General features: G+C 47.8%; 68 protein-coding genes across 68 annotated transcripts; 34 read left to right on the forward strand and 34 right to left on the reverse strand.

Annotated features, from left to right (window-relative positions):
* Positions 1-13,754: 13,754 nt before the first annotated feature.
* LAJ45_01439 (uncharacterized protein) lies at positions 13,755-14,624 on the forward strand (the record flags this gene model as incomplete). The annotated part of the gene is made up of 1 exon (XM_046111033.1): positions 13,755-14,624. One exon carries the CDS (start codon positions 13,755-13,757, stop codon positions 14,622-14,624), a length of 870 nt encoding a protein of 289 aa, XP_045976211.1.
* Positions 14,625-25,360: 10,736 nt separating this feature from the next.
* LAJ45_01440 (uncharacterized protein) lies at positions 25,361-26,311 on the forward strand (the record flags this gene model as incomplete). The annotated part of the gene is made up of 3 exons (XM_046111034.1): positions 25,361-25,519; positions 25,759-26,199; positions 26,273-26,311. The coding sequence occupies 3 exons, from the start codon at positions 25,361-25,363 to the stop codon at positions 26,309-26,311; spliced, it is 639 nt and encodes a 212-aa protein (XP_045976212.1).
* A 796-nt stretch (positions 26,312-27,107) lies between these two features.
* LAJ45_01441 (uncharacterized protein) lies at positions 27,108-30,849 on the forward strand (the record flags this gene model as incomplete). The annotated part of the gene is made up of 7 exons (XM_046111035.1): positions 27,108-27,202; positions 27,267-28,119; positions 28,170-28,528; positions 28,576-29,890; positions 29,957-30,344; positions 30,413-30,468; positions 30,529-30,849. 7 exons carry the CDS (start codon positions 27,108-27,110, stop codon positions 30,847-30,849), a joined length of 3,387 nt encoding a protein of 1,128 aa, XP_045976213.1.
* A 2,186-nt stretch (positions 30,850-33,035) lies between these two features.
* On the forward strand, positions 33,036-34,024 carry LAJ45_01442 (uncharacterized protein; the record flags this gene model as incomplete). The annotated part of the gene is made up of 3 exons (XM_046111036.1): positions 33,036-33,270; positions 33,422-33,654; positions 33,737-34,024. The coding sequence occupies 3 exons, from the start codon at positions 33,036-33,038 to the stop codon at positions 34,022-34,024; spliced, it is 756 nt and encodes a 251-aa protein (XP_045976214.1).
* A 10,016-nt stretch (positions 34,025-44,040) lies between these two features.
* LAJ45_01443 (uncharacterized protein) lies at positions 44,041-46,066 on the reverse strand (the record flags this gene model as incomplete). Its single annotated transcript, XM_046111037.1, has 2 exons — positions 44,041-45,585; positions 45,653-46,066. 2 exons carry the CDS (start codon positions 46,064-46,066, stop codon positions 44,041-44,043), a joined length of 1,959 nt encoding a protein of 652 aa, XP_045976215.1.
* Positions 46,067-57,162: 11,096 nt separating this feature from the next.
* Positions 57,163-59,531, reverse strand: LAJ45_01444 (uncharacterized protein; the record flags this gene model as incomplete). Its single annotated transcript, XM_046111038.1, has 9 exons — positions 57,163-57,347; positions 57,420-57,948; positions 58,005-58,235; positions 58,289-58,426; positions 58,503-58,563; positions 58,618-58,705; positions 58,759-59,050; positions 59,123-59,142; positions 59,201-59,531. 9 exons carry the CDS (start codon positions 59,529-59,531, stop codon positions 57,163-57,165), a joined length of 1,875 nt encoding a protein of 624 aa, XP_045976216.1.
* A 3,546-nt stretch (positions 59,532-63,077) lies between these two features.
* Positions 63,078-65,307, forward strand: LAJ45_01445 (uncharacterized protein; the record flags this gene model as incomplete). Its single annotated transcript, XM_046111039.1, has 2 exons — positions 63,078-63,386; positions 63,445-65,307. 2 exons carry the CDS (start codon positions 63,078-63,080, stop codon positions 65,305-65,307), a joined length of 2,172 nt encoding a protein of 723 aa, XP_045976217.1.
* Positions 65,308-67,086: 1,779 nt separating this feature from the next.
* Positions 67,087-67,757, forward strand: LAJ45_01446 (uncharacterized protein; the record flags this gene model as incomplete). Its single annotated transcript, XM_046111040.1, has 2 exons — positions 67,087-67,117; positions 67,180-67,757. The coding sequence occupies 2 exons, from the start codon at positions 67,087-67,089 to the stop codon at positions 67,755-67,757; spliced, it is 609 nt and encodes a 202-aa protein (XP_045976218.1).
* A 527-nt stretch (positions 67,758-68,284) lies between these two features.
* On the reverse strand, positions 68,285-70,523 carry LAJ45_01447 (uncharacterized protein; the record flags this gene model as incomplete). The annotated part of the gene is made up of 3 exons (XM_046111041.1): positions 68,285-70,182; positions 70,248-70,403; positions 70,508-70,523. 3 exons carry the CDS (start codon positions 70,521-70,523, stop codon positions 68,285-68,287), a joined length of 2,070 nt encoding a protein of 689 aa, XP_045976219.1.
* Positions 70,524-71,383: 860 nt separating this feature from the next.
* Positions 71,384-73,116, reverse strand: LAJ45_01448 (uncharacterized protein; the record flags this gene model as incomplete). The annotated part of the gene is made up of 3 exons (XM_046111042.1): positions 71,384-71,771; positions 71,843-72,505; positions 72,608-73,116. 3 exons carry the CDS (start codon positions 73,114-73,116, stop codon positions 71,384-71,386), a joined length of 1,560 nt encoding a protein of 519 aa, XP_045976220.1.
* A 1,251-nt stretch (positions 73,117-74,367) lies between these two features.
* LAJ45_01449 (uncharacterized protein) lies at positions 74,368-75,390 on the reverse strand (the record flags this gene model as incomplete). The annotated part of the gene is made up of 6 exons (XM_046111043.1): positions 74,368-74,501; positions 74,558-74,606; positions 74,681-74,914; positions 74,973-75,067; positions 75,185-75,231; positions 75,344-75,390. 6 exons carry the CDS (start codon positions 75,388-75,390, stop codon positions 74,368-74,370), a joined length of 606 nt encoding a protein of 201 aa, XP_045976221.1.
* A 1,403-nt stretch (positions 75,391-76,793) lies between these two features.
* LAJ45_01450 (uncharacterized protein) lies at positions 76,794-78,618 on the forward strand (the record flags this gene model as incomplete). The annotated part of the gene is made up of 5 exons (XM_046111044.1): positions 76,794-77,185; positions 77,377-77,504; positions 77,559-77,577; positions 77,632-78,531; positions 78,594-78,618. 5 exons carry the CDS (start codon positions 76,794-76,796, stop codon positions 78,616-78,618), a joined length of 1,464 nt encoding a protein of 487 aa, XP_045976222.1.
* Positions 78,619-79,584: 966 nt separating this feature from the next.
* LAJ45_01451 (uncharacterized protein) lies at positions 79,585-82,063 on the reverse strand (the record flags this gene model as incomplete). Its single annotated transcript, XM_046111045.1, has 5 exons — positions 79,585-79,643; positions 79,724-80,078; positions 80,148-80,222; positions 80,291-80,807; positions 80,862-82,063. 5 exons carry the CDS (start codon positions 82,061-82,063, stop codon positions 79,585-79,587), a joined length of 2,208 nt encoding a protein of 735 aa, XP_045976223.1.
* Positions 82,064-82,601: 538 nt separating this feature from the next.
* Positions 82,602-83,064, forward strand: LAJ45_01452 (uncharacterized protein; the record flags this gene model as incomplete). The annotated part of the gene is made up of 2 exons (XM_046111046.1): positions 82,602-82,974; positions 83,048-83,064. 2 exons carry the CDS (start codon positions 82,602-82,604, stop codon positions 83,062-83,064), a joined length of 390 nt encoding a protein of 129 aa, XP_045976224.1.
* Positions 83,065-83,081: 17 nt separating this feature from the next.
* On the forward strand, positions 83,082-84,029 carry LAJ45_01453 (uncharacterized protein; the record flags this gene model as incomplete). Its single annotated transcript, XM_046111047.1, has 1 exon — positions 83,082-84,029. One exon carries the CDS (start codon positions 83,082-83,084, stop codon positions 84,027-84,029), a length of 948 nt encoding a protein of 315 aa, XP_045976225.1.
* Positions 84,030-85,609: 1,580 nt separating this feature from the next.
* Positions 85,610-87,808, reverse strand: LAJ45_01454 (uncharacterized protein; the record flags this gene model as incomplete). The annotated part of the gene is made up of 1 exon (XM_046111048.1): positions 85,610-87,808. The coding sequence occupies one exon, from the start codon at positions 87,806-87,808 to the stop codon at positions 85,610-85,612; it is 2,199 nt and encodes a 732-aa protein (XP_045976226.1).
* A 2,103-nt stretch (positions 87,809-89,911) lies between these two features.
* Positions 89,912-90,934, reverse strand: LAJ45_01455 (uncharacterized protein; the record flags this gene model as incomplete). The annotated part of the gene is made up of 5 exons (XM_046111049.1): positions 89,912-90,056; positions 90,115-90,170; positions 90,224-90,436; positions 90,489-90,579; positions 90,630-90,934. 5 exons carry the CDS (start codon positions 90,932-90,934, stop codon positions 89,912-89,914), a joined length of 810 nt encoding a protein of 269 aa, XP_045976227.1.
* A 1,446-nt stretch (positions 90,935-92,380) lies between these two features.
* LAJ45_01456 (uncharacterized protein) lies at positions 92,381-93,942 on the forward strand (the record flags this gene model as incomplete). Its single annotated transcript, XM_046111050.1, has 4 exons — positions 92,381-92,686; positions 92,761-92,853; positions 92,911-93,292; positions 93,344-93,942. 4 exons carry the CDS (start codon positions 92,381-92,383, stop codon positions 93,940-93,942), a joined length of 1,380 nt encoding a protein of 459 aa, XP_045976228.1.
* A 2,203-nt stretch (positions 93,943-96,145) lies between these two features.
* On the forward strand, positions 96,146-98,553 carry LAJ45_01457 (uncharacterized protein; the record flags this gene model as incomplete). The annotated part of the gene is made up of 9 exons (XM_046111051.1): positions 96,146-96,226; positions 96,313-96,708; positions 96,777-96,800; positions 96,871-97,752; positions 97,999-98,057; positions 98,121-98,127; positions 98,196-98,209; positions 98,372-98,400; positions 98,483-98,553. The coding sequence occupies 9 exons, from the start codon at positions 96,146-96,148 to the stop codon at positions 98,551-98,553; spliced, it is 1,563 nt and encodes a 520-aa protein (XP_045976229.1).
* Positions 98,554-107,102: 8,549 nt separating this feature from the next.
* Positions 107,103-107,504, forward strand: LAJ45_01458 (uncharacterized protein; the record flags this gene model as incomplete). The annotated part of the gene is made up of 1 exon (XM_046111052.1): positions 107,103-107,504. The coding sequence occupies one exon, from the start codon at positions 107,103-107,105 to the stop codon at positions 107,502-107,504; it is 402 nt and encodes a 133-aa protein (XP_045976230.1).
* An 807-nt stretch (positions 107,505-108,311) lies between these two features.
* Positions 108,312-109,527, reverse strand: LAJ45_01459 (uncharacterized protein; the record flags this gene model as incomplete). Its single annotated transcript, XM_046111053.1, has 3 exons — positions 108,312-109,027; positions 109,098-109,229; positions 109,341-109,527. The coding sequence occupies 3 exons, from the start codon at positions 109,525-109,527 to the stop codon at positions 108,312-108,314; spliced, it is 1,035 nt and encodes a 344-aa protein (XP_045976231.1).
* LAJ45_01460 (uncharacterized protein) lies at positions 108,699-109,937 on the forward strand (the record flags this gene model as incomplete). Its single annotated transcript, XM_046111054.1, has 7 exons — positions 108,699-109,017; positions 109,118-109,248; positions 109,306-109,307; positions 109,357-109,504; positions 109,595-109,599; positions 109,667-109,780; positions 109,859-109,937. 7 exons carry the CDS (start codon positions 108,699-108,701, stop codon positions 109,935-109,937), a joined length of 798 nt encoding a protein of 265 aa, XP_045976232.1.
* A 2,136-nt stretch (positions 109,938-112,073) lies between these two features.
* LAJ45_01461 (uncharacterized protein) lies at positions 112,074-113,510 on the forward strand (the record flags this gene model as incomplete). Its single annotated transcript, XM_046111055.1, has 2 exons — positions 112,074-112,988; positions 113,049-113,510. The coding sequence occupies 2 exons, from the start codon at positions 112,074-112,076 to the stop codon at positions 113,508-113,510; spliced, it is 1,377 nt and encodes a 458-aa protein (XP_045976233.1).
* A 9,769-nt stretch (positions 113,511-123,279) lies between these two features.
* LAJ45_01462 (uncharacterized protein) lies at positions 123,280-124,300 on the reverse strand (the record flags this gene model as incomplete). The annotated part of the gene is made up of 2 exons (XM_046111056.1): positions 123,280-123,823; positions 124,023-124,300. 2 exons carry the CDS (start codon positions 124,298-124,300, stop codon positions 123,280-123,282), a joined length of 822 nt encoding a protein of 273 aa, XP_045976234.1.
* Positions 124,301-125,886: 1,586 nt separating this feature from the next.
* LAJ45_01463 (uncharacterized protein) lies at positions 125,887-126,366 on the reverse strand (the record flags this gene model as incomplete). Its single annotated transcript, XM_046111057.1, has 2 exons — positions 125,887-126,094; positions 126,158-126,366. 2 exons carry the CDS (start codon positions 126,364-126,366, stop codon positions 125,887-125,889), a joined length of 417 nt encoding a protein of 138 aa, XP_045976235.1.
* Positions 126,367-126,575: 209 nt separating this feature from the next.
* LAJ45_01464 (uncharacterized protein) lies at positions 126,576-130,713 on the forward strand (the record flags this gene model as incomplete). The annotated part of the gene is made up of 4 exons (XM_046111058.1): positions 126,576-127,669; positions 127,742-128,819; positions 128,885-129,182; positions 129,272-130,713. The coding sequence occupies 4 exons, from the start codon at positions 126,576-126,578 to the stop codon at positions 130,711-130,713; spliced, it is 3,912 nt and encodes a 1,303-aa protein (XP_045976236.1).
* Positions 130,714-137,284: 6,571 nt separating this feature from the next.
* Positions 137,285-137,869, reverse strand: LAJ45_01465 (uncharacterized protein; the record flags this gene model as incomplete). The annotated part of the gene is made up of 2 exons (XM_046111059.1): positions 137,285-137,536; positions 137,597-137,869. 2 exons carry the CDS (start codon positions 137,867-137,869, stop codon positions 137,285-137,287), a joined length of 525 nt encoding a protein of 174 aa, XP_045976237.1.
* Positions 137,870-137,985: 116 nt separating this feature from the next.
* LAJ45_01466 (uncharacterized protein) lies at positions 137,986-139,040 on the reverse strand (the record flags this gene model as incomplete). The annotated part of the gene is made up of 4 exons (XM_046111060.1): positions 137,986-138,426; positions 138,482-138,585; positions 138,640-138,737; positions 138,802-139,040. 4 exons carry the CDS (start codon positions 139,038-139,040, stop codon positions 137,986-137,988), a joined length of 882 nt encoding a protein of 293 aa, XP_045976238.1.
* Positions 139,041-143,282: 4,242 nt separating this feature from the next.
* On the reverse strand, positions 143,283-143,758 carry LAJ45_01467 (uncharacterized protein; the record flags this gene model as incomplete). The annotated part of the gene is made up of 3 exons (XM_046111061.1): positions 143,283-143,558; positions 143,628-143,697; positions 143,754-143,758. 3 exons carry the CDS (start codon positions 143,756-143,758, stop codon positions 143,283-143,285), a joined length of 351 nt encoding a protein of 116 aa, XP_045976239.1.
* Positions 143,759-144,428: 670 nt separating this feature from the next.
* LAJ45_01468 (uncharacterized protein) lies at positions 144,429-145,027 on the reverse strand (the record flags this gene model as incomplete). The annotated part of the gene is made up of 3 exons (XM_046111062.1): positions 144,429-144,824; positions 144,881-144,950; positions 145,023-145,027. 3 exons carry the CDS (start codon positions 145,025-145,027, stop codon positions 144,429-144,431), a joined length of 471 nt encoding a protein of 156 aa, XP_045976240.1.
* Positions 145,028-145,921: 894 nt separating this feature from the next.
* Positions 145,922-147,762, reverse strand: LAJ45_01469 (uncharacterized protein; the record flags this gene model as incomplete). Its single annotated transcript, XM_046111063.1, has 3 exons — positions 145,922-145,950; positions 146,001-146,281; positions 146,339-147,762. The coding sequence occupies 3 exons, from the start codon at positions 147,760-147,762 to the stop codon at positions 145,922-145,924; spliced, it is 1,734 nt and encodes a 577-aa protein (XP_045976241.1).
* Positions 147,763-149,985: 2,223 nt separating this feature from the next.
* On the reverse strand, positions 149,986-151,199 carry LAJ45_01470 (uncharacterized protein; the record flags this gene model as incomplete). The annotated part of the gene is made up of 3 exons (XM_046111064.1): positions 149,986-150,003; positions 150,086-150,692; positions 150,775-151,199. The coding sequence occupies 3 exons, from the start codon at positions 151,197-151,199 to the stop codon at positions 149,986-149,988; spliced, it is 1,050 nt and encodes a 349-aa protein (XP_045976242.1).
* Positions 151,200-153,012: 1,813 nt separating this feature from the next.
* On the forward strand, positions 153,013-153,981 carry LAJ45_01471 (uncharacterized protein; the record flags this gene model as incomplete). The annotated part of the gene is made up of 3 exons (XM_046111065.1): positions 153,013-153,243; positions 153,308-153,588; positions 153,657-153,981. The coding sequence occupies 3 exons, from the start codon at positions 153,013-153,015 to the stop codon at positions 153,979-153,981; spliced, it is 837 nt and encodes a 278-aa protein (XP_045976243.1).
* Positions 153,982-158,175: 4,194 nt separating this feature from the next.
* Positions 158,176-159,908, reverse strand: LAJ45_01472 (uncharacterized protein; the record flags this gene model as incomplete). The annotated part of the gene is made up of 4 exons (XM_046111066.1): positions 158,176-158,245; positions 158,368-158,675; positions 158,735-159,155; positions 159,205-159,908. The coding sequence occupies 4 exons, from the start codon at positions 159,906-159,908 to the stop codon at positions 158,176-158,178; spliced, it is 1,503 nt and encodes a 500-aa protein (XP_045976244.1).
* A 1,572-nt stretch (positions 159,909-161,480) lies between these two features.
* On the forward strand, positions 161,481-163,061 carry LAJ45_01473 (uncharacterized protein; the record flags this gene model as incomplete). The annotated part of the gene is made up of 2 exons (XM_046111067.1): positions 161,481-162,055; positions 162,128-163,061. 2 exons carry the CDS (start codon positions 161,481-161,483, stop codon positions 163,059-163,061), a joined length of 1,509 nt encoding a protein of 502 aa, XP_045976245.1.
* Positions 163,062-164,783: 1,722 nt separating this feature from the next.
* On the forward strand, positions 164,784-166,183 carry LAJ45_01474 (uncharacterized protein; the record flags this gene model as incomplete). Its single annotated transcript, XM_046111068.1, has 7 exons — positions 164,784-165,085; positions 165,143-165,301; positions 165,375-165,379; positions 165,442-165,465; positions 165,536-165,656; positions 165,724-165,835; positions 165,899-166,183. The coding sequence occupies 7 exons, from the start codon at positions 164,784-164,786 to the stop codon at positions 166,181-166,183; spliced, it is 1,008 nt and encodes a 335-aa protein (XP_045976246.1).
* Positions 166,184-166,606: 423 nt separating this feature from the next.
* On the forward strand, positions 166,607-166,884 carry LAJ45_01475 (uncharacterized protein; the record flags this gene model as incomplete). The annotated part of the gene is made up of 2 exons (XM_046111069.1): positions 166,607-166,637; positions 166,697-166,884. The coding sequence occupies 2 exons, from the start codon at positions 166,607-166,609 to the stop codon at positions 166,882-166,884; spliced, it is 219 nt and encodes a 72-aa protein (XP_045976247.1).
* A 901-nt stretch (positions 166,885-167,785) lies between these two features.
* On the reverse strand, positions 167,786-168,986 carry LAJ45_01476 (uncharacterized protein; the record flags this gene model as incomplete). The annotated part of the gene is made up of 4 exons (XM_046111070.1): positions 167,786-167,899; positions 167,970-168,075; positions 168,129-168,850; positions 168,900-168,986. 4 exons carry the CDS (start codon positions 168,984-168,986, stop codon positions 167,786-167,788), a joined length of 1,029 nt encoding a protein of 342 aa, XP_045976248.1.
* Positions 168,987-171,406: 2,420 nt separating this feature from the next.
* LAJ45_01477 (uncharacterized protein) lies at positions 171,407-173,400 on the reverse strand (the record flags this gene model as incomplete). Its single annotated transcript, XM_046111071.1, has 5 exons — positions 171,407-172,047; positions 172,104-172,395; positions 172,486-172,892; positions 172,967-173,212; positions 173,301-173,400. The coding sequence occupies 5 exons, from the start codon at positions 173,398-173,400 to the stop codon at positions 171,407-171,409; spliced, it is 1,686 nt and encodes a 561-aa protein (XP_045976249.1).
* Positions 173,401-174,417: 1,017 nt separating this feature from the next.
* On the reverse strand, positions 174,418-175,096 carry LAJ45_01478 (uncharacterized protein; the record flags this gene model as incomplete). The annotated part of the gene is made up of 5 exons (XM_046111072.1): positions 174,418-174,485; positions 174,556-174,593; positions 174,663-174,780; positions 174,834-174,939; positions 175,070-175,096. The coding sequence occupies 5 exons, from the start codon at positions 175,094-175,096 to the stop codon at positions 174,418-174,420; spliced, it is 357 nt and encodes a 118-aa protein (XP_045976250.1).
* A 1,171-nt stretch (positions 175,097-176,267) lies between these two features.
* On the forward strand, positions 176,268-178,124 carry LAJ45_01479 (uncharacterized protein; the record flags this gene model as incomplete). The annotated part of the gene is made up of 3 exons (XM_046111073.1): positions 176,268-176,437; positions 176,514-177,099; positions 177,177-178,124. 3 exons carry the CDS (start codon positions 176,268-176,270, stop codon positions 178,122-178,124), a joined length of 1,704 nt encoding a protein of 567 aa, XP_045976251.1.
* Positions 178,125-179,919: 1,795 nt separating this feature from the next.
* On the forward strand, positions 179,920-180,476 carry LAJ45_01480 (uncharacterized protein; the record flags this gene model as incomplete). The annotated part of the gene is made up of 3 exons (XM_046111074.1): positions 179,920-179,935; positions 180,031-180,362; positions 180,435-180,476. 3 exons carry the CDS (start codon positions 179,920-179,922, stop codon positions 180,474-180,476), a joined length of 390 nt encoding a protein of 129 aa, XP_045976252.1.
* Positions 180,477-183,124: 2,648 nt separating this feature from the next.
* On the reverse strand, positions 183,125-184,204 carry LAJ45_01481 (uncharacterized protein; the record flags this gene model as incomplete). The annotated part of the gene is made up of 1 exon (XM_046111075.1): positions 183,125-184,204. One exon carries the CDS (start codon positions 184,202-184,204, stop codon positions 183,125-183,127), a length of 1,080 nt encoding a protein of 359 aa, XP_045976253.1.
* Positions 184,205-186,077: 1,873 nt separating this feature from the next.
* LAJ45_01482 (uncharacterized protein) lies at positions 186,078-187,409 on the reverse strand (the record flags this gene model as incomplete). The annotated part of the gene is made up of 1 exon (XM_046111076.1): positions 186,078-187,409. The coding sequence occupies one exon, from the start codon at positions 187,407-187,409 to the stop codon at positions 186,078-186,080; it is 1,332 nt and encodes a 443-aa protein (XP_045976254.1).
* A 2,616-nt stretch (positions 187,410-190,025) lies between these two features.
* On the reverse strand, positions 190,026-191,063 carry LAJ45_01483 (uncharacterized protein; the record flags this gene model as incomplete). Its single annotated transcript, XM_046111077.1, has 1 exon — positions 190,026-191,063. The coding sequence occupies one exon, from the start codon at positions 191,061-191,063 to the stop codon at positions 190,026-190,028; it is 1,038 nt and encodes a 345-aa protein (XP_045976255.1).
* Positions 191,064-191,318: 255 nt separating this feature from the next.
* On the reverse strand, positions 191,319-191,792 carry LAJ45_01484 (uncharacterized protein; the record flags this gene model as incomplete). Its single annotated transcript, XM_046111078.1, has 4 exons — positions 191,319-191,401; positions 191,462-191,563; positions 191,633-191,643; positions 191,785-191,792. The coding sequence occupies 4 exons, from the start codon at positions 191,790-191,792 to the stop codon at positions 191,319-191,321; spliced, it is 204 nt and encodes a 67-aa protein (XP_045976256.1).
* Positions 191,793-194,042: 2,250 nt separating this feature from the next.
* LAJ45_01485 (uncharacterized protein) lies at positions 194,043-195,049 on the forward strand (the record flags this gene model as incomplete). The annotated part of the gene is made up of 2 exons (XM_046111079.1): positions 194,043-194,112; positions 194,199-195,049. The coding sequence occupies 2 exons, from the start codon at positions 194,043-194,045 to the stop codon at positions 195,047-195,049; spliced, it is 921 nt and encodes a 306-aa protein (XP_045976257.1).
* Positions 195,050-197,013: 1,964 nt separating this feature from the next.
* Positions 197,014-198,081, forward strand: LAJ45_01486 (uncharacterized protein; the record flags this gene model as incomplete). Its single annotated transcript, XM_046111080.1, has 1 exon — positions 197,014-198,081. The coding sequence occupies one exon, from the start codon at positions 197,014-197,016 to the stop codon at positions 198,079-198,081; it is 1,068 nt and encodes a 355-aa protein (XP_045976258.1).
* A 1,119-nt stretch (positions 198,082-199,200) lies between these two features.
* On the forward strand, positions 199,201-201,036 carry LAJ45_01487 (uncharacterized protein; the record flags this gene model as incomplete). The annotated part of the gene is made up of 1 exon (XM_046111081.1): positions 199,201-201,036. The coding sequence occupies one exon, from the start codon at positions 199,201-199,203 to the stop codon at positions 201,034-201,036; it is 1,836 nt and encodes a 611-aa protein (XP_045976259.1).
* Positions 201,037-203,047: 2,011 nt separating this feature from the next.
* LAJ45_01488 (uncharacterized protein) lies at positions 203,048-203,779 on the reverse strand (the record flags this gene model as incomplete). The annotated part of the gene is made up of 2 exons (XM_046111082.1): positions 203,048-203,577; positions 203,665-203,779. The coding sequence occupies 2 exons, from the start codon at positions 203,777-203,779 to the stop codon at positions 203,048-203,050; spliced, it is 645 nt and encodes a 214-aa protein (XP_045976260.1).
* Positions 203,780-210,184: 6,405 nt separating this feature from the next.
* Positions 210,185-213,439, reverse strand: LAJ45_01489 (uncharacterized protein; the record flags this gene model as incomplete). Its single annotated transcript, XM_046111083.1, has 3 exons — positions 210,185-211,009; positions 211,060-211,161; positions 211,217-213,439. The coding sequence occupies 3 exons, from the start codon at positions 213,437-213,439 to the stop codon at positions 210,185-210,187; spliced, it is 3,150 nt and encodes a 1,049-aa protein (XP_045976261.1).
* Positions 213,440-214,824: 1,385 nt separating this feature from the next.
* Positions 214,825-221,621, forward strand: LAJ45_01490 (uncharacterized protein; the record flags this gene model as incomplete). Its single annotated transcript, XM_046111084.1, has 5 exons — positions 214,825-214,998; positions 215,055-216,021; positions 216,112-220,475; positions 220,528-221,388; positions 221,466-221,621. 5 exons carry the CDS (start codon positions 214,825-214,827, stop codon positions 221,619-221,621), a joined length of 6,522 nt encoding a protein of 2,173 aa, XP_045976262.1.
* A 5,119-nt stretch (positions 221,622-226,740) lies between these two features.
* Positions 226,741-228,049, forward strand: LAJ45_01492 (uncharacterized protein; the record flags this gene model as incomplete). The annotated part of the gene is made up of 2 exons (XM_046111085.1): positions 226,741-227,076; positions 227,141-228,049. 2 exons carry the CDS (start codon positions 226,741-226,743, stop codon positions 228,047-228,049), a joined length of 1,245 nt encoding a protein of 414 aa, XP_045976263.1.
* Positions 228,050-233,126: 5,077 nt separating this feature from the next.
* Positions 233,127-234,058, reverse strand: LAJ45_01493 (uncharacterized protein; the record flags this gene model as incomplete). The annotated part of the gene is made up of 5 exons (XM_046111086.1): positions 233,127-233,190; positions 233,270-233,359; positions 233,539-233,659; positions 233,738-233,750; positions 233,903-234,058. The coding sequence occupies 5 exons, from the start codon at positions 234,056-234,058 to the stop codon at positions 233,127-233,129; spliced, it is 444 nt and encodes a 147-aa protein (XP_045976264.1).
* Positions 234,059-242,521: 8,463 nt separating this feature from the next.
* LAJ45_01494 (uncharacterized protein) lies at positions 242,522-243,313 on the forward strand (the record flags this gene model as incomplete). Its single annotated transcript, XM_046111087.1, has 4 exons — positions 242,522-242,541; positions 242,592-242,687; positions 243,059-243,101; positions 243,200-243,313. 4 exons carry the CDS (start codon positions 242,522-242,524, stop codon positions 243,311-243,313), a joined length of 273 nt encoding a protein of 90 aa, XP_045976265.1.
* Positions 243,314-243,460: 147 nt separating this feature from the next.
* On the forward strand, positions 243,461-244,883 carry LAJ45_01495 (uncharacterized protein; the record flags this gene model as incomplete). The annotated part of the gene is made up of 5 exons (XM_046111088.1): positions 243,461-243,678; positions 243,750-243,953; positions 244,012-244,236; positions 244,315-244,663; positions 244,851-244,883. 5 exons carry the CDS (start codon positions 243,461-243,463, stop codon positions 244,881-244,883), a joined length of 1,029 nt encoding a protein of 342 aa, XP_045976266.1.
* Positions 244,884-246,979: 2,096 nt separating this feature from the next.
* On the reverse strand, positions 246,980-247,263 carry LAJ45_01496 (uncharacterized protein; the record flags this gene model as incomplete). Its single annotated transcript, XM_046111089.1, has 2 exons — positions 246,980-247,152; positions 247,209-247,263. The coding sequence occupies 2 exons, from the start codon at positions 247,261-247,263 to the stop codon at positions 246,980-246,982; spliced, it is 228 nt and encodes a 75-aa protein (XP_045976267.1).
* A 295-nt stretch (positions 247,264-247,558) lies between these two features.
* LAJ45_01497 (uncharacterized protein) lies at positions 247,559-249,651 on the forward strand (the record flags this gene model as incomplete). Its single annotated transcript, XM_046111090.1, has 4 exons — positions 247,559-247,598; positions 247,664-247,943; positions 248,006-249,492; positions 249,554-249,651. 4 exons carry the CDS (start codon positions 247,559-247,561, stop codon positions 249,649-249,651), a joined length of 1,905 nt encoding a protein of 634 aa, XP_045976268.1.
* Positions 249,652-249,865: 214 nt separating this feature from the next.
* LAJ45_01498 (uncharacterized protein) lies at positions 249,866-250,476 on the reverse strand (the record flags this gene model as incomplete). Its single annotated transcript, XM_046111091.1, has 3 exons — positions 249,866-249,917; positions 250,120-250,176; positions 250,232-250,476. The coding sequence occupies 3 exons, from the start codon at positions 250,474-250,476 to the stop codon at positions 249,866-249,868; spliced, it is 354 nt and encodes a 117-aa protein (XP_045976269.1).
* Positions 250,477-250,698: 222 nt separating this feature from the next.
* LAJ45_01499 (uncharacterized protein) lies at positions 250,699-251,203 on the reverse strand (the record flags this gene model as incomplete). The annotated part of the gene is made up of 3 exons (XM_046111092.1): positions 250,699-250,846; positions 250,899-250,928; positions 251,169-251,203. 3 exons carry the CDS (start codon positions 251,201-251,203, stop codon positions 250,699-250,701), a joined length of 213 nt encoding a protein of 70 aa, XP_045976270.1.
* Positions 251,204-252,345: 1,142 nt separating this feature from the next.
* Positions 252,346-252,789, forward strand: LAJ45_01500 (uncharacterized protein; the record flags this gene model as incomplete). Its single annotated transcript, XM_046111093.1, has 3 exons — positions 252,346-252,452; positions 252,566-252,713; positions 252,775-252,789. 3 exons carry the CDS (start codon positions 252,346-252,348, stop codon positions 252,787-252,789), a joined length of 270 nt encoding a protein of 89 aa, XP_045976271.1.
* Positions 252,790-255,057: 2,268 nt separating this feature from the next.
* Positions 255,058-257,025, forward strand: LAJ45_01501 (uncharacterized protein; the record flags this gene model as incomplete). Its single annotated transcript, XM_046111094.1, has 7 exons — positions 255,058-255,288; positions 255,352-255,461; positions 255,519-255,636; positions 255,705-255,772; positions 255,843-256,534; positions 256,590-256,717; positions 256,771-257,025. 7 exons carry the CDS (start codon positions 255,058-255,060, stop codon positions 257,023-257,025), a joined length of 1,602 nt encoding a protein of 533 aa, XP_045976272.1.
* A 482-nt stretch (positions 257,026-257,507) lies between these two features.
* On the forward strand, positions 257,508-258,225 carry LAJ45_01502 (uncharacterized protein; the record flags this gene model as incomplete). The annotated part of the gene is made up of 2 exons (XM_046111095.1): positions 257,508-258,141; positions 258,209-258,225. The coding sequence occupies 2 exons, from the start codon at positions 257,508-257,510 to the stop codon at positions 258,223-258,225; spliced, it is 651 nt and encodes a 216-aa protein (XP_045976273.1).
* A 388-nt stretch (positions 258,226-258,613) lies between these two features.
* Positions 258,614-259,349, reverse strand: LAJ45_01503 (uncharacterized protein; the record flags this gene model as incomplete). The annotated part of the gene is made up of 2 exons (XM_046111096.1): positions 258,614-259,136; positions 259,204-259,349. The coding sequence occupies 2 exons, from the start codon at positions 259,347-259,349 to the stop codon at positions 258,614-258,616; spliced, it is 669 nt and encodes a 222-aa protein (XP_045976274.1).
* Positions 259,350-260,075: 726 nt separating this feature from the next.
* Positions 260,076-260,663, reverse strand: LAJ45_01504 (uncharacterized protein; the record flags this gene model as incomplete). Its single annotated transcript, XM_046111097.1, has 4 exons — positions 260,076-260,257; positions 260,350-260,371; positions 260,421-260,520; positions 260,572-260,663. 4 exons carry the CDS (start codon positions 260,661-260,663, stop codon positions 260,076-260,078), a joined length of 396 nt encoding a protein of 131 aa, XP_045976275.1.
* A 996-nt stretch (positions 260,664-261,659) lies between these two features.
* LAJ45_01505 (uncharacterized protein) lies at positions 261,660-262,667 on the forward strand (the record flags this gene model as incomplete). The annotated part of the gene is made up of 1 exon (XM_046111098.1): positions 261,660-262,667. The coding sequence occupies one exon, from the start codon at positions 261,660-261,662 to the stop codon at positions 262,665-262,667; it is 1,008 nt and encodes a 335-aa protein (XP_045976276.1).
* A 1,609-nt stretch (positions 262,668-264,276) lies between these two features.
* Positions 264,277-266,089, forward strand: LAJ45_01506 (uncharacterized protein; the record flags this gene model as incomplete). The annotated part of the gene is made up of 9 exons (XM_046111099.1): positions 264,277-264,312; positions 264,408-264,742; positions 264,809-264,813; positions 264,879-265,187; positions 265,245-265,290; positions 265,340-265,451; positions 265,508-265,685; positions 265,738-265,862; positions 265,916-266,089. 9 exons carry the CDS (start codon positions 264,277-264,279, stop codon positions 266,087-266,089), a joined length of 1,320 nt encoding a protein of 439 aa, XP_045976277.1.
* Positions 266,090-270,667: 4,578 nt separating this feature from the next.
* On the reverse strand, positions 270,668-271,169 carry LAJ45_01507 (uncharacterized protein; the record flags this gene model as incomplete). The annotated part of the gene is made up of 2 exons (XM_046111100.1): positions 270,668-271,003; positions 271,071-271,169. The coding sequence occupies 2 exons, from the start codon at positions 271,167-271,169 to the stop codon at positions 270,668-270,670; spliced, it is 435 nt and encodes a 144-aa protein (XP_045976278.1).
* Between the last annotated feature and the right edge of the window lie 7,033 nt (positions 271,170-278,202).

Consider the following 278,202-nt stretch of genomic DNA (forward strand, 5'->3'; position numbering starts at 1 on the left):
TTGTAATCTCATGGGGGAATTGTGAATACCAGAGGCCGGAACGGCGGAGAGGTGTATGCCTAGAGAGAACGGGGCGCCGACATGTAGGAATCGGTACGTCGGGCATGAGCCAGATTTCAAAGCACCCCATCCGGCAACGTCAGGGGGAGTCAGGGCAATCATTCTATCCCCAGAGCCCGCTGGAGCAGTGAAGAGTGCTCCAGGAGCAGTCAGGATATCCAACCGTGCAACTGGCATTCTCTGGCGGGTAGAGTGACGTCCTAGTTACACCGGGCGCTATTATTTAGTGTCGGGGCCCGTTGTGCGGACTAGTGTGCGCTGGGGCGGAATAATGTGCGCCAGACCTCGCCAGGAGCACTGGCGGTATCTCTGGAGAGGTAGTTTACCTACCGAGCGCCCTGAGCGCCCTGAGCGCCCCGGGCGTCTGGCGAAGGCTACAGGTTTGCTGATGATAGTAACGTGTTAGCCTCTCCCATGCCAGCCCGAGCTGAATAAAAGAAAGCTAACTACTTGGTTAGTTCAGCATTGAGAGTGGTCCCAGATGTTCAGGTAGATTTTTTCCTTTCGTGGGGTTCTTTAAGCGAGGAGCTTAAAGTTATACTATAATGGGGGTGCTAGGATGGGGCACGACCGTGACTTCGATCAAAATAGAAATAGTAAAACAGGGAACGATGGGTTATCATTGGGCTTGTTCGATCGAAAGATGGAGTTTTTTTGTTTGTGTAACGGCAATATTGTATTTCGGCTAAGATGATAGATTAGATTGTGAAGAGGAGATATTGCGCGGTTGAACTCTGATTTGTCATGGGCTTTCTGTTATGTACTTTCAGTTTCCATTACGCGGGGTATTAGTCATCAATGGACTAGGAGTTGGATATATAAGGGGGCGTTGTCTCGTGCCTTTTCATGTTTTCCTTCCTTTCCTCTTCTCCTCACGCAACTTCGTGTACCTAATCCACGAATACTACTTTTGTTCTACGCCTCATCATAGGGTTCAACTAGTTTGTCATACTAGGTAGAGCCACTCCATAGCCCATAGTCTTGAATACCTATTGCCACGTTCTCGCCTCGGTTGTATTCCTTGGCACCATAGTCCCTACGTCCATCGACCCCCGTTACACCAAGTTGCGTCCATCTATCACCAACCAATACAACACTATAGCCTACAATGTCGGAACACGTTCCTATTGATTACCAACAACTAAGCGACACCCTTCAAACCTTCTTTCAAGAACAACCACAGGTCGATAATACTGTCGGGATAGAAGCTTATGCGCTCCTTCAAAGGGCCCAACATGGTCTCGCGCAGTATGCAACGGACTTACAAGAGGTGGAGAGAGAGGCTGGAAATGCAAGGGAGATGTTCGAACGAGATCTTGCGGCTGCTCGAACCCAGCGGGTTGCTGTTGAGGTAGTTGCCCCTGATGAAGAACCGATTGGGGGCGATGATGCCCCACCTGCGCCCCCAATACCACCCGTTGTGGCTCCTACCCAACGGTCGGAGAAGCTCCCAGATCCCGAAGTGTTTAGGGGAGACCGCGATCGAGAAAGATTACACCTGTTCAAGCAACAGATGAGGATTAAGCTATTGGGAAATGCCGACCGCTTCCCCACACTACAGTCCAAGTTATCCTATGCATTCAGTCGACTGGAGGGTGTTGCCGCTAATCAATTCTTACAATACGTTGGAGAAGAAGGCATCGGTTTGCCTTCCATGTTACGGTTTTATGAAATCTTAGATACTGCTTTCGGGGACCCTGATCGGATGCGCACGGCTAGGAGGAACCTTAGGAATATCCGTCAACGAAACCGAACCTTTGCTGATTACTTTGCCGAATTCCAACGGTATGCTGCCGAGTCAGGGATGGATGAAGTCTCTCGGATTGAGGCTTTGATGGAGGGCATTAATGTGGAACTCGATGAATCAATGATACACCATGAAACTCCTGCGATGGTAGATGCATGTGCGACACTCTTGCAACGGTTAGATAATCCACGTCGAGCGGCAGAAGCTAAGCGAGGAAATAAAAAGCCTTGGAATGCTACTGCTGCTCCGACCCCTCGCCCCCCACCAGGGAATCCTGCCCCTACTCCTCGTGCTGCCGCCCCAGCTGTCAATGCACCTACCCCTGAGAACCATCCCTCATTCCGCCCGGGAGGTGATGTACCGATGGATTTGTCTGGGGGACGTCGTCGCCCCACCCCTACTGAGAGAAATGCCCGCTTAGCTGAGGGCCGATGTTTCTATTGCGGAGGAGTCGGACACATGGTTAGAGATTGCCCCCAAGCAAGGGCAACCGGAAATCAACCAAGAAGACCGGTGATGAGAGGAGCGGCATTGAGAGTAGAGGAAAATGATGGAAGCGATAACGAGTCGGCAAAGGATTTGTCCCTGCACTAAGTGGCTTAGTCCGGGGACCATTTAAGGATTTTTCTGAAATGCATATTTCTGGTTTTTCGGTATCAGAGGAGGAAATGGATGGGAATCAATTTGTAGTAACTGTAACGGAGCCATTTCAACTGTCTGGTATATGAGTACACACAGGGCCCGGTTACATGCTGAGAGTTATTGTTAGAAGCCAGTTGCACAGTGACATGCAAGTACCGGCAGTGTGGTTAGCTACCAACTGTCAGAGTAACTACATTCTGAGCGCTAGGAAGAGGATCTACTCATGGGAGCAATGACTGACGAGTCTGCGCCTCGCCAATGATTAGAAGGCTAGCCAGAGTGAAGCTCTGAGTGCTCAGCGATCCTCCACATCCTCTGAGCATTGGAAGTCCGCCAGTAGTGGAAGAGACTATGCCTGGGAAGTCTACAATAAGCGGAAGCTCTACAGCAATGATTAAGCTTACACCTGAGCGGCAGCTCATTCATGCAGGCCCCTAGTTGTGTGGCAACAAAGGCTGCAGGTGTTACAAAGGCTTTGACTAAGGGTGGTTGCCTTCGGAATCGGAAGCACTCGCTGACGCTTAGAGAGAAGCGGGGTAGCGATGGTATTGCTTCCCTTCCACTAGGAGGCAGCACCGGAACTTAGTAAGGAAGTAGGAGCAGAGAATAGAATCCTTTGGAGTATAAGTACTCAGGATCATTCCCGCCCAACTGACCTGATCCTCATCTTCGAGTAGACCATTTTATCGGTAGCAGAGCCCTTAAAGATTATTGAGTTCTAAGCGATAGTATCTTTGAATAAATCTGCACCTGATTTCTATCTTGCACGGCCACATCTTTCTATCGAATTCTAGCGATACGTGGAAAGACTGTCCCCGTTACAGATAATCTTTAGTGCTCAAATCACCTTCAGATTATTCTTTCCTCTCACAACATGTCCGCCCTCCCGGCTCCCCAAGCGCCTCTTCAGATTGAATGGAAACCGGCAGCTTTAGAATTCCAAGAGGGACAGACACAGTTGATCCACAAGCCCAGGACGGCGCTCCAGTCCTACATCCCCGGATGTGAGCCCACCTGGCAAGATACCGACGAAGTCACCCTACAGGACTTCTTTGCGGAATTGCAGCGCTACCTGAAGCACAGCCTGCAACAGGAAGTCATCAAGGCCGGCAATGCGCTAGCTTGGTGCAAGAAAGACAAGAAGCTGAGGCAGTCCTGCTCCGGAATGCCTTTGGCTACATGCAGGAACAAGTCTCCTCAGTACAGGCACAACTCCAGAGTTATGCTCAGAGGGATGATTTAGGAACGGACGAGATGGAGGATATTGAGTGGACAAGCCCGGCGATGCCCCCTAACTTCCTGGAAGACATCCAGAGAGCCATTAATGAAGGAAGGCTCTCCATCGCCAGGATGCCTACACCAGCACCTGTCCCCAATCCCGCACCTCCGCAAAACTCCAGGGCCTCATCCAGAGCGGCCCTGAGAACCTTCCACCAAAGGGTGAACCCCTTTGCAGCGTTTCCAGTCAGGTCTATCAGGCAGAGGACACTTCCCCTGATGATGCCAGCGGCCATTGGAGGCTCACCTTTACCTCCTCAGAGAGCCCCATCAAGCCCGTTGGCAGGCGGCCTAGCAAGGCCCCCCGACAACCTATAGGAGACGACGATTACTACTCCCAGACACCGGTCAGGAGTGGTCCCTCCGGGCTCCCTCCAGCCTGGGTTCGCCAGGGGTTATCCCCAGAATCCCACAGAGGCTCACCACCCCCGGAGTCACCTAGGAGGAACCTCCAGCCAGAAGGAAACCCTGGTGGAGAAAACCAGAACCCAGAACCAGCGGGTAATGGTGGAGGAGATGGAATTGTCCCCCCAGTTGGCGGCGCTCCCAACCCAGGAGGGGACTCAGACAGTTCAGACTCGGAGCCTGAGGATGGTGACAGGAGAGGATGGCGAAGGTACCTCAGGAAGAAGTTGGAGAGGCAACAGAAAGAACTCCTGGCCTCCATGGCACAGTTCATGAGACCTCCGGCCCCCTCACACCCCTCCGCTGCCTCTAGGGCCCGAGAACCCAAAGCACCCCCTCCGGCCAAGTTCAATGGCAAAGCAGACAACGTGGAGACCTTCATCCGGCAATGTGAGAACGTCTTCTCCATTGAGGGCCAGTCCTTTACCTCTGAAGAGGTCAGGATCCGATATGCTGGCAACCTGATGGAAGGAGATGCTCCGGTCAAGTGGTATGAAGCTTACCACAACTCTATCGACCAAGCTTCTGCCAACCGGGTAGCTGGGATGCCTGTGGTGTTGGATGAGAGATGGAAGCGCTGGGATTCCTTTGTGGATGCTCTCAGAGCAGCCTTTGGTGAAGCCATCTCTAGGGATGATGCGGTAGCCCAATGGAACACCCTTACCCACACAGCTAAGGGAGGAATAGACTCCTTCCTGAATAGCATTATTCAGCTGATGTGGAAGACTGGCTACGAGGGTCAGTTAGTGGATGATAAGATCCTTAGTTCCCTCCTTCCGGACCTAGGCATGAGTTGGGCTCTCTTTACCCCCAAGCCCAAGTCCTTGATGGAGCGGATAGCTGCTCTAAGAGAGCTAGGACACACCCATGAGAGGTACCAGACGGTAGCCGCTGAGAAAGCACCCGCCAGGACCAAGAGAGATCCCCCTGCTGAGAAGGAACGGCATCCCAAGAGGAACAGAGAAGCTGCAAGCTCCTCCAAACCTCAGAAGGAAACCAGTTCCAAGGACAAAGCGGTGGAGCTGAAGGGTATCCCGGGGGATATCCTAGAAGAAAGAAGGAAAGCAGAAGTATGCTTGAAGGTATGACCTTCCGGTACTCCCTATTGGTAGAGTACATAGACTGACTTGTGCAATAGTGCGGCAAGTCCAGACACAAATGGACCGACTGTTGGTCCAGGGAACCTACTGTAGTCCGAGTGGCAGCAGTGAGGGTACAAAAGCGGAAACGAGGAAATGGCAAGACCAATCCTCAGAAGAAAGCTAAAGTGGCTGCGGTTGTAGCAGAGGAACCACTTGTTGTACTCCCAGAGGTGACAGAAGATTTCGTCTTTCAGCCTGAGCAAGACTCGGACGATGAAATCATCTGGTAGAAATGTCTGTTTAGAGTCTATGTTTACTAGTTTTCTTTTGGGTCTCGATTTCTTTGTTTCTCTTGAATAAATTTTTGTGTTTTTTCGCCTATTTGATTGTTTCCAAGCACTCTGAGGATGGGTTTATGACCCGAAACAGCTGGTCTGTAAGTGCTCTGCCAAAGTTACATTTGCTACAAGACACTTCCAGCCCGCTACCAGACTTCCACACAATACACTTGCTATATTATTGCTTGGGAATAGAACCAAAGGATCTTTTGATCTTAGTAGTGCCCGCAGCTATTAGCAATGGAGAAAAGACAAAGAGAATCAAGCCCAGAACCCGCACAGAAGCGAAGAAGAATGGAACAGAAGCTTCCATCCTTACCAGTACATGGCAAGAGGCCAATACTGAAAGCAGAACTGTCATGGACGGTCAAGAACAAAGTTGAAGACGCCCAAGGGACATTCCTCTTTGACACTGGTTGTACAGGAGCAATCCTCAACCAGAGTTTTGTCAGGGAGCATGGAGTTCCCTTAGTGCGGCGAGATCAACCTCTGACAATGTATGATGCTCAAGGAGATGTCATGATGGGCGGAGGAGAGTATTACACTCACCCAGTCCACATGAACATGGGAGATCATAAGGAGACACTCCGATGGGAAGTGGCTACTTTGGAAGAAGGAATATCAGGTTACCTGCCAATTGCATGGGCAAGGAAGCACAACCCGGATATCAATTGGGAACTCAATACCATAAGCTGGCGAAGTGACTACTGCAAGCAGAACTGTCTCCCAGCAGCGATCAAGTTTGAACTCATCTCTTCATACCAACTGATGGAAGAAGAAGATGTAGTGTATCAACTGGCCGCTTCAGTATGGCATGATGAGGATGGAGGAGATATCTCTGAAAGGATACCTCTCCGCTATAGGGAATGGGCCGACGTATTCAGTCAAGAGAAGATACAGGAGCTGCCTCCACACTCCCGAAATGATCTGAAGATCAACCTCTTGCCTGGTACCGCTCCCCCATTTGGCCCACTATACCCATGTTCCGCTCCAGAGCTGAAAGCCCTCCGAGAGTACCTGGACAAAGAGTTGTCTTTAGGAAAGATCTCTAGATCTAGCAGCCCAGCAGCGGCGCCCATATTGTTCATACCTAAGAAGGATGGGACATGGCGAATTTGTGTTGATTACAGAGGGTTGAACAAGGTCACTGTCAAGGACAAGTATCCGCTGCCTATCATGAGTGAGCTCAGGGATAGGTTGTTCAAAGCCAAGATCTTCACAAAGATAGACCTGAAGAATGGCTTCAACTTGATCAGGATAGCAGAAGGTCATGAGTGGAAAACCGCTTTCAGAACCCGCTATGGACTGTATCAGTACAATGTGATGCCATTCGGTCTATGCAACGCCCCTTCCGCCTTCCAGGCAATGATCAATGATGTGCTAAAGGAACTACTGGATGAAGGAGTGGTTGTCTATATCGACGACATCCTCATCTACTCAGAGACTGAGGAAGAGCATGAAAGGCTGGTTGAGAAGGTTCTACAGAAGCTCAGAGAAGCAAAACTGTGTGCCTCCATCAGCAAGACATCCTTCCATGTCCGAGAAGTAGAATATCTTGGCTACCACATCTCGGAAAGGGGAGTATCTATGTCAGAGGACAAGGTAGAGGCGGTTCAGGAATGGCCAGTACCCCGAAATATTAAGGGAGTGCAAGGTTTCCTGGGATTTGCAAACTTCTATCGCCGCTTTATTGAAGGCTTCAGTAAAGTTTGCAAACCATTGACCGACCTCTTGCAAAATGACAAGAAATGGTATTGGACCGCAGCCTGTGAACAAGCATTTGAGGAACTCAAGAGGCTATTCACAAGCGCTCCAATCCTTCTCCATTTTGACCCTAGCAGAAGAACTGTGGTCGAAACTGATGCCAGTGACTTTGCCAAAGGAGCGGTGCTCTCTCAGTATGGGGAAGATGGGAAACTACACCCGGTAGCTTTCTATTCTAAGAAGTTCTCCCCGGCTGAGATCAACTATGACATTCATGATAAGGAAATGGGAGCTATTGTAGCATCTTTCCGGGAATGGGAGCATATGCTCAAGAGTTGCGAGCAGGAGATCACGGTTTTCACAGACCACAAGAATTTAGAATACTTCAACTCTACCAAGGTTCTCACTAGGCGGCAAGCTAGATGGTCTGAGGACCTAGCAGGCTACAATTTCAAAGTTGTCTACAGACCGGGAGAAAGGAATGGCAAACCTGATGTGCTATCAAGGCGTTGGGATCACCGCCCTGAAGAGGGGAGTGAAACCTTGCGGCCGGAGCCACAGATGTTTTTTAGGCCAGGACAATTGGTTTTGGATCCTGTTAAGCTAGCGGCTGTCAGGGTGAATCAATTGCAGAACACATTCTCAGAGCGCCTATGTATGGCAGCTAAAGAGGATGGAATCTGGCAGGAACTGCACCGCTCCCTGGTTGAAAGGAAACCAAACTTGGACCAGAACTTGTCTGTCAAGGACGGCCTCATCTTCTACAAGAATTGATGGTATATTCCCAAAGACAAGAAGCTCCAGATGAATATCCTGACCGATACCCATGACTCTAAAGTGGCGGGCCATTTCGGTCAGTTCAAGACATTAGAGCGGGTAAAAAACAACTTCTTTTGGCCCAACATGGATAAAGATGTTGAGGAATATGTCCGGAGCTGCGACAGCTGCCAGAGGAATAAGACCTCAAGACATAAGAAGTTCGGTATGCTCCAACCACTGGAGATACCTTATCGGCCATGGACTTCCATCTCTATGGACTTTATTGTGGGATTACCGGAATCCAATGGGTTTACAAAGATCTGGGTAATAGTGGACCGCTTCTCAAAGATGGCACATTACATCCCACTTCCTACACTCAACAAAACGGAAGATTTGGCTAAGTTGTTCTTGAAGGAAGTCTGGAGACTCCATGGGTTACCTGATGACATAGTCTCGGACAGAGATAGCAGGTTCATTTCTCATTTTTGGCAATCTCTCATGAGCCTCCTCAATGTGAAGCTGAAGATGTCCACTTCTTTCCATCCCCAAACGGACGGCCAAACAGAAAGAGTTAACCAGACCCTGGAGCATTACTTGCGGAGTTATTGTTCATATCAACAGGATGACTGGGCAGACCTCTTGCCTTTGGCAGAGTATGCATATAACTCGGCGGTTTCTGAATCTACCAAAGTATCGGCTTTCTATGCCAACTATGGATATGAACCCAGAACCAACTGGCCGGCCCCAAAAGAAGGTGTTGAATGGAATAATCCAGCAAGCGAGGTCATGGTATCTCAATGGGAATCTATCTGGCAGGCTATGAACGCAAGCTTGGGAAAGGCTAGACTAAGGATGGCCCGGTGGTATGATGCACATGCCCTGGCACCCCCTGAAATCAAGCCTGGAGATGAAGTTATGTTAGACCGGCGCAATGTGCAAACAAAGCGGCCATTGGGAAAATTGGATCAGAAGAAGATGGGACCCTTCAAGGTCTTAGAAGCTATTGGTACCCGTGCCTACAAGCTCTCTCTTCCCCCGCAAATGGGAATCCACCCTGTCTTCCATGTCTCTCTCCTAGAACCCTATAGAGCACCAATAGATCCTGAGAGAAGAGTTCCCCCACCGGAACCTGAGGAGATTACAGGAGAACAAAACTGGATCGTCCGGGAAGTAGCTGATAGCCGAGTCAATAAGAAGAGGAGAAGGGTGGAATACCTGGTGCTGTGGGAAGGATATGAGAATGAGGACGCTACATGGGAACCCTGGGAACATTTCAGGAAGAGTGCTGAAGAAGCCCTCTGGGATTTCCATATGAGGTACCCTAAGAAGCCCAGAGATAAGAGGGCTCTAGGCCAGTAGCATTTCCTTTAACATTCTCGTCCCCTTCCACACCAAAGGAGTTTTCTTGTCATATAGTATTGCATAGATAAATAGATACAGATTATAGATCTCGGAGACCAAGATCCTGGAAGAGGGGAGTAGTGTAACGGAGCCATTTCAACTGTCTGGTGTATGAGTACACACAGGGCCCGGTTACATGCTGAGAGTTATTGTTAGAAGCCAGTTGCACAGTGACATGCAAGTACCGGCAGTGTGGTTAGCTACCAACTGTCAGAGTAACTACATCTGAGCGCTAGGAAGAGGATCTACTCATGGGAGCAATGACTGACGAGTCTGCGCCTCGCCAATGATTAGAAGGCTAGCCAGAGTGAAGCTCTGAGTGCTCAGCGATCCTCCACATCCTCTAAGCATTGGAAGTCCGCCAGTAGTGGAAGAGACTATGCCTGGGAAGTCTACAATAAGCGGAAGCTCTACAGCAATGATTAAGCTTACACCTGAGCGGCAGCTCATTCATGCAGGCCCCTAGTTGTGTGGCAACAAAGGCTGCAGGTGTTACAAAGGCTTTGACTAAGGGTGGTTGCCTTCGGAATCGGAAGCACTCGCTGACGCTTAGAGAGAAGCGGGGTAGCCATGGTATTGCTTCCCTTCCACGAAGAGGCAGCACCGGAACTTAGTAAGGAAGTAGGAGCAGAGAATAGAATCCTTTGGAGTATAAGTACTCAGGATCATTCCCGCCCAACTGACCTGATCCTCATCTTCGAGTAGACCATTTTATCGGTAGCAGAGCCCTTAAAGATTATTGAGTTCTAAGCGATAGTATCTTTGAATAAATCTGCACCTGATTTCTATCTTGCACGGCCACATCTTTCTATCGGATTCTAGCGATACGTGGAAAGACTGTCCCCGTTACAGTAACTTGTTCAATTTCACAGAATAAAAATACTTTCGTACCCACCTACGCCCTTATTGATACCGGAGCCTCGGGATATGCTTTCATCGATGAATCTTTTGCACGCCACAACAATCTCACCATGACCCCACTCAAAATGCCCCGGCATGTGGACGTTATAGACGGCAGACCTATCAAGTCAGGGAAAATTACTCATATTGTTGATGTCTCGCTAGACATTCATGGCCATCGAGAGACTGCGTCATGTTTTGTAACAAAGTTGGGACACTATCCGATTGTGATGGGGATACCTTGGATGCGACGCCATGATGTTACGATTCGACCAAATGAAAATTTGCTTATCTTCGACTCTCAAAGCTGCTGTCAACATTGCTCGCTTAGTGGAACTGCAATTACGGTTCATGGTATATCAATTCCCCTACCTGAAACTCATACCGTTACCGTCTCAGCGACCGAAAGACCTACTATCGATGTTAAACAACTAATAGCGAAGGAGTTCCACCGCTATATCCACATGTTTGAAGAATATGATGCTTCAGCGCTTCCGCCACATCGACCGTTCCATGATATGAAGATAGTATTAGAAGAAAGCAAACAACCACCATGGGGACCAATATATGCTTTATCCCAAACAGAGTTGAAGGCACTTTGGGACTACCTTCAAGAGAACCTACCTAAGGGAATTATCCGTCATAGTGAATCACCAGCGGGGGCACCTATCCTATTTGTCAAGAAAGCTGATGGAACTCTTCGTTTATGTGTCGACTATCGGGGCCTCAATGCAATCATGATTAAGAACCGATACCCATTACCGTTATTGAAGGAAACCTTGACCAAATTGTCGAAAGCAAAACATTATACTAAACTGGATTTACGTTGGGGATACAATCAAATCAGGATAGCGCAGGGGGATGAATGGAAAACAGCATTCCGGACTCGATATGGACACTTTGAATATACGGTAATGCCTTTTGGATTAGCGAATGCTCCGGCTACATTTCAACACTGGATCAATGACATCCTGCGCCCCTATCTCGATCAATTTGTGACGGCCTATTTAGACGACATTCTCATCTATTCCGAATCCCTTACAGAGCACAAGGACCATATTCAAAAGATTTTAAGGATACTTGATGAGAATCATGTCCACCTCAAACCCGAAAAATGTGAATTTATGGTTCAAGAAACGAAATATCTCGGCCTAATCCTCACCCCAAATGGCAATAGAATGGATCCAAAGAAAGTTATTGATATTCTAGAATGGTCTACACCGACAAATCTTCATGATGTTCAAGTATTTTTGGGGTTTGCAAATTTTTATCGACGGTTTATTTTAGGATATTCAAAGATTGTCGCCCCGCTTACAGCTCTAACGAAGAAAAATGTTAAATTCGAATGGACGGATGAAACGGAGGAAGCATTTCAAACCTTGAAGAAGATGTTTACAACGGCACCTATACTAGTCCATTTCGATCCGAATCGAAAGATTATAGTGGAAACCGATGCATCCGACTATGTTTCGGCAGGGATTCTATCACAACGTGATGATGAAGGAGTTTTACATCCGGTAGCTTTTTTTTCTAAGAAACATTCCCCTGCGGAATGTAACTATGAGATCTATGATAAAGAACTTCTAGCAATCGTACGATGTTTCGAAGAGTGGTGACATCATCTAGAAGGAGCACAATTCCCTATTGAAGTTCTCAGCGATCACCGGAACCTGGAATATTTTATGACGACAAAACTGTTAAATTGTCGGCAAGCTCGTTGGTCTGAATTTCTTTTACGTTTCGATTTCGTTATACAATTTCGACCGGGGAAACAAGGAGCAAAACCGGATGCACTAACTAGAAGGTCAGGTGACCTACCTAAAGAGGGGGATGAACGGTTGATGCATCAGAGCCAAGTGGTTCTGAAAAGAAAGAATTTGGACGCAAAGCTAAGTTTGTTCGCGGGTTCTTTATCAAATGAATCCGCTGAAGGAATGTCCACTGTGGAGGAGTTATTTTCAAAAGCTTACCAAGTTGATAGTTTTCCAAACGAAATCCACGCTATGCTTCGGAGTGACGTTCATCATTCTAATAAAATTTCACTCGCCGAATGTACGGAAGACAACAACGGTCGGCTACTTTATCGAGGCGCACTCTATGTACCCAATGATAATGACCTCCGGCTGAGGCTCCTACAAGAACATCACGATAAAGTATCAGCAGGTCATCCGGGTTGTAACAGAGCCACAGTAGGGCTGTTACAAAAGTACCTGTTCTACCAGTCAAGCAATACGACCCTAGGGTAATCACCGCTTGTTCTTCATCGATGGGTGAAGATAAGGGCAGATGACCCCTACCTCTGTTGGTATGAAGGGTAGGGATCCTGGCGAGCAAGAAGTCTTATAAGTCAAGCTAGGCGACTGGACCAAAACTAGAGCAGAAGGACGAGCATGCCGAATACGGAAGGGTAACCCCAAACATAAGTTACCCTACCTTGGAAGTCAACCTTTGAGGTGCAATAACTTAGCAACCGATGCTCGGAAAATATGCTTTACCACGTCAGAAAGGATCCTGACGATGCTCCGGTCCATTTGGGGTAGTTGAATGAACGGATTGCGGAGTTGAGGAAACACTGCAAAATAAACACGTTTTAGACCCCAAAAATAACCCCCGGAGCGTCGAACCGCCGGAACCCTCCTGTTTCAGCCCGGAGCACCTTTGAGGGGGAGTAGGAGTACGACCCAAGCTACTAAAAGCAAACCTCGCTTTACAAAAACACCAAATCTGTTCTAAAACAAATTGAATAAGCAATTGCTATCTGGTCGGTTGTTTCCGCTAGTTCTTAGGATCCCGACCAGCTCTTGGCAGAGATTGCTTGATTTGACTCGGGCGGAAGTTCGTCCGAGGTGTGGCAGCAACTCCTCTCGCCCCTCATAGAAAAAGTCGCGGTGTCCCCGGACTAGGGGAAAAAAACAAACGGTCTAGGGAGAAAAAGCGGGAAAAAAGGGGCGGAACTTCGATAAAAGTACTCGGTTGCCCCCAGTTTGAACTCGGGGAGTCATGGAATCTTTACTAGCGAGGAGACCCCTTAAAGTTATTAAGTTTTTAGACTACAAATACGATCAAACAAATAAACTCCATCTTTCGATCGAACGAGCCCAATGAATCCATCGTTGCCCGTTTACCCTTTCTATGTCAGATCGAAGTCACGGTCGTGTATCATCCTAGCACCCCCGTTACACGGGTAGAGCGAAAACTTTGGAACTCCTAAGCCGGGAATATTATTGGCCACAAATGCGGAAGTATGTCGATCGGTATGTTAGGAATTGCAATGTATGTGTCCGTAGCAAGGCACCGCGCAATTCACTTTATGGAGTACTTCGCCCAATGCCAATACCTGATGGACCATGGACGGATGTTTCGATGGATTTTGTCACTGACCTCCCTTAGAGTGAGGGATATAATGCGATCCTAGTTGTTGTTGATAGATTAACCAAAATGCGACATCTGATACCAACGACTAAAGAGGTGGATTCGAGGAAGGTAGCGATGTTGTATATCGATAATGTGTGGAATCTACATAGGCTACCTGACACTGTCGTGTCCGATAGAGGAACACAATTCGTTGCGGAATTTTGGAAATCACTTTGCAAACGCCTGGAAATAGCCCCACGATTCTCCACCACCTTTCATCCTCAGACCGATGGACAAACCGAAAGGATCAATGCCGTAATGGAACAGTATCTTCGAAGTTATGTCTCTTATCAGCAAGACGATTGGGTCCGGCTATTAGCAATGGCCGAGTTTGCAACAAATAATCATGTTTCGGAAACAACAAGAGTCTCTCCCTTCTATGCCAATTCGGGAAGATATCCAAGAATGACTTTTGGCCCCTTGGAACATGGTAGGACGACGGTGGAAGATCAGGCCAACAGCATCGCAAAAGAGATGAAGGACATGGTGGAGTTTCTGAAGAGCGAAATGTTTCGGTCACAAAGAATACAAGAGGAGTCGGCTAACCTAAATCGTTCTCCTGCCCCTCGTTATCATATAGGAGATAAAGTATTCTTGTCGACCCGTCATGTTCTAACAAGGCGACCCTCCAAGAAGTTTGATTGGAAACGGATTGGTCCTTATAGCATCAAACGAATCGTCAACCCCTATGCTTATGAGCTAGAACTTCCCCGCTCCATGAAGATCCATCCAGTATTCCACGTTTCATTGTTGTCACCTGAAGTGGGTAACCCATTACCTGGACAACAACAGTCACCACCACCTCCGGTTGAGATCGAAGGAGAGGAAGAATGGGAAGTCGAGGATATTGTGGACTCTAGGAAACGAAAGGGTGGCTTTGAGTATCTGGTATGATATACTGGATACGATGATGCCTCTTGGCAACCGCTATCGGACCTTGAGCATTCACCTGATATTGTTCGACGGTTCCATGAACGCTATCCACGGAAACCTAAGCCTACCAGGAGGTAGGCCTTAGAGGGGGGCGTGATCTGTAACGGCAATATTGTATTTCGGCTAAGATGATAGATTGGATTGTGAAGAAGAGATATTGCGCGGTTGAACTCTGATTTGTAATGGGCTTTCTGTTATGTACTTTCAGTTTCCGTTACGCGGGGTATTAGTCATCAATGGACTAGGAGTTGGATATATAAGGGGGCGTTGTCCCGTGCCTTTTCATGTTTTCCTTCCTTTCCTCTTCTCCTCACGCAACTTCGTGTACCTAATCCACGAATACTACTTTTGTTCTATGCCTCATCATAGGGTTCAACTAGTTTGTCATACTAGGTAGAGCCACTCCATAGCCCACAGTCTTGAATACCTATTGCCACGTTCTCGCCTTGGTTGTATTCCTTGTGTAACGGGGGCAGCCTATCTATGTATCGCTAGAATCCAATAGAATAGATGCGGCCGTGCAAGATAGAAATCAGGTGCAGATTTATTCAAAGATACTATCGCTAGAACTCAATAATCTTTAAGGGCTCTGCTACCGATAATGGTCTACTCGAAGATGAGGATCAGGTCAGTTGGGCGGGAATGATCCTGAGTACTTATACTCCAAAGGATTCTATTCTCTGCTCCTACTTCCTTACTAAGTTCCGGTGCTGCCTCTTCGTGGAAGGGAAGCAATACCATGGCTACCCCGCTTCTCTCTAAGCGTCAGCGAGTGCTTCCGATTCCGAAGGCAACCACCCTTAGTCAAAGCCTTTGTAACACCTGCAGCCTTTGTTGCCACACAACTAGGGGCCTGCATGAATGAGCTGCCGCTCAGGTGTAAGCTTAATCATTGCTGTAGAGCTTCCGCTTATTGTAGACTTCCCAGGCATAGTCTCTTCCACTGCTGGCGGACTTCCAATGCTCAGAGGATGTGGAGGATCGCTGAGCACTCAGAGCTTCACTCTGGCTAGCCTTCTAATCATTGGCGAGGCACAGACTCGTCAGTCATTGCTCCCATGAGTAGATCCTCTTCCTAGCGCTCAGAATGTAGTTACTCTGACAGTTGGTAGCTAACCACACTGCCGGTACTTGCATGTCACTGTGCAACTGGCTTCTAACAATAACTCTCAGCATGTAACCGGGCCCTGTGTGTACTCATACACCAGACAGTTGAAATGGCTCCGTTACACTACTCCCCTCTTCCAGGATCTTGGTCTCCGAGATCTATAATCTGTATCTATTGCTATACTATGTGACAAAGAAACTCCTTTGGTGTGGAAGGGGACGAGAATCTAAAGGAGATGCTACTGGCCTTGAGCCCTCTTGTCTCTGGGCTTCTTGGGATACCTCATATGGAAATCTCGGAGGGCTTCTTCAGCACTCTTTCTGAGATGCTCCCAGGGTTCCCATGTAGCATCCTCATTCTCATAACCTTCCCATAACACCAAGTATTCCTCCCTTCTCTTCTTCTTATTGACTCGGCTATCGGCTACTTCCCGGACGATCCAGTTCTGTTATCCTGCAATTTCCTCAGGTTCCGGTGGAGGAACTCTTCTCTCAGGGTCTAATGGCGATCTGTAGGGTTCCAGGAGAGAGACATGGAAGACAGGGTGGATTCCCATTTGAGGGGGAAGAGAGAGCTTGTAGGCACGGGTACCAATAGCTTCTAAGACCTTGAAGGGTCCCATCTTCTTTTGATCCAATTTTCCCAATGGTCGCTCAGTTTGCACATTGCGCCGGTCTAGCATAACTTCATCTCCGGGCTTAATTTCAGGCGGTGCCAGGGCATGTGCATCATACCACCGGGCCATCCTCAGTCTAGCCCTTCCCAAGCTTACATTCATAGCCTGCCAGATAGATTCCCATTGAGATACCATGACCTCGCTTGCTGGATTGTTCCATTCAACACCTTCCTTTGGGGCCGGCCAGTTGGTTCTGGGTTCATATCCATAGTTGGCATAGAAAGCCGATACTTTGGTAGACTCAGAAACCGCCGAGTTATATGCATACTCTGCCAAAGGCAAGAGGTCTGCCCAGTCATCCTGTTGATATGAACAATAACTCCGCAAGTAATGCTCCAGGGTCTGGTTAACTCTTTCTGTTTGGCCGTCCGTTTGGGGATGGAAAGAAGTGGACATCTTCAGCTTCACATTGAGGAGGCTCATGAGAGATTGCCAAAAATGAGAAATGAACCTGCTATCTCTGTCCAAGACTATGTCATCAGGTAACCCATGGAGTCTCCAGACTTCCTTCAAGAACAACTTAGCCAAATCTTCCGTTTTGTTGAGTGTAGGAAGTGGGATGTAATGTGCCATCTTTGAGAAGCGGTCCACTATTACCCAGATCTTTGTAAACCCATTGGATTCCGGTAATCCCACAATAAAGTCCATAGAGATGGAAGTCCATGGCCGATAAGGTATCTCCAGTGGTTGGAGCATACCAAACTTCTTATGTCTTGAGGTCTTATTCCTCTGGCAGCTATCACAGCTCCGGACATATTCCTCAACATCTTTATCCATGTTGGGCCAAAAGAAGTTGTTTTTTACCCGCTCTAATGTCTTGAACTGACCGAAATGGCCCGCCACTTTAGAGTCATGGGTATCGGTCAGGATATTCATCTGGAGCTTCTTGTCTTTGGGAATATACCATCAATTCTTGTAGAAGATGAGGCCGTCCTTGACAGACAAGTTCTGGTCCAAGTTTGGTTTCCTTTCAACCAGGGAGCGGTGCAGTTCCTGCCAGATTCCATCCTCTTTAGCTGCCATACATAGGCGCTCTAAGAATGTGTTCTGCAATTGATTCACCCTGACAGCCGCTAGCTTAACAGGATCCAAAACCAATTGTCCTGGCCTAAAAAACATCTGTGGCTCCGGCCGCAAGGTTTCACTCCCCTCTTCAGGGCGGTGATCCCAACGCCTTGATAGCACATCAGGTTTGCCATTCCTTTCTCCCGGTCTGTAGACAACTTTGAAATTGTAGCCTGCTAGGTCCTCAGACCATCTAGCTTGCCGCCTAGTGAGAACCTTGGTAGAGTTGAAGTACTCTAAATTCTTGTGGTCTGTGAAAACCGTGATCTCCTGCTCGCAACTCTTGAGCATATGCTCCCATTCCCGGAAAGATGCTACAATAGCTCCCATTTCCTTATCATGAATGTCATAGTTGATCTCAGCCGGGGAGAACTTCTTAGAATAGAAAGCTACCGGGTGTAGTTTCCCATCTTCCCCATACTGAGAGAGCACCGCTCCTTTGGCAAAGTCACTGGCATCAGTTTCGACCACAGTTCTTCTGCTAGGGTCAAAATGGAGAAGGATTGGAGCGCTTGTGAATAGCCTCTTGAGTTCCTCAAATGCTTGTTCACAGGCTGCGGTCCAATACCATTTCTTGTCATTTTGCAAGAGGTCGGTCAATGGTTTGCAAACTTTACTGAAGCCTTCAATAAAGCGGCGATAGAAGTTTGCAAATCCCAGGAAACCTTGCACTCCCTTAATATTTCGGGGTACTGGCCATTCCTGAACCGCCTCTACCTTGTCCTCTGACATAGATACTCCCCTTTCCGAGATGTGGTAGCCAAGATATTCTACTTCTCGGACATGGAAGGATGTCTTGCTGATGGAGGCACACAGTTTTGCTTCTCTGAGCTTCTGTAGAACCTTCTCAACCAGCCTTTCATGCTCTTCCTCAGTCTCTGAGTAGATGAGGATGTCGTCGATATAGACAACCACTCCTTCATCCAGTAGTTCCTTTAGCACATCATTGATCATTGCCTGGAAGGCGGAAGGGGCGTTGCATAGACCGAATGGCATCACATTGTACTGATACAGTCCATAGCGGGTTCTGAAAGCGGTTTTCCACTCATGACCTTCTGCTATCCTGATCAAGTTGAAGCCATTCTTCAGGTCTATCTTTGTGAAGATCTTGGCTTTGAACAACCTATCCCTGAGCTCACTCATGATAGGCAGCGGATACTTGTCCTTGACAGTGACCTTGTTCAACCCTCTGTAATCAACACAAATTCGCCATGTCCCATCCTTCTTAGGTATGAACAATATGGGCGCCGCTGCTGGGCTGCTAGATCTAGAGATCTTTCCTAAAGACAACTCTTTGTCCAGGTACTCTCGGAGGGCTTTCAGCTCTGGAGCGGAACATGGGTATAGTGGGCCAAATGGGGGAGCGGTACCAGGCAAGAGGTTGATCTTCAGATCATTTCGGGAGTGTGGAGGCAGCTCCTGTATCTTCTCTTGACTGAATACGTCGGCCCATTCCCTATAGCGGAGAGGTATCCTTTCAGAGATATCTCCTCCATCCTCATCATGCCATACTGAAGCGGCCAGTTGATACACTACATCTTCTTCTTCCATCAGTTGGTATGAAGAGATGAGTTCAAACTTGATCGCTGCTGGGAGACAGTTCTGCTTGCAGTAGTCACTTCGCCAGCTTATGGTATTGAGTTCCCAATTGATATCCGGGTTGTGCTTCCTTGCCCATGCAATTGGCAGGTAACCTGATATTCCTTCTTCCAAAGTAGCCACTTCCCATCGGAGTGTCTCCTTATGATCTCCCATGTTCATGTGGACTGGGTGAGTGTAATACTCTCCTCCGCCCATCATGACATCTCCTTGAGCATCATACATTGTCAGAGGTTGATCTCGCCGCACTAAGGGAACTCCATGCTCCCTGACAAAACTCTGGTTGAGGATTGCTCCTGTACAACCAGTGTCAAAGAGGAATGTCCCTTGGGCGTCTTCAACTTTGTTCTTGACCGTCCATGACAGTTCTGCTTTCAGTATTGGCCTCTTGCCATGTACTGGTAAGGATGGAAGCTTCTGTTCCATTCTTCTTCGCTTCTGTGCGGGTTCTGGGCTTGATTCTCTTTGTCTTTTCTCCATTGCTAATAGCTGCGGGCACTACTAAGATCAAAAGATCCTTTGGTTCTATTCCCAAGCAATAATATAGCAAGTGTATTGTGTGGAAGTCTGGTAGCGGGCTGGAAGTGTCTTGTAGCAAATGTAACTTTGGCAGAGCACTTACAGACCAGCTGTTTCGGGTCATAAACCCATCCTCAGAGTGCTTGGAAACAATCAAATAGGCGAAAAAACACAAAAATTTATTCAAGAGAAACAAAGAAATCGAGACCCAAAAAGAAAACTAGTAAACATAGACTCTAAACAGACATTTCTACCAGATGATTTCATCGTCCGAGTCTTGCTCAGGCTGAAAGACGAAATCTTCTGTCACCTCTGGGAGTACAACAAGTGGTTCCTCTGCTACAACCGCAGCCACTTTAGCTTTCTTCTGAGGATTGGTCTTGCCATTTCCTCGTTTCCGCTTTTGTACCCTCACTGCTGCCACTCGGACTACAGTAGGTTCCCTGGACCAACAGTCGGTCCATTTGTGTCTGGACTTGCCGCACTATTGCACAAGTCAGTCTATGTACTCTACCAATAGGGAGTACCGGAAGGTCATACCTTCAAGCATACTTCTGCTTTCCTTCTTTCTTCTAGGATATCCCCCGGGATACCCTTCAGCTCCACCGCTTTGTCCTTGGAACTGGTTTCCTTCTGAGGTTTGGAGGAGCTTGCAGCTTCTCTGTTCCTCTTGGGATGCCGTTCCTTCTCAGCAGGGGGATCTCTCTTGGTCCTGGCGGGTGCTTTCTCAGCGGCTACCGTCTGGTACCTCTCATGGGTGTGTCCTAGCTCTCTTAGAGCAGCTATCCGCTCCATCAAGGACTTGGGCTTGGGGGTAAAGAGAGCCCAACTCATGCCTAGGTCCGGAAGGAGGGAACTAAGGATCTTATCATCCACTAACTGACCCTCGTAGCCAGTCTTCCACATCAGCTGAATAATGCTATTCAGGAAGGAGTCTATTCCTCCCTTAGCTGTGTGGGTAAGGGTGTTCCATTGGGCTACCGCATCATCCCTAGAGATGGCTTCACCAAAGGCTGCTCTGAGAGCATCCACAAAGGAATCCCAGCGCTTCCATCTCTCATCCAACACCACAGGCATCCCAGCTACCCGGTTGGCAGAAGCTTGGTCGATAGAGTTGTGGTAAGCTTCATACCACTTGACCGGAGCATCTCCTTCCATCAGGTTGCCAGCATATCGGATCCTGACCTCTTCAGAGGTAAAGAACTGGCCCTCAATGGAGAAGACGTTCTCACATTGCCGGATGAAGGTCTCCACGTTGTCTGCTTTGCCATTGAACTTGGCCGGAGGGGGTGCTTTGGGTTCTCGGGCCCTAGAGGCAGCGGAGGGGTGTGAGGGGGCCGGAGGTCTCATGAACTGTGCCATGGAGGTCAGGAGTTCTTTCTGTTGCCTCTCCAACTTCTTCCTGAGGTACCTTCGCCATCCTCTCCTGTCACCATCCTCAGGCTCCGAGTCTGAACTGTCTGAGTCCCCTCCTGGGTTGGGAGCGCCGCCAACTGGGGGGACAATTCCATCTCCTCCACCATTACCCGCTGGTTCTGGGTTCTGGTTTTCTCCACCAGGGTTTCCTTCTGGCTGGAGGTTCCTCCTAGGTGACTCCGGGGGTGGTGAGCCTCTGTGGGATTCTGGGGATAACCCCTGGCGAACCCAGGCTGGAGGGAGCCCGGAGGGACCACTCCTGACCGGTGTCTGGGAGTAGTAATCGTCGTCTCCTATAGGTTGTCGGGGGGGCCTTGCTAGGCCGCCTGCCAGCGGGCTCGATGGGGCTCTCTGAGGAGGTAAAGGTGAGCCTCCAATGGCCGCTGGCATCATCAGGGGAAGTGTCCTCTGCCTGATAGACCTGACTGGAAACGCTGCAAAGGGGTTCACCCTTTGGTGGAAGGTTCTCAGGGCCGCTCTGGATGAGGCCCTGGAGTTTTGCGGAGGTGCGGGATTGGGGACAGGTGCTGGTGTAGGCATCCTGGCGATGGAGAGCCTTCCTTCATTAATGGCTCTCTGGATGTCTTCCAGGAAGTTAGGGGGCATCGCCGGGTTTGTCCATTCAATGTCCTCCATCTCATCCGCTCCTAAGTCATCTCTCTGAGCATAACTCTGGAGTTGTGCCTGGACTGAGGAGACTTGTTCTTGCATATAGCCGAAGGCGTTCCGGAGCAGGACTGCCTCAGCTTCTTGTCTTTCTTGCACCAAGGCTAGCGCATTGCCGGCCTTGATGACTTCCTGTTGCAGGCTGTGCTTCAGGTAGCGCTGCAATTCCGCAAAGAAGTCCTGTAGGGTGACTTCGTCGGTATCTTGCCAGGTGGGCTCATATCCGGGGATGTAGGACTGGAGCGCCGTCCTGGGCTTGTGGATCAACTGTGTCTGTCCCTCTTGGAATTCTAAAGCTGCCGGTTGCCATTCAATCTGAAGAGGCGCTTGGGGAGCCGGGAGGGCGGACATGTTGTGAGAGGAAAGAATAATCTGAAGGTGATTTGAGCACTAAAGATTATCTGTAACGGGGACAGTCTTTCCACGTATCGCTAGAATCCGATAGAAAGATGTGGCCGTGCAAGATAGAAATCAGGTGCAGATTTATTCAAAGATACTATCGCTAGAACTCAATAATCTTTAAGGGCTCTGCTACCGATAATGGTCTACTCGAAGATGAGGATCAGGTCAGTTGGGCGGGAATGATCCTGAGTACTTATACTCCAAAGGATTCTATTCTCTGCTCCTACTTCCTTACTAAGTTCCGGTGCTGCCTCCTAGTGGAAGGGAAGCAATACCATCGCTACCCCGCTTCTCTCTAAGCGTCAGCGAGTGCTTCCGATTCCGAAGGCAACCACCCTTAGTCAAAGCCTTTGTAACACCTGCAGCCTTTGTTGCCACACAACTAGGGGCCTGCATGAATGAGCTGCCGCTCAGGTGTAAGCTTAATCATTGCTGTAGAGCTTCCGCTTATTGTAGACTTCCCAGGCATAGTCTCTTCCACTGCTGGCGGACTTCCAATGCTCAGAGGATGTGGAGGATCGCTGAGCACTCAGAGCTTCACTCTGGCTAGCCTTCTAATCATTGGCGAGGCACAGACTCGTCAGTCATTGCTCCCATGAGTAGATCCTCTTCCTAGCGCTCAGAATGTAGTTACTCTGACAGTTGGTAGCTAACCACACTGCCGGTACTTGCATGTCACTGTGCAACTGGCTTCTAACAATAACTCTCAGCATGTAACCGGGCCCGGTGTGTACTCATACACCAGACAGTTGAAATGGCTCCGTTACACCTTGGCACTATAGTCCCTACGTCCATCGACCCCCGTTACAGCTTTAGGTAGCGCTGCGATTCTTCAAAGAAGTCCTGTAAGGTGACTTCATTGGTGTCTTGCCAGGTGGGCTCACATCCGGGGATGTAGGACTGGAGCGCTGTCCTGGGCTTGTGGATCAACTGTGTCCGACCCTCTTGGAATTCTAAGGCTGCCGGTTGCCATTCAATCTGAAGAGGCACTTGGGGAGCCGGGAGGGCGGACATGGTGTAGGAGGAAGAATAATCTGAAGATGATTTGAGCACTAAAGATTATCTGTAACGGGGGCAGCCTATGTATCGCTAGAATCCAATAGAATAGATGCAGCCGTGCAAGATAGAAATCAGGTGCAGATTGATTCAAAGATACTATCGCTAGAACTCAATAATCTTTAAGGGCTCTGCTACCGATGATGGTGGAGAATTAGGACAGTTGGGCGGGAATGATCCTGAGTACTTATACTCCAAAGGATTCTATTCTATGCTCCTACTTCCTTACTAAGTTCCGGTGCCACCCTTCTAGCGGAAGGGAAGCAATACCATCGCTACCCCGCTTCTCTCTAAACGTCAGCGAGTGCTTCCAGTTCCGAAGGCAACCACCCTTAGTCAAGGCCTTTGTAACACCTGCAGCCTTGGTTGCCACACAACTGTGGCCTGCATGAATGAGCTGCCGCTCAAGTGTAAGCTTAATCATTACTGTAGAGCTTTCGCTTATTGTAGACTTCCCAGGCATAGTCCCTTTCCACTACCGGCGGACTTCCAATGCTCAGAGGATGTAGAGGATTGTCCAGTGCTCAGAGCTTCACTCTGGCTGGCCTTCTAATCATTGGCGAGGCACAGACTCGTCAGTCATTGCTCCCATGAGTAGATCCTCTTCCTAGCACTCAGAATGTAGTTACTCTGACAGCTGGTAGCTAACCACACTGCCGGTACTTGCATGTCACTGTGCAACTGGTTTCTAACAATAACTCTCAGCGTGTAACCGGGCCTTGTGTGTACTCATAAACCAGACAGTTGAAATGGCTCCGTTACAACTAGTGACCATAACAGTGGGGCACGAATTTAACTAGCTAATGATAATGCAGGACGGATTGTTGGGCCCTCTGGAGAGAATGAGAGATAGTCTAGGGTGAGGAATAGCACCAGGAGACCACTGAATGGCCTGATAAGTCCTTGGCAGAGAGTGTGAGAGGATGAGTTGGGCTCCTGACTCACTCCAATCATCTAGTGGTAATAAGTGTGAGGCTCGGTAAGACTTTTAAAAGGTTTTCTAGTAGGCTGAGACAACCCCTTGAGGTTTTGCGATACTACACTGGATGAAGAAACCCGTTCGGGGAGCTGTAGGCAAGAATCGCACCCCAGAGGATCTCTCGAGATACGGTGTAGTGATATCGAGCCTCCCAGAGGATTTAAAATTCACAGGAGGCCATCGTAGCGGCGTTGCGAGGCGTCGAGAGTATAACCGCCGGTAGGTATAATGAATGCAGGCTTCAGAGAGTGACAAGAGGGCGTACTTGAATATCGCGAGAGCCTTTCGAGCATTAGGGAAGGCCCAAAGCGCACCCGAACGGGCCAATGACCTCCAGAGAATTAAAGTTGGTGGGTTGTCTCCCAAGCCTCCGGTGTCTCCTGAAGACATGCACGGATTGCTGATGTGGCTCTGTTACACTTAGAATGTCTTGATGGATGGAGATTTCATGTTTCCACATTGACCATTTGGAACTCCAGTGGATTTACACTCTGCCATCATATACAGTAAGAAAGTTGCTGAGCATGACCGCAATTAGATGCGACAATGTAGGTCTGCATTGCAGGCTCTCCAATTATCTCTGGCTTTGGTCGGTTCTACTCCACCCCTGTAACAACCATAATATACAGTTCGCTAGAAATACTCTCCATTATTTAACCTACGCTTTATTTAACCTATGCTTGACCAAAATTCTGGTCGGCATTACTAGTAATACAGGATTTGAGGTTTGCCGGAACTCTCTAACATCCAGTATAACCCGTGCCGTGAGGCGAGTGATAGCTCAAGCTGCGGCCAATCGCGGCTACTGATATTAGGTATAATAACTCTCTTTCACTGCCAAGTCTCGGTCCACCGGAGAACTTTCACTAGTAATTCTCCTACTGATGAATAATAACTTTAAATTATCATCGCTTCCCGAGTTACATCATGATGGGTTCAACCACTTAACCCCCATTCCCTTGTTAGGGGCTCAAGTGCCCCGGAGAACTATAAATCCTACTAAATCTCACTCTCGATCGAAGTCACAATGCCCTACCCTACACTTTCACTGCGCAGCAAGGCTATCACCCCAACCCTTGACGAACATGAAATTTCTTCCCCCTCCCTCTTTTCCTTGTAAATTTTCTCGTTTTCTTCACCGCTCCTTCTCAACTTCAATCAATCGACAAGCATCATGGGGTTTTATCGGTTTAGGTCAAATGGGGTACCCAATGGCGAAAAACCTCCGAGCTAAGATACCCGCTGAAGACACCCTGGTCATTTTCGATATCAATCGGAGTTCGATGCAAAGGTTCTGTCAGGAACCAGATCTTGCTTCCAAGGGTGGTCTTACCGTGGCCAACGATATAAAAGAGGTCGTTAATACTAGCGTAAGTCCTAATCATTAGTTTCCTATTTATTTTCTGCCAGTTCCACCCCACTCATTTGTCTCGTGTGATGAGTATGTTCCGTAAATGACATTTCTAAGTCGGAGACTTCGTTCTGGAGTCTCTATTCATGATTTATTTACTACACATCAAAGCCAATCCTCTGAATATATACCGAGATAACTCTTCACTCAAATTACAACGGAATAGTTACTTTCATGCCGCTAACACCCTATCCATAGGACACGGTTATTACGATGTTGCCTGAGCCTCAACATGTCAAGTCCGTTTTCGATACAATTCTATCTTCCAACTTAGCTGGTAGATCCAATAACACGAAGCTTTTTGTTGACTGTTCAACCATTGACATTGCGACTTCTCTTGAGGTCGGGAAGGCTGTTCGCGATTCTTCCTCCTTCTGCGCCGATTTTGTTGATGCACCTGTTTCTGGAGGAGTCGTAGGCGCTCAGGCCGGCACACTGACGTTCATGGTCGGATCGCATGCTTCAACTTTCCCAATTGTAACCCCGTTATTATCACTTATGGGAAATCGCATTCTGCACTGTGGCCCGCCTGGCTCGGGATTGGCGGGGAAATTATCTAACAACTATCTCCTTGCAATCAGCAACATAGCTACCGCTGAGGCCATGAACCTCGGTATCAGCTTAGGTCTGGATAAAAAGGTTTTGAAAGATTTGATTAATGTCTCTTCAGGAAGATGCTGGAGCAGTGAGGTTAATAATCCTGTCGATATAGCGATTCGGGGATTTCAAGGAGGATTCGGAGTCTCCTTAATGAAAAAAGATCTAAAGCTTGCCATCAAGGCTGCCGAGGAAGTCGGGGCTAGGCTTGAACTAGGAGTGAAAGCGAGAACGGTTTACGAAAGTGTTGAGAATGACGATCATTGTAGAGGTAAAGATTTTTCCGTTGTTTATAGGTGGTTAGGCGGGAGAGAAGGAGAAGAAGACACTTGAACATGGCATCATGCCGCAGTATATAGATACATGAGTAATTTGGAAACTATTACAGCTCATTGGAGTGTAATTTGGAAAACACGCTGCAATGGTACAGAGAATAATCCTTCTTATTAAATTGAACCCAGCCAGATATGTACACTTATTCCAGCAAATACATGTAGTGATTATCTTCACTGCCGCTTTCGGAAAAGTAATGTCCTTATCGTAGAGTACTCTATCTAAGTATGGTTTTAACGGAGAGTGGTTTAATAGAGGATTAGTGGCTCAAGCGACTCCGCTTTAGACTTATTCCGTGACGTTCCCAGCTTGCTCTATGAACAGCTTCGTTTGCGGAATTCAGAATTTGTTTCGGCACTTCTCAGACACCATACGTTTTTCTGGTCGTGATCGCCAATGGTGTGGGCGGATGTAACGGAGTTTAGCATTCGCAGACAAGCGAGGCCCGGAAATTGCCATGTAGGTAGTGTTCAGTAGACACAGGTACGTACATCACCGTCGTCATGGCGATACTCTCATTGTGTTAGACTTGCTTCTACCCCACCATCCATTAACATCCCTAGAGCCTTATTTAACTGGATTTCTGGGTTTCTCTCCTAATTCCCTTGACTTTCACAATGGCATATCTGGCATCCATCCACAAGGCCAGCAGCGTAAGACATGCGGTCAAATCAAACTTCATATCCTCGGAGGAGCAGTCCTTGATTGTTGCGTATGGAATCCTTCAAGCCTCCGCTCTTAAAACCAGACCAGGAACCATACTAATCTTCGAGTAGAAAGTCCTCACGCATAGAAATATATTCCTTCGAAGGGGACGGACTTTCCCTCAAGTCACAGTTCCAAGTCTATGGGCGAATAACCGCACTACTTACATTGCGCCCAGTGGATTCTCCCACAGATCATCTGTTTGTAGCTTCAGACAATAGCAACTACCTCACGGTCTCTTGGGATCCTGTTCAAAAACGGGTCAGAAATGAGCAAGCTGCCTGCGATGTTTCGGACAAGTTCCTCCGAAATGCCCGATGTGGGCCTCTATACTTAGCAGATCCCGCGGGAAGGCTTTTGGGGCTACACGTCTATCAAGGAACATTCCTTTCCATACCTTTAATACAATCACCAAAAAAGATGAATAAAAAACAAACTAAATCCAGTGTGGTTGAATCGTCTAAGGATTTTGATACGGCTACTCCGATTAGATTTTCAGAATTGGATGTTGTCGATATGGCTTTTCTTCATGATACAGCAAATCCCGTGTTAGCAATACTATACAATTCTGCCCATCCAGGAGAAGTACATATGAAAACTTACGAAGTCACCCATAACGGGACAGAATTTAAAGAATGGCGTATGAAAGCAACATCTCTGGACGCCGAACCCACGATGTTGATTCCAGTACCAGGACCAGTTGGTGGACTACTAGTAATTGGGACGCAGATGTTCTGTTACTTCAATTCCGAAAACGAAACCCCCCTGAAACATATTTTGCATCAAGTTCGTTCATTTGTAACTTGGGGAGTAATTGATACCCAAAGGTATTTACTTGGAGATGAAGATGGGAAACTGCATATACTATTTATAGAGCTCCTGCGCGGTAGGGTACATGGTATAAAGGTGGAAGAGATTGGGCAGGTAAGGCAGCTCTCTTGAGAATACTTTGCTTTCGCTGCTGATCGAGACAGACTTCGGTACCAAGCCGATTAGTATACCTAGATAATGGCCACTTATATGTGGGATCTCACAGCGGTGATTCTCAACTTGTTCGATTATCTTCCGAGGAACCGAAGGTGCAGGTCATCGAGACTTTCACCAACCTAGCACCTATCACAGATTTCAGGGTCGCTGATATGAATTATTCGGGTTCTGAAAACCAACAGCAATATTCATCTGGACATATGAGAATTGTATCATGCAGTGGTGGTTTCAAACAAGGGTCATTGCGGAGTGTCAAGAGCGGGGTTGGAATGGAGGATCTTGGTATTCTTGGAGAAATGGTGGGCATTAGGGGATTATGGGGGCTAAAATCTACTCCGGGAAATCAGTAGGTCAAGAATTCTATTTGATTGGGCACAGTTAACACATCTTCAGATTTGATGATATCCTAGTAGTATCATTCATTGATGAAACTAGAGTATTCCAGTTTCATCAGGATGATGACCCGGAGGAGCTGGAACGTTTTGGGGCGTTTTCCCTCGATGAGAGAACCCTTATTGCTGGAAATGTCGTCGATGGCAAACTGCTCCAGGTTACCCCTTCCAGTGCACGATTAATCAATACGGGATCTGGAGAAGTTGCGTCCCAGCTGGACCTGCGCGGCAAAGGCATAATTAACATGGCAAGCGCAAATGAGGATACTTTAATTTATGTTATCAATGGTTCGACGCTCTTTGCCGTCGATCTCAAGGCCAATCTCAAAGAGATCGGCACGCGCTCATTCTCTAATGAAATATCATGTCTCACTATTCCTATATCATCCTCTACAATATGTGCTGTTGGGCAATGGACAACATCAGCTGTCTCGATCCTCACCCTTCCAGGCTTGGAGACACTCTCCGAGGATATTTTAGTAAGAACAGAGAATGCTGCTATTCCGAGATCACTGTTACTTGCGAGGATTCTTCAGGACCAGCCACCGACATTGTTGGTGGCAATGGGTGATGGAACCTTATTTACCTTTTCAGTACATGAAGAAAGCTTCTTGCTTTCACAGAAAAAAAGCATAGTTTTGGGTACGCAATCAGTTTATTTCCAACCAATACCCCTTGGGAATGGTCTTGTGAATGTTTTTGCAACCTGTGATCACCCAAGTCTCATTTATGGGCTGGAGGGAAGGATTGCATACTCAGCAGTTACAGCAGACAAGACAACCCATGTGACTCCTTTCAATGCTCATGGGTTCCCTAATTCTGTTGCTGTGGCCACTGAAGACGACCTTAAACTTGCTGTTCTCGATTTTACACGGTCCACGCACGTAAGAAATCTTCCAACTGGCGATGTCGTCCGACGCGTGGCGCACTTAAAGACTCGAGACGTATTTGGGGTTCTCACGATCAATTTATATCAAGATTTGACAACTGGTGACGAGCAATTTAGATGTTATGTCAGAGTTGTCGATGGTATCACGTTTACCATGATAGATTCTTACGAACTTCAGGAGGCAGAGCTGATAGAGAGTATCATGTGTGCTAATCTCTCCAATGGCGATGAAACATTTTCGGAAAGGTTTATTGTGGGTACTGGATTTCAAGAAGAATCCAAAGATGAGACTGCTCGGGGAAGAATCCTCGTTTTTGAACTGAGTGACGATAGGAAACTCAAGCTAGCGGCTGAGTTGGTTGTTCGAGGCTCTTGCAAAGGGCTTGAGCTGGTGAATGGCAAGATTGTTGCGGCCTTGAATAGAACGGTGCGCCGCTTGCGCAATTTGTAGCGATCTAAAACATTCGAAGCAAATGCTAATTTATACATATAGGTTGAAATGTACTCCTGGGAGTCCCCACTCAGCTTGAAGCCTAAAATCGTAAAGATTGCCAGCTACCGTACACACAGCGAGCCTATTGATTTAGGGGTTCGCGATAATATGATAGCTGTTGGGGATCTTATGAAAGGCCCCTCACTCTTAGAATATTCGAGCCAGAACGGCACAGATTACAAACTTGACGAAGTTGCACGGAATTATCAGACCTTGTGGACAACGGCAATCGAGTTATGGGACAAAGAGACAATTATTTGTGGGGACGCAGAGGGAAATATGTCTATTTGGAGAAGAGATGTCAATGGGGTGACAGATGAAGACCAAAAACGTCTTCAGTTAGTTGGAGACATTAGGATTGGAGAGATGGTCAACCGGATTAGGAAAGGTGAGCCGTTAACGCCATTCACTTTCTCAATCACCGGAGTATTATTATTAACCCTTCTTCACTAGCAGTGGACGAAAATGTATTGCCTGGAAGTGTAGTCCAGCCAAAGGCATATTGTGCAACGGTAACCCATCCAGTCGGTTCATTTACTGTTACATTGTAGCTTATGATGTCTTTTATATAGGTCGATGGGTCGATATACCTCCTGGGAGAGATCGATTCGGAGTACTTGGACCTATTAATGCAGCTGCAATCAAACATGGCAAAAGTTATCAGCGGTGTTGGCGATCTGGATTTCAATAAATTTCGAGCTTACTGGTCGCCTAACCGTAGCTCCGAGGAACCTTTTAGATTCGTTGATGGTGATTTTGTCGAAAGATTCTTAGAATTGACAGACAGGGATGCTGAAAGGGTTGTCGATGGAGTTGGGAAGAAGACCGATGGTTTATCAAAGGGGGTAGATGAGATCAGAAGCTTAGTGGAGAGTCTGAAAAGACTACATTGATGATGTTGGCTTCTTCGCAGAAAGCATACGTAATGAGTCGTTGTTTGTGTGGAGGACAGGTCTGTAAAAAATAGCTTAAAGAACATTCCTTTCCTCCAACATCGCTTTTCATTCGTTGAGATATTTTGAGTTTTGGTAAAGATATATCTGGCATTTTCAGTGCAGGAATAATTAGTGGATTGTAAGTGTGTTCGGATTCTGAGCCCAAAATTTGAAAGCCAGTCATCAACACATAAGTCCCCACTGTCCATGATCTACAGGCTACCTTGTATTGTAAACTTCAAACTACAGGATTCTATGTTCGTAGATGTTTGAAGTTTGAACACTTCAAACAGTCCAGGGAGGGAGGCTCTCCAGCCCGCCTGCATGCGCAGAACCTACTTTATTCGTACCTCGTTATCTCTTAAGCTGTCACCACAATTCTGGCCGCTCCTGATTTTCTTATCGTTTATCAACCCCCCACCAATCATTGTCCCATACTAGTTACTTTTCTTTCCTTTTGTTGAGATGGGGGTCGATAAAAGAACATTCTAGAGAAAAAAATGTTTACATATACAGTTGCGCCTCGCTATGGCGGAACTCAATATCCCGAATCCCTTGCTGTCCCGTATGAAATTTCTTGAGAATTCTATTTTTCTACTGCAAAATCAATTTGCTATCCCGAATTTCTTGGGAATATTTGCTATCCCGTACAAGATTTGGTGAATCTTGGCCATCCGGCATAGCGAGGTGCGACTGTATCGTCATAACCTCCGGTTTTCACTGTGGCTTCTGGAGTAGTCAGTGCCCCGAATATTGAGACAGAGGGGGTCGCGGGTGGAATGGTACAAAGTTACCTATCTAAATTTAGTTCAATGATTATTCAGCTAAAATCCATCATTTTCCGGCGTAATCCCTGGCGGTCATTCCTTGGCACATATCACTTCGTGCGTTTTCACGACCGGGAGCTAGTAGGCAACTTTTACTCGGTAGTACTCGGGTACAGGAATAAGAACCAAGTGACGATACAGGGATTGTTTGTATGGAGTGGCGCCGCTCTGCCATACAAATAAACCTATTGCATTTTCTGGTTCTTTCTCCCATACCCGAGTACACCTAAACCTAACTCTCACCTCGTGAACCTCTTTTGCTGTGAAGTCACCTTCTGTGACCCCTCCGATACCTATTCTGGTGTCTCCACATGAATCTGTAGGTAGCTACTCACGCGTTTAAATGGTCGGAATTCTTAGTTGCAACGATATCCGACCATTTAATGAACGCCCGAGTAGATTTTCTGAATATCACCACGCCGTCGTGGGCCTAATATGTCTCCCTTTTTGCTCTGACGAACGGAGGGATGTAGTCTTCACATAAGTCTATCTTGTAGTGACTTTAACTATGCACATTCCTTTCATAATGAAAAATAAATAAAAAATCTCTATCATCGATACTTTTTGGGTTTTTTTACTACTTGCTCTGTCTACATGTACCTAACGGTGACTTCTTGCGTGAAGAACGAACGGTTACCTTATATTCAAATGATACTAAATGCATTCTTTTGACAATCAAGGTTTACGCGGTCAAGGTTAGGTCTATCGGAGGATTATTTATGAGAAGCTATGCTTGACCGGTTTAGTCTTCTTAGATAGTGCCAGGTCACGAAGGATAGATACGGCTAGGTGGGGGAAGCCTTGTCACGGAGTACTAGCAAAGTCGCTTATTAACTTGGTCACGTGGAGAGTGGTGAGAGGTAGCGGATCTTTGAGCACCTCTAGCTCCAAAAGCACGTGAGCAATATAATATACGACATTGCTAGTAGTTTGGACACCTCAACTTTGACCGCTTATAGCTCATCAACCACCACACATAATTTTAATTTTATTAGATGGATCTACTCAGTTTTACCTGCTCTATCATTCTATCTGCTCCGACTTTTGAAATCATTCTTCGTTGTTGAGTTATAAAAATATTTTTGCTGGGACAATGTCGCTTGTATGGTCAAAAAAAGTACTTTTCCTTGTCCTAGACCACTCTTAGCACGTAATTTGTATGTGTTAGTAAGCAAAATCAATGTCGCAGCACTCCGTGTCAAGGTTTCCCCCACTCAAGGATTACACTAAGGGATAAGAACTGATAAACCTCCTTCCTTTCTCCTTCATAAAATACCAAAAAAAAGATCTACTTTCGCAGGGAATATTTAATTTACCATGAATGCAAAAGCATCCCTCAGAATCGCCGTCCTTGAAACAGGCTATCCGCCAGAAAGAGCTGCTGCTAAATATGGCAATTATGGGAGTCTTTTCACAAGATTTCTCGAAGCTAGTGTGGCAAAGCTCGCTACACCAGAATTCCCCAGTCTCGAAGTCACCAAGTGGGATGTTCAGAAGCTTGAGCAGTACCCGTCTTTGGATGATATAGATGCGATCTTAATGAGCGGATCGGGTATGTCACCCACTATCTCATACATCCTACTCACGCGTTAAGTTCTGAGAATTCTTGGTAGCAACGACCTCACAAAATTTCTCAGGACTTAATTAACGCGCGAGTACATCCTTTGAAGAATCCAGTACTAATTATAGCGGTGTTTATATAGCCTCGTCTGCATTCGATAATGCACCGTGGATCATCAAGCTTGTTGAGTTCACCCGTATGGTTCTCATAGAACAAACTCGTGTCCGTATCATAGGCATATGTTTTGGACACCAGATTGTTGCACGCGCACTCGGTGTTAAGGTGGATCGGGGCGCGCAAGGCTGGGAGGCTTCAGTTCTACCGATGCAGCTATCACCCCTCGGGAAAATAATATTTAGTGGGAGAGATACTTTGGTAAAGTTTTCCTAGGACTACTTCGCAGTTCTCTTAAAACAACCTATAAATGATGCATCATCAGTTCACTAATTCAAAACAGAATCTACATCAGATGCATAGAGACATTGTAACTGAACTACCCGAAGGGGTCCAACTTCTTGGATCTACACCCGTGTGCGAAATCCACGGCATGTACGCACCAAAGCGTCTTATCACAGTGCAAGGTCACCCTGAATACAACAGTGAAATTGTCAGTGAAATTCTGCAATTGAGGAAATCCGTCGGCTTAATTTCTCAGGATATGTTTGAGGAGATGATGTCTAGAGTCAACAATAAACATGATGGTTTAGAGTTTGGAGTGGCAGTTCTAAAATTTTTGAATGAGTAAGATAGAATCTATTCACCTCTATCAGAAACAACCCCCACCCTACATGCATGTAATTAATTCAGTAAGGTCAAAAATAATTTTCAAACAAACTGCAAATTCATTTTAATACTCACCTGAAACGACCATTCATACATCGAAAGTACTCACCTTGCCAACATTAAATTGCCGCTTATCTAATACTTTCACTCAGTTTAAGAGCATTTTCTACCAAGTTTTGCTTGGTAAGCGGCAATTTAATTCTGGCAAGGTGAGTACAAACAATATAACCTAGGACATAATATTCTTCTAGTGTTTTTTAATTGATTGATTCCGAGACTTTTCGTCCCAGTTCAATTCCTTGAGGGATCGCCGTCCTACATAAATTTCACTACAAGGCCGCCCTACCCTATAAGCAAAAGTCAAGCAGAGTTTAGTATCTAAAGAGTGCCAGTTTGTATGCAAATAATGAATTAACCCCCCCCCCAAAAAAAAAAAAAAAAAAATACGCCAATTGCGGTTCAGTTTCCAGAGTTAGATACGTGTACTACGGCTGCAACCCGATTCGCTGGTTTTACCTAACCTTAACGTATAACCAAACGATAGATACAGTTCAACCCTGGGGAAATCAACTGACTCTCAAAATGGGCATTAACTGATGAAAAGAGAAAAAAAAAATGGGGAGGGGGTTACTAAACGGGTCTATTCATGACTGAGGAAAGGTCCTGATTGCAGAAGTTAACTTCAACTGGCCATGAGCTAAAATTGAGCTAAGGCAGACAATGGACTAGATGTCCGAGAGGAGTGAGGTTAGATCACAGATATCTACCAGATAAATATACTCACTATTAATAGCTAACTAGTGTAGACCGTACAGATTTTGGAAGAATTTATCCTGAATAGGTGATTTCGCGCCACAATAGACACAGGTGCTCAATAAATGCTTAGTAATGTGCGAGTGATGTAGTATGAATGACGTCGAGGGTTATCCCTTCAACGGTCAGGCCAGCCCGATCAAAAGGCCGACTACTAGCCGTATACAGCAGATATAATACAGTGGACTCTAAGGGTGAATTAAGCCTTTTAATACTGCTCGCCACGAACTAAGGGTAGTCCCAGCGTGAGGGTATATCCTCAAAATATCATACCTGCTGCACTTATATGCATGCGCAGCTCCAAGTCGGCCTTTTTGATTGAGCCTGACCGTGTACGTGCATGGAAGGGGTATATTCCACCTCCTCTAATTATAATCATATGCTGACTCACATGCGTAGACTTTACCTACTGCTGCTGCTGCTTTTCTAGAAATCCTATCTGGTATATATTTTAAGTTAGCGCGCGGTAAGAATTTTAATCGAGCTCTTACAACCACATATATATACGTACCTTACAACACTACGACTAGTGTACTATCCTGGCCCCTGGTAGTGGTAATAACTAGTCTTTAATTGGACAGTAAACCTAAAACCAGTGTACTCGGCGAGGCAGATCGCGACCATGTCTCGAGGTCCTTAAGTCAAGCAAGGACATGAATGCGGCTCGAAATATGCTAGACAAAGCTCCTCGCCTCAAGCAATTATATATGGGGTTTAGTAAGACCAAAAGGTAAACGACAATAGTATTAGGGATTGATCGAGTCCAATTGTGCGTAATACTATGCATGCACCCTACAAGTTAGTTTAAGTTATGTATGTATAACTACATGTAGTATTATACGTGTAATAAGTCATATATGTCAGCTCTCATGACGGGTCTAGAGTATTTATGTATATATAAGTATGGATTTTACCTTTTATATCAGCAAAAAATGGGGTCTCGTCTTGTGACGCCTGGGGGCCCCAGATGCCCCAGATGCCCCAAGACTTTTGCTTACCTGTAGACCGAGGCCTGGGCGCCCCGTGACGAGAGCCCTGCATCTTTCATCAAAATACATACTCAAGATGCAAATCACATTGTTTCGTTCCAAGACTTCATCTCGACGTCTCATAATGAGTTCATCTCAAAGTCCTGACAGCTAAAGTTGTAATTTCTATTACTGTTACGGGGACAGTCTTTTTATATAACGCTAGAATCCAATAGAATAGATGTGGCTGTGCAAGATAGAAAATCAGGTTGCAGGTTGTTCAAAGATACTATCGCTAGAACTCATTAATCTTTGAGGGCTCTGCTACCCAATGGAGTACTTGATAACTCTGGTGAAAACTGGAGAAATCGGGTAGTTGGGCGGGAAGGATCCTGAATACCTATACTCCAAAGGACTCCATTCTCTGCTTCTACTTCCTTACTAAGTTCCGGCGATGGCTTCTTGCAGAAGAGAAGCAATATCACTGATACCCCACTTCTCTCTAAACGTCAGTGGGTGCTTCCAGTGTAACGGCAGTATTACAATTGGGCTAAGGCGATAGATTGGATCATAAGGAGGAGGTATCGCGCAGTTGAATTAGGATTGGTAATGGGGTTTCAGTTATGTTCTTTCAGTTTCTGTTACGCGGGGCATTAGTCAGCAATGGACCAGGAGTTGTATATATAAGAGGGCGTTGTCTCGTGCCTTTTAATGTTTTCCTTCCTTTCCTCTTTTCTTCACGCAACCTCCTGTACTTACCCTCGCAACACCAAAACTTTCGAACAACAAAACTTTTGGCCTGCACTTTCGAGAAAACTTTTACTCGAACACGATCCTGTATGTCAATAGACTCTGTAATCTATTGGTATCTTATCGCACATCTGTTCGTACGCGGAGTTATTCACGCTCTAGTTCCTGAGTTGTGAACCCTCACCTACTCAAACCCTCGCTTAAGCCTCGCGACCGCAGCGAAAAACAACAACCTGGCCTCACCAAACCCACCCAACCCACCAAACATCGCGGGAAGAAAGAGAACCTTATCAGAAGTCTTTCCCAACCCAACCCGAACTGGAACATCAGTAATGTCCCAACAAGCCTCCTTGAGCTCCTGGTTCGCAGGAGCCCCCCCACCAGGAACACCGGCACCCCCCCGCTTCCCTGACACCCAATCAACCCAACAAACACAGTCCACCACAGTGGAACAAACCCAACTCGACAACAAACCTTTTTCTATCTTCGCCAAACGCACCCAATACAATGAACCATACGCACCAAAATACGACTACATCCACCCCAGCATCGTCCCTGATGAAACCCACGCCAGAATGGACCTAAACTACGTATCCTGGGTAGTCAGAAACGCCCTCACCGTAGCGCTCGAACCTATCAACCAAACAACTGAGAAAATCAACAAGGGCTTAAAAGCTACCATCGAAGTCCTATCCGTCCAAAACGAATCCCTCAAACACACCGTCGATATCCTGGGTAAACAAATGTTTGAAATGACAAAAAACCAGGACAAAACTTTCGAAAAACTCCACCGCCTCCAACAACAGCTCACCAACCTCTCCGTCAACAGGCCCAGCAACCAAGCTGTCACTGAAGGAAAAACCTCCGCAATTGCCGCCGTTGCTGCTGCCACCATCACTGCCCCCACCACACCCGCCAACAACCCCAACCACCCCAACCACCCCCAACAGCGAAAAGGGAAAGCACTGACTCCACCGGCACTAAAATCTTATGCGTCCGCCGCGGCAGGAAACACGAATCTCGAATTTACGACCGTCACCAACAAGAAGAAAAACAAACCCAAAGCAGACCCCCTTTTCAAACCTGAAATCACCAAACTCAACCGGGAAATTGTAATCGAAACAAGCAAAGAACCCTCAGTCACCCCATCGGACATCAGAGCCAAAATAAACGCAAAAATCCAGGACCCCGACTGTCAACTAATCGCCGCCCGGAAAACAACCAAAACAACATAATCCTGGAATCAAAATTCGCAACCCCAGCAACAAAGATCCTAGAATATAAAAAGGAAATTGAAACCGCCCTAAACGAACTAAAAGTATCCTTCGTCGACATCCGGGTTAACTCCAGATGGTCGAAATTCATTCTCCATGGCATCCCTACCTCCATAGGGGAAGCATATGATGCAGGACAATTTCTGGCCTCGGAACTCAGAAACAATTACGGCAACACCTTCGAACTGGCACAAATCCCGAGATGGTTATCAAAACCAGAAGTCAGAATTGGGAAATCCCACTCCTCCATGATCATCGCCCTCCCCGGACAATTTACCAAAGAAAACCTCGGCCTCCGGTACCTCACCCTCTTCGACAGAAAGTGCAAAATTGACAGCTACCTCCCTGCAAACCCAGAAACCCAATGCGCCAAATGCCTTGAATACGGACATAGGCAAGAACGCTGCTCCCACACCAACGGAAGATGCGGACACTGTGCCGAGGAACACCAAACCAAGGACCACCCATGCACAGAATGCGCCGGAGGCCTTAGATGCTCACACACACCCATCCGATGCTACCATTGCAAGGCTCTCCACAAAGCAACAGACGCCAACTGCCCAGAACGAACCAAAGTCCGAATCACAAACAGACTCGGACCGGACACAAACCCAAGCCCGCTACCAATTCCCGTAGTTATCCCGGCCCAAGACCCCCCACAAGAAGACGCAGCCATGGATAACACCCAATGAGTCACATCAAAAGAACCACGGCTAGCGCACGGCAACTGAACTGTGCGAAAAATGAGCTCACAACAAAGTCAGTAGTGGAGGAAGCAGAACAGGACCACAACATACTTTTTCTTTTGTTACAGGAACCATGGAACAACAAGGACGGCCACCCACCGGAATCCCCTCTTTTCTATCTATTCACGGCCAGCAATAAGGGCACCAAAGCCGCCACATATATCAGAAAACACGCCAACCTAAAACCAAAACACCATTACACACACAATAACTTCATCATCTCCGTCACGGTGGAAATCCAGAACCAAAAGACACAAATCTTCAACATATACTCACCAGGGCGAAGCGGACCCTTCACAGAAATCTCCCGCCAGATAATCACCATCCAAAACTGCCTCGTCATGGGAGACTTCAATAGCCACCATCAACTCTGGTATGGACACAGATCCCATGACTATACCAACACAATCAGAACAGACAAATCTGGATCCAAGAAGCTCAAAAGATAGATCGATCGACAAAAGCTATCCCTACTCAACGAACCGGGCGAATTCACACACTTCCCCAGAAACAACAACAGAGCAACCATCATCGACCTGACCCTGATCAAAGGACCTATCCTGGACCATGACGTCCGCTGGAACATCGACTGCCACGGCGCAGGCTCCGATCATGGGAAAACCATAGTACAATTACGGATAGAAAAACCCCCCCACATACCCAGAAGACTATGGCACCGAACGAACTGGGAAAAACTGGAAGAAAACATCTCAGGCCTCCAATTCCCCCCCGAGGCGTGGGAATCCCAGAATCATACAAAGCAATCAGTCGACTTCATACTTGAACATATAGATAACCTAATAGATCAAGTCACCCCATGGAGACAAGGATACATCAAATCCAAAAAATGGTGGACCCCGGAGCTGAAAAAGCTCAAAACAACCCTCAACATAGCGGAAAGGAAAGCCAGGAAAACCCAAAAAGATGAGGACAGAGAAACACTCAGGAAAACGAACAGGAAATGGACATCACTGATCCGCAAAGCCAAAGCAGAACAAAGGGAGAAGGAACTCGCAGAGGCTAAAGGAAGCACCATATGGAAACTAGTCAATGCAGGAAGAAGAAGGGATGTTACAATCCCAACCATACAAGGTGAAGAAACGTTTGCGGGGAAGTGCCAAGCTCTAAGAGCCCAACTCTTCCCCACAAATTGGACGTCCCCCAACAACCCCCCACTCCACATCAGACCCCCATCCTTTGATCTTAGTGACACTTTCCAAGAAGTTACACCAGAAGAAATCACATCCGCAATCAAATCATGTCCAACACACTCGGCCACCGGCCCCGACGGCATCCCATACCCATTCATCCAGGCCACAATCAAAGCAAACACTCAACTATTTCAAGACATGTTCACAGCCATGCTCCGCCATGGAGTCCAACCAGACCGATGGAAAGTGGCAAAATGTGTACCAATCCCAAAACTAGGAAAACCCGACTATTCATCGGCCAAAGCCTACCGACCAATTTCCCTATTGCAATGCTTCAGGAAGGTACTGGAAAAAATAGTGGCAACAAGACTATGCACAGCAGGATCCATCCTGGAAACCCTCACCAAAGACCAATTCGGAGGCAGACCAACAATCTCAGCGATCGATGCCCTACTCCGCACCCTCACACCCATTCAACAAAACCTCCTAATCAAACAAATCACAGGAACTACCCCAGACAGACCAGCCCTCCTCACAAATGATATACAAGGAGCCTTCAACTGCGTGGACCACCTTTTACTCGCAGAAATCATGACCCAACAAAAATTCCCGGCCTACCTAACCAACTGGTGCAAGGAATTCAATACCAACCGAACTTTCCAATTCCAGTTCAATCATGAACTGGAAACCCCACAATCATACAACTCAGGACTGCCCCAAGGATCCCCCCTATCCCCAGTCCTATTCATGATATACGCAGGAGTCATAACAGACCCCAGCAACTCCAACAAAGAACTCAACACTACCTATATCGATGATGACGCGCTCGTTCAAATCGCAAAGACACCTCTCTACGCCACTAAAAGGCTAAACGAAAGAATGGCTGATAGGGTAAAAAAGGCAACACCCCTCAACATCAAATATGAACCACAGAAATCCGATCTCATCTTCTTCAAACCCACAACATCGAAGCTCCCCACACCAAAACACCCAGTCATAATCGCAAATGAGGAAATCTACCTCAAAGACAGGCTCAAATACGTTGGAATATGGCTAGACTCAACCCTCTCCTTCCGACCACACATCGAAGAAACCATTGCCAAAGGCCTCCGAGTACTAGGGCAAATCAGGAATATAGCACACCTCCCTGGATCAACAGTTAAAACCATACACCATCTTGTCGTCCAAGGCCTCCTCCCTACAATCCTATGGGGATCAGAAGCATGGTGGACAGGAGCGGACCACGTTCTAAGATCACTCCAACCACTATACAACCAAGCAGGCAGGGTCATAACCGGCCTGCCCCGCGGGACAAAAACCGCAAAACTACTCAAAGAGGCAGCACTCCCACCATTGGAACAACTCCTCACCCAAAAGACACGTAAATACGGCACTCGAATTCTTTGCTACCCGGCTGACCACCCCCTCAACAAAGAACTCATCCAACTCCTCCGCAGCAAGACAAAGAACACCAAAGGCACGGGACTCCACCGAGTCGCAACACTCATGCTTCCCTTCCAGGAACCAGGAAACCGTAGAGAAAGATGGATACAAAACGATCTCATCACCAAGCGCATGCTGGAGGAATGGAACTCCACCCCAATCACCAATTACCACGAACCAGGAACCCTCAAAGTCAACCTCAAACGAGCAAAACTCCCAATCTCCAAGGCAAAACTGATACACCGCATACGATGTCAGGTCACCAGACTAGACAGACATGCAGCATATACAGAACCCGAGCCCTGCCAATGCGGCTCAGAACAATCTTCGAAACACACCATAGTCGAATGCCCCCGATGGACACAAATCCGAAGGCCACTGATGGATAAAATCCCGGGACCACATACTTGGGAGAACTGGCTCTTCACGAACCTAAACATAGACCTTATACTACAATTCGCAGCCAAAACAAACCTACTGGACTGGTGTAACGGGGGCAGACTATCTATGTATCGCTAGAATCCAATAGAATAGGTGCGGCCTTGCAAGATAGAAATCAGGTGCAGATTTATTCAAAGATACTATCGCCAGAACTCAATAATCTTTAAGGGCTCTGCTACCGATAATGATAAAGATGAGGATCAGGACAGTTGGGCGGGAATGTTCCTGAGTACTTATACTCCAAAGGACTCTATTCTCTGCTCCTCCTTCCTTACTAAGTTCCGGTGCTGCCTTCTAGCAGAAAGGAAGCAATACCATCGCTACCCTGCTTCTCTCTAAGCGTCAGCGAGTGCTTCCGGTTCCGAAGGCAACCACCCTTAGTCAAAGCCTTTGCAACACCTGCAGTCTTGGTTGCCACACAACTGGGACCTGCATGAATGAGCTGCCGCTCAGGTGTAAGCTTAATCACTGCTGTAGAGCTTTCGCTTATTGTAGACTTCCCGGGCATAGTCCCTACCACTACCGGCGGACTTCTAATGCTCAGAGGATGTAGAGGATCGCCGAGCACTCAGAGCTTCACTCTGGCTGGCCTTCTAATCATTGGCGAGGCCCAGACTCGTCAGTCATTGCTCCCATGAGTAGATCCTCTTCCTAGCGCTCAGAATGTAGTTACTCTGACAGCTGGTAGCTAACCACACTGCCGGTACTTGCATATCACTGTGCAACTGGCTTCTAACAATAACTCTCAGCATGTAACCGGGCCCTGTGTGTACTCATACAGCAGACAGTTGAAATGGCTCCGTTACATGCACCCACTCTACAACGAAGAAGCCAGGGTTCTAACTGGCCTGCCCCGCGAGACAAAAACCGAAAAACTACTCAAGGAGGCAGCACTCCTCCCACTGGAACACCTCCTCACCCACAAGACCCGAAATATGGCACACGGATTCTCTGCTATCCAGCTAACCATCCCCTCAATGAAGAACTTATCCAACTCCTCCCCAGCAAAACAAAAAACACCAAAGGCACGGGACTCCACCGAGTCGCAACACTCATGCTTCCCTTCCAGGAACCAGGAAACCGCAGAGAAAGATGGATACAAAACGATCTCATCACCAAACGCATGCTGGAGGAATGGAACTCCACCCCAATCACCAACTATCGCGAACCAAGAACCCTCAAAGTCAACCTCAAACGAGCAAAACTACCAATCTCCAAGGCAAAATTGATACACCGCTGTAACGGGGGTCTATGGACGTAGGGACTATAGTGACAAGGAATACAATCGAAGCGAAGACGTAGTAATGTAATGGGGGCAGCCTATCTATGTATCGCTAGAATCGAATAGAATAGATGCGGCCGTGCAAGATAGAAATCAGGTGCAGATTTTATTCAAAGATACTATCGCTAGAACTCAATAATCTTTAAGGGCTCTGCTTCCGATAATAGGAGATGAAGATTCAGGACAGTTGGGCGGGAATGATCCTGAGTACTTATACTACAAAGGATTCTATTCTCTGCTCCTACTTCCTTACTACGTTCCGGTGCTGCCTTCTAGCGGAAGGGAAGCAATACCATCGCTACCCCGCTTCTCTCTAAGCGCCAGCGAGTGCTTCCGGTTCTGAAGGCAACCACCCTTAGTCAAAACCTTTGTAACACCTGCAGCCTTTGTTGCCACACAACTGGGGCCTGCATGAATGAGCTGCCGCTCAGGTGTAAGCTTGATCATTGCTGTAGAGCTTTCGCTTATTGTAGGCTTCCCAGGCATAATCCCTTCCGTTACCGGCGGACTTCCAATGCTCAGAGGATGTACAGGATCGCCGAACACTCAGAGCTTCACTCTGGCTGGCCTTCTAATCATTGGCGAGGCATAGGCTCGTCAGTCATTGCTACCATGAATAGATCCTCTTCCTAGCGCTCAGAATGTAGTTACTCTGACAGATGGTAGCTAACCACACTGCCTGTACTTGCATGTCACTGTGCAACTGGTTTCTAACAATAACTCTCAGCGTGTAACCGGGCCTTGTGTGTACTCATAAACCAGACAGTTGAAATGGCTCCGTTACACTACTCCCCTCTTCCAGGATCTTGGTCTCCGAGATCTATAATCTGTATCTATTGCTATACTATGTGACAAAGAAACTCCTTTGGTGTGGAAGGGGACGAGAATCTAAAGGAGATGCTACTGGCCTTGAGCCCTCTTGTCTCTGGGCTTCTTGGGATACCTCATATGGAAATCTCGGAGGGCTTCTTCAGCACTCTTTCTGAGATGCTCCCAGGGTTCCCATGTAGCATCCTCATTCTCATAACCTTCCCATAACACCAAGTATTCCTCCCTTCTCTTCTTCTTATTGACTCGGCTATCGGCTACTTCCCGGACGATCCAGTTCTGTTATCCTGCAATTTCCTCAGGTTCCGGTGGAGGAACTCTTCTCTCAGGGTCTAATGGCGATCTGTAGGGTTCCAGGAGAGAGACATGGAAGACAGGGTGGATTCCCATTTGAGGGGGAAGAGAGAGCTTGTAGGCACGGGTACCAATAGCTTCTAAGACCTTGAAGGGTCCCATCTTCTTTTGATCCAATTTTCCCAATGGTCGCTCAGTTTGCACATTGCGCCGGTCTAGCATAACTTCATCTCCGGGCTTAATTTCAGGCGGTGCCAGGGCATGTGCATCATACCACCGGGCCATCCTCAGTCTAGCCCTTCCCAAGCTTACATTCATAGCCTGCCAGATAGATTCCCATTGAGATACCATGACCTCGCTTGCTGGATTGTTCCATTCAACACCTTCCTTTGGGGCCGGCCAATTGGTCCTGGGTTCATATCCATAGTTGGCATAGAAAGCCGATACTTTGGTAGACTCAGAGACCGCCGAGTTGTATGCATACTCTGCCAAAGGCAAGAGGTCCGCCCAGTCATCCTGTTGATATGAACAATAACTCCGCAAGTAATGTTCCAGGGTCTGATTAACTTTTTCTGTCTGGCCGTCCGTTTGGGGGTGGAAAGAAGTGGACATCTTTAGCTTCACATTGAGGAGGCTCATGAGAGATTGCCAAAAGTGAGAAATGAACCTGCTATCTCTGTCCGAGACTATGTCATCAGGTAACCCATGGAGTTTCCAGACTTCCTTCAAGAACAACTTAGCCAGATCTTCCGTTTTATTGAGTGTAGGAAGTGGGATGTAATGTGCCATCTTTGAGAAGCGGTCCACTATTACCCAGATCTTTGTAAACCCATCTGACTCCGGTAATCCCACAATGAAGTCCATGGAGATAGAAGTCGATGGCCGATAAGGTATCTCCAGTGGTTGGAGCATACCGAACTTCTTATGTCTTGAGGTCTTATTCCTCTGGCAGCTATCACAGCTCCGGACATATTCCTCAACATCCTTATCCATGTTGGGCCAAAAGAAGTTATTTTTCACCCGCTCTAATGTCTTGAACTGGCCGAAATGGCCTGCCACTTTAGAATCATGGGTATCGGTCAGGATATCCATCTGCAGCTTCTTGTCTTTGGGAATATACCATCGATTCTTATAGAAGATGAGGCCGTCCTTGACAGACAAGTTCTGGTCCAGGTTTGGTTTCCTTTCAACCAGGGAGCGGTGCAGTTCCTGCCAGATTCCATCCTCTTTAGCTGCCGCAGATAGGCGCTCTAAGAATGTATTCTGCAATTGATTCACCCTGACAGCCGCTAGCTTAACAGGATCCAAAACCAATTGACCTGGCCTAAAAAACATCTGTGGCTCTGGCCGCAGGGTTTCACTCCCCTCTTCAGGGCGGTGGTCCCAACGCCTAGATAGCACATCAGGTTTGCCATTCTTTTCTCCCGGTCTGTAGACAACTTTAAAATTATAGCCTGCTAGATCCTCAGACCATCTAGCTTGCCGCCTAGTGAGAACCTTGGTAGAGTGGAAGTACTCTAAGTTTTTTGTGGTCTGTGAAAACCGTAATCTCATGCTCACAACTCTTGAGCATATACTCCCATTCCCGGAAAGAGGCTACAATAGCTCCCATTTCCTTGTCATGAATGTCGTAGTTGATCTCAGCCGGGGAGAACTTCTTAGAATAGAAAGCTACCAGGTGTAGTTTCCCATCTTCCCCATACTGAGAGAGCACCGCTCCTTTGGCAAAGTCGCTGGCATCAGTTTCAACCACAGTTCTTCTGCTAGGGTCAAAATGGAGAAGGATTGGAGCGCTTGTGAATAGCCTCTTGAGTTCCTCAAATGCTTGTTCACAGGCTGCGGTCCAATACCATTTCTTGTCATTTTGCAAGAGGTCGGTCAGAGGTTTGCACACTTTACTGAAGCCTTCAATGAAGCGGCGATAGAAGTTTGCAAATCCCAGAAAGCCTTGCACTCCCTTAATATTTCGGGGTACTGGCCATTCCTGAACCGCCTCCACCTTGTCCTCTGACATAGATACTCCCTTTTCCGAGATGTGATAGCCCAGGTATTCTACTTCTCGGACATGGAAGGATGTCTTGCTGATGGAGGCTCACAGTTTTGCTTCTCTGAGCTTCTGTAAGACCTTCTCAACCAGTCTTTCATGCTCTTCCTCAGTCTCTGAGTAGATGAGGATGTCGTCGATATAGACAACCACTCCTTCATCCAGTAGTTCCTTTAGCACATCATTGATCATTGCCTGGAAGGCGGAAGGGGCGTTGCATAGACCAAATGGCATCACATTATACTGATACAGTCCATAGCGGGTTCTGAAAGCGGTTTTCCATTCATGCCCTTCTGCTATCCTGATCAAATTGAAGCCATTCTTCAGGTCTATCTTTGTGAAGATCTTGGCCTTGAACAACCTATCCCTGAGCTCGCTCATGATAGGCAGCGGGTACTTGTCCTTGACAGTTACCTTGTTCAAACCTCTGTAGTCAACCAAATTTGCCATGTCCCATCCTTCTCAGGTATGAACAATATGGGCGCCGCTGCTGGGCTGTTTGATCTGGAGATCTTCCCCAAAGATAATTCTTTATCTAGGTACTCGCGGAGGGCCTTCAACTCAGGAGCGGAACATGGGTATAGCGGGCCAAATGGGGGAGCGGTACCAGGCAAGAGATTGATCTTCAAATCATTCCGAGAGTGCGGAGGCAGCTCCTGTATTTTCTCTTGACTGAATACATCAGCCCATTCCCTATAGCGGAGAGGTATCCTCTCAGCGATATCCCCTCCATCCTCATCATGCCATACTGAGGCAGCCAGTTGATACACTACATCTTCTTCTTCCATCATTTCGTATGAAGAGATGAGTTCAAACTTGATTGCCGCTGGGAGACAGTTCTGCTTGCAGTAGTCACTTCTCCAGCTTATGGTATTGAGTTCCTAATTGATATCCGGGTTATGCTTCCTTGCCCATGCAATTGGCAGGTAACCTGATATTCCTTCTTCCAAAGTAGCCACCTCCCATCGGAGGGTCTCCTTGTGATCTCCCATGCTCATGTGGACTGGGTGAGTGTAATACTCTCCTCCGCCCATCATGACATCTCCTTGAGCATCATACATTGTCAGGGGTTGATCTCGCCGCACTAAGGGAACTCCATGCTTCCTGACAAAACTCTGGTTGAGGATTGCTCCTGTACAACCGGTGTCAAAGAGGAATGTCCCTTGGGCATCTTCAACTTTATTCTTGACCGTCCATGACAGTCCTGCTTTCAGTATTGGCCTCTTGCCATGTACTGGTAAGGATGGAAGCTTCTCTTCTAACCTTCTTCGCTTCTGTGCGGGTTCTGGGCTTGATTCTCTTTGTCTTTTCTCCATTGCTTAACAGTTGCGGGCACTACTAAGATCAAAAAGATCCTTTGGTTCTATTCACAAGTGATGATAAAGCAAGTATTTGTGTGGTAGTCTGGTAGCGGTTTTGGAAGTGTCTTGTAGCAAATGTAATTTTGACAAAGCACTTACAGACCAGCTGTTTCGGGTCATAAACCCATCCTCAGAGTGCTTAGAAACAATCAAATAGGCGGAAAACACAAAATTTTATTCAAGAGAAACAAAGAAACAAGACCCAAAAGAAAACTAGTAAACATAGACTCTTAGACAGACACACTTTCTACCAGATGATTTCATTGTCCGAGTCTTGCTCAGGCTGAAAGACGAAATCTCCTGTCACCTCTGGGAGTACAACAAGTGGTTCCTCTGCTACAACCGCAGCCACTTTAGCTTTCTTCTGAGGATTGGTCTTGCCATTTCCTCGTTTCCGCTTTTGTACCCTCACTGCTGCCACTCGGACTACAGTAGGTTCCCTGGACCAACAGTCGGTCCATTTGTGTCTGGACTTGCCGCACTATTGTACAAGTCAGTCTATGCACTCTACCAATAGGGAGTACCGGAAGGTCATACCTTCAAGCATACTTCTGCTTTCCTTCTTTCTTCTAGAATATTCCCCGGGATACCCTTCAGTTCCACCGCTCTGTCTTTGGAACTGGTTTCCTTCTGAGGTTTGGAGGAGCTTGAAGCTTCTCTTTTCCTCTTAGGTAGCCGTTCCTTCTCAGCAAGGGGATCTTTCTTGGTCCTGGCGGGTGCTTTCTCAGCTACTACCGTTTGGTACCTTTCATGGGTGTTTCCTAGCTCTCTCAGAGCAGCTATCCGCTCCATCAAGGACTTTGGCTTGGGGGTAAAGAGAGCCCAACTCATGCCTAGATCCGGAAGGAGAGAACTAAGGATCTTATCATCCACTAACTGACCCTCATAGCCAGTCTTCCACATCAGTTGAATAATACTATTCAGGAAGGAGTCGATTCCTCCCTTAGCTGTGTGGGTGAGGGTATTCCATTGGGCTACCGCATCATCCCTAGAGATGGCTTCACCAAAGGCTGCTCTGAGAGCATCCACAAAGGAATTCCAGCGCTTCCATCTCTCATCCAACACCACAGGCATCCCAGCTATCCGGTTGGCAGAAGCTTGGTCAATGGAGTTGTGGTAGGCTTCATATCATTTGACCGGAGCATCTCCTTCCATCAGGTTGCCAGGGTAACGAATCCTAACCTCTTCAGAGGTAAAGGACCGGCTTTCAATGGAGAAGACATTCTCACATTACCGGATGAAGGTTTCCACATTATCTGCTTTACCATTGAACTTCGCCGGAGGGGGTGCCTTAGGTTCTCGGGCCCTGGAGGCGGCGGAGGGGTATGAGGGGGCCGGAGGTCTCATGAACTGGGCCATGGAGGCCAGGAGTTCTTTCTGTTGCTTTTCCAACTTCTTCCTAAAGTACCTCCGCCATCCTCTTCTGTCACAATCCTCAGGCTCCGAGTCTGAACTATCTGAGTCTCCTCCTGGGTTGGGAGCGCCACCAACCGGGGGGACAATTCCATCTCCTCCACCATTACCCGCTGGTCCTGGGTTCTGGTCTTCTCCACCAGGGTTTCCTTCTGGCTGGAGGTTCCTCCTAGGTGACTCCGGGGGTGGTGAGCACCTGTGGGATTCTGGGGATAACCCCTGGCGAACCCAGGCTGGAGGAAGCCCAGAGGGACCACCTCTAACCGGTGTCTGGGAGTAGTAGTCATCGTCTCCTATCGGCTGTCGGGGGGGCCTGGCTAGGCCACCTGCCAAGGGGCTTGCTGGGGCTCTTTGAGGAGGGAGGGGTGAGCCTCGAATGGCCGATGGCATCATCAGAGGAAGAGTTCTCTGCCTGCTGGACCTGACCGGAAACGCTGCAAAGGGATTCACCCTTTGGTGGAAGGTTCTCAGGGCCGCTCTGGACGAGGCCCTGGAGTCCTGTGGAGGTGCGGGGTTGGGGACAGGTGCTGGTGTGGGCATTCTGGCGATGGAGAGCCTTCCTTCATTGATGGCTCTCTGAATATCCTCCAGGAAGTTTGGGGGCATCGCCGGGTTTGTCCATTCAATGTCCTCCATCTCATCTGCTCCTAAGTCATCTCTCTGAGCATAACTCTGGAGTTGTGCCTGGACTGAGGAGACTTGTTCTTGCATATAGCCGAAGGCATTCCGGAGCAGGACCGCCTCAGCTTCTTGTCTTTCTTGCACTAAGGCTAGTGCATTGCCGGCCTTGATGACTTCCTGTTGCAGGCTGTGCTTAAGGTAGCGCTGTAACTCCGCAAAAAAGTCCTGTAGGGTGACTTTATCAGTATCTTGCCAGGTGGGCTCACATCCGGGGATGTAGGACTGGAGCGCCGTCCTGGGCTTGTGGATCAACTGTGTCTGACCCTCTTGAAATTCTGAGGCTGCCGGTTGCCATTCAATCTGAAGAGGCACTTGGGGAGCCGGGAGGGCGGACATGTTATAGGAGGAAGAATAATCTGAGGGTGATTTGAGCACTAAAGATTATCTGTAACGGGGGCAGCCTATCTATGTATCGCTAGAATCCAATAGAATAGATGCGGCCGTGCAAGATAGCAATCAGGTGCAGATTTATTCAAAGATACTATCGCTAGAACTCAATAATCTTTAAGGGCTCTGCTACCGATAATTCTAAATAAAGATGAAGATGAGGATCTGGACAGTTGGGCGGGAATGATCTTGAGTACTTATACTCCAGAGGACTCTTTTCTCTGCTCCTACTTCCTTACTAAGTTCCAGTGCTGCCTCCTAACGGAAGGGAAGCAATACCATCGCTACCCCGCTTCTCTCTAAGCATCAGCGAGTGCTTCCGGTTCCGAAGGCAACCACCCTTAGTCAAAGCCTTTGTAACACCTGTAGCCTTTGTTGCCACACAACTGGGGCCTGCATGAATGAGCTGCCGCTCAGGTGTAAGCTTAATCGTTGCTGTAGAGCTCTTCACTTATTGTAGACTTTCCCAGGCATAGTCCCTGCCACTACGGGCGGACTTATCATGCTCAGAGGATGTAGAGGATCGCCGAGCACTCAGAGCCTCACTCTGGCTGGCCTTCTAATCATTGGCGAGGCATAGGCTTGTCAGTCATTGCTCCCATGAGTAGATCCTCTTCCTAGCGCTCAGAATGTAGTTACTCTGACAGCTGGTAGCTAACCACACTGCCGGTACTTGCATGTCACTGTGCAACTGGCTTCTAACAATAACTCTCAGCATGTAACCGGGCCCTGTGTGTACTCATACACCAGACAGTTGAAATGGCTCCGTTACATCGCGGTCAATTCGTCTATCGTACAAGTGCTTTTATCTAACACTCGTCGATCTCGCCGGGAGACGAGGCTTAGATCCTCAACATGTCCGGTTATTACCGATCTCCTAGAGTTGGATGGTGGTAACTCTGTATATGCTCGGAGAGTTTCTTGGAAACCTGTCCGATCACGGAGTGCTGTCAGGTAGGCATGGTTCAGTGGGGCTTGTAACCTCCTCTTACCCCCGCTAATGTTTCCACAGACAAGCTGTTCCTCGAGGTTTGGAGACCTCGACCTTCGACGGCCATTTCAACCAGGTTCCGTTTCTGACTCGGGAGGATTTCCATCGTCCTTATCCCTTCTTCCAACAAGGGGACAGGAGTGTTGGTCAGGCTCGTATCCGTGCGGCAGCGAGGGAGAAACGGGAACAGGTGCGGTGGATGCGGGAGGAGATTGAGCGAGATGGGAGGGGAGCGGAGTGCATGCGGCAGAGAGTGGCACAAGAAGAGCGGAATGAGAGACAGAAACAGGCACTCGAAGCGCATTACGAGGCATGGTGGCGCGAGAGGAAAGCCAGTTATCCTCCTCTTCCGGACTCTTCCTGCCGTCATCGTGGACGGAGGGACATTGACTTTGGTTGGGACTGGGGCCCAGATGGGGAATGGGGTCCTCTGATCAATCGGGCTATCAGGATTTTCTAGGAGCGATTCTAGATGTGGTCTCCTTTCGAGCGAAGCTGGGCGCTATATCCCTTTGAGCGAATGTGGGCGCTATAACCCTTTAAGCGGATGTGGGCGCTATAACCCTTTTGACGAATACAGTGGAGACCATAGTAACGTGTTAGCCTCTCCCATGCCAGCCCGAGCTGGATAAAAGAAAGCTAACTGCTTGGTTATTTCAGCGTTGAGAGTGGTCCCAGATGTTCAGGTAGATTTTTTTTCCTTTCGTGGTGTTCTTTAAGCGAGGAGCTTAAAGTTATACTGTAACGGGGGTGCTAGGATGGGCACGACCGTGACTTCGATCAAAATAGAAATGGTAAACAGGGAACGATGGGTTATTATTCGGCTCGTTCGATCGAAAGATGGAGTTTATTTGTTTGATCGTATTTGTAGTCTAGAAACTTAGATAACTTTAAGGGGTCTCCTCGCTAGTAAAGATTCCATCACTCCCCGAGTTCAAACTGGGGGCAACCGAGTACTTTTATCGAAGTTCCGATCCTTTTTTCCCGCTTTTCCTCTCTAGGCCGTCCCTTCCTCCCTAGTCCGGGGACACCGCGACTTTTTTCTATGAGGGGCGAGAGGAGTTGCTGCCACACCTCGGACGAACTTCCACCCGAGTCAAATCACGCAATCTCTGCCAAGAGCTGGTCGGGATCCTAAGAACTAGCGGAAACAACCGACCAGATAGCAATTGCTTATTCAATTTGTTTTAGAACAGATTTGGTGTTTTGTAAAGCGAGGTTTGCTTTTAGTAGCTTGGGTCGTACTCCTACTCCCCCTCAAAGGTGCACCGGGCTGAAACAGGAGGGTTCCGGCGGTTCGACGCTCCGGGGGTTATTTTTGGGGTCTAAAACGTGTTTATTTTGCAGTGTTTCCTCAACTCCGCAATCCGTTCATTCAACTACCCCAAATGGACTGGAGCATCGTCAGGATCCTTTCTGACGTGGTAAAGCATATTTTCCGAGCATCGGTTGCTAAGTTATTGCACCTCAAAGGTTGACTTCGAAGGTAGGGTAACTTATGTTTGGGGTTACCCTTCCGTATTCGGCATGCTCGTCCTTCTGCTCTAGTTTTGCTCCAGTCGCCTAGCTTGACTTATAAGACTTCTTGCTCGCCAGGATCCCTACCCTTCATACCAATAGAGGTAGGGGTCATCTGCCCTTATCTTCACCCATCGATGAAGAACAAGCGGTGATTACCCTAGGGTCGTATGGCTTGACTGGTAGAACAGGTACTTTTGTAACAGCCCTACTGTGGCTCTGTTACAGTAACGGGGGCAGCCCTTTCTATATATCGCTAGAATCAAATAGAATAGATTCAGCTGTGCAAGATAGAAATCAAGTTGCAGATTATTCAACATCAGTAAGCTTAACAATTTCTGTAAAGTATCTCCTGAGTCACCAGAGAATCAAAATCCATTTTGATGTCTCCATCTACAAAAAATGACATGTCATCTTGGGGCAGCTGGGCGCCCGAGATGCTCCAGATGCTCCAGATGCCCCAGATGCCCCAAGACTTTTGTTTACCTGTAGATGGACGCCTGGGCATCACGCGACGACCGCCCTGAATCTTTTTGTCAAAAGACGGACTCAATACGCAAATCACGTCTTTTCGCTCCAAGATGTCGTCTCGATGTCTCATAACGAGTTCGTACAGTGCCAACTGAAGTGGTACTTTCTATCAATATGTTCGTATATTGACCAATCAAGGTCATCTGATAACGTCTTACAACCAATTGACTATGAATCATCGCTCTGTCCTGTCTTTAATTTGTGTATTTTGAACATCAAACAACGTTGTTTGCCCATAAAATCTCGCCGTTTGACCATTTCATACTTCTTTCTTTCTCGTCCTTTGCCAATAAAAACTTATCCTCTGACTATTGCACTTTTTTCTTTCTCGTCGGTTGCCCATAAAAACTCATCCTCTGACTATTGCACTTTGTTCTTTTAGGATTACATCTCGACGGTTGCCCATAGAAACTCATCCCCCATCTCTGTTTCTACTGGCGGTATTTTTTAGTGTAGAAGAATGTTTATTACACTCTATGTACTACTCAGGTTATCATCTTTTGGTTATTCATTCTAGCATCCATTGTTCTTTCGTGCTCTACCCCTCCATCTTATGCCCACTGCTCATTGACACTTTTCTCTGGTGCCCTCCATTCTATTGATAGGAGATCTCTCTATGGTGTCTTCAATAATTACATCATTATCAATATTCCTCTCAATAGCATCATTCTGTAACGTGGGTGCTATGATGGTGTATGACCGTGACTTCGATCAGGTAGAAATGGTAAAAAGGGAACGACGAGTTATGATTGTGCTCGTTCGATGGAAGGATAGAGTTTATTTGTTTGATCGTTATTTGTAGTCTAGAAACTTAATAACTTTACGGGGTCTCCTCGCTAGTAAAGATTCTGTTTGTAACGGAGCCATTTCAACTGCCTGGTGTATGGGTACACACAGGGCCCGGTTACATGCTGAGAGTTATTGTTAGAAGACAGTAGCACAGTGACATGCAAGTACAGGCAGTGTGGTTAGCTACCATCTGTCAGAGTAACTACATTCTGAGCGCTAGGAAGAGGATCTATTCATGGTAGCAATGACTGACGAGCCTATGCATCGCCAATGATTAGAAGGCCAGCCAGAGTGAAGCTCTGAGTGCTCGGCGATCCTCTACATACTCTGAGAATTGGAAGTCCGCCGGTAGTGGAAGGGACTATGCCTGGAAAGTCTACAATAAGCGAATACTCTACAGCAATGATTAAGCTTACACCCGAGCGACAGCTCATTTTTGCAGGCCCCAGTTGTGTGACAACAAAGGCTGCAGGTGTTACAAAGGCTTTGACTAAGGGTGGTTGCCTTCGGAACCGGAAGCACCCGCTAACACTTAGAGAGAAGTGGGGTAGCGGTGGTATTGCTTCCCTTCCGCTTGAAGACGTCACCAGAACTTAGTAATGAAGTAGGAGCAGCGGAACGGAATCTTTTGGAGTATAAGTACTCAGGATCCTCCCTGCCCAACTATCCAGATTCTCCAGTCTTCATCAGAGCTACCAAGTAATTTCCTACTCGGTAGCAGAGCCCTTAAAGATTATTGAGTTTTTGCGAAAGAATCTTTGAAATAATCTAAACCTGATTTCTATCTTGCAAGGCCACATCTTTCTATCGGATTCTAGCGATACGTGGAAAGGCTGTCCCCATTACACTGGCTGGCCTTCTAGCCATTGGGGATAATAAACTCATCAGTCATTACTCCCATGAATAGATCCTCTTCCTAGCGTTCAGAATGTAGTTACTCTGACAGCTGGTAGCTAACCATACTGCCGGTGCTTCCATGTCACTATGCAACTGGCTTCTAACAACAACTCTCAGCATGTAACCGGTCCCTGTGTATACTCACACACCAGACAGTTAAAATGGCTCTATTACATTCCTCGACGAAGTAGTTCAGGTAGTACGAAGTCACGATAGGTTGAAGTAGGAAGAATTGTAAAGTCAAATAGAGTTGTAACTCACATATCAATGATTTTATATTATTAATTTTCTGATTTCGCCTATGATGTTTTGGCTAGTCAGTGGATGACACAGTATTTATATCTCTCGCTTGGGGCCTGCCCAAAACCCTGAAAACAACTAAGAACTTTTAACTCCTAAGTCCGTAACCCAAACTCCTAAGTTAATTAAAACCCCTCAACCATTTACCCATTCGTATGCATGTTTCCATTAACATTTTCCCAGCCATTGGGGCGTCTGGGGAATAATCGTCAGCATCGACTAGTCATAAGTACTGGGCAACAAGACTCCCTACCCAGGACTTTTCCTGTATCACTTCCCCATATAGCACAGTCTTCTCATTCCTACCAGTACCGCCAATAGGTACTCATCCGGCTGATAGCTTGCACCGATCCTCTCCGAATGGTCCTATCTTCGATCAGATTGCCTCCAGTTGACCCTTATATATCCATCGGGTCAATAGCAACCCGTTCTGGTGGTTTGGCGCTCCAGGGGTTATTATTGGGGTCGAAAACGTGTTTTTTTACTAGGAAAACCGCGGCTCCGTGTTTGGTCAAGTATTGAACGCACCATACCTCGTGGGTGCGAACCAGAGTTGATAGTGGTGTTTAGTGTGTGGGGGTATTGGGGTGTGTCTACTCGCCTTTCCCTTGTTCCCGTAAATGCTTGGCATGCCTGTAACACAAAGCATGGTCATTTTCAGCCAATTGACTGGCTACGGATAACAGGTGCAGTTACTCATGCGTTCATTAACTGGCCGGAATTCTAAGTAGGGATTTGATTGCAACGATATCCAACCATTTAATGAACGCTGGAGTACAGATTTCGAGAAACGATAAGTTGTTGGTCATTGTCTTCCTTTCCTTAGTAGAGAGTAAGATACTTTGAAAATCTATTGTTCAACAGCGGTTAATTGCCTAACGGTGGGTTGATAGAACAGGGTGGCGGCGAAGAATTACAAGACCGGTGTGATAAAGGTTAATATTTTGGTAGTAATAGAGTCTGTAGACCTGCCTACTGGCCCAAACCCAAGCGGGGCGGTTTAGGGATTATTTGGTAACACATCATTTCCTATAATGGTAAGGACTCCTAGATGCAGTTACATCCCTTCGTTCGTTAGAGCAAGAAGGGAGACATATTAGGCCCACGACGGCGTGGTGACATTCAGAAAATCTAGCTACCTACAGACTGTAGAGACATTAGAATAAGTGTAAGAGAGATCACAGAAGGTGACTTCACAGAAGGTGACTTCACAGAAGGTGACTTCACAGAAGGTGACTTCACAGAAGGTGACTTCACAGAAGGTGACTTCACAGAAGGTGACTTCCCAGAAGGTGACTTCACAGAAGGTGACTTCACAGCAAAAGAGGTTCACGGAGTGAGGGTTAGGTGTACTACCGAGTAAAAGCTGCCTACTAGCTCCGGTCATGAAAACGCACGAAGGGATATGCAACGGATTTTCTTACCTAAATGAATGCCACAGCGGGAAAGACTTTTTGAATCTCCCCATCCGGAACCACTACTGTCAAAAATGTGCCGGGAACACCAGACACAATTCAGCAACTTGCTTTACATCTTGCGAGTTGGAAGCTTGCAGGTCACAAATCTGCTAGCAAAAACGCAAAATTCTCGGGTCGGGTCTAGTTTATTTTCTGGCATCATGGTGGGAGGACTAAGGTTAAGAATCACGGGTCCCGGAGTGTTTGCGTCTTTGCTAGCTATAGGAAGAATCCAAGTTTATAAGGTCGGAGCTCGAGGGTCGAAGTCATTAGCTAGAGGTTCAATAAAGCACTCTAGCTTTGAGTCGGTACCTTGCCAGTCACCGGCGTAAAACTGCAGCTATGTCACTTAGGAGATGTTGCCCGCTGTGGCATTCATTTGGGTAAAAACGTCCGTGACATCGTGCTCTTCTACCGTTCAATACAAGTTTGGGCGTTTAGACTACCAACGGGCACTATTACAAATCCCTTGGTATAGCGTCAAGTTAATTCAAAAAGTAGCCTACGATGGGAGTATAAATTATCTGCTTAAGTACCTCTGTAAAAAAAGAGAAAGAAAAAAAAAAGATGAACAATAAATAAATTAAAGGGAAGAACTTTTTTGAATTTTTCTCTACCCGAAACACTTCGTTCTATCGCAAATCTTTATCCAAAGCGCGAAATTACACCTAGCTTCGCCGATTTCATCGAATTACGCTATCCCTCCTCCCTTAAATACCCTCATTACGACTATCGTTATTATCAGTCATCTAGCTTCTGATAGTCATCCCCTGTTTTTCTACTGCACTCATTCTCGATATCTTTGACTGTAGGTAAGCTCCGCAACGATGGGAGTTGAATCCCTGCTATAAGCACAAATGCTATGACTGCAGTGAAAACACTCCACAGGAAGCACAATCGAAGTGATGAATCGTATGAGCTAATGACTAAATCCTCTAGATGTTAATATCTTTCGACCTAGTATTTCCCCGAAGTTGATTGCTAAAGCACAAACTAACCTTGGTCTTGAGTCTCCTTTGGTAAATCGAAAATAGCTGTGACACTTTTTCTAACCTTCTCTATCACTTCCCTTTTCCCTTCCCCTATGATTCTTCTTTCCAAAAAATAAAGGAGGAAGTTTTGGACTATTAAACTACTGCTTGCCACACCAATAACGCTTCCCAAACAACGCCATAAAATCAAGGTGCTAGTTGCTACTGCTTGATCGTTTTGGGACGAGGTCGCAAGAACACTCATCAACGTCGACGGAAAAACGAACCCTACACCCAAGTTGGTCGGGACAAGAAATAGAAAGTAGACCCACCCAGCAAAGAATCGATCCATGCAACATAAAGAAATTGCCCCAACGATTACTAGAATGGAACCTATGAAAATAATAGGCTTCAAGCGGCCTGTTTGGGTGATTATTATTCCTGCCGCAACCGCCGATGTGGTTCCTGCCAGACTAGGAACAAGAAGACGTGTACCTGCGGCTGTAGCAGATTCCAGGAGGACTGTCTGAAAATATAGCGGCAGATTGAAGAATACCTGAAGGGGCCAAGAAATTAGATCGTTGTTCGAGTGAGATTCTATGAAGATCTTACTGTGTTTATAGTAACGGCAGCAAAGAAATTGTTGAAAATAAGATTTCCGCGTGGTTTACCCCAGACAAGCTCCAGAGGCATTACTGGCGATTTCGCTACTTTCTCCACTCTCAATAGTAGGTTTCCGAGAACGAAACTCATGATTAAGGATACAATGACAATAGGGTGAGTCCAAGGAAAGATGTTGCCTCCGAGACTCATGCCCAAAATCAAACAACCAACACTCGTTGTCTGCAGGGTTTTGTCAATTGGTATTATTTAAGCAACCAGAAAGTTAATCTTACCAAGTAAAGAGAACCAGCCAAATCGAACTCACTAAACCTTTCCCATGTACCCATTTCGATGGTATTACCCAGTTCTTCTGGACTTGGAATTGTCCACATACATACAACCATACAGAATATACCAAATGGCACTTGAATCTATGTGATTTTCTCATCACTTAATCAGCAATCTCTGGCCGCCAGAGGCATTTTGCAGCTAAGAAAAAAAACCTACACCGAATTCCCATCGCCAGCCTATTGAATCCGCTAAGAATCCTCCGACCGCCGCTCCTAATCTATTCCAATTATAAGTTTTGCATACCGCTTCAAGCAAATTTGGATCTGCTTACGCTGAGCCCGTTCCGTATGCGAGATTATTAATGCTCTGGTAGTTTCCTCTGATTTCAATTGGTAAGATATCACTTAAGACAATCGCACCTATAGAGCTTAATTAGCTGTTGTTATTTTATGCTCCTTCTGACCCTACTAACCCATTGTCAACATCCCCCCAGCACCAATACCGCATACTGCTCTAGCAGCAATAAAGCTTCCCATACTTCCAGCTAGTGCACACCATGCGGTAGCGACTGTGAACACAAAGCACGAAAATACGAAAGGGATTTTTCTTCCAATAGTATCAGATATCCGGCCATACAGTGGCTGGAATGATGTCGACGTTAGCATGAAGGATGTCGATAACCAGGAGGCAGCATTCGAAGAATTAAACGCAGATGTTATTGATGTATGTGTTGAGGCCATTATTGTCGAGTCGGCGGCTGCCACCTAGAGTGTGATACAGCTAGTATTAAAATTTCGTCGTCGATAGAGTTCACTACGGGCTTGGAGATCACATACAAAATTGGCAATAAGAATCCCTACATAAATATTAGTGGTTTAACCAGGTTTAGAAGAAAATAAGTGGAGTTTACGAACCTGTAAAGATGATCCAAAACTTTCGTTTTGATATTCCTCCATGAAAAGCAGTTCCATTTAACGTTGATACGTCGTCCTCCTTTAGATCCAGTCCATCCTCTGAATCTAAATGAATGCCCAGAACAGGGAGAGGCTGAGACTCTACTCCTAATGCACCAACGCTAACGACTTTGCTTATTATTGGGAACAAAACATCAGAATCCTCTTGGGAATGCTCCTGTGAAACAGAGGTGTATGTGTTCGCCGGAGCTAACAGCAGAGGTGTACGCTCAGCCATCGTGGTATTTTCGATGTCAAGAGCTGCTGCGTGGGATGTATCACAGCTTGACATCGTTATATGGATATAGCCTTTGAGTATCTCAGTTGCTTCCTCCTCTTCGCCTACAAGTCAGTTTAAATGGTACGATTGAACGGTTCTAATACAAAAAAAATGGGATTACAGGAGAAGTGCGGGTTGTATATAGCATATTTCCACGCACACGCAACCCTGGAGGGCTAGAGTGTGCGGGTCGGATGGAAGTAGAATCAGGAGTGTCTCGAAAAAATCTCAGGATAGAGATGGCTGCAGCTCGCCAAAGAAGACACCTCTACTAATGGCTGCGGGGTACTACTGGGCTTGCTTCCTATTTCATATTACTCAAGTAATATATGCGCAGCGGGGCGTGCAGGATCTTGTGTAGATGCTCTCTCGGAATCCCAGCCGCTTCCGGGCCCATCATGCGAATTTATGTGTATGAATTCTTTATTGACAAATTTTCAATAATTTATCCCCCGAAACCCCCTACACCTGTATTTTACGAAGACAATCCTCTACCAATCGGGATTTACTTTGCGTTGGGATCGAACCGTAGAATACACAGCTATATATCAGTCAGACCTTCGTGACCGATTTTTTTTTGATGCGTACTCAATTCTAAAGTACATAACCAAATCAAGTATGTTCGGATGTGGAACTACCGAATCCTCTTTGGAAAACTTCAAATCTCTAGTAATTTAGTGATCTCCAGGCTTTTCCACCGAAGGTACTCTAGACGTTGCTCGAGGGGCGTTGGTATGTAGAGTACATGTACTCTACATGTAGTCCATCAGAATAGAGATGCATCTAGGCCTACTAGAGTACTCGAGAGAGTATCTTGTAAGCGGAGTATGTACATGTAGAGTAATACGCATCGTATTTTCAAGCTGGGCACCTGGCGTGAAAGTTTAAAGGGTTTTGTGTAGTGGAGCATTAATAAGGTGGATTTTTGCAAGCCAAGTGAGATGATAAAAGTTTGTTCGGTCGCACCTTTCATTTTCTTCCCATATCTTTATGTCTCGAAAAGATTTCATATCTAGATAAAAGGTCTAGGATTCGAATTGATATCATGATGAGTCTTGCGCGTGTGACTTGCAATTCCGGCTGTTATTATACCTCAAGTAAAGATATACCACATGTAGCTACCACATTACTTCGGGGTAGGACATGACAAGAAGGTGGGAAAGCGAGGTCGGTGGGTTTCAGCTGCATACACTCATGCAGAGGAGTAGAGTACTCTAGAATGGTAATACTTGCTTCGCGCAGTTAACCCGAGGTACCAACGGCATTCGGAATGTTAGCAAATACAAATATAGAAGTCACTTTAGATCTTAAAGAAAAGGGTTGGACAGCTTAGAGCTTTTGCTCTCTACTAGACTGCATGTGCTGATGTATTTTCATTCTATCAATTCTTCTCGGATATAATGGTCCCATCACAAGCCATGATATTGAGAGACTCCTGGGCCCAGTGCATTTAGGAAATCTTACATTCTTTTCATCCTGCCGGTGCCGCAGATCAACATCATAGGGACACTTTTTGACTTATTGCTTAGTGATCAGTTCTCACGATATTTCTAAGATAAGACCATGTATCTTAGGATTGCATGCCCTCTTACCCCTCACCCCCACCGCACAAAGTATTTCCGCACTGAAATCCTTTAGGTTTCCCTACACAGCTAGGACCACTGTGTAACTTCTAGCTCCCATCTGTGTGGCTCACTTCGACATATTTTCCCCCATTGTAAGATAAGAACCAAACTCCCGGATTCAAATGTAAACTGATTTAACTTCCCCTGCCAGATTCCCGTGTCGAGTCTGGATCGGATACAAGTGCTGGAGTAGAGTATACAGCTATATTTTCACCGCATGGAAGTACTTAGGAGAGGAACCGTAGCTTAAATTACTGCATTGGTATTATCTGATCATGTAGAACTCCAGATCTCCTGTCACTCGAGGTCTCGGCGGGGACCAATCATACTCACGTTGAAAAAGGCATGGGTGTGAAGTTAGCCATGGTTAACGTTGTGCTCCCCACCTCCGGGGAAACCCTGCTGCATCGGCACATCGGCAACATCCGGCCTTCTTAGGCAGGTTAAGGGTCTCATCCCCTACATCATAAAACATCACTCGTCGACAAATCTACAGGAGGCGATCACGAGATTTTTAATCTCCTACGTAAGTAGGTAGCTAACACTACAACATACATATACTATATGTATATAATCCAGAGTACCAAAATAACAACATGTATCATTAGATGATTCTCACGGTGATTATAAACTACATGTATTTCATAATTCACCAAAGGACATATGCACCACGATCAAGGAATCTTAGAATACATTGCGCGATTCGATGCGATATAGGCGACGATAGAATATTGGTCCTTGCATACATATATTTCTACGAGAGTACATGTATTTATTTATTGATCATGAGGGCCACGTTGCGATCCGAAACCCATATGCGTGTTCACGCACGGCCCTTGGCCAGCGCCTGGGCATATATGCATCCAGCATGTGTATCTATTCTACTCTACTCTATCAACATTGAACGAGAATTGCCACTTTGGGGAACTACAATCGGGGGAAGCAGATACGATTTTGAGCACGCCAGCTAGTGAGGAGGTTATCCTATGTATCTATCGTTCGGTAGGGTTGCTATATCCGTGGGGCAGGCGAAATTTGATATGCTTTTTTCATAGCACATGAGCCGAACTCTTCAATTCAGTTAGTATTTTTGAGAAAACAGTATCTACTTACATTTAACTCACCCGTCGATATGTATTGTGCAATGTAATCTAGAAATTCTAGAGTATCGTATTGCTTTAGTAAAATTCATTGCATTCATAAACTGGTAGGTCAGTTGCTCGTGCGTGTGGTGCTCCGTTGTGGGATCTATGAGCTGTCCTAGAGTACAGTCGTCTCTGGGTCAACGACGAAACCGGCTCGATGACGAATGACTACTTTTGGGGCTGATAGTCAGTCAAAGCAAAGGGGTCGGAGCGCTTCTGTTGGCTTTTGTTGGCTTCGATTGGCCTATTCGCCATCGGACTGGTTTCGTCGTTGACCCAGAGACGACTGTAGAGTAAGAACAAGACTTACAGGTTCGGCCCAGTGACTTTGCCATTGGCTGAGCTCGCCAGGCCTTAACATGTTTATTTTCAGTGTTGGGGGCAATAGCTGACAGCATGCAGATTACTAATTAGCGCTAACCCTTTATGGGAGTATCCTTTGCGGCTCTGCCAATGCGTAAATCCCACAAACCTCAAACTAAACTTTCGCGTTCTAGAATCCGAGCACACCTGTCCTAATTGCTAGGCTCAAGGAAACACCGACCCCAGCAAGCAGACGTTCGACTTTCCATCTCATAACTAGCTGAGTCACTCAACAGCACGGGTAGAAGAAAGCAACACCAACATACAGCGGGTAGGGGGAGAAGGTAACTGTCTCCCTCACGAAATATATCCCGCTATCGTGCTTCTGATTTCCTCGGAGCTCCCCAGAACTGTATCGCCCCAGATAGAGAGGGATATCTTCCTTCCCTTCTCCTTTCACGATTCACGAAGTCACGATCGTGAAGATGGATGACCCACCTGCATTAATCTTGTCTCTAGACTGGTCGGATGGGACAACAACCTGGCAAGATGGTGTAAACGGCCCGACGGAAGAGATGCTTGACGTGACGCCAGATGAGAAGGGCAATCAGGACTACCTACGGCCAATCGAACCGTACAGTAAGAAGGAAATCAGCTGGTTATGTAAGATGGCGGGGTGGCTCGTAGAGTCCAAGGACCCAGAGATGTACAAACAATACAAGAACAAGAAGATATGCCTCACGAGTCTCCCCGAGAATTACAGGTTATATGAACATGTCAAACAACCAGGCCCTGTAAGTTTACTAATGAATAGTATTCCCTATATTCGACTTTTCTGACTGACATCTAAAGGGTACGGAAGGTAAAGCTCGAATCGATACTTACCTCTATGGCCATCCCAAAGGGCCTAGAAAGCGCTATAGATCTGCTGCAGACTTTCAGCCACATTTTGTCTGGTTGGCAACAGATCCGAGTAAGAATCCAGAAAACTGTAAATGCCGCGTCTGTAGCGGTCGAGCTGCCCCCGACACGCCAGAGGCCCCAAGTTCACCAACCCCACCGAGGAATACCGCCGTTGCTGTTGTTGTGAAGGAAAAGCCTGCAGCAACAGCTCATAATGTTCCAGCTACAAGATCGAAGCTCGCATCAGCCTCGACTACTACGACGAGGAAAAACACAACTACGCCAGCTGTTGCTACTCGACGCTCGCTATCTACAGCAGCCAACTCTCGCTCTTCTACTCCAATTGCAGCACCTGCAGCACCTGCACCCACTGCGCCCACTGCGCCCACTGCGCCCACTGCGCCCACTGCGCCCACTGCGCCTACTGCGCCCACTGCATCTACGACATCTACCGCACCCGCAGCGCCTATACTTCCCACGCCGCCGCCTTTTCCTTTTTACTTTCTGGAGCAATTGCCTACTACCCCGGAAAGGATTTCTTATGCTCTGGGTGGTCCATATATATTTCGACCTGGAGAGCTTGTTTGGTGTCAATGCACTGAAGCTTGGTCTCTTGGTATAATTGTGTCAGGGCCCGAAGCCGGGCCTTTACAAGTAACAAATAACTCTCAGCCGCAGCAAAGCTATACTGTTCAGGTATTGAAATCCCCGCTTGATGCTGCAATGTCAACACCTTATCCCGGAATTACTGTGGCCAGTCTTAGACCCTGGTTGGCGTGGAGTACACCCGACTTGAATAACATACCCCTACGGAATATCCAGTCATATGACGATGTGGTGTGGGAGCAATTTCACGGCGTCCGTGGCCTCGAAGTTGATGCGAGCATTATGAAATCCAGGGACATTGATTCTTCTTTCAATCTAGTTGACAGGGTTGAGTATGGCGGTTGCAGCTACTACGCCGGAGTATTTTATGGGGCCGAAAAACTCTACATCGGTGACGCTGTACGGTTGAAAAGGCTGAATCCATCTGCTCCTACGTCTGGATTGGAGATTATGGTGATTTCAAGTATCCAAGACGTGCGGTTACAGCCTTCGCCGAGTAATACGAGGAGTAAATCTACAGATGTCGCTGTAGTTGGTGACGTATACATGCTTCTTTCATACCGCGCCGGCGAAGCACCATCGCCACTGCTCCCGGATTGGTTACCACAGAGATTAATTAGGGAGACTACTCTTCGGAATCGGGTCACGTCTATGCCCACCTCACCTCAACCTATTCTCTCGACTTGGAAATTGGTTCACGCAGCCCATACTATAAAACTTGAAGACATCAAGGGGAGGTGGTATGAATCCTCGCTGTTGATACCGTTCCTCAAGGGCAGAGAACACTTTCAGCAAACCTTACAGAGTGGTACCTGGGACGAGGTTGCAACCCAAATGAATGAGATGGGAAATGCTGGGGCGGCTTCTAGTCGTGGATGGTGTAGAACCGGCAAGAGAAATGATGTCTTGACTACTTCGGTTCCTCCCAGTTTTTCACTAGAAAGGGGTGGTATCGAGCATGGTATGGAGGGACTAGCGCTTCAACAGCAATCAAATCAGATGCTGCAGAATACACAGAGAGAGATGGTAGATCTTACTGGGGATGATGAAGATGCAGAGGCTATTCAGCAACAACATCATGAAGGAGAATACGGACTCGACGGAGGAGTGGATCTTGAGCCTGATGAGGCGTTTATGCGCCAAATGGCTGAGGATGTTGCCAGTTTCCTGAAAGATCCTGGCGATTCGTTCTATGGAAGCTTATAACAGAATTCCTTTTCCCTTGTGCCTTTTTTATATCTTTCCCCTTCCTTTTTTTTTTCTTTTCTCGCTGGTGTGATGCTAGATTTAAGCAGGCTAAATGGGGTTGGATAACGGATTGCATTTGTATTATAGTTATGGGTAGCCACATGTATGCAGAAGGGAGCGAGAATAGTGTTGAGACTTGAGTGGGCTGAATTTAAGATGTTTCCTTCCTCCTTCTACCCTGTACTAGCAAAGATGCAAAGTCCTCGGGTCACATGTAGGATATTTTCTAGCATCATGGTGGGAGGACTGAGGTTGAGACTCACGGGGCCCGGGGACTTTGCGTCTTTGCTAGTATCACCCACCTATGCTTTATCTGTCACTTGGGCTAATCATTGTAGGGGTTTACTCGCGCGTTAATTAAGTCCTGAGAAATTTTGTGAAGTCATTGTAACCAAGAATTCCCAGGACCTAATTAATGGGCGAGGAATTCCTGCTTTTTATAAAATTACACGGATTCTATGAAATGGGGGTCAAATAAGGCCCTGTTTGGTTGCAACAATTATTGGCTCAATCCATAGGATAGGACCAGAGGCGTTCGGTAACCACCTCTTCTTACCCTCCAAAACCGAGTGAAACCACAAAAGGGCCATAATTTGAACTTCACCTCAGGAGGCAAATTTCAGATGGTTTCGCATGGACTAAACAAGTGCCACATACAAAGCCACCACAACAAAAAAAATTTAATTTTTGATTTTTGGGCAGCTATGATCTTTCCTATCAATAGATCTCATATTTAACAAAAAATTGAAATTGGAGTGATGGTGATGGAGTTGTGACACCCATTATTGTATTGAGGACAAGAAGCGATGAGGGGCGAGATAGAGGTAAAAAATAGGCTCAACCAAAATTGCCAGTTTTGTTTGAAACCCATGGAACGGCAATAATTCAAATCAATTCTTTTCATGATCCACAGATTGCAATTTGTTGCAACCGAACAGGGCCTAAGGCTCCGCATGGTATCAACGGCCGTTACATAGTATTCGTCCGTCCAAGGGCTCAAGAGGCCGTTGAGCGGCCGATGACCGTTCAGAGGGTATTTGGCAACGACCAACCGTTCAGTATAGGAACGGAGCCTAACTGTTAACGGTCAACTGTATGTAAAGTGTGAAAGGACCTCTAGAGGTCCTTTTCCCCAGTGAACCGCGACTGGTTCATGACAACCACGCAACATGTCACCATACAACGGAACCGTTGAGACCAAGATCCTCTTTAAAAAATCATAAAGCACTAGTAGTCCGTTCGTGACACCCGAACGGAAGCTCGCCTGGCAGCGAAATCGAACGGCCGTTGATACCATGCGCAGCCTAAATAATCTTTGGACAGTTAAGCTTCGTGACGTCAGCTGTTGCCAAGGCCGAGTGACACATTATGACACACCACGAACCTACTTTCTTTTCTACGTTCGTCACACGAGAGTTTGGGCCAAGAAAAATCAAAGGGCCTGAAGATCTTCCAGCTTGCCACAACATAGAGTGACTACATGTAGATAGTAGTAAAGTATATATTCGTCAGTGCAGAAACAACCTGCACACTGGCGGGGGTATATCTATAAGCTTCCATCATCGATCATCGATGACGTTCTTTCCGCATCGATCCAGCACACCAGCACACCAGCACACCAGCACACCAGCACCACAACCACAAATCAAACAACCTCAAGTCTCAAGCACGCCCTTAAACACTGCAACAACAACACAACTAGCGCAGCGCAACATTGTCTACTAAGGCAAACCCACAATGTTCGGAGCCATCTGCGCCGGCCGCGCAGGTACACCTCCCCATCCTCCCCCTCCTCCTCTTCCCACCAGTTGAACTGACGACAACTCCCAGTCCAAACCAACATCCAAGCCGTTTCCGACACGCAATTTATTTTTCATCTCCCCTCACCCTCCACGATCAATCACCTCGTTGTTTTCCTACTTCCAGAGGCTGCCGCACTCTTACCTCCAACCCACGGTGCGACAGTCCACATCCAATTCCCCAACAAACCCTTCCAACTCCTCGGCGCGATCTCGCTCTCGAAGCCGAGCGCCATCTTCCGGCTTCGATCTACGGCGGGCGCAGCTCAAGGCACCGAGGGTGCGGATGGTATGATGGACGATGCCGCGGCGCTTGCAGTCGGCGATGGTGAGGCAATACTGGGGATCTCAGTGGAGCCTCTGGAGAGCGTGCAGGCGCAGGTAGCAGCGCTCGAAGGCGCGCTGGTGGTGAAGAGTTCTACGGGCCCGCCGCCGACGACGGTACTCGCCAGGAGAATCATAAAAAATGCGTTCAATTTCTTGTCGAGCTTTGCGACAGGAAGCGCGAGCGGGGATGTAGTCCCGCTCAAGAGCTTCCAGGACTGGTGGGTAAAGTTTGAAAAGAAGATTGAGTATGACCCTACATTTCTTGAGAGGGACGATGAGTAGATTGCACAAGGGTAGACGGATATAGGTGTTCGGAGTTGCTTAATGGTTAGTTCATTACATGGTATTTTATTTCTACTCTGCTTAGTGGGAGTATCGTATTGACTATATAAAATTAGAGAAAGGGTGAGAGTCTTTGGTTATACTGTGAGTACACTTCTGGTCTTCAGTGTTCAAAGGTTTTGGTAAATCTTCGATTCGAAATTAAGACGTAATAGGTAACTATACTGAGCTCTACATAAATTTATTCTTTACACTTTAGTCAAAACCAAGCCATGAATTTTATACATCCCAAGTTGAAGAGAAAAGGAAAGAACCCATCAAGAATACTAAACGGTTAAAGTGATGAAAAAGCAAAATCCCCACCTACGAGTGGGAGAGTGCTGGAAATAACAAAGGAAACTCCTATCTCCAAAGAAAGAGAGAACAAGAATAATGACCCCAAAACTTGCCTGATGCAAACGAACCATGTATAAAACAAAAGAAAAAGCAGGGGGGAAAAGGAGAAAAAAAAAAACCAAGTGGATAATCTAATTGCGCGGCGGCAAGGGGCTTCTGGTCCTCGGTATTCCACTTCTACTCGGCGAGACGTTCCTGCTCCTGCTGGAAACTTGTAGCCTCTCTCTACTCCCTATCCTCGATCCCATACCCGATCTTATAGCATTCACACCAGCACTTCCCAATGGGGGATCATACATTCCGCTTTTGCCCTTCCAGCCAATCTCCTCCTCGTCAGATGAGGATGAAACACTTCCCAGTTCAAATTCCGCCCCGCTAGCATCATGACCTTCTTCCATCACTCGCTCATATATAATCCCACCGTTGGGTCCAAGAATTTTTCTCTTGCTGTTCTTGCCTGAAACGATAATGCTACGCCAGATCTTCCCCCTGCGCTCTCGACCTAGGAGGAGAAATCCTGCTATACAGAAGATAAGCAGGAATAGTACAATTCCAGGAATTCGACGTGGAACTTTGTCGCCTTCATTCCAAAGATTGTCGTGCCAGTGAGACGAATCGCCCTCGCTGTCCATGCTGTTGTTTGTGTTACCGCTATTGCCTGCCTGACCCGGCTGCGGGAGATGGTATGGTGAATTTTCTGCCTCCGAAGAGGCAAACTCAAAGTCACTAGGCAGACCATTGACACTGGGGGGAGTATTGCTTCCAAAACCAACTGCCATTACAGTGTTATCCTTGGGGGGAACCTTGCTAGAAACATACAGAATTATTTTGCCTAATGTCCACGAGACCTCCACATCTCCAATTTTATCAACGGCTTGGAATGGGTTGATGAAGCCTTTGTCTTTAGCGGCATCGATAACCTCTGTTACATTATGCTTTGAGCTGCCAGTTGGTTCTAGCCCGACCCGCGGGATTCCAATGCCAGTGTGCAGGACATTAATGAGCCATGACGCTTTGAAGCAAACTGCCGCGGCGGTTTCTTCATCTACCTTTTTACCCCATTTATGCTCCTCTATGAGGTCTTCAATATGGGGCCAATCCTGGCTGCAGAATTCCTTGACTCGGGCTTGGTACGTTGCGAGATCGTAAGACTTTGTTTTAAAGTCGATTTCAAAGATTTCGTGAGTGGTGTGCCAATATTCTGATACGCCCACGAAGTGATTGATATCAAAATCTATTGCAGGGGCATGTTTGCCTGTGAGCAAACATGAAACCTCCGAACATGGTCCATCCTTCGCGAGCAGAGGATAGGTTTGAGAGAGACATTCCTCGAATTTGCCGGTTCCCACCAGGTGCTCCTCCTCTAAAGCCTTCAAGTCTTGGGTGTCGATCTCCTTCCCATCTAATGTGAGCTTTAATCCGACAGGTAAACAGGGATCCGGTAACTCTGTGACGCCATTCCCACCGCTTGACAGTAAAAGACTATCCACATATCGTATCCGGGCTTGATTGACTCCAAACCCAAGCCATGTTGTAACAAAAACTCCAAACTCCATAGGCGTTCCATCTAATGTCCTCATCCTTAGTAAAGTCAGATCTTCCGCATGCTTCGCCGCTTCCGTCGCATTCGGTGCAAACGCAATCTGCGCGCTAGCACCCCCCATATCCAAAAACCCATAGGTATGATGTCCTTTTCCATGTGCATGCTTTGAAGGGTCGTCAAATCCGCCCAATAGATAGTTCGCGGCAATCCATCCATACAGGCCTTCGGTCTCACCGGAAATAACCTGTATATGCACACCACAGTCGGGTAGCAGGAATTCTGTGTTGCGCCGCGCATACGTGCAGATCTCATCTAACAACCTCCGGCGCTGCATGTCAGGAAGCAGCCGCATTCCCGCTGTTGCTAACAAAAAGAGTGGCGTTTCCGCTATTGAATCCTTTGGGATGTGCTCCAATGCATGCCCAAAGAGTTTTGCGAGGTGATCAGGACCAACATCTTCAGGGTGATCGCCGAATGTCGAGATACCTGTGATAGAATCGGATTAGAATTTTGTTTGCCAACGGCATTGCAGCGATGGTTTGGGGGAATACCGGGGTGTATCTTTTTTGCCCATTTTTTACTTGTTATGATCTCGGGGAGACCTGAGAGCTGGTCTTTAGTTGCCTTTTTACGGGCCTTCTCGGGGTCGTCCCAGCGGTAGATATGAATGCGAGTACCACTCGATCCAGCATCCAGGATAGCTCCGTCTTTAGATTAGTGTTAGTCAAAGCTTATCTCCAGAGTAACGAGTTGTTATCGGCAGGAAAGAGGGTGCGATAGCGAGGAGTGGTGGGTTGGGTGAAAAACTAACATTTTTCAGCTGGCATCGTGGATACTGTGGCTTTTTGGTTCTTTACACAAACAAAACGAGGGTGTTGGGTTAGAGGAAAAGAAAGAAGGAAAGTTAGAATTCAGATTTGTAGCAGAACCACTGATTAGTATGAAAGACCTTAGAATAAACTTTGAAAAATGATCGAGGAGAACGTCAGGGCCCTCAAGCTAAAACGAGTGGGTTGTGAAGAGACTGGTGTGAAGAGTACAGGCTTCAGTAGCTACATGTAGCCAGGAGGACCCTTATCATGCCAGCAATTGAAACGTTCCGCTATCGAACCTCGAAAGTCTTAAAACACGAAGGAGTCTTGGCATGGACGCATGCATACGAAGCATTATACAGCATTACACGCAAACATTCCCCACTCATCTATTTGTAGCAGTTACCCCTTTTTGATCGTCTTTCCTGTGTTTTCAAGGTTTATCACATTTATCACATTTGCCAATTCGCCACAAAAACGATCCAATCAAAAGCCTCTTATCGACAAGGTAAAACCCTCGATCGTCGGTTGTGGGAGCTCCCGTAAGCTCTACTTTAAGAATGTATTGATAACACAAGCATGAGTATAATAATAATAAAACAATCCATCGTCTCTCACCGTGCTTTCCATTTTACCCCCTCTAACAACATTCCCGCGGGAAAAAATCAAGTTCTCTACAAATTGTATGGGTTTGCGCGGAAAAGAAAAAAACAGACAGAAAACAGCCAAGAATCCGGCGATCACCGCTGTCCGTCTACAACCAGAACCTTGTAAAAGCTCAACCCCGCGGCTTGAAATACAAAAAAAGAAAGAAAAAGCCTACACCCGTAAGCAAAGACCCCCCGCCTGCTCAAGCACCTCTCAATCTCACACTTCTACAACTTATCTACTTTGTTCAACATCGTTAACTTTGCACTCTTCCTTTTCTCAACGGCCTCCAAGAATGATCCATAACTCCATGTCAAATCGTGCGCGCCCCTCTGGAATCCAGTTCTTCCGTCGAACTGCTCACTCAGCCTCCCGTCTGCTGTGGCATGCCACCGAATAACATTCAGGAAACTATCGGCATAGGTGAACATTGAGCGAAGATACTTGTGGAAAATCAAGTCGTCTACCGTGACGATTCCGACTTCAGCCTTGCCATTGGGATGCATTCTATTAAAGAATGGGAGGTTTATGGGGGTGATTTCGAAGCTTTCTTGCTTCACAAAATGTTCAATAGCGGTATAGAGAATTTCTGAGACACTTGATGTGCAAAGGAACCTGCAATTTTGTTTGTTTTTTAGTCTTGGAATGAGCTCATTGGTGACGGAAACAAAATGAATGATGCTTACCATGGGTGTCCTCCAGAGAAACCGACGCCATCGTATATATCCTCAGGATACCTTCCAATCCCAACGCCTCTCAACCTCTCTTCCTCTTTATAATACGGTGGTACCTGACGGTTGATCGAATGTCGTTTCTCCATATCGTTAATCAACATCTGCATACTAACCAGCACTTCATCGCTCCACGCCGGGAAAAGATCGCTCTGGCCACCATGAATTGCACCTAACATCAAACTGCAATCCAGCCCTGTCCTGTGTGGGGTGTTTAGATATGCAAGAAGATGCCCCTTTTCCTTACTCCAGAACTGGTCTTTCAGGAAACCCTTCAGCGTAGATTGCTGGCGATCATACCAGGCCGCGCCTTTCTGATCATTAAGTAGTCTCGCCAGATCACGCCCTTCTACGAGCGCTTTATGTTGAACTAGTGCGGTGAAGAAATGAAGGTCCATGGTTTCTTCCCATAAATCGAAGCCTTGTTCGTTCCATGTGCGCGCAATATACTCGAGATCGGCCTTGATTATGGAGAAATTAGGCTTCGTTGGGTCATACAATTTCGTCAACCATTCCTCGGTCACAAGCTCCGGTTCCGTCTCGTTGAGAGTCTTGATATAACTGGTCAGAGTAAGAATTCTGAGTGCCGGACCATCCCTCTGCGGGCGCGACCATGGCCTATCGAGGTGGTGTTAGCTATTTTCGGGAAGGGTGGGGAAAGAAGAAAAAAGAGAAGGAGAAAGAATAAACACCACCATTCCAAGGAGAGTTAATACTAACCGGGTGAATGGCTCGCCGTTAACCATAAATTTAGGCTCCCCTAGACCGCCAGAACTGTACCCACCACTCGGATTGGCTGTACTTTGGATGTTTTCTTGAATCTCCAAGTATAGCTCCACCGTATCCCTGAGATCCTGGAAATCTGTTTTTGCATACGCATTCACGACTCCCTTCATCGTGATAGCCGCATCACGAACCCACTGGTAAAAGTAGTCCGGATAGGATTTGGACGGAGAAGCGATGACAGTACCCGGCGCTGCGCCTTCCGTATTCTTACCGTAAGGCGCAACATTATCGAAAAGATACTCCCATGCGAATTCAGATTCTTCTGTGATCCATTTGTCGAGGTTGTCATTATGGGGGACTAGAGACGTATGCTCGGAAATCTTTGAGAATCTCTTGGACTCAGGCCCAAGGGGAGTTTGATTGGGGGTGGGTGGTACGGCATACGCAGACACACCGTTGGCCCCCAAGAGGGAGGCGGCAAAAAGATATTCGATAAGAACCATGGTGGTTTGTTTGAAAGGCCGTGGATGGGAATATCAAATCACAAACAAGCTCAACCAGACAGGGGCAACAAGACCAGCGAGGAAAAAAAGAAAGAGAGAGAGCGAACAGCTTGAGGAAGAAAACCCCAGGAAGACTGCTTAAATATGGCTTTGAAAGTTCTATGGAAGGAAATAACTAAATGTGTAGCGTGACCTCAAAGCTGAGTGTGGAGTACGTCGCGCGCCGTGCGGGGCCGAATAGGAAAAAAGGGATCACCAGAACGGAACAATAGAATGGAACTATATAGGATACAGCCAACGGGATATGTCTCAGGGAGCGGAAGAATCCAAGCGGACGTGTCAACTTACACTAAAATCGATGATTTTCACCTCCGGGCCCGCATTTACGCAAAGGTAAAATCAGAAGCAAAAGGAAGAAGAACAGGCATGAATGCCTACGTCAAGCGTCAAATGCGGGGGAATAGCCGGCAACCCCAGGTGCATTTGCCCTCGTGACCCGGTTTTCGGTCTTTATCACGGGGGTGAAAAGCCCTGGAGAAGGTTGTACCCGACGGCCATGTGTGGGCTGCAGATTAATAGCTGAGGACCTCCGAAATCCACGTACGAGGGAAATCGAACCAGACAGGATATATTATACTCGAGTAGGCAAGATAAAACCCGCTGGGGGTCCGTTATTAGTTCTGAGTCTTTGTTGTTTGGGAAAGGCGGGAGAAAGAGAGACAAGTGTGTTCAGACTTACCAGCTGACTGTAATCCATCTGCGGCTCTTGCGGTAGTGTGCTGCAAATAACAGTCAGGTACATTTCTAGATGGTTGGGTTGCCACATGGTGACCTCACAACACTGGGATAAAGGGCCCTTACCCCTCATATGTAGAGTTGAGAGCCGATAGTAACTAAGTGTAGCATGTGAATTCATAACATAAAAGTAAGGGTACAACTTTCGAATTTATCCATATTTTTCCATGTTTCATTCCAACCAGACTACTTAAATCCGCTTTCACACGAATACATTTCAGAAAATACTCCTAAATAAATGTCCTTATTGTGCCCTCAACCTACGCTCAGACAAGAAATGCGCTTCATGATATTTGAAAAACCGACGGTAGAAAAAAAAAGGATTCAACAACGAAGAGAAAAGTACATCGAAAAGCAGGATGAGCGCCCATTAAGAGTCATACTGTGCTGACTAGCTAGGTACAACTAGACTACTGCCCGAGAAACAAAAATAATTGGCAGAGAGAGGGCGGAAATTTATTCCCAAGTCTTAGAAATGTTGAAGCTCCAGTTAAACTCCAAATGGGTGTTATGATCGTCGTCCATGAACTTGCTCAGGGCATCGTAGTGTCCACGGTACAGCATGCCTGATGGGGCTTCCTCGGGAGCAACTAGAATAAGGTTGAATTAGTATTTGTACAATTGTAAAATATATTTGTGTTCTTACAAATCTTCTCATAGCACGGATTTTCTGCAGTATTCGGCCCGTAGCTCCCCTGCGCATTAATCAGCACACCGGTTCAACGAACACCTAGCCCTAACCATTCTCTTCCCATTTTCGAGAACTCACCATCATTTCGTCTGACTTATCGACCTTGATGCCCTTCCTCTTGACAAGTTGAAGGTATCTCAGGCCAGAGATAACTTCGTGCTGAACTCTGAACTTGACTCTCATCTTGTACTCACTCCCTTCCTTGATGGTGAAAGGCTTCTCCTTTAGAGTCGCAACGGCACCAAGAGCACTGAGGTCGATAACGACATCCGGACGCCCAGTAATCAGAAGCGAGAGCTCAAGAATAACAACCTGTGATATCGTTCATCAGTCCTGACGGATGTGGTGGAATAAGGTGTTGATGAGCTACCTTACGCATATCGCCGGGTTCACCGATGGAACCAGCAGAGGAGGCTCCGATACCCAGGGACTGTTTCCAGCGAGCAAGAGATTCATCTTCAGCATCTTTATGATTGTAGAAAACTAATTAGCTTAAAGCTCTCCCAGCAGAGCCTTACATCAACCATGAAAGATGAAAAGCACTACATCAAAGGTAGTGACAATATAAAGAAATCAGCTAACCTAGCTTGTTGTACTCATCGACAGATTTCTTCTCTCCAACCTTGTACCTATAATACAAACCAACTCGTCAGCTTCGTTGGTCAGAGTTTGGGGACGAACCCCGCCCAGTCATGCGGGGAGAAACAATGGGATGCCAAAGTTCAACCAGATAGAACTTACCCTTCGGTGGTGGAGGGTACCAATTCATCATCAGCATGAGAAGCCATTGTATTAACTTATTTGAAGGATTTGATGTTCACAAGACTCGAATGTTGTGTGTGTTGCTAGGGAGGATGGAGGGGAGAAGGAGAGAACACCTGAGTCGTTGGCGGGGTATGAACTTCAAGATTGTGCTGTTCAGGGGGTCAAGGGTGTGGTCAGCTTTCGGAGACGGTCCACAATTTATACAATACACGGGATAGAAAGCGATATGTTCTGCAAATAGCAGGTGGCAGTAGATACATGATCGCTCGGTAGTTAATAATGGACATGATATACTACTAGCAGTGTAGCCGTTATGTATTTCTTTCACTCCTCTCACTTTCATCTCAGGTATTGCATGTAGCGAACGTCCCTCTTTCCCCCCTTTGTCACCTTTCGACCCTGGCAATCTCTCTAGGGTCTTGGACGTGTGTTTACGCCTAAATTGTGGCTAGAGTAAGAGTAAAATGATCCAATTGCGGGAACTTCCCCCACGAGGGTTGATTGTGAATTTGACCACATATGGTGGACGGTTGAAGGAGTGCTAGAGATACCCTTTCCAATCGCTTACTTCTAGTATGTGGAGAATTGTACCTATCACCTATCAGCGCGTGTTGTTGGACACATGTTACTAGTACACGAAGAGAAGTCATAGTCATGCAGCCTTTGGAACTTGTTCAGACTAACGTTTTATTCTTTACTCAGTACCTTCATGTACCTACTCGAGGGATTGATATTGGGTTGTAAAAATATCATGGTATTGGAGAGTTTCTATCCAACCTTCGGGGGGGTATTAAGAAAGCCCTAACCCAATATTACTATCTACAATGCAAAGTAGTATTCATACTGAAATGCTGTGTGGGAACAGTACTCTACTAATGGATCCAACCCCCTGGCATACATACCCACTTGCATCATCCAGCGTTTCCCTGCCAGTTGTTCTGCATTTGATCACAATTATTCTACCGAACCACCGTTATCGATTCCATACTTATCCTCTCTGTACGGGTAGTATTACTTAGTACAGATTATACCCAAACAGAGAGTGCGGGGAAAAGGGAACGTTATTGAATATCTCTCGTGTTTCCCGGTATTCTTAACTCCTACAAGTTCTCGTCACAATTCATCTCTTCCTCATCAATCTCAATCTTCTTCCTCAACCTTCCTGGCTCCTCTTAAAACTGTTGGCCCTGCTAACACATTAATCAAAAAAAAAAAGCTGCCACTTGTTGTTACCCTAGCGACCTCACACGCAACCTAACCCTAACTAACTTCTATTTCCCGCTAAACCTCTATTACTCCACTTATTGAGCCTTACTCACTTACTTACCCTCCCACACGACTCCCCTCTCTCATTTCACCATTCTCACACACATACTTCTTCAGAACCGCCATAAACTATATTTCTTCTTTACAATTCCAGTCAGCTATGCCTGCCGCCTCAGTAAAGATCATGAAGCGCTCTTTGCCTTCTCGACATAACCCCATGCTCGAGGGTTCTAATATCCCTCCATGTACCTCCCCCCAAACTTCCCCTTTGCGCCCCAGCGCGCTCCCGTCATCGCGTCGTCACCACAACGATCAATCATCCACTGCTGCTGACCCCCCATCCACAGACAACGAACTCGTCGAGATGCGTCGCCTCGGCCAAACAAATCTGGGAACCAAATCTCCCAACGACGCGAACCTTTTTAGCTATGTGCACCTACGCGCACCGCTCCCGCAACCCCTGGATGGCTCCGAGATCTTCGGAAACTCCGCACCAGAATCCTATTTTTTGATGCGAAGGAGCCAAGATGGATTTGTGAGCTCTACTGGAATGTCAGTTTTTTTTCTCTTCTGAATTTCGTTTCGGCAATTTTCTCCGTCTATTTCTTGGCCATTTAGGTCGTTTTCCGGTTCTGGTCAATCAAGTACCGCGGAAGTCCGGTGAAAGAGCTGGCGAATAAAACTTTGTCATTCGTTGGAGCTTATATTATTGGAAGCTGACAGACTTGTTTGGTGTGCATTAGGTTCAAGGCTTCATTTCCTTGGGCAAAGAAAAAGGAGGAGGACCTTGAGAGACAGTACGTAAGGGATCACTTTGCGCAGACCTCAAACGAGGAAACTGCTGGAAACCTTTGGGTGCACCCTACTGACGGTAATTGATCATAACTGTACTTGACAATGTGTTTGTTGCTAATTGCCCCAATAGCTTTGACACTGGCCGACGAGTATGTTAAAATGGTCACATCATGATTGTTCGTCACTGACACTCCACTCAATAGCTATGGTATGCGAGTATGGATCGAAGCTTTGCTTGACAACGAAGCAGTTGTGCCCTCTGATCACCGTAAGCGCAACATTACTCCTCCTCCACCATATTTCAAACCCGCCGAATCCGATGCTGGTTCAGTTGCTTCCAGCACTGCGCCAGCTACCCGCAGGCGATCTACCCGGTCTGCTTCCCCTAGTAAACGTCTAGGCACCAGCACACCACGGAAGACAAGATCTTCCAAGGCGGCCGCTGCCAAGGATAGTCCTCTAAAGAAGTCAGTTGCACCGATCACTGAAACCGACGAGGAATCTGTCATTCTCACAACTACCGAGACCACAACTGTCACAACCACTGAGACCGTTCCCGCCCTCACAAACGGCACCAAGGCCAACAGTGCCTTGACAACCCCTGTGAAGAATGACCTGAAAAGCGAGCCGAGAAGTGAAGCGGAAAGTGAAACGACAAGCGAGGCGAAGATCGAGACAAAACGTGAGGCTAAAAGCGAACCAAAAATTCGCGTTGAGGTCGACGAAGAGGTTGAGACGAAAGGCGATGTCGAAGTGCACACAACCCACGTTAAACTCGAGTTGCCAGCAACCGAAGACGGCGAAATTTCATTGCCTGATAATTCTAATGACGTGAAAGACGTGAAAAAAATGATTGCCAAAGCACAGGAAATGGTTGACGAGGCACGCAAACTTGATACCCCTGATGCTCCAAAGACTCCAGGGACTAAGCGTAAAGCCGAGGAGATCGCTACCATTGGGGATAAAGATGAGGATGATGTTGAGGACGATGATGACTTGAAGCATAGTGCCAAAAAGTCCAGATTGGCCATAGAGGAGGAATTGAAGAGGGAAAAGGTCAAGATTAAGGCTCTGATTGGATTGACAGCCGTACTAGCCATTGGGTAAGTTTATACGAATAGCACTCCAGCCGAATGAGCTCAAGTTTTCTAATATTTTGACATAGTGCCCTCTTTCCTTACGTCCTATGAACGGGAACCTAGTTATACTCACCAAAAATAAAGTTTGTTGATATTTTAGGTGTGATTGTCACGCAAAATATCAACAGACTTTATTTTCGGGCGAGTAGATGAAGGGATTTGCCAAGTTTTGAGTAGTACGATAATCGCCGGGAATGTTTGATTTTGGTAGAATGGTTGGGGGGCGGGTAGTGGTAAGAGTGTCCTTGTTTCTACAAAATTGTCACGGCCTCATGTTTGGTTCTATACTTGTTTTTTGTTTTTTTGTCTCATTTGCGGGTTTACTGTTGATTTTTCGGTTCATCTAAGTCTACATTCTTACGTTCATGCGTTTTTGCTTCTATGAATTCCATCTACCCCACTACTGATGCTCAAAAAATTCCGGTTCCATTTCTCTTGCCAAGCCACGATTGAGAAAGCGTGACGAGGCAAGAGATAAGGAATCTACATCAAGTACATTAGTAAGGCCTATAGAGAGAGAGGTTAGGTCCCCAGGGGTCCCTTTTATGAACCGAATTTTATTCATTTATTTTCTCAATTTTTTTATTTTTATTTTTGGGGTGGTTACTACACGTTTTGTTTGTGCTTGTTTTCGTTTTGTTCCCTTTCCGTCAGTTCTATCGATCAAAACTATCTGCCTTGTATGTAACGTTATTATTTCCGGCTTATAATCCTAAATGTCTCCTTCCGCACTGAATTTCCAATCCGTTTTGATGATTTCCTCATTTATGACAAATGTCCCGACCATTTATATGGTGGAGTAGTATTAACAATCTTTTAATGCCATGCACCATGCGTGGAAAATAAAATTCGCCGATATACCTGAATCACATTAGAACTAGTACGTCCTACGGTTTTTGTAAAAGTTGCAGATTAATAATCATATAGTGAAAGTTTACAGTAGTGAATGGCCTCATAAACCTGTTCGGAAAATGACACTTCTTTGGTAAACTATATTATAATAGCCCTCCCTCGTTTCTATTGATCAATTGATGTGGCTTCCTGGGGAACATTGAAGTTCCAACTCGGCGCGCCTCCTAGCCACACCCAGTATTAAATAATTAATACTATAATTGAGTAGAAATATGTGGCCTTAATGTACAATTACCCAACTAACCTACGACCTTAACCTCAGTAGTACCCGGATGCTTCTCAAATATCCCAACCTTCCACCCATAACACTGTTCTAGCCTTGTCCAAGTAAATACACACTCCAAGCTCTGCATCGTCGTCTCTGGGTGTGGTCTCTTTACGACCATTGCTTCATCCCATTTGGTAGCTGGAATTAATCTAACCAAGTTCCCTCCTTTATGTTCCATGGTGAATCCTAGATTCGTCATGAGGTGCACGAAGTCTTTCCACGGCACCGGAGTACCGTTGGATAAATGCATTATTGAATTATACATGCGCTTAGTTACTGATATTTTCTTACTTGAATCTGGTTTTGCGCCCGGGGTTGTGCGTTTGGCATCCTAGATAATGTTGCCAGTCACAGTGTCAATGATCGAGTTGCAGCAATTTGGAGATGCATGTTTACTAACCCCTCCCTCTCCCTGATTATTAGAAGTTTCTATCATTTTTGAAAAATTTCCCCCATTCGTAAGCACAGGGCTCGGCTGATATTCCGTTAGCAGCTAGATCCCTACTAGTAATATTATAATAACAAAAGATATGTGAAACCAACCTCCCCATACCCGCCCACATCGTCCCATTCCGCGATCCCAACGAGTTCCGGTAATTTCCCCTCTGCCTTCTTATATTCTTCGATATATTCTAGTTTCTCTGACATCCATACATTACCCTGCCAATGCCATTTCCCTTTCTTTCTCCTGTCTACAATACGTCCCTGCTTGTTTATGATCCACGCTTCAATAGTCTTCCCGCTGAGCTTCTCAAACTCCGTACTGACGCGGCCCCAGAACATTTTAAGCCAGTCGCCGGCCGTCGATTCCTGTAGCACTGATACGTCGCTGAAAGAACCAAACTCAACCTTTTCCCAGAGCTGTGAGAGCTCTTGTAGTGTCTCTCCGAACTTGGCACTAGCTTGATTATCCTCTATCGTGGAGGGACCCACCCGACATGCGGCTTCGCGAATCTCACAGATAGCAGCAACACTGGAGAGAATACTCATTACATATGGGTCGACGTGGGGCTTTAGCAGCGGGGTGTCCGCGAGAAGATGCTCGATCTCTACTGCAATTCTAGGAAGCGTGAGCCAGTTGGAGTAGGTAGAGGGAATAGTGGGATCGAGACACATTAGAAGGTGATTAACTGCATTCTCGGTCTTGCTTTCTCTGGCGGTGAGAAAGTGGAGTTTAAGTGCGGACCTTGCAAGGCCTTCGAGGAAGGCGAGAAGGGGGTTGATAGTGTTGGCAAGCTCAGCGTTGGACTCGTTATCTATCCCAGCATCTTCAAGGGCAAGGCAAACCTGACCCCAGATGAGAGATAAAGCATTAGCATTGTATAGGACCTGATGGAGAGCGTCGTGGATAGCGAGAGGCGACCTCGCCGGTGTGTTCTCTAGCTTATGGGTGAGCTGATCTGTAACATGAGCGATAAAATAGTTTGAGTTTGTGTGCAGGAGACCCAAATGGTCTTCAGCGGCGCGGAGGTGAGAGACGGCAAGGTAGTACGCATCTGCAATACTGGTGATAGGTGGGAGCGTGTAGGGTCTAAGGAGTATGGAGGCAGAGTACGAATCAAAGCCCCCCTCAACGAGAGAGTAGTTAGGTACATTTTCGAGGAGCTTCGATGTTGTACTAGTGGCCGAAGTTGTAGTGATGGGAGGGTCTTTCTTGGGATCGATAGGGGAAATTATATCTTTGACAAGTGCAAGACAGAATTCTAAAATAGTCTTCTGCCATCTCATCAGATACACCCCAGCAACCTCCACAGGGGCAATTAACATCTTCCTGACACCCTCAGTATACTCCCTCGACTCTTCGGCATATGTCTTCAAAACCCCATATTCGGTCTCGTCACCCATGATAACGACAACCTCCACCTTTCCCTTCTTCCGACGGTTCCCGTTAACCACACCAAATAATTCCAATATAGGCCTTACAATGCATCTATAATCCTCTCTCCCAAATGCACTCGGATGACACACTGCGCGTGAACAAACAAAGTTCAATATTGTCGCGGGATTGGTGGCTAGCTGCTCTAAGTTGATACAAGCATACAAAAGCTCGTCCATTATCAACTCTGAGATCGGCCTATCCTTGAGTATTGCATCACTCAGTCTCGGACGGCGCTCAAGAATTGTTTTGTTTACAGAGCCATTCGCGGCGGCCCATGCACGAGAAAGGCATTTGGTGCGAAGGGCTATCGTTTTCCTGCGCCAGCGGGCGGCTATAGTAGTGGCATGAGCTGCAGTCAGGGTAGAGAAAATAGTGTATGGTGAACAAACGTCTGTGGTGGGGTCGACGTGGAAGATCGTTCTCACTTTTGAAGGCATTCTTGACATTGGCGGAGTGGTGGTTATCGTGAACTGACAATGACGAGTACTACGACAGATGTGGGACAAGATTAATACATAGCTAAAGGTGTTGTAGGTACCACAAGTACCTACCGCGTACTGATCTAAACTCGCGGGGTTGCTGGACCAATGATCGAACGGACATGTATGTATTGTACATGTGATTAGCTGAGAACCTAAGACCGGTAGTAATGTAGCTGCCAATATGGCGGGGTGCCTGAAATCCTGTTTAAGCGACTAGCATGTGGTCGTAAAAAACCTACATGTATGTATTTACGACCATAACACCTTTTCGTTTTCACAGGTCGAATAGGTAACTACATGTACATATATCTACATAATTCAGTCACCTACATAATATTTCCCAGGCATCCCGACACTCCAATACCTCATACTCATCGTCATCTCCATCCAAGCTATTCAAAATAGCTTCGAACTCCTAAAACATCTCCAATACCAACATTTGACATATAAATATCCATTTTTTTAACATAAATACTCATCCTCACGACTTAGAATGACAACCCTAACACCGCCACCATTACCACCGTATACAGTCGAGTTCATTGAATCGGCCACATCCAGAACGCTCCTCGAGATTTTCTCTGGGTTTTCTGTCAATCTCGACAAGAGGATTTTCTCCTCCAATTCCCCATCCAACATTGCAGAACTCGAACGCCGCCTAAAACTCCTCCTCTCAGACTCCCAGCGCCTCTCCACCGTACTTCCGCGATCTGAGACCAAATATGAGTCCCTCCCCCCCTGGACGGGCAGAAGCGGTCCAGATCACCGTAGATCCCCACCAGGAAGCGGCCCAATGTGTGAAGCGTTTTCAAAGAATTTCAACGTTGGGCAGATGGAGAAGATAGCGGGTAGGACTGGGAGAGTTAGTAAGCTGCACGACTACAAATTCTATCATGATGCCTGTCAAATGCTCATGGCTATGGCGAGCTGCTTTGATAGCGGCCGCTATAAAATAACCTTGCAGGATCCCCAGATGGACTCTGGTATCGCGCTTCGTATTGTCGACGCCAGGTGCACGGCCCTTGATCCTAAACTCCCGATTCTCTTTGTTCTCTTTGCCCATGAGACTACAGAACATGCAGACCCAAACTCTCCATCACTCAAGTGGTTGTCGCACACCATAAAGAATGACGGTGCAATATCGCAGATCAGAGAGGGCACAGTGGCGAATAATCATCTGCTGCTTCGCCAGCTAGTCTATAACTCGCACCGGCTTCCACCAGGCTGCGAGGAGATGTTTGATCGGGCACGGGACAAGGTGTATGAAAAGGACTTTGTGGCGTCGTTTATACTTCCCATGGATCCCCTCTCGCACAAGGCCGTCGAGCGCCTTAGCAGGAGCCAGAAATGCGCACGCGTATCGTGCGTCAAACCTGCGTTTTTGCTATGCGGTGGGTGTGGTATCGTCTACTACTGCTCACAGGGCTGCCAGAAGTCACACAGGGACACACATCAGGGGCTCTGTACCTGCATTTCCACCTCCCCGCCCCCGCGTTCGACAAACTTCATTGTGTTCCCTCTTATAGACTCTAAGAGCGATATGGGGATAGCAAATGAATACTTATCGCAACGGGACCTTGTGCGTTTAGAAGAAGGAGATGGCCAGAAAGCATACCTCATGTTAAACCCATTTCCCGACCGGGGGTTCCTGACAAGCGTAGCGAGGAGGGGGCCCAAGGAGAGGTTTATTGTGAGGATGCAGGAATCGATGGGGGGAGCGGTGCTGCTTGTTTATGACGCCGAGAAGACGTTCAAGGTACATGTGAGGGTGGTGCCAGAACTGTGTGAGCTGGTGGCGTCAAATAAAAATTGGAAGGGACAAAGATGCTACCTATATGCGAGGCATCTGGACGGTGATAAAGGAAAGAAATATTTGGAGGTATTGCTTGATGTAATGCCAAACCAAGGACTGCTTTGGTAAAAGCTTAAGGGATAGAGCTAGAGGCGTGTCAAGATATTGTTTTGCAGTACTAGGAGAATTTTGTTTATTAGATCCGGATCAGTGTTAGTTGTGGTGTAGAGATGAGTTATAAACCTACGAAATAAACTGATTATACGAATTCAACCAAATAGAGAACGCGTCGCATCAGCCATATGGTTTTGGATTGTCTAGCTGTAGGGTGTATCATGTTGATACTGCGAGTGATAATTTGTGATGCCGCCCGCCAGTATGGGGGTGTTTCCTAGGCTCCTACCCAGCCCTTCTACCGGAAAGGGCGGACTGGCAGGAGAGCTGTCCCTCCGGTTGGTGGACCTTTTTTACCTGGATATTGAGCTAGCGGGTGTCGGTATACCCCCCCATAATGTGCCGGAAGATTAATGCACCAGGCATTAAGACGAGCAGGAAGGTACTTGTGGGGTATAGTTACGAGACTGAGTAAGTGTCGGACCTAGCCGAACGACATCGGTCCCACTTATATATCGTTCCCGGGAGGGTAAATGATCACTTTTCCAGTTTTTCGGATCCACCCAAACCCACCTTAATCTAGCTTAAGTTCTCTGAGTCACGGGAAAATCCCAGCTTAATAATCATATACTGGAGTGGCCGAACCTGCCTGATAATATTCATTATACTAACCAACGGCAATGGTAAGTAGATCAACTAACAAACTAACTGGCTGGCTGTAGCGGCGGATGGTGTTCTTCTAGATTCTCATGAGTACTTGAACTAGAAAGTAGGCTCGAATGAATATATGTACTCTGGGAATCCGGGATTATTCTGCTTGCTAGCTGACATAGCTGGCGACTCTGCTCGCTAATGTAAGGGTACCGAAAAAGATTGATCTGGACAGCTTTATATTACTACTTTAGTGACGGTGTGGTTTTAATTTAGTCTCGGTATAGTTTCCAAGCACTAGCTAGTTGCAATCACAAAAGCGGGGCCGGCCATGTTAATTAAAGCTAAATATGCATTAAGTTTATGCGGAGGGCTGGACAGACCGCAAAGATATGCGAGTATCCATTGAGTTAGAGTCTATTTACATAGACTTGATACGTGTATCAGATATTCATCAAGGCATTATCGAATTTGGGTACTTGGTAAGCCAAAATACATAGTGTGAATACCGTGAGGTTGTATCAATTTGAAGAAAATTAATTTCCATCTTTGTTATCATAGCTAGCTTCTCTTTAGTGACTACATGTATGCGTCATCTATGTGCCGAGTTTGGTTTAATCGATATCAGGGTTAGTAGGGCAGGCGGAATGAAGAAAACGAAAATTAATGGGGTGTCCCTATTCAAAGGCTTCTCCTAAAAGAATTATCAACACTCTACATAGCGTATAAGAAAAAGAGTTGTTTCCCTGGGGTCACCTCTGAGGGATGTTGTTAATAGCACATACCAGAATGAAACCGACGAACTTGGAAAACCTATTCATAACTGTTCTTGCAAGAGGTAAGCCGTAATCCATGAATCCAGCTGGGAACGCTCTTCGGTATATTCTAAACAGCTTAACAGGAGACAAAGAGGGAATTCTCCTAAGAGTTCACATCATAAGCTTTCAATCTATACGGAATCGTCTATGGGGATAGAAAAGGGAGCTGAAACCTTCTTTTAAGAGGTTCTCCTTCTGAAAACCCAATCGACGATTGGCCTTAGATATGCGGTCAGCAGCATCCAGAGACGAAGACCTCACCAGTTGCCGCCGCGCCTCGCGGAATTCATGATCTTCGGTGACTAGATCCATCCATGCATATATTTGTTTTTCAATAAGACTCTCTATGGGAGTATCTCCAATGTTTTCTGAACCCGGCTCCCAAAGTAAGGTATTTACTTCTCCTTCAGACTCGTCGGAATCAACGGTATGTACCCAGGTTATCAAAAAAGCCAATCGAACGTCAATATCCAATGTATCCTGTAGCCTCGAATTGGTGTAAAGGTGGTTAACGTGCTCTCTCACCACTGAACAGTCGAAAGGTGACATGTATCCTAAATTATCCAAGCACATTAAAAGAGTCCTGATACACTCATGAATACCCCATCCTATTAAATCTATAGGAGGGCTTGACATCCGAAAAAATGCAAGATATGTACTTGCCAGTACTCCAGCCTCACGGAACATTTGTGCCTTACAGTACAGTTGACATAATGTTTTGAAGCTTTGAGAAAAAATCTTATGCCCTCTATGTAGCTCTGTGAGAGACCAGGTATGGAAACTTCTTCCGGCAAGAAAGTTATGCGCCGCGATAGATTCCGCTTGTTCAAAGTAAGTAGAATCTGGATATCTTTTGCTATATTTGGCGAGCTTGTAGAGCAAAGGTGCGATACCATTTACGGTAGCCTCATCCATCACAGTGTGGTAAGGTTCGTAGCATTGATAGATGTTTTTATCCCGAGCACGGAATAACTCCTTCATTACATCGTAATAGCCACCGAAACCTACAGGAGTAAACCGACGTTGATATCCTGGGCTAGAAGACGCCGTCGAAAAAAAAGAAACCAAGAATTCCAGTGAAAGTACAATAGGAAATCTGTGTATTATGAAAGGTAGGCATTTCCTCTGGTACTCGTGTATCTCCTCGTCGAGGCTGCAGAGAGCCCTGTAACAATGAAAGTTCTGTGATGTAGCCACAGCACTGAGATATTCGCTGTCACTTGTGTATAAAGTGAGCGATATCATAGTAAACATTTTGAGGCTATGCGCTTCTTCGAGGATTTCTCCTTTAAGTCGATTTGCCTGAATTTTTTCTTCCTTGTTTTCACCAAGATGACTTGGATGTACCCCACTATTGTAGGCCCACCTAAGCCCGTTGGATACAGAGTCGACAAAACAAAATACCATGTCGAGCAATGTGTCAATAGCATTTGGAGGTAAGAGCGACGCCATAACAGCCCCGCGATTTTCGTTAAGGTTTTCCAAAATACTAAGGATATCTGCTGCAGATGCAACCCAGTTCCAGTATTGTCTACGCAAACCCATATCTCGCGAGAGCTCATCGAACAAGCAGTATCCATGGAGTTTTGAAATGGACTTTAGTAGCGGGTCTAATAGATAGTCACCGAAGAGCCTTTCTAAGAGGGATTCGGTGGTTGATAGTGTTCCTTTTATATATTCTTTCGTAATTATCCCATCATCCATACGAAACTGGGACCAGGAAATGAAGTAGAGAATGCAAGATAGTCTTGCCGATGGCCTGAGAGGCAAAATATTGTTTTTCTCCAAAATTAAAACATTAGGAATTTTGGAAAGATTTTCTAATACATGCCGCTGGAGCGATCTTATCTCGCTGCTGAGATTGATGGGGCCAATAAAACGGCACTGCACAATTATCCGGGATGGCGTATATCTATCCAGTAAGAGGACGGACATTATAGTCCAATAAGCATCTTCGAGGGGGTTCTCTTGGATGCGATGTTGAAGGTAGTGTCGAAAAGGTCGTTGTAGGCGTATTGTAATTTTATCGACCCTATCGTTGTATGCACCGCCGATATGGATGAATGGGAGATGTGTAAGGGTTTTGAAAACGGCAGGCCACTCTGAGTTGCGTCGAACAAATTCCAGTTCCTCGTGGTCATTTCCAAGGGGTGTATTCGAACCCAAATTGCAGAATTCGGGAGCTTCACCAAGCAATATATCTAATCCCAATCCTTCGTCCGCGAAAACCGCTAGAAGGTTCACAATTTTGACAATTCTAATGGACTTTTGGTCGCCCCTCTGCTTAAGCTTTGCAAAGATTCTGAGCCATGCAGGTAACGACATTCGAGCCGGCTGCAGCTGATATAATGTCTCATCATTAGTTTATGTGTTTATAGTACTAGTACTACATAGACCGGCGACTGCGCAAGTCCCAAACGTAAATAGAACTTGAAACATCGAGTACATACCATTTTGTGTGATAATGAGTGCATGGTCGGTATATATCCCTTCAATCAATCCTGGCAATAAAATAAGGTCTCTGGGTTCACGACGTTTGAATTCTCCGAAAGGTTAATACGCCGGTAGCTACGTAACATGCGTGCACGTTAATGAGTAGCTCTGTACTATCCAGACTGCAGCTGGTCGATTAAAGCTCGGGCGGGACTGGACGCGGTTCTAATGCAGGAATATTATGATGAATCTCTTAGATATTTTGAGGATAATACATGTAGCTGTAGAGTACCCCAAGTACACGTAGGAATAAATGACAGTTTGACACACTGCAAAATCAATCTTGGCCCGGCTAACATGTTACATGTAGTTTCTCAAGTGAAACGGTGACGTGGTAAATACAAATATAAATGTGGCATATATACATGTACTTGTAAGGATGGCCAGTCCCACATTTACATGGTCTGGTCGGTATCTCAAGTTACATGCAGTCCGTATAGTAAGTTAAGATTGGAAAAAAGCAGTTTTGCCTGTTCTCCAAAGTCTAGGCGCATAATTATATGTATTTACATGTATTCTGGTACTTCTTACATGCTGGTACATGCAGCTAGCATTCATATTTATACGGAACGGGAACCAAACTCAGGTGTGGTTTTTAGTACGCATACGTATACTACACATTACTAGGCGTAATATTATATAGTACAGAACAGTGATACATGAGTATTCAGCTACTATAACAGGGGGAACTGGCATTGGGGATAGGTTTTTATGCCATAGGCTATGCCTGCATGCAGTTATTGTACCTAGAATCAATTCATATGATATAAAATAAAAATAATAAAAAAAAAGATACATGAGTATTCGGGCTATAGCCTAGTACACATTTTCTGAGAACAACTGAACAAAATGCTCTACCATCCATGATACAATGATTATTTTTGGAATTTAGTACTGCCAGATGATTCTCCTAAGTATCAAGTTATCTTTTACTGATTGGTATAAGTTATATCTTAAAATGGTGGGCTCTGGGGCTATTTGAAAATGGCTGGTTTTGGCGTTTTTTGGTGTGGTTTTGCTTCGCAACGATGATTTACGTCCAAGAACTATACATACTATCTCTACTGTATCCGGCCACATGTAGCTTTGGTCCGGTATCAGCTCAGACGCGGAATTAAATCTGCACTTCCGGAGGTTTCAAGACTGACAGGATAGCAGCGCTTTTGTAGTAGTACATACATATACACGGATCGTCAATTGTTACTATTCCACTAGCGTAAAGTGCTATAGTAATTATAACCTGGGGCCGGGCGTACATGGCCTCGAAATAAATACTATAAAAAAGGGTTACATACATGTATGCACATGAGCTATAGTGATTCCAAAGGCTAGGACAGCAACGTAGTAGTACACTCACACTTTTTCAGTAACATAGGGCTCTTCCCTTCCAGTATAGACCTAACCCTATCTATAAAATATCAAGCTTTTTTTGTTTCTTACTATAACTAGCATCTCAAACTATGGTACAGAGGTTTTTTGCTGACCTAACATCGTTCCATGGTTAAGGGACAGAAATCGCCAGCTGCTGCAGCTGACATCTCGCGTACCAACCGCAGTACCCGCTATAGTGCTCTATATGATATATGAAGTACATACTCGTAATTTTTTTGCGTTTCCGGACTGGACTGGGTCCGCATACCACCAAAATATGGTTGTCAAGCACGATTTACGCCCATATGCGGACCTAGTCCAGTCCGGAAACGCAAAAAAATTACGAGTATACCGCATGTAATTAAATCAAATTGATGACGGGTATAATACGTTAATTGATTGTGTACTTTATGATAGCTCTTGAAACAGGTACATGTACAATACAAGTACTGTAGAGTAGTATTGTAGTTAGTTGTAACACAGCACGCGTTGTAATTACATACAAGGAAACAGGCACATGTATCCCTTCCACTTTTTGATTTGATTATAATATATCAGCTTCCTTTAGCCAGTTTTCTTGTACAAAGCACCTGCGCCTGCTTGATGGCTTGGAAATACTAGAGTATCGGCCAATACGACATTCTCACGCCGTCCAGCAGCAAATACCACAATCTCTGCGATATCTTCTGGTGTGAGTGGCTCACAACCACTATAATTTCTTGGTCAGCCAAGCAAAGTACCAGGCATGGCAAAGGTAATTAACATACGCATAAACCGCATCAGCTTTTGATTTGTCACCTCTAAATCTCACGACCGAAAATTCCTGTGGCTATGTTAGCGAATTAACAGATACGGAGGGCAGGATTGGAGATCTACTGTCTCAACTTGACCCGGGTCGATCTCGATCACTCTGATCCTGGTAGCAATCAATTCCTTCCTAAGGCTGTCCGTAAAACTACGGACGGCAGCTTTGCTCGCGCAGTAGATGCTCCCACCTGCGTAGGGTTCTCTACCAGCGATAGATCCAACATTGATTACATCGCCGCGTCCACCACGAGTATGAAAAATGGGAAGAATCTTTTGGGTCATCTGGTTGATGTGTCAATAGGTATTCAGCTCGGGATGAAAGAGAACCTGCTACATTAATGAGACCGGTCACATTGGTTGACAGCATGATATTAATATCATCTTCAGCGATTTCCCCAACCTTGTCGACGCCTTTCACGAGCCCACTGAAGATTAAGTTAGCCCATATACATTCCTCTCTAAAGGGAAATCATACGCATTATTCACCAAAATGTCAATATCCCTCCACTCCTCTGGGAGCCTATCTACAAATCCGTTCACGTCACTCGAGGAAGAAATATCCAGCTTGAAAGGTAGGACTTTTGTCTTCCCTCCGCTTTCACTCTCGAGGAGCTTGGCAAGTTCCTTTAGGTTTTCTTCACGTCGAGCAGCCAAAATAAGTTTTATATCTGGAGAAGTACGAGAAAACTCGATAGCGACTGATCGACCGATCCCGGATGATGCACCAGTAACCAATATCGTTTTACCGGCCAGGCGGGCAGACATCGCGGTATGGGACATTTTGGCGATGAACTTGCTGGAGATCGCGAATGGGAACTGAACAGATGGGGAACGAATAGAGCGAAGGAAACAGTGAGGGAGATAAAACATACCCAGACGGAGGAGGAGGGGATGTAGTAATTATGTATGTACCGGCAATCTATGAATATTAATCCAAGTTTCGATACTACTAATTTGCAACTGTGTTGTGCCCGAAGCCACGGTAGATCTAGTTGGAGAATGGCTAATGTGGTTACCGAGGTAGAGTAGTAAATTACCCAGAAGCCGATGTCCTGATTACTATGGCTTGCAGTATAGATGACACAGAATTATTGGCGAAGGTTCCATAGCTATAGAACCCGCATAGAAAGTGAAAGAAGGGTGAGGGGTTAAGATCTGTTTCCCCTCCATGTTTGTAGAGTATGTACTTGCTTACCAGCATATGAACCAGAAAATGCGAGTTCGAGAGTCAAGGATTATTTGTATGGAGTGGCGCGGATCTGCCGTACAAAATAGACATTTGCATTTTCTGGTTCATATGCTTGTAAGCAAGTAGATAGGGCAACCTCGTAGTGCATCTACCCCACTTCCGCATGTTTATTCTACTGGCTGTCCCATCTCTTCTCACAAATGACGTGCTAAATACCACAACCAAGAAAGTGAGATGTGGGCAGCTAGGTACCGTGAGTGAGGGGCTCGGGGAAAAATCCATTTTTGAACACCCGGCTGATTGATCAGGGGTAACTGGGGCACGGGAGCTCCCGGAGTTAGGGCTGACAAACTTGATCTTGCCCTGCCTTGTTCCTAAACTTGGCTGGTTGAATAACAACCTCAAAGCCCCCCATCTCCCCTCGTTCATCTTCATCTCCTTTGATCGTGAAGGAACTCGAAAGCCCCACTAAACCTAACAATATCGATGGCCTGCACAGCACAAAACTCTACCAAGAATACTCCCACACACAGCAGCAGCAGCAGGAAGAACCAGAACAAAATCACTAAAAAATATAAGATCATGGCTGGGGCCCTTTCTCTCCAGATTTAAGGGGCTTTTGATTTCCCATCATTAGTCTCTTTATTTTTACCTCCCACAATGGCGGATTACCACTCTACAGCAGTTTTCTATCAAGGCGGATTTTTAACTCAGGATTTTTTGTACCTGGGAGGCTCCCAAGAGAGAGAGCAATTGTTACCGATTGACTAGCTTTCACGAACCCTTTGGTTGCACAGCTTGAAACAAACATTTTTTCAACATACCCATTCTATCAACTGTGACCTCTCAAAATTCTTTTATCCAACATCTAGCTACGCTCCTATTCCCATCCTCTTCCCCCTCTTCACCGCTCCCTCCCTGCATACAGCACAACAGCCATAGTTTCCCATCTTGTTTCTTCAGCGGAGATTCGTCTCTTGGCATTATCGAAACCGCTAGGCCGCTTGCCTGCATCATTGCATTCACCACGCACCACCATGATAGACATCGAACTCTCCTCTTTGCCTGAGGCTATTCCAACCCAAAATATCCCATATAGCCAAGGATATTTTCGGCGATTCAAACAGGGCGCTGCCTCTCTCGTTGGAGAAATGGGGCGCTTTATCCCCTCATACCTCCGCGAAAATGGGTCGGAGTCTTCTCTTTCTCCAGTTATCATCAGTCCATGGGAGCGGTTGATAGATTATTCTTCCGTCGGTTACTACTACACTGCTGTTTCCACCTCTATGCCCACCACTAAAGGGCTCCTATCATACGAAGGGGCATTTATCAGCAATCTATCTGTATGTTCTCTACATCGTAAAAGAAATAGTAAAAGAAAAGAGGAGAAAAAAAATACTAACCTGGCCCCTTCAAGGAATTTATACCTAGCCTTAACAAATACTGGCCTACACAGGTCCTTATTTGTGAGTATTATTCCCGAATATATATCAATCTTCGTGGCAGGCTGGTTTGTACCCTTTCTAGTTAATGTGAGAATCTCCAAATTGACCCATGATTTATACAGCCATCGTTTCTTATCTCAGTTCCGGCAACTGTATGTCCGATCCCTCACCATCCGTGTCCTGCAGTGACACCGCTACCCAGTATACCCACTATCGTGGTAACAGACGTTGACGGTTCTCGAGCCGGTTGCTACAACGCTATGCACGAGACCCAAAGGATACTAGGGGAAGGAAACCCATTTTTATGGAGGGAATGGAAGGGGAAGTTTTCGCCAGTTCGTGTACCTGAAAACGTGTTCTATGATGGTGCTCCGCCCATGTCTGAGGATGAAGAGGATGAAGCAAGAGTGGGAGCGAAATGTTCGCAGCAGGGAACAAATTACCAATCGGAGGAAAGCAGTCAAGGCAACGTTCCTAGGGAGTTGGAGTGGTGGGAAAAAGAGGGTGAGTCTGAAGACGAAGTTGAGGAAAGCGACTCTGATTTTGACGAGGAAGATTCCGAAGAAGAATCCGAAGAGGAAGACTCTGAAGATGATGGAGATGATGAATACGAGGACGACTCGGACGATGACTCGGATGTAGACTCCGACGCGGAGGAGGATCTAGATGAAGCATCTGCCGATCATGTGCGCTCAATCACAAGCAGCGTTTCGGCCGTCAAAACCACTGTTCCGTTCTTATGCGAGCCAAATGCACAACACCCTATTCCCATTCAATCACAAACTACCACCCCTGGTTCATGTCAATTACCCCAAGGTCTGCAAGAGGCAAATGACTTAGGAATCTCTTTATCCTCTTCCTCGTCATCTACTTCGTGTTTTTCTCTTGATGATTCTGACCTTGAATCTTCCAATTCCTCGACGACGGTTTCGTCCGTACCAACCCCAATCACCCCAACATCTCCGTCTATTACTACTATCGATTCTTCCGATCTTCAAAAACAGCAGCAAAGAGATTGCAATGAGCTACCCGAAACCTCGTGGCTCCTGATGAACTCACTCGATACGGCGTTGGGAGCTGCTCAGGAAGCTGAAATGGAAATGGAATTTCAAATTTCGCTACAACAAGGAGTAAGAGCCGGGGGGTGCATTTGAGTATTGAGGGGCTCAACCTTGCTGGAAGCAACCATCAAGATTATGAAAGCAATGCCTAAACTTGATGAGTTCCGAAGGAATGACTCATACGATGAAATTTCTGATGAGAAATCACCGTATCTGTATTCCGTAGCTCGAAATGAATGGTGATGGAGTAAATGATTCGGTACGGTTAAACTGGGTATGGAGTTGTTTGAATTTATGTTTTCTTTACAGGGTTTTAGTTTTTTTCTTTCCTTTTTTCAAACAAAAAAGGGAAAAGGAAAGAACATGGGGTTACCTTTCCTGATGGCTGTTCTTTCTTGTTAGCTAATGCTTGCACGCTTTTTTGCTCATAGCTTTCTGGTTCCACCTCGGAAGATGTACTCTAGAAAAGTGTTTTGAACCATAGTTAGAAATTCAAATCCCATTCAATAACGGATATGACTGTTCGAGCCCCTCTCCCCACATCTCTGTCGCTACTGTCTTGATAAAAGAGCCTCGAGGACCGTCGAGTGGCTCTTTGTTCAATGGCCGCTGCCTCCGCCGCAAATTTGTATATGGTGTCTATCTGTATATGGTGTCTGTCTATGGTGTATCTGAGCATAGGAATACTACGGACTCGTTCGGTGCCACAAGGATCTGGTAAGCTAAAAGAGCAAGTATCCGCATGACACCCGAATTTAAGATGAGAGGTTCTTTGAATGTAATTCCCATTGTATGAATAGGTCGTATGTAGCTACTGATGACATGCACTCGGTACGTATACTGTTATGAGTCATACGAGAAAAGGCCCAATGAGACTGAAGCCTCTGTTATCCATGGAATCTAGAACTACCCAACTCCAGGGTATCTTATCCAATGTGCTGTTTTTGTTCGTGGCTAGCTGTAGACTTCTATAGCCTTCTCAGTTATGATCAATATTAATTTTATAAAACCGTACTGAAGCGGAGCATCATATTAGATGTAGAGTAGGAGGAGTAATAGTTGATCTAAATGTACATGTAGTTACTAGGTTGGTTGCATGGCTTATATTCGAACTTATTAAAAACGTTGTCTACAGGTGACCAAAGCTCTCAACACGCCATCAATCAGGCTCCTATTCTAAAACCCTACAGAGTTTCAAATTAGATCAGCCCTAGATTTTAAAAACCCAGAGATTATGTATGCAATACAGTGCATCTTACCCACGGTCAAATTATCAATCAATAAATCAAATCAATCACCTTCTCGATGCAATTAATGAGTTAAAACAACAAAAAAAAAAAACCTCTCTCAATATGAGAAATCATATCGAGTGATACTCCATGATTCATTTAGCAAACAGGATATAGGGGGCTTTTTTTTTTTGTTTAATTCATTAATTGCATAGGATATAGGGGGCTCCTGATATATTTACAATAGAATTTGCACAATTATCTGTGTTAGAAGCTGTGTTGATAGAAGGAATCATACATACATGTAGGTAATATATATTTGCGCTTTGCGAACAGTCTCTAGGTTAATCCCCCGGTAGTTAACCTGATTGGTGTAGATTCTCCCATCAGCCAATCAGATAATCAGGATTTTGAACTGGAGTCTTTTCATAAAGGTTAATTATTTCAAAGTAAAGTTTCAAGTTTTGGTTCAATAAGGGTAAAAAAGGCCGTTATAGGTTAACGATCGTTATGAGTACATGTATGTACATATGACTGATACTGAAACTGGTACCGGTTGGATTGGGATTTGAAGGCGCATATGTACTCTATGTTGTAAGTAACAAGGTACGTGTATGTACAGCTGTAGTCTAAGGTAGACCCACCTTAACATCGAAACCTTGATACTACATGTACATACATGTACCGTTATTCGTTGTTGAAGCGTTGTGCTACAATTATCGGTTAGTTACATGTATGTATCTATGAGCAATATTATCATTGGAGGCGCTGGCCGCCTAAGCAGTAAGAGGGTCCATGGCAGAATAATTATTTAAATTCTTGAGTCGTGTAGGTACTCGGGGCAGGTAAGAAGAACGTACCTGAAAATTAACGACCTCTGATTCGCAGCTGGCGAAAAGCTACACCAAATTGAGCCCCTACTTGCAGCTTGCATTTTTAGGTTCTTCTTGCCTGCCCCGAGTACAGTTTGCTAGTTTTGTGTGGTGAGCCACCTGAGCCACGGTCCTCAAAACAGCCGAGGCTGGGCAAGAAATGCTCTGATGCATGACGATCAGAGGTAGGGATCAATGTGGCGTAACCTCAACTCAACTCAACTCAACCCCACTTCGGTGAGTATCTCAATAGCACCCGATTTTGTTTCGAAAAAGGTTCGTTATATGTACATGATACTTTCCTTTATTCTTCCTTCATGAGACCCATCTCACAGAGGCCCACACTAACTCGTGAGTAACAGGATTTAGATAAGATGGCCCAAGAAACAATCACAACCATCTCTCCGATAACCGGCAAACCAATGCTTACTCGGCAGGGCTTATCAATCTCAGAAATTCCATCCCTTTTATCGGCATCCAAAAAGGCCTTTTCTACCTTCCAGAAAACGCACCCACTTGCAAAGCGTCAAGAAATCGTGCGAAAAGCACTTGATATCCTCTTAAGCAAGACAGATGAATTGGCAAAGGAGCTCACTGAACAGATGGGAAGGCCGATTGCTTATACTGGAAAAGAGATCGCCACAGCGGTCATGCGAGCTCAATACCTACTAAAGGTCTCGGATGAAGTCCTAAGCGACTCACCAGGAGAAGCTCAAGAAGGGTTTAAGAGATTTATCAGAAAGGAGCCTCTAGGACCGGTAGGCATTATTTGAATATCATGTGTTATACGGGAAGACAAAGTAAGACTAAACTGATATGACCATAGGTTCTGATTATCTTCGCTTGGAATGTACTTCACCATCTTTTCTTTAAATACTCTCCACGGCATGGTGACTATTTGAGAGCTAACCGTACTATAGTACCCGTACCTCATTCTGATAAACTCCTTGATCCCGGCAATTCTGGCTGGAAATACTCTTCTCTTGAAGCCGTCGCCACAGACCCCAACGATCGCCGAGCATATGGTCTCTATTTTTGCCGAAGCTGGTCTACCGGAAAACGTCTTGCAGACTGTCCATTGCGGGAACAATGCCACCCTTGAAGCGCTTATCAGGGAACCTGACGTAAGGTCCATTGCATTTACCGGATCTGTGGCCGGAGGTATAGCGGTGCAGAAAGCTGCTGCGTCTAGAGTTGTTCCAGTTGGATTGGAACTTGGTGGGAACGACCCAGCCTATGTCCGTCCGGATGTGGATATCGCATGGGCCGCTGAAGAGATAGTTGACGGCGCAGTTTTCAATTCTGGGCAAAGTTGCTGCTCCATAGAGCGGGTCTATGTTCACGAGAGTATATATGAAGAGTTCTTGGAGAAGCTGGTAGGGGTGCTTAACGGATATAAGCTAGGTGATCCCTTAGACAAAACAACCCATCTAGGCCCCGTTGTATCCGCCAAATCTGCCCGGACTATAGCCGAGCAAGTGAAAGACGCCGAAGACAAAGGTGCTAGGAATTTGACGCCAAACGTTTATTCTGAGGGGTCAAAGCTTGGAGAGACTTTCGTCAGGCCGGAGATTTTAGCAGATTGCAGTCACAAAATGAGAGTCTTGACAGAAGAGACGTTTGGGCCCATTATTCCTGTCACAAAAGTCTCTGGTGACGATGAAGCTGTGAGTTTGATGAATGACTCGGACTTTGGTCTCACGGCGAGCATCTGGACGAAGGACGTTGAGACCGGGCAAAAACTCGCGGAACAGGTCGAGGCGGGAACAGTGTTTGTGAACCGATGCGATTATCCTAGTCCGGTGAGTTCTAGAGCATCTTGTCACTTTTAAGTTTCTTTTTCTAGACATCACTTTGCTTCTCTGGCGAGTCCGCGGTGTTTTCGCTTTTTCTTCTCCACCTTAAGCTTGTTTCACCTCGCGAGAAAACCCGGAGACGAGGTCTGGTTTTGGAGTTCGCTTCTTTTGCTGCAACTCAAATGGCGCTCTCGCCCACGTGCAGGGAATCTGTCCGATAACGCTGACACGTTATTGATCGTTGAACCGTAGGATCTTGCTTGGACTGGCTGGAAAGATTCAGGACGAGGTGTGACATTGAGCAAATTCGGGTTCGATGCATTTGTAAGGCTGAAAAGTTTTCACTTCAAAGACTACCCGAAATAAAACAATAGCATTAAGGTAAGGTAGAACCCAAATTTCCAAAATTGCTTCCTAAATTTTCAACTTACCTATCCGGTTTCCAACAGTTAGACTCGGAGAAGTCTGTCGTTATGCAGGATTTTTTCTCTTTTTTTCCTTAATAGCTTACTCGCGCGTTAATTAAGTCCTGAGAAATTTTGTGAGGTCGTTGCTACCAAGAATTCTCAGGACTTAATTAACGCGTGAGTATTAGTCCTTTTTTTATTTATGTGTTTTATATTAGCTTCAGAAATTTGGCTACAAAAGACCGAAGTAAGGACCCGATATCAACTCGGCTTAGAAATGGATCCTACTATTGAGAGACAATACCATATTTCTGAATCGACTCGAATAGGCACCCCCTTCCTCCCACTGCCTCTGTCGCACTCCCCACCTTTCCTGTGTGATGACCCCGAGGCCTATTGACAAATATCACGGTTGCACTTCTGTGCAGGCTAGTTTAAAATTCCCGATAACTGGGACCCAGATCGGATACTGGGCATCTTCAGAAGCTATGACGGTTACCATTAGTACGGGAGGAACCGAACGCACAAAGCCGCATCATTGCAGCCGGGGTAGGACGGTGTAGTCGGCGATAATCTGTATATAGAATGTTTTACTCTATTTGCAAACCTAGTGATAAACAATGACCACGGCAGTAGGGGATGACGTTGAGGCAGATCTATCGAAGATTGTGCCCAGCCTGGGGTATTATCTTCTTTTTGCTTAGCCAAAGTTATAAGCGGCCTGCCTAATCTTGCATGGTTGGAGCACTTGCTAGTTTTTGGTGGCAGCGCCTCTCGAGAAGCCGTGTGGAGACTTCGGAGGATGAATTTGACGTTTGCCTAGAATGGATTATTCCTGGAATTAGACTTGAGTGGCCGGCCGGAGGACGACAACTCAAATACAGATCGCCTGAACAAGGGGCGGGAGATTTTCGCGTCAACCCATGGGTAAGAATGACAACAGGGGGATATCGAGGCGAACGCCTCTCAATTTGTTAGGCGATTGCATAATCTACAAGGGAGAATATCCATCCTTCTGTTATTTATCTCAATTGAGTATATTGAAAGGTCTCAAAGAGGTAGCGAGATTGTTCGTTTTACTAGAGAACTCACATGCGAATGTTGGTCCTGATTACTGAGTTCAGGGCTATTGGATTGGGGGGTAGGCGCGAACCACCGACGCTTACTCTGTACAGTGTAGATATCACTATATAATTCCAATATTACATAGCCTTTACCAAATTACCCTAAAGATATTAGTTCTGGACGGACGAACGGGGTGGTCTCAAGTTTCTCTGGGCTTGCATGAATCTCTTGAATCGGTTGGGAGGACTGCCAGTGGCTGGCATGAGGGGACCTCCCCAATGATTTAGAGAAGGTAGACGAAATTGAAGGCTGACCATTGCCTATAGTTTAGTGTAGATTCCTTTTGCTGAATGCGGAGGGAAAAGGTACCTGGTTGGAAAGCTTCCATTAATTCATGAATACGGCAATTCCCTTGGCGATGGGATCTGAGACATTGTATGCATACGCCTCAAAAGTGCATTCGATCTCAAGCCACGGCAGATACTATATCTCTAGAAGTAACCACACTAACATTTTCTTAATATATAGGTACAGGGTTCACAACGAAGCGGTGTTCGAGATAAGTGAGACTATCAATTAACTGTTGACTGCTCTAGATGTGTACATTGGTTTCCCTCTTATTTTAGCCATTGAAAACACGGACCACGCAAACTATAGATGAATTTAATCGCGTCTGGCTATTCACTCAACAGTCTGATCTAGAAGGCACCCAGCTGTGAACCTTCGGCCAATCGTCCTAAAGACACTAAGGGCGGGTTTTGACCCGGCCTTGACCCCTTCCAGTGTTTCTGGGTGACATTCCAGCGGCATGTAAGGGGTGCACACCACCTCCACACACGGCTTTACGCATTTCGGAGGGCAGGAGGAACCGCCCTAAGCCTACGAGCGCGGTGCGTACTGCGTCTGGTTTTACCCCACGGTGTTTGCATGGACCTGCAGCCTTGTCTTTCTTTTCCTGATCCCTCATTCCCACTTTTAGTCACTGCTGTGGATATATAAGGACTGGGAAAATTCTCTTCATTCTTGAGCAAGCATTTATCCATCACACATTCATTCATACAGACAACCCTCATTTCATTATTACTTAAGCCGAGAGTAATATATAACTTCCACCTCTAAATACCTCTCAACTGAACCAGTCTCCAAATATAAGTGGAAACCGAAAAACAAAATCTTCTCATCACCTCCCACTATCACAGAAAAAATGGGCTGTATGTCGTCAAAATCGGTTCAACAACCTGAAGAGGAGGCCATAAACGCTAAACCAGTACCACAAATCGTACGTTACTTCGATCCCATAGAACTACAGTTTCTCGAGATCGAACTGACAACCAACTCACAGAGCTGGCCGTCAGATTGCTGCCGGTACCCTGGTTTTCTCCCGTCTTCACTAGCTGTTGGATACCCCTACCAATATCCAGATGGCTATTTGAATACATCAAGATCCTTTCCAATCTCTAGCTGTGGCAACGGCCTAGGCCTGGGAATCGACAGCGAGAAATTTACAAATTGTGGAATACTACATGGGATGCGGAGGCGAGAGGGAGAGCTACTACGAACATGAGCCAGAGTCGGCTTTGTTTGATTTAGACGATTGTCACGGCTGTTTTGGGAGGGAGAAAAAGGAATCGGGAATTCGGAGGATATCGGGATAGTTAGGATCCAGAGCTGGACTTTACAACAATATTATGACGGGGGAAGAGGCGGGAAATTTTGGGAGGGAACCACGGCGATTACCGGCTGCTGCTTTTTCATTTGTTTGTTGGGTGGGATTTTTGGATTTTTGGAGCTGGGTTGGGCTGGGCGTTCGCTTTTCTTCTTTTTTTTTGTGTGTGTGTTTTAGTTTCCTTGCGTTATTCACGGGGGATATTTCACATTTAGCTAAAACTAAATCTGTGATTCTGCTGCGCTGCACGGATGGGAAGGACATCTAGGATCGACTTTCCTCCCTAAATTTCCTTTGTAAACATTTTTCTATCAGAGGCTTTATTTTATCTGGCCGATATATCTTCTCGATTATAATATCAGATTGATAGTTAATTATAAAACTACCTTGCACGTATACTGTGTATTCAAGCAAATACCTAGCAGCTATCATAAACCAAGATAACGTATCTCTTGACTAATTATATCTCTCTCAGACTAGACCCTAATTCCGAAACTGCGATGGGCGTGATTTTATGACCAGATATCCGTATATCCGTACGTGGCCCTCATAACATTACAAACGGTTCTTTTTCTATCGCCCCTCCGGCATACCTCTAAATATTTCCATTGATCCGTACACAGAGATCCATGAATTCATGGCTCAGCTCAACTCATGGAGGGATATCAGTATGCTACTATTCCTTGGCGCGAACCAAATACATGTGAGCACAGGGAAGGAAGACTGCACTGAGCCATCTATCTAGCCTCCGCTATTTTTGCTAACTACATGTATGCACATATAATCACAACGACGCAGCGAACAAAGACGAAACAAGGTGGCGCGCGCCCCAACCACTGCAGTCAAGGTACCTATCCAATTAATCCACACCCAGCCTCAGGATCTCTGCTCTGCGTAGAGTAACCTCCATACTCCATATATAACGGAAATAAAGGGGATGGGGTGGAGAGAGGGTGGGTGGGACATCCGCCGGAGATTCCATCTTAAAACCTGAGAGACTGAGACAGAAAAGAAGAATATTTCGAATTTCTAAATTGTGTGTGACATACGCCCTGCAACGTCATCGTCGTGCATCGCGGGGAATATTTGCGCCGTTTTGGGACATGGAGGTAGGTACTTAGACACACACAAGGTTCTACAGCTAGATGTAGGTATTCCCACCATCGGTCATCTATGTACTCTCTGAGACGGGAGGAACAGGAACAGGAACAGGAACAGGAACAGGAGGGGGAACCAACACCCTGGGTGGGTATAACAGCGCGGGGCAGAAACAGATGGATATGCAGAGCAGTTGATAATACTCTCGTTGGAGTTTAGAGCTTAGATATGACCACGCGGGAGGTTGTTTTCTGCGCCTGTCTCGGTGGTTGTTTGAACTTGTTTCGGGGTTCTGGTACCTACTTTTGGCTGGGAAGGGGGAAGGGTGACCCCCACAGCTTTGCTCTGCGGGATGAAACGGTTTGCTAGGTCATATGTATGTAGATGGTTGGTGATCAATTATCGATATTGAGTTCATCACCAGGCATGATATTTGACTTATTAGGAGCGTCTGATTCAATTGAGCCCATCCCGTTTTTTCCCCCCAGCCAAGAGCCAGAGCCGCCGAAAATATGTTCCTCGAGATCGGGAGCACAGACATATCGAATACATGTCAGGAGAGCGTGCGTTGCGTTATTATGATGTTCTGTGTTCTGATATAGGTGAGGTGCGCGTGCGCGCACGCGGGAGGAAGAAAAGAGTTTAGGTGGGGGCTTGGGATTGCTGAGTGATTATTAGGTGACCTATCTAGAACACCGGGCATATCCCTGCATCGATCTGAATCTGAGTCCTAATGCTATGTGGTGGTTATATATTTTTGCTTGTTTTTTTTTTTATATGTAATTTTTTTTTTTTGGGCGGGCTAAGGAGATTTTTAGGAGGGTGGAAAATGAATATATGCGTGAGGAGTATTCTTGATATCTGCAGCGGTAGAGCACGAGCGTGAGGCGTGGAATATGAGTTACTCTTCTCCTCGCGGGTTATGAGTATACACACTGCAATTGCAAGTATCAGTAAAACCTGCACATCTGTATTCTGTATACATATAGTACCACGATATTGGAATTGAGGTTATGATGTTGGGTACATACCAATAAATTAATTCACCAGTATCGACTCACCCATAACTATAAGTTATGGAGTATAAATGCTTCGAGTAAGTGATCATAAGCATGCATGCTCTCGTACACCTATTAGAACGCCTCTTAAAGACTTCCAGACTATCTCTTCTTTCCAAATTCCACTTCCGTATGAGACATCCCCAATAATCTAATAATCGGCAGTACCGGTATGCTCGAACTACCCCTCTCACCCGCTGGATCACCTTAAGCTCTGAAACACCCCCCCCCCCCCCCCAAATCGCTATATCTCCCCAAGTCTCACACGCAGGGCCCCGGTCCCCAGATCATTCTTCTTCTCGTCTCTCCTAATACCTCCCCCTTCGATCTTCCCCCCTGGAGTACATCCCACGCGCCACAACGTCAGGCTCGGATTAAAGAACCGGGCTGCAGTGAGTTGGGGGTATCCCAGCTAGCGTTGACTCAGGTACATGTAGTCACTCACCCGTAACCTAACTGGCTGGCCGGTATGTACTCTCCTGGTAATAACTGTTTTATGATCGGGATGGCCACGAGCTAGCGGAGATTTTTTGTGATTGCCGGTTGCTGGCCCGGCGGCATGACGCAAAACTAAGATGATATGAGGGTTTATGGAGGTAGCTGGTAGGTTTTGCGGTGTTTTTTTTTTTTTTTTTTTTTTTTTTTTTTTTAATAATTATAGATGGAATTGGGGATAGCGAAGGTGGTCGGGTTGTTGGAATGGTTTATCTATAGGAACTTGCAGCTATGTTAGCTGCTCCTTCATATTGTGCTATCACTCCACACGCGGCCCCCACAGGTATATCGGCACATACACGCACTTGAGTAGAGTAGCTGAGGTCATCTTGTGCGACGGTGACAACCCAAGAGCCGATCCGGCCGTGGGGGACGTTGTTTTAATACGGGATGTGAACCCTCTCTCTTCCTTCCGGATATGGCGGACTTTGAGAATATATATTTTGGGTACCCGGTGAAGGTGAGCCGAGGTATGTTTAGGTTTTGTAGGCCGCCCAAGAGCTAGCTAACACGATTTCCAGGTTTGTAGTGGCCCTTGCGTATGTGGAATGGCCCTTTTGATATACGTTTGATACGCTCGTGATACGCACGGGAAGACAACATCCTGGAGAGGTTGTTCGTTGGGGGGGGGGGAGGCTTCCTTTGGTACCCAGTTATCCGGAGAGATCTCGGGGGTTAGTGTGCAGATTGTGGGCGTGAGGAGATCTGGGGTGGGACATGTATACGACATTCCCCGGTTTCTGTATACGTACCTACATGTATGGAGTTGTGGCACGGGTTGGCCTGGGTCCAGTGAGTGACTTGCAAGCCGGTACTCGGGCACGTATGCAATTTTCGCTCCCCCATAATTTCAAGCTGGTAGTCACAGATCCCTCCTGTATGACTCCTTTCTGAAGATGCCGTATCTCCAGCTTTGTGGGACGGAAGGACGGCCGGGACAATGTATTGCACCGTCTGAGGTTGATCTATATCTCTCCATCACGAGACTTATAATTAACTAGCTACCAGACAAAACAAAAGAGTAAAACCCCGTATTATGATACTACGAAACTACCGAAACCAAAGGTCAATAATTTAAGACGAAACTAAGAATACCCTCTAGTCTCGTGTCGTCGTCTAGCTTGTTTCGTGCGGCCCATCACTATTTAAGCTGTTGCTTGATCAGAGGTTATAAAGCTTGCCGGGCTTTTCCTATCTCTATAGTAGTTCCGCAGAACCGATGCCTACCAGTCATAGCTAGCTAGCTGCATACCCTGGGTTTTCGATTTTTGGAGCCGGGTTATGGAATTAGGTTTAGCCGGATGGATGGATGGATGGATGGATGGAGAAGCTAGCTAGCTCTCTGGAATGGAGAGCATGTAGAGTAGAGTGTGTACATCCGTGGTAGATCCGGGTCTCCAAGTATACATAAGTATAGATCTACAGCTAGGGAAGACCCTGTATGCAGTTCGAAAGTCCTCGGCGGACCCCCCCCCCCCCCAAATATGTAACACCTAGAGGCCGTACGTGTGGTATGCTGGGACAAGGAAGGAGCAGAGATGGACCGTTTTTGGGTACATAGGCTAAATTGAATCATAAGGGAATGCCAGCTTAATTCAAAGCAAAATTGCCTTTTTGGTGTCTGGCTTGCATTCATGTGAATACGGACCACTCGTTAAATTCAAGCTCCCTCTGCTGTGGCTAGGTAACGGTTGTGGCTGGTCTTCACATAAATCACAACAGAGCTAGAGGAAGAGTACATCCGTTCTACTTGTAAAGTGCTGATCATTAGTGTTCTCTCTAGCTATGTATACAGTGGAGGGCTCCCCGTAGGCGATAGAAGCTGTTCTATTGCTATTTAGGTTCTATTCGAGGTTGCAACGGATGGAACATGGGGTTTCTATCAGCCAGTTGTCTATCGTTAGGACCCTCCCTCGAGGGGGTGGGTTCTATCTGCTCTGCTCCTTCTATATGATGTCTATTGCTCGTTGCAACAAATCCAATCCCTGCACCTTCCACAACTGGACTAGTGATCGAATAGAACAGAGATCTTTGTTTACCTACGGGAAACCACTTTTGTTTTTGGTTGCTTCTATCCTATCGAATAGAAAAAAAAATAGGAATAGAACAGCTTCTATAGCCTACGGGAAGTCCTCCAGTGTTTCCAAGTACTATTGATGATTGATTACTTCATTAATTGTATGTGTTTCTAACTATTGACTATAAGTAACCATTATCGACAGTCTTGTATCCTCACAGTTTGCCCAGAAAGAAACGTTCCACTAGTTATAGGCCTACATTTAGCTAAAGAACCACAGTATGTGTCTACATGTGTATATATGTGACCCCTGTGCTGGGATGATATTGGTATTGCAGGTGATCTGGTTACATGTAGTCATTACACGTTATCAACACTGTATTCGATCGTGGGGAAGGAACACTTAGCGCTATCCCATCAACCGTAGCAACCGAGTTAAGGACCCGATTGGGTCCCACTTGAAATAAAGTGACCTTTCTTAAATTCACAGCAACACCAGCTTCGTGAGTACTATATTAGGAGCTCTTATTGGGATCGGTTGATAAACTTTCCCGCTTCTTTGTTATTAGTGAACAGGGCTGGATTATATCGTTTTTGTGTTTTTATCGAGGTTAGAGTTGCAAAGTACCCAATTGGAACCTCAGGCTTCTACGGTTCATGGGATACGAATAGAACAGATAAACCAGACAGCTACGTATAATTATATAAGCGTTATATCTACGTAACCCGGCTAGGTGAATCTTCCTGCTATCCATATATACTTCATAGCAATCAGCTCGAATTTAACCATATTACATTAACAAAAATTTCACCCTCTACGCACTAAAATTAGTCTAATACCGTGCCAATACCGGGACGCATCCGAGTTTAATTTCTACGTGCTTGTGAGTCTTTTCTCTTTCAAGATCATTCAGTTGTTTGGTTTTTTGGTTGTTTGATTGACGTCTTTCAAGATCACTCCGCTGTCCACCTTCCTCCATTTAGTTACTGACTAGCGCTACCAAATGCTAGGTCTCCAAAACCTAAAACACCCTAGTTATAAGCTTTCAGATCTGTAACGTCACTACAAGAGCTTGGTCCATCTATACCTATAGCTACTGCGTATATCTCCATTGGCCATAGCCTCTGGGCTGAAAACAATCAATCGGTTATCGATTAATCAATCCATTGTATTGGATGCATCCCACGTACCAGTTACCACGGTCAGTGGTGCATACGATTGAAACGGGTCCCCGCGTATAGAAAAATTCACTAGGAGTGTTACGCATCCGAAACAAACAATACAATGGTCCATGAGCGGCGCGCCTTCTTATGTGTATTTATAAAAACAACTCGCTATCCCGGTACATGTACCGTACATGCATATACCAGGCCAACATTAGACTCCACCATCATATCAATCCAGAAGCTAGTCTCCCAAGCTGTACATACGGCACTCAGGACCAACTTCACCACAGACTCATCTCCACAGTCCATCTCTCCAGCCCTTCTACACCACCCTAGTTCCAACGTAACCAAAAAAACCACATAACCACCACAAACTCACCACCATGCATATTCCTCTCCTCAACACCCTCATCATCCTCCTCCTCACTATCACATTCACCGCCTATCCCACGCTGGCCAATATCACCCCACCTGACGAAACTGGCCGCCAAACCACCTTCCTCTGCGGAAAACGGCCCACACAAGAAACCATCCCAATGTCCGACTTCTCCGCCGCCGCCAGTAATTTCCTCCAAGAATGCCTGACTAGACCCCGCTCTGAGGTCTTCCCCAACATGCTCGACATCCCCAGCCGCGATCCAAACAGACCACTCTGCAAGGTCTTCGGTAGTTCCGGCATAGCCAGTCTGGCTGTCTGTCTGAGTGGTACCGGCGACCCGGGCCAGAAGGAGGTTGACCTCTTGAACAAGGCCTTTCCCACATGTGGGCATACGGTTGTCATATAGGGGAAGATAATGCAGACATGCCCTGATGGGGAGATGGTGCAAGCAATGCGGCCGTATTTTGAGGTGGGGTTGCTGTTCCACATTTACGGGAAGGGAACCGTATTTTGAGATAAAGATGCTGTTCTACATTTATAGAAAGTTAATTATAGCGGGGAGGGGCGTTTAACTGTAGTGGGGAGCAGGGGAGGGCCGCAGAAATAGATATTATATATATACGGCTTGAGCTTGCTAATTTAACGTATTACTACTAAGGGACCCCATATGTATCTCTCTCTCTCTCTCATACACAACATACACACAGTTCTCGATGCGGCTTCGATTTTTTTCTTTTGTGTATATACATTTCTCTGTTTCTTGTTTTTCTGCCCTACTCATTTAATTAAGTAATTATGTACTCAATTAACTAATAGTATTTTTAAATAAGTAAAATGTTCGTGGTGGCTGCCCAACTAGAGGAGCCGAGTGAGCAGCTGTGCGCCAAGACATATATTACAAAATGAAGGTTCCCTGCAGATGTCGTAAAAGGTACTCTACATGCTATTGACAGGTCCGCACATACATGTATCAGGTAATTATAAAGTTGGGGTAGGTACCAAGCTCTCGGGGTGTAGTATGTAGATGTACATATACATCCGCATCGATTTGTATCCTATGTCATCTAGATCTGTCCTCGCGTACCAGTACATATCAGGAGCTATATTATTGAGGAACATTTCTTTCTGTACCAATTTTATTTATTATATTTATTATATTTAACATCTTCGCTAGGCCCGGCTACATCGGTCCAATCATTGAAATCCAACCACCCTACTTCTGCAACCACTCCAACATAACCCCCGCACACTCCCTCCACGCCACATCCCTCATCAAATGATGCCCACTCCCCTTCACCTCTTCAAACCTCACCACATCCGTCCCCTCCTCCACCCTCCCTGACACACACTCCAACGCACTCCTATACCACGCCGCCAACTGCGCCATGATCCTCACTCCCATCAGTCTATCCTCGCTCCCGGCCACCACCAGCACCTTCCTCCCACACCTCAACGCCGGCGCCACACCCCCCACCACCCTCCGTGGATCCACAAACTGCATCATCATCCCCAGCGGCCACATCATACTCTCCGTCTCTGCCATATCCTCCTCCACCTCCTTCACCAGCTCCGTCGGGCAGCCCGCGCCAAGAAACGCCCGATGCACAAGTGTGGTGGACGACAGCGGCGAGCGCGGGTGGAAGAGGTCTCGGAAGTACATGCGCACTGCGAACCACGGGTCCATGACGAACCAGTTGTAGTACACGCCATAGGAGCCGAAGCCGGGAACGGCGGCGAGGGTGATGAGACCGCCGACGGTCTCGAGGGAGCGGGAAATGAGGTATTGCGAGAGGCCGCCGCCGGAGGAGTGGCCGCAGAGGATTACGCCGTTTTGGCGGTTGGGGGTGGGGGTGCTGGGGTAGGTGATGTTGTGAAGGTGGCGGATGTGCGTGATTGCGGTGGCGATGTCGAGGGCGAGGGTATGTTTGGCTGCGGAGGGTTAGAAGGGGGTGTGGAGGGATTGGAGGGAGGGAGGGGTACAGCCGGGGGGAGAACGTACTGGTCCAGTATAGTTTCCAGAACCCGGGGTGATGGGAAGCACCGTGGCCGCGGAGGGAGAGGCTGTAGGCTGGGTGGCCGTGGGAGGCGAAGAAGGGGAGAAAATTTATGTAGCAGGTAGCACTACCAAACCCTGGTGTTATATCAAAGAGGTCAGCATCAATACCAATTACACCGTGATATTCAAGCTAGCTGACTGAGAAATCTAGATGTTTGTTTTCAAAATACCAATGCAGACACTCACCTCCATGAACAAACAGCAGTGGCGGTCTCTCCTCCCCCGACCCAGAGCCCGTGCTCGCCGGAAGAGCCACCAAAATCTCCAGCATCCCGTCCGGCGATGGAATAAACATCCTCTCAACCCCGTCCGGCAGCGGTTTCGCCGAGATCGTCGGGCCCACGTCCCAGGTAAGTTTGTGCCTGTCTGCCATTTGAAAATAGTAGGTATGTAGTGGCTAGTTCGAGCCAGATTGACGTTAATTGCTCCCTTGTAAAAAGGTGGGGTAGGTGGATTCTTATATGCCTTCTTATATCATATCCTGCAGGCGACTGCGCGGAGGTTTCTTGAAGTCACACGGCAGCGGCTCGTCTAGCGGGAGCCAATCAGAGAAGGACTGGGCACAACCACCCCATGGGGCTGAACGTGGGGTTTGGGGGCCATTTTGGGGCCTTGGTTGCGGTACGGTAAGTATTTGTGTTCTGATTGGCGTGGGGGAATAGTTGGAGATGTGGCTTGAGGAGGGTATTGATTACTAGACCTAGTGCTGCTACTGTCATTTGTTGCGAAGCCGAGTTATCAGACGGTCAAATACGAGATCTCCGAGTTGGACCCGTCGGGTAGCAGTACTGTTCAGAATCGGTCGGTAGGGATGTCAGCTACATGTAGTTGAGATTGGACCCAACTTCACGGGGATTTCTATCGAGTGAGCTTTCATGACGCATTGCTCGTGCACGTGAAGGTACGGAGCTAAAGCGAAACATAGTCTCATACCCACCCCGGAAAACACTAAATGAGACTGTAAGTGAAACTAAGGAATTTTTTAGAATCAGATCAAACGGTGGGGCATTATACGATAAGTTTAGGTAGGATGCGGATCTTTGATTATGTAGGGTATGGTATCGAGTGATACCTTGTGATCACGAATTCCATGATATACAACGGCAGTTCGTTCTAGTAGCAGGCGACACACGCCTAGAGTGAATGTATATACGCCTTAAACAACTTTAAGTGATGTACAGAGTTCTTAGTCTAGCTTCACGTGGCTAACAATATGTTCCATCTACTCTTGTCTCTTCCAGATCCCCTGACGAAGAGCCCCCTCCCCCAAATTAAAAAAAAAAAATATGAATGATGCCTCGATGGGGATTTGAACCCCAGTCTCCTCTCTCACAGCTATAAACCTACAGGCTGACTTTCTAAGAGGTATGCTAACCGACTACACTACCATGGCTTCTGGACAAACAGACCATGGATAGCATATAAAACATGCAAGCTGGTTCCCGCAAAGTAGCTAGGCGGGATGCGGGATTCCCGAAGTTATATAGGGTTGATGGTCCTGTCCTGTACATGTGCCGCGGGAGGGACATTCACCAGCGGATACTACTGGACGAATCAGCGCAGGGATCATACTGCATCGAGTGATACCCCATGTATCACTCGGCCACACACGATTGGCGGCAGGCAGGGTTAGGGGATTTGGCGAATTAGGCGAATTAGGTCGCGATCGGCGCTTGTATTGGGAATAGTAGTTGTCCAATGGGACGCTGGGGTAGATATTTTTATTGCTGGGAAGGTCGGTGGTGGGCTGGGTGGGTTGGTTTGGTTTGTGTGAAGACTCAATGTGTGGGTAACAGGATGGATGATTCTATGGCGAAGGAACGTACGTGCCTATTACTACACATACAGATCATAAAGGTGACACGTACTTAAGCTACGCTGTGGACACCGGTACCATCACCAAGGCCACCTTCCACGAAGTGCCCCATCCCCATCCCCAAACCTCACCTACAAGCCAACACACAAGAGAAGTAAGCATACTACCCCCGGTCACAGTCACAAGCAACACGCAACAGGGCGAAGAACCTCACCACATCACCCACGCCAGTAGTAGAATCCCACGCCAACAACCAACTCCACCCAGCACTTTGGATGTCTGCACGTGTTGATATCGGATAATTATTAATGCTCTGTGTGGCTTGGAGTGAGAGGGGGTTTGCACCTGTCTTTCGGTCTTCTTTTCCTATTGGTTCAATTGGATTTATGTGTGAGTTCTTTTTGACAAATATCACGATGAACCTTAGTAGATAGCTAATAACGGTAGTCAGACTGGGCCAGAACCGGGCCAGGGCCAGAGTTAGAAGCAATTTGATTGGTTGGCCGACAAAAGGTGTTTCCAACTCCATCCCAGCTTTCCGTCCAGCAGGGAGCCCGTTTGAGATGCTGGGATCAAGCCGGAGCAATAGGATTTGGTACGGGGTGGTTTTTTAATCGGGGATTTCAACAAGTCTAGTACTAATTCAACCAGCTAGTATAGTACTGTTAAAGAACTCTAGCTTTTCAATCCAGCGATTTTTTTTTTATCCTCAAGCTGTAACCCGAAAGTCCTAGACCTCTGACTACCGTTGATGGATTTGAGGGCTTTAGCACTTCGCGGACAATATAAGGTTTCCCGGGAAACACCCGTGGGTTCTACGTATGGGGTTTAAGCTAAGCTGTGTATATCGACACAGTTTATCTGCTGACAATGTTCTGGGTTGTCTGGGAATTCTCAGCTGTCACTCGGGGCGCAGAACAGGCAATATCTCAATCGAGCACACGTGATGTGTTAGCCAAGAAAGAAGCACTTGAATCCCTGTAGCACATCACCGGCGATCCCTCCCGATAGGCAACCGCAGGGGTGCCGGCACGCGACTTCACACGACAGGGACAGACATCGATAAATAGCCCCCCATTTCCACCAGCTTCATTATTCCTCTCATGGCGCCGTCTGCAATTCCTACTCCCGCTCCCTCCGCTGCCCCCTCCTCAGATGCAGAGCTGCTGCAGTTCCTCCAGCAGCTTGAAGCACCACTCAAGAACCTCCCCCAGCTCGCCAAAGACTTCGAAGCCACATTCCATGACCTCGCCCTCACCTCGACATCGCAGTTCCTGCCCACGCCCGTGCGCGTGCTCCCTAGCGGTGATGAGACGGGCCAGTTCCTCGCTCTCGATCTCGGCGGGACTAATCTGCGTGTCGGGGTCGTCGAGCTCTTTGGTAGGAGCTCTCTCGATACGGGCGGTGAGAGACTGTGCATTCCCACGCAAGGCAGCTGGAACATCCCGGAGCACCTCAAATCCAGCACCGCTGAGGACCTCTTCCACTGGGTCTCGGAGCGCATCCGCGATGTCCTCCGCGAGACGTCAACAACGGCGGAGGTGATGGAGCTCGGTATCACGTTTAGCTTCCCGATGGAGCAGACGTCGCACACGTCGGCGCTGTTGATGCCGATGGGGAAGGGCTTCACATTCACAAACACCAACGACCTCGCCGCGCTTCTCACAACCGCATATGCGCAGACCTCGGCGGCGGGAGAGCCCGCGATAAAGATCGTCTCTATCACGAATGACTCTGTCGCAACGCTGCTATCTGCCGCCTATGCGCACACCACCCCGCACTCCAAGACTGCCGCTGGCATTATTGCAGGAACTGGCACAAACGCAACATGCATGTGTCCCATCGGGAAGCTACACCCCGCCAAGAAGCCGTCCGGCGGGAACGCGGGTGGTATACTGCTGAACACAGAGTGGAGTATCAATGGCACTGCACCGCCGCTGCAGCCCTACGTGACGGACTGGGACAGGCACCTCGACGCGAGAAACGAGAAACCGGGCTTCCAGCCGCTCGAGGAAATGGTGGGTGGCAGGTACTTGGGCGAGCTTGTGCGGCTGGTTGGGCTGGACGTGTTTACGCAGCACTCCCTGCCCGCGGGGATGTACCACGAGTACGGGGTGGACACGAAGCTGTGCGGTGATGTCGAGGCCGCATCCACCGACTCGGATGCCCTGGCGCTGCTGGCCGACTATTTCAGTGCCGACGGCGGGTGGGGCCTCGGCTTAGAGACGGCGGCGGTGTTTAAGCGCGTGTGTACCACGATCAGCACGCGGGCGGCAGCGCTTGTTGCGGCAGCGACAGTGGGCGTGTTGGGCGTGAACGATGAGCTGGAAGATGGCGTGGATATCGTCGTGGGGTACACGGGGACTATACTGGAGAAATACCCGGGGTTCAAGGAGCGCTGCGAGGGCTTTATGAGGGAGATTGTGAGGAGGATGCGGGGCAGTGAGGAGGGGGCGACAGTGACGCTGGTGGAGGCGCGGGATGGGGGCATTCTGGGGGCGGCGGTGTTGGCGGCTATGGTGAAGGGTGGGAGCACGTAGAGGGTGTCGTAATAATCATTGACACTTATTAGATACTTATACTTACATGGAGCTTGTTTAGTTGGCTAAATGTGGCTATACGTAATTTCGGGAAAGCATAGATGGAGCTACTTAACTGTTTCTGCTATTAATGTTTCATGCGGGTTGTAGCTTAAACAATCAGAAGATAACACATAAAAAAAGATCATAAGGATTTGTTTGGAAAATTACTTATTACAATATTGAGTTGTTAATATTAAAAAAAAACTTAAACCCCATTAAACCCATGAGAAAGCCCCCAACTCAATAAATCTCTCATCTTCGATCCATGCTTTTATTATCTTTATATTTTCCTAAACCCAGCTTCTGCATCACAACTTAGAGTAATGCTGAAATTAATTCTGAGTACTCGAATACCTTCTCTAGATACATTACTAGCTACTCGCAGATTTTGTCTATCTGGAGGCCATGGTGGCTGACCAAACACCTCCGAAAACACCCCTAACCCTAATTATCCCCAACTCTCTCGGTTCGCTTTGTGCATCGCTGTTTCCTCTCTCTAACTGGTGTTTCCATCGTAGGAACTGGCTCCAGATGTTTTTTTTATTTTTACCCTAGGTCTCGAGGCCTCCAGCCTGCCGTAAAAGAGGTTCCTCAAGTTAAGCTGCGCGGGATTGCGTTGTTCCTATTTCTGTTGACAGACAAAATTTAAAAGGATTCTCAATGGCGATGAAAACTAGATAATTACTCACGATATGTGGCCTGATCCATATTTTATTGATTGTTTGACCTGGCATTGGCTAGCCTTTCTTTAGGAGCAGATGGCGTCGGTGAGGGGCTGCGAGGATTACCCGCGTGCGAGGACGATATAGGCGGGTTAATTTGAGAGACAATTGCAAGGGGACCTGTCGTCGTCTTTGTCATCGTCGTCGATAGTGATGGCCGCGGGGTACTTATGTGGGGGGTTGTTGGTTCTGACTCCTCCCTACGCCTGTATATTTCCTAATGAAACCGTTGCCTGTTAGTACATATATATACTCAATCCGGCATAATTTTAACACAGTAGGAGATCCAACCATAAAGGCAAACATATACGTGTAGTAGTCACATTCTTTTTCAAGCGGTATTCGCAGTATTGAAGAACGGCGGCGGTGACACTGATCATGATGTTGATAAAGTTCACTATCATTGCAATCATCTCTCCCATGCTTATATTCGAATCCATTACGAGTGAATTGTAGATTGAGGCTGTTTCTGATATTGGTGTATATACGTATACTCGATATTTTGCTAGAAGATGTTGATCTGAGAATTTCAGGTTAACGTATCGTAAATTTTGCAATCTAGACTCCTGGATGTATGGGGTTTACAGAGTGAGTGGGATGCTGGTGAGCGGATCCGGGACGATTAAATATCATCCCTAGCTACATTCATGTGGGTACAGTAGCAAAAATCGAGGTGAAATTACTACCGCAGTGCTATGGCAGCACTGCGGCATTTCAAATGCGGTTGTAAAGCGGCATTTAAAAGACTGCTCTATTCTATAAATGCCCAAGCAATGCTATAACTTACACTGCGGATAGGTGATCATGATGCGGCCACACTTTTGGTACGTAGTCCGCACTCCTACGCGTACATACTAGCAGCAAGCTAGGCTCGTCCTAGTCTCGTACCCATCAGCAAGACCTAGTTTAGAGTGGTGATCATCACGACTCACGATCATCATTATCGCCATTAATATCACCATCGATTATATCTTCGTCGCTCAATTAAGTATCAGACCAGTATAAAATAAGGGCACATAGAACTAAAAAAATATTTTTCGAAAGTATTCCCTAAGTCTTTGTAGCCCATTGACGAGGGACGTAAATTCATGGACCTATTGATGAATTGGGTTATTGTGTTCGAAATCTTGGTGATAATTTAATGTGAAGTTGAGATGCTTCAATGGAGATAAAATGCGCAGTTAGAAGGCATAGAATTTGGGCAGGAAAGTGAATGCCGCAGGAATACGGCATTTCTAAATCAAATGCCATCTCTACCCTAGCATTCTTACAAATGCGGCAGCATTACTGTACCTCCCCAAAATGCGGCAGTCCCACCGTAGTAATTTCATCCCGATTTTTGCTACTGTAGCTATGATAACACGGTATTGTAGATCAACGATCAAGCCAACTAGGCCCGTGCCCTGTACAGCCCTCCCAGGGTTCCGCGGGCAAGCTTGGCACTAGTAGGGCTAGACCGTAACTTGTACCGGTAGGAGCCAGCTAGGTATCCGTCTGCGCAGCCTACTATTACTGAATGGATTGAATATAATAGAGGCTTTCATTTGATCCCCGTTTTTCCATTTCAAAGTGAAAAGGAACAGACGCAACGTTGTTAGCTGCATGGGTCAACTGCTTTCCTCTAATGCAATGGAAGCCTCGAGGATAGGGATAATACGAGGATTTGCGTGCGCACGCTGGTGGTTGTGGTATTGTAGTCTTTTACCGTTGGATAGGATCTAGGAGAACCTTTAGTATGTTACAGCAACGCAGTCAACTGTGGTCGACTGTGCCAAGCCAGGACGGTTGACAGTCGACTGCGAAAATTTTCCGGAGGACGCGGACTACCGGACTATGCATGGACTGCATCATGGATTGGGTAAAGGAGTTCAGTAATATTGTTTATTATGATGATCATGGTGATTAAATGAATCTCCATCCTTGTGAAGTTTGAAGAGTATAATGTGGAACTACTTTGATATTGACTCAGTTCACTTTGACTGCGGTGCATTGCCTGTGAGCTCAAGTTGAGGCCGCCTTAACATAGCAAGAACGCGACTTAGGTAACAACCCAACCCTGAATGCAATCCATAGTTAGACCGTAGCTGGTAGACTGTAGACTAGTGCAAGATAAGTAGACTGCACATCTGGTCACGATTCAGTCTTGGCTAGCCCGAGACTGGACGGTTGGGTGTATTGAAGTCAGTAGTATGTATGTACACTCGGGGTATATACAGAAGTTTTGGTAAATTTTCGTTGCCGTTGCAACACAAAATTTGTATGGGAACACCATACAAAACCAGAAATACTCAAATCATGACCTTAAAATTTAGATCTCACACACCTGAAGAATGGACTTAAAATTCTAGAGTTCTCTGGGCTCTGTCTTGAGATAATTTCCAACTGTCCTTGAAACTTTGGAATTTTTTGGATGAGGTTGGATGGTTGCTTCGGGTAGCTAAACATGGCTACTTTGGCTGCATGATGCAGGTGAGCGGCTGTATAAGTTACAATTTGTATCCCTTAAGCTGCAGCTATCGACGCTGGCCCTCTATAACAGAGGAATCGGATTTTATGAGAGATCTATTATTTGATGAGAGATAACGTACGGGTAAAGGCGCACCGGCGAATTTGCTTCCCCCCCCCCCCCCGGGCCCCCGGGGGGGGGGGGGGGTGTTTCAGCATTTTCTCGATAGCTTAAGTGATAATCCATCTTCTACCACGGCGTGACTATTTTATTGAAAGGTTGAAAGCAATGGCCATCGATCTTCCCAATTGATTACTAAAATAGAAAGCTGCCTCGCCTACATAGCCTCGACCACTCTACCTGCATGCAACCCAACCACATGGGCTGTTGACTTGACTTGCCAGAAATGGCAGTAATCAACTTTTTTAGAAAGTGCCTTATGACCTACTGTGATCTATGAGCCGAGCCGGCCCGGGCTTTGGGCTCGAGCTTTCGGCTCATTCGCAACGAGCCCTACCACACAGAGAACCCGAGCCTAATTTATGTATAGTTTGATATGCTCCGAGAAGTTGTGGGAACTTTAAACATAGACTTATCGTCTTCCTGAGGAATCTAACCCCTCAAATTGCAGAAAAAAGCTCCATGTAGCTAGTTATTTTTCCTGCTCTTTGGTCTTGATCTTCCATCGCCAATTCCTGGTCTTGGCAGAATGATTTCCTGTTGTATCGATCATTGACCACGGCCACCGGCTCGAGCTCACTGCCTGACTCAACTCGAGCCAGCTCATGGGCCACACTAGCTTTACCCGCTTCACATGGTCATATGAGTAACATTTAATTTTAGAATGTAGGTCCATGCATAGCAACGCCTTAAGCTGTTAAACGGGCCCTAAACCATCATTATAACTACATATGTATATTAATCGATTTAGAGCGGAGTCAAAGATAGAGGTTGGAGTGATTAACCACGGACGGAGGGGGTTAAGTAATCGATCATTACTTGTATCTTTACCGACGACGCTACCTCCACTGCCGGAAAAACAATCTCCCCGCGTTGGAGATCTATCCTAATAAGCTGTTGGTCTGGAAACTTAAATGCAGTAATGATCGACTGTCCAACATTTCTGGATACTTTGAGCTGCTCTGCCATGTCGGAAAAAAATTCATCTTACCCACACATGAGTCCCCTCCCCTCTGATCTTGTGGTGGTACAGCTCGTTTCATCCGTTTTACCGAAGAAGCAACTCTCCGTCGATCGATCTCTAGCACGAGTGATCAATCGTGAACGATGACTAATCTCACAACCGATCACTCGGGCACCCGCGGGATGTGATGATCTTTTTTTTTTTTTTTAACTTATTAATTTCATCAGGATTTAATGTTGTAATTTCGGTCCTGGGAGTACTTGAATTCGAATCTCCGGGTTGTATTATTTTTATATAGGTTTATATGTGACATGAATTTTTATATTATTGTCAAGAGTTATTCTCCAGAGTTAGGGTTTAGAATATCTCATTAGGAGAGTCTAAAACTTATTATTACCACCTATTTTTAGTATATACAGTTCTATTAGCTACTCATCGTGTCGGATAGTTGGGGAATAATTACAGTATTCCGCACCTAAAAACCACATGTGACAGTTGTGGGGAAGCAGCATGCTAGAACCAGCCATGCACGCTGCCTAGATCGAAGTTGAAATGATTGACCACTGCGGAAAGGAAAATCCAATTATTACCTCTATCAACCTGGCGCAGAACGAACATTCTCTCCCTTATTGATGGAGTATTTTGAAAGTTAGAGTGTTCTAATACCCCAGTCTGGAAGCACAAACACATATTGGATTTAAACATTACACCCATATATAAAGTGATACCACCCCTTTCTTCCACGCGAGGGTGTACCGGGTTCTAAATCTTGATGGCGGATTATATATAATTATGCGGTACCTCATGTTAACCACTCCATACATGTACCCTTCTATCCTGAGCTCGAGACTTGATATATAAGAGATCCAAAATACACATCCAATACACAGCGCCGACAGAAAATAACGGAACCAGTTCAAGGATAGTTGAATAAGACCCAAAATCTCAGCCACCCCAAGCAGCTCCTTAATTTTGCTTTTCATAAGACTACCCCCAACCTCCGTCTCCCTCAACATTAACTCCAAAAAACATCCCCGCTGACAACATGCACCATAAATCAAATATCACTCAAACATTACATAAAGAAATAACCCGAAAAGATGCTCCAAAGCGCCTAGGTACATGTGCTTGCAAACAGATCAGATAGAGCATATAAATAAGTTCAGTATCTGACCTATAGCTAGTGATGATTGCATTGCGTAGGTATACATATACACTCAGGTGATTAATCTGTAGACTTTACTTTTAAGGGAGTACTCAGGCGTTCGAATAATAAAAGGTCGTGAAAATAGTCGTTAAAGCAGTCGTTGCCACGGGGCATTTTTTAGTGTTACTTTTGGTGCCGACCCCATGATGTAATGGGCACTTCAAACACTTATTCCTCGCGGTGGCTAGTTATTGCTGTGCTATTGGGACATCCCGCATATTAAAAGAGCAGGGAGTGGTGGGAGTGCATGGACAAGGTGTAAATGTATGGGAAGAAGACGACATATAAGTATGAACAGACGGTGATGGTGTGGGTGGTTGTTGGCCAGGTATTGTTTGTAAGCATTGGCTAGTTTTGGTAGTCGAAGCCAGAGGCGAGCTCTGGTTCTGGTTCTGGTTCTGGAGCCTGTCGGAATCCTGGAGTAACGTGGTACGTGTCAGTTTCGGTATTATTATTAAGAGCAGTTTGGAGTTATGTTCACAGGGCGTGGTTAGATGTCGTTATAAATGTAGAATTAATCATAGAGGGCAGCGAAATGGTTCAATTGATTGTCTCTCCAATTGCCAATCGTTTACAGACGCGCCAAGCCTATTCTGTAAGAATCATGATCCGCATAGAATCCTAGTAATTTTCTACTATTTCAATATATTTACCTTTGTGCTCTTATTATAACATTCCTAGATCTGAACAGCAACAGCGACTAGAGCAATGACGATAGTAATAGTGCCAACAACTATGGTGATTATGTCACTTGTGCTTAGCCGTGGCTTCATGGCTATAGTTTCGTGGTTTCGATGAGCTCCACCGGTGGCAGCAGGATAGATTGAGGTGATGTTGCTGTTTTGTGTTTGGTTCATGGATCTCTTATCGACGATTGTAAAAGTACGTTAATCTGTCTAGACGATATATATAAGTCGGCTGTTTGGTTGGCACTACTATGAATAGCGGGAGCACGGACAAAGGGATGAATGTTTTGTAGGACTGTTCTTCCTAATCGTGCCTTGCTGAAATTTTTTGATAATTGGTGTCAGGTACCGTCTGGCCAGGGGACCGCTGCTGGTAATTGCTATTAACTGTGCGGTATGCTCACGAGAATTTATACATCCTCCCGTGAATGCCAAGCCAGTGCCTCGCGAAACCTTCAACGGACGGTATCCCCCGGACCCGTATTATTGGGTTGTGGGTGTGGATATAGTCACTCACGGGGTGAAGGCGGATCCTGTCTGATGGCGGTCAGGGATTTGAGGCCAATAAAAGAGTTAGATTTTGGACGCCAAGGGCAAATTACTGCAAACAGAACCATCAGACAGGATCCGCCGTCAGTAGGTGAGCGACTATAGGTGTTAACCAGTCAAACTGTCCCCCACCCATGCATACATGTCTAAGACACCTTATATTCTGCGCCTAGAAACCGCAACAATTAGCTTGACATTCCACCCCCCCCCCCCCCCAAACCCACACGAAGTGGTGATATAGGTATTAGCATTTTGCACCTCCTGGGCTCGGGCAAAGAACTTCAGCGCTCCTTAGTGGGTATCGCTTTACCTGACTGGACTTTTAGGTTGTGGAATTCGAGGACCTTCGCAAACATATGTTGCACTATGCAGTCACGCCCAAATCTTAGGCCCTGTGCATTTTAGCTTGTAGTTAGAAGCTGTGATGGGGAAACTACATGTACCCAATCATAGGGGTATGGGGTGAAATCCCTGGCCACAGCTCCCTCCAAACAGAGTAGGTACATGTAGTGATGTGATGGGGAGCCCTATATTATGACATATTGCGGATCTATCATCTACCCGCCAAAACTCGAAAAATTGGCCGGCAGGTTAGGCACTGTTGTTTCCTGCCACAGAACCTCCCTGGAAGATTCATGATTCAGCCACAACTTGAGTTTGGTAAGGGCCAGGGATTCTAGAGTGATTGGTTGAATGGCATCGATCTGCATCAGAGGTTTCCCATACAAGTAATTTTTATCTCTGGAGGCTAGCTAATTTATCTATCGAGATGCTGCACGGGAACGGTAGCACAGCTGAGCCTGCTGCCTAAGATTCATGTAGTGCTAAGTCACGCTCTATCGTTGGGGAGACATGCTTTACATAATAGGAGGTCTGGGTCTGCATGTCTCACTGGCCCGCGACCGGGGAATACTTTTACTCAAGTGAGGCTAGCGCTCAATCGATAGGTGGCTGGTATCACTCAAACGCCACAGACGGCAACAAGACCTCACTCGAGTAGGGAATGATTGCCATACGCGCATCACAGAATATCACTCAATTTCGTGCGTAGAGCATTTAGAAGAAAAGAAGTTCCTCTTTGTAGAATATCTTTCGGTGTGGGTTGGGGAGAAATGTCTCTTCCCCCAACGTACGCGCCCCTCTCGAGGACGAAAACCCCAACCGATACTGCTTAAAACTTTGATAAAGGAAGTATTTGTCCTGGGACTACCCCTCTCTCGATTGAACTTAGTACTGACGAGAGCTCCACGAGGGCATTCACGCACAAAACACGTGAATAGCATTGATGCCACTTGTCCACGTCCGTGGCCATCTTTTCAATCTTCCTCATTCATGAGGTATTGAGAAGCTTGGCCTAGAGCTAGAGGTGAATCGGGGAACAATAACATGATAAATACATTAATCGTAGTACGTTATTGGCAGATATGCACCTGTGGCCGGCCGGCATGTCAATTCATAATCGCCTTTCCTGAGAAACCCAACGGTGCCACTACCTGGCTACGTTATGGCCTGACGGTCGGAAGATGCCCCGGCCAGCGTGAATCGTGTTTGGATACATCATGGTGTCGATACTACGGATATTGCATCACTGTCTTTGAGGAAACCGGGATCAGAGAAGAAACATATATGCTGCTGCTGAGCGAAGGTCTTGGGTTAAACTTACTATTGCCCGTCTTTGTCTTTTCAGCCCCGACTTGATGTTTACTCTGCCCGGCGTCGTGATACACCAATTCCTAGATATATGGCCGAATACCAAAGCAGAGATAGCTGGTATAAGCTCTGGGCCTGAGATCGAGCTGGTTCCATAATTGAATAGATCTGGTATGTACCTCCCGCTAGATAAAACTCCTATAGCTAGGATAGAAAGATAGTAAATAGGGAACGATAGATTACTACCCCGTATTGGGGAGGACGACTAATTATTATCCGCCGAATTTTAATAGTACAGGATAAGACGCAGAAGCCACTATAAGGAATAGATCAGTATGTAGTAAGGGGATTCAAACTCTTGGTAGAAGCATAAAAATAAGGCCCGACACCTGGTTGAGAGCCGACTGGGCACCCAAGAGATGATTACTTGGGCTGGCGGGCCTACGTAACGTGTGAATATGATGTGATGTACTGTCGTTCACGGGGTATTGACGGGCACTGGGTGTTGACGAACAAACCAAAAAAGAGACAGCCAAGCCAAGTTTTGCCTGCAATCCGTCAACACCCAGTGTCCGCCAATACCCCGTGAACGACAGTACTTCAACTTGGCGGCCCAGTGATATAAAACATGGGGTAAAGCGTCCATGATATTGGTTCAAGCTGAAGTTGATTGAAGTAAGAATGACCTCTTGGAGAGGCGTGTTTCTAGATCTCCAACGACGACCAGCTGGCCAGGTACGTGTTAAAACACGTTCCAAAAGTTACGTGGTTGTAATCAGTGAAGCATATGTGTTCGCTTCGAGACCTATAAATTAAGCTTCTGTGACCCGTTCAATCCCAACCATCATCATTCCTCTCACCAAGTAGCAGAGGCGTAAAAGAGCGAGAAAATCTTCTCGAGACCGATACAGACAGCCTCAGACAGAAAGAACTCGTTCACAAACAGCCCGGAAACGTCCGTCGATCCATGTGGAAAAAGAAAGGGCCGTTACTGGTGGTTTTTGAAAGACGATTCTGCAGGACCGTGGGGGCCGCCCCCTGCATGGGAGTGTCAAGCCTCCATTTGCTGCAAATCACTTCGGTCTAGAGCAGTCAAGGGTTCAAGGATATTGAAGCTTGGCACAAGCAGATGATGCCGGGCTTTTAGTTTATTTGGAAACCCATATTCGGCTACATGTAAGCCAAGCCCTCGCTAATCTGCATCTGTGGAAATACTAATCAAGTTTTTATGTCATAATGATCATTGATACTACTGCTGCTGCTAATACTAATTGCTTCTAAAAACGAGTGACGTCAACGTCAAAAACCACAACACATATCTGCTTAACCTCTCCAGACGATCCTCTCATCAATCATCTGCCTCAAACTCTTCCTCTCCTGTCCCACCATCCCTGGCTTCTCCGCCTCATATCCCTCCTCCTCCCCCGCGCTCTCCACAACCACAACACTACCCTTACGGTAACGCTCCTTTACCTCACGCACCAAATCATCCACCCCACTCCCGCCATCACAGTCCCTCCACCTCCCACCATCCCTTACACACCACACCTTCTCTTCAACCCTCACGGTGCAGCTCGTCGCTACCCCCGCTCTCCGGCTGCGCTCAACACTGCTCGCGAGCATGGCCATACCACCGTCCGGATCGAGTGACGAGATGCACTCGTTGACCTTGTCGAACGAAATGTCGTGCTTTGACGCGCACGACTCGATAAAGTCCTGAGCAGGGAGGCGCGCATAGTCGTGCAGCAGGCAGAGAGAGAAGGGGAGGTAGGTGTCGGGGTAGAGATGAGCAGCACAAAGGTGGATGCTGTTTCCGAGGCACTCGGAAGGGCCATGCATACACGCTGTTGTACCGTCCTGGAGACGTCTGGACATCATTGGGAATGTGTTAGTCGGGAGTGGGGATGGCCACCGCTCTTTCTCAGGCGGAGGGGAATGAGGGCGCACTGGGAGGAATAGCGGTCAATACAGGAGCCGGGGGAGTCAGCTTCTGTATCAACTACTCTATCTACCACGGCGTCCCCAACCCGTCGCTATGAGTGAGCCGGGGGATAGAGGATACGTACCGCCCAATGAAGCTCATGCGGAAGTCGACAATGTCAGATACGTTTTTCAGTGCTGGTGCGACCAGGAGCTCGACGCAGTCACGCGCGTCAGGGCATTTGCTCATGATGTGGATTTCAAGGGGCACTTTTGTTTTGTTGCTGTTAGTGTTGTTGTGCTCTAAGTCAGGGAGGGCAGAGGGGGGTTGGCCATCGCGTCGTAGGTGCGTGTAGAACGTGAAGCTAGACGCGATGAGGGCAAATGTGAGGAGGGTTGTTATGAGGGTGGATCGTGAGAGCATTGTGGTTGTGGGGTGTGGGGGTTTGTGAGGATTTGCAGGATGAGCTCTTGTCGAGCTTTATGTAGCTGTGGTCGATATATCGGGGGGTGTGGGAGGACGCCGGGTGATGGCAGGGATAATATCTATATTAGTAATCCCTAACGTCATCAGTTGGGTTATTAGGTTTCGTTTGAGGGTTTCGGGTTGGTTTTGGCCGGGGTTGGGGTTGGGGTTGGGGTTGGGGTTGTTGTTGCTCCGTGGGCTGGAGAGACAGCGGACAGGGTCTGTGTTGTGTTTCACGGGAAATAACTTTGTTTACGCTCTATGTATGTACCATGTCTGTGGAACAATGTATCGATAAGGGACGCAGGCTCTCTGTCTCTGTTTCTGACTATCGATCATATCATTCTAACGTCTATCTATCTACGCGCTTATTTTTTGATATCTTGTCAAACAACCCCCCTGGACTCCAGTGCTTGGTTTCCCAGTTTCTCATTTGTGGAATTCCTCGGCGCTGCAGGTTCACGGGCCGGCCCGAAGCACAGCAAAATGTGAGTGAGATGCGACCACTCCCAACAACCAACACAACACACACGCACACAACACACGGGAAGGAGGTTGGGGGGGGGGGGGGGGATTGTGGTGCTGGGAAAGAGAAAAAAAAAAAAAAAAAGTGCAAATTGCTGGACCGACGACAACAACAAGCCATCCCGTGAGTCGAACGAACCTATGGCTCGTGCCCCCCCTCCCCCCAGTCTGGCTGAGTGAGTGAGCAATACCTACCTTACAAACTCTAATCTGGGTATGCTTATTTGCACCGCATGGGGGAGGGGTGGTGTGCTGTAGGTGATCGATATCAATAGGCGAGGTAGGCGAGATCGGGGGGAGAGGGGAGGGGCGAGGGGCGAGTGAGGGAAGTATGTCCGTAGCCAACCAGGCAAGTGGATATTCTACCTACATCATAAATGGAGGGTTATGTACATGTACCCAGCCGTGGAAAAGCACCTACCTGGGCCGAGGAGGAGGAGGAGGAGGAGAATGGGCGGGGGGAGAAGAAGAAGAGGAGGAGGAGGAGGAGGAAAGGAATAAGAAGAAGAAGAGGAATGAATGACAAGGGCAGTTTGCAGCTAGCAGCGGCGAGACATGGGGCAAACAAACAAACCTGACCTGACCTGACCTTACCTTCAATACTCTACCTTACCTACATACCTTGCAATTGATTGCTAGAGCCAGATCTTCTCTCCCCCATGTAGTTGTCCATGCCCAGAATTAAGTCCATCGACTGCAAGAGAGTAAAAGTTTCTTTGTGTTTGTCTTTAATTCTCAACCACAAGTACAGCCCAGCCCAGTGCAGTGCAGTTCCAATTAGTACTATTTTCTTCTTCTTCTTCTTCTTCTTCTTCTTCTTCTTCTTCTTCTTCTCAGGGACGCAGTACGATCGCTCAGAAGAAAGATGCCTCCCCACCGCGCGCAAATGGCCCCAATTGTGATCCCAGACTCGCCCCCCCCTCTGCCGCCGAACAGCTCTGGCTCTGGCTCCGGCTCCACTCTTCAGAATTGCAGCAGTAGAAAGAGGACGATTGTCCCCACGCCTCACCTATCCTGGCCTAGCGCGACGCCTCCCCTCCTCCCCCTGACCACGATGACAAAGCCTTCTTCTTCTTCTTCTTCTTCTTCTTCTTCTTCTTCTTCTGCTGCTGCTGCTGCTGCTTCTGCTTCTTCTTCCTTTCACTATTCCTATTCTCCTCCTCCTCCTCCTCCTCCTCCTCCTTCCTCTTTCCCTTCCTCTTCTTCTTCTTCTTCTTCTCCTTCTTCCTTTCTTGTGCCTCCTCCACGTGCTCGTGCTAGTGCCTGTGCTGTAGACACCTCGCCGCTGACCGAGTCTGTGGCTTCTCCAACCTCTTCTTCTGCTGCCACAACACGTGCACCACAAAGACATCCTCACCACCCTCGCCCTCGCCCTCGCCCTCGCCCTCGCCCTCACCCTCACGCCTCCTTGGCCTCCTCTCCCGCGTCGTCGATTCCATCATCATCACGTCGCGCATACCCCCCATCATCATCATCATCACTCGAACATCCATCGACATTTCCATCCATCACTGCCGCCGCGGCAGACGCACACGCAGACGCGGAACGCAAACGCAAACGCCCGCTGCCAGGAACGAAGCACGAAAACAAGAATAAGAAGGCCAAGAGGAGCACAGAAACTAATAGTAATACAAACCCCATAATCCTCAGCGACGAAGACACCCCCCCACCCCGACCCCAACCCCCCATCACCACCCACACCACCACAATGGCCCGTCAAAAATCCACCACCACCTCCTCCCCCGCCACCCGCAAACCCAAAACCCCCGCCGCCGCCGCCCCCTCACCGCGAAAAGACCGCTCCCTCCGCCCCCGCAGCAACCTCTCCTCCTACGCCGACACCGCCGGCGACTCCTCCACCTCCTCCGACGTCGACCCCGCCGACGAAGACGGCGAATACTCGCACGACGACCCCGAGCCCGAGGAAGAAGAAGAAGAGGAAGAGGAGGAGGAGGATGCAGCACCCGCCACCCCGCTCCCCGAGCGCGGCGCAAACGGGACGCGCTCGCTGCGGCCCCGCGCGGCACTGGGACAGCCAGAGGGGCTCAAGGACTATGTCTCGACAGACGCCGCGCTAGGCCACAAGAAGCGGCCGCGGGCGTCGGCGGCGGGGCCCGCGGTGCAGCGCGTCGCGAAGGGGAAGCGGCTGCCGCCGGGGAAGGCGTGTATGGCGTGCCGCGCGAGCCGGCGGCGGTGCGACCGCAAGAAGCCGCGGTGCTCCGGGTGCAGCAAGGCGGGCGTCAAGTGTTCTGTGAAAGAGGGGGGCGGAGGCGGTGGCGGTGGAGAGGAGGAGGAGGATGACGGGGCGTGGGTGGAGGAGGAGAAGGGGACGATTCGGGGGCAGATCCGCAGGGGGATGGAGGAGACGGGGAGGAAGAGGGAGCGCTTTTTGCTCGAGTATGGGCATTTGTTTGAGGCGCTGCTGCCGGAGAGTAATTATATTGCGAAGCTGAGGGCGAAGTATGCGGCCAGGAGTGAGAAGGTGGAGGCGGCGAGTGCTAATGCTAATGCTAATGCTAATGGCCTGCTGCTGACGCCGGAGGTGAAGGCTGAGGCTGGGGTTGAGGTTAAGGCCGAGGTTGAGGTTAGGGGAGGCGAAGATAAGCCCGCGGCCGAAGCTGGGTTCGGAGATGCGGAGGCCAAGCCGGAATCCAGGACTGAAATCCAGGTCGAGGACAAGCCCGAGGTCACCACCGAAGTCGGGGCCGAAGTCAAAGCCGCGGGCTCCGAGCCTACCGCAGCACCACCACCAACGGAACTCCGTGCCGTCCCCTACAAGCTTCTCGAGAAGCAGCCTCCCAAGTAAGTCGAATTCATTCCTACTTTTGCCAATTATATTGCATGTACCGCCGGATATGCTAACCGCCGCCGCAGTGTCACCGCCACCATGAAAGGCTACCAGCTCTCCGGGCTCTCTTTCCTCGTCTGGCTGTACAACAACGGCTCCTCCGGCATCCTCGGCGACGAAATGGGGCTCGGAAAGACCCTGCAGACGCTCTCCTTATTTTCATACCTGACCACCTTCCACCCCTGCCCCGCCGACCAGCAGCGCCCCTTCCTCGTCGTCTGCCCCCTCTCCGTCGTCTCCTCCTGGGTATCCGAATGCAAAAAGTGGACCCCGCACCTGCGCGTCCTGCGCCTGCATGGGCCCGCCGAGGAGCGCGACCGCCTCAAGAAGGTTGCCGAAACCGGCGAAACCTTTGGCCTTGACGCTGATGATGATGCAAACAGTGACCGCGGCTACGACGTGGTTATTACTAGTTATGAGGTGTTTGAGCGCGAGAAGCAGTGGTTCCGCCGCGCATTCGTCTGGCGCTACGTCGTCCTCGACGAGGGCCACAAGATCAAGAACGAAAAGACCAACGTCGCCTCCGCGCTGCAGGGCCTCAGCGCCGAGTATAGGCTAATCCTCACGGGGACGCCGCTGCAGAACAATCTCACGGAGCTGTGGGCGCTGATCCACTGGCTGTTCCCCGAGGTGTTCAACGTCAACACGAGCAAAGTCTTCTCCGACGCGTTTGACCTGACGGCGGGCAAGAATGATCTCAAGGTGATGGACAATGCGCGCCGGCTGCTGGAGCTGATCATGCTGCGGCGCATGAAGGAGAGTAAGGGCGTGAACCTGGGGCTGCCGAAGAAGACGGAGGTGATATTGTATCTGCCGCTTGTGCCGATGCAGCGGTTTTGGTATAAGAGGCTGCTGACGAGGCTGGATAAGGGTGTGCTGGAGCAGGTGTTTCGCGAGGCGAAGGAGAAGGCGGTTGAGGAGGAGAAGGAGGCGGATGACCACCACCGTGGGAAGGAGGGGATTGTGGCGGATAGGGATCTGGAGAATCTGGGCGTGGGGGATGAGCAGTGGGGGGAGACGAGGATGATTGTGGAGAAGGCGATTAAGGAGAAGCAGGGGACGCAGTGGCAGAAGTTGATGAATCTGTTGATGCAGCTGCGGAAGGTGTGTTTCATGGGTCTCTTTTTTTGGTTTGTAGGGGGGCTATTACTGATTCTGATGATTTCTAGTGCTGTTCCCACCCGTACCTGCTCCCAAATGCAGAACCGTCACCGCCTATCAATGGCCCGCACGTCATCCTGGCGTCGTCAAAGTTCATCCTGCTTGACAAGCTGATCGACGAGCTCTGTCTCAGGCGCGGCCAAAAGGTCCTCCTCTTCTCCGGCTTCACTAAGATGCTCGACATCTGCGAGGACCTCATGCAGCTCAAGGGCGGCGACGGCACAAAGTTCAAGTACGGCCGCCTCGACGGCATGACTGCGCGTGCCCGCCGCAATCTTGCTATCAGGCTGTTTAATAACGATCCTGGTATATTTTTCCAATCCCTCACCCCCCCCACCCCTCCCCCGGTCACGTGGTGTGAGGGACGACGAGTGACTAACCATGACGCACGGCAGACTACAAGGTGATGCTAATCTCGACGCGCGCCGGCGGGCTGGGTATCAACTTGGCAAGTGCAAGTAATGTGGTTATGCTAGACAGCGACTGGAACCCGCAGGCAGACCTGCAGGCGCAGGCGCGCGCGCACCGGATCGGGCAGACGCAGGAGGTGACCGTGTACCGGCTCATCACGCAGGGCACGGTGGAGGAGCAGATGATGGGGCGGATCCGCAAGAAGCTGTACCTGTCCGCGAAGGTGACAGAGTCGATGCGCGACATCCACACGTCAACCTCTTCAGTCAACGCCGCGTCGAGCGCAGAGGACAACATGCCGAACCTGACGACCTCGCAGCTCATGAGTCTTGTGCGCTCCGGCTCGCGGGCCATCGCGCGCGAGGAGATCGACCCGACTGAGATGCTCAAGTGGGACTGGGCAACCACGATCAAGAAGTGCACCGAGTACTCTCAGAAGCTGCAGCACGAGGAGACCGCGCAGGAGGCAGCCGACAACGAGGAGGAGGAGAAGCGCTGGCTCTCGGAGATGGAGAAAGTCGAGACGCGAGTGTTTGAGGGCAAGAACCACGTTCGCAACACACAGCGCGACAGCAACCACGAGATCTCAGCTGAATGGACGCGCGAGTCGCGCCGCCTGGGCATGGAGCGCGTGGTGATGGTGGACGGCCACCCGGTGCTCAAAGAGACGATTGGCAACAACGCCTGGGAGGCCGTCGCAACCCTCAGCGGAAAAGACCCACGGCTCGCGGAGCCGCCAAAGCGCAAGCGCCGCGCAATGGACCACCAAGACTACTGCCAGATCTGCTACGACGGCGGCGAGCTCACGCTGTGCTCGGGGTGCCCGCGCACCTACCACTACGGCTGCCTCACGCGCGAGTTCCAGCTGCGCAGCAAGTCAAAGATGGGCCAGTTCTACTGCCCGCAGCACCAGTGCGCCGACTGCTCACAGAAGACCACCAACGCGGGCGGGATGCTCTTCCGCTGCCGGTGGTGCCAGAGCGCGTACTGCGAGGACTGCATCGACTTTGACAAGATCGACCTTCTCGGCGAGTCGCTCGTCGAGTATGAGAACCTGGGGCTGGAGCCGAGTAGTCAGGCGTTCTACATCAAGTGCGAGAGCTGCATCGAGTACCACGCCGGCGACGAGGAGAGCCGCCGCGTGTGCGAGGACATGGAGCGCGAGTGGACGCAGATCAGCGAGGTGATCCGTATCCAGGAGGCGGAGGCGGCGGCGAAGGCGGCGGCGGCGAGGGAGCTGGAGGAGGTGGCGGATATGACGGAGGGGACGACGGCGCCCGGGTCAGAGGGCGTGTTGACGCCTGCGGAGGGCGAGTTTGAGCAGGTTACGACGCTGGGGGCCGCGGCGGCGCTGGGCAAGGGGAAGAGGGGGAGGAGGAGGACGGTGGAGGTTGCGGCGGCGCAGGAGGTGGGGGGAGGGGGATGAAGAGGAAGAAGGCGGCGGCGACGGGGAGTGTGGGGAGGGCCAAGAAGGTGAAGGTGGAGCAGGCGTAAAGGCAGTCAGCGAGCGGGGTTTTTTCTTTTGGGGGGAGGGGTGATCGATGCAACTGCTGTAATTAGATGACTCGGTGGGGGCCCGCTGCATATTCTTAGCTTTTTTCTTCTTTTTTCTCTCTGAGTATTCTTTTTTTTTATCTTTTCCTCTCTTTTTTGGGTTCTTTTATCTCTATTTATCCTTTCGGTTTTTCGTCGTTTAGACGGTGGCGACGGCGGCGCGGCGCGGTGTGGTGCAGTGTGGTTCTTTTTGGGGGCGGGCGCAGGGCGGCGGGTGTATTTTATGAACGCGCGGGTACTATAACTAACGTAAGGGTCGTATGATGATTTTTGAAAGTACTAAGTAGATCACGCCGGCTACATGTACATGTATGTTACCTAGCTATGTAGCCAGTTTTTGTTGATGCGGATTGCGTGCTATATTAAAAGTTATTCTTTTTTTTGTTTTTTTTCTGTTTTTGGTTTATCTTATTCGGCGGGGGCAGGGGCAGATATGGGGTGCACGATGGGTAAGGCGGGGGGCCCGGGGGGGGGGGGGGGTAAGGGGTAAGGATATCATCATTTTTTATTTTTTATTTTTATTTATGGAAACCTCTTAGACGTATCGTATCGTATCGTATCGTATCTTATCGTATCGTATTGTGTAACTGGCCTCTTATATATTGCTTGTTGATTCTTTACTACTTCAGAGATACTTCATCGTATCACTCGAGCCACCGTCTCTCGATCGGCGTTCTTGGCAACCGACAGAGCGAGCGAGTGATATCCCGTGATCCTATATCATCCCTCAAGAGACCATGTTGGGCATTCTCATCACTGCTTCCACCCGTTGGTAGATTATTATTACCACGCCACCACGCCACACCACGATGTTGTCAATGGGACTTGCTTGGGTGGTATATAGGCAGGGTGAATTCCTCCTGCAGCGGGAAGTTACCGCTACCGCCACGTCGACATCTTATCCCTTAAACCGTCAGGTAAAATTGTAATTAGAGGAACCTAACGCAAAGTGGGAACTGTGTGATCTGTTAAACGCAATATTTGGGTGCATGTCTGTTGTTGCAAAGTATAAATTCATCACACACAAACACCGTGATGGTTTCTGTCGTTGTTGCTCCCGTATGCGTGCCCTACATTACGGTTCAAGGGATAAATTCCCCCCTCCCTTATCTTCATATTTTTTCTCTCTTTTTTTCTCTTTCTTTTTTCCGAATTACTTATTTGATTTTCACATATACCTATGAACAGAATACACTGTTCTATCTTAGCAGCACCACACCCTTCAACTTACATAGGATTTATCCAAGGTCAAAGTGCTGTGTATAATAAGAGGTTGATGTCTGCCTGTCTGTGATAGCTAGCTAGCTCCTTTGTGGGCTGATACCATATTTGTACGTCGTAGGTGAACAAGTTTTGGGTACATGTAGTAAGTATCGTGTATGTGGAAAATCCTGTAGTTACTTTCGCCGACCGGACTGCTTGGCTTGTATTTCTTATTATCTAATAAGTTGATAGATATACCGGGTATGCAATGCGGATGTAAAAGGTGAGTTTTGGATTCTTTCTTTTTCTCAAGCTATTGAATGCATAGAATGAGTCAGCTCAAAAGTAATGTTATATTGGAGGTTATGTTGGTGGTTACCGTTTCTTCTTGTTGTTATCCTGTTGTTCGGGTGATTGTGAGATATTAATATAAATTTGGGATTGTTCTGTGGTTGTGGTATCCTTTGTGTGATTTTGATAAATTAATGAATTAAACAAACAAAGTGTGATTTTGGTATATATGTGCGCGACCGAGTGATAATCCATGATTAACCCACCGGGAAAACCAAAGCCGCGCAGCGAACTTGGCCTATCCGGTGGTTGGAATTTCTGTATTGAGGTCTGATTCGACGCGGCGAGTAGTAAGCGTTGAAGTTGGCTCTTAGTCTCGTGCCGCAGAAGGGTTGTTGAGATGACCTAGTGATTTTCTGGATTAGTAGGCTAGGCTGGGTAGCTAGCTAGCTAGGTGGGTAGGCGTAATTAATTGAGGTGGCTGTATCAGCGATCATCAAGGTCATCAATGTAGGCAGGAACTAGGGGATGCACCTAATTGTTGAAGATCGTGGCGATTTGGTCGGAATGTATTGGTCGGGAGATAGAAATCCGTGAGAGAGAGGATAATGGCAGATCTTGGAAGATGTACAAGGTGATCGACAGTGGTGGAGATGGTGGTTGTCTATGCATAAAATGACGGTGGTGGTGGTGGGGTTCAGGCCTGCTACGTGCGTGTAGGCATTTTCTCATACATGTAGCCACATATCTAGCTACATGTACATGCATAGAATAGGTGGGGTTAGGTGGCGCATTTTAAAGTTTAAGGTTTAAGCTTAAATCTTCACCGTCCCTCAAGTTCCAGTACTTGTCCTTTGGAACTCTGCTGGATCATGGCAATGCGCATACCTGCTTGTAGGATAAATTATAGAGAGACATATGCCCTTCCAGAAACATGTTAGTTATGAGGGGGTGTATCAAGTGGCGCTGCATAAGATCGTGGCGGCCTACATGCATATATGTACGCATACGAATGGAGTGGCATTGTGAATTCAGGTTTACTCGACTACTGCATATGTGGCAATGACCCACGTTTTGACCTGTTGGCCCAGTCTACTCTTAAAAATATGCACAGCATTCATCACTTCTTGTATTATAACGTTCATCTCTCGCACGGACAAGCCGCCACCACTCTCACACTAGGGTTACGTACGTGTATCTTTAAGCTAAGCTGGTTTATGAGATCTATTCCCCTCAATTGAAGTCTTTAAACCCAACAGGCGTAGTGTTCCCAAGTTCATTGCCGGCCCTAATGTTCGATTCGAGACTGGCCGGATTTTCTGTGCATTTAGGCGGGAGCTTAGGGTTGTAGGAAGCGTATGTGCACGGCCCTTACTTTGTTCAAGCGACCCTCCCTTAAAAGCCGTTATGCTTCTCTGTAATTGGACACTAACTAGCTCCATGCAAACAGGCAATTCTGGAATCCCGCTCCAATGAAAACCCCACCACCGGCTGTATATAAAAGGTCCATTGTTTCTATTTAACCAAGTAAGCTTAACATCCCCCTGGTCCTCTAGCCTGTCGTGCCGATCTATACCGTATTCGCAGCTGCACTGTAGGTACCAACGAATAGTCCCCCCCCTGTTCCCCGGTTTCATGTAGTGCACTAGTTTCATTGACAGCATAACACTCGAAAACCCGGTAAACGTTGGGTCCAAGGTAGGCCGCCCCTGTGCGTCAGGTCAGGCGAGAATAGACTTTCTTAATTTCTGATATGATGGATACCCATACCCTGCGGTTAGTCTCGTGCCTAGAGGCGCTGTTTTGATTTGAAGTTTTCTGCACACTCCCCACGAGGTGCGGCAGCGAAAATAGTCTGGGAACGAGACTATATACCCGGCAGTTAGAGATGTAGCTGGTTGGTAGACTCAATGTGGGGGATGTGGGTTTGTTTTGTACTAGTCTGGATATCGGTTGGTTTGTTTTGATACTGCGATATGGTGTGAGATTAGTTTTTGTTGGCTAGCCTGGATATCGGCGGGTTGAATTGACCGATGATTAGTTGCCTAGACATCGAAATACGGTGTATTGGACGGGAACGTATATGACTGAATTTCGGGTCGTAAAACTCACATACGCTGAACTTCAGCGTTCTATTCAATGTAGGCCTGGATACCGCCCGCAATATGATGTGTTATGATGTAGTAGGCTTATAGTTAATTGGCCGTGTTGTGAGCATGAGGCCAGCAGCTCAATGAATGACCAGAACCAGCATGTCCTCAACTCTGTCTGTCCGACGCATGTTGAGCCGGACTGTCATTATCTAGAATTAGACGACAGTGTCACAATGTGCCTGGAGCTACTATCTAGAGTCCTACCTAGACTTCTGTTAAACCATCCTCACTGGCGTTTATCTCCGCAGTCTTTATTGTTAGCCATAATAGTCCAGCAACAATGGGGTGAGTGACCCTGAGTGACGGAGATCACTAATGGGTTAGGGTTATCCAATTATTAGGATGTTCCACTTTGGGACGACTTTAGTAGTAGACTAGCAGCTGTGTTGGTTGTATGGCACTAGCTAACCCCTGTCTGTCCTCCAGGAAACAACGGCGGCGGTGGCCGGGATTAACTAACCGGCAGGAACATCTTCATTTTGCAATCCAATAATGCGATGCGCTGGAGGAACAGAAGGTTGGTTTCAGTGATGAAGTGTCTCACTCCGGGAGAGGGGAGCTCTGCCGTTTTTTCTTTCTTTCTAGAATCTTTTTCTCTTCAATTTTTTTTTTTTTTCTTTCACCCTAGGTCATGGATCAGAGACTCGAGGGTTTATTCGTATCGAGGACCTATCGGCTTGCTTGCTGAACAACTCACTGAGTCGTCTCCGCTGGTGCTGCATGGGTATTCCAGAGACAATCAGCTTCGCGAACCAGGCATACCTAGGGGGATCATCACCAAATCCCAAGCACCAGGAAAGGCTCAACAACCAGCCAAAGACATATCCCAGCTCCTCCTCTTCGTTTTCAAAAGGGCAATTTGTCCGCCCTGTGCCTGGGAATCAACACACTTTACTCTCCCAGGTGTGCCTTAGACAACAACAGCACACTAACCCTCTCTCTCTCTCCCCGGTCAGATCATGTCATGCGCGACAGAACTTTTCTTCTTTTTTTTGCTTTTTCTCGCTCGTGGTGACTAGTAAGAGTATTTTTCTTTTTTCTTTTCGGCGACAATTCACCCGAGACCCTGCACAACACACTGCATATCTCGGTTAGCTGTTCTCTGCCGCGCTCACCCCGCAAGACCTGACCGACCTCCAAACGTTTTTTTGTCTTGGTCTAGTGGAGAGAGGATGTGAGGGTGGGAAGGATGTGGGGCGCGGGGTAAGTAGAATAATAAAGTGAGGGTAAAATAGAGTAGGTAGGGGATGATTGACTCTTGGTACCTCGAACGTACCTCGTCGCAATATACGAAAGCTGCAAGATGGGCGTTTCCCATTCGATCCCTAGTACCCATTGCTTCTTCCTTCTCTTCCTCTTCGTATTTAATTCCTCCCTCTTCGCTTCGCTTTTATCCCAGGTAAAATATGTACCTACATATCCACACTTGGACTCGATCAGCGAAACAAAAAAAGATCGGAAAAATCGAACCCCTGCGGTACCTCAAAGTCAAGGAGGGTCTTCTTCCCGATTCTGATTCTGATGGTGCATAGATGCATAGAAGAGATATATTAAACCTGTAGCCTTGAGATTGAGTGCTTCTCTGTGACACGCAGAAATCGCTTTATTTTTTCTTTCTCTTAAGCACGACGATCTTCACCGACGTACATCGGTGCCTCGATTGCGACGAGTGAGACTAGAGTGCTTTATTCCAAATAAGACAATAAAATAAAAACACGCAGAAAAAGGGAGGGGGAAGGGGGGGTGGGTGTTGGTCCGGATTTCGGAGAAGGCAAAGGAAAAGATATCCATGTGAATACTCGTTTCCGAAGAAAACGGGTTTGGCCTGTCAACAATGAACATATCGCATGCCCCCCCGGCGCCTTCCCCGGTCTAAAGATATTCCGGTATACAGAAAAAAAACAAAAACCGGGGCAGTACACTCTATAGACTATGTTTCAACGGGATCACCCGATTTGTCCCTGGTGCTCGCTCGCTCGCTTCTCTGTCTGGTTGTGACGTAGCGAGGGAGATAAGAAAGAAGCTGAGGCGGCGATAACAATATAACGAAATATGCATATTGGGACTCGTTGTTCTTTCAAACTGTTTTTTTTTTGTTTCCTGCACTATTGTATTATATTTTAATCAAAAAGGGCAGCTAACCAATCTGCACATGTATAAAAACAGAAAGAGTAAACAAGAAAGTTTTTGGGGGAGAGAAGTTAATTGAAACCTTTCCCGGAAAGGATCAACTTATAGAAGGTAAGAAAGGGAGATGTAAGTATGGATCAATTGACAATGAGGAAAAGAAAATAAGGCTCCTAATAAGACAGTGATATCGAGAAAAGCCAGAAACCGCTAAATTCCACGTTTCCGGCCAGTAAACGTCAAGGAAGAAAAATAAACGAACCCAAAAGCCACCCATTTCAGCACCAGCCTGAACACGCAGCCTGCGGTTAAGTACTCTAACGCCCACAAAGTAAATAAAAAGCAAAGATAAAAAGACAAAACACAAGGAAAGAATTCAAAACACCAAGAGATCAAAAAAAAAAAAAAAAAAGGAAGATGTCCAGATCTGTTCCCCCGAGCTCCAACCACCACCTATGCTCAAATTAAACAACACCGATATTTTTTTTCTTTCTCTCTTTTTGCCCTCCCCCCCCCCCCCCCGGACCCCCCATTGCACTCCTTAAAAATTTCGCGCCATTAACAAAAACCAAACAAAAACCGTGGGTATCCTTTTTCGTTCCGTACTGCCGCTTCTGCTTTGTTACACCGACTCGTGCGTCTTTTATACATGTCAGATAGTAGTCATATTCAGTTGATATCGTTGTCGTTTTCCTCTGCTTCTTTCTTGTCCTTGTTCGTCCAATGGTAGTAGTCGTCTGTGAAGAGAAGGGTCGTAGAATCCATTTCTGCTTTCAAAGCGCGAGTCCGGTTCCATCTCCGCACCATCTGTAAAGCTGTAGCACCTCCCGCCTCTTCTGCTTCTGCTCCTCCATATCCTCTGGTGCGCCTCTGCCGCGCACCTGACTTAATGCGCTTCGCATGAACCTTTCGGAAGTTTCTCTATTTGATATGTCAGAAAACAAGCTTTTCGGATATAAAGGTGAGGGAATAGGTACATACCTGATACTCTGTATTTAGTGTTACCACACAAACTTCATGCGCCCTAACGATTGTTTCACAAGCAGTGACGACAGCACCCGACGCCTCACCCTGCAGCTTATCGGCGATCAGGAGCAGCAAAAAGCTACCCTGCAGCAGGTAAATCCCAAAGAAGTACGGGATGAAGCTTAGGTCCGGGTCGTACTCGAGAATGTTGCTGATAGCTTCAGCGGCCGAAACAGCATGTGCGGTGGAGCTGATAAATTGATTGCGAAGAGATCCAGAGGTCGTCATCGTCAAGCATGCTGATAGGATCCCACTTGCCAGAGAGGAGGATGTGGAGTACATGCATTACGTGAGTCCCGTATGACACAACAATCTTCAGCTGGATGTCGGCCTCCGAAAGCTGCTTATTCCCCTCTTTTGGGCCCCTCCTCACTAATCCCGCCTTCAGTCCGTTCCTTGATCGCCGAACTGTTGGCCGATTCAAACTCCTGCAGGCTGCGCGAATACGTATCCAACTGCTGGGTGATCTGCTGTACCAGCTCATCGTAGCCTCCGCCAAAGGAACCGGTACCCTCAGCACCAGCCTGCCTCACACCAAACTTGGGACGATTCCTGGCATGGTGGAGGTCCACTATTTCCCCAAGAATCGTCATAAGCGGTAAAAAAAACTCGAATAAGCCTGTTCCCGTGACCTCAAAGTTCGACGGCCCGAGACGGCGATGCGCTAGACCGCTATGTGACGGAGAGGACGGGTGCTGCGCGTACATGTTGTGAGGGTCGTGAGTATAAAAGTCTCCATTCTGCCAAGCAATATCGTCCATAGGCAGGTAAAGGTTCTCGCACCTCTACATCTAAGAGCGCAATGGGGCGGTTGTAGCATAGAGCAAGGTGGCGATCTACCACATAGAGCAGCCACCATGTCCGCCTGCGCTCCTCCTTATCCTCCTCGCTGACAGACATGCGGCCATTGCTGACCGTGTGATGTGAGTGGACGCTTCCCGGGCCTGTATCAGAGGGCGAGTGATGCCCATCCATGTCGTCCTCGCCATCTGGTCAACCAGACTTTCGGCGGGGAGTTCGCGGTTCAGCTTCAATTCCCTCGCCAGTGTCCATGCTGAGTGCCACCATCGTAGTGATGCGCTCTTGAATTCGCTCGCTGAAATCACAATACCGAGATGCGCATATGTGAGCACATCGTCCAGGGTTCCCGCCGCACCTACACCTTCCCGGCCACCGCCAGGTGCACCTCCAAGTCCACCAAGGCCAACACCTGCGGAGCCGTTCTCAGATTCTCCAGAGGGGTGGTGTCCGTGGGTGCAGGCTGTGTCAAGTTGACATGTACAAGCGGCCGAAGAAGGCTAATGCATATCTCAAGAAGCTTCTGGCACACTCTTCCTCGTGCAGCAGGGGAGGCAGCGAGGAAAGGGGCATCGCATGTCTGTGCAGCGACCCAGAGCATGGCGCAAAGGAGAGCGGGGGAGGTCTGTCGTGGGTTGTGGGGGTGGAGGACGAGCGCTTCCGGAAGATATGGGTTAGCACATATGGGGAAGCTGGCTGGAAGAACGCAGTCGTAGGATTCGTAAAGTACAGATCCACAGGTCACACGCAAGCAATGGTGGGATAATCTGTGTTATGTGTGGTAGTAGCGGCAACAAGACGGATACCTTATACCAGCTGAATATGACTGCGTCGGAGGCGAGGGCATAGAGAGCATGACGGCGATCCATCCTCAGGCGAGTGCCCACCCAAAAACCCTGACAATGGTGACGCAGCACTTGTTGAAAAATTCATCGCGTGACTCGGTGACCCTGGGGTGATAGCACAAACTCATTCACCGGAAATCCATTCGCCGTGGCAGACCCTGGCTGCGATATACCCCCATGCGCCGACTGCCCCGGCATCATTCGTGATGGCGCCCCGGCGCCGTTCGGCGATTGATGTTGGAATGGGGACATACGATCGAAATGCATGGGCATACCCGAGGGAACGCCATCGTGCGACAGTTGTAGTGATGGGGATTCAGGAGTGGGAAGGTGGTGGTGGTGATGTTGTTGCTGTGGGGGAGGTGGTGGTGGTTGCATTTGATGCTGCGACATGTCGTGGAGATCACCGAGCGACGTTCTAGTGCTGCCGCGGATGACGATTGCTTGCGAACGTTGCTGCTACCAGGCCGGGGCGGCGGCGGCAGGTCGGAAGACGCCCGACGCATGTCCGTTGGCGAGGAATTGTCCATCTGTTGCGCTGCTGCAGCGGCCGCAGCCTGTTGCTGCTGGATATCCTTTCGAGAAGCTTTACCTCGCTTCTTGCGCTCGCGCGCATACTCGCACTTTAGTGTGAAATCTGAATCATCGTCAGTGAACCAAACCAACCACCCCACCAAAAAAGCAAAGATTGAAAAAAAGAAGAAAAGAGAAAAAGGAAAGAAAAAAGCGCAACCGAGAGAAAAAAGTACGCAACAGTCGGGGAGATCCGGTACTTCACGCCCGACACATGTGACACTGAGCAGCTTTTCGCACAGAGCAGCTTTTGTGGCGGGGAAGCTGAGTGTCAACTCACTCGGATCGCAGTGCTCCTGATACTTAAATACCTTGTACCTCCGCCGCCGGAGTAGTGGCCTGCCGAGCGTGTTTTAGTGTACCATATATATATCCTCGTTGTTATGCATCCCTCTATTTAGCTTATTTTGACTACTGATCATCGTACGGAGAACGATGTGTGTGGGATGATACCACAAGCCCTTAATTTGTAGAGAGTGTAAAGTAGTAAATACCTATCGTCGTTAGCGTGCTAGTTTGAAAAAGTCATGTTAGTTTAGTGAGAGATACTGTGATTGCCGTGAGGTTTTTGTGGAGATGACGGTATTAACTAGTGATAGGCAAAGTGTATAGTGGACATATTCAACTCAGAACCTCTAAAGATGTAGGTATACGGCAACGGCCGTATGGCACTCATTGGTGCGGTCTCACCGGCTCGCTTTTTTTAAACGGAATTTAGGTGAATGATCATCACCCTGAGAGCGGCGACTAGACTATATAGCTATGGACCTTATGATGACGAGCCCTACTAACATGCGAGTTATCTATGATAGGCCCTAGAAACAGGTAGAGGGTGGGTATGCTCACTATCATTATAGTCACACTTGGATTTGGGACTTGCGAATAGACACAGGAGCTTGTGCTGTAAAGTGTAACGAGTTTGGTTAAGTTGCGTATTAGATGAAATTAGCCATATTATACACGTACTTGTCACTACAATACTGCTCGTGAGACATAGATTATGTAAGAGATTCATGTATCCAAGAAATGAGCTCTGCCTTTGAAGAGGACATCGAATACAATGATATTTTGCACAGAATGAGAATAGATCCATTAATAGGACGGTGTGTTATCTATAGGCCGACGTATTTATACCTGTACTTGGATCTAAATTGAATAAAGCAAGACTCGAGCCAACTCCTCTCCAATCGACTCACCAAGTTATCTATCGTAAGCCAAGCTTATTTAAGTTAGAGGTGATATCAAAGTGCGATGACATTCTCGGCAAAGAAAGCGTCAAGCTACAGTATATGAGCAAACACCCGCCGATGGAATTAAAGACTTGAGGTCATCTAGATCGCGTAGACTGGTGGTTGCCTCCTGGTATCGCACTGCGCTAACACTCTCTATGTTCTGGAAGCAAAGGTGTTGCCGTAGTGATGCTTCTCCCTCAGCCTCGATGGCATATTAAATCTAGTTTCGAAATCCCGAGATCACGCGATGTGACATGTTATTTCTTCCATAATATATAAGTGTCTAAATGAGAAGTCTGAGATGTGAAGCGTGCGCCCAACCCAAACCATTAATGGAAGAGGCTCGCGTCTAAAAAGTATGCAGTGGAGAGGGGCGGTACGCGAAAATATACCCCGAAGGCTGGTAGGTCCCACTGGCCCTCGATGCGCCATGAGTGCGAGCACAGAATACCTCTGATGGTGGAAGGAAGCGCAGGTTCAGCCCTAACGAATAATTACAAGTGATGCAGAATTATCACGCTATCTAGAGAATAGAACGGTTTGTATGTGGTAGCTTCTGTCTACCTAGTGTCTCACGGGCTGTGCCTAGCACTATCTTGCGACTTGTACTCAGCTTTTAGTCGGCTCGTGCGTTTTGTTAGCGACTGATCACTCACTCGCCGACCCGTGTGACTGCCTGATTGAAGCTATGACGATCGGTGACTAACGATCGGCAGCTGGATGGACTATTAGCGCACCATGAAAGAAAAGAAAGCAGCGGAACCAACAATCGAGATGTCGAATCCAGGTTTACAAGAGCGGAGCTTAGTCCGATATTTCTTGAGAGTTTCTCTCGTAGAGTAACATAGTATTTGAGGATGTTGCAAGCATTGCAAGGCCGGTCCGGGTATGCGCATAAGGCCCGAGCCTCAAATATTCCAAGACCTCACTAGCCGGGGCATGCAGGCCCAACCAAAGGCCTATTTCTATCTCTAGATGAAAACACACATAAGCCTTAGCCAAGGTTATATGAGTATCCTGAAGGTTAGCGGAAGAGCACTAGAGCAAATACCTGCTTTACCTTTAGGAGGTTTAGGAAGGTGAATTGCTATAATATTAAGCGGGTTCTAGACATCTGTCATTGTAGACTGCAACCTTGGCAAATATATTGTCGTCAACCTTTTGGATCGAACTAGGAGTTCAGAATAGATTTTGGTCCCATGTGAATGACAGGAGGAATCCTCGGCTCGAGACCAGTTATTAAAAGTAAAACAAATCTCGAATGATTATACTGATGATGAACAGATGAAAGAAAGAAAGAGAGACATAAAGGAATGTAGCCGTAGGCAAATCTAACTAGCGAGGACACCGTGACCATTGTGATCTGTCATTCGTCATAAGCACCACATGTCATCGCATTCCCCACAACTATCTTACATAGCCACTCTACCTGCGCTGCAACGTTTTATTTTTCAGCTCTTTCCTTCACGGGAGAAAAAAAGGTCAGGACTTTCAAAACGAAAGGTTCTCTGTTTGATATGTCACACTTAGTAAGTCGCACTTATGAATTGGTACCCAATAATATCTAGGACAGGTTATGTTAATTATTGAAAGAACCACTCCTCGCGCCTGGTTGTAGTTGCTGCACCTGGAAACTAGAACTGGTAATTAGAATCATAGATAATCACTCGATCACGTGCCGTAAGTCAACGAAACTATCCACTGTACCTTCATAGTTTTCATTAATATGAGGTTATTGTGTTCAGTTGAAAAGGACGGCTTCTGTTCGCTTAGCTATAGAAAGTTTCACCAGACTGAATTGGGGTGGGGGCGTTGGTTGGGGGCGGTTTTACTCGATTATAATGAAAGCTACATACACGTTATGTCTAGGGAAAGAGATTACCAGCTAACCTTCGAAAACCTACAACACTGAATCAGCCCTACATACATGTATGTACCTTTTTAGGCTGAAACCATATTCTACAGACGTCAATTCAATGAGCCAGCGGCCTCTCCAGGCTTAGCCTTACTGGCCTGTCAACCCAGCTTCACAAACACCGAAAAGCATACTAACCTCTCACGGGCCAGGTTCAACCATCTACTCCCAAGCTAAATTACATCTTATCAAACAATTACGCCGTGGACAACGATCAATTTCAGCAACTAAGCATAAGCATGCACAGGACCCCCTCCATTCCCCCACGCACACCCACTCTACCCCTCATACCCTGGCGGCGGCCCGACCCCCTTCCCCACCGCCTCTCCCGTTGCCACCTCCGTCCCTGTCGCCGTCGCCGCCCCGGCCACCTTCACCTTCCCCGCCTCCTTTATATCCACCACCAGATACGTCCTATCACTCTTCACCCTCGCCAAACACGTATTATGCAGCAGCTCTGCGCCCGCCACGTCTGCCAGGAGCCACTCGCCCTTTTTCAGGTTGGTGCTGGGGCCGAGGTCCGCGAGGATCCTGTTGATCTTGTCGCTGAGTTCCTATGTGGTGGTGGTGTCAGTGCGGGTGGAGAGAAGGGGAGAAGAGAGGGGGGGGGGGGGGGCGAGTACGGAGGAGTGATGGAACGGGACGGTGAAGGGGATGTCGTGGCCGGGGAAGAGGAGCTTGATTTGAGCGTTTCTGGAGGTGTACGTTAGCTAGGACTGTGGGGGTGGGGTGGGGTGGGGTGGGTGTACCCCATGGTTATTGTACGGTGGTTATAGATCTCGCGTGCGGAGCTGTTTCTTGATTCTCTTACTTGGCTCTTGAGGAGAATTAAATACTGTAGTGTGAACTGCGAGTTTGGCGGGTTTATATCGCTCGCCGAGTTACTCATAACTGATATCCATGACCCCAGCACACGCACAAGGCAGCAGTGTACCAGCAAGGTCAATGATTACTAACCACGACATTGTACTACTACACAGTGGCAGGAACCGGGGCTGTGTTGGTTGCGGAAGTGCAGATCAACGGTTGGGTGGGGTGGGGGTTAAGCGAGGGCTTATCTGCACTTCACGGGCAATGCATGAGGGGCTGTGGACGGGCGGTGCGGGGGGATCAGGCGGTAGCACTTCGTATTGCGGTTTTAGGTGGTAGTGCACTTCACTTGTGGATTTATGAGAAGTGGTTTTGTGCGAAAAACATATATGGGTCGTGTACGATAGGGATAGGATAAGAATAACATGATAACCGTAAATAAGAATGAAGAAACAATAAATAGCCAAAAGCACAAAATATCACCCAACCCAAACCTCAAGACAAAACACCAAAACAAAACACCGGGCGGGGAAGGCCGCACCACCCCCGCACCACCCCCATCACCTAACCGCCACGCACCACCACCCCACCACGCCGCACCCCTACATTTTCGCCTACTTCAACGCCCTCGCCGCCACTACCGCCCTCGCCACCACCGCACTCGCCGTCGGCATCGCCTCATACCGCGGCGGCGATACCAGCTCCGCCGCGGCCTTAGCCCCCGCTGCGGCCTTCGCACACGCAGCCTTCAAATCCGCCGCACTGAGCCCCGCATCCTTCATCGGCAGGACCATATACGTGCCTGAGCCCCTCACCGTGCTCTTCGCAACGGCCTGGTGGATGACGGTTGAGTAGTAGGTGTCGACGAGGATCCAGTCGCCGGGGGTGGGCATCTCGATGCTTATTGTTGCGCCGAAGCCATCGGAGGCGGGGAAGGTGAAGCCGCCGGCTTTGGTTACGCCTTTGGTCTCCATGTCTTTGAGCATGAGGTTTATCATGGCGACGATGTTCTAGGGGGTGTTAGTGTGGGGAGAGGGAGGGGGAGGGGAGGGGGAGGGGGACACACGGGGATCTCGGCGTTGGGGATGATGAACGGCATGGCGTGGGAGGGGAAGTAGAGCTTGAACTGGCCGTTGCTGGGAGGGGGTGAGTGGGTTAGTTGTAGGTACATGTAGTTACGTAGGGTCCTTGCGGCGGGGATGGCTTACCCCATTGTGAATATTCTTATTACTGTGATTATGGGGATAGCTGTGTAGTTAGGATCTGTGTTATACGTTGCGTGGAGTGGTGGAGTGGTGGAGTGGTGGTGGTGGAGTGGTGGTGGTGGAGGTGATAAAGAAGACTCCCTCGACCACATACGTATAAGTGGGTGTGAATGGGCTCCAGGCAGCCGCTTCTTCAGGCAACCAGTGGGTGGTGGTTGCGTCACATGTTTGTCTGTTTGTCTGTCTAGGGTGGGGAGGTGAGACATGCTGGCTATGTGCATGGAGCTGTGTTACGTTCATAGGGTGTCACTCGGGTGTATATCTCAGCACGGGGTGGGTAAGAACCCTTATTTTTGGCTGGTAATAGATGCAAGCGGAGAGCGGAGAGCTAGAGCCACGTTGTGAGTAATAGCTTAGGTGTCTATTAGAGTGGAGAATAAGAAACGAGGGGATGTCCCCTTACTATCACAACATCTAGATCTAGACTTCCCAACTACATGCACTCCGCATATATGTATATTGATTACATGTAAGTTAATTCGACTCACGTCACTAGTGTATGTACCTTTGCATTTCTAAATGTTGGTCGGTTTTTCTGCTGTTTATTAATGCTGGCTGCTGAGATGGATCGATGCTTAGTTTCCGCCCGCGCGGTATCATCTATTTATGTGTACCTAAATTACTCATTTACCGCTGGTCGGCTGTCTCATGTTCGGATGCCTGATTGACTCTGCATGTGCAGCGGGTTTCTCGGTGAATATTTTCGATTATGGGTGAGTGTCTAAACATGATATACTTATACTGCAGCTAACCGCACATATTAAACGCCCACCGCTTCTTCTTCTACATTGCTTAACAATCCACTATATATTAAAGAGGGAAAGAAAGCTAGCCCCCATCTCCTACAACTCATCATGCATCCCCACCCCGCCTAATCCATCAGTTCGAACCCAGAGAAAGAAAGAAAAGAGAATCACCCACTTCTGCACAGCCTGCCGCTATCCTCCACCATCCACCTGTCGCTACCAACCGCAGTGATCGCGTAGAAGATGTGCTCCGGATCATACTTGTCCTTGATCTTGAGCAGGCGGTCATAGTTCACGCCAAAGAACTCCTTCTGGAAGTTTGGCTCATATGGGTCGGCCTCGTTCATGTACACGCCCGAGTCTGGGGCAATCTCGCGGAGCGCGGCGTCCCACACGTTGGTGATGGTCTTTTGGTCGGCATAGGCTTTCGACATTGGTGCCGTGTCGTTCCAGGGACTATCACAATTGTTAGTATATCTAGCTCTGCATGTTTGAGATAGGGCCAATGCTTACATGGTGACAACGATATTCAACTCATTGTCTCTCCACGCCGGGAGCACCGCGTTGTTAGGATACCCAGCAACCTCCAATGTCGGATGGGTGGTGACCTCGAAGATCAATGACCCGGTATCAACGATCCCACGAATCGCCTTGTTCAGTCCCTCACGGTTCTCCAGCACAGTCTTTCGGGGAATGAGGCGGCCACCGTACTGCGCGATACCAACTGAAATGTAGTCAAACATGTCGTTGAACGCAGACAGATACGACGGGAACTCAGTCATATTGTACGTGTATGGTAGCTCCAGCTCATCCAGCTTCGCGACCAGCGGTGCCAAAAGCTCCTCACTCTCGGCCTTTGTGAGGCCGGGCCCAAACCATGGGCCCAGAGAAAAAGATCCCGTAAAATACACGTTGACACTGAAGGCCCCGCGGTCTGTATACAACGGCGTCATCTGATGGAAGAAATCCAAGGCGTCATACCACTTCTCTACCATCTCCGCACTCCCATCATGCGTAAACGTCAATCTCGCGGCCGAAGTCACCACATCCGGATGCGCCTTCACCGTCATGGACGTCACCACACCATATGTGCCTCCACCGCCGCCGCTCAGCGCCCAATACAGATCACTGTTCTTCTTCCGATTCGCCACGCGGTGCTTCCCGTCCGCCGTCACAACCTCCCACTCAAGCACCTGGTCCGCCGCGAGCCCATACCTCGACATCAACGCGCTGTGTCCACCCCCCTGCGTATACCCGCCCGCAATACCCACCGTATCGCACTCGCCCCCCACCACACTCATACCATACGAATCCGCCGCCCGATACGCCTCAAACCCCTGCACACCCGCTCCTAACTTCATCGCCGCCCCCGTCCAGTTCGCCGCCCCACTATAGGCCGGGATGTACGTGATGTTCTTCAGATGGTGAGTCCACACTGCGAGGGCCCCCGCACCTGTCGACTTGCCCAGATAGTCGTGCCCCGTGTTCCGCACCACCAGCCTTACATTGTGCTCCTTCGCGAACGCAATGCCCGCCGCGATATCTGCGGGCTCCGTCACATTGATGGCATACCGCACATAGTTGCCCAACTCGCACGGCGTGCTCGGGTCCGTGAAGGGGTCGCAGCTCTGCGCCGCCCACACGGGCGCCATGATGGATGACGAGGACTCGTCGTGGGCGGCCGGGTCGTGCCAGGTGCCTTGCAGGGCCTTGCATTTTTCCGCGTCATAATTAGGCGCGTGGCAGACGGACCCGATGGGGACGGTGGCGACGAGGCGGCCCGAGACGGTGGTGTTAAGGGCGGCCCAGTCGGCGGGGGAGGGCCAGCAGGGGTCTGTGGGGAAGCAGCGGCAGTCGGGGGTGCTGCTGGTGGCCGCGGTGAGGGCGGTGAGGGCTGCGAGGGTGAGGAGGCGGGCAGTGGGGCGTGGTGGTGCCATTGAAGGTACTCTGCACGGTCAATGATGGGAGAGGTGTGTTGGGGCAATGATCGGAGGGGAGGGGGCTATTTGTACCTATGCCTCCTGCCCAGTACCTCCCTCGGGGGCCATGGGCGTGTTCGGTAGGCTCCGAAGAAAAGTACCTGAGGTGGTGATGTTGCACATACTGAGTCGCTGCAATGCAATGCACTGCAGGGACAACTTGATCTCCGGGGTAGGGGGTTGGAGTGTGCCGTGCTAAGGCGTGGTGGGACAGGGATGGACTGATCGGTCGGGAAGACAGCCCTATGTGGGGTAAGGTTTGGTGGGTTAGTAGGGATGGCCCTTTCGGGGTTGTGCGTATCTACTGGATGATTGGAATCGTAGACGCCAAGATGTGAATGGGCACTCACTGGTACATAGAGGTAGAGGGTTCGCTTGGATGATAACGTCATCCTGGTGCGTATGTAGGGGGATATGGTAAACATACAGTAGGCAGAGAGAAGCTCGAGTCTTGGGCCGCGGTGAGTGCGAGAGTACGGTCTAGCAGGTTATACTCTATCGTCATGCCTGATAAGTAGAGTAACCAGGGAGGCTTATATTCCCGGTTTTCTGTTATTGTAAAGACTGTGCAGGCGGCTCGATCATTGGAAGGCCTGTACTAGATATCCCTTTTCAGATATTTCAAAAAGCAAAAGTAAATTGAAAGCAAGATTAGGCTTTTCAGCTCTCCGGAAATACAAAACAGAGCTAGAGCCTGGTATCAAGCGCGGCCTTCAAGCTTGGCCCGTCCATGTGAGCGTTATGAGCCTTTTAATCATTGACAGTTGAGGCCAGCTACTTAGGTCGGTTGCTATCAATGATCGTGATACCGTTAAAAGACGCACACCTGTGGACAAAACGATACTCTTCAAACCAACCCATCCCATCCCGCCCCAGCCCATGCGGTGCGCCATCCAAGCTGCGCCGGTAGCTATAGTACTAGAATTCCGGGCAATAATATGGATCATATATAAAGAACACCCAGTTAGTTAGTTAATCTTCAATTCCTGTTCTTACCCATATATATATATTCGTCAACTATAGCCAGCCAGGACGGTAGATAGATACTTGGTGAATGACCTGCGTCAACTACAATGGTTCGCAACCCACCTGCAGAGCTAGAGATTCAGCGAGAACAGAATAAATGTCCTTCTGAAACACACACCGCACAACAGCAATAATAGAGCCAATCCCTTGAGCAAGTCCTCGAGGCTGATCCTCGTCCTTCTGTACCATCGTCCTCGGATCCAGGCAATGACACAAAGACACCCGTCGTCCTCGTGGACTATAGCTACGCTACATACATGTATCTAAAAGTCACGCCAATATTGATGCTGCCTCTATCTCCCGTCCAGTCCAACGTGAAAATAAAAGGTCCTTTTCCAGAATGATTGTTTCCATGCACGTTGCCCCTATAGCTGGTATACACCCTAGCTTAGCTCAGACCAGTACAGGATGGACCGGCCCCCACCATTCATCATATGGACATGTAGTGAATCCACGAGACGGCCCCTTGCATACATCGCTACCAACCAAAAAAACAGAGAAAAAAGAGAAAGAAAAAAAACCGATAAGGCAAAGGGGGTCAATCTCCTCCCCAGACATATTCTCTACGGATGGGGAGGTAGATGAGATGCGTACTCGGGGAGTCGAACCCCGTTCTCCCGCTTGGGAAGCGAAAATCATAACCGTTAGACCAAGTACGCTTGCACAAGCTCTTTGTTTACGTATTTTTATTCTCTGGCTGTGTGCGGGGTAGGTGCGACGTGAGATAGGTTTGCCAAGGTTTGTCAAGGGGGTTACTAATCGGGGCAGTATGGCTTTTTATCAGTTTACCGGCGCGGTAATCATTGGTCCCACATGTTGTAAGTCATCATTAGAAGTTTCAATTCGTTTGTCATTTATTTCAATTCTCTTTCAATTCTCAGATCAGGTATCGTAAATCCCCCCTCCCATTGCCTCTCCGTCCCCGCCCGCCCCTCGCTATCCTATCCAGCAGGGTTCCCTTCTCAACTTTCGTTTTTTCCTAATAATGATACAGAACTACAACGTGCATCTTACAGCTTACTCTCGCCGGCGTGGCTATCAACAACAGCACTCGTGTTAGAAATAACAGTTCCCCAAAAGCAAGATCCCCCACCCCCACCCTATAACCTAACTCCTTGTACTATACAATGGTGGGATTTAACAAAAGGATGCAACCTACTCGAGATCGGCGATCTATTATCATGTCAGCGGACTATTCATATGATCTACAGTATTTGAATTGATATCAGGGTCAGGTGGGGAGGAAGCAAAATACCTTCAACGAAGCCTTCCCAAAGTTCTCCCCCTTCAGCATCCCCACAAACCCGTCCACGGCATTCTCCAACCCCTCCGTCACCGTCTCGCGATACACAAACTCCTTGTTCACCAGCCACTTCCTAATATTCTCCTGGTGCTCCTTCGAATACTTCGGGCCGAAGTCCTTATCGCCCACGATGAACCCCCTAATCGTCAACCTCTTGGCCACAATCTGCATAGTGTTCTTGAGCCCATATATCTCGTCCTTGCTCTTTAGATTATACTGCGAGATCATTCCGCACTCGATGAAGCGCGCAAAGTCCTTTGCGGCGTCCAGCGCCGCGTCGAGCGTCTCGCCGCCGACATTGTCGTAGTAGATGTCGATGCCCTCGGGCGCGTGCTTCTTGAGCGCCGCGGAGGGCGACTCCGTCTTGTAGTTGAAGGCGGCGTCGAAGCCGAGTTCGGACTTGAGGAAGGCGACCTTCTCGTCGGTGCCGGCGGATCCGACGACGCGAAGGCCTTCGCGCTTGGCGAGCTGGCCGACGATGGCGCCGACGGCGCCAGAGGCGGCGGAGACGAAGATGGTTTCGCCCTTCTTGGGCTTGCCGATCTCGTAGAACGAGGAGCTGGGGGATGTGTATGTTAGTTTAATTACCATTGGCTTCAGATGCGAACGCACCGGTGGTGAAGAGGGTGGAAAATACTCACTAGGCGGTCAATCCGGGCATGCCCAAGATACCAAGGTAGTAGCTGGGCGGAAGTCCCTCTTTGTTATCCAGGACCTTGAAACCGCCGAGCCTCTCCTTTGGCACAACGGCGTACTCCTCCATCCCGACATGCCCAGTGACGATGTCGCCCACCTTAAAGTCCGGTGAGTCGGACTTTACGACCTTTGAGACGCCGGCGCTGTCGATCGGGGCGTTGAGGGCGAAGGCGGCGGAGTAGGACTTGGTCTCGGCGGGGCGCATGCGGCCGCGCATGTAGGGGTCGAAGGAGACGACTCCGTTCTTCAGGATCATGCCGCCGGCGGGGACGGCATCGAGGTCGACGGAGAGGGTTTCGAGGCGTAGGTTGTCGGAGTTGGGGTACCCGTGTGGGACGGACTTGAAGACGATGGCTTTGTTTTGAACCATTGTGGATGTTATAAATTGGGGGGGGCTTTGGGTGCTGTTGGTTGGAGGTAATTGGGTGGATTGCTGTGTGTATCGGATGGAATTGGAGGTGGGATATCGGTGGGGACTGAGAAGGGGGTTGCTTTATATCTAGCTATCGGCCCATGAAGAAGAAGATGAAGTAGTTTCAATTTGTAAGGCTCGGAAAGATAGATGCTCCGTCCACCTCAATTCAGCAGCGACAAGCTAGCTGGTTCCATGGCGGGGGGTGGGATGGGATGGGATGGGATGCCATGCCATGCCATGCCCTTCCATCTGCCCTCTACCCCCGAAGGTTGGCGGGTTTGCAACAAAGCCCACCTGGGGGAGCAGCTTGAAATTGCATTTTTTTTAGAGTAGGGCAGAATCATGGCAACGTCACACCTTTCCCAGCTGGGTGGGATTTCGTTCTGCGGTGTTCTGTCGTCAGGCTGTAGGGCCCACCATTAGAAATCAGGAACGAATTAAACCAAGGAAGGGTTAGGGGAGAAAGTAGTACTAGTGGTGGAGAGGGAACCTTGGTGCCTCGGCATACAGAGCGCTTGTGACGCTAGTTGTTGTTGCCGGAACACGTCCGATTGACGGAAGACCCGCTGTGGAGCCTGAGATCTTGAAGGGTTTCTTTCCTTTTGGCAATTGCAGAGGTTGGCCGAGATGCAGAAACCTCGTCCTCCGCCTCCTACTTGTTCTTCTTCTTCTTCTTTTTCTTCTTCTCCTCGTGGTCCTACGGACACTTGCTTAGAATCATTGAGTGGCCTGTAAATTCCACACACGATGGCATCTTGGTGTTGCACATTTATAAGCAGACTTAATAGCGTTTTAGATCCGAGGCAGTGTCAGGGGCCGGGGCAGCGCTGCGGATGAATACTGATCGAGTATGAAGATGCAAGGCAACAGATCTAGAGATAGAGTAGAGTAAACACACTATCAATTGGTCGAGAGGACGTCCCTAGGATGTGGTCTCTAATAAACGTGGTCCCAATTCATGACACGTTTACTATTCTACTCTAGTCTCAAAAGGGACAGCATTACTAGCGAGACACCTGTTATCACTCGCTTTGGAGATTAACCGCGGTTCTTCCTCTAAAACATGGTCCAGTGGATAAAAGAAAGCTCTGCGAGAATATATTATCGTCCAGCCATATATAGATACATGTGCATCTCCAAGATGATAGTGTTTTTGAGGCCCTGTGGGTTCAGCTGGCCAGCTTTCGAAAGGACACTCCGTCGGTATTCTAAGGACAGCTATTATATGGTATGTAACCATCATTCGAAAGCCAAAGATCGTAGCCGTGCACTTTCCACGGCGCAGGGGCAGCGCCTCCCGCCGTTACTCTACATTCCAATGGCGCGATCTCGAGCAATACTGAGTGCTCTGTCTCTCTACAGTATGTAGCCCGGTGAGAAATGGCGAAACTGATTTCACATCGACATCTCATTACCAAGCAACCCCCTAACTCCGGCACCACACCCCAATCCCGCTGTCGCAGTAGAGTAGCAGCACCGTCCCCCGATTTGGGTCCTCCCTATATTTCTTTTTCCAACTAAATAATAATAATCCCCACCATCAATTGTAGTTTACTAAACGCCCTCCACCCCTGCCGCCCAGCCAACACACCCATCACCATCACCACAGCAACGACCCTGAGCTGTTCAAGCTGACGCGGAAAAACCTCCCAAGCTCCACTCCACACACCCACACCTCACCGTACCCCTATCACCGAACCCACGCTCAACCTTAGCACCCAAACCCGAACCCGAACCCAAACCCCAAACTCACCGCCCACAAACAACAATGGCATCGTGGCTCTACAACACCCTCCTCGGCGGCGACAACCCGACCCCAGGCGCCATCCGCCTCCCTGACAGCGCCTCCGCCCCCAGCAGCACCGCACCCCCACCCTACACCCGCACCAAGTCGCCGCGGCCCCGCGCGCCCCTCTCCCTCCCTGCGCTCAACGCGCTCCGCGGCAAGCGCGTGATCCTCGCCTCTGCCAGCCCGCGCCGCAAGCAGCTCCTCTCCCAAGTACCTCCCCTTTCCCCCTATCCTCCCACGCAGGGCCCACAAACTAGAAACTAACAGCCCGTAGATCGGCCTAACAGACATCGAGGTCATCCCCTCCAGGTTCGCCGAGAACCTCGACAAGTCGCACTATACGCCCTTCGAGTACGTGCTCGCCACGGCAACAAACAAGTGTGCGGACGTGTACAAGACTGAGATCGACAACGAGGCGCTGGGCGAGCCGGCGATCGTCATTGCGGCTGACACGGTCATTGTCACGTATGATGGCGAGATCATGGAGAAGCCGCGGAGCGAGGAGGGGCATCTGGCAATGCTGAAGACGCTGAGGGATGGGATGCCGCATAAAGTGTGAGTAGTTGTTCTTTCTGCCTTTTGGGATGGGGGTGACTGTGCTGATTGAGGATGTGAGGGGATAGGTACACGGCGGTCGTGGCAATGGTGCCGCTGGAGACGGTGGTGCACCCAGGGTATGCGCAGGAGAGCCATGTGGAGGAGACGGTGGTGGAGTTTGACAAGATGGTGACGGACGACCTGTTGGAGGCGTATGTGAAGACGCGGGAGGGGGCGGATAAGGCAGGGGGTTATGCGATACAAGGGACGGGCAGCATTCTGGTGAAGAGGATCGAGGGCACGTTTGATAATGTGGTGGGGCTGCCGTTGAGGGGGACGCTGAGGGTCATTGAGAAGGCGATGAGTGCGGAGGAGATGCAGGAGGAGGAGGAGGAGGAGGAGGAGGAGTAAGTAAGGTGAGACTTGGGGAAAGCGGGGGGGGGGGGGGCGCGGGGTTGTGTTTTTCTTGATTTGGCTTGGATTGGGCTTTGGTGGTGGCGATGGCGATGGCGAGTGCTGGGTGGTATGGGTTGGTGGGTACTAATGGATGTCTCTTTCCTGTTTTTTTTTCTTCGTCTTCGTTTGCGTTTGTGTTTTATGCTTTTTTTTTTGTTCCTTTGGCACGTTCTCATGCACGATATAAAGTCCCGATCAGCTAACCGGGGAAGCTCTGTAAAACGAACTGAAATATACACTTATAGACGTACTTTTCCTCTCGTTGTATCCTTGATCTGATATCCCATCAACCGTAGCAACCGAGTTAAGGACCCGATTGGGTCCCACTTGAAATAAAGTGACCTTTCTTAAATTCACAGCAACACCAGCTTCGTGAGTACTATATTAGGAGTTCTTATTGGGATCGGTTGATAAACTTTCCCGCTTCTTTGTTATTAGTGAACAGGGCTGGATTATATAGTTTTTGTGTTTTTATCGAGGTTAGAGTTGCAAAGTACCCAATTGGGACCTCAGGCTTCTACGGTTCATGGGATAACGGCATGAAATCAACAGCTAGTACCCAAAAAATCTGCATGAGCCCAGGAGAGGTGGCGATGTTCGATCCAATGTTTCCCGAAGCTACATACACCTGAGAGCTCTAGTCTATAGAGGGCCCAATCAGTTTGATATATGTTGCAATCAGGGTTAGGTTCACACAACCTATCCAAGAGCCGGCCGGCTTGTCCTGCCGCCGCTGAATACGCATGACCCTAGGTGAAATGATTTCCCTGGCTTAATTAGGAGACTTTAATTATAGCTGGAGACGGTCGTATCTCTCCCATCTCCATAGCAACCGGATCACTAGATACGAGGTAGCACTGGGTGAGGCTTTTGAATGACCCAGGCTATATAGAGCTCGTTTAGTACAGTGCCCGGCGATATATAGGCTCTGCTGTGTGTAGTAGAGTGTAGGTACTTAGTTTCGTTATATGACTAGGCGGTGATCGGAGCCTGGTACTCAGTCTCGACTCCGGATACCTACCATGGCTAGATACGTGAGTCCGGTATATATATAAGTCTAGCATTATCGATTGACGGAGCGCCACAGCCGCATACACGGGGTTGGTATCTGGTAGCTGTGTGCCCATATGTGTGTCTAGAAGTGCCTATCATAGTCGGAGGAGACCTGCCGGTTGGTAAGATATATGCTGGGAGTTGGGTTAAAACACTTCTTTCTTCATGGGTTGATTGGCTGGTAGATATTAGTCTAGTTGCCCTTAATGCGCGTATTGGCCCCCGCCCCGGGGGGGGGGGTGCAGAGAGTGCGTCATGGTGTATCACTCGGCTAGTTTGCTAGGCCAAAACGACGGGCGCGGGAGTCCGTAAGTCGATATATGATGGGTGGTGCGGCGCGGGGAAGGGGGGGGGGGGGGGGGGAGAGTAACGAAGTACTCAGACGGCTAGCTGTGGGTAGGTCTGTTGGAAATGTTCTCTGGTGGGGGGATTCGTGGATGGGCTGGCTAAGGCGCCGTTGGTGGTTGGGCTGGAGCGATGCTGGTTGTTATGGCAACCGGTAAGAGAGACTCGGGCCGACTACGCACGGCGCTGTGCCTGGAGGATGGTTATGACTAAATCAGCTATTAAATACTAATTGCTGATGGTAAGTTTAATAGAGACCTGTTGAGTGGCAGTCGGGTGATCCGTTGACTATCTCATTAAAGAGAGCACGCTGATTGCCATGGCAACGAATTCAGCAAAACTGATATTGGGTGTACATGGTGAAATCGTTGCTCGAATAGTTAGAACTGAATCAACTATATATTCAGAGATCAATTGTCGACTTGACGGTTACGCCCGGTTGTTATTTCACGTAAAAGGAACATGATGGGGGTTGCTATGTAAACTAGCGCTGTAAATATAAGATTGGTGATATATGGAGCAGGAATGGTTACAATGGAATCAGTTATTAGAAACACAACGGCGAAAGTCTTCCTGAATTGACACTAGTAGCGTCTCCAATAGCTCGATCGACGCCGTTTTAGTAGTTCTACTGCTAACTCAAGTCCGATCATGCACGACTGGACAGAGTATGACTAGATCATCAGGCTTGGGTTTAGGTTTCTTGTAGATGTTATATTGTTGTTGCGTTTTTGTCTAAGATTGAGATGTCGCTTTCGTAGGTCGTACTAGCCTGGAGTTCGTAAACGATACTTGTTTCAACTATTAATGAAAGGCAAAGTGGGAACAAAAGGACCGCCCCGTACTGTTCGCAGTGCATGTTGAACGATGGGGATTGACTCAATCGTTATATAAATCATACAGGCTTTGCGAGCCTTCTTTACGCAGTTTCTCTCACCAAATTATAGACGTGGTTGATACGATGAACGGTACAGTTTGATCTTTCAGTTAAAGCCGAGAGATCTATTCAAATCAATACGTAAGGAATACGGTGTAAGATAGTAAATGAAGAGTTAGTTAAATCCCAAAGCCTCCTTCATATCCTCCATGAATCAAGATCGAATGAATTCTTCCGCCGGTCCCCCAGCCCCCCTAAAGCCTTTGGCTTACAAACAGAAACCCTTAGCTACCCCCGTTGAACCCCTCCATTCCCCTTAACTAGCTGTAATAATAATGACTTTCCACCAGTGTACTCCCTCTTCCAAACTCGAGCATGCACTCTTCGTATACTCTGCTGCTTTTCAAAGATATATGATGTTCGAGTGTGTGTGGGGAGTAGTGTATCGTAGTAAGTTGGGAGAGCTAAAGTGGTAATTCGACGCTTATTTAAGCACTACTAGTGGGACCCATAACATCTATCAAACTCCTTTTTATCGGCCTAGATCGCAAACATCAAGTCCGATCACGTGGGTGGGCAGCGAATGGTAGGAGTGTCCATTTTGTTCCAGGACTTTTGTAGGGGATATATTGGGGAAAGGACTTCTTGCCATGCTTTCTGTTATGTACCACGAGGCCAAATGTATTTCAAATCTTGCACGGGAAAATACTCAGATCTCAATGATTGCTCTCGTACTGGAAGACGAAGCCAAACGCTCCTAATTGTGAATTGATTGTCCCGAACGGTATCTCACTGCGTGCGGCGGGCGGTGTGTGGGGTTCCTCGAATGTATTTGAGCCACCGTGCTGTCCAGGGAAATTCCGAGAGGCGTCCAACCTAAGTCTTCGCACTTAGATGCCGCTCGATTCTCGTCATTTCAGCTTCTGTGGTCAATTCACAATCCTCAGGCATACCGCTCCCAAGCGTCTCTAGCCTATATGTGGTGCTGGTGCTGTTGCAATTGATCCAGCGACGTTGCTTCAACGGCATTATCGCTGGGAGACGGTAGCGGTAACGATGTCTTTACCCTAGCTCGGGCCACCATGCAACTCCCCCAAATGTGGTTGCCCGCTAGTGTGGAGTACTGGCGTCCCGTTCCCGGCTTCTCAGCGCAGAGCCACCATCCTGGCGGGACGGATTATCTGGGCTAGATGTCCAAACACGTTGCAAATCTTATGTGGCTGTAAGCGGTTCAGGATATGTGTTAGTTTCGAGGCCCTATAAGTTGAGCTGTCACGACCGCTTAATCCCCATCATCAACCATCACTACATGTACTTCCATTCTCCAACCAGCCGAGCGACAGAGCAGAACAGCCCGAGCGACATTTTCGACACCAATCCAGACTTCAGATATACGAATCGGATCACCACTAGCCTGGTAACATCTGAGCTTTACGTTGTGTCCCCACCGCCCACTCCACCAATTTCAATGATGCAATGCCAAGCCCGTCACTCGGAGTCAATGATCATATGGGCATGTTTCCACGCAGGCGGCGAGTGATGGTTCATGACCCCGTTTCTAACTAATCAGACCAGCTAATTACATAGTAAACAGAATGTTTATTTTCCGGTTGCGCCATGTACACACTTTTACTGCTTTACACACTTTTACAAATAAGACACCGGAAACCAAAGACCAGACACAATAAAAACCAATAAAAACGATTAAAAAAAAACAAAAAAACGAGAGCAATAATAAAAATACACGAAAGAAGCAAAAACAGAAAAGATATCCCATCTCAGCCCAATAATAACAGCCCCGATTCCAACCCAGTCCAGGAAACAAGAGAAAAACCCTGCAAATCCCCTCAAAACAACATATCTCCTCTGAGAGCTCATCCGTCCAGCATCTGTTCTATCCCAATGGTACTCTCGGTATGCTGCGCTAGCATACTCTCATGTTGCCTACATACCCACTATTAGCCAACCCACGCTTTCCCGCACCCCCGCTCTTTCGGCCACCCAGGCCCCGCTTACAGCAGACCCTCCGAAACGGTAAATCAGAAACACAGGAGAGGGAAATCTACCTATCCGTCACCCCCTTCGCCCTCTCCATACTGCTCTTCAACCTCTCCACACCCCTTCTAATCGTCTCCATCTGCACCTCCAACGGCAGCCCCTCCATTCCTGCCTCCGCCAGCACCCCGGGCCTCGCCATATGTTCTCTCAGATCCTCCAGGTCCGTCTGCATCTTCTCCAACCGCATTAGCGACACACGCACATGCGCCATCGCTTTTCCACGATAGCCGGCGAGGTCGTTGAGGAGTGCCAGTTGCGACTCGTAGCGGCCGAGGACGCTGCGGTTGCCGCCGAGGAGCGTCCATAGTTGAGATAGCTATTTTCTGTCAGCGCCCGGTACGGAGGTGAGAGGTGTGGGTATTAAGGGAGACATACCACATCGTCATATGCCTCATTAACAACATTCCCCTCCCTCGCCACAACCTCATGTATGACTCTCAACTTTTCTTCCATCGTCTCCAGATCCTCCAACAACCCTTTGGCCTGAAACACCAACCTCCTGATGTTCTCCTCCATGACATTGCCCGCCTTTATAAAGGTGTCCATGACAGACGCCTCTGCGTCCGCCATTGCTGTGAAGCGCCGGAACGGCGCAAGTGCGTATTGGACCACGGGGTTATGTGGGGTTGCAGAGAGCTCGATTGCGCGGGCGGCGGAGAGCGTGCGGAGAGCGAAGGTGTCGATGGAAATGATGGAGTCGACAACGCCGGAGACTCTGGAGCTGAAGCGTGTGAGATCTTTGGAGGTGCGCTTGGCGCCTGTGATGAAGTCTTCGAGGCGGATGGAGAGCTCATCTCTGTTTCTGTTAGCGGTGGGTTGCGGGGCGGGGGAAGAAGGAGCAAGACCGGCACTCGAGTGTTGAACTGCGGACCAGCGTATTCAAGTCCGACACTGCGAACTCCGACTTCTTCAGGTCATTACCCAAGCCTGAGCCGCTGGCTGCTTTCTCAATGATGTCCTCGAAGGAAGTCTGCAGGTCGACCAGGGCCTTAAAGTCCGTTCTCGACGTGCGCGTCGGGGTCGCGGTATATGCATTGTTACACAACGGTATATCTAGCAGCGAGACCCCCGGTATGTTGCATAGCGGGAGGAGCGCGCGCGTAATAGGTATCGACAGGGCGCGGTAGCAGTATGCGGCGGTGACGGCGAGAAGGTACAGTCCGAGGAGGAGGGAGAGCGGCGTTCGCAGCAGGCGCAGCGTGGTAGTTAGGCTATCGCGAAGGAAGGTGATTAGGGAGAGGAAGAGTTCACCAAAGGTAGCAAAGGCGCTAATTACAGCCTCCGTGAGGGGATCATAGCTACTATCGTTCGTACTAGCGGTGTGCTGCTTGAGGGTAGGAGTCCTGGGCACGGGGGTAGTCGAGCCGTTGGTAGCTGTTGAGGCGGTCGAGGCGGTCGAGCGGTTTCGAGGACGGCGCTTGCGCGACGGTTTAGGTGCTGTGGAAGCCCGACTAGCTGTTGAGCTCGTGTCCGTGGTATCTGCTTTTATCTCTGGCGCGGGAGTACCGCGCTGGGCGGGAGCATCGCTGGTGATGGCTCTGCGGGCCATTGTCTATGTTTCTGGGGGGGGGAATTGCGGGATTGCGGGGGAGGTGTCAAGGTGTGTGGTGTGTGTGGCAGAGAGAGGAAGAGACAGCCTTTTCTATTATGCATTGTTGGCTGCCCTCTCTCCTGCTGTCTTGCTTGTCCTCTTTGGCCCACCGTGCTAGTGACGTGCTGTGCTGGCGCTTGTGGCGTTGCCAAGTTGGGTGGGGCTTCAGCGCCACATCCTGCATGCCTGTCATTGGCCAGGGACTTTGCAGATCTTTAGTGATTGACGTTACTGACTTTGGTTGTTAGGAACGGCGCTGCTAAGCTTGGTTTCGTGCTGATCGTGTTCGAAATGCTTGGTTGACTTGTTGCGCTTATCTGCTTATCGATAGCTGGGAAACAAAGAAACTGATTTGACGAGGGGAATATAATGGGTTCGGTTAAGCAGGCATGCAGGAACATCTTAAGCTTGGAGGTGTCGCTGGTTACATCTACTTGGCATAGTAGGTAATTCGTTTACCGGGTGAAACGCACAACACTGGCAATATATGTTTCTCATGGGACCTCACTCGACGGATGCCTGCGCAGATCACCAAAGCACCTCTCAAGGTATCAGAATGATCGAGGGCGGATAGAGCACAAACTATAATACGGCAACAATTCTACAAAAGACGCACACGCACACGCACACGCATACTACGGGGGTGTGGGAAGGTCTATACATAGGTGGCGGTGCAGTTTCCAAAGGATAGCTGGCGACCTGTGTAAAGAGCGTCTCATGCCCCCATGGAAGTATATGTCTACAGCTCTATGTATGCTATGGCACATAACTTTCATCAACGAAGTTCAGGCAACAGTATCTCGCATGCTCCCTTCTTCTACCACAAACTTGTTATCAGGAATATATACCTCACCGCTAATACTTATCTGCCAAATTCAAACAGATACAATTCGAAAGACCTCGTGCTTGTTTCTTCCGCGGGCAGATCCTACACCGGCGGTAATATATATGAAGGTTTAACATGGCACCGTCAAGAGATACCGAGCACCTCCGAAATGCCTCGGGGTATGTTCGTGGTACTCTTCTCTGTCCGTTTTAGCCGTACCCTGGCTGTTGAGCCCCTACCCATGTGTGTTCCCTTTGTGAGCTTATGAGGCCGACAATGGGATTTAAAACAATAGCACTATAGCTAACTAGAGGGACAAGCGATCACAGGCTATCACTCGGCCACGATACGGCTTAGTGCCAGTTTGTTTAATTCATTAATTGCATGCAACCTTACAGTTATGGCAATCGGCTTAGTGCCAGTCACTTTGATTGTGAAAAAAAAAAAAAAAAAAAGACCATCAATAAGACAGGTTTACCAGAAATATGTCCCATTGTTTGGGAATCAACACAAAGTCGAAGAGGCCTGGTATCCTTCGTCTCAGTATATACCTTTCACCCCAATTATCACTCGTTACTTACCCTACCGCAGGGCCCCACCACCCCCAAAGCTGCGGCTCTGCCAGGCCCAGGTCCACCCCAGCAAATTCAAGATCCCCGACAAATCAAACCTATCTCCGGCGCCGGAACATCTACACACCCGCAATGCGCCCGCACCTCTCCTTCCTCCGGACGGGTTCGCCCCTCCCCCGGTTCACCGCCAGAACCACTCTCCCCCACCCGCGCCCGCATCTCCACCGATTCTGCGGCTCCTGCACACCCCCGGCGCCCACCGCCCCGTCTAGCACCACTCCCCCCACCACCAGTGCGCCCAACGACCACCGCGCCATCGCCACCTCCCAAGAGCTCCTCATTACCCATGGTGCCTCCCCAGGCTCACCCCTCTTCCTGCCCAATGGCGCCCGCATCTTCAACAAGCTACAGTCCTTCCTGCGCGCGCAGTACGCCGTCTATGGCTACGAGGAGGTCATCACGCCCACTATCTACAAGCGCTCGCTGTGGGAGACGAGCGGCCACTGGGAGAACTACAAGGACGATATGTTTTCTGTTTCTGCACGCGGGGAGAAGGATCCGGCGGAGGAGGTGGAGGAGGGAGAGGGGGAGTATGGGCTCAAGCCAATGAATTGCCCAGGGCATTGCTTGCTGTTTAAACATGCGGGTGCTACCAGGAGCTTTAGGGATCTGCCGGTACGGTATGCGGACTTTGCGCCGCTGCACAGGTATGCCCTACCTATCACTACATATGCCCCGGGAGTGGAGACAATGGTGGACTAACACACAAGCCTGTTTAGAAACGAGCTCTCCGGCGCCCTCAGCGGCCTCACCCGCGTGCGCAAATTCCACCAAGACGACGCGCACATCTTCTGCCGCCCGTCGCAAATCTCCACCGAGATCCTCGCGACCCTGCGCCTCATCAACACCGTCTACACCGTTCTACACCTACCCCAATACAAGCTCGTCCTCTCCACCCGCCCCGTCCACCACATCGGCACCCCCGCCGAATGGAACCGCGCCGAAGACGCACTAACGCAGGCGCTCAACGCCTCCGGCACCCCGTGGACCCTCTCCCCCGGCGACGGCGCCTTCTACGGCCCAAAGATCGACGTTCTCGTCACCGACTCAGACGGAAAGCAGCACCAGACGGCCACCATCCAGCTGGACTTCCAGCTCCCGCAGCGCTTCGGACTATCCTATCTTGCGCCCGCGCCCGAAGCCGAGGCGCGCGGCGAGGCCCCCACGGATCCCAAGGAGCTCGAGACGAGCGGGTTGGTGACGCCGGTGATTATACACCGCGCGGTGCTGGGCAGCTTTGAGCGCTTCATGGCGCTGCTGATGGAGCACTATGGCGGACGGTGGCCGTTCTGGCTGGCGCCGAGGCAGGCGGTGGTGCTGCCTGTGGCGAATAGCGAGAAGCTGCTTGCGTATGCAAGGGAGGTGCGGGGGGTTGTTGCCGGTGTTGGTGAGGGGGTGGGGGTAGGGGTAGGGGCGGCGCCGATGGGGAGAAGGACGTTTGCGGTGGATGTGGACGAGAGTGGGAATTCGCTGGCGAAGAAGGTGAAGGCGGCGAGGGTGAAGGGGTATAATTATATTATTGTTGTGGGGGAGAAGGATCTGGAGGGGGGCACGGCGGCGGTGGAGTGTGTGGTGGGGGAGAAGGGGAAGTGGGTGTTGAGTCCGCGGGAGGTGTATGAGAAGTTTATGGGGTTGGAGGAGAGGTATGAATAGGCAGGGAGGGCCGGTGAGGGAGGGGTGGAGGAAGAAAAAAGGGGGGGGGGGGGTGTATATAGTTAAAAGTAGAGATAAACAGGTGCTTGTTTGGGTTTGGTTTGTGGATAGTCGTTCGTGAGCGGGTTGCGGGTGAGTTTAGTCTAGATATGCCACCATGAGTCTTAAGCTCCCGCCGTGGAATAAGTGTTGATATCCCTAAAGTAGACGAGCCGTACTACATATTCTTTAATTCCGGCAGCTCCGTATATAGGAAATCTTTATAGAGCTCTTAACCCCCGAGATCTAGTCGAGGAGGTCGAGACAGAAATCCGCAATTAAAGCTAGAGGCATACAAGTTGCGCTGCGTTAACAAATTAACCTCCGGTGAACAATATATTCATTCAATGAAATTAACTTGTATGTCCTAAACCAAACATAAAACCTATCCCACCTGTAGTATTAGGCCCTACGATGTTTTTTCTGGTGTGGTATACATACATGTAGTCATGGTTGGTACGGTGCAGAGGTTTGATAGGCCTCAGGTTATATGGACCGGCCCGGGATTCGGCCTTCTAGGCCATGGCCAGGCTTGGGCCAGGGTGTCTGAGGCCGGGCCAGGCCGGGTCTTAAGGCGATTGAGGCCCGGGCTAATTTATATGGGCCGAAATGGTGCATATTTTAAGAATATCCATCATCTTCAATCCTCATTTCTCTCTATGAAAAAGCAAATCTTTGGATAAATATGGGATTTTAATATCGCAATAAACAGTCAAATATATTTTTCTTAGAATCGTATGAATTATCATGATCAAAGAATTCCGGGGTTAGGCCCGTATATACATGTATATATGGGCCAGGCCAGGCCCCGGTTGTAAGGGTTTGATGGGCTTGGGACAGTCTAAACGTGTTTCGGGCCCGGGCTGGTCTATTGAAACTGGTACTACGGTGTACGTGTGGGTTCAGTAAGCACGCCTAGGGACTGAGCAATAACTCCAACTTCGGCATAGCAACCAGGCGAGAGAGGGAAAGAAATGGTGTATGAAGCATGCCAGAACCCTCCGGGTCCTGGTGTAGAGAAATGGTTACATACCACCACGACCTCTGGGAATGGGTATATATCGGCATACAACGTATGGTGCAAGATGGAGTAGAGGACGACCCAACCTTGTACACACCACTTCAGTCAATTATTTCATTGGCTCACACCGGAAAGCAAACATTGAGGAGCCTCACCTTTATATAACTCGGACATATAGCTGCTCCCCCTCCCCCACACGTATATACGTATTCTAATTAAGCTTAAGACATTTTCCCGAACGCTCTAGAGCAAAAACAAAAGGACCCGGGCCGGGGTAATCATCGCGATCCATGCGCCCCGGAGGATGCATGTCATCAGTAATGTGTCATGGGCATGCATGAAGAGTGTCTTTCAATTCGATATATTTATCGCCCTATGATACATATAGTTCCGGGGTAAATAAAAGTACATGTACCTTTAGAGAGAGAGGGAGAAACTCCCTTTACTCGCTTTATTTTGATTAGTGTGAGGGCTTACCGCCTCTAACCCACTCAAATGAGTCTACCGTCTAATCCTTACCCGGCCCCACTCGGGTATGACATCGGTGGATGCATACGCCATGCCAGGGTCCCTTTCCCTGCAATATGCTGTCCGTCCCGCTTCATCCGCAAGTTTAAAACCGCGACAACTCCCCACTTCTTCAATTATCATGCCACCGCCAAATGCTCTCCGATCTCACCACGCTAGTAGTAGGCTATGTCTTCTACACAATCTGTTTTCTGATCATCACAATACGACTGTCTGCAACCTGGGCAAGAGAGAAGAAATGGAGGCACGATGATTACTGGATGCTAGGGGCCCTCGGGATACTAGTTGTGAGGACGGTGGTGATTCATTTGGTGTTGGTGTGGGATACGAATAATGTGGAGGAGTGGGCGAGGAACGGGTTGCGAAAACAAGAAGTGGAAAGGAGAGAGATGGGGAGTAAAATGGCGTTGGTGGCTAGGTCCTGTTATGCTGCGTTGTATGTATGGAGTCCTAGGCTGGGGATTGGACTTCAAGCAATTGCTGACGGAAGTAGTATTTGGTCGATGAAAGCATGTATACTGGCGCTGTACTCAAGGATCGTTCAGCTGTTGGAGGTGTATAGGAAGTATATCAAGTATATATGGGTACTTTTATTCCTGACATTTGCGGCGGTGATGGTGTCGACTCTATTGGAGTGCCGGCCATTTAATCAGTAAGTTCATCATTCCGCACTTTCTTGGTTTATTAAACTGGCTTTTTCTGGTTCTGATATCTCGAAACAACAGCTATTGTAAGTACATTTAATTCAACTGTTGGCTCTTCTGAATCACCGCACATACTAACTCCACCTAGGGCAAGTTATTCCAAATCCAGGCAGTATGTTATCTCTCAATCAACCCCATTCAATCACTATGCGTCTGAACTAATAACTCGAATTAATCCACAGGAGCATGTACATTCGCCGAAGCCCAGCTATACACAACCGGAGCATGCAATATCGCAACAGACTTAGTCCTAATACTCTATCCCCTTCCCATGGTCTTCCACACCAGTCTCCCACGAAAACGGTATTTCCCCACCCAAGCTCTTATCATAGGATTTCCATTCCTAGTCTACAAATCTAATGCGCAACAGAAAAATCCAACTCTATGCGCTCTTCTCGCTTGGTTTCTTCGTCATCCTAGTCAGCATATTCCGGCTTCCATTCGTGATGGAAAACCACGCAATCCAGCGCTGGCGCACACTTGTATGTTCCCTATTCCTTTCGCGCGTACCCCCAACCCTCATTTACAAATCATTTTCTCTATAGTTCGCATCCATCGAGATGCTAGTAGCCTGCTGTGTCGCAAACGCGCCAGTCATGTACCGTCTCATCAAAGCGCAAGCCGCCAAGCACACTACAGCATCTGCAGACTCGGCGTCCCGTGCGAGTCCGTATTGGTTCTCGGTGAACCGATCGGCGAGAAGACAGACAAGTGAGATTGATGAAATTGAGTTTAGGGTGCTGGGCCTTGCCCTAGAGGAGGACGAGGAGGAGGGTATTGGGAGTAGTAACAAGGGGAGTCAGGAGACGGAGAGAAAGCAGCAGGTATAGCTGGAGAGTTTTGATAGAACTTTCGTTAGTCTAATGATAATGTAATTATGGGGAATGTGAATATGGTGTTCACGACTTATCACTCGGCGGGCTCCACTTGCCCAGAAACTAATGTCAAATTTGTCAATCGATTCCAGTGTGGAGAGGGAGAAACTAAAAATCTTGTGCTAACACGTGCCCGCTATTATCTTCCCCAGGCTTGGCCAAAATAAGGTTTTACTCGTGCGCAAAATAATACCTCACATCACCTTATCTCGTTGAGTAAATATAAATCCCTCAAGCAAACTCTTCTTTTGAATGGTTCCGGTACGTATTTTTACTGTCCTTCGGATACTATTGTCCACTGCGGTCCGAACAGAGCCTGAGGCTACCTAGACTTTAGATTTACCTCTATTCATGTTTGATGAGCAATTGACTGTTAATATGGGCTGCCTCGGGCAGCTCGGAAATATGGGTATGTTCCTCTTTCTGAAGAAAATCATGTGCACGTAACCGCAATAACTGATGGTCCAGCCCAGTCTCCCCGATTTGAATACTGGGAAACCTTCCTAGGCCCGAGGATTTCATTTTCGCCAAATAAGACAAGTCTAGCTCGGGCTTGTGACAGCTTGACATCCGGCCCACGACGCTCGGTACAGCTGGTAGTCCATTCCCCCTTGCTGCATGCTCAGTGCACTGTATTTGGGGTCAGGAGTCCATAATAATCCTTCCTGGACGGCAATACCGAGAACCCGTATCCCCGGGGTTAGGGGTCTCAAGGAGGCAGCCCAGGATCACAATATATGTACCTCTAAACCTAGAAAATTATACCTTCAATCACTTGCATGCATTTTGTTTATATAGTTCTACACGCCCCTTAAGCTTTCGCTTTCGACCCAACCTCCTAAAGCACTCCCGTCCACGTAGATATGGAGTATTGGGACGACAATCGAGGCTTCATTTCCGTTCCTGCCCCGGACGAAGCGAGAATGTCAGGCTGCCGAGTTCCCGTAGGGGAGGGTGGCTGTGTACTGGAGGGGTGACATATGCAAGCTTGTGTTTGAAATCTCGCGTGGGTACCGATACCGTGAGCGCGGGAAAGACGTGGGTTACCCCGGCGGAGAAGAAGCTTGATCGAGCCGTCGAGTGGGTTATCGACAAGTGGCAATGATGGGATTCTCTGCCAAATTGGCGATATTGTATGGCATGAGGACAGTCTTCAAAAGATTACTGTACCATAAGCACTTCAGCGGTTAATGTCCACATAACGCACCTCACGGAAGAATTAGTTACTCTTACATGCAATCTCGCCCTGCATCCTTCCGATATAAGATAAAACTCTGCAGAAATACTATGGCATCTAGCCAAACCGGCCCGGCCCGTCATTAACGCAGAAAGGAAATGATCTACGTATAGAGTGAATAATGGAAATGCCTAGACATTTCCCCAGGCCCATCACTTCAGGAAGTTGAGGTTCGATATTTCCCAATGGCTACTCTAGTTAAATATCAACATAGTTTCTATTCTAGAGCTCTAGGACTGGTCTACATTTCTACTGATTGTACAGAGATAAAATACAGTCCGCACAGAACCAAAATCATAAAGCAACAAGACTGGCTTGGTCTACAGCAAACTCTCACCGAGCGCACACCGAACCAGGCTGCATCCCGCCCTGACTGTTTCCATCGATCCAAAACTGTCGTGCTCCACTCCCTCCACTATGGTGTTGACCTCGACCTACGGAAGCGAAATAATTAGCAACCCTCTCTCTCTCTCCTTTTTTTCCAAAGACACAGGGCAAACTCACAAGGTCCATGGCTACTAGGCACCCGGTTTCGTGAATGCATTCGCATATGAAATCTCCTTCCCTCAGTGTCAAACCGCCACGAACAGGAGTACCTGTACTTGGTGCACTATTCGATCTATTAGTAAGAGTGCCCATAGTTAAATAGGTTGAGAGACTTACACTTGCGGATCTAACGCATCCACATCAAAGCTTAAATGAATCGGCATACCCTCCTGCCCTGGTCCACAGTTGAGGTGCTCCAACGCCATCTCCATCACTCTACCAATGCCATACTTATCAACATCATGCATACTGAATGCCTTTATTCCGTTCTCCCTGAGGATTTTCTTTTCTGGAATATCGACGTCACGCAGGCCAATATATACAAGCTTTGATACATTGATCCTGTTTTCATCTTTCATCCACCCAAACACCTCGGGGTTTTCTTTGGGTGCTTTCGAAAGACCGGTCAGGTAGGATACCGGCATACCGTGAATGTTACCGGATCCTGATGATTCCGGTGTATTGATATCAGCGTGCGCATCGATCCATATCACGGCCATCTCACGGCCAAGACGCTCTCGAACAGCCTTCGCTGTGCCGGCGATGGTACCGATTGCAATAGAATGGTCACCACCGAGTGTAAGGACTAGGCGCCCCTGTGAAGCATGTTCATATACTTGGTCTGCAATGGCCTTAGTGACGTTTGATACAGTGAGAGCCTTTAGCATTGGTGCACGTGCGCCACCTGTTTGAAGAGGCGGATCTGAAGGTGGGATGTATTCAGTGTAGTTGTGAACCTTTCCGTCATGATGGATGGTGTATCCGAGCTCATTAGAAAGTGAATCTAGAAGTCCTGCCTCAATCAGTGCTGCGGGGGCCGCATCGACACCTGGTTTGGTCTATGTGATATTAGTGGGGGTGCAGTCTAGAATCGCATGGTGTACATACCTGTCCTCCAGAGAAGCCAACACCTACAACACCAAGTTGGTCCTTTGAGGGTAAGAACTTGGGATCGATTGTGGATGGAGTTGTCATTGTTGAATACTGGAGAGAAAGGCGGCGGTGATGGTGGCGTTAAGTGAAGTCTTGCAGAAGTTGAGATAAAGGTAATCACGAGGATATGCTAAAGAAATTTACGAGATAACTGATGGAAGAACTTTCTTTTCCCACCTCGGGGCGAACAGCATCCTTAAATCCTTTCCTCTCCATCTCACTCATCTCCCACAATCATTCCCCCGCTCTCCGAATTTACGTAACCAACGCTCATCGAAGCGAGGGGCTGATGTCTTATCGCGTTCGAGAAATCTGGTCTAACACTTGGAGGAAGTTCTGTCCGGAGGTTGACGTCGGACACCTGCTTTGTCGCGTACAGTTGAACTTAGGGGAATCGCGTGCGTCGTGTGATTCCCGTTTGGTTGGCTAGATTGTTGAAACGCCTTGGCGCTGGTAGTGGGGCTATCGGATCAGCGCTAGAGGTTAGGGGTGATTGAGCCGCAACAAGCCGAGACCTGCGTGATAGTTCATGATAGGCTCCTGGACGGTGTGATAAGCATTCAGCTGTGTTGCAATAGCACCTATGCTTTAAGACAGGGCAATCTCTTCCTCTACTGACTGATCAAAGCAGTCTCAAAATGTGCCGTTGCATGGAGTGAGTGAGATTAGATACGTATGACTGCCTGAGTGCGGGCCGCGGGTCCAAGATTAATTATTTCGTTGTCCGTCCCGTAACAAAGGACCACATTGCTACAGGGACCGGTGTATTCCAGAGTTTCTGCCTTGGTTGGTGCTCCATGCAGGTTCGCTTTTATGGATACACCATATTCTGGCGTAGTCAATTGGGCTCGAGACGCTATAACGGCGATATTAAGTCAAGAACAAAGTTCAAGCTGCCGAAACCGACTTTGCCTTTGGACAAAACCTGACAAAACAAACCGGTAAAATGAAGCTTAAGTTCTTGGATTGGAAATGGTGTTGGTCTCATGCCTAATCTATTTCCCGATATCCACACCTCAGTTCAGCCGTGGAAATGCAACACTGTATGTTGAGACCGATCAAAGAATCGGCTTCCCGATTGGAGTCGCCATAACGATGTGGTATCGGTGGTGCTTCAAGTCAGTTTCTCTAACATAAAGCCATTTTACCTCTTCCGGCGCTAAGAAGCCAGATGTCGAGTGAGATGTTATGATAAATGACGAAAATGTATTTTACAATATTAGAATGAAAGATCTTCATGGACCAGGACATAAGATTGAGCTAAATACAGACTCTATCAAAACGCAGTTATGACTACCTCTCTTGAATCAAATTCGGGCTGCAGCGCTGATTAATCGCCTGGATGGACGACTTCCGCAAAAAAACTAAACATTAATGTAAGTGGGATGCATGAAACAATATGGTGTATAAGCTTACTAATAGTTTCTCCCCATTTGCCTAGGTGTAATATACATACACATATACTGAGCCAGATTGTGGCTTCTAACCTCTTGGTAGCTCCTCTTACGCATTGTGATAGGACCCATATATCAGAATGTAAAGCGATTCTAAGCACAGCAAGGGTTAGGCCAGTTCTCGTCCTGCTCCGTTAAATTCTGCGTAGTATATGCAAGTTGGCCTGCCGATAGATATGCCACCACTTCCTACTATGATAAGGACATACCGGATAATATACAGGGTATGAAAGCCTTCAAGTTTCGATATATTTTAATCCTTGAGTTGCCTTAAGGATGTCACACCCACCCTTTACCATGTGAAGATTTTCTCTGTACACGCACACTGTCAAGGGTTATTACCAAAGATCATTCTATGGAAGGACCACTTTATACAAGGAAAGTTACCGCTGTCTATGATGGTAGGAGTATTATCTTCAGGAGCTCCGATACTCCGACTTCCGTCCATATCCATATATAATAGAAGCGAGTGATACTGCATGACTTTCAAGCTGTGTTTAGGGACAGATGTAATAAGAGATCACAGCAATTTTAGTTGCTGTAAAGACCCCCGCTCCAAAAAGAAATCCCTAGTTCCATTAGTATATTGGCAGACATACATACATGTTTTAACGCCTATATGACGATACTTCACAAAATATGCTATCGAATATATGTAGCTTAGGGACCACCACTCGAAAGGCCTGAACGTCCCCAGGATCGTCGACTGAGCCAAAATATTCATTCATAATTACATGTAAAACCGATACACCAAATGAAACCTGATATTTCAGATCATAGAGGATGTCTACTCTTTTTTTTAAGTTCAGCAATGCTATTCTCGATAAATGGTACCAATCGTAAACCAAACTAGCTGGCCACCCGAAGTGGGCTCTTAGGTGTAAACCACCAGCCCTAGTCCTTATAATACTAATACAATGCTAGAAAACGATTACTCCTACGTCCGATATAATAGTTATATCTCCTCGGTTATGCGCGCCGTGAGTTGTACGCTATATTCATCATGCACTAAGCCCCCTCTCCTTCCTCCCACTCTCCAAAGTCTGCCACAACCCATTCACAGAACTTCTCCCAATCCGATTTCCACATCTTCATCCTCTCCTCCCTCACACCCTCCTCCACGCCCACATCCACGCCCTCGAATGCTGCATATCTCACAGTCGTCTCTGCCAGATCCCCCAGGCCCTCCAGCCCAACATTGTCAAACGCTTGCAACACCTGCCAATGGTCATGCGTCATACTCGCCGTCGTCTTCTGCCCAAGAATTCCCGGATCATCGTTGTTCAAGGTTACAGGCACCCCATGCGCCAGGAGCGCCGGAAGTGAGTGCGACAGAATGCTGGATGTCAGTCGCAGGATCTCATTCGAGACTGGGCACACTTCAAGGCAGATTTTACGTTCACGACAAAGCCTTAGCAGGTGTGGATGCTTGTAAAGCGAAAACCCGTGGCCAATGCGTTTGGTCCCGAGGAGAATAGCATCAAATAGGTTTTCGTCGGTGGCGTTGCCATCGCCGAGCGTTTCGCCGGCATGGAAGAAAAATGGTATATCAACCGCTTCCTGGCGGCAATACTCACGGAACCAGAGGATCTCGGGGATAAGCTCCTTGTGCGGGCGGCCGAGGTCTTCTTGGCCGACCAAGTCAAAGCCTTGAAAGTGTTAGCGAAATTGAGTATGTGAGAAAAAGTAAGCTTGGGGGATGTACCCGCGATGGCATGGGGATAGAGCTTTTTGGCTTCAACGCATTCCTTCATGCTGGCTCTAATCGTCTCATTGTCGAAGCTCCTGATGGTGGTCCATATCATACGCGCGCCCCAGAAACCCGCCCCTTCCGGAGACTTCTTATACCGCTCCACCTCCTCGGAAAACGCGCGGATGACATCAGTGCGGGGGAGGATTTCTCCTGTGTTTGCCGCGCGGAAGGTCATGGCATAGGCTGCCCGCATGTCCACCCAGAGAACATTATCCAGATGCAAATGGTGGAGAATATGACGGACCTATTTTTTTTTTCGTTGCAATCATTAGAGCTTGTTCTTGCGGGGTGGGTATGGGAGAGGGGGGGGGGGGGGGGCGGGTGGGAGGAGGACAAATGCTCGATATACTGGCTCGTAGTAGACTATGCCCGAGATTATTCTGAATATGCCCTGAAACTTTCGCCAGACCATATTGATCCCTTCATGATGCTTTAAGCTCTCTTCAGCTGTGATTGTGGTGCGGTCGATAAGCCATTCCAGGAACGCCTCTCTCGAAGTTGTGCCTGTGCCCTCGGATCCCATGAGGAGGTTCGCTGGGAACGTATCCGCGGCCTCGGTAATGGGAACGAACCCATTCGCAACATACGCCGATGAATATAGTGATGTAGCTACAGCCGGGGGTTCCGGCGAATACTGAAACTGTATCGTAGCAATCCTCAACGCCTCTGGCGAAACCAGCGGTATATCTGAGAAGATATGCAGCCCCGGCGTCTCCAACGCGAGGTTCAACAGCCAATCCACTAGTATCGTTTACAGTGAGTTGAGGAACACTACCTCACATGTACATACAAGCAGCACACAGAGGAAAGCTCACTATCGACCATGGCCTCCAGATGCGCATGGAGCAAACAGCCCTTCGGCATTCTCTTGACAATTTTCCATAGCCTTGTGCTCTCCATGCGGTCCTTTGCCAGCGTGAACATCATGCCGGGGTACACATCGCCCTCGTCGTCCTCCACCTCCTTCGTCCACACTGTTGCGGCCTCGTAGTGGCGGATGTTGCCCACGATGTTTGAGGCCCTCTTGGCAGTCTCCGAGAGGCGTTGGCGGAACGCATAGTCTGCCAGGTATGACGTCACGCCAGTCAGTCAGTCAGTCAGTCAGATCCCGGATCAGGCGAGGACAGCAACATGAGGAACGTTACTGACCGTGACGGAGTGCCTTCTCTTGGGCTATGAGAGCGGCGCGGGACGCATGGTAGGCCTCGAGCTGGGTGGCGACGGTGGATTCGATGTCGGTGGTGGACATGGTCGTGGTTGTTTTGGCTTTTGGGAGGAGGGGACGTTGGCTGTTTGGTTCGGCGGCCACGGTCAAGTATTTACAGGTTCAAGAAGTAGGTACTACGGTTCAAGGACTTCATATGTGCGGATCACCCTAGACCGCTATACTTTACCCTACCCTACTTTACATACATGCCCTCCCAGTGAATCAAGTAGAGTAGGTGCACATATTACGAACAAAGAGCCGGGCGGTGGACCCCGTGGTTGGTGATGATGTCGGTACTGCCCGCATGATGGAATGAAAGAGCTTAAGCTTAAGCTTCATGACATGCAAAGAAGCATGTTACATACATGTAGAGATGGGAGCCTTTCTTTATTTATACCTTCACGTTATATCCCGGCGCAGTATTTGGCACAGCATGCTGCTTGTTCCTTAGGCTTCTTCTCCTACAGAACGAAGGTACTGATATCTCGCACCACGACCCCACAACCCCGCGAATCCTCACCTCACCTACCTTCCACTTCGATGCAACCCCAGATGAAGCCTAGCCGGCAGGTATATTCCATGCATCGAACCTCTCTGCGAGTACGTAACAAAAACTCGGGCCACATGCTATTCACTCCATACAGGCTACTCTAAGGGGCGCGCAACTTTTTTATTTCTTTTTTGTGGGGTAATTTGTGGGGAAGGAGGGCCATCGGGGTTTCCGGGGATTTTCTGCGCCCACTCGGAACTGCGCGGAGGCTTGGGCCTGTCATGTTGCTCTGCGAGTCTCATATACATGCGTGCCTTGAATTCCCTGAGGTGTGTAGGTACCAGCCTGGCCGTAGATATTTCAGTTTCTGCTAAGGCGGTATGATACTTATATATAACCGCATAGCTAGCTAGCAGTATATTCAGATTCATCCGATACCGTAGCTAGTTCCTGATAACTACAGAATTACAATCATTCCTCCACCGATATTACACTCACAAATAGGTACCAAATACCAACAGTCCACTTATCACCATACCAACGAACCGCAACCCAATAAATAAATAAAATCAGACCACTACTCTTCTACCCGCACGCATACCAGGCTCTTCCACAATCCGGAACCCGATAGTACCTACTGTACAAGGCTCTGGCATTAAGTGAATGAACTAAATGGGGTGTTGACTGGTGAGGATCCGTTCACTCACTTAATCCCAGAGCCTTGTATCTACCCTCCTCCAAAGCGCTACCAATCTTCGGGACGGTGATCACGATACACGATACGATGCCTGCTTACAGACAGGGTTTTGGTTACACACCTTCCAGAGCGGGCAACCTTCCTCTTTCGGACAGTCTTGGCGCGTCATCTTGCCTCTTGCTCGGAGCTGACAAGACTGACCATGCAGTCCGAATGGAATGGCTGGACTTGTCACCTGTGATGCCGCGGTTAATAATGATAGGGAGAGATCGAGAGAGAGAGGGAGACCTTCCTTCCTGGCGGTTGAAACGTGTGGTGGAAATTGGGAGGAGAGCTTATCTGGACGAGCAGAAGAGAGTGGATATTGAGGTGTTGATATATTATGGTGGCCTAGCTACCAAGGTAGCTAGCTGAGAAGCTAGAGGTCGGCGCACGCGACACTGATATCGATATCTATCTATTAATTACGAGTAACATGCATTCCAGAATATGCTGATTCTGCTGATAGCTATCCCCCCACGTACCACTCTGGCTAGAGTAGAGGAAAGCATCGATCTATATTAAAAAAATCTGGTATCTATTTGATCCGCCTATTTATCACTACGTATACTGTTAGATACGTATGCTACAACTGTGGACTTATGGCAAAGAATAGGTGGCGTGATAACCTGTCCTCAACAATGCCGTATAAAACGAGAAACCCTAGTAGTCCTGGTAATCCTTCAGAGCCATTGGAACACGCAATGCCTTACTGTACTAAACACCAAATACAGCTTGCGGTAAGATTATTGTAGAAATATGGGAGGAGTCCTATTGGCTTGCCCAGCCACAGAAACCCTGTTTTTAGACCCCTGTTTCTACCTCTCGCTGTACTAATATTGATATCTACTTACGACGCGTAGAGTGGATATGATAATTAACAGTGCTACATAGTAGAGATAAGCACACCGGAATTCTAGGCGGGACCCTCTGCCTACTCTTCTACGTACAACCTTGATACCCCAGTGGCGAAAATTATCCGAGGATTAGAGTTGGCATGGGCCTTCCCCCATCCCCTGGCATGTTAATTCCCCGAGAGAGGAAGGTGGTGCAGTTAGATATCTATACTTCCCCCATTATGCTCTATCAGCACAGTGGGACGGTAGCCAGATTAGTTGGGAGCCCTTTTATTACCAACCAACGCACGCTGCCAATCGGTTTGTTTGAAACTGTTTACCTATCGAGCTGGTAGGTATCTATCTAGGAATCTCACTTGCTAGGTATTTATCAAAGCAGAGACGACAGTAGGGGTCGACTCGAGCTAATCAAGTAACTAATCCGGCCGGCGCCGCGCTAAGTTACCAAGCAAGCAAGCACTTTGGCCAATCTCTTCTAGCTGCGCTGGTAGTTGAGTGGGGACCCAATTAATAGAAAGAGAGCGAGAAAAAAAAAATCGATATAACGGCCAGACAGGTTTCGGGGATTACTCTGTCTCCACTATAACATAGATATATCCCCCCCTTCCCCTCGCCCTCGTTCTGGTTTTTTTCCCTTCTTCTCTTGTCGTTCATCCCACCGCATTAATATATACCCCCCTCCCAACAACACCACCTCCCCCCCCTCCTCCTTTGTTGTTGCCGCAATGTCGCACCCCGACCCAGCGCTCAACATCTCCGACCCTCCTCATCCTCCCCCACCACCACCGCCGCAAATGAGCCCGCCGACATCGAGAGCGGGCACGCCATGAAGAGCGCGCCCATATCCGGCGATATCGAGAAAGGGAGCCGAAGCGGTAGTGGCGCCAGCGTCCGCAGCGCCGGTGCAGGCAGCGGTGGTGCAGGCAGTGGTAGTGGAGGGTTATATAGGAAGTATCGGGTGTTTGTGCATGCGTTTATCTTTTGTCTTTTCACTGGGTAACTCCCCTCCCTTCTACAATTTTTTGGCCGGGGAAAGAAGCATGAGCCCTAATATCCTGCCACGATCGTAAAGATGGTGGATCGCATCACTGGTGCTCCACCGCGCCGACAAGAACTGGGTCGTCCCCTTCCTCTTCTGGTTGTGCATCGCCCTGCGCATCCTCACCATCTACCTCCCTGTCAGCCTCTTCTTCAAGCCCATACAGACCCTCTGGAAGCACACCGCCGTGCGCTTTGTCACGTTTGTCCCGTCCCAGCTGCGCACGCCGCTGTCGGCGGTACTCGTCATCGGCGTGTACCTCATCGGCGCCTTCGCCTCCCCCGAGTCGCTCAACAACACGCGCGACAACCGCGCCGTGTCGCTGTTTGGCATGCTGGTGTTTGTGGGCGTGCTCTGGGCGACGAGCAAGCACCGGGCGCATGTCAAGTGGCACACCGTCCTCGTGGGCATGCTGATGCAGTTCATCATTGCGCTGTTTGTCCTCCGCACCGGTGTAGGCTATGACATCTTCCACTTCATATCGGGGCTGGCCGAGAGCCTGTTGAGCTTTGCGAAGGATGGGGTGGCCTTCTTGACGAGTACAGAGATCTCGCAATTGGGTATGTTCTTTATCAGTGTTTTGCCGGCGATTATCTTTTTCGTGGCCTTGGTGCAGCTGGTGAGCCCCCCTTCCCCCTACGATCCTATCTCTCTCTCCATGTCGTGCCCACTAACCAACAAACCCGCAACGATCAGCTGTACTACTGGGGCATCCTGCAATGGTTCATTGGGAAATTTGCCGTCTTCTTCTTCTGGTCCATGCAAGTCTCGGGCGCCGAAGCCGTCGTCGCCGCCGCCTCCCCCTTCATCGGCCAGGGCGAGTCGGCCATGCTCATCCGCCCCTTTGTCCCACACCTGACCCTCGCCGAGATCCACCAAGTGATGACCTCCGGCTTCGCCACCATCGCCGGCTCCGTCCTCGTCGCCTACATCGGCATGGGCATCAACCCGCAGGCGCTCATCTCCTCCTGTGTCATGTCCATTCCGGCCTCCCTCGCCGTCTCCAAGCTGCGCTACCCCGAGACCGAAGAATCACTCACCGCCGGCCGCGTCGTCGTCCCGCAGGACGCCTCCGAGGAGAAGCCCGCGAACGCACTCCACGCTTTCGCCAATGGCGCGTGGCTGGGGTTGAAGATCGCGGGAATGATTATGAGCACGCTGCTGTGCATTCTTGCGCTGCTCGGGCTGTGTAACGGCCTGCTGACATGGTGGGGCCGTTACCTAAACATCAATGACCCCCCGCTCACCGTGGAGCTAATCGTGGGATACATCTGCTACCCCATCGCCTTCCTGCTGGGTGTGTCGCGCGATGGCGACCTGTACAAGGTCGCGCAACTCATTGGGACCAAGCTCATTGCCAACGAGTTTGTGGCGTACACGCGGCTGCAGCAGGAGCCCGAGTTTGAGACCTTGAGTGACCGCTCGAGACTCATTGCGACGTATGCGCTGTGCGGGTTTGCGAATATCGGTAGTTTGGGAACGCAGATTGGCGTGCTGAGTCAGGTGGCGCCGTCGAGGGCGGGCGACGTGAGTAGGTTGGCGTTGAGTGCGCTGGTCGCGGGGGCGATTAGTACGTTGACGAGTGCGAGTGTGGCCGGGCTGGTGGTGACGGATCAGAGGCAGTTTACGACGCCAACTATATAAGGGGGGAGGGGAGGAGAAGGAGGAGGAAAGGGGGGAAAGGGGGAGGAGTGTATACATAGTTGGTTAGCTGGTTGCGGTTATGCGGTGATACTGTAGCTTAATGATGCGGACGGATATGGATATGGATATGGAAATACCGATAGCAATGAATGCAAGTAATGGAAGTCCTCAACCAAATCAAACCAAACCAAAAAACCCAAACCATTCTTAACATATAGTCTGGCGTGGGCCATGACTCATTCACCCGCCCTGAGCACGCAAGAGTGGGGGCGGACTCCATGGTGGTGTAGCACGACATTTGGTGGCTGTTTTGCGTCATGGACTGTCACTCGGGGCCTGAGTGATGCGTGGTGCGGATGGAATGGGGAAGTGGGTGGGGGCTGGTGGTGGTTTTGCTTTTTTTGGGGGAGGGGTGGTACTGTCGTTCACGGGGTATTGGCGGACACTGGGTGTTGACGGATTGTCTTTTTTAAAATTTAGCTTGTACGTCAACACCTAGTAGTGTCCATCAATATATACCCTGTGAACGACAGTACCTGGTGAAGAGGACTGGGGGAGAGTTACATAGGTGGGCGGGCTACGGATGGTTGGACGTAACTACATGTAGAGTACATGTACTGGCCCGTATTTCCCCGCCATGATGTTGTCTACTGGGTGTGTCTTGAAGGTCGGTCAGGCTGAAAGGACATATCTACCCCACTAGCTCACACCCCCCCCCCCCCCCTGGCCACTCCGCCCATGTCGCCTCTCCCGCATGCGCACACCGGCCCAACTACATGTATGTACCGCTACATGTAACCACTACCTAGCGGTCCTGCTCTATACACGCGCAGAGCATGCCGACTGCGGGGCATCTAGCTGCAGCCCGAACTTTATCGATCTTACTGCACTCTTCCCCCCCTCACACTCCCCACTCCCGAGTGGGGCTTACAGTAATTAGATTCCCAGTCTCGATCATGCTACGGGGCCATGTCGACGTTTCTTCTGACGCGAATTAACCAGCCACTTAGTTGGCAACCTCCGTATATAGAGCGGGAATACTATAGATCTAGACGGATCTTAAACCGGGAACGGCACGCACATACTAGGTGGTGTAGGTTATACCGGCTTGCATGAAAAATAGTATGGATTATCGCTGCATGCCCGAAAGATACATACATGCACGGGTTCTCACTCGGATGAGTATGTATGTACTTATCACATGGGTTGCGGCGGTTCGGTGTTGGGTTCACATGCTGTTTAGTCACTAACTGACATGTCGGTTTCAGTTTCCATCCCTGCTTGCGTGGGGTCGCGTGCGCGGGTTCGGCATGCCCGGCCGGTCTGTCTACACATGAAGAAAGAAAAAGGTCCAAAAAGTAAGCCCCTCCCAACAAACACAAGAAAAGGAAAATAAAAAAGAGATGATGGCGGCGAGATTCGAACTCGCGCTCTTTCGAACTACGGTTTTGACAATGCCTAAACGTAGCGCCTTAGACCACTCGGCCACGCCACCTTGCCATCCCAGCCCTCTAAGCTTACTTATCAATAGTGGTGGGTGATGGTGGAGGGAAGCGCGTACCGAGCTTTCACATGCATGGGTTTGTGACTTCATCGGTCGGGGGAACACAAACCAACCGTTTCGGTCCGCACCGTACATAAACCCGCGAGCCTGTCCCAATCCTCCACACACCCCACAGGCCCTTTCTCTCCACCAGCAAAGTCAAGTCACCGACCCAGCTCCTCTCCTATCCCTTCACTGAACGTCTTCATTTCCACTTTTTTTTACTCCTTCACGTACCATAACGCTCCAACCATGTCGCTTAAATCAGGTATGTTTGCCCCTCTGCGAGCTATGTCTCAGCTCCAAAAGACCACATTGCCTGAGTGAGCCACCACCGACTAACCCCTCCCTCCGCACATGCAGACGCCTTCCCCTCCTCCGTCGCCTTCGACCTCATCGCTACCTCCCTCGCCTCCGAGCCCGCCAAGAAGGACGCAATCAAGAAGGGCAGCGCCATCTTCGCCTTCACGCTGACCAACGCCGCCAAGGCGAGCGAGTCGTGGTACATCGACCTCAAGAAGACGGGGACGGTGGGGAAGGGGCTCGCGCCGGAGGGCGCGAAGCCGGACGTGGTGCTGAGTCTGAGCGATGAGGACTTCCAGAAGCTTGTGGACGGGAAGGCGGCGGCGCAGAAGCTGTTTATGGGCGGGAAGCTGAAGGTGAAGGGCGATGTGATGAAGGCGACGAAGGCTGAGGTAAGGATTGGGTTCCCTTTGAGCGCGCTGACGGGGTGGGTGTGGTTGTTAACGACGGTGGTGGGCGGGCAGGTGGTGTTGAAGAATGCGCAGAAGACGAAGGCGAAGTTGTAGGTGTTGTGTGTTGTGTGTTTTGTGTGTGCGGGGGTGAGTTGGGAGGGGGGGAGAGAGAGGGGGGGGTTGTACTTTAGGAGCGCGTGGTTGCGTAATTGAGGCGGGGGATGGGACCGCGCTTTGAATATACTGTTTATTTGCTTCACGTTTGTGGATTTGTGCTGTGTGTTTCTTTGGTGACCAAGGGCTTGCTTAAAGAGCCATATGGTGAATTCTATCTTTACATTGTAACTTGCAATAACAATACCACTAAAGTTCTCCACAATTAAAACCGTGTTTCTGCTGTATCAATGTTAAATGCCCATCTGTAGAATAGGTAACCACTTACTCAGGCACTCCATAGTATTGTCCTCGACATGTGTTTCGGGTATCACTTTGTGAGTCTTAATCACATGCTACACGCTTGGTGCCTTGGGGACCCGAGTATCACTTCCAAGTGCGTTTGGGCCGTTGTTTGCCAAACTGACGAATCACCAAATCCACAAGAGAGTGCACTACTAGTATGTACTGGGTAAGCGCCAAGCACGCTAATTGGCTGCCAATAAACCCGCATTTCTATCATTTCCCTCTATTCCATTTCTATCATTTCTCTCTATTTGCACAACCCCGCAATATATCAATCCACCACTACAACTCCACAATATCTATATATCATAAACCCTCACCCACCCCACCCTCCCCTCCCACCTCCCCAGCTCCACCCCCCTCTTCACCACCACCTCCTCCTGCACCCATCGCCGACTCATCTCCGCACACTCGCCCCCCTCATTCCCCCCGCCCCCGACCCACACCTCATCAACCACCAACCCATCCTCCCTCATCACCTCCAACATATCCCTAAACAACCTCATCCCCTCCATACCCCTCAGCCCGCCCTCCCCCCCGCAAAACTCGGGTCATAGACCCCCCACACGCCATCGCGCCAATACGCAACCACACAGTGCCACCACACCCTCCCCGCCGCGCTGCCGCCCGCGCGCTGCGCCTCCGCCCGCTCGCCGCTGCTCCAGTTCGGCCCGATGAACACCGTGAGCGTGCCCTGGTCCACGAGCATGGACAGCGCGGTCGCAAGCGTGAGTGTGCATTTCCAGTCGCGCAGGTGTGCCCGCGTGGGCGAGGAGATGTCGCTGCTGAGGGCTTTGGTGGTGTAGAGGGTGGTCCAGAAGAGCTTGTCGGCGTCGTCGCGAGAGGAGATGGGTTGCGGGATGAGGTGCAGGGGCGTGTGTGTGAGGTGGGGTTGGGAGAGGTGCGTGAGGAAGGAGGTCCAGGCGCTGGTGGGCGTGTAGGAGGTGAAGGGGATGGTGAAGAATGTGCGCGGCATTATGTGCTGCTGCTGCGGGAAAGCGTATGCGTGCCTGCAGTGGGGGTGGGAATGGAGGGGCATGGTAGGCGGGCGGGTGGGTGCGTGTTATTTATTTTGGGGCGGGAAGGGGGGTTTCTTTGTTGGCTGAGTGTTCTGGAAGGGCGGTGGGTGTGCGGTGGGCCTCTTTGACGATTTCATTATTGGGCGCCAAGGAATTGGCCGTGGGCTTTCTACGATGTGGGTGGTATTTCGCGGGCTTGCCTTAGCTAGCTAGCTAGTGATTCGGGGGTCTCTATTTACTTGTAATTTGGTGGATCAGGTACGTACATAGCAAATTAACCATGGGCCGGCCAGACAAAGTACATAAGGTAACAAAGGCGGTTTGCCCCACTGCATGTACGTACGTGCGTGAAAGAAGACGGTTACAAGTACATATGTATTGTGTTTACGACTCGAGTGATTCTACACGTTGAACAAAACAATGTTCGAAAATGTATGTAGTTCTCACACCGATCGCCGAGCACGCCAATTATTAGAGAATCATTGGTAGCAGCGCTACATTTATAATTACTCTTGGCATCCACTAACACTAGCGCCTAGACTGTGCTACTCTCATCACGTCGCATCACTCGCGTGCAGTAGAATGTGCACGTAGTGTATCGAACAATATGATCGACGGCGTGAGTGCGGTCTGGGGGGGGGGGAGGGGTTGGATTCTGGCTGCATGTAGCTAGATAGATTGTGGTAATCGTGTTTGGTGAGGGGACAGAGTATAGGAACACTGGTTCAGTGGGATGAAGGATATGCTGTAATTTAATTGGGGGGTTTGAGTGTTTGTGGGAGCGAGGTCATTCTTCTCTCTCTCTCTCTCTCTCTCTCTCTCTCTCTTCCTCTTCCTCTTCCTCTTCCCCCCTCTCCCTCTCCCCCTCTGTTCCTCCCCCCCTCTCCCTCTTCTTCATTGAGGATGGTTTTGTTTTTACGGTCTTTGCTATCTGTTATATCAGTACTGTGTCAAGACAACGAGTGTGATGATGCGTGTTTATCACAACTTTGTTGGTTATAAAAGGAGCCTGTTCATCCTTCCCTCGTTACTTCTTCAATCCATACAATTCGATTCGATTCCATCTCTGATAAATTCGCGACCTGATCAACAGATAGAGGTGATCATCCATAAACCTCGCATACTACTTCACAAGCCCTACATTGTCATGAACGCTTACTTGATCGAGATGCTTTTTTTTAGAGGGTGCCAGACCCTCAAAAAATATCCTACACATGTCTCTAGAGATATTCCCATATACAAGCTAATACTTGTCAGGCCCAATCGACCAATCCTCCAACAACTTCACAATCTCTCCCGACCCCCTCGGCCAGTCATTCGCACTCGCCAACCACACTGGCGTCTTCCCCGCCCCATTCGCCACCTCCCTCTTCGCCCCGCCTCCAACAACGTCCTCACCATCTCCACATCCTGAAACTCCGCCGCATTGTGCAGCGGCGTCCTCCCCCCCTGATCCCTCGCATTGACGTCCGCACCCCTTTCAATCAGTAGCGCCACTATCTGACTATGCACCAGCTTCCCACCCGCCTTCTTGCTCTCCGGGGTTGACTGCAGAAGTAGCCTCAGCTCTATACCATCCCCGCTCCTGGCGGCAATGTGAAGCGGCGTGGCGCGGTACCCGTCACGCGAGAGAACGTCAGCCCCGTAGTCGAGTAGCAGGCGTAGTATGGGCAGTAGATCAGACCCTCGCAGAACCTTCAAGACAAACGCGTTCTTCACAACCCAGTGGATCAATGGCTTCCTCCTCGCCGCGGAAACCGACAACCCGCCCACATCCACATTCGGCGATGCTCCATACTCAAGCAGCGTCCGCACCACCTGCACACGGGCGTTCGTGACAGCCAGCACCAGCGGCGTCGCCCCGTCCTCGGTCTGCTCCATCACGCTGAAGTCCGCCTCGAGCAGCACGCGGACTGTGGCGTCGTGGCCACACTGTGCGGCAATGTGCAGCGGGCTGCGGCCAGAATTGTACCTCTGGCACGCAACGCGGCAGACGGCTACACCCTGGGTTCTTTCCATGTGGTACGCGATCATGAGGCTCACTATATCCTCCTGGCCGGCTTCGGCGGCGGTGTAGAGTGCGGGTGGGGAGCCAGTGGTAGCCGATGCGCCGGCATTGAGGATGTGTGTGACGGAGCGGATGCGACCGAGACGGGCGAGGTTATTGAGAAGTGGTTCGAGCTCGAGGTCTTGGCCGCCACGGGAAGGGAGAGGGACTAGGAGGGTTTTGGCGCGGGTATAGAGGTGCGGGGTGAGGAGGGTGTTGAGGTGGTGGTTTGCGCGGAGGAGGGAGGAGACGTCGTGGAGGGAGAGCTCGTCGGCGATTAGGAGGAGGAGCTCGGCGGCGAGGGCGGTGAGTGGCATTTTGCGTGCGGTGTGGAATTTGTGGGGAGAGCTGGAGCTGGAGCTGGAAAGCCAGCGGCCATCTTGGGGTAGAAGAAGGAGAAGAAGAAGTGGAGTGGGTTCTGCGAGAAGTCGGTGGGCAATCAATCGGTGGTCACTGGCAGTCGCTGAAGCCAATCAGCGTCGACTGTCTACCGGCCGCGGCCGGTGAGCATCCTTGCACGGTGACGGTGTCGGTCAGTCACGTTACATGTACACGATCCCAGAAGACTGAGTATTACGCGCAGTATGCTGGGTATTACACACCCGCCTGGGTCTCGAATGGATCCCTAATCAATTAAAGCTGACATCCGACCTGCAAAGGTTTATACGGGGTCGAAACCAATAAAAGACTCCTGTGGCGGATGTTTGGTTATACACGCCAATTTTAGGCTGTTTCTCGAATTAGTTGAGGTGAACCGGCGCTGTAATATAATTATGTAGTTTACAGTATCACAGGTCAGGCAATTAAGAGGTGTTTCCGTTACGGTTGGGACTTTGTTGTTTCGCCATCAATCATAGTGCGCACGTGCCCAAACAATCTGTGCGAAAAGCTTGTGTTTCGGGAAGCTTCGTGACTAGGAATGCCTTATCATGCATAAGATCTCATAGGCTTTTGAATCGCCGGGATGGCAGCAATTACGTTAATTGCACATAGGATGAGATTGATGCTGACTCTGGCCCGGATGCATCGAACAAAATAAGTTATAATCATTGACCCTTGCCAACGTACATGTACTTGGGTCGCGATGTGTTGAGGATGTAATTACATGTAATTAACCGCGGTATGTTTAGCTATTTATAAGGTGTTATCATATATAGGTTTTTCTGTTTTTCACAAATCTTGTCCGCTCACGACCGGTGCTTCACCTGGCGAGCTTGGTACCGTGTACTTGTCCAAACAGGTATACGTACGTATACAAAGTTGAAATAGCCTGTGGCCCATCTTCAATTAACGTATGACTATAAAACTACCTCTACGCTTCCTTTCTTTCGAATTCGGGGCAGCGTTGGTGGTGGTGGTGGTGGTGGTGGTGGTGGTGGTGGTCGTGAGTGGCCATCTTGTCTGGATCTGGGTACATCTTAGTTGGGGATCTTATCATTTTGTTTATGTCTTTTTCTTTTTTTTTTGCATATCCGTATCTGACGTTATTTTTATTTATTTTTTTTATTTTTTTATTTTTTATTTTTTTTGGTAAATAGCTTTTGTCATGTTTGTGCGTATACAGTCGAATCTCGTTATAAGGGTACGGGAATTTCGAAAAAAAAAATTGGGTCGCAGCCTACCCTTAACTATAGAGAGAGCGTATGTACATAGTTACCCTTATGGAAAATCAGGGTTAGGTTTATTTAGTCGATTTCCGGTTCAATAATGGATTGAGGGACTATGAATTAATGGAGACTTGCGACTTGTATGGAGATTTGGCCCTAACCTTACCTTTTTCTATAAGGGTACACACCGAAAGAAAAAAAAACCTCAATTGTCTAAGAATATCCTTATAGCAAGGTTAGCAAGTATTGGTCATTTACCCTTATTTTTTTTTTACATACAAATTTTTTGGACCGCAAAACCGTACCCTTATAGGGCGATTACCCTTATAGATGTTACCCTTATAGCGAGATTCGACTGTGGTTCATGATTCCCTTTGCCAAAAACGACTTTACCTGTCAAGTAACATAAGTGTGCCTGCTCCTATATATGTGGTTAAGGTCAAGGATCGGTTTTACCACTTTTTAGAACAGCTGTCATGCGCGCCGCTAACTATCCAAACAGAAAACTACATCATAGACCTAAACACCTTCTCCATCTTCCCCCAGCCCACCTACCCCCTCCTCATCCTCGCCTCATGCGCCCTCACGAACCGCCCCAACTCCCCCCTCTCCCTCTCCCCCACCTCCCCCGCCAACCTACCCCCATTCCCCAACTCCACAACCCCCCATGATCCAACAACGCCTCCACCATCTCCCACCCCTCCCCGCCCATCCTCCTTGCCACAACCATCTCCAGCGCCGTCTCCCCCGCCGCACTCACCACCCCAACGTCCGCACCAAGCTCAGCAAAGTTCCGCACAAAATGCTCCTCGCCGTGCTCGGCCGCGTGGAACAGCGCCGTCTTCCCCTCGCGGTCGACAGCGTTGATGGCAGCGCCGTTGGCGAGCAGTAGCGCGATAACACGCTTGTGAAGCTCCTTTGCGGCCTCCCGCCTCCCCCGCGCGTCACGCGGGAGTGCGGCGGCGGCGGCGCTGCGCGCAAACGTGGGTGACACGCGGATCTGCGAGTAGTGCTCGCCGAAGCGGCGCTGCGGGGAGTAGTCGCCGCTTGTCGCCGCGAAATGGAGCAGCGGGCGGCCGCTCGCCGCGTTGGGCGTGTTTATCATTTCCGGCCGTGCAGCGAGGAGCGCGATGATGGTCTCCGCGGGGTCGATCGGGTCCAGCGGGGCCATATTGCAGAAGTTCTGCAGCGCCCATTGTAGTGGTGTGTGCGCTGCGCCGTCGGACGTGGTGGACGCGGGGTCCGCGCCGGAGCGGAGGAGCAGCTTGACGACGTTGTCGTGGCCCCATGATGCGGCGTAGTGGAGTGCTGTGGCGCCGTGCTGGGTTGTGGCCGGGTCGGAGCGGAGGTCGACGGGTGTGTTTATGGGCGGGGAGAGGAAGAGCTTTGTGACGCTTGCGAAGCCGTTGAGGGCGGCCAGGTGGAAGGGCGTGTAGCCGTGTGAGTCTGTGATGCGGCATGCGGCGGCTGCGTCTTCGTGCATGAGGAGCGTCTCGACGACGGCGAGCTGGCCGTCGCGCGCGGCGGTGTGGAGGGGGTGGTCAATGCCGGTCCAGGGGGTGGGGTCGGTCATGCTGACGCCGCGGTCGAGGAGGTGCTGCACGACGGTGACATGGCCGAGTTTGGCGGCGCGGCAGAGGGCCGAGGCGGCGAGGCGGGTGTAGGGGTTTATGAGGAAGGCGGCGTCGTAGAGGAGGGGCGTGAGGAGGGCAGAGAGGCGCCGGTTGGAGAGGAGGAAGTGCGAGATGTCGAGGGGGTCGTCGAGGATGGTGGCTATGGCGGTGAGGAGCGCATCGGGGAGTGTCAAGAGGGGTGTGCCGTGGCGTGGGGGGGTGGAGGCAGATCTGTTGCGCAGTCTGCGGAATGGGCCCGAGAGGAAGTTGAGGGAGGACAGTCGGCGGTGTTCGCGGACCATGGCTTATATATATATATGTTCTATATAAGCTAGCTAGCTGGTGATATTATATTTAATAGAGGTTGGGTGCTAAAGGCCCCGCAGCTCTGCTCTTAAATGTTGACAATTTCTGTCTGGGGCTGAATGTCTGAGACATTGGCCTCTCTCTGGTGGGGGGGGGGGGCGAATCTGTGGTAGCCTATGAGATTGATAGAGAGTATGTACATATGCACGCACAATTAATGGACGGCTGAGATGGGTCAAGGATAGTTGCGCACTCGATGATTGACCCTACCAACCCCTGTTCTATTTCTGGTGCAACACAGCTCTCGCACAAGAGAGCGGTGCCAAGAGAGGCCGCGTGTAACCAACACAACAGAGTAGAGGAGATATGGCCGTGTGAGTTAGGATACGTGTATATCCCGTCTGTTACCGGTCGCGAAGATGGAGTAGTAGCAAGAGCTAACGTTTCTAGATCAAACGATGGCAGCTGCAGGAAGTGCTGCATTGCCTAGATCTGGCTGCCAATTAGGGATTAACAGTTTGAGATGATGTTTCGACCCTTAAAAGTGGCGAGTTGAGTACGTAGTAGTACGTGGCTACTTAGTCGAGCGCTAGCTATTAATTAGAAGTGCAGTTTGAAGAAGCTTCGCTAGGGATGCTCCGCGCGTCACATCGCACAGCACATTGATCTCGATATATATATATATATGCTTGTCTCTAGATCTCAGATCATGTGAACTAATGGCCCAGCTGAGACCTCAGTTCAAAGAACCCCCACAGAATCAATCTTGGCTAAGGGTAACTAACTCTCCGGCCTTATATTAGGATATAAGTGACTCCCAGCTATCTAGCTAGGGGGCTCCTCCAACAGTAATTGCTACTACTACGCACGCGGGTGACAACAATCTCATGCATGGAATCTCACTCGGTGCATGAGGACAATATCGCATGTTCCACCATATATGCGCCCCTATTGACACACACCACGGGCCAGCTTGGGCTGACTGACCATGACGATACCTACCCAAAGGCCTGCCTCGAGCTGTATATATATGAACCTAACTAAATGCCGAGCAACTAATATATCCCTCCCCAGCTGCAGCTGTCAACGAGGCAAAAAGTACCAAACCCAATATCGTACCCATGTCAAGCTTAAGCGGTCCACTTACTAGCTAATAGAATCAGTAAATTGCTATATCATGTAGCCATAATAATAAACTCTGCCTACATACAAGTAGGTAGCTCCCTGCTTTATAAATTTACATATATATACAGTCTCCCTCCACTCTAAGGAACCTGCATATTCCAAAAACCCCTGGTTCGACACAGCAGACCACTCGCGACCGACCGGTACAGCAGATAAAAACACCACCATTTTCAATATGATGTGAAGTTGAAATTCGGACCACCAAAGCCCGTTTGCAATGGCAGATTTGTGGCTTTATTGGCATTTGGTAATGTATATAGCTATAGCGGGAGATAGACTGTATACCTACATATAGCTAGCTATCTAGCGACGTGGGCCTCCCAGCGCACAACTAGCACCGGCACCCCCCCAACCTACATACAAACGTTGAACCCCCGCCCCCCCGCCCCATATTGCATTATTCCTCTCCACATATCTAAATACATTTCAATCTTCTAATTAACAGCGCCCCACAATTGAACGTTAACCGGCCCACCACACACTAACTAGTTACACCTACCCACCCACCTACATATCACTAGTTCAATACCCCACACCCCAATTGCAATATTTAATTACGAGAATACAGTGAACCATATACACTTGATTACCCTCCGCTATATATACCGAATTCGAATGCCAAAAGGAAAAGGAAAAAAGAAAAAAAACCACTTGCAAATCCGCTATAACGAATGAGCAGGTCCTTGGTGATTGATGCGAATCTGAATTTCACATAGAAAATGATAAAATCTTACGTATACCTGCTGTACCGAATAATCTGCTGTATCGAACGGGGGGGTTTGGGGTATATATGCAGGTTCGTTATAACACGTACGGAGGGTGACTGTATGCACATGTATGTAGAGTATATATATGCATATACAAGTACTCATGCGTTCATTAAATGGTTGGAATTCTTAGTAAGGATTTAGTTGCAATGATATCTGACCATTTAATGAACGCCCTGTAGAGTATAGTGGATCTATATACCCCCCTGCTATAGCTAAGCAAATGATCATTGACCATTCGCCGTTACAATGAAGCAACATACATACGGTATTGTATCGCCACTGCACAAAGTCTATCAATGAAGATATGCATACCCGTGACTGCAGTAAAACACCATGACCAACTACATCGCGAATTGTAAGAAAACTATATAAAAGAAAGGCTGTATATATCTCCATCACCAGGTATATATATGCGTCCCAAAGAAATTGTAAAAACAAAAGAAACCAGTCAGATAGTAGAAGAAGAACCCCCCCCCCCCCGCGTGGGCCCCGCGCTCCACCAACAGCGGAAATCCCCACCCACTATGTGGGTTCCGGTGCTCAGCATACACAAGAAAACAACAAAACTGAATAAAGAAACATGACCAGCTATGTAGATGGAGCGAAACAAGTAAGGGGAATAAACGCAAACCAAAACATGATACACAACATAAAATGCTAAACATGAGGCCAATAATCCATCCACTGAACAGAATCGTAGGTCCTCAAAGGAACCTTCCGCAGGCTTATAAACGCCTCCACCGTTATAAAGATGATACTCAAGATGTAAAGGGGTACAGAGGTGAGGAAGAAGGCTACTGTAAGGATTGAATAGAGGGTACTGTCCTCCCAAGAGCCCTTTCCGGTGTCTAATTCGTCCACCCGAGAGTACTTTCTAGTGACTTTGCGCACCGTTTCCGAAACAACGCTCACGGAAAAATACATGGACGGTGCAGCGAGAGCGATGGATGATACCCTCCACATTACTTTCTCGATATGTGTAGGGAACGGATAGTTCCAAGCACTCGCATGAGCAACGCCTGTGATGACAGCTGCGCCTATCACCACCCAGCCGTTACTGGGAGAACGCTCCCAGTTGGCCTCGATAGAGTCCAAAATTTCCAAAAACGAATTTTCATTTTTTCCAACTTTTCGGAAAGTACGCGCCGAAGTTACCCCAATTTCGCCTTCTATACTTAGTATTATGGGTTCATTAGCATTTAAGGGTTTGTAGCCCCATTGAGTATAGGTTATCAACACAAACATCACTTGTATGACTACATGCAGTTCGAGCACTGTAATCGGCAAGCCGCTGGCTTTACGCGCAGAGGCCTGTATGACCATCCAAAGTGCTTGAAGACAAACAAGGAACTTTGCAACGATATCGGCTTTACCTTTATCCACAATCACCCTCTTGTTGATAGCATCCAATGGGATTTGATTCTTCGACAAGTAATTTAGGAAGCCCTTAGAGGTAAGACTGCGGTGCCATGTGAAATTATCTTTCTCGCTATCCTCCCCCGCTTCTGGATCTTCATTAACCACAAAACCCCCCATCACGACGAAAAAAGCCCCCTCAATTCCCATCTTATCCTCGGGGCTTCCTGGTTTGATGTTAAAGTGTGCGCACCAAGTGTTGTGGACAAGTTTAGCCTGTTTCTTCTGTTCGTAGGCCTGCCCAACAATCAACTCGGGAGCAAGGAGTGCGATAAACATCCATATAATCTTATTAATTGTGACTCTCCATGTTGTTGGATTCGGGATAACGTCGGGATGAACTGAGGTCCACACACAAAGACAAAGAGTGATTACACAACTCCAGAAAATACCCATCGTTCCTCGGCCTCTAGGTTCCGGAACGAATATTGGTTCGAATTGAGTGCTATTAGAAATGGCCGAGCAGAGATCCCACAGGAAGACGAAAGCAAGGAAAACATAGCATCGATAGTTTCCCATTTCGCGGATGTGGCTTTATGTGTGGTAGTTTCGATTGAATTTTGTTCCGGGGGTGGAGCTGAAATATTCAATCGGGCTTAAATTATCATGCCCTGAATCTGGCAGAAAAAATGTTACGGAATGAACTTGCAGATTCGAACCAATACATCTCCACTTACGAAAGTCCGATCTCGCGATGTGCCTCAGTTGTAACTCAACCTCAACAGACGCAGGTTTCCGTGGTTGGGAAGGAAGGGTTCTGATCTGGGCGCTACGTCTATCTGGAGATGTCGAAATAAGGCGTTAGAAATAGATTAATTATTTATTTGACTATAAATATATGATCTTACCTCGGTGGATTCTTTGACAAAGCTATCTCCCGGTGACAGAACAGACTCGCCTGCTTAAAAGTAATTGAAAGATAGGTGTTGCGGGGTACTCAGCTGTGGTGTGGATGAAAGTCCTTTAAGAGAGAGTCCGGGCTCGAGCCTATTTCCCATACGTCCACATAGGACGGTATCTGCTGCGCGTATTTTGTGCTCGTTGGCACACAGTCGAAACCAAGATACCCAATCAGAGTAAATAGGCCGATGTTTAAAAAGCCACAAGAACAGCCTACCTCAGTATTTGAGGGCCAACCAGAGACAGTCAATATGCAAGTTTTGGTAGAGAATACCCCTGCGCCAACGAACTTTCGCAGCTCCCCAAAACGCATGTCTCTGTGCACGGTTGACTTGTCACTTTATATCTTGGCGGTGACAATACAGTCGCACCTCGCTATACCGGATGGCCAAGATTCACCAAATCTTGTACGAGATAGCAATATTCCCAAGAAATCCGGGATAGCAAATTGATTTTGTAGTAGAAAACTTTCTCGGGGAATTCATACGGGATAGCAAGGGATCCGGCACACCGAGTTCCGCCATAGCGAGGTGTAATTAACTGTAATACAGCGGGGACCCGCTATCGTGGACAAGGGTCGGTTTCTTCGGCGACCCCAACTCACCTAGTGGCCAGTTCACCAAAAAGTCTAGCTCGATCCACTGCGAACGTAACCAGCGCTATCGAATATCCAGAGACCAATCTGCAGTGTCCATACCACATATCACCACAACGATTCGGGCAAGTGACAAAATCAAAAGGGACCCACTAACCGTGAGATTCTGTCTCTTGGTCTGTGCTTAATTCGTATAGTTAAAGGTATAATGAGACAAATAAACTCTCTGTTTTAACCAGTACCATCAAGCCCAAATCATCGCGTTCCTATCATATGCCTGGTAGTTAGTATTTAAGTGGTTTTTTGCGAGAACGAGGGTACTTACTCGATTAGCTGGTACCAAATAAGATATGCCCTCGACGACTTCATTGCCAGTACTACATGCGCATATGCATGCAGCTAGTTGGATAGAACTCAGGCATAGAGGTTGGCATTGGCAGGTACTATAAGAGTGAGGCTCATGGCCAGAAGTATCTCATCTCCATCCAACTGCTATACTATGTAGTGTTGTAGAGTCAAGTAAATACATGTAGGAAGGAAAGAAGAAAAGAAAGAGGGAAAGAAAGAGGGAAAGAAAGAAAGAAAGAAAGAAAGAAAGAAAGCCGTCCGGATCCACTACGCCAGATTGTGCCGGTTAGGCTAGGACGACGTCGCCTCAGCAAGCATTGAAAGAGCCAGCTATGAAAATCTCAAGAGATACTCTACGTAGAGTACATATGTACGTACATGTAGCTACACCATCTGGGACCCGGGCACGTTAGAAACTAGGTGATGTGGTAGCTAGACTTTACCGGCTAGGTGGTTAATTTACTACACCCCACGATCTCCAGCTCTATCCACCCATCAAGCTCTCATACGCCCTCATCTAGTGTCTGTTCTCTTCCCCACACTTTCTGGAATCTCGCCACCGCTACATATAAAATTTGGCGAGTAAGAGCTGACAATCAGAGTGCTGTCTCACGACTTCTCACTCGCGTCCGCAAAGACTGAGCTCTGGTAGGGCTTAATTTCCTAGGCTCCAGAGATTCGATATTCCAGTATACGTTATCACTCAACCCATAGTCCAGCTGGCCAGAGATTCGTGTCTAAACAGCTAGCTGGTTACGTTCAGTTCCTGGGTAGAGAAAGGTGTCCTTGAGAAATAAACTGATGCTTTATTAGCATAGCAGGTATTTCTGCACATATTACGGTCAGTATCGACTGCATGCTGCTATTCGATTCTAGTACCGTTAATTACAACTATATTCAAAATCCGCCCAAAAGCCAGTACACTACACCTGAAGAAACTGTTGCTGGGTAGTCTATCAGAAAATCGGACATTTCGACTGCGTGTGCTCAACTAGGCGATAATCATCCACCCCTTGCTGCACACGAAGGACATATATAGCTTAGCCAATATTTGCGCTCTCCTAGTACACAGATTATTACTGTACCCAACACTCTGACCTTCGGCCGGCGATAAGGGCTGCAGTATTGATTGACGCCGTACTGGGCTAGAGCCTAGCAGCACGCCCCATTAGTACTGCACCATTAGCACCCGCACGCTTAGCACAGAACGGGTAGGTGGGGTTGCGGTTAACGAAACCCTAACCCCGGCTATCAATCAACCTCACCCTCAAACCCGACGATCGACACTTTGCAACTCCGGTCATACTCGACGCCAATTGCCCGCAATCTCGCACATATAATATATACGAATGTTGCGGCAGCTCTTCTCCGCCGTAAAATCTACAATCACCAGTCCCATCGCCGCCACAAGAACAATGTCCACCGCACCGCCCCCATCGCCGCTCAAGAAGCCCTGCAAACTGGCCCTGCTCCAGCTCGCAAGCGGTCAGTAGCAGTAATCCGTAGCAGCAATCCCACTCACTACCAGTCAGGCACAAGACAAGACTAACCCCCCACACCCACACCCACAGGCAACGACAAAGCCGCCAACCTCGCCAACGCACGCAAGCAGGTCGCCGCCGCCGCCGCCCGCGGCGCCAACATCGTCGTCCTCCCCGAATGCTTCAACTCCCCCTACGGCACCTCCTACTTCCGTAGCTACGCCGAGCCCATCCCCCACGGCGACACCACCTACCCGGACTCCCTCACCCCCTCCTACACCGCCCTCTCCACCGCCGCGCGCGAAAACAACATCTACCTCATCGGCGGGTCCATCCCCGAGCACGAACCGGCCACCGACGCCCTCTACAACACCTCCCTCACCTTCTCCCCCACCGGCGCACTGCTCGCCGCCCACCGCAAGATCCACCTCTTCGACATCGACATCCCCGGCAAGATCCGGTTCATTGAGAGCGAGGTTCTCTCCGCCGGCGCCACGCCAACCCTCATCGACACGCCGTACGGGCGCATCGGCGTCGGCATCTGCTACGATGTGCGTTTCCCCGAGCTGGCGATGATGGCGGCGCGCCAGGGCGCGTTCGCGATGCTGTACCCGGGGGCGTTCAACATGACGACGGGGCCGCTGCACTGGGAGCTGCTGGCAAGGGCCAGGGCCGTGGATAACCAGGTGTGGGTGGGGATGTGCAGTCCTGCGCGCAGCGAGGAGGCGGGGTACACGGCGTGGGGGCACAGCATGGTTGTTGATCCGAATGGAGAGGTGGTGGCGGGGATGGAGGAGGGTGAGGGGTATGTGGAGTGGGAGCTGGCGCCGGAGAGGGTGGTGGAGGTGCGTAGGGGCATTCCCGTGACGAGGCAGAGGAGGTTTGATGTTTATGCGGATGTGGCGGTGGCGGGGCCGACGGAGGGGAAGAAGGGGGTGTAGTGGGGTAGGGCGGGGATGGGTAAATATCATTGGCTTTGAATTGACCGTTTTCTGCGGCTGTGATCATTGACCCGAGATGTTTACTGGACGAGAAATTCAATCCACATTCCTAGCATTTTATACAAAAACAGCTGGCATAAACTGTCTAGCACTCACTATAATATCTAGTAATCCACGGCCTATGAGCTATAAGGCATGCGCATTATATTACCACCATCCACAGTCATACCCGCGTGCAAATTACGGTTCAGTGTAAAATCTTTATCCCATGAACCGTAGAAGCCTGGGGTTCCAATTGGGTACTTTGCAACTCTAACCTCGATAAAAACACAAAAACGATATAATCCAGCCCTGTTCACTAATAACAAAGAAGCGGGAAAGTTTATCAACCGATCCCAATAAGAGCTCCTAATATAGTACTCACGAAGCTGGTGTTGCTGTGAATTTAAGAAAGGTCACTTTATTTCAAGTGGGACCCAATCGGGTCCTTAACTCGGTTGCTACGGTTGATGGGATAGTCTACAGCCCGCCAGAACAACTTGGAAATAGTGCACAACAATTTCTCTAGTATCTACAAGAGGCCAATCAATAGCTTTCACCTTTAAGAAGATATTCGTCTCATGGTTGCTCTATGCAGAGTCGCTCGAGCTCTATGATCTATCAGCATTAAGACGCCTAGCTCGGTTACCACCACACTCCCAACCACAACCCCACCACTGCTACAACTTTTCGTTTACCTCCCACCCCAACCACCAACCACCAAAAAACACAAAAGAGTTCAGTACCCAGGATTCCCGCATGGTCACCCACTGCAGTACTGACTGGGCGATACGAGGTTTGTGTATGGCAGAGCGGACGGGATGCCCAATTTTCATCGTTCTATGACTGAACACGGGAGATCACTCGGCTTTTCGCATGAGATATCACTCGGCTGCGCATTGTTGTTTTTTTTGGGAGGGGGGGCGTTTGACAACGGGTCGACCCTACTTTTTGTTTCCCGTTGCTGCAACATCACTTCAACCCAACCACATTTGGTTAACTGACATGTAACTTACCCAACGACAGGTAACCCATTTTTTTAGACCGCAACTTGTCCTCTCCACGTGCACATAAGTGACCCTTTGGATAATTCCGTTCCTACTAGTACAACGCCTTAAGCTAGAAAACGAGCCCCTCACCTAATATTTGAACTAGAAAGACTACCGCCACCGCGTGCCGATAGTCGATATCGAAGCAGCTCCGCTCGCTTCTCGAACAATTTATCATTACTCCATCCGCCCTAAAGAACGCCCCTAAACACCACCTGGAAGTATAATATAAGGACAGCCTGTAACCTGTAGGCAGTAGTGTGATGTACGTACGAACTTCAGAGGAGCTGCGAACCCCCCCCCCCCCCCCCCCCCACCGCCCCACTTCCCTTCTTCTTTATCTTTCTGAAAGTTTTAAAGCAAGAAACTTTACCACCTGGCGGGTTCTGCCCATCCCGTATCTACCCGCAACAAGCACTTTGTCAATCAGTACTCCCCCCGATTTGATTGTTACTCATCTTCTTTGTATAGAGCACATCATGTAATCGACCCAGGACCCTCTATTTAAACGGGTTAGTCTACTAGCTGCTACGCACGTTACTTGTACGTATTTCCGCTCAGAATAAACGAGTGATGCTCGATGATCTCATGTGGATCTTCCGGGCTACATACGTACGGCTGTACTATATGTAGATATCGATGGCAGTAGTGTACCGTATGAAGCCGCGTTTCGGTCATAATAGCAACAAGCAGGATAAAATATAGCGTACCTCACATGTAATGACTGCTATTTTAGGATCCATATATAGGACACCTCGCATCTTTCAGAGGGTATACGTACCCTAGGTCAGATCTAGCCCTTGGTGATTCAAAGTACTTAAGTGCTGCAATTCAAAATGAAAGTACTCACCCCGACTAACCACCTGTCGAAAGAAGATGCAACTCAAGGAGAGAATTCGGAAGGTCTTCACAGGCCAGCGCAAACCGATTGAAGATCCCGTTGATTTCTTCCCTCTTGTCGATCAGCTACCAAACGACATCCTCGTTTGTCTTGCTCCATTCCTTTCCTACGATGCCCTTTACAATCTAATCCGGACAAACCGCCGATTCTACCATCTTTTCATCGTGCCCCTCTACAAGAGATTCCTAGACAACAATCCCTATCTAAATGTCGTCGACACTCTCGCATGCGCTTCTCTCACCCTGAATCCTGGCACACTCAGAAATCTCATCAATGTGGGTGCGCCCCTCCACCTTCTCACAGGCACCAAGAACAATCGCGCAGGAGCCTCTCTCTACATGAAAAGCCATACTGTGGATAACCTCCCCAGCGCAGGCCAGGTCGAGCTTTTCGTACCCATTGGCTCCGACCGCAAGCCCACAATTCTTCTTTCCGCGGCTCTCGAAGGCAACAGCAAAATCGTAAACATGATAGCGACCGCAGCACCTCTAGTGCAGCTGCAGGACACGCACGGAAGGCCCCCAGAAATTGTCTACAAGGTAGCACTCCCGAGTAACGAGATGGGTCTTCCGGGTACTGACCAGTGCTGCCGGAATCTGCTGCATCTTGCGTGCATTAATAGGGAGCACTTCAAGATGACCGATGACTTTGAGGGGCGAACGAGAGCAATGACCCTTGTCCGAGAGTGCAGGGACAATGTCAATTCGAAAGATCTCGATGGGTGCACGCCCTTGCATTATGCGGTGCAGAGCGGCTGGGACTTTATAACACGCCTGTTGCTGTGGTCTGGCGCGAACGTGAATGCAAAGAACCACGCGGGGGTCACGGCGCTGCATATCGCGGCAAGGCTAAAAGATATTAAGAAAGCACTGAGCGCTTGCCGGATTCTTGTCGGGTTTAAGGCAGATAGGACTATGGTGATCCCTTCAACTGGGCGCACAGCGTATGATATTGCATTATCCCGGAAACCCAAAGCCGGAGAGCCTTCCCACGTCGATCAGGTACGGACGAGGCGACTGGTAAAACTATTAAAGCGCAAATGAGTGGCACTTTATTGTCCTTCAATTTTATATATATTTGTCTTCATACTTGGTGGAGTATCCCTCCCTCTATATCTGTTTTCAAGATACCAGTGTTTAGCCATGTAATGGTGGGCAGCGTTGTTACTACATCAAGATTCGGTTTATTGCTAACACTATTATATATTAGCTGGGTATCACTATGATCTTTTTAGATATAGCCGTGAAGATGAAGCACTGTGCATGTGACTTGTATCAATTCGAACCTCTTCAAAAGTTTTGTGTTTCTGCTGGGTACGATCATCAGACCTAAAGCGCCGTGAGTGTTAGTGTAGTTTAAAGATCTCCTTGGTTCTCCATGTTTATAGAAGGAATTTTATTTAGATTGGGTTGTGTAAATATTTGATATGGTTGCGGGGGCGTATATAGATATAGTAAATGACGAAATGTGGTTGATGACACAATCGAGTGATGGATCGTGAGTAAGTTGACGAATGTTTTCAATAAGTGATTCATTGCCTTCAGGGACCATATTCACAAGTAAAAACAAGTTATATGAGGGAAAAATCCCATATATGTTTCAATCTTAAACCAGAGGCGACATATACAGGGTCTAGGGAGAGTTGGATCTAAATGGGGAGTCCCATATACATATTTATATCATTTTCGCCACATAAGTCACGGAGTGCTCTTATATTAGCGCCTAAGAACATACAGACTCCAATCACCGTAAGTTATACTGTGTGCTTACATGTAGTAGGTATGTACTTCTACTTTACGTTTCATGTAATTCTCACGTAGCTAGCAGAAAGGCCAGGTTTTATGGATTACCCTGACCCGCTGTTAATCGGACACGACATCACAACCTCTATCACCTATCACTCTCCAACAGTTCAAGACCCGATGTTTTTACTGCATGTTCACTGAACTAGATTTATCATCGTCTTGTTCGATATATCTACACCTCCTAAACCCTTGTAACCACGGAAGTGCATTGCACCCCGAATGCCTAATATAAGTCCTTCTAGATCACGTACGCCTCTTCCCTACGAACTAATTATCATCATCGCCGAGAACCTTTGCTTTTCAGATCTCAAAACACTCCTATCTGTCAGCCGCTCCTTCTGTGAGCTTCTAGTCGGAATGTTCTACCGTAACGCCCTCTTGCCGCGCTATAGAAAGCTCGCCTTCTACTGGGCAACCCTGACCCGAAACCGCGAGCTCATGGCCATGATCATGGAGAATAGCAAAAACTTTGCCGTGCGGGGGAGCAGCTCAGGCCCTGTAATGTTCAGACCACCGGTACACCCTATTTTCATAGATAGTACTATCGAAACCCTGCTGGAGCTGGATGCCCGGAAGCTCATTGTCCAGGACGCATTCGACCTGTGCACGCCGCTCCATGAGGCGGCGCGGCAGGGGCATCATAGGCATTTGGAGATGATGCTGGAGTCGAGCACGGAGTTGGATGTTAAGGATATCCGTGGGTGGACGGCGCTCTTTCATGCCATCTGGGAGGGCCATGTAGATGTCATGACGCGCTTGATCGAGCAAGGTTGCAAGATTGATACTCAAGATAATGCTGGACTGGGGGTGCTTCATCTAGCGGCAATACAGAAGGACCCGAATATCGTTAGGGTCCTGCTTGACGCGGGGGCGGATTGCAATGTTGCAGATTCGAGGGGATGGACTCCGATTGAGATGAGGGAGTTTACGCATGGGGATTGTGACCCCATATCGATGATGATCCTTAGACGGTTGAAACTAGATTATCGAAGCAGCTTATCACAGACGGCTCTGCATATGGCGGTGCTTTTCCAAGATGTGGAGATGGCTACCCGGTTCCTGGAGCAAGGTTTGAAGATTAATGATGCGGATATCCTTGGGTGCACGGCTCTGCACGATGCTGTAATAGTCGGTTATAAAGAGATGGTTGATTTGTTGCTATCAAGAGGAGCGGCGGTTGATGTAATGGATTCGACGGGGAAAACACCACTTCATTGTCTACTGGTTCAGTGGCCACGAGATACGACTCGAATTGCGTGGGCACTGCTGGACTGCGGCGCAGATGTTAGAATTAGGGACAATGATGGAAACACCGTTTTTGATAACATAGTCAACTTTGAGGTTTTCCAATCAGACAGGGAAGAGCTGCTACTTCAGCGGTTGTTGGAAGGAATGGATATCGACTTTATCAGCAAGTATGGCGGGTGCAATCTACTCAATATAGCGGTGGAGTTTGGAAACGAAGACTGCATCCGGGTTGTTCTGGATAACGGCGCTGATATCAATGAGTTTAACCAAGAAGGAGTGACTGTTTTGCACCAAGCTGTGTCCTTTGGAAAACCTGGATCACTAATCCAACTTCTTCTTGACCGAGGTGCAGACCCAAGTGGTACAACTCCCAGAGGGTATACGTTTATAGATATAGCATTCCTCTTTAGTTACTTCACTACACCACTTCTGCACTTTGCTCTCGCCAATCCCCACTTTAGGTCACGATACAAAAATCAAACATACATACATCTCGCCGTCCGTGTACTTGACATAAAACGATTAGAAATCTTCATCACCCTTGGTGTCGACGTCAACGCCCAGGACATCTGGGGGGTAACAGCACTTCACCTCGCAGTTAAGGAGTTGAGGCTAGACATGATCACTCTACTCATTAACAGTGGTGCAGATACTAATATCTGGGATGTTGACGGCCTAACGCCACTGGCCGATTTACTAAAGATGGTAAACCCGGAAGACGTATTGTTAATGATACCGTTGGATCTAATAATGATACTGGCAGAGGGTGTTGATCTAGAAATGCAGGATAGAGAGGGGAACACGCTGCTAGATATAGCGATGAAGTACAAACACTATGCAGCAGCAAAATTGTTGATATCCCTTGATAGAGAAGGGTGCGTGTTTATCGACGGGATGGATTATTGTAACAATACTGCTCGTAAAAGGAAGAGGGTTAGTGTATAAGATCAGTTTAGAGTAGGGAAGGTAGGTGCTACCTGGATATCTCTTATATATTATTAAGCATCGATTTGATTACTACTACAGGTAGAATAATCGATGGGTAGGAGGACTTATGGCGAAAGCCGATGTTTTGTCACTATTATTATCTTATCGGACGACGTCAGTGTTAACGGAAATATCAATCAATCAATCAACCAATCAATCAGACGTCAGTGCGCAACGCTATCGAGTGCGAATTCATGATTTAATCTTACTAACCATATTCAATTATTACACAAGTAATTAATAATTATAACCACTCTATACGCGCGGACTATCCCATTTACAATCTTAATCTACTACTAATTATATATAATTGAACCTCATCTTCCCTCGCCTTCGACCCTTCCATCCTTCCTCCCTCTTCTCCCACTAACTAAGCACGGATCCGAACATTCTCCAGCCATCCTTAGCAACATCCGCCCTCTAGCTTTCCATGCAAGCACCTAGAGTACATATACAGCAATAGCATGTGCATGCCAAACACGCATCCTGAGCTGTGCTTATAAACACACCGCCTTCCTACCTCCGCCCCCCACTGCCTCCCTCTTCACGCTAAAATAAAACGGCTCACGACATCTCCGCTTCCGTGCCCTCGGGTCGGATACATGAGATCATGAAACAACTCAACTTGCTTCCGCGGGATCTATGTTCTATGTATGTAGGTACGATACTCTAAACATTCCTTTTCTTCCCACCACCCAATGTCCACCCATCCACCCATCCACCCGTCCATGTGGTCTAGAGAGATCTGTAACAAGCCTCGCCGACGTCGTCCGTCCGCGCCGTCCCACCCCCATCGCATCCCCCACCATGCACTGCGCCAAAAAGAAAAAAATGTGGGAAAAAAACAAAAGAAAATTTGTTTACCACCTTGGCCTTGATCACTGCCACATGCGCGGTGTCAAAGCCCTATCTAGATATGTACCCACTCTATCTACCCATCCAGGCCCCCCCAGACCCCCGTAGAGCAGGACACATTCAAGGCCAAGTCCAGAGTGTTTACAGGGATTATAGCAGCAACCACAAGGATCACCGTCCATGAAACGACATGGAAAGACGCAGGGGAAGGGGGAGGGAGGTAGGGCGAGGAGATAATCCGGCCGGGCCGGTGTTGCGATGTGGGAATGGAATGCAATGGGCTAGGAATAAAGTAGATGTGACGCGTACAGACGGGCGGACGGTAGGTGTCAATCTAATCAGAATCAGGTTGATTGAGTTCTTCTGGAAGCAGGTTTTGCAAGACCATTATTGATTACAAAGGAGGAGCGAAGATGTTTCGGCTCTGGTAAGCTAACTAACTAATTGAGTACAAACATTGAGAGAAGAAACAAAGACAGAAAAGAATCTCAGCAGAGGAGAAACAAGGTGAGTCAAGTTCAGTTACAATTGCTCGGAAATGAAGAAACAAGAAAAATAAAAAGAAAGAAAAGGCCCATATCAGCACGAACGCTGAATCTCTGCCATCACTCTACATCCGTCTCTCTCAACTTCCCATACATGCAGCCAACATGCTCGCATTCGGAGTCTCCATCGTTACTACCGTATGTAAAGCTTTCCAGGCCCTCGGTTTTCGGTACCTTGTTTTCGTAGGACCTTTCCGTCCGGGTCGCACACGCAGGGACTGAACTTTACGCCGGCGGGGCGCCTAAATAGCCGGCTGCGCGCAGGTAACCCTCGCCCTTTCTCTTATTTTCTGCCCTCCCTCACCATTGATCGGGGCGAGGTGGCCACAGCCGTTTTACCCATTCGGAAATTAGCCAGGAACCAGGGGCGGTGGTTCAGTGGCGACGGGTTTGTTCAGTGGTGTGTGGTGGGATGTTCCTGCGGTCCGTGAATTTTTTTATCAGTTTCGGGTTGATGGGCAGCCCATCCCATGAAATCGATCTTTGCAGTCTGTCGGTAAAAAAAATAAAAAAAATATTTTTTTTCGAATTTCTTTTTCGGTCAAATTTTCTTCCTTATTGCAGTTCACTCAGGGCCAGGAGCTCTCCTCCCGCTCCTCTGAAATGATCGGCAGCAGCGCTGAAAACCGATACCCAACGTAATCCTCCTCAAATGAAAGCACCGCACCCTCTGAGTTCTCCCACCAACCCGAACGGTAAACTTTCCACCAGCCGAGCGCAGGCAGGTACTCCTCCTCCTTTCGTTCCTGCTTCTTCTCCCATCCGAAATCGAGTTCGTCATAGTCATCAGAATAGGTCGATGATGCGGAGGAGACTGAGACCGCGTCCGAATCGTCATCTGAGTACTCATATCCCTCGTCGTGTGATGCGGAGCTGAATGAGGCGTTGTCTTGGACTTCTTGGCCGTCGTAGCAACCGAGCCAATGGGAGTGTGTGGAGGCTGCATCGTCGTCTTCATCGGTGCTGCAGGTGTCACATTCCGCTTCTCCACATTCCCAAGCGGTTGCGGTTGTGGGCTGGGCGGCTTTTTCACTTTGGAGATCGGTGGTACTTTCCCACCAGTTTGCTGTGCATGTGGAGGGGAGGTCCTCTGTAGAATCTTTTTTTTTCCCAGTTAGCATTTGTCTTTTTTTTCTTTTTTTTCCCCCCTCCCTTTCCCTTTAATTTGTCTTTTTTTGTTACTTACTATTAAACCAGCTCCAAGCAATGAAAGAGCCGCCTTTCTGCTCTTGTCTGAATTTCCGGAGAAGCTCACGGAAGGATGTTGTAGAGCCTGCACCGAGGGCCTGGATGTTCGACATAATGTCCATCTATATATTTCACTCTTACACTAAAATTCCAGCGATAAATGTTGCAATGAGACGTGTTGTGATGAGTGTTCAAGCAAGGTAGCAAGGTAGCAAAAAAAAGTTTAACCGTCCACGATGAATGATGGGGGGAGGGGAGGGGGCGAAGAGACACTTATGTACCAAATGGCAGCCGGGAGGAGCAAGGGAAGTGTGACAAGGTGGTGGGTGGTGTGGTGGTGGAAGGCGACTAAGGCTAGACTAAGAAAATGAAATGCGGGGGAGGCAGGCATGACCTTATGAACCCAGACAGTACATGCCTACATAACTTTCCCAGCACGGTTGTGGTATTTTTTTTTTCTCTCTCCCACCCTGCGTCTTATTAGCCTCCTCCACATGCGGCTGAATTCAGTGTGTGCAGGCAGAATATCACTATTATGTGCAATGGAATATACATAACATGTTGGCACTCCCCATCAATTCAATGAGCCTCATCCACTCGAGAGTAGTAAAAATCTACTGTCACGGGGGCAAGTGCATTCACGCGCCCAGCCCATTCGGGACTTTTCCGTACTCAAAAGCTCGAGCGCAACAACAATTGAACCCTAGTTAGCAGCTACATGTATGCTAGACAGCTCAATCCCTGAACCACGTGATATATCCCCGTATTTACAATATTGTCTATTAATTATTTATTTTTATTATCCCAAATCCTAGAGTTTGTTCTGGAATGAAGATGACAAAAGGTCGACGAGAGACACGACTCTGGATTATATCGATCTGGGTCCAATCACTCGGGTCGGCCCGCCCTGTACGTCCTCACTCGGACCTTTCTAATGAAGCAGTTACTACCGTCTACAGCCTCGTGACGTTGTTTTCTCAGCTTTATATACTGTCATCCATTGCGTGCCTTGATTTTTTTTGGCTTTCAAATCTGGTCGTAGAACTAGATTCTATAAGAGTCAAACACCAACATTTTCCGGTAGGTTGCAAATTTCACGATGTCACGAGAGACCCCCCCCTCTTCGCCTTCCCCGGAAATGGCAATGTATTCTTTCGAACAGACCCACTCATTGGTTGGCAGGAAGAATTCTCTGATGACAAGGCACAGACGGTTAGCAATCGAATTGAGACGGATAATTGTTGGGGACCGAACGTAGAGCAGGTACTCTTGAGTACTAATACCCTCGTGGACATTTGCAGGCGCCCACATATGCCAACCACTCTTTTTTCTCTCTCGGCGGGCTACCCGGACCCAGCGTTCTGGGATTACTGGTATACAAAGATGTTTCGCACGGTTGTGACCAAGAGTTTAATTTCTGAAGCTAGATCTTCTGTAACAAGGCGGTACCTAGCTAGGTGAGCCAGTACTCAAGTGTAGTGCTAGCCAGTACTTCCCAGTGCATCTATCCGGCAGTTAGATTCAGACTCCCTATGGTTGTCACAGAAACACGGAAAAGGGTCTTTTTGTCCTGCGTGTCATCATGTACAATGCCTTCAAGAGAAAGAATATATATTGAATCCAAACAAAAAAGACCGGCGATAAACCGCCAATGGAAAGTTTGATAACCAAGCTGCCTAAATTATAAAGTCAACAGCTTTCAAACTCCCGTCGGTCCTTTCATTAATTGCATTACCCCACGATCACCAAAGCTTTTGAAAGCTGCAGGTGAAAAAATTTCATGATTGGGCATTCTTGAAAAATTTTCACACCGGTCGAACGTTTAATGCTTGATGTTCAATATGCTATGCACTGCACGGCCAGGGGGAAGGTCTAACCCCACCGTTTCTGTAGAATAGCTGTTGCTAGGCAAGAACCCTGCCCAGCTAAGGCCCCTGCTCAGAGGACCCTGCCAAGAGCTTCAAAAATTACAAAACCAGAGACATCACGTGCGAATCAGACTTTGCAAGAAAGGAGAATCTTCGTCCCTCCGATTGGATCTCCTTCCTGGGGCAAACGCGAACGAGATCTACGGAAAATCAAGGATAACCGTTACCGAGGTTTTGATTCGAAAGCCGCCGGTTCGGTCGATAGGGGGCAGCGCCGCCGCGACAACGGACTCCGTGGCGGTTTTGAACCCTTCAAATGTAATTCGGATCTGTGTTCTTCCACTCCACTGGCAAAGGGCAACTATCCCTATTCTCATTCCCCATCTCCTTTTGTTTCCTTCCTCCTAGGTATTTGGTGTCATCCTACTTCCTAGTAGGGAAGAGGGGCAACATCTAGCACCTGAACTAGCTTCAAGAGCAATATTCTACGCCGCTCACCGACTTGAACCCTGATGTGATGCATGGAAGTTGTGGTGAGGGGAAGATGTTCCTTCCGGGTAACCCTAACTGAGTTGCTTTAAAGTACTGTGCAGGAGAAAAAACAAAAACGCCCTGACTGGTGAGACATGGCCAAGCACACTACCCCACAAGGATGACAAAAAAAAACTGACATGTCGACTCCCGCCGACGCGAAAGGGATAAATGACGATTCTTAATTCGCCAACTCAACAGGTCCGGGCAGGATTAAATTTTTGAATGCGCTTTTTGTCGCTGCTCCGATTCCTCTACTGGCCGGTGATCGGACCATCTGGCTCTTTATCCAGAGCTACTCTACTTAAGTACGGGTCCACGTACAATACTCCAGACTCGTAGGTAAGCTGAGTAAAGCCCGCATCTGCACTTTATTGCTTGATCTTGTGACGATGGCGAACCAGTGAGAGCTGGGCGTGGATGAAGAGTTCAAGCGGTAGAGTTCCTGTGTGGTCCCGAAGTAGCACGCGACGTTCTACTCTAGAGTAGTTACCCAGATGGAGCCAGGGACGGATTCATCCCAAAAAATGCCATAAGTCTACGTGAGCAAAGTAGGCAAGGCACATAACTACATATGTACTCGTTAGTATCTAGAGTAAAGTTTGGTTTGGTAGGCGAGACATCTGCAGAGCCAGCGAGCAATGATAATCAACGAACCACTGCTGATCGACACAAGGGGGCGTACTCTACCACCGACGCTTTACCGGTTCTGTATCCATTCTAGAGTCTGGACTACAAAATTCCTGATTGGGTTAGTTATCAGCTTGAACTCCGAACGAGTGATCCCTCGTGATGACCCAGTTAAAGGCTACTTGGCGCAATCAAGCCTCGATCGTAAGATCTACATGAGTGGATATTCTGGGATTCTAAGTGAAGAAATGAATAAGGCTGGCCGGCTGAGATAATGCAAGGAACTAGCTGAAAATAGCGATGGTAATAATAATAATGTCAGAGTAATAGGTAGTTTGTTGGAGAGCCAACCAAGTCGCCGTTAGCAAAAGCGGAGAGTGGAACGCAGTGGAGCCTACCAATGACTTTCTTTTATGAGGTGGTAAAATGCGGGTCGGTTGGCGGGGAGAAGTTCGATTTGCACCACGGGCTAAGGTGCAATTTTGCTTGTACCTACAGATCAATACTTTTTTTTCCTGCTGGGAGAGCTTGAACTGCCTATTGTGCCGTATGAAGAATATCTTAATTTCAACCGATGTTGGTTGAAACGTCATACTTAAAAAGTTATTTTATAGCAATTATCCCAACTCTGACCGAGGGTACATCGTGCGGCTGAGTTTCTGGCGTACAGATATCTAACCAGGCCTAACCCGCGGCAAAGGCCGTAGGAATGACACTCGCGGCAGATTTAAGGGCTTGAAATCGAGACTTGGCAGTTTTACTAAGGGCAGAGTAAATCAGACCAACGCCACACATATGTACTCCCGCGGTTAATAATATGCGTGTATAATCTTCAGTCCGTTATTGGTGGTTGATGTTGGCGCGATTTATGGAGTTGCCTAAGAGTCGATGTACCACCCCCTGTCCAGAGATGGGTCATATACCATCACTCGATACCAGCTCCAGCCCTCTAGCTCTGGCACAATTAATTGCTGTGTGCCCTAAGTTTGTCATTATAAATACATGCCGATAGACCTAGGTGGAAAGCCAAGACAACCACTTGTCTTTTGTTTGATAACAGACGGCAGTATAAATGGGTAGCCTGATACTGCGAAGGAGATGGATATTGCTTTTAAACAGTGCCCATGTCAGATTTTAAATGATATATCTAATCCCCACCCCAGCGAAATCAACAGTGTGGTTAATGCTCTCAGAATGTTGTGGTCCACGTATGAGGAAAAACAAATATCTTGAGATATCCCCGCGTTGTAGGGGAGTGCTTGTTTCACCCCAGTAGGGAGTACAGCCTTGAGACGCCCAAGGCATCTGAATAGGTAGTAGATTACTTTTCCTTGCTTTAAGGCCAAAAATTGCTCACACCCGGTAGATTGTCTTTCTTTGGTTATCAAGCACTCTATCTTTTGTCTCAGATCTCCTACGATTGGCTCGCACCAAAAGAGTTGTCATTTACATCACAAGAAATAAAAACCAGGGTAAGAGATACTGTATGCACGTCGCGAAGACTGTATCCAAGTCCACAAAGCCTGTTCGTGTGACCTACCAGGAGATAGATTATCACATACTAACCATAGTAACCTCAGACGGCCAAAGAATCTGTATCAAATATATCCCGTGGGCATCTCTAGGGCCTTGAGCCTGTTTGAAAGTCGGCCTTGAGTGGAAATCTCAGATAGATTCCTTGGGGGATCTCAAGTTTTGTACAGAAGTTGAAAATAGAGAATGGAGATGCATGTAGGTCGGGGGTCTAGTATACCACTAGCGCTAGCTTTGGAACACCAAAACCCATGTATGCATGTAGATTTCTCCTACCGCCCTTCTATTCTCAGAACTCATCCCTGATATCAAAGAAAGTTTCAGACGCAGTCTTCATTCTCTCATGGTCAGAATCACGGCCCGCTCAGTAGCGAGATAAACGGAGTTTACAGGGATGTAAGCGTGATAGAATGGGCATCGAAATAAAGCCTCCATCCCTGTAAACTCTGTTTGGCCTGTTCCCGAACGGGCTGTATATTAAGTACATGTAGTGGGCATAAGGTTGCGTAGAGTAGTCTGAAGAAGGTGACTACCAGCGATTGGATTCCGATGAATCGCGAGTGCCGGTAGTTTTCCTGCGGCGGTGGCTGGCCTATGGAGGGGTAGGATAATAAAGTAAAGTGCTTTAGTAGAGAATTTCAGTTGTTCAAGGCATGTATGTAAAACGTCAGGTCAGAGAGAGTACAGGGATACAGCAAGTTATATTTAGTAAAAGAATATCCACGGGTGTAGGAATACGTATGGTGACGAATAAAGATCTATTGTTTATGCAGTTACATATGTGATCCGGTGTACTCGTCATATAATATCACTCGGTATTCAGAGCCGGGTTCTATCGAATTTTCCTTTTATTTATTCGTTTTCAAAATACACAGGTGTTTCGTCTTACGGTAGCAAATACCTGCAAAATTCCCATTAGTTTTGAGAGGGTGTGCATTAAGAAAAGCTTAATTCAATTGATAACCACCCCAATGAGTGGACAAAAGAGCGTAAAAGGGAGCTCCCTACGAGCAATAGAACATGTTTCATAGTCGAACCGGCCCGGCGCCCCTTTTCGGTGTTCATCGAATAGAATCAAGATACCCGAACTTATGAGCCCTGCTAAGCCTGAGATTCTGAAATTTTTTTTTGAAAACTGTTAGCCTGAATCATAATACCATGGGTTTCACACTTATACCTACGTACAGCCGCATTCGAAAAGTATTGGCACCCTACTATATTGAGTCGTTCATAAATTGTGGCCCACCAAAAACCATGGCACTCGCGCATACTCAACTTATTGATAGGTATGACCGCAATAGAGACATTGCAGCTCTCTCTGGCAATTGTCTCGAATATGAGAATTGAAAAGCAGAAAGGACTGCCTCGTGAGTTTGGCTCGGAGGTGCCAATACTTTTCAAATGCGGCTGTACATGCAATGTCTACTAGGGCCGAATAGATCCAGGGGAGTTTACAATTAATAGAGCAGTGCAATACCCACCGAGAAGCCGAGTGATGGCCCATGACATGAACTAATACTCCATATTCCAATTAATGAGTGATAGGTTTTAGTATGCGAGAATACCGAGAATCTTAAACCACGTATGTATGTATGCCGTCACTACAGCGGCATGTTGTTATAGTAGCAGCAATTCCGCCCATCTTTCCAGTATTGCATGCGTGCAGTTCCCAATTCTCATGTATCCCATTGAAGTGTATCCCAAACCCACACCTACATAATTCACGTACAGCTTCATGGATAGTAATTAACTGGTGGAAGAAAACAGGAGCACAAAAGAGATCATACATATCGTAAGAATTGTAGAAGAACAAAAATAAAAAAGATAAAAAAAAAAAAACGTAGTAACAAAAGAAAAAAGCAGGAAAAAAAAAAAAAAATACAAAATCTCCATTCCAACAAGTAATATTACCCTCTCTAGTACTCAACCAGTTTCAACTACTAATATTACATTTTTCTAATCTTCACTTTCCAACCACGCCCTCGCGACCTCTCGGCTGAGCCTCAGCCTAACCACGCGGATGATTTCCTCAAGTCCACCCTTCTTCCCATCTCCCACAACGCCATCTCTCCAGTCCCACGATCTCTCAACAGCGTCCATATCGATTCCATTCAAAAGAACCCCCTCATCAATCGCCTTCCTCACCTCCTCCCACGAACTCGATTTGATTATGCTGTTCCTCCCGCTACTAGCTCCGCCATTCGCCAGAGAAGCAATGTCCTTTTTGGCCGTAATGGCTCTCTTCAGGAACTCATCGGCGCGGCGCATGGTTTCACCTCCAACAAGTTCAAAGTCCGTAAGAACCTTCATAACATCCATGCACTCGCGCACGGTGATGCAGCGCTTCGCGCTCCCAAGGAACGGGATAAGTTCACCGAGGAGCGCTCCGAGAGTCCATTCTTCCACTGCGCACTCCCATTCAGGGTCCAGGACGCCCCCGTCGAGCTTCTCGCCAGCAGATTTGATGGTAGCAACGAGTGCAGAGACAGCAGGAGCGAACTTTCCAGCATCACGGAGAGCGTAGAAGTTTCTAAGGGTGGCATATCCGGAGAGCTCGAAGCGCAAGATCTGGGAGGAGGTGGATTTGGGGGAGGATAAAAGTTTTTTGAAGGTATCATCAATGGTTGAATCCGGGGGGAAGGCGCTAGAGATGAGGAGGGAAGAGGAAAGAAGTTTGGTGAGTAGGTTGTGAATTGAGGGGCGATGATAGGAAGATAGGGAATAGAAGTAAAGAGAGTCACCGTATGAGGTGGCAGAAGTGACGAGGCGACCGGCGAATGACTAACAAAGTATATTAGCATAGATAACTAAAATGTGGTAGAGGCACTTACTGCTGCGATATCTGAGGCTTCATCGGTGAGATTTTTCTCGTTACAGTGCTGCAACAACTTTTGCACCCTGTCCTTCGAGTTGAGTTCAAGCTGGGTAAGTAACTAGATATACAAGTCAGCTATGCTTCTAAATCGGTTTCGACGGCGATTCACGTGCCTTTCCAGCCAGTTCTTTCCCTCCTTTGACTCTCTCTAATATGCCAACACCAGCCTCCCACCCTTCAAACTTCGCATTCTCATCCAGCCATTCGATGCCAAATAGTCCCGCCGCATACTCCCTGAGCACACCATCGGCTTTGTCCCCTTCCGATACTACCCGACCAATTGACCCAAAGACCGCATCATCATCCTCATTAAAGGCATCCATCATGCCACCACCCCTTCTCTTCTCAAGGGCACCTTCATTTATGGGATTTCGGAGAATGGACCCGGCCCACCCACAAATTTCTACAGCCGCCGAGGCAGCAAGTAGCGAGAAAGTAGGAAGAAAATCTGTTACAGCCGTCGGATCACCAGTCATAATTCCGCCGACTGTAATATCCAAATCAGATGTCGGATCAATTGGCATGTCTTCCATGAGAGACTCAATAGTTCTTGACAGCCTGACTAATTCCCTTTCTCGGCGGTTACGGTCCACATGCTGGAGGTCTCCTCCTTCCGTATCAGAGTCTTCTTCGTCGACTGAATCGTCATAGTCGCCCTTATTGGCTGAACCTGCGGGGTTCCAGAACATGAGACCAACTACTGCTTCTTCCCACTTATCGGTGCTTGATATGACAGCATCCCGGTCCCCACGCATGACTTCGTAGATTTGCCTAAATCCACGAGCTACATCTTGAGGTAGTGGCGCCTTCTCTTTAGGTTTTCCGCTAGCAATGGTAAGGCCGAATGAACCTAGCCCATTCCGGGGATGGTAGTTGTTGTAGTAACTATCATCCGTATCATCAAAAACAGAGTCTTCGGCATCGGTATTCCTCCCTCGGAGCTCCTCGCAAGCGGAAAAAACGCTGCCTTGCCATATCCGCCAGGCGGCAGGTGTGCCGTGATGCTTTGCGGTCTTGGGGAAAAAGCCTGTTTCGCTTGGTGCATAGCTTGAGCGTGCTAATCCGGGGCATGCTTTAAGCAACTTCATACAAGTAGCGGTGGCAGCCTTGATAGTATCAATTTCTCCACGGGTATATCGTTTCTCGATAGCAGGAACAGATTGGCCAGAGCTGGTATTAAACTTAGGGGCTTTGGTGATGGGTGCGTCGACACAGAGCTGATCCCAGTCTGTGGTACGCATAATGTCATGCACTTCTTGAACTTCTCCACGGAGGATGAGGCGGTGGATGAAATCCCAGTAGTTTGGGCTAAAGACACAGTTCGGGTGGAAAGATTTAAGAGAGTGTAGTTGCTGTCGTGATGGATTCTGCTTGTGCGTGTAGAGCCATTTTCGCAATGTCTCAGGGACATTGGCGCGGGAGTGGTGCAAAGGGAGAAGAAGAGAAACAAGATAGTATGCTTTATAAAGCCGTGACTTGGTGTCATTCTTTGGAAGCTGCTGGGCAAATATTTCGAGCCACTCCTTTGAACAAGTCGTCAATAATTGTTGCTTTTCTTCTGGGGAAGGCGGGGAGGGGCGATCCAGTTCCATATCCAGATCTTCCTCTTCAGAATCATATCCTGTTGGCTGGGAAAGCGCTGACCCGGGAGGTTCCATTTCCAGGAATAACCTCTGCATTACATCCTCCGTATTGATAATTAGAGGCCCAGGTTCGGATACAATTCCTGGCTTAATCAAATCTCCCGCTCCCAATATCGTTCTCGGGCTATCCCCGTTGGTTCTGCTCTGAAGAAGATCAAAAGATCCTTCGCCTTCTGTCTCTGTCTCCTGTTCCACCTCCTCGTCTTCGTCGTCAAAGATCCCTGTTTCGTCCATGTCATCCTCGTCATCAAATTCTTGGTGAGTGTCATATTCCTGGTAAGAGCCCTCGTCCTGACTGTCTTCGAAAATCTGTGTTCCATCTTCTTCTTCGTCGTCGCCATCAGTGGGCGACATGTATTTGCCCCCGATTCTGCTTTCACGCCCCGCGCGCGCGCCAAACTTTGAGGAATCCCCAGTGACGTGTTTGCCAGTACCGCCGAGAGGAAACTTTGGCGTGGCATCTGGTGAATCAAATAATCCCATCCCGTTACTTTTCTGGCTCATTTTGAAACCCGGGGTAGAGCCGGCAAACAGAGTCGCGGGAGTGGTACTAGAACGTTGTTGCTGAGGTGTGGAAGAGGAGGAAAAGAGGCCATTGCTGGGAACGTTTCCAGCGGGTGGAGAGAATAAGGAAGCCGAAGGATTTGAATTCGAGGGGAGGCGAAATAGGGGGGGGGTTGGAGGAGGCTCCATGGTTTGAAGATACGGATGGAGGAGGATTCAAAGAAGAGACCTCGCGTGGGTGTTTTTCACGAAACCCCGGGAGAACCTGTCGGGTTCAGCAAGGCCAACAAGCAGGAGAATGAACAGCCAGTAGCAGATGAAGCTGAATAGATGGTGTGTGGGTGGGGCTACGCAACGAGGGCGAAAGGGAGCAAAATGCAGCTGCACAATCACGTCGATGGATGTTTGGGTAAAGAAGGATTCCAGCCCTTTGATGGGGAGGTTTGGAATTTGGCGATCGCGACCAGGGCTAGGGGTGTGATGATGCACGTGTCACGGGGTATCGAGATATTCGGTTGGCTTAAGTCGTTACACGAGAGCCGCAACGCGTGAAACAGAACCTGGACAGTGGAAGGAAATGCACAAGAAGATATTCGTACCTATAGTCTATTGGAGGTTTAGAGTACGATGATAGATAGGAAGAAAATAGTGTAGGCACGGCTAGTTGTAAAGATCGCATCACTTATGTAGGTACATGTAGAGATGAACCTATCGGATATGTGATGGCATCAAGAAGAGATACGGCACTGTAAATACATCTTACATGTAAGTGTAAAGTACATTTATGGACTCTAGAATGAATGAAACAATAGCACCGGTACTGTATCGGCCTCCTGTATCAGAAGGCTGACTCCGACTCGGCATAGGTCACACCCGTCACCTGGCACGAGACTTACCTTCCACTACGCTAACTACATTATCCATGGTGCGCGTGTTGATGTCGATGTTGCTTCTACGGTTACTCTAGCAAAACAGTGAGAGATGTATGTACTTCTCTAGCGCTGGTTTTGTTGCCAAACTGGGCCACTGAACATCGCCACCGACAGTGGTAGTCATCGATCGTTGGGAGGCGCAACCTTAAGAAGAGATAAAAAGATAAGCAGTGGAGGGTAAATATTTGAGTGTAGAATATATCTCACGAGCCCGCACATGTAGATATCAGGATACCCACCCCTTCTACTTTCTTTCTCGACACTGTTCTTATCCACTAGCTCTAGTGACAGCAGCTCCCCTGCGTCACCGTTGCTGTGCACAAACTTCCGCTGATCACATTCGCTAATCACCGTATCGAGGTTGTGGCCCTCATATTAGCTAGGAAGCTAATACCTACACCACGTCGAGCTCTTCTTCCTCCTCCCTCTTCACTCTTTCTCCCCCCCGTCCCTTCCCCCCACCAGCCCCTCTCCACCCCCTTCCGGCCCGCCCCTCATTCTATTTACAACAAATCTCTCCATATCTATAACTACATCTACGATCTATCCTGGGGGGCTTCCCGTCTAGCCACACAACCCTGGCTTTAATATCTCCACCCATACATAACCCCGCTCTGTAATAGATCCAAGCTCGAACCCAAAATGTTTTCCCTACCGAGCTATCTTCCAGCTCAGTGGGAGAAGAAGATTGTTCGTTATGTTTTGAATCACTTTGACCTCCTTGAAGAACGCACTCTAGGCGACCTATCAAATCTCGAGGGTTCAGTGGGCCGTAATTCAGTTCTTACGCTCAAAGATGTCGGAATTAAAGTCGATGTACGTATCGCCCGGATATTTCTCTAGCCCCATTTTGTGACTGACTTCGCTTCCAGAAACTTAAGCAGCTGATGAAGATTCCACTTCCTCCTCGAGTGGCACTCACACATGCCGTAATCGGTACACTAACTTTAAGTCTTCCTGCGAATTTCCTACTATCTGGATCAATAGAGATACTTCTCTCCGACATAAGAGTGTCCGTTACGATCGCTCCTATAGCACAGCCATCTCCCCCACCCTCCCCAGGAAGCCAGCAAAACCCCGATAACAGCCCTGATGTCGATTCTGAAGACGAGGAGTCTAACAATGAATTGCCCACTACAGCTGAGGATCTTGCTCAGTCATTTTTGCAGTCGCAACCCCAGCGCGAGAAGGACCAATTGCTACATTCTCTTTACCGGGACCGAGATAACATGACCGCGTCAACGCATTCAGTGGCTGGTACAGCTTCGTCATCGGATGATGACGATGATGATGAAGAACTAGGCGTAGGGACAAACGTTGGTCTGCCAAAAATACTGGCAACTCTGTTCAAAGGAATCGGCGACAGGCTGAGGATCAAGATACGGGGGGTAGTCATCTCACTGGAGAGTACCGCGCCTGAGGAACACGGAGGCGAGAAGATTATGCTGGATTTAGAGGTCGAAGATGTTGATGTGGAGGGTGTCACCACAAATTCAGTCACACCTGCCGGAGAACCGGGCATGCGCCACAAGGAGGGAAAGCGGCGTATTACTCTCGATAGAATCAAAGCATATATCACTTCCGATGCTTCGTTGTTCGAGCCCCCAAGTCCGCCCGCGGCCAGTACTATTTTTGGTGAAGCTTCAGAAGTTTTGACTGAAAAAATGGCATCGAGCAACATGGCGACCAGTAGAGATACGTTGACACAGGCTGGGAGCTTTCATAGTATGGCGACTTCAACAAACACTATTCGAGATCGACCCCCACAATCACCGCTTCATGAAGAAGCCCCACCTACAGTGGAAAAATCTTTAGAATCACATGTATCTGAGGATGAAGGTGTGCATGTAGATGGGAATTTTGATGAAAATAACTTCTCCGGAAGTGATAGATTTGCTGACTTTGAAGATTCCTCGTCCGATGATGAAGTCCTGGCATTTGCGCCATCGCCATTTGCTGCTTCAAGTCGGGTTCATACCTCCTCCGGTTCCCTCACGAGACAGCCCATAAATTATGACGACGATGAAGACAGCGAAGATGAAGGAGGGGCTGCTTTTGCGCCAAGCATGTTTCCTCCCGCGGAGTCGTCGTCGTCGTCTTCTTCGATTCGTGCCCGCCTACCGCCTTCTTTCTCCCGTACCGGTTCACCACCTGGATCACTCCATGCCCGATCTCAATCGGCATCATTTTATGAATCTTCACCATTATCCTCTTCAACACATGCCCGCTCACAATCGGGATCATTCTATGATCGCTCGACATCAACCTCGGTGCACATCCCTTCAACAGAAGCCGCGGACCAACCATTACCATCTGACAGTCCGCCTTCACCTATGGCGAAATCCTTGGTGCTGCACAAGCAAACCCCAGAGTCATCCCCGAATGAAACTGAGGATAGTGAATCTGGAGATGAGATGGATGCAGAAGCAAGCCGTATGCTCAGCGAATCTACGCTGTTTACCCATAGCGAAGCGGGGAGTTTATATCTTTCGGCTACTAGTGGGGTATTCAACGAGTCGGATAGAAAGGATGAAGAGGAGGGTCGATTGAAGGACGAGGCAGATGAGGAGGAGGTTGATGCAGACGAAATGGACGCCCGTTTAGATGCATTGATTGGCGATGTAGCAGCTTCAAGGGCGGGAACCTCTATCAGGACCATGGAGGAACCTTGCGGTGAAAATTTGAAGGTTGGAAGGAGGATAAGGAAGAATATTTTCGGTTTGGATAAGATCGAAGTTTTTATTCCATCTCTTTCGGCAGAGGAATCCCGAAGCTCCGGTGCCCATCATGCTGAAGCAGGGGCTTCTAATAATTCCGGAAGCAACGAAACGGAAGACAATCATTATCCACATGTTCCAGGCGCCTTTTCTATGTATGCTTCGAAACGGAATATCGCCTCGCCGCCAAAGTCTGCCTCTCCCCCGCGATCAAGACGCCAAACAATGATAAAGATCGTGGATAAAAAAACGCCCCAAAGCACCACCGATCACTCGCAAGAAAAACCCGATGTTGAGATTAGTATCGGTAAAATAGGTGGTGCTGTGGATTTTTCTACCGCTAGGATTCTAGGAATGGTTATTGAATCCGTTACTGGGGCGCTTTCCGAGGGCTCAGGAGACTTGAAAGGAAAACGTGGATCAGGTGACACTACAACAAACGCAACAGAGACAGCTGGTCCAAATTTAGAAATTTTGGTGGAAGAGATAGCATTGAAACTTGTAGATCAGTTGTCGGGTCTCGTTGTACGCAATGAAGAGGAGGAAGGGGAAGATGAATTGGTTCACAATGACAACAGCGGAACCGTTGTTGAATGCCTCTTGCGCGAGATTAAAGTTGCTCATAGCAATCTTGGACAGAACATAACAACCTCGAAGATCGACATAAAAGGGTTCTTCTTAGGAGATGGAAAGGAAGATATACTCTCCTTCATTCAGCCACCATCAGCCAAATCCTCACGAAAGCGCGGATCACATAATTCCTCCGTCACGTTTCCCGAAAATGATGTTTCATTCATAATTTCTCAGAGTCCAACAAAGAAGAGAATAAACGTCACGACGCTCCCGGTCAAGCTACATTTTGACCTTAAAAGGTTGGAGGACACCCTTGGAGCTTTCGGGGGTGTCGGAGGTGTTTTAGCCTCCACGTCTACGACAGCCTCCACGGTCACAATTACGAAAGGCAGATCTCCTGATACGCTTCGGAGGTGGGGAGCGAACGAGACAGAGCTACCAGAACCGAAGAAGAGTGATGTGAAAGTGCATTGCCAGATTGGAGGACTGAAGGTAGAAATTGTGGGTAGTACTGGGAAAGTCGGCCTCGAAACATCCCCACTAAAGATCAGGAGTGAAAATGGCAGTATCATCGTTCAATTAGACAAAATTGGGGTCTATGGACCTGACCTACCGTGGGATAATGGACGACAACAGGTTGAAACTAGTCTCATAGTCGAGAATACCAGAGTCGAATTCTTGAATAGGCCGGAACAAGAAGATTTGGCAATACTATTGGCACTGTTAACGCCTAGCAAGGATCAACATGTTGTGGAAGACGACGATATCATTATCGATACTCTAATTCGGCAGCGTCAACAGGGCACTATGCTCAGGATCGGGATAGGTGGTATCAAGGCAACCATTGACGATCTCGGGGTGATTGAAAGATTGCAACAAGTGGGAGAAGACATGATCAAGGTTCTTACCGCGACGGATTTCGTTACTCAAGAAGAACGCCCTGGACTACTGACGCTACTCCATATCGATTCCTTTCATGGTAGGATCGAAGTTGGTGGTTGTGTTGGCAACCTTGAAGTTGATATGGGTGATTTTGGCGTCGCCCATGTCTCTCTTCCTAGTTTGTTTGCGCTCGCTGTTAGCAAGATTAAAGTCCGGCGAAATGGATCAGAGGAATTGCTGGGTGAAGTTTTGCAGCGGAATATGCTGGATAAGAGCGAGGAAGGTAAATCTATGTTGATGGTCAGGGTCGTGGGCGACGAACCGGAGCCGGTTGTCAAAGTCAAGCTCTGGAATATCAGGCTGGAGTACCGGGTTGAGACTTTGATGTCCTTGATGGATACTCCGCAAAAGGTGACAACCGAGGAGTTGGTGGCGGAGATGACTCATAGCGTCATTAATCTTGCTCAAAAAAGCTCCCGGGATGAAGACAAACCGCCGTGGGGAGTTGACGTCGTTATGCGGGATTGTGTTCTTGGACTGAATCCATTGGGCCTAAAAAGCAGGGGACTAATCGTTCTTTCGGAGTCAAGAATCAACGCTACACTGCCGAGGAGAGGAAGGCTTCAAGTCGCCTTGGAAGTTAACAAGGCATTTGTTATGCTTATTGATGATACTTCAGGCCTGAATCTATCAGACAGACCAGATCCTAGGCGGCGAAAAGCCAAAGTCAACCGGCTGGTTGATCGCCTTTCAATTCAGGGCTATGTATCGGTGATTAGCATCTCTGCGGCAGATGTCCTGCTTCAGATTGTAGATGCCGAACGGAAAGGCGAAAAGGCGATTGACGTGGAGGTGAGGGATGACTTGTTAATCATTGAATCTTGCGCCGATTCTACACAAACCTTGTTGGGGATTGTCAATGGATTGAAGCCACCGATGCCAGAGGGGGATGAAATAAAATACCGGACAGAAATAATGCCTCTGGATGTCTTTAAATCTATGACTGAGGATGCATTTGCCCAACCTTCACGGCTGAAAGCAGGCCCAATGGATCCAGTATTCTCATCAGACGACGAAGATGATGGGGACTTGGTTCACGACGATGTTCCGATGAATCTAACTTTTGTTGAGAGCTATTATGGTGGCCATCAACCTACGTCTTCTGTAAATATGCGGGAATCAGCACATACAAAGGACGAGCTCGCAAACAGCATGCTCGACGACGACCTAGGCAGCATCGCCCCAGGCCCGCGCAAGCCGCTTGGAGCTGGTGATAAGGGCATGTTGGCGTCTTTCACGGAGCAAGTACATGTCCTCGAAGACGGGGATCTGGCAATTCTAGATGATCATTTTCACCACGTTCAGCGCCCTACTAATGCGAGAAAGACTAATTTGGAGGCGATATACAAGTGGGACTCTTCTCGGAACGAATATGTCCCGTCTGAGCACTCGCGTGTGACTCCATATTTCCCTCTGAGGATTAAGGTGCGAGACGTGCATGTCATTTGGAACCTCCACGACGGGTATGATTGGCCAGGTACAAGAGACGCAATCAGTCAAGCAGTCAAGAAAGTGGAAAGCAAAGCAGCCGAGAGGAGAAATCGCAAGGTGGCATTCGACGTTGACGACGACGAAGGAAGTGTGATTGGCGACATTCTTTTTAATTCGATTTATATCGGAATACCTGGAAACAAGGATCCAAAGGAACTATCGAAAGCAATCTTTGACGATCAAATGAGCGAAACATCATTTGCGCCTAGCTCGGTCACCGATGACCCGTCTCGCCCTACCAGTCGTTCGGGAACCTCGGCGTTCGTGGGTGTGAAGTCTAGGAATCACAAACTCGCAAGAAGCAAAATGCACAAACTTCAAATCGAGTTGAAGGGGATCTGTGCCGACGTCCTGTTATTCCCCCCAGATTCAGGTGAAACCCAGAGCAGCGTGGATCTACGAGTGAAAGATTTCGAAATCTTCGATCTCGTTCCTACAAGTACTTGGAAAAAGTTTGTCACTTATATGCAGGATGCCGGGAAAAGGGAGACAGGAAGCAACATGCTTCATTTGGAGATTATGAGCGTGAAGCCAGTGCCACATCTTGCAGCTAGTGAAATTGTTCTGAGGGTATGTTTGGGTTTGCTTCCTTTGTGAATGAAAATTACTGATGGTTTTTTAGGTCACGGTTCTGCCTCTGCGACTGCATGTTGATCAAGATACTTTAGATTTCCTGACAAGATTCTTTGAATTCAAGGATAGTACAGCGGACGCGCCTGGCGCTTCGACCGACGAACCATTCCTTCAGCGTGTAGAGGTCAACTCAGTCCGCGTAAAACTTGATTACAAGCCTAAAAAGGTCGATTACGCTGGTCTACGCTCTGGTAGAACCACTGAATTTATGAACTTTTTCATCCTCGAAGAAGCTGATATGGTACTTCGCCACTGTATCCTTTATGGTATCACTGGCTTCACAAAGATGTCAAAGATGTTGAACGACACCTGGATGCCAGATGTTCAAAGGACTCAGCTTGGGGATGTTCTCGCTGGTGTTGCGCCTGTCCGCAGTCTAGTCAACATTGGAGGTGGTGTGAAAAACCTTGTCTCGGTACCAATACGAGAGTACAAAAAGGATGGGCGGATTGTTCGCGCTGTCCAAAGAGGAATTGTGAGCTTCACAAAGACAACCACCGGTGAGCTCGTCCGTCTCGGTGCAAAACTTGCCGTTGGAACCCAGAATGTCCTCCAAGACGCCGAAGAGTTTCTCGCCCCGACTCATGAACAGCACCATCACCATCATCACGGCGACGGAGATTCCGACTACATCGGTACCACTAGTGACTCTGATGAGGATACAGTGTTCCCTAGTAGCGGTAACAGTGGTGTAGGAGAGCGAAAGGTTATCAGTTTATATGCAGACCAACCAATGGGAGTTATCGCAGGGCTTCGTGGGGCTGGCGATAGTCTGAAGAGAAACTTTGGAAGCGCAAGGGACGCTATAATGAATGTACCCGGTGATATCGCGGATACTGGAAGCGCCCAGGTTAGTCCCACCCCTCTAAATGGACCTTATATTTTGTTTAGTATATTTGGCCGAATGCTAATTTTTTCGATTCATAGGGAGCGGCCAAAGCAGTCATGAGAGCAGCGCCAGTCGCAATTATTAGGCCAATGATCGGGGCTACCGAAGCGGCTTCTCGGGCTTTGTTGGGAGTTACAAATGCCATGGATCCGGAACAGAAGCGCAGGGTCGAAGACAAGTACAAGAAATACTGAGTTATGTATGCAGAGGAGTTTGGTTTGGTATCGGGTCACGGTTCTTTTATTTCCCATATCGGATAAGGGGTTTTTATTTTCATGGGTGCAACTGGGGGTTTAATCGGGTTGACGCTTTGGTTTGCTGGTTTGGTTTCATAAGGGTCATGATGGTTATACGACATGATATTTTGACGGATTGATGTTTTCTATTTTTCTATTTTCTATTTTTCTATTTTCTATTTTTCCTTTTCAGTTTCTTTTCTTCGATTTCGTTGTTTCTGGGATTATTATTATTATGGGTGGACATATACTGCATATTGCATTGCATAGCTTTGCATTTTTTTTTTTCCTCTTCATTTCCCTTGTCATGAATGTGATAATATATTGATTTATTTTATCTTTCTTCCATTTGGACTGTTGGCTGGGATTTTGAAGCCTTTGGAGGGATTTGAAGATATGTGTTGCTAGAATGTACTCTGTAGATATTATATTTTTGTTTGCATACATGCTACCACAATAAACATATTTCCTCGGAAGTCAAGACCATAAATGCCATCATGTAACTCTCCCACACCCGCTGCACCCACCTCAGCTGGGCGTCTAACTCGGAACCACTTATCGGGGCAGGTTGCTTTACCCCCCTCTTCCCCCTTTGAGAAAGGGGTTGGATTGGATGGTGGGAGTAACTACTTGTAGTTGAAGTCAGAACAATGGAATTGAAATCAGTGGTAGTTAAGGCTGTAACCGTAGGCAATTAGTTAATATTTTGTTTAATTATAGGTAATATGACAAGTGTTGTAAGTCTTTACGGGATAAGTCAAGCGGTTTAGATGACGCGCGCGATTGAACACCTAGTACCTTGGTGGGGTTATCCGCAGTGCCTGTGTTGTCAGATGTGTGGTTTTAGGTTATGTGACGCCCGCGGCGTCACGAGTCATGAGTTCTCACTCGGGTGGCCGTGACAACCACGCCCAGCTAGCGCCCGCCAGCTATACAATCACGTTTTTCAGCAGATCGCCATACTTGTGGCTGGTGAGATTTGATGGTCATCGGTGCCCGTCTGGCCGAATGATCCACTATTGGTTTACTATACTATTTGGTCTACTGCGATAACTAATTAAGCGGCGCAGCATATCGGGCGAGAATCTCCCGGGCCGGGGTGCTCTAGTATATACGCCGCACCGCCGCCGTCCGGCCGCATGTATTGCCTGGACATCCACCCGCCCGGATGAAGTGCTAGTTTGTGGGTTTAGATACCCGCGGTAGGAAGTGGGTTCTGCCAGTGGCGGGGTGGGTATTGCCCGGCACGGTGCGCTGGGGGGGGGGGGGGTGGAGATCAATGGCACATTTGATAGCATGGGATGATTGGTGGTCGGGCGCTTAGAGGTGCGCTTAGGGTATACTTAGAAGCTCGTTAGAGTGTAGTTTTCATTGTATGCAGGAGTGGAGTGGAGTGGAGTGAACTCAGTGAAGGGCCTGGGATGCATAGCGGGCGGTACACGCCGCATGCGCGTATATCTTGAAGAGAACACGCACTCTACATACCGTACCTACAAACAAGGAATTCCTACAGAACGAACGTCCCCCCATGCAAAGTAAAGCGCGTAAACAATCGATCCCATCATGCGCAATTAAACGCGCCGCAGACCCGCACTAGCCACAGCTACTCTAAATACAATTTACCCAGCCCCACCACAACGATGGACATGGATATACCCATCCACCACCACCAGGGATCTATATGAAACAGGTGCTGTTTCCAGGAGAAGGCAGGTAGGTACGACCCTCCACTACTACCCCCCCAGATAGATGCAGGTATAGCTGTTGCGGAGAATTATTACGCATTCGTATGCGCTAGTACCACCGTGCGCTGGATATTTGAGGGGAGGGGAGGTAGGAACAGACACATATATGCAGCCTTGTTATGGCCCTTCTCGACGGATGGTCGGATGTGGCCGAAGTGCTGGCTCGGGTAGATGTGTATGAAGGATCGGTCGTATGATGAGCTCAGGAGTGGATATGTGGCGAATGGGATCGGGGGGTACAGAGTGGAGCTTAATGGCAGTGATACGGGGGAGCGCTTCGAAGCATAGCTGCTCACTCGTCTCAACTTCCTGAGGCGCGGAAATGATAGGAAGGATAAAACTACTAGTTAGTGGGGGCATTGGGGGAATGTTTGGTTGACCGCAGGTAGAACAAGATGATTCTCTGGACCTGGGTACAGGTGCTGTGTGATACATGATGGGAATCTGGTTTCTCTGTTCATGCAGGCACACATGCCATGCCTGCAGCTTGGCGGGAGAAGCTTTGGGAATTCATGTAGGGTTCCGTAGATTTGTGCCACAGAGGTCGATGGGGATGGTGGAGAGGTGGGTTGTCGGCCTGGATAGAGTTTCGGGGGAGTGCGATTACATGGTAGCTTGAACGAGGGGATATCGGAGTTCATGCATGTTCTTATGATAGACGACCATTCTTAGAAAACGGATGATAGGTGCTGTGGGCTTATGCCGGTCGGCCGATGATATTTTCTGTCCTGGTTGAGCCGGCCCGAAGGTGTACGGCCCGAAGAAGAGCTTTTGGTAGTACATAGGTGTACAGACCGACCCGAGTGGACACCTATCATCGGAACCTCATGTCTTTGATTTCATCTTATCTCTTCGTCCTATCTGATCATATTCATCATCATCCGCTCTACTGGAATCTAGATTAGTTCAGACCGTCACTTATGAGCTCTACTCCTATACCTCTATCCAAAGTCTCAAACAAGCATTGCGCTGATAAATTATCGACGCCGCTAAGCAATCAAATCCTTACCACAAAGCTACTCAGCTAGTAAAGAGCACGTTTCATCTCGACTCGGCCAAGAGACCGATCAACACAACCCAATTTGCGCTTCTCTGTTGCCTCCGTGACAAACAAAACCGTAGACGCTGCTGGAATTGCCGTTGCAACAAAGGATCAATTCCGAGTGACTCGGTATGATTGACCACCAGCCTTATGCAGGAAGGATTTTCATACTTCTATTGTTTACAAACATCGAGAGCTCATTTCATAGTAAGCCCAATCTTAAGACCAGCGATCAATAAAAAGGATTATAACGTTTTCGGAAATCTCCCAGAGATACAGATAGCCGGCATCACATGGGTACATGAGGAGCCGCAGCCGAGTGGTCAATATGGTGGTGTAATTTGAGGCTTTATGGCTCTCAATGTGATCCGTGTTAATATACCGTGATCTGATACACCCCTAAACCGGAGACTTTTTGACAGCCGGTAGCTGTAGCGGCAGTCGATACAACTGCTTTCCGTACAGGATCTATGGGTAACATCTCCTCCGGTTTCCCCGATTCTCCCAAAGTACCCTAGGTACGGTTAACTCTCACCAATGGTTCGCTAGGAAACACACCCTCATCAATGCGCAGGCAGGCACACACACAACACGCACCTTCCACATCTTCCACACCTCCGAGCTCAATCTCAACCACCTCCCAATTGAAACACCCTTTAAGCTTTGCAGCAGGATCATCGATGTTTAAATTCCCCCTGTTCCGAGATCTGGCTTCCTAAAGAAGAGAAGAGGAACGGCCAATACCCTGCCAGCTAAGACATGTCGATCCCGAGTCCATGTTTTACGCCGATCCCCCAGGAAGCGAGAAAGCCTATTATTGGCCACACCCTGAGATTTATTCAAGCCCCTTCAGCTTCCGCCATCTGCTAGTGATACTTCGCGTGTTCACTACTGGAGGAACAGCGATTGGTAGAGCTGGAGAATCTCGTTTGTCATGAAACGGCCCGACGTTGGGTGGGCGGGGTTGGGTGGAAGCTAGGTTCAACGGTTGGATCTGAAACTGTCTTTCCCTTATTCTTGCTTCCGGTTCGCTGAGCTAACCGCTTGGCTTTTAGGCCGACATTTAGAAGAACGAAGGGTGGCAATCGAATGGCTAGTACGTACCTGTGGCAAGAGAAGGTAGTCGAAAAGGGAGGAGATTTGATACAGCGGAAGCCCCCCAAGTGGCAGGTACTCTACCATGGCCTCGCCTCCTCTTCCCGCTCCCCTTAGTCTGACGAAGATACATTGGCTGTCAAGTAGATGGAGGCTTACAACTTGTAATCTAGTACAGCTACATGTAGTTTGTAACCGTTGAAGTCGAGGATTTACGACCTTAAAGCCCAAACACGGGGGTGGTGAGGAACGAAAAGGGTGCATATCGCGTACCCCTGCCCTATATGCAGGTACTTGCTCTAGCCTTTAGAGCTACTGCACTAGCAAGGGCCCTCTCCCATGCGCTAGCAAAAATACGGTTTCTCCGTTACACATAGACCCGCACAGCGTCAAAGAGTCTATGGCATGTCAGTTCAGAGCTCAAGATAGAATATACGCAGCAGAGTCTCACAGTGACGTGATAATATAGAAATTTCTCACGATATGCTTTCGGGCGGGACCTCGCGCTGCTGTCAACTAACCATCAATGTGGGAGGTGGCTTTTGATGGCTTTTACTGGATGCCGCGCCCACATACAGGTGTAGAGCTCAATCTTGGACCTGGTACAGAGATTAAACCTTAATTGATATCTCGAGGCTGGACCAATTGAGTTATCTCTCCGTACTGGAGCCGGATGACGATTGAAACAAAAACGGGGTACCGCCAGAATGATGAGATTGCAGTAGATAGGAAAACAACGAATAGGAGTGAGGTGAAAATAGTTGCTTCAATTAAGAATCAATGGGGATAGGCGTTGCCAATATTGCCAACATTGCCAAGAGTCAAATAAACTATTAGCACGGCAGGGCCTTAATTCCAGTAGTACCCAATGGATCGGGCAATAAACCGAGTAGCGTTATTGTTAATATCGAGGAACAGCTTCGGCCTGCTCCCGGACATGTGGGGAACACTAAGACAGTGAAACTTCAGGAGGTCAATCCGTTTGTATAAAGCGTGCTGGCTCCCTCCGTTCTAGTGTCCTTTTTTTTTTTTTCCTCATCACAGCGCATTCACATTCAGTCACTCTTTCACTCTCACTTAGAAACACAGCTTGCCGGCAGCTTTACCACACACACAATCATTTAAATCCTTCTTTTTTCCGTTTCTTTTTACAAATCTTACCTTTCAAAAACCGCCCTTTTAGTCTACTTTCAAGATGCATTTCATTTCCTCACTCGCGGCACTTTCCGCAGCTCTTCTCCCCTTTTATGCAACTGCAGCACCTACACCTTTGGGGGACAATCTCATTTCCATTGCCCGCGCTGGAGAGGCAGTTTCAGATAACTATATTGTCGTCTTCAAGGATGACACCGCAGATGATGTGATCACTGCACACATTGCAACTACCAACCACCTCCACAGAAACCGTTTGGTCCGCCGTGATGATGCCTCATTGGTCGGCCTCAAGAAGCAGTATGCTATCGGTGGCTTCAAGGCTTATTCTGGTGCTTTCGATTCCAGCACCATTGATCAGATCAAGAACAGCACTGAGGTCAGTAGCACTTTGTAAATCCGTATATTGAACAAGCCCTAACCATTCTTTTTTCCATTTATAGGTTGATTTTGTCGAAGAGGACCAGATCATGGTCGCCAAATCCCTCCTCACTCAGACTAAGGTTCCGTCATGGGGAATTGCCCGTATCTCCCAGAAGAGCGGCAAGAACGCCAGTCTTACCAACTACTTCTACGACTCCTCTGCCGGCGAGGGTGTTACAGCATACGTTATTGACACCGGTATCAACGTTGACCACGTCGAATTCGAAGGCCGCGCAACTTGGGGTTTCAACTCTGCTGACGACAAGAACGAGGATGGTGTCGGTCACGGAACTCACGTCGCTGGAACTATTGGCAGTGTCACGTACGGTGTAGCAAAGGGGGTCAGCTTGGTTGCTGTGAAGGTGCTTGGAAGTGACGGGTCTGGTACAAACGCTGGTGTCATCGAGGGTGTTGAATGGGTTACATCAGATGCGAAGTCAAAGGGCAAATCTGACAAGTCTGTTGCCAACATGTCACTCGGTGGTACTGTCTCTGCTGCCCTGAACAAGGCTGTCGCTGCAGCTGTTGACTCTGGTGTCACTTTCGTTGTCGCCGCCGGAAACGAGAACGTCGATGCCTCTAACAGCTCCCCCGCTTCCGAGAAGTCCGCTATCACAGTTGGTGCTACCCAGATCGGCGACGCCAGGGCTGAATACTCCAACTTCGGATCATTCGTTGATGTATTCGCTCCTGGAACTGATATCGTCTCCACCTGGATCGGATCAACCACCGCCGTCAACACCATCTCTGGAACTTCAATGGCTTCTCCCCACGTTGCCGGTCTTGCCGCATACGCCATTGCCGCTAAGGGACTTTCGGGGTCTACTGAGGTCACTGATTGGATCAAGAAGAATGCCATCAAGGGAGTTGTCACCGATGCTGGTGCCAACAGCCCCAACACCTTGATCTACAACGGTAGCGGAAAATAGACGGTCGATTCCGATTCTTGATATTAGCTCCACGCATTTGGTGGGCTTTCTTCTTTATAGACATTTAATTGGGCAGGAACCATGTTTCATGATTTTGGAAGGGGGTTGTGTTTGTCTACTCGATGGGGGGGGGATATATGCCATGGTGGAGCTAGCTAGCTGGATACTCCAGGCGTGTGTTTCCGACATTTTTTCTTTGTCATTTTTTTTACTACTACTTTTCTCTTTTATGCCATGATATACTAGGGGGAGTCTTTCTTTTTTTTATGTGTTTTGCTGTGCGCGGAGCGGGGGCGGGCGGGCGAGTGAGCGGTATACAAATATTTTTAGTTAGTTTCCCATAGCTACGAGAGGCTGTTTAGCAAAAACAAAACATGATGGAAAAAATATACATTATATCTTATCTGGAACACTGGAACACTGCACTTGAAACATTGCCTTGCAATTGTGGGTGACGTACTCTACTACTACTACTACTAGTAGTACTTATTAGCTGGCCATGGTTCTGCCTCTGACAGTGGCAGCGACAGGGAAGTTTTGCCGGTGGTAGATCGACTGCAGGGGTTGGTGCGATGCTATGGTAGGGGGGTATTCTGGGGTGCGGTGCAGGGTTGTGAGGGCGGCGGTTAGAAGTGCTGAGGGTGAGGTGAGGGTCGTGGATAGGTGCTTTGTAGTGGGTGTGAGGGCGCACTGGGTGTGATTAGTATACTCCCTAGGTTTTGGATTGTATGCTGGCTTTGGGCATGCACCGCTCTCGAATATTATTCGAATACTTTCGTCCCATCCGAAACTCTACTCTACTCTAATCTCCTCTGTCCGTATCCACTAGAAAGTGTTCGTGTAATCTGGTAATTTATAGCGGCGCCAGTCGTTACTGAACATGTCACACCAAAGATATCTAAAGTATAGGTTCTGCGCTGCGAAGCACAGAATATCACTCGGCCCAACTAACCAGCTAACCAGGTGGTCCCTGGGTTTGGGTAGCTGCAGTGTCTGATTGCCGAGTCCCGCGTGTAGGGTCGGAGTCCGGCACTGGTGGTGTCTGGCACTGGTGGTGTTGTGTAGGGGTAGTGGCGGGGATGGTGGGGATGGTGGGGATGGTGGGTGTTGTGGTTGTATGATGGACGGAGGGAGGTGGAAGGAAGGAGGAGAGGGTGGGAAGCTGGGCTTGGTGTGCGTGATAGGATTGGGGTTCTGAGCATGTAGATGGGTGGTGGTTTATAGATGGAGGGGGGTGTAGTAGGTAGGTCAACCCATTCATGAGCAGCGGGTATGTTTGCGCGGGTATGTTTGCGCGGGTATGTTTGCGCTGCGCGCATGTGGTGGGTTAGGGTTACGTAGATGTCGATCATAGTACCGCACTGATTTGGATCAACGAACGGCATGTCACACAAGACGTTGGAAGTTGCCTTCTTGGGCGGGCTGGTCTGGGCTGTCTTACATGGCTTTTGTTTACGTCTCTCCGGGGGGCGGTGTGGCGGTGAGTGTGGGTTTGGGGTGACGTGACGTGACGTGACGTCTTGTGGTGCTGGATTGGGCCCCCGGGGGGGGGGGGGGTTGTGGTATTAATATAAATTCGAAAGGAGGGCGGGAGGGAGGTGATGGTATAATATGTAATATCTCTGCGAGGTTGTGGTGAGGTCAACATTGGGGTTGTAGGCGCCATTGCATACTTGTTGAATCGACGCTGCGTTTGCGCTTTAAGCCTTCCCGTGCTTTGTGAACATATAATCAAGCTCACTCAGTCAACTAGCTAGCGTCAAGAGTCTTTACGCCTCTCCGTGTCAATTAAGGAGGGTCTAAGGCTGCACCTTTTTATTCTAACTCATCGAAGTAGGATTGGTTGTGCTACCCGGAAGCAGCGTTACAAAGTTTCGAAGAGGTGGAATGAGTGGCTGGGGAAGGCTGAACATTTTGTAGCAAGATGGACCTGCCAAGGGGGATTTTGTTTTGGCCGCTCTTGTTATCAGGATAAGCTAGCAATTACTTCCTACTTGACAAAGTTATCGCGAAAAATGGTCATCTTGATGTAAAGCCCTATGAAAACTAGGAGACTAGAGGAGCATAGGTGGATACACGGATGACATGGAGACATAAGATTTAGTCTATATCTGCATAATGAGAATTCGAACGGATGGCATGCAAGACATTAGTACGTATAAACCCATTCACTTGTGGTGGTTTGTAATTGCGCACTCCTAACGGTGCAGAGCTAAGGTTATGATGTTGAGCGCCGCTTCTCTATGCACTCCTTAAACCTACATTCTATGAGCAAAGGCGTCGATTACCTTTTATGATAGTCCGAGTGATAATTCATGGATAAATACCACAGATCAACGGTACCGGCAACGTCAAACCTAACTGAGCCCAAGACTCTGGCAGCTGATGCGTAACCAAAAGAGACGCAAAATGGGGCGAGTTCAGTACCAGGGATTCCCACATGATCACTCACTGCGGTACTAACCTGGCGATACGATTCTTGTGTAAGGCAGAGCTGACGGGATGCCCAATTTTCATCGTTCTATGACTGAACACTTCTGTAGTTCTCGCATCGGAAATTATATAATGAGCATGTCAGTTTAACAAAGCAAGTAGTAGAAACTTTGAAAATGGCGTTTCTAGAAACGCAGCTTTGATTCACGATATGTACTTGTTACAGAGCCTACGCCCATCTGTTACAAATCGGGGGCTTCAAGTTATTCCGCTCCTACTCTTGCCGCTTAAAAACCGAACAAGTAAGCCGGAACTTCGGAATTGCCTAATATTGTGCCTGGATACTAAAGCACGCACTTACATATGCCCCCAGCCCCCAAGAGTAAAACAAAACTCTAAATCTTAGCCTTGTATTCCACTCATTCGCTGTGGGGTTTAGGATAGACGAGGGTATCCGTAAACTGTAGGGTTGCAAAATTGGGATCGAATATCCCAATTACATACAGCCACTCTGCAAAAGTGTTCGTGATTCCGATTTCGGAGTGAGACATTTCTCCATATGTAACCGCGGCGGACCATCAAGAACCCCCCAAGAGAAGACTTTCCCAGTGACCAATGGCGCCCAAATTAATGAAGAATAAGATCAATGACCTATCTTCTATTTATATATAGTCACAAACTATATTATATATTTTTCGTTGTTTTGAACCTCAACTTTAATAAGATCCGTATTACGGGTGCGCCACACTGAGCACTGACATTAAAACCATATTACGAACACTTTTGCTGAATGGCTGTACCTAATTTCTTTAATCTATGGGCCAAGTACTACGTATATACTTATAATGATACGTATAGTTTTATCGGATCATGACGTCGTGACCACATCGCCAATTGACCCTGACAACTTGATTGATTACTTGTACTTCCTTAATTGCATGCACTGATCCTGACAAAGCGCAACAGCATGTCGATAAAAACATTAATAAACGCGCTTTAAGCTTTTTAATAAGAGTTGGTTGTGATATGGTGCGCACACTCTTAAAGGTGATATGGCGGCATACGGAAGTGGAACAATTGTGGCTGCAATAGGGCCTCATGGGCCAATAAGAGGGCCCATTTCTAGCCATTCTGCTGCATTACTGCAACGGATCAGTCAGGCTTGCTTTCCTGGGGGTATAAATGGGTATAATTCTGTTCCACTTTGTTCAGTCTTGGCGCATTTTACATACAAAAATACACAATTTCAACTTCCTAAGGCTTTACAACCCAGACAGATATTAAAATTCTACAATGATAGAACTGTATTTCATCACTAGTACTAGAGTTCTATCATTACGCTTTTTTTGTACGATTTTTTGTCACAAAGTTATAAGCCATTGATATTTCGTCGCGATCCGCTACCTTTAAGCGCATATATATGCGTTGTTATGGCAACACATGAAAGATCTTAAGAGTGATTCCATATGATCTAGTTGGTATGTAAGGGGGCGCTCGAGTGATGAGACATGATATCCGAGAGCCCGATACCGACACGTGTACAGACGTCTAGATTCATATTCTTTCGGTACTTAGTTTCGATAGAAACAAAGATGCTGCCCTTTTTAATTCTTTTTCGTAATTCTTTCCTTCTTGTGATATCTTTCGCTAAGACTCAGCTCGAGCCCTTGGCTTCTAGAATGAGTCACTTAACCCGCTCTAATATGATATGTAATAAATCCGGAAGCTCCCATGGTGGTTTGAGTGTCCTCTATTATGACTGCAGCGGCGTTTATATCTTTGAATTAACCCACCATTACACGCGTCCCAGTTACAATACATCGAGCTATCTTGAGTTTACGCCTTGATTCATATCAAATCGAAAAGTACGCGTACAAGGTATAAGAAGACAAATCACCCAACCTTCTCACACCTACCTTACGTGATAGGTGTGCTGACAATACAAACAAAACCCTAACCCTCGCATTCCGCAATATATTAACCCACGCAAACAGAAACACGGATCCAACACGTATACATAGTGTCCTCTGAGATAATCTGTGGTATTTGAGAGTTGCAAGACGCGTTTTGACTTTGGTAGTTATCAGAAATTATCGTCATCAGGAATCACTCGATCTTCAGATATTCAAGGTTAGGGTTGTCATGGTTACCAGGAAAAACGAAATTCTGACACTCGACTACAAGGCCGACCATCGGACTGATAGGATAGAATTTAACAATCTACAGCTATTCAGATATTGATCAAGTGTTTATGAGAATTGGCTGAACAGGTATCTGTCGTAATAGGTACAGAGTCTGGTGTTGTTGTCGACAAGGAGTACGCATTAATCTAGGTTTAGCTGATACAAATCAATGCGAATAGCAATAGAATAAGATCCTCAAATGGGGCTGTGAGCATTCTAATATTCTCTTATTAGCAGCAGCCACTATCAGTTGTGACCAATGGAGTTAAAGTAGTCTATGTCCCTAATATACGGTAGTATATTTGGTAGAGAATTAATCATGTAGTGTTAGGCTCGAGACAAGTCGTCTAGAGATTAGGACTCTAGGTATTAGTGGAAATAAGAGAATTCAATATCAGGACAAGAAAAGACGGTTCAAAAACAAGAGAACAATCCTCGAAACTGGAAAACGCAACGCAGAGCTAGGAGCCGGAGAGGCGTCTGAGTTTATCGACACTATGAAGACGCCTATAATGACTGTGTATCCTATCATATTATCAGAAGTTTAGAACTTATAGCAACACTTCTCTTCTCTCAACTCTCTAGAATTCTGACAAGCCCTTACATGCATAAGAAGAAGTCCCTCAAGCTCTGCCGCTTACACTTCTGTGGTCGTCGGTTCGGTAGACAGATAGGAGCTACTAAGGTTGATGATCTAAAATACTTAGCACAGAATTAAAATAGTCTCGTGAATCTAAATCCAAAGAAATCTACTGGAACTCAGGTGATAGTTTTTCTTCGACTCTCTGGTGGATTGTTGACAAAGTTGGCAACTTAAGCAACCGAGCTGGCCTGTTATCGCCCATCTATTAGGGACACAAAATGCATAGTTACCGGCAAGAAATCTCAGGAGATGGATATGTGGGATCACAATTTTGCGTCTTTGTTGATCTGGCGTAAGCTCGGGGAGGGTATGCACATGCCCATAACTGGTCGAAGGAAAAGGGGGGAACTGCTATTGATTGATTCGAAGGGCTATAGCTAGGCTTGAGGAATATAATAAGAAATAAGAAAGGGGACTTTTAAAACCCACGTGTCGCTGTTGGCTACTTGTATCAGTATACAACTACACTGCGATGGTAAAGGAAGGCCGGCATAGCTTGGGTTTAGGATAAAGCCGGCCAGTCGGGCAATGATCGTTGTGCGAGAACATATCCTTGAATCCGAACCGTAAAGCCCCGAACACTTGGATATATACGCGTATATCAGAGTCCGTGCTTTGCGCAACTGCCGGTTGACCGGGTTTCGAGTGACGTTTCATGATCAACTTTCTACCTACTGGGGGAGTGAATTTTACCGACGAGGTGGCGGGTTCGATCGTGATCATGACCATGACCATGAGCAAATTAATCATTGCAACACCTCTGTGCACTGGCACTGACACTGACACTGAAGCTCCTAACTCCCTTTCTTACTCGCGATCGACACGACTGATACGTGTTGACCAGTGTGAGTAGCGGATAAACTGCACATGCAAAGTGACGGGAGTAGATTATGCGGTCCTGTTCTCGGTTTCAAATTCTCCATATCGGTGCACCTTACCTTTCCGTATGCATGATAGGGTCCAAAAAGATGAAAGAATAACCTGTATATGCCAAAACCCGAAGGTGGTGTTAGAATTGTGCTGGTAACTAATCTTTAACTCCTCTATACCTAATCTATCACAGATAGATTCTAGCTTAGTGAATAGCCGTGATATGATATCTCTGCAGTTAACAGCTAGGTACTAGTAGCTGTCAATTAATGGTCTTCGTACTGAAGATCTGAGTCTGATCCTTATTGGTACCGAAGTACATACGTACCTCGCTCGAGAGTAAGGGGCATTTGCTCGCCTATAAGTGGCCAGAGAGTAATGAAGTTCTTTTCTTGCAGTAATATAAGCTTTCGTAGATTAAAAATTCCAGCCACTTTCTCTCAGTTGACTAGTAGACTTTGCCAATACTTGATCGAGTAGCCGGATATATCGATACCCCCCACGTTCTCATCAAGTGGAATAGGTCGATATTCAAGCTCGAAATCTCTTACTAGAAGATCATTGACTTTTTGGAAAGCTTCCCACGTTATCTGTACAGCGGTGGGTAATAAGTCATCAGACGGAACGCCACCAAAATACGCGTTTGCAGGAAAAATTGTGGCTAGGTCGTCCGATGACTTATTACCCACCGCTGTACAATTAGTGCAATTCCATGCTGCCCCTTATTACTCCCCTATAGCTCTTTTTCGCTGTCCTACTCTTACATATTATTAGCACAATTTCTCAATATTTGTTTTGTGAAATCCAGATCTTATCAAATAATCGGATAATTCCGGCTTTAATTAAATTGTCGAGTTCAAAGCCTATGATCAAGCTCCAGCTGCCTTAAACTAGGAATTTAGACCATCAAGAGAGATCATCGTTATCAGGTTCATGATCACGCCTCGTCCGTGCTACTCCCCCCCACTCTTGGTCCCGGTATGAGATCCCATTCGTAGTGATATAATTACCACTACCCATCAAGGCGCGAATGAGGAAAATCGAAGCCAAAAGGGTCTAGCAAAGGAAAGTATATAGTATAAGCTCCTGTAGTAATTTCATGCACTTACTTGTACTGTCAATACTTGGGGTAGGCAAGAAGAACCGGGACTTAACTTTTTGTGGTAACGATCTCTTATTCGCGCCTGTTTTAATTTTGTAATTACTGCGAGTTAAATCCCTGCTTATAGTTCCCATACCCGGGTTCTTATTGCATTCCCCGAGTACATACCATGAGATATAACTCAAATCGACCCGATATAACGGTCTAGGGGTTAGTTGAGTCTAGTAGTCTGAAGTAGGTGAGCATCATGAGGATTCAGCGTAGGAAGAGAACTCCTGGGTATTGTTACAGCACTTGTTTAATATCCTTGTGCTTGTTCCGTTAAAATCAAGTAAAGCCGTCTTTGCCGTATGTACGTACCGTTGATACCATGTAGTCTACAGCTACATGTGACAAAGAATATATACATACATCTTCATGTGTGCTGCAACAGATCACGACGAATCACTCGCCCCTGGCTAACTAACGGCAGGTGCTGTCAAAAAAAAGTAAGTATAGACTAGCTTTACTTAATAACTGATTACTAGAGCAAGAGCCGCTGCTAATATAATTCAAAACATCTCGTCGTTTTCAGTCTCCCCCGACGAGTTAGACATTTCGGTTGACACGACGGTTTTGATTTACTTGCGTAATACCACAAGTGACCTGACGGCGGAATAATGGATCTAAATGCAGTGGCTTTGCGGGTGAAGGGAGAATTAGGTAGTGACACCAAATTGTTGTCGTCCCATATATGTGGGGACGAGTATTCCGGAGATATGCCCCAATTCCAAGTCATGTTACTTGCTAACCCTGCGGATTACTAATCCAATAAACCACACCTATGGGATTTCGGAAAGTCCTATTAACCTTTCTTCCCCATTGTTGGGTTCAATCTCTTCCGGGTTGTGTGCTCACGGTTAACAGTCGCGACTGGGTAGAGAGCCGGAGAAGGGGCTGGTTGTGGTGGTCTGATGAGACATACAAGTAGGAAGTGATCAGCATTTACCATTCTACTGGGTTATCTCACGGGGAAGACTTAGTTGGAGTTAGTGTATGGCGGCCGGCGGCCAATGTATCAGCACCGCATACTGCAACCAGAAGTGACTTTCGTGATAATCATTAGGAAAATGGGGGCTTTGGGTTTTAAGCATTGACCGATATCGGTTGTAGAATTCTCTTAGAGTAAATGCTAGCTAGTGAACTGGTACATGCAGAGATACTACTCTAGGTACATCAAGTTTATGTTTTAGACAATTTAGAGCGCTTCCATGAAAAGCTTGTTTAATCCACTATTTCGCATTGAGAGATGAAATATGATTATCTAGAACTGTGTGTTTGTTTGTTGTGCGACTGAGAACATTACATAGAGTACATTATGTTATGGTTTCTGGTTGCAATGCTAGTGCGACAACCAAAAAACCAACGAATGCTTTCACATCCAGCGATGTCATCAACGTCAAACCTTCTGCACCCCCATCCCACTTTCATATCACTTCAAAGTTGTTTGTGTTTCTACCGTGCAGGCTAATTAAACACTTCCTCCGTTTCTTATTATCAAGTGAAATTGGTTCAGACTATAATGTTGTTCTAGCTGCGGCCGTAAACCTTCGATCAGTTGGGTTCTTTCGTCTCTCCACCGAATGAAAGACATAATGGGCCGTCGCCCAGGAAGGAATCTTGCTCTGCAGAAGCAAGCACTTACTCTACTCTACTAGAGTAGCACTCCACACCCACGGGCACATGCACACCACTCACTTCTTTTCTGTGGTTCTTTTTTTTTCTTTTTTTCTTGCTTCTTTTCCTATACTCTAATTGTATCTGTGCCCATGCCATCCTGCATGTCTTTGACTGCTCATCAACCCATCGCGGCCTATATGGACCTATCGAAAAAAGAGCTACTGGATGAAACAGAATGATATGCTCATGTGCCGAAGCATGCTTCAAAGCAGATGGAAGCTGCCGGTCATCTGCGAGAACATTTGAACTGATCATCATTCCGACCGTCATATTGTTGCTTTCTTGATGTCTAAGATAACCAGTACTCTTAAGTGACAATGAGAATCGGCGCTTAGAATAGAGATCGGATGAATTCAGATGGTAGAAAGGGCTTCTTGATCGTCCGGATCGTTGGATGAGAGGGATTGGATCGTCTACAATGAATTGGCGATCTTCACCATAGAGCAGTCGTGAGAATTCACTATATCAAAATGATTCGGGTTTGGGCTTTCGGTTTAGGTTTAAGGTTCCGCCGTCAATATTTAGGCTTATCGGTACGTTTAGTCTAAACATACTTATATACAAGCCGGAGATTGACTACCATAAATACCTAAAAAGTTCACGGTCTACCTACTCAAGACCCATCGGTGTATTCCCTTAGTAGAAATACTTACCACATCGATCGCGAAACGCCCCAAGAAGTCATCTACGTACGATTATGGGTTGCCGTGAGATAGCGCTGTTTCAAAGCACAGAGCAGTCGCTAGAGTATACTCTATACTACACCTACCGTGGTTGATTGCCGATGGGCAAGCACTAACCCAGAATCAGTGGATTCTTGTGGGGTTATGAGGGCACTAGGGAAATGCCGGTCGGGCTTAATTGCGATGCCTTGGCTTTTAACCCAAAACTCTGAAAATATTTTGGTTGGACGGGGGATAGAGTTCAAAACCTAATGGAAACAGAGAGACAGTGTTTTGGGATTTATAAGGTATTTACGGGAGTTCTTCGTTTTCAAACCCAGGTAGACATCACACCAAACCCACGCCCCACTCATCATGTTTCACCTCCTGTAAATGTTTTTCTTCTAATCAGTGTGCTGTAGCCTAGCTTATCACGAAACATCACTCGGTACATATTTATCATATCCGAGGAAGGATCTATGCTTCCGGGCCGGCCGTTGTGGGTCTAATGCCGGGAGGTTCCGAGGCCGTCGGTCAAGAACAATTTTTGCGCGACAGCAATATCTACAAGCCACAAGGTGGTGTGCATATGACCAATCCTCTAGATGTGGCTGTTTGGAGGTAGCCGTCGCTCCCAGGAGCCTGACTGTCTGAGGGTACGGGATGGTAGGGGTATGTACAGCGCCATGCCATAAGTCATGGGAAGGCGCGAGGTCGCAACGCCTGAACACAAAATCTTTCACCACCACCGATGGCGCCCAGAGACCATGTATCCCACCAGACAGCTAGGAGGGAATGACCAGCCTCCCTGCTGTGGCAAAAAACCGGAGTCTTACAACTCTGGTTGGAGGGGAATAGGGTAGATGTTCTGGAGGACTGGCTTGCCTATTCCATCCCATTGAACATGTTTGGGTACACCTCAAGAAGCTTTACCATCAACAGTACCCCCATTTGGCATATGGTACTGGATCACCTTAAGTATTAAAGCCCCTCGTGGAGGAAGGTCTAATTCATTGCTGGGAACTGTTACCTGATGATTTCTTTGGTAGCTAGTTGAGAGCATGCCTAGGAGAATAGAGCTGTTATAAAAGGCAAGGGGTTAGTACACAAGATATTAAATGTCAAATTATTTTTATTTAGCTACTATTTAACAACTGTGCAAAAAACCAGCTCTCCAAAGGATCAATTGTGGTTGCTGGGTGGGTAGTTGTGGTGGCCCGGGAGGTTGCTACGCCGCGCCTTCCCATGATTTATGGCCTAGAACTTACCTACTTCTGGAGCTACTATCGATTAAAGATCAGATATGATATGCTCCACCTATTAGTTGCTGAGTATCAAATGAAGAGCCCTGTTTAAATCTAATCTATCAAAACAAATTGATTTCGGGAGTACTTCTTTATAAATAGTCCTCGACGTTTATAATCTACGTTATGAATCAACTAATACCTAAACCGGTGCAATCGCGGCGCCCACGGGCCACAAATGCAAGCAATCAAACGAAATCTTTCGCAAAAATTAATTTCTTGAGGCTCCGGTTCTTCTTCTCCATAATCATACACAGCCAAGTGACGGCGATAATTTTATTTTCCCTCCCCCCTCGGTGTCTCGCTTACGTATCCGAACCCTAAGTCGTAAAGGAAAGAGCAGGCGGTTTTCATGTCTTACCGCGGGCTGGAATCCGTGGTAGGGCTATTGTAGGGATGTGTATCAACCTGGCTGGTGGGTAAGGGTGTCCCTGGTGTACCAAACAGTTCTATGGTGATCGTTTTCAAGACTGTTAACACAATTAAATTCGTCTGGTACCAAGGCATATATGTACATCGCTGCCTTGAATTAATAGAGGAAAGTACGTCCCTTCTGGAAGGTAGTATAGTCGGTAAACAAGAGACTTGAATCACAGTTGATATAAATGACATATAACTCGATATCTATTGCCTAGGATTCCAGAAAATAGGTAAGAGGCAGGACAACTTCCGAGAACTCTGTTCAATCCCGTCAAACTGGGTTTAATCTTGGTTTACCTGCGGTAACGGTAATATGGCATATGCGAAAACAGGTTTTCAAACTGCAGAATGATAGAAGGTGTACGCGACTGCTGCCAACTACCACCTCTTCATGACCGCCGTCGGTTATGATTACCTTCCTATCTGCGGTTATATCCGTAAATACATGTATCTTCAGAACCTCAAACGCGTCGCGGCGCTAGAAGGCAGGTTTGGGAATCCTGATATGAGGGGACTTCTAATGGGAGCAGCGCAGGCGTACTATACTTCCCTGGCGCACACAAGTGGCACAGCATCGAAACCTCCTCCGATTTTCTAGTCTTCTTTTGGTAAAACTCTACAATCTACTATTACATGGGAAGGCTGCTTAATGCATGGTAAGAGGAAATACTAAACACTCAATCGATATAGTTGGCTAGGTCGCTTATAACTGTTGCCTGGGGTCGGTGAAGAATTGAAAAGGTTGACATAAACAGTACCGATCTCCGGGGAAGACGTTGAAAGTGGTTGGGTTGAGGGTTGATAATATATTACTTACCCTATATGTCCTTTCTTGACATATGCATGCGCCGGGGGTGAGGGTCTTGCTGACGTGTAGAGCAGTGCCATTGTAGGTACTCTAGTCGACTTGCTCTGTGTAGGCAGTCAAGTCTACAAGTCAACATTAATCACTAGCCTTGTTAACCGATGTTCTGGAAGGAGCCCTATCTCCTGGGCGCGCAAGGAGATATAGGAGATTTCCGAGTAATTATATTAAAATGACCATTTTGAAGTGTCTTGTAAAGGGTTAATTGTTGTTGGAGAACCGGGTATGGCGTTAATACCCGCACCCGTGCTGGCATCTAGATTGATTGCAATTGTTCTATGTATGCAGATCATGGCCGTAATTGTAGGATTTGGTTAAGATTTGGTTATGATGTGCGATGATGTGATGGTTCACCGTCATAAGTTATCACTCGGAATCTACATATTTTATATGGATCTTTGTACTACTTCCTACTACTTCACAGCTATGGCCACTCAACCGCAATGTATCATATCTACCCTTCAAAATGTTTTTTAATTATATCATATGTACGAGACATACTCTAGAAGTGATGTCTCGTCTGCTTTTCACTTTTTGGACCGCACTATGCACGCTGGGGCCTTTGCACAGCTGCAACAATAGAGTACATGTACCTATTCATCATGGCAAATCGAAGATTAAAACACGTTTTGTAACATACTGTCTTACTATTTTGATCGAAAGCCCCACTAAAGTACCTATACAAGCGTCTATTAAGATATTGATGAAGCGCCATCGCGCGCCTCAAAATTATTGTGACCTCTCAAGTTCAATATGATGACTCGCTCAGATCATCGAGGTTTCACACGTAAGATGTTAGGTATGTGGCTAGTTGCCACTACCAATAGCAGAGACTTTTCATGCATAACACGGAAGACCCCTTTTGAATGCCTACCAGAAGAAAATCTTTCGTGCTTACGGAAATCCCCTCTTCATAATATATATGTTTGCACGGGAAACAGTGGACTCGACGGTTAACCACGGGAATTCTCCTTTACTTTGCCCAATTTATCAGGCAACTAGAGTGGAGCAAAATAATTCCCGTTTTAACCATTTTAACTGCTCTGTGGCGTGGTGATCAAAATGAAGTCGGTAGTTACAGCTTGCGGTAGAAATATGGGAGGAGTCCTATTGGCTTGCCCAGCCACAGAAACCCTGTTTTTAGACCCCTGCTTCTCCAATAATTTTACCTCTCGCTGTAAATACACTCCTACCCTCAGATCTTGCCCAGTGGTCAGGGTGCTTTGGCCTACTTGGCGAAACATTGAGACAGACAATCACACCCAACACTCCGTCCTAGGATCCTGTACTCCGCCACATCGAGTGAAGCGGCCTGACAGAATTCATGATCTGTGTAGGAAAAAATAAAAAATTTCGATGAAGGCGCAAGTCAGATTGTCTCGAGTTATTCCATACATATGCTGAAATCGATCATATCAGGTCTCGGGGAGGTCATCCGTTTTCAATTATGAAAAAGAAAAAAAAGATTGAACTGATTCAAACCACGACGACGACCATCAACAACTTCAGTTGTTGTTTAAGGTGAACTTCAAGGCTTGTGGTCCTTGGCATAGACCTCAATCTTCATAAACTACTCACTAACCACCACTCGCCAATAACTAGACGGGGAGCATGGGTGTGCGGTTACCGAGTTCGCATATTCTTTGTGTGGCTTTGAAAAGTCGCCTCTCGAGCACCCAGAACCAAGTTTCGCCCACATCACGGGTAAATCGTCAAGAAATAACTCCCCAGGGAAGTTATTTTGCTGGGTGAGGGAATGGCTGCAAAAGCTCAATTATTCAATTCAATTTGACAGATTGATTAGCTGGCCGGGGCCTACGTGGGTGTCGGTATGTAGAGTGCGGTACCTACCTCTGTACCTTGGCTCGTTGCACACCCCAGACTTTTGACCGCTGCCTAAGTAACTGCCAGAGTGCAATCGAATCCCCACCGGACCGGCTGCCTATCATATGCGTCAATACATACTACCTGCTCTAAACAATAGGTAGGAGTTCCATTGGTATGTAGGCAAAGCTTGTGCGCATTAATGACATGTAACGGTTGGCTTTCACTGCAGCACGCACCAGGAAAGAGCGGGCTCTCATCCCATTTTGGAACCTCAAGGATGTCAAAACAACCGCTAGAGTCGAAGGAGATCACCACCAAAGAAGTTTTAGCTTCAAGTTTACCCTGTACTGTTGCGAGATTGTTACGTTTTTGCTTTTCCCTATGGAATGGAAGGTAGGAGGAAGGAGGGTAGGATTAGTGCAATGCTGGATTTATCTGAGGTAAATGAGTAGCTATCTTCTTGAGTACGTCCTGTCTATCTTATCCGCATGGGAAAACTACTAAGTATCTATAGTATTAGCAAATATTCGGCAGATTTTCTAGCTGGGCAAACCCGTAAACACTCTACCCTAGCCCTTGCCACTGCCCTGACAGGTTGTAGGGGGGAAGGGTGAGATCTGAGATGCTCTTCCCTATTCTAACCTTGGGAGCGGAGGAAAGTGAGACTAGAAGGATGACACATGCAGGCTTGGACATGGGCGATGTGTGGGCGATGTGTGGGCGATGGGCGGATATGGGGGATGGTAGTGGGTGGGTGGGTTTTGCCAGGCCCCGGGTTCATATGAACGCACGGTGGACATTAGGATTGATACTTAGCTTGCCCGAATGCCCGGTTCTCTCTCAAAAAATCGGAGCACTTTTTCTTTCGCGAATAATTCAACAGAGGCAGGCAGCCAGACGACAGGCCAATTTGATCTAGGTTAACGTTAAAGATTATACGGGTTGCACGATTAGATATTACTATTCTACATACTAGATTAGTACCCCGGCCACGGACAGCATCGCTCTATCTATCCATACATTGGTAAGGGATTCACCGCTAGCGAGGTATACCGGTAGCTAGAGATGGGGATTGATGATTTCCGGGGACCTTGGGCTAACTATCGTGTTCTTTGATGTTAGCTACAGCTCCCATCGCATTGTGGGTTTAGTTCGATCATAGTCTACTACTTAGCTGCTGCTCCCATCGCCTCACCCTATCTCAGTATCGACTCGAGTCATCTATATAATTTATAGATAGATACATACTCGCCGCCACCCAGTACTCGCTATCTGTTGCTGGATTTTATTCGACGTCCCATTCATACATCAGCAGCTCGGCTAGTACCTTGAGTTCCATATAATAGTTCCGAACTTCTTTTCATCAACAAAGAATAGTTCATAATGTCGCACAGTATCTCCGATATCAAAGTTTCATCCATTGCCTTCGGATTCACACTCGGTTTTGGTTTTTTGACGACATGGAACGCAATCAAGCAGACTATGCGCTCCCGTAACCCGGCGAAGTCGGCATATATCTACATGATCTGGGGAGAGCTTCTAGCGAATGCGGCAATCACGGTACAGGGGTACTTGTTTCTAAGTGGTGTTGTGCAGTTTACGTACGTCCTCTTCTTCCTGTTGGTCGGTTTGTTATTGGTTGAGTATAAAGCTGACTGTGGCGTGCATATAGTTTACCATATGCATTTGTATTACTCTCGCTATGGGTGTTTGAGCTGCAGCTACTCATGCAAATCATCATTAATCGAGTGTCCATCGTGATGTCAGATAAAAAGAAAGCGGCGCGGATCAAATGGGGTACAGCGTTGGCGGTCACATTTGTCAACATCACGGTGTTCTGTATCTGGATTCCGGCAAAGCTACAAGTATCCCAAAGGTAATTCCAACCGCACCAATGGAAATGGCAATTATTCGTCTGTACTAACAAATGGTAGATATATTGATATCAACGCAGTTTGGGACAGGATAGAGAAAATCATCATCCTGCTCATCGATGCGACACTGAACTGGTACTTTATTAGAGTCGTGAAGGCCCGTCTTGTTTCACAGGGATTGACCAAGTATGATAAACTTGTGCAATTCAACGTCAAGATTGTGATGGTTTCTTTGACTATGGATGCTTTGATTATTGGACTTATGTCGCTCAAGAATGGCGCTGTGTATGTCGATTCCCATTTCCTCGCAGTGGCCCTTCCGTCATGTATATCTGATTTCGACCCTTACTAATAATATCATAGGTATATCCAACTTCACCCTCTCGCCTACACCGTAAAACTTAATATTGAAATGTCTATGGCCGACCTCATTACCAAAATCGCACGTGATAAGCAAGACATTGAGCTCAGCAGCAGCAACGCACATCACGGTGGTGGAACTCTTGCCAGCAATCACACTAAGCCATCCATCGTCATTCACACCCAGAAGGACGTTATCGTACAGTCGACCGTCGGTGAGCTCGATGAGGACAACCACAGCCAAGGCTCGCGAGGTGGAGATAATGATGAGCGCCCTCTCAAGGATGGCACTTGGGGAAATGGTAGAAATGAGGTTGCTGTTACGGCTAGTTATCCGCCTGGTTACCATGAGGTATGATTATACTCCTATCACTTTCTTCCTCCTGTCCGCCCCCCAGACCCCTCTATTCCGATCCCGCTCCCCATATATGTAAATGGCACAGCACCGTAACTCGCGGGATTTATAGAAGAGACGGTCTGGGAGGTTCTCTAGGGGTGCACATGGCCATCAGCTAATTCGCGACGATGAATAATTACAGTCTTCGAACCCCGAAAGGCAAATACCAGTTTAAAGGGCTAATACCCGCGCCCCGGCGGATAATCTTTAATGAACTTTTCCTTTGTCAACTTTTTATTTAGCGTGTTCTGTGTTCCCTCACTCATTAGAAATATTAATCTCTTATCTTCTTTTCTTTATATAAAACATAACTTATCTTAACTTCAATAGTATATAGGCCAAAAAAGGGTGGTTCTTTGTCGCTTCTTCCTCTGGGATGTTTTCACATTTTTATGACCCGGTGTGGTGTATTTGTATTTTTATTCTGGGTGGTTTCTTTCCTGGTTGTGGAATGAGGGGAGACGATAGAGTCGTCATTATATACTTCTGGCGGTGTATTTGTAACCAAGGAGTTACATATATTCACACTGTTGCGGGAGAAATTGTATTTAGAGTAACGCGGGGTGCTGCACGCGCAGATTGAAAAAAGATCCTCCTGGAAGGATACCGAATTGTTGATGACTACATGTACGTATATACATTCTTCAAACGTTGATCTATAATATGCGACGCGCTCTGTCATTCGTTCAATCAATAGCCTTATTGCTCTATCAAGAGGACGTCATAATCAATAGAACATAAGTGTAATATCGTAGATGTAGTGCCGGTAATAAAGTTAAGTCGTAAAGTGGATTGGTTACGTCTATGTACCGATATTAATGACCTCTATGTAAGGCATATAAGCATAATAACGCGACTATTAATATGATGCAGCCAACCGATATCGGGTGGCTTTTCTAAAAGCTTCGCCCAATGTTGTGCTTTTACTACCACGAGGTAGATAACCTGCCACTATCGCCCATGGTACCTACATACATGTATGTATATAGAGTACATTATTCTCCACGCATGGCGTTAATCACGTGCACGCCACCTTGTCATCTCGTTCTATCTTTTAAATCCGGATCGTTATTTGTACTTTCTAGCTATGGGGGAGCGTGGGCTACAATGCCACGTACTCTTCACAGAATGCACGGTTCTCTTAGGCTATTATTTACCTCAATTCACAATGCACATGAAAATTTGGGGGCGTAAGATTGAGAGTTTTCGGAAAATGATCGTCAAAGGAGATGTTTTGAAGGGTTGAGCAGAAAATTCTGCTCTGGCTTTCCGTGTTTCCTTGTAGTTTCATTAATCGAGGCTCCGGAAAATCTGGCAGGTTCTAAGAATACTTGATGTCTACAGAGGTTTTTTTTTAACCCTTTGCCCTTCATGCACACCACATAAGTTATACCTGTACGCGCGGTAAAATCGGCTATTCGTCTAATGGTCATAGCGATTGGACGACAGACCGAATACAAAGCAGCAGAGAAAGTTGCATCTGTACCTACGCACGTACATAGATTACTCCTGGACTTCCTTGTAAAGCGAATAATTTATGTATCATGTAGGCGTTGCAGTGCAAGGTCTGGCGGCTAACCACATCTGGATCCACCTACCGTTGAAAAAGTTACTAGGATAAGTCCGCCAGATGGTGGTAGTGGTGGTGGTACTACTACCGTTCTAGTACTAGCTAGTAGTGGGTCTCCATTATTGCTTCGTCAAGGGACTTCCACTACCCGGCGGCAGGTGGGCGTTTTGATCCTTCCATATGCGGGCTGCTTTCCTCTCTCTGTTCCCTGCACGACGCACACACTTTGCATCCCGACGAATTCTTGATGGGATGGTTCCCTATGGACCTGCGGAAGCATATCTTTCCATCTCAAATTGGGGCTCTAGTTCCGGTGCATAAAATAGGGTTTTGGGGGACTTTTTGCTTATTAGGGTAAATTTTCCTTTGAAAACTGCAATCATAGTCGTTTTGGGGTAAGAGATTTGAGAGCACAATTAGCGGCCGTTGCACCCGCGATGTCTTAATTCTCCACTTTTTGCGGCCCTGAAAGTGTAGTTCCTCCTTGATTCGATTGGGACAGGTTTTAAGTGGTTAGAGTTAGGGGCACCATGGAGGCCATGTGGTGGGCTAGCCATGCGCAACAGTCGAAATGCCAGTAAGAGGCGGGAGGTCAGAGCTTGTGTACTCATGTACCTCACACACGCAGCCTCCACGCACTCTATGTAGAGTACTATGGAGACATCAATTGCTCAACAGCTGCGCAATTGACATCCATGTGTTCAGTTATTGCATACATGTATACAACCCCTCTCAAATATGAATCTTGAGACAGCTATAACAATTGTCTTTGACTGGCCAAGGATGAGGGGAGAAGTTAGGAGGGGTAGGAGTAATTGGTCTGTTTGGCGATATCTTTGCAAGTTTCGGAGGTCTGAGTTACCTGCCATTCTACCTAGTTTTCTCAGAACATGCAATAGACTACCAAGGAGATAGCTGATCGGAATATACCGTGTTCGGGCGATTCTCTCTCCTCAAACGTGTTTGAAAGGTTCAGAGGAGCCATTTGTAAGGCCACCCCGTACAGGTGCATGAATGAGCTGTCTGGAGTTGCCGTGTTGGGCGCCACCACCCCTCGGGAATCGAGATATGATCGCCAAAAAAGCGATAGGCTGACCTACCTGAAGTATCTCATTTCCACGTGGCCCCCTCGGAGGGTCAGAATAGATTGCCTGGGGTAAAATATCACTATATAAGATGGTCGAAGTCTTCCTCAAGAATCGGTATACACTCCTCATCAAGTTCCATCCCATACTACAACACTTAGAAGTCTTTCCTCCTCTACTACTTTATCATAAATTATGTCTCCCCCAAAAGAAGTTGATGTTATCGTTGTTGGAGGTTCGTTGCTCCTCAATTTCTTCATTTTAGCTTCTAGTTTTACTGACCAACATTCAACATAACAGGTGGAGCTGCTGGTTGTATTGTCGCTGGAAGACTCGCTCAAGCCGATCCCAACCTTGAAATCCTCATTGTTGAGGGTGGAAAGAACAATCTCAATGACCCTCAGGTCAGGCAACCCGCTATGTTTCTCTCCCATCTTGCGCCCACATCCACTACAGCAAAGTTCTATGCGGGACGCCATTCTGAGCTCCTCGGTGGCCGCTCACCAATTGTTCCCACTGGAAACATGTTGGGTGGTGGTTCCTCCATCAACTTCATGATGTACACCAGAGCTAGCAAATCGTATTTACTCCATCCCCTCAATTAGATGACTGAGGGCTCCTGGCTAACTTTTCAATCAATAGCGACTATGATGACTGGAAGACTGAAGGTTGGTCAGCGGATGATTTGATTCCTCTCCTTAAGAAGATGGAGTCCTACAACCTCGAGAACCCTGACCCAAAGATCCACGGTTTCGACGGGCCCCTCGCCGTTTGCCATGGAGCTTCTCCCGCCCCTAACACCGAGGAATTCCTACAAGCCGCTCAAGACATGGGCTACAAAGTTGTCGATGATATCCAGGATCTCGAGAGTGCTCACGCTTTCGAGCGTTGGGGAAAATGGATTAACCCTAAGACCGGTCTCCGAAGTGACACTGCGCACAACTATGTCCACCCTGTAATGGAAAAGAACAGTAACCTTCACCTTTTGTGTGATTCAAAGGTTTCTAAAGTTGTTATTGAGAACGGAAAGGCCACCGGTGTTGAATATGTACCATTTTCACCCCCGGCAGAGGGCGCTCCCAAGCCAGTCCCCCAATCTGTTACAGCAAGGAAGCTTGTCGTTGTGTCAGCCGGTTCCCTTGGGTCCCCCACCGTCTTAGAACGGTCTGGTGTTGGTGCTCGTGAGATACTTGAGAAGGCCGGTGTCGAGTGCAAGGTTGACCTTCCCGGAGTTGGAGAAAACTACCAGGACCACAACCTCATTCTCCCCGCCTACAGGGTTGCTCCTGAAACAAAGACTCACGATGACTTCTTGCGCGGAATCCCAGAGGTCCACGCTCAGGGACTGAAAGATTTGGAAGAGGCTAAGGGTATTTACACAACAAACTTCATCGATGCTGGTGGCAAGCTCCGTCCCTCCGAGGAGGAGATTGAAGCTATGGGACCAGAATTCAGGAAGTTCTGGAATGAGTACTTCAAGGATGCACCGGACAAGCCAGTTATGTTCGCTGGGCTTGTAAATGCCTTCCTTGGCGACCACTCCCTGCTCCCAGGCGGTAAATACGTTACCATTGGTACTTACCTGGAGTACCCCGCGAGTCGCGGTTCTATCCACATCACCAGCGCTGATCCGTACGTTGAGGCCGACTTTGACCCAGCATACTTGTCCCACCCCGCCGATCTTGGCCCTAACATCTGGGGTTACAAGCTTGGTCGTGAGCTCGTTCGTCGCATGCCCTGCTATCGTGGAGAGGTTGTCGCACTACACCCCAAGTTCTCTGCTACATCCCCTGCACGTGCTGTCGAGATCGATATCGATACTTCTAGGGAGCTTCAGGGAGATAAGGGCGTCACTGCTGGTGTGGTTGTCTCTGGAAACGTTGCAGCACAGAACGAGGTCACCAGCGAGCCTCTTGACAAGAAGAAGCCAATTGAAAACCTTGTCTACTCTGAGGAGGACGATAAGGCGGTTGAGCAGTGGATGAGGGAAAACATTGGAACAACATGGCACTCTCTTGGTACCAATGCCATGAAGCCCCGTGAGGAGGGTGGTGTGGTTGACGCCAAATTGAACGTTCACGGGGTCGAGAACTTGAAGGTTATCGATTTGTCCATCGCTCCTGGAAATGGTAATTATCCCCCAATCATCTTTGGTGTTTTTGAGATGCTAACAAGTTTCTTCAATTATAGTTGGAAGCAACACCTACTCAACCGCTCTGGTCATCGGAGAGAAGGGTGCTATCCTTGCTGGCGAGCACCTCGGTATCACCATCGGTCTTACCAACTAAATTGCTTGATTCAGTATTTCTGGGAGGGGTTCTGGTTTTCATTTTTAGCTTATAAGTTATGCCTGTATAAAATAATATCACCTTACTATTTAGTCTGCAAACCGTCTCATGGGTTAGATTCGGGTGGGCAAATTTAAATGCAAACAAATGTTTTGAAACATCATGAAATGGTTCATCCTAGGAATTCATATCCTTACACCGCCACCATGCAAGGTTATGACGGAAACATTTGGTGGGGTACGTAGAGTACCTGGCCCTGGCAGGACCTAATTGGGTTAGTTTTAGCCCTACCTACTTTAATTTCGCGAAACACCTCAAAACCCAATCTCAACCGCACGGACCCAAACTGGGGTGTAGAGAATAACACATGTGTTCCTCTGTAGACCGCACAACGGACCTCGAGCGGTATCGTACGTAGAGCAGCTCTGGTGAGAGGTAAGGTTCGCCGTGGAATATGTATATACATACTCTCTAAGGTGTAACCACCCACATTTTATGAAAACTTTTTCAGAGTTATGCAGCTTTCTGAATCTATTAGCTCCAAGGTTAAAGACTGGATCCAAGAGAACCGTGAACTTACATAGCTGGCCTCCTCGCTTTTTTTTTACATCGACTGAAATAAATGAGTGGCGGGCAAACCGCAAACCTCTCGGCATCTCTGAGCTGGGTGGTTTGACAACGAAAGGTTCCCCGGGGCGTTGGTCGGTTGGCCCGAGTGATGTAACATGAACGACCATAGCTCCCAAACACAAAACAACGCATCATGAGAGAAATAAATTCCATCTCGTAGCAGGTCGCATGCTCTGGTGAAAGGACTGCGAGCATGTAAGCGGCCAAAGAGAAAGGCTTTTCCTTGAATACTGTATGTATCAATTTCTATTTGGGGTTTTTACTCTAGGGATCGAAGCTAAGGAACCCGCTGGTTTTTTGTAGGAGACGATTGCCGAGCATAGTCAACGAATTTCGTCCCTGAGAAGGTATTATCATGACCAGGGTACCCCTATAATGAACCTCAATGATAGGCACGGGCACGGCCGCCGGCTCGAGCTAACTCGTGGGGGTCATGAGCCTGGCCTGGAAGCTCCTATAGCCGCCGAGGGAGCTCGAGCAAATTTTTAAGCTAAGCTCAAGATCGTCGTAGCTAGAGCTCGAGCCAGCTCTATTTCCATCGCTAGAGATGTAGCTACCTCCATGCCTAGCTATCATTAGCATTATCATAAGTAGTTCAGGAAGAATCAAGAACAAACTTCAGGCTTATAGCAGATCCCAAGTCAAATCTAGTAATGGAGTAAACTGAAAATGGTTGATTGGATGTTTCTTTAAACCTTTAAGCGTCGACGGAATGTGTGGATGGGGTTATTGGGTTGTGATCTTGTCATATGATTTCTACGAGCTATGTTTGCCCTAACCCTGATGTATGCGTCGCCTTAATATCTACGGGGTGTCCCGTCGCCTGTCGCCGCCAATGCTGGCCTAGCAAGATCTAGAGTGCATACATGTACATAGAGTGTAGGTACATATAATTCATTCTCTTCGAGTTCCCCAGTCCCATGAAATATATGTAGCAACAATGTCTGTAGCTCCTTGCCAGCTAAAATCGACTACCAAGACTTTAAAAAGTCCCCAAAGTGTGGGGGATTTCTCCGAGACAGTACTCAGTCGTTACAAGTCGGAACTTTTTGTAAGCATTTGGTTGCAACAATATCCGACTACTTAATTAACACGCAAGTAGTTTAGCTTTGATTCTATATATGTACTGATAGCTCGCAAAGACCTCCCACTCAAGGGCCAGTTTGGAAGTCCTTTTGATTGATAATAAAAGGTTTTACCTTCACGTTCTAGATAATAAAGATGTTTATCTAAGCCCGGAGTTAACGTTATCTAAGAGGGTATTGGTCAATTAGGCTCATGAGTTGTGGCCTAGAGACCAGGTGCACGAGGATGACTCTCCAGAAAGTAAACTAGTATTTACGGAGGGAGCCAATAAGTGCTCGACTGGTTATGCTGGAAGAACAACTTATTCGCTTCTTTTCCTCAGATTTTGATTATTAAGTTGAGAGATTTTTGTCAATGGTCGATTTTACAGAATAGTAATCAAATTGCAATTTGCCACTCAAAAGCTACCAAACGCTTGTAAAATGGCCTCAAATTTTCTCTTTATCCCCTTTGTACCAATCAGAAAAGGTCTAGACTCCACCACATAATTGCCCTCATTCCGAGTTCTCCCCCTGCAGCTGCTAGTACTGCAGCTTGCCCAAATTTATTTAAATTCTGCCAGTTAGTAATAAAACCAACCAGAGATATCTAGACCAAAGTTAAAGCTTGTGATACGCCATGATGCAAGAAGATAAAGCTTCTTTATCGAGCTCTATATCACGCCACTTTAGATCTTAAAGTGACGTGGAAAAGGCGCCTCGTTTCAAGCCAGCCAGAGCTTGTTTCTGTCAAGGGGTAAATCGCCATACCCCCCATAGAACCAAAGGCCCTCCCCCCAACCTCCAACTGTAGGCCATAGCACTGAATGGACCGTCGACATTATTATCGCCGACTCTCTGTATGAATGGCTTCGGAAGCCACCGGTGGAAAAGTGGGGTTTGTGTAGCTAGAATGCCACTGCCCTCCACTCTTACAAAAAGCTCGAGCCCGAGTCCGGGCTTACCGCATTAATGCACGGAGCTTCCTAAGTCTTTAGACATGCAAGCCGCGTCGAGGTATATAGCTCCGGTTAAAATCCCAGAGGTCGGGCTCGGATTGTGCCCTAAACTTCACTACGCCCTATTCTTGGCACAACGCAAAACCGAGTGATAACCGATGAATGCGCCCTCCCCGGCCCGAAAAGCCACACAAACGAACTAGCATGGATACACCAGCGCCACCAAATTCTAGGCATCTCCGGGGCTAATTGGCCCTGTAGACTGCCGAAATCCGCGACCGAGAGACGCCCGGTCCCGGACCCGCCGGGCGTTGGGGTGAGAGACTTTCGGGCAGAGATTGGGACTGGAGAAAGGTGGGGCGCACTGATACACGCTGCAGAGATCAGTAGGCAAGAATTACCGGTGAATGTATAAATACATATATCTACTCCATATTCCTCATTCGATATCGATACTGAGTATAATATAGGTACTGTATTCCTGACTAATTACGTTGGTGAGTGAACGATGCAGGACTACAATTATTGATATTGGAGATTAATAATATGTGCGTTACCAATATATAAACTTTACACCAAAACCTCTGATGTGTTATTACAGTATTAAATATCAGTGCTATTTGATCAGAACTACTATTGAAACTTGAAGGCACAGTGCACTGCAATTTGTAGTCTTTTTATTGAGACCGGCGATTTTGGGATTATAGGTATAATAGAAATCAATTTAAGGCTATCCTGAGACCGATGAGACTTCTTCTTTGCGGGCATGAAACCATAAGACTTGATCCAGAAAATCCAAGGAAAAACAGATTTCCTTCAATACCGAGTGATATCGTATGAAGAAATTTTCGAAAAACCGAGTGATCAACGTGTTCAGTCATAGAACGATGAAAATTGGGCATCCCGTTTGCTCTGCCATACACAAGCCTCGTATTGCTCAGCCAGTACTGCAGCGGGTGACCATGCGGGAATCCTGAGCACTGAACTCATCATTACTTTCCTTTTTGCTTCATTCTTTTCTTAATTCTTCGATTATCAGGATGGGTCAACTGGCTTTGATACAAGTATATCCTCGATAGTACCGCGCTAGATGACGCCCGCCATATATTACTATTGAGATTGCACTGTACCGCTGTTTCAGCAAACCAAGCTTGAAAGTTCTGGAGTATATAATGTGTATACTAGCACCAATAAGACTAATCGAAAACCGGGCCTTGATCTGCGTATCATATTTAGATCTATATCTTCTATGTAATATGATAGTCTGTTGATATAATCCGAAAACCCCTAAAGCTTCTACGGATTACTATACTAGACTTGCCTCATACACAAAATCGACGCGAGTCACTCGGTCTCCTGTCAATCGAGTGATAAGCCATGGCCGGATATCAACTTAAACCTTTTTCTAGCAAGGGCTTTTGTGTAGCGGTGAAAATATATTAATAGTTATCGGAATTTAGCAAATATAGGCTGAATATAGAGAGAATCTGGTGACGGTATAAGAGCTGGGACATGGAATTTTGAGGCTACTTGTGTTTTTTTCTAGACTGTGGTGTGAAAGCAGCCCGAAAAACGACCGGCGGCCTGTGGTTCCGGCCTTGGACTTAGATAACAAGCTCATTTTGGCTTTATTCTAAGAAGATACGTGCTGCAGGTATGTAGTATACGTATACGTAACAGACCCAATTATGAAGGCCTTGAAAATGGCACGCCGTACGCTGCTACCGTCAAATAAAAGTACCTACCACACACAATCTTCGGTTTCTCAAGGACATTATTCGATTACTCTTTGATCATTACTGATTCCGGCTTGCGATCGGGCACCTTCTATTAGTGCTGTAACGGTGATGGAAGAGATGAAGTCTCCACAATATAAGTCGAGGGGCACATAAGCCATCAGGTATGTATTATAATATAGAGATTCACGTCAACGTTTTTGAACTCACTGTTGTTTAACTAGACGCAACAGTCTTAAAGTAAAACGAATACCGAAAACCTGGGTGCCGACGTTTCTAGTCATTAGATTCCGCCTCCAGTTACGGAAGCTAGATTATATCCTCGTAGTCACAATATATTGATGCACTATAACGTTTAGAAACCTATCGTAAAGTCTTCGAAATAGAAAATCATTGATCATTAGTACGTCTATATTCATCGCTGTGTTTTCTTCGCTTTTAAACACAAACCAAGGAAGATAAGAAGAAAAACGACTGACCTTCTAAGGTGATACCGTCGACCTCTGCAAGTCGAATATACGATCAATGCAACCGGGCTGTACCTGCGTCATAACAAACGTACGGAAGAACGGAACATCAAGTTTAGCATACTCCCCCTAAATCCATCGCATAACCGGAGATCGTCGGTGTTATGTTGCCCGAGGCTGAATTAAGCATTGATATTCGGGGCGCAAGGGGGAGAATCTTCACGCATTCTTTTCGCCCGAATCACTAACCAATATGCAATATAACCGTTTATATATCCCCCTTTAACCACTTTCGATAGTAGTGCTTAATATCTGGAAAGCTTCTTGCCATAATATCCGGGGATGGGTAGGGATTTATATAGTGCACAATTTCCCCATACTTCGGTTACTACCCCGCGGGGAGAGATATTCCGGGGTTCACTTGATGGATAAAAAAAAAAGGGAGGAACCTCTGACTAGGGCGGAGTATTGCTTAAAAGGCAGCCATATGAACCCCAATGTGAGGTTTTTCCAACGAGCAACATAACAGTTCCCACGACGATTGCCAATAATGCTGTTCAAAAGCTTCTTGGTCGCGGCGGTTTTGCCGTTTCTTGCGACGGCGTACGAGGATCCATTGGTGACGTTGGATTATGTTTCGCTTCAGGGAAAGTACAATGAAGCGTACAACATCTCGTATTTTCGAAGGATTCCGTTCGCGGCGCCTCCTGTTGGAGAGAACCGGTTTAGGGGACCGCAGCCTGTGGGGACCTTTGACGGGGTTTACGATGCTGATATACCGGTTTGTCTTATCTTTTAGATATAGTATATGTGATATGAGCTGAAGCTAAGTCGTTATATACAGTATGATATGTGCCCGCAGAGAACTGTCAATGGGTCGGAGGATTGTTTGTATCTGACACTTTACTCCCGCCCATGGACTGAAGGTGCACCGAAGAAGCCGGTCATGATGTTGTGAGTAGTACGCCACTTGAAGAATAGTTGTATGGCGACATTAAGATTTTATATTAGCTTTTATGGCGGTGGTTTCATTCAGGGAGCAGCCGGACTGACGCTGCCGCCGTCTTCGTATCCGGTCCTCAATGTTTCCGAGTCGACAAACTACATTGCGGTTTATCCTAATTACCGGGTATTTCACACTCTCTAACTGCATGAATCTTCGGTTGGTACAATGCTTATATTAACGCGCACGTGCAGACAAATGCGTTCGGCCTCCTTCCCGGCAAGAAAATCAAGGAATCCCCCACATCGGACCTAAACCCAGGGTTCGTGATAACCCTAGCTATCCCCCCACATCCCCATCATACAACCTCACTGACACCACCTGAACTGCAGACTCCTCGACCAACAGGCAGCCCTGAAATGGGTCAACAAGTACATCTCCAAGTTTGGCGGCGACCCCAAAAACGTCACCGTTTGGGGACAGAGCGCCGGCGGTGGTTCCGTTGTTGCCCAGGTTCTTGCAAACGGTGGTAATACCAGCCCAAAGCTCTTTACAAAGGCTATCGCATCTTCTCCATTCTGGCCACGCAACTACCGCTATGATGCACCGGAGGCAGAGGAGATTTACAGCACTTTGGCAAACTTGACGGGGTGCGCGACGGCGGATGACTCGTTGAAGTGCTTGAAGGAGGTTGATGTGCAGAAGATTAGAGATGCGAATCAGATTATCAACGCGATGCATACGACCACTACATCAAGCTACACATGGGCACCGGTCATTGACGGAGAGTTTCTCAGGGAGAGTTTGTCCTCCGCAACGGAGAAGGGAAGGGTTAACTCGGACTATGCGATTGGGATGTACAATAGATTTGAGGGGTCGACCTTTGTCTCTTCGGCGTTAAACAAGGCTGCTTCTACAGGCACAAGTGGGACAGCGGCGTGGAATTCAACAGAAGAAGGGTTTAGGTTTTGGCTGGACGGCTTCTTGCCCGGTTTGAAAGAGCAGCATGTCACGGAGGTGAAGGCACTGTATCCCCCAGCGACAACGAATGGCAGCACTGTTTATACCACACAGCAGGACAGAGGTAATAAGACATCCAAACTAGTAAAATTCTCAAGCTAACTGGCCTTGGCACATAGCTGGTTATGTGTATCGCGATGTTGTTCTCGCTTGCCCAGGATACTGGATCTCGACTGCCAGCAAGAAGGCAGGATATGTTGGCGAATACACCATCTCGCCTGCTAAACATGCCAGTGATGTCGGATATGTAAGAGAGCACCACACTCTATTCTGTGAACTTTCAAGCTAATAATGATCCAGTGGAATACTGTCAACTCGCTGCAAACCACACAGCGCTTCCTATACCAAGGCTATGCGGGAGCGTATGCTTCATTCATCGAAACTGGAAACCCGAACGCAAACAAGCTCACAAACGACAGCGTAGTAGCGTGGCCAGAGGTGAAGAGCGGGAAGGAGTGGATCGTGCAAGCTGACGGTTTCGCGGAGGACTCGTTGACAATGCTGAAAAAGCGGTGCGATCTCTGGAAGAAAGTTGGGAAATATCTACCTTTGTAGAGGCAAGGCTTAGAATCTTGTAATCATAATGGAACAACTACTACCTGCATAACCACATTTCTGCAATCAGTTGAATAGATTGCTTTTCCTCAGTTTATTGCTTTTCGTTAGTTTATCACTGGCCTGCAATGACGGGTACCGTGCATGTGCATATGCACGTTTCAAAAGGAAAAAAAAGGCATGCATTCCTATCATTGGCGAGAACAACAACACCTTGTTGGTTGGGCCTCAGTGGAATTCCTGCTAGGCTGAAACATACCTGTCACTGCTGCCAACATGTCACTCTGGCACGGCATCGGGCTGGGGGAGGAGGGGAATCTATATATCTGGGGTGCCTAACCAGTATCTCCCTTCTTTGCCATACCCGTTGTTTAAATCTCAACCTCTCGGTCAAACTGATATTTCGAAACCCATAAGACCAGTATCTACTACTATATCTACCCACTTATATTTACCCATCAGCACATTTCCACCCACCAACCATGCACACCCTCCACACCCTCCACCCCCTCCTCCCCTTCCTCCTCCTCACCACCCCCGCCACCAGCACCCCCGCCCTCCCCCTCGCCCTCACCGCCACCCTCCTCATCACCACACACACCACCCAACTCTATACCTGCCCATCCCCGTGGACCTACTTCTGCTTCCGCTCCGGCACGCCCCCCGCCGCCACCTCCTCCTGCGAATGCTACGCCATGACACCCGCAACAGCCACCTGCCCGACAGGCACAAGAAAGTACTGTAGCGACTACATTACTACCGAGTGTTCGTGCTCGTACCCGAAGCAGCCCGACTGCCCGCCCATGTTCGACTTTGAGTGTGTGCCGGCCCCGCCGGAGATGCGGAAGGAGGCCACGTGGGTGTGTACGTGTAGTGGGAGGGTGTATGGGGAGAGGGCGTGTCCGAGGGGGTTTGCGAGTCGGTGTGGGCCGGGGGGCAGTGGCGGGGAGGGGAGGGGGTGTAGGTGTAGGAGGAGTAGGGGGTATTTGAGTATGTATACGCCGAGGCCGGGAAAGGGGGGGAAGGCTAAGGATATGGTGGATATGGGGGAGACGGAGGTGGAGGATGTGGAGGATATGGTGGAGCTGGTAGAGGTGGAGGGAGATGAGAATTGGGGTAAGTTGATTAGTGCTACTCTGGAGATTTAAATGCAACTTTTGCTAACGGTGGGTGCTAGATATAGAGTACGAGCTCAAATGAATGAAAAGGTAGTGAGATCATGGAAAAACAGATAGTTTTCAGTGTGCAATGGGCCGGAGTATTGAATGTTTTTGCTTTTCTTTGGGGTCTATCAATTTGAGTGTTTCACTTCTGAAGCTAGCATTCCAGAGCACATAACCGTTGTTGAACAATTGATTTTGGACTTGAGTGGGCAACCTATTAGATGCTTGTAAACTGCACGGGTATTGTTAAGAGATAAACAACTGGACGGTAGGTTTAAGGTTTAAGGGTTACACCCGCTCATCTGAAGGCATATCTGTAAACATGTGTGTATCCGCACTCCGCACTCCGCATCACCGCCCATCACACGACACCCCCCCCCCCCCAAACCCGCATCACGACGTCTCACCCGTCCCGCACACCCCCCTCACCTCGCCCAATCTACTGGGTTCTCTAGCCACTTCTTCTCCTCCTCCGTACTCTCCCTCCCAAGAACCTTATTCCTGTACGGATACCTCCCGAACTTTTCCACAACCTCCAGATGTTCAGCCCCTGACTTGACCAGCATCGCTGCCATCTCCTTCCCCTCCCCATCCCCAATCAACTCTAGCACTGGCTTCGCAAACTCCTTCTGGGCCCGCACATGCAGCGCCGGGTCCTCCGAGTGCGTGAAGGGCAGCCAGAACCACATTCGCCGCGAGAGGAGGGCGCGCCATTCGTCGTTGGGGCCGAGGTCCAGGTTATGCGCGATGGAGTGGTTGGCAACGGCGATAGCGAGGGGGTCGGTAGTGGTATAGACGTGCGCGGAGAGATCGCCGCGGAAGAGGTTGCGTGGGAATTGATCGAGGAGGAGGACGAGGGAGAGGGCGCGGTGCGGGGTAGTGGCGAGAGAGAGAATAGTGGAGGGTGGGGTTGAGGTTATTTGCGTGAGGAGGGGGCCGAATTTAGTGCTGCGGTAGGGTTAATATATATCGGGTGCGCATGCGGGGGTAATGATAATGGGGAGGAAAAATATACCGTATCTCTTCGTCGAATCCTTCGTCGGCTTTGAACCAGCGCATTGCTTGCTCATGGGTAGGGTAAGGCCCTGCGTCTGCAAACCATAGGTCGAGGATGCCATTTGAGGCTTCGTCGGTGAATAGATCAGTGATATTGGTAGTCATTGTTCGAGTTGAAATATTGAGTTTTTTGCGTGGTGAAAGGTGGATGAGTTGTTTCCCCACTGAAAGGCGAGGTACAAGAAGGCGCAGCATAACCGTATTTATATATGCAAGGTCGATTAGGCTTTTGCTTACAATCCACCTTGCAAATATCAGTCTTTCTTCAAGTTGCTTCTCTTCGGACTGTTTCCGGCGATATATCCCATGGAAACCTTGTTTGCGGTGGTTGGTTGGGTTTCCATCAATCACTAAGCGAGCCCGAGATACGGCCGAGTGATCAAAGGCGACGGGCAATGGTTACCCCGTCGTGGCCTCGAATTGGTCCGCATCCGATCACAACATTACAAATAGAGCGATGCCTTATGCCTTGATTATTCTGGTAAATACTTAAACAGTCCATCTCTGGTCAGTCAGATCCCAAAGAGCCGCTAGCTAGAGTCGCGCTACACTCACCAGTAATACATACATGCACCTTTAACTAAACCAGAATTGGGCGAAGCTACTACTTTACTTAGCTGGATATCCTCAAAGACCGAGAAACTCACCCAAATCCAGACCCCACAACGAAATCAAAAGAGGAGATGATGAATAGTCTCAAATGACCGTTGAAGGGGAGAAAAAGAAATTTCACAAGAGCATAAATAAATGTCCAGTGACGTTGATCTTTCTCCCCATCAATAGACATTTGTGACCCAATACATCAGCCCCTATTTTGAACCGTTTGTGAAGTCAAGCTTTGATAAAGGTTCTTCGGGTCTTCAGATATATCCACGATATGACGTGGCTTCGGCTCATTATAGATGTTGGTGGAGATTTGAGGATGTCAAACACGAGTTTCTTCAGCTGCGCGAAGAACCAAAGCTCGGCCCACACATGCAGTCGGCGATTTTTTTTTTGGTAGCCCTGAAACTCTAAATAGGATCGGATCATATATGCATTAGTTATGCACCTCGGCCGTTAATAGACGAGGTTGCGCTCATTGTGACAGGAACCAAGTTGGTACCTTTTGGGTGCCACCTAAACAGCTGAACATTTAGCGTAACCATCGCCAGCAAAGATTTTGCTGACAGAAACCCGATCGGGTTGCTGAATGAGTGAATGCGACCGCATTAAGCCGGAAGAGTTGATGTGGGCCGCAGATGCTCTTTTTGCTGGTGGAGGGGGCTGAGAAACTCTATGGATGTTCAGCCTTATATGGAGAGAGCGTATTCCTTCCCGCGTTTACCTCCACGGTGCAAACAAAAGCTGTGATGGCTTTTTGGCGTTTTGAGGCTTGCAGGGTCGATGTGATGTGGTTGGCCTGAATCGGAACGCCATTTTGTGAAGCCATCTTGCACGGCTTTACGATTCTCGCGATGGCATGTTCCCCACTGTGCAGGCTTGGCACTAGCATGTAGTCACATCAGGCTTGGGAATTGCCAAGAAAGCGCCGAATGCGGATTACTTGCGGATATAATATTCACAAGACATCACTCGGATGGTTCTTAACTTGGGTCAAATATTGGTTCATTTATAAATCCAAGGCGCAATACGTTTTTTCGGCTTCAATCGTGATTTGAGCTTGGTTGCAAGAATTATCCAAAATAGAACCATAATGTGACTTGAGATTTTTCTTCTGTCTAGCGAGACACAATTGTAAGTGATAAGATTGTGATCTGGGAGACTTAGGCTCGGAAATACATTTTGCGCTATCACAACAACACTTTGTCCAACCGTAGTGTATATGAATTGGGTTTTGTCCGGAGCCGTTTGGCCTCGCAAAATCGGGTTGAGAAGATCACTGTTTATGGACATCGTGATCTAGTTTTCAAACGTACACGTTCAAGGCAAAATTGATCCTAATATGTTATATCGAAGAGGTCAGGGAGTTGTTCCTGAATCTCGATAGGTAGCATGAAGATTTTAAAAATATCAGAATAGTAAATTAAAGAGGAAGGGAGGAATTTAAGAGACAGAGGAGCGAGAACATTACGTGTTATCACAGAAAATCAACCCGAACCGTGTCCTTTTATCAATGCTTCCAATTCAGGGACACGTCATCAATCCTTGTTTGGCGTCATTCTTCATCTGAAAGATTATGCGTTGCAAAGCCTATGCGAAATAAACTCTTACTTTCAACTCTGGCACTACAATGAAAAAATATATATTTCTAGTCTCTGCACTCGTCAGCCGTGTCTGCTCATCCCCTGATGGTGCCGACCTTATGGAGCCCTACCGCTGCAGGCTTCCTGATGAATGGTGCACCTGGATTGATTATGGCTGGGATGGGAGTATATATATCCTTCACCGTCTTTCTAACTCTTTGGCTTCATAATGAAGTTTCTGACCGGGCTGAACCTTTTAGGGGGCCCGCTCCTTCGGTGCGCCGTGGAGGAGGGATGGGGTTGTGGTGAGCGTGTGACGACAACAGGTGCGTATATCTCCAGTAAAGAAATTGTATTAACGTCTATTGACATCAAAACTTTGATAGTGACTGTTACTGTCACTGAATATGCTCCTAGACCGACACCTGCTTTCAGTCCCTCACCAAAAGAGCCGGGAGTATATTTAGAAGTTTCCCAAGACCTCGTGCCAACGGCAGCTTATACACCCGGACTTCTTCCAATACCGCAGCCAGATGGACGATTTAGATCGGATCCAATATATCAAAACACAACCAGGCCACCACTCGAAGCGATCACCAGCTACGAAGATTTTGAGTGGTTAGTTCCAGCTAGCACAACTGTAACGACCCAATCGGAGCAAAAAACTGCCTCTGAGGGCCCCGTCTTTCCTAGTATTACTACACCCCCTGGCTCCAAGCATGAACTTGATATTATCACCCATTTTCAAAATCAAGAATATTGGGGAGACCAGATGGCAGAGGCGGAGAGCACCGCAGCTACTTCCAATACTCCCTCTCAAATGGATTCTCCGATCACCCTAATATTACCCCCGGCGTCTAATGCTATGAGCCGGCTTCATGATCCAATGCCTTTCACAACAGCTAAATCCACCGAAGACCCTGGAATTCGACCTTCATTTCCAACCACAGAAGATGAGCCTATGGCTGTACTTGAAGTTAGCTGCCTTACACGCTCAAGACTCCTCTTTAGCGACTTTAAGATCACGTGGGGGCCCTCATGGGATGACCAAGATGGATGCCGACGGTTACGCAAAGCAATGAATAGGCGAGGGGTTACAACAGGATGGAAATGTAAACAAGTCGCTGATCCGGAATTGGGATATATCATGGAGGCTAGCGGTCATAGGCCAATGTCGCCGAGAGGTTTAGTTGCAGGTGCTATCAGAGAGGCATTTTCCGGGGTGAGTAATCTCTAAGGATATATTATAAAGTACGGAGCACTGAAAACTGATGCATGTTAAATGTGATAAGAACATTCTTTATTATCGTGGTTATGAAACCTCGATGTTGTGCGAGAAACCTGAAAGATGAGAAGAGATTTGGTACTTTGGCTATGAGCAATGAATTAGTTAAGATTGGGAGAGCCCAGCAAGTTGCATCAGAAAATAACGAAGATAATAAAGTGGTGTATATAAACGCCCTATAATCTACTATCTTCACCGACATTTTTTCTACTTCTCCGGATTATGGGCCACCTTCGATTTTATGGCTTGCACTGTCTTACACTTTTGATGCAGCCCTCCCGGCAAAACACCCTCTAAACTCAGTCATGTTATTAAACCAAATGAGAAGGCAACCTGGAAATAGGGATAAATGCACAGATACAACTATTACCTTGGCGTCTAGTGAAGAAAGGCTTAAATCATGGAGGGCCAAGATGACAGACTCACCGATTATTTGTTACAACTATCGTCAGCTGGGGTTCTTCAATACAGTCAACGTTTAAGAATCAGTCAATCTCGCCATCAAAAACGTTCTTATACTCTTGAAGAGGTGAAGTTGTAGTGAATGCTGACAAATTTCCGCGAAAACCCGTTTCTAGCCTTTTCGCGACGAACTTCCCAAATACAATGAACAAATACCTAAACCCGAATACTTCAGTGATGTTCTGTTTAGAAGGTCTCTTCTTAATGTTTGACGTGTTCTATTCCATGGTTCTACAGTAGAGCATCACACTGTTATCACTGGTCCAAAATACTTTGGAGGATAAGAACTAGATATGAACCCCCTAACTATAGATTGTATTGCAGTCCCCTCCGGCCACCTCCTCATCATCGATAGGGCCCGCCAATAGGGGCCTGGTTTGAGGTGACACTGCTCGGGTCCCTTGATTCACCCGGATATTTCTTCCTTTTGTCCCATCTGCTTATCTTTGGTTTCGGCATTTGTTGTGTAGAGGGAATACCTACTTTTAGTCTCAAAGGCTATCCCCACCATTCAGGTGCGTTTTCAAAAGCCACGGCAGCCGTCACGCAAACCTTGATTGACCTTCGTGACAGCTTCTAGGGATACGAGGCTAACCTTATTTGTGCCTCGAAATTAATTGATCCTACAAGTGACTGGCTGGAATGCCGACCCTTACAACGCTAAGGTCTCCCCTAACCCTCTTTGATGAACCTCGGGCCTACAAATCGTGACGTGCTTAGCGAAACTAGAGATTCTGTTACCCAACTAAAATAAGCTACCAACAAGAATTAATTAAAATCATCACCAAAATATTGGCCCGACTATGAAAATATTGGCCCGACTTCAAAATGTTGGCCCGGTTTTAACCGTAGTTCCCTAACGATGTCGTGTGATTTATTTTATAGTATTATTCCTATCAGCCAACTAGCTTCATTCTTTGTCCTTATAAGCCTGAGGCGTGCCTAGTGAGTCGTTCTCTCATCATACTAAATTCTCTACTCAAATCTTCAAATCTTCAAATTGACCCCAATTATGCCAGCTCGAACACAAGTTCCGGTGAAAGAATTCAAGTCTCTTCTTGAAGATACTTTCCCTGATGACACCTCTCTCCCTCCATTCATGGTCAGCACAACTCGTGGATTTCTTCCTAGACAGGTAGTTTCCATCTCTATCTCTTTTTTGATATTCATCTATATTTCTTTTTGATATTGTCCTCGAGGACATATCCGTACTCACATCTCATTTGATAGGAACCCCTTATTGAACTTCCATCGGAATTCGCGGCCCTTGAGGATATCCTACAACAGCTCCCTGTAAGGAAGAGGGACGGAACCCCGGGCCTTCTCGCACAGGGCCGTCTGGGTGATGTTGTTCACGAGTCGTTCCCGAATCTTATCGACGCTGTCGAAAAGTATAAAGATAATCAGGTAGTACTGAATGCTTTGTACAGAGACTACTCATTCCTGGCTAGTGCATACTTGCTTGAGCCATGCCATCACAAGTATCTCAAGGATGGAGATTATGGACTCGCACGGGATGTACTTCCGAAATGTATCAGTTTGCCTATCGTCAAGGTTGCAGATTTGTAAGTGTACCTGGGTACCTGTGCGTCCATACTTGGTAATAATTACTAACTTGTACTCCGTTACAGAACCGGTACTCATACTTCAATCATGATCTGATTATTTATGGCTTGATGTTAGGTCTAATGTTGTTTCTAGGTTTTCAACCTTTCATGGAGTATGCCGGATCCTATGCGCTCTTCAACTACCGTCTCCTAAACCCAGATGAGGGCCTGAACTATGATAACATTGCAATCATACGCGCCTTTGAGCATGGACTTGACCGTACATCCTCCGAAGCTGGATTTATTCTTGTCCACGTCGACATGGTACAGCATAGCGGTGGGCTCATCGATGGTGCTGTAAAGGCTATCCGGGCTTGCCAGGGAGAAGGGAACCACGGAGCCTTCAGAGATGGACTCAAGCAAGTGCTAGCTACCCTACGCAAGATTAATGCCACGATGGAAAGTAGGTGAAGTGCCCCGGTGCAGTTTCGCAGTTGTGAGCTTTTCTAACCGTCTCCAGAAATGTGGGGGAAATCGAAGCCAGGCGACTACAATAGCTTCCGCACGTAAGTTCAACATTAGAAATCTTTGATGTTTGATACTAATGAAGGACAGATTCATATTCGGGATCGCGTCTCAATCTATGTTTCCAAAGGGCGTCATTTACGAAGGCGTTTCTGACAAACCCCTCAGTTTCCGCGGCGAGTCTGGGGCCAATGACAGTATGGTGAGTATTTAGCACCCACCAACAGCGACTGTCTTAGTAATTAACTTTAAATATAGGTCCCGCTATGCGATAACCTACTCGAGATCAGCATGCCCGACACACCATTGACGGAAATTCTCAAAGACTTCCGCAAGTACCGTCCCGGAAACCATCGCGATTTTCTCGAGTGGGTAAAAGAATCTGCGGCTGCAGTCGGCATCCAGGATTTCTCTTTACGCGATCCTCAATCCGCGGGTACGCATTTCTTTTATGGTTTTGATCAAGCACTTGTGGCTAATAATACTAGTTTTGTACCTTCTTTGTATCGATCAAGTGCGCGACTTTAGGTGGCGTCATTGGTGCTTCACCCGCGAGTATATTCTCAAGAAGACCAATCACCCGACCGCAACAGGAGGCAGTCCTATTGTTAGGGTAAGTACCCTATCGCTCCATATTGTAATCCTACAATACTAACAGTAAGCTAGTGGCTCCCTAATCAACTGAAAGCAGTCTTGGCTCTTGAGGTTAAGGTGATCGAGAAGCTAGCGGAGATGAACCACGTTACCAAGGAGGTTGAGCAAGTGCGCGAGATTGTTGAAAGACAGACCCTGAGTCTCGAGAAGGAGGAGAGAAAGTATTGCGAGGAGCGCAAACAGTGATTTTTCGTGGAAACGAGTTAATGACTTGCCATGATGTTCATGAGTGTATCTACTGTCTACATTGAGCTTTCTTTTAATTCTGTGCGCCATTTCATACATGATCTTACCATTTTCAATCGCAGCACATTGCATGATTACTAGAGATGAGGATAATTTCTTCGTTGGATATGGGAAGTCCAATGTATTCCATGTGTTCAAATCTAGAGCCAAGTTCGGAGATAATTAAAGAGTGTACGTAACCTCTAGATCTACACGAGTTCAACTTTTGGTCAGGTGCGGATCTTAATGCATTTAAGCGCGACAAACGCGCTGCAGCTCTGACCACAGGTTACTACGAATTCAAAACTGAAGCGCTAGTTTATAACTAATTGGTTACCACACAGATAAACCATATTGGTCAAGTCCAATAACTACATGTACGTATGTACAAGGTTCTGGGATTAAGTGAGTGAACGGATCCACACCAGTCAACACCCCATTTAGTTCACTCACTTAATGCCCGAGCCTTGTACTAGCACAACTCGCAATTGAAACAGTACGGCACACGTGACTATTAGTTACGTATAATAACTGTGGACTTATGGCAAGGAATATGTGGCGTGACAACATGTCCTTGATCAGGTCGTATAAAGCTAGAAGGAACTCTAGTAGTCCTGTCAATATACAGCATCTTTCTCTTCATTCAATATCTCGGTCTTGTGATAGCTGTTGGAACACAAAACACCTTAATTACACTTGTCATTGGTTTGTAGGTTTCCGCTACAAAAATTCTAAATACAGGACTAAACCCCTATACATTCTTCCAAAACCCCAGTATTGACATAGTTGTGTAACTACCGATGCTCAAATTGAACTAGCTATGTACTCATAATTGAGAGAGTTACTCACTATAAAAGAAGAGATGTTTGCAGGATCCGGAATGTTCGCACACAACTGGTTTATAAAGCCATCGACTGCTCCCCCTTCAATTCATGGGATCGAACCGTCAACATCTTTTGTGCATTATATATCAGCTCAGATTGAACGATGAAAATATTCTCTTTCACGCATATAGCGCATCCAGCGCCTGATAACCACGGCGCAAGACAGTAATTCAGTAAGTATGACCCATCAATCCGGGTCCCCTACCAAGAAATTCGAATATTTAACTGCTCCACCTATTATAAGCTAATAGCACATCTCCACTAGTCGAGTCACACTGAGGTCGATCCCTTCTGATTAGAAAGCCCCATTTATTCGCCGTGACTCACCCAGGCATAAATATCTACTAAGTATATTATATACATGTACAGTCGCTCACCTACTGACGGCGGATCCTGTCTGATGGTTTTGTTTGCAGTAATTTGCCCTTGGCGTCCAAAACCTAACTCTTTTATTGGCCTCAAATCCCTGACCGCCATCAGACAGGATCCGCCTTCACCCCGTGAGTGACTGTAGTTACAAAACATCACCAACACCACCTGAAACACACCCCCGCCTGAAGGATCGACCGCAAGGCAAGGCAGGCACGCAAGATGCATTAGTCTTCTCCCACGCGAGCCGGAGACATTATCAAAACAGCGTTGCCAAGACTGAACCCTAACCCACAACCACGAGGTGCTACTATTAATAGCTATATCATGCAGCATAAGATTTGACGCTAATGCACGCGGCAGCTACTACTCGATGCGATTATTTTACGGTAGTCTAGACTAGCCAGAGGCATGTTATGTACATTTATATAAATTCTGGTCCACTGCTAAGCCCCACCGCTTCATTCTAGCTATGCTCAGAGGAAGAGTTGGGGCTGGGTGGTTGTGTGGTTCAGGGACTAGGACTCGGCGGGCCGTCGAGGGATCGGTGCTGGGATGGGGGACTGTATGTCACGCCCGAGACCCGCGATGTAAAGCGAAGCAACAGGAGGTGGATAGGTGCAGAGGTACTGCAGAGGAAGAGCGGAACTCAATTTATGCGAAGCGGCGCATACTTACAAATCTAGGAGCACTTCTTCTCTCTCAGCCGCACTTAGCAGTACTACATGTATACGTAGCTGGTGTTGATAGTGATATAATCAATATGGATCGACTAAAGCAGGTAGCACTCTGGCCATATGCAATTCATATGAATCACCGCACTTTACAGCTACAAAGTGCACCCGGATCTATACTTAACTAATACAATACAGATCTCTGCCTAACGACTAATTCGATTAGGGGATATAATTACACCACCAACTACCCAGATCGTAAAGATCACCTCAAGTTAGAGGCCGTCGGCCTTAGATATTGTCCGGCCGGCACTACACCGCTGTCGGTCATGAGCCATAGGTCTAGAGCTAGCACCCACACCGCGCTGCACGTGACTGTAAATTCTCCGAGATCGTTAGGCAAAAGCTCTAAAAATAGGCCACACCCCGGCCAAGTACCGAACGTCAAACGATGTCCCCCATCTCATCCCATGGTTAGCCATTCTGTCAACTAACGTCAACTCCATGGATCCAGGGTCACAATGCCCACCATAAAATCTCTTAGTGCCATGGTAGATAAATACATCCGCAGGGCATGCGCCTTCTTTCCTCTCTACTAAAGAGTGAGATTGGGCGAGTTAGTCGACAATATAGATCTATTGTCCTAGGCCTGACGTTGATTAATTCCGGTAACCTGGTCAGGTTGATCAGATAACTCGGAACGTCCCGCATGTGTAGAAGCACACTTCTTTCCTCATCGTACCGTACCGGAATCCAACTGTTAGCCTACTGCTGCTGCTGCTCCGACACACTGTGATTGAGTGTGGCTCATGTCGAATAACTCGCCTAACCGTGTGTATTTATCTTATTCAGTAAATATTCAGTTGATTATTGCCTGGATTAATAGCTAGCCAATGATTTGGTTGCATGTGCTAGTTAGCTTGTAGATATTATAACCATATCAACCCTAGATCTATAGCTATAGCCAGACCTCAACACAAGAATCGGCACGGTGTATCGCCAACCGGTTCCACATTCTCCACCAGCCACCACATCCGGATCCTGCAGGATAGATGATGGGGAAAAAAAGAGCCGTTATAAATTTATAGCCCAAGAACCCCGGTTCAATGCCCCTCCATCCCCACACAAATCCTCCGAAACATCCCATATACCCATGCCCTAGCCTCCAACCATGCCTTACTCGGATCCACCACAACGGAACATTCAAGCCACACAAAACGGCCTTGGAGGGGTGGGGGAGTAGCAGAGAAAAGGTGCGCAGGCGCATAAGCTTTCGATATGCCTTAGATCTATCGTGTGTTTCAGTATTGTACTACCTACCCCTAACCCTCGTAATGATTATTATAGAGCCTCAACATATGTGATCCCCGGATCCGGAACTCCTGGTCGCTCACGATATGGTATACGTGTAGCTTGGATTGGAGTTGATCGGTTGGACTGGAGTTGCCAGTACTTGTTCAACATGCCATTGGCACATGCCTTGCCCCGGGGGCCCGAAGCAGTTGCATAAACCCTCTTGAGCACGAGGACAGTCAACGACGTAGTTACATAGCCAGGCAGGTGGCCGTCGTTATGATATGACTGTTTGTTCAAAAAAGGAGCTAGCTAGCTAGACAGCAGTCAGTCATAGTCGGGGCATGTATGTATGTAAATTAAGCAGAGGGGGGACGATTATGAAAGAGAGGGATGAGGAGAATAGGTTGGACCGTCGGAGCGCGAGTTAGCTAGCATAGCCCGCGCCGAAAAAAGAAGCATAACTTATGCGTAAGACGTCTTGCTCTCTTTTTAAGGTTTAGGGTTGTGAGGTGACTAGTAGCCTCAGGGTTACACAAGGAGAAGACCAAGGAGAGGAATGAGGAATGTCATCATGATGTTAAGCCGGTACTTTTGAGAGAGAGAGAAGAAGAGTGAGTTCAATATCTTGAATTTAATTGAATATTAGCGGCCTAAACCAGCGCCCTTTAAATAGTAGTACAGCCTTCCCCCCCCCCCCCACCCCCTCTCCCCCACCAAACCCGTTCCAGATCTACCAACATACTCGTACCCGCCCTGCTGCAATGCGAAAAAAGAAAAAAAAGCAAAAGAAACACCGCTATGAAGAAAAAAACAAAAACCAAACTCCCGGGATCCCGCTTGCAATGTAAATAAAAAAAAAGACAAAAAAAAAAAAACAGAACAAAAATGATGAAAAAGTGTAGTAAAAGTACATAAATATCGTATCTCGTACCATTAGTAGCTAGTACAAGGGCTCAAGACAAATCAAGAGTCCTGGAATCCGTTCTTTGCTCTCTCATCTTCCACGTTGATCAATAGCCGACTCCGCAGGTTAATCTTCAGCATACGGCGCCGTACATGAAGGTATCCTAGGGTCGAAAGATGGTGGTAGAAGGATGAGACAGTGAAAAAAAAGAATAGGAATCCGAGAACCCGATTGCCGGCCGGTGCCATTGGCCAGCACTACAACGGAATAGTATCCATACGTTGTAGTGCTGCCCCCCGTCGTTCATAAAGCTCAAGTGTCGTCGTAATAAAAAAAAAGAATAATAATAAAAAATAGTAAATGGAATGGCGCCTTTCCCCCCCCCTCCTTTTAGTTTTCCGTTTTCCCATTTTTATGCGTAGTTTCTCCAGTAAAATGTGATATTCCCTTCCGTCAACAGAAGCCCCCTCCTAGTCCTCCCCTCATCTTCCTGCTTCCTCCCCAAGCGCGCCGCCTCTTGCCGCTGCTGCAGTGCTTCAATCGCTGGCCCCGCAGGAGCCTCTCTGCTCTGCTGCTGCTGCTGTTGCTGTTGCTGGGAATTGGACCGTTCACCGGCGGAAGATGCGGGCATCGCCGGAGCTGTATGGAAACCCGACCTCGGGTCTTGAACCACTGCTCCGTGATGATGATGAGGAGGAAGATCCACTGCAAGAACTCCGATTTGAGTGCTGGTGGCTATATGAACCTCCTGAAGAAAATCCCATGTTGGAGTGAGCGGGGCAGGTGTGTCCCACGAGGACTACCCTGTCTTGTACCATGTGTCCGCGGCGGCCATAAGCTCCGCATTGGTCGACTCCGTGAGTGAAGTAGACGCACTTGCAAACTGCGTAACGCTCAACAACTCTCATGCACATCTTGAAGTGTTGTGGGGGGTTTAGTCGTGGGAAAAAGTTGCTAGTTGCCTGGTCTGGCGGATTGAGGTGAGTGTTGTGGTTGTTGTGGTGTGAAGTTGATAGATATCAGGAATTCAGTCGAATATATAGAAAACGCTGGGGATTGAGTGTGTTGATAGAATATGAAGTGGTGAACCTGAATTGATTGATATATTAAGAGAGTACTGTTGAGATTGTTGTAACTCTAGGGCTGTAGGTAAGTAGATCTGAATGTATGAACTGAATGTATGAACTGAATGAATGAACTGAATGTATGAACTGAATGAATGATCCGGAAGGAGGGGGAGTGATCTGATAGTTATATAGATGCACCGTTGAAGAGTAAAGCGAGACATACTTGCATAACAGGGAGGATCAAGTAATTGCTTGGTGCACTGACTGTTTCGACTCCCGCAGCTAGCACACAGCCTACCAAGGAAGAATATCACCACCAGTGGGTGACTCCAAGACATAGTCATCGGTAAGTCCCCAGGAGTGAGGGAGTGAGTGTGGTGATGGTGGGGTTTCCAGGTCAGTGGTAGTGGTAGTGGGGTCAGAGGGGGGGGGGGAGGGGGGGAGATGCAGTATCGAGGGCAGGAGTAAGAGAGTGCAGTAAGTGAGAGTGAGAGAGAGGCCGTTGAGCTGCTGTCGCTAGCTCCTGTGTTACCGTTAGGTTGGGATGGACCCTTAATGTTCCCGTCCCATAGAAACGGCAGGGTCCAGACTTAATCTGACTACCGTCGCTCACAACTTCCATCCAACCTACATACATGTCACACCTAATACCATCCTGTCTGTGATAATCACCACCCCGGCCGATATGCCTGATATATTATACTTACTCCTAGCACTAGACACAAATATCAATAGCATCGTCACGACAATGGAAATGCCCAAAATGCGAATGGTAAAAAACAAAACTCCACGACGTCATGAAATTAGAAGAATGATCATCAGTGCGTTCATTGATAGAATAGCGCACTAGATTTCATCTTCGCCCTAAGGTTATCAAAATCAAGAAATATCGGAAGACCGAGAAAAGTCAGGTATGCTGCATGCATATCTGGAATGCACGAGGTCTGGCTCACTCACAAACTACTTGGTGGAGAGAGACGTGAGGCTGCGGGTGTTCAGCTGGTTGCGGTGTTGCAACAACCTCAGCCGAAGAGATAAAGCGTGAACCAGGAAATTCGTGTGGATGCAGGTACTATCCAGGGGTACATCGAAAGGGTGCGATGGGCGGGGAGGAGGGAGTGAGAGCTAGAGGTGGGTGGGCAAAGGAAAAAAAAAAAAAAACTCGGTTAAGCCTACTACACCCATGTGTCTATGATAATAGACATAAAATGTCTCGTAGGGTCAGGGTGATTATCCTCAGCTCAAGATGTAGACGGTATTGGTTTGGATGTAGATAGCTTAGGTGAAAACTAGAGGTCCCGGGTTAGGGGTGTAATTTTTAGGTGAGGCGAATCGCGGTCACTACAAGGCTGCCTTCTTGTTCCCAGGAGATACCTTTTTTAACCAGCCAATCAACCCCCACAGCCACAGATCTGATCTCGCGAGCGAGCCATCGTGAGGCTGAAGCCATCCCACCTAACTGGGGTCCGCTAATAATATTTTATCACCGTAATGGGGTCTTTTGCGGTCCCCTGCGCAGGGCTCCTATTGGACAAAAACACCTAATAAGGCTACGGTTATCGTCCGCAGCATGAATTATTGCCGGTAAACCACCTTTTGTGGGCTGGCTGCTAGCTAAAAGATACCGAAAATAACAAAGATGAGTGAAAAATAAACCTAGGCCTTTTGTTGAGAAATACGATTGTCTATAATGGCATATGTTTCTCCCCAGTACTCCGTCGCAGTGTTCCGAATTCCGGGGTGGTGGTGGCAGAGGGCAGATCATCTTGTCCCGACCGTTAACTCTTCCTTCTTTCAAGCCCCCCTCCCGCCCCTCCAACCCTCCAATCCATAACCCACCAAGCATTTTTCTTTCTGTCACAAAGTAACCAAACCTCCGCTGAAGAAACATGTCAGATGAGGTAGAGGGCGTCTGTTACAGGCCCGCTTGTTAATAGATGACCTTCGGGGCGCGCTACGTTTCCGGTGGTTCGCTCACCACTACTAGGGCATCACCAGCGTATGTAAGAGCATGAAGAACGTCGAACCGCAGTAAAAAAGAAACCAAACCAGATTATTCGCGATATGCATCTACGGTAAATGCACTTTTCCATATGCCGTCCATCGCGCGCCTATTCATGCCCCACTACCGGCCCCGCTACTTTCACTTCTCTCTTTCCTTGGATATCAACCGTGGCTTAATTTCTCGATCCTGCCATGAATTCTTACCCCATCACTAGATTCCTGGGGCTTACACACAAACATGAGTAGTGCTCACCACAACTTGCCCCCAAAAAGCCAAAATTAAGGGGAAACGGAGCTAAACTATGCTAACCGAGGGCGCGAGGTATCGATATGTCTTGTTTTTGTTTCTTTCCCTTGACGATGGAATTCAATTGAGTCAATCGTCCGCGGCATATTGTTCAGCTTTGTACTGATCTGAGCGTGCTGAAGCTATTCACGACAATGAGAATCAAAAACGAGGAGAAAGCTATTTCTGAGCTAAGTATAATCACACGTATACACTAACGGTCAGATTGAAGAATTCGACCCCAGCTCCTTGCCCAACTCGTATATTCGTATCGGTGCAAGAAAGTTTAGGACACGATATCTCTAGTGCCGTTGACCCTCAACACACATCTCGCGGACCTGCATCACGGTAGGGCTGCAGCTAGTGCACTGAATAACACGGCTATTGCAAATGCAGGTACACGATGTCAACCCCTCACTCCGACGATCACTATTTGCAAAAATATTTCAAACAGTTAATCTCAAACATGCTCATATAATTGTTGAGGAATGTTCGTCTCCGATGAGCCACTGCCTAACCAGTGATCTTTTTCATGCAATCAACGTATGTATGTACCGTGACTAGTTATTATTATCATTATTGTTGTTGCTGCCTGTCGGCATTCGGCGATGGCAGGATTGCAAGGCAAGAAGGAGGAGATGAAGAGCTTTTGGTCGAGCTTTGAGTCAGAAGAAATATGTTTATTTCCATCAATGGTGTTTGATCGAATGGTTTCAAGGCCAATTGCAGAGTAATTCAGAATACGTATAGGTGAACTAGGCACATAATACACATTCATGCACGAAGGTTCATACGATCTTATGATCAATTACAAACCTACTCATAAAATTACGACTCCGTATCTCCCCTTTCGCCCGGGTCAATTATATCTTTCTTGCTTGCTAATAAGTCATCTGCATTGATATGTCACGGCCTTGGTCAACCAGAATTCATTGAGTCACGACAGCTACACCTATGCACATTCCCTGCCAATACGGGCCAAGATCGTCACCTCTCAATAATTTAACCAAAAGTTATCAAACCTGCATACATAACGTACCACGCTGGTGCCTAGTGTGCACCACGAGATGATAGATCTGCTACATCGTGTTTCATCTCCTGTAACCCCCGCGAAATCAGGGGGGAAACCCCTCGTGGCCGCCGCGTTCCCTTGGCCACGCTAGGCTCCATGCCATATTGCGATCATCACCTAACCCTGACACGATGCTCGCCTGTCATGATCCAGACCATCGCTCCTTTCGCTAAGGTGAAAGTGTGGAAATGTGGAAATTTGAATGCCGACAAGCGACCGAGCGACTAAGGGGGGGATGATGGTTGATAGTGATCGTGTTGGGTAAGCCTCAGCTTTGCGCGTAAAGATCCAGTTTTTTCTTATTCTCCTTATGCGCCGAACCGACCACTGACCGATTCATGATCACGGTACTACAATTGCTATTATCTCAACTACAACCTTCATAATATAATCACACATCATGATCATGATATCACGACAGGGCGATGTACAAAGCCATGCCGGGATGGAAACCATGATCAAGCTACTGCTTCTCTTCAATCTCACTACACTGTGATGATAATGTTGTATCAATGTATGTGCTTCTCATATGCTCATCCGTGGGCAGTGTCTGCCTTGTGCCCGGTTTACCACTGTGGTTGACCAGTTAAAGAGATCCCGATACATCACCTCTCCTCCAAGTGCTCATTGCGTTCATTCCGGGAACCTCATCCAGGAAGGAGGACCGCAGCTACATACTAGTGCTCTCAACTGCGAACTCTAGGGCCTTCAATATTGGTCAGACTCAGACTGTCAGCATGCAGTCCAGTCCACATAATCTCTAATATGCCACAAGCAGAGCATGCGCCACAAAACACGTGATGCCCCTGCAACAGTACCGGAAAAACTTGTGGTTGGCTGCCGCGATAATTATTCCGTTGCTATGGTCAGCACTAAGCTCAATTCAACGTTACTACTGGCCCTAAACCGTTCCCAACAGTCATCTTCAACCGCAGTAGAGCCCGGATTAACGGTTTTTCCGCGATTCTTGCTTAGATACTCCAATGCTTAGACGCAAAGCTGAAATTTGGCGAGACGGCTAAAAAACCTGTTTTTCTTTCTTGGTAAGAAAACTCACAACAGTGAACCACGGAGACAAGCCGAGAGGGCTTTTCAACCGCCGCTGCAGTGATGATGGGATAGCTTCAGCTCGCAAGGGCTAGCTCGCCGGTAAACTCAATTCCTGTAAGCAAAAGCAGTGCTGCAGGACCGACGATATATGGCCCCAATACCTTGGAAGCCGTATCATATGAAAACAACCCCATCTAATGACTATAATCGCACATGTCTTTCCTTCTCCAAATCCCGAGGTCTAGATTCGACAAGTCTAAAGTGGCGAGGATCTGCTACTAAGATCTTGCTTTCTTTCCTAGCGGGAAGATCTGTGACTGACTGCGCCTATGCGTCGGGGAAATTGCACTTAGTCGTTGACACAAGTGCAGGAATTCAACGATATGACGGTGACAGCTTTCGAACCTGACGGATCTGGGTAAGATCTCTCTACGGTTGAGGGTTGGATTCCCGTCCTTAGTTAGCTAGTCGGGTTCCTTACTCTGCATGATACGATAAGGCCGAAATACACTTAACAATCTTCTGCACTGTACTATAGTATTATACATGAAACGATCCTGTTTAATTCTCCTCTCCTGCGGCTGAATCGTGATGTAGGATATGAGTACATCTCGATTATTACAGTGCCGTAAGCCCTATTCCCCGCATTCTCTAGGTATTATACGGGCCGGGAAGGAGAAGCCGATTACCTTAGGTGTTTTCTTCTATACTTTATCGGTATCAAGTGGATAGAAAGTGACTATACTATACCGTGACCTACTGTTCCGGTATGTCATTCTATGACTACAATGGAGAAGAATCCACCTATTGATACTACAGGATAATTTACGTAAGTAACGACTGATCCTTTGAATTGCTGAAAATCAGTAATACAACCGCAGCATAGAGATCGAAAATTTTCATTGGTTCGTGCAGTTTACTTGGATTTCCTGCTGAAAAGATCCGCTACCTACAGACGTGACTGTGATCATTAGACGAGGGCGGCCAAATAATACCCCCGTGACGCTGATACCTTGGTCCTGGGCTCGCTAACATATACAAAGTTTGATCGGCAGGGTGCTTACTGGGTTATTCAATCAGGATCGATCACCGAAACGAAACGAAATCTGGCGACCCAAATGTTCGTAAGGGATGTACCTATTTACTCGGGAATAAATGGGGTGAGGGTGGGCAGGGAGAGTGGGGCGGAGGGATCATTCACAATGGGACCTGATGGGACCCAGCTGAGCGGAAAGTCACCTAGGGTAAGTACCAAAGATACATGTATGTTTCCTGGAACAAAACAATGTTTACTTGACCTTGTATGTTTGTGTAGTACAATTCTATTTTTGTGGCTCTAGGTTTTATTTACATCTTCTATCCTATGCTATGACGCTTTCTAATATGCTGCGCTCCATAGAAAGCCTAAAATGTGCTCCTGGGTGGGGAGCCGGGCCCCTCCGAGTTATGCCGCCCCGTATCTCTCTTGAACTCCTCTCCCCACTCATTATCAGTCAGTTACTTTCACAAATATCCACGGGATCTATTAATATGTCCACCCCCTAGCTGGCACATTTATATCCCGTGATCAAAAGGGAACAAATTCTAATCAATGCCATCATATAAATAATTAATATTCTATCAAGTGCAGGTTTCAGTTATGTCTATACTTACGAATACCCCCCTGGGGCCCCACTCGGACCATCACATTCCTAAAGACTTGATGGGATATTTCGAATACGTCGTATTGAAATGTATAAAGAAAGAAACATTGGGATTCTCATGCTCCGCGAGCAGGGCAACCTTCCCAAAACCTCTGTGCGAACTAGAGATGGTGGTGGTGGTGGTGGGCCGAAAGCTTGTCATTCGTCAAAACCCCCGAGGTCGTTTTTGGGGAATTCGCCACTTGTGTTGTGGTACAATAGGTTCGATTAAATTTGTACCATGCACGTCAATGATCTTCCTCCAGCAGCAACAGCAGCAAGCAGCTTAATTAATGGTAGCCTTAAGGCAACCGCTGCAGGTACCGTCCGCACCGGCATATACGTACATATGCTCCAGCAAGCTCGACATAAATTTACGCATGCAAAGTGCGGGGGACATCAACCGTGGCTTCGGGCATGATGCCAAAATCGCAAAGCGGGGCCGGACGTATTTTTTTTTTTAGTATTATGTTTTTCCCAAGCGAAGTAGGTTTCATTTTATTTTGATTTCAGTCCTTGATATTTTATGTGCGCATAAGTACTATTGCGCACGCAGTGGCGCTGTGTGATCTCTTGTAAAAGTACAGTACCTACTTTTTTTTATGAGCGCTCAGACATCTGAAATGAAAAACCATATGCATTTGGTTACTACTCGTTTACCACGAAAAGAACCAGAAAATGCAAGTGACGGAAACAGGGATAGTTTGTTTGAGAGATCACCGCCACTCCATACAAATAATCCTTGCCTTGAGCAACTGCATTTTCTGGTTCTTTTCGTGGTAAACA

This window comes from Morchella importuna, assembly GCF_003444635.1.
Source record: "Morchella importuna strain M04M26 chromosome Unknown Morimp01GS002, whole genome shotgun sequence".
NCBI lineage: Eukaryota > Fungi > Ascomycota > Pezizomycetes > Pezizales > Morchellaceae > Morchella > Morchella importuna.